This window comes from Bufo bufo, chromosome 6 (genome assembly GCF_905171765.1).
Source record: "Bufo bufo chromosome 6, aBufBuf1.1, whole genome shotgun sequence".
Taxonomy (NCBI): domain Eukaryota; kingdom Metazoa; phylum Chordata; class Amphibia; order Anura; family Bufonidae; genus Bufo; species Bufo bufo.
Genome location: NC_053394.1, coordinates 132,264,335 through 132,526,275, shown reverse-complemented (window position 1 = coordinate 132,526,275; position 261,941 = coordinate 132,264,335). Strand labels below are relative to the sequence as shown.

The following is a 261,941-nucleotide window of genomic DNA, read 5'->3' as shown; positions in this document are numbered from 1 at the left end:
CAAATTTATATTAGTGGGGTGCCCAAGTTTAGTCTCGCCTAGGGCAGCACAAAACCAAGATACACCACTGGTGCGAGAGTGCTAGATGGAAGGCCACAGAGGAGAATGTTGCAGTAGTCTAGGCGGGAGATGATGAGGGCATGTACAAGCATTTTCGCAGATTCAAAGTTGAGGAAAGCGCAGATGTGGGAGATGATTTTGAGTTAAAGGTCGGCAGGTGGTGGAAAGGGCTTGGATGAACGGTCGGAAGGAGATGGCAGAATCCAAGGTCACTCCAAGGCAGCATATTTGGTTGACCGGGGAGAGTGTGCAGCCATTGATCGTGATAGATAGGTCTGTTGGGGGGAGTGAGCAAGATGGGGGAAAGATTATGAATTCTGTTTTATTCATGTTAAGTTTTAGAAAGTAAGAGGAGAAGAAGGAGGAAATGGAAGATGGGCATTGTGGGATTCTGGATAACATGGTGATGTCTGGACCAGAGAGGTAGATTTGTGTGTCGTCAGCATAAGAGTGATACTGAAAGCCACTATATACCCTCCTCCGGTCCACCATCTATATACACTATATACCCTCCTCCAGTCCTCCCTCTATATACACTATATACCCTCCTCCAGTCCTCCCTCTATATACACCTTCCTCCAGTCCTCCATCTATACACATTGTATACCCTCCTCCAGTCCTCCCTCTATATACACTATATACCCTCTTCCAGTCCTCCCTCTATATACATTATATACCCTCCTCCAGTCCTCCATCTATATACACTATATACCCTCCTACAGTCCCCCATCTATACACATTGTATACCCTCCTCCAGTCCTCTCTCTCTATACATTATATACCCTCCTCTAGTCCTCCCTCTATACACTCCTCCAGTCCTCCATCTATATACATTGTATATCCTCCTCCAGTCCTCCCTCTATATACACTATATACCCTCCTCCAGTCCTCCCTCTATATACATTATATACCCTCCTCCAGTCCTCCCTCTATATACATTATATACCCTCCTCCAGTCCTCTCTCTATATACATTATATACCCTCCTCCAGTCCTCCCTCTATATACATTTTATACTCTCCTCCAGTCTTCCCTCTACATACATTGTATACCACCCCCTCCAGTCCTCTTTATTAGGCCGCATGCACACGACCGTGGTGTGTTTTGCGGACAGCCTTCAAATTAACTGCCTATTCTTGTCCTCAAAGCGCGGGCAAGAATAGGACATGTTATATTTTTTTAGCGGGGCCACGGAACGGAGCAACGGATGCGGACAGCACACGGAGTACTGTCCGCATCTTTTGCCGCCCCTTTGAAGTGAATGGGTCCGCATGCAAGCCGCAAAAACTGCAGCTCGGATGCAGACCCGAAAAACGGTCATGTGCATGAGGCCTAATGAATATGTGCACCCTTTTATATACAGTGCAACCCCTACAGAAAAATATTAAAGTTATTTCCGGAAACATAATAATAATAAAGATTATAAATAATCAATATATGTCCATAAAGTTGAAATAATTGAGTTGTTTTTTTTGCCATAATCTTCCGGGACTATTTAGATTCAGTTTTGTGCCAAAATATTATTTCTGGATTATTGGCTGTAAAGTTAAAACAATGTTTCCTATAAACATATCTGCTTTACATATAAAATAGTTCCAAACTATATAAAATAAGGATAAAGTAGAAATGTTGACACTGACTGGCTTTCTAGTTACAGCTGCTCAGGATCTCAATGGGTTAATTTTACGTCTCTTTAGGGCTAGCTAGTGGGTGTGGATGAGCTACTGAGTAGGCTGCTCTACTGCAGAAGAGGACAGGTTACTCTCCTTAGCAGAGTCTACATATTGCCGGTGTGACGTTACATTACCTGCTGCATGTGTTTATCAGACTGTAGATGACTTCCAGCGCCAGTAGAGGGCAGGGATGAGACACTCAATCTTGTAAGTGAAAACTTTACAGCAACTTCCCTGGTGGTCTAGTGGTTAGGATTCGGCGCTCTCACCGCCGCGGCCCGGGTTCGATTCCCGGTCAGGGAACATGCGTTTTTATTCCTTCACATATAAACTTTGCCTAATTCTAGTTTTTATTGTTCACCTTGTAACAGAATCGAAGTTACAAAAGTACAGTGTGCTCCCTGAAAATGAAAAAACGGAAATGAATATCTGTCAGTAAACTTGATATACACAATGCTGATAAGCAAATTTCACTTTATTTGCTGTCTTGGGTTTTCAGAAAATGGTTTATTTTTCACACGATAATACTTTTTTTTTTTTTAGCAAGCCAATTTTTTTTATTACCATATAGCTACTTATTTTAACCACTTCCAGACGATGCCTTTCATCCCCTTCCCCAGTCCAGGCGCATTTTCTGTTGTTGTTGTTTTGTTTTTTTTCTTCAGAAAAAGCTCTAACTTTTTTCTGTTTGGTTATGCATATGACCTTTGCATATTTTTTCACTCATACATGGCCCTTTATTTATGTCATTTCTATTTTAGTAATTTTTTTGGGGAAAAAGGGGGAAGTATGGTTTCACTTTTTTTTAATTTTTAGTTCTTAATAACACAAAATGGAACAAATATATATATTTTTTTTATCACATCCTCTTTCCTCAGTTGTTTTGATATAAGGGTTATGGTTCCGGGAGGTACCGCTACAAGCTGTGGTTCAGCAAGAGTTTACGCTAACTTTTTTTATTATCTTTTTATTTATTTTATGTTTATTTTTTTAACTTTTTTGCCCCATACAGTCATATAAGACATTTGGAGGACATTTAGCAGGTTTTCAAAGATTTTCAAGTGAATGGGTCCACATCCGTGATGCGGGGTGCACACGGCCGGTGCCCGTGTATTGCAGACCTGTTGTATGCGGGCCGCAATACGGCCATGGCCGGGCAACGGCTGTTTGCATGAGCCCTTAGGCCCCTTTCACACGGCCGAGAATTCCGTGCGGGTGCAATGCGGGAGGTGAACGCATTGCACCCGCACTGAATCCGGACTCATTCACTTCAATAGGGCTGTTCACATGAGCGCTGATTTTCACGCATCACTTGTGCGTTGCGTGAAAATCGCAGCAAGCTCTATATTTTGCGTTTTTCACGCAACGCGGGCCCCATATAAGTAAATGGGGCTGCGTGGAAATGGCAAGCCCCTGCAAGCAAGTACGGATGCGGTGCGATTTTCACGCATGGTTGCTAGGAGACGATCTGGATAGGGACCCGATCTTTATTATTTTCCCTTATAACATGGTTATAAGGGAAAATAGTAGCATTCTTAATACAGAATGCTTAGTAAAATAGTGATGGAGGGGTTAAAATTAAAAAACAATTAATAAACTCACCTTAACCCCTTCAACCCCGGGCCTGTTTTCACCTTCCTGCCCAGGCCATTTTTTGCAAATCTGACGTGTCACTTTTTTTTTTTTGGAAGGTAAATCCTTATTTTACAAACTTGTATTCTGTTAATTCCATAAAAAATATGTTTTCTTCATTTTTTTGCAGATGAAGAACAAAATGTAAAAGATGAAAACAAAGCAGCGAATTATCATAATAGAGGAAGTCAGTAAGGCTCCACCCTGTAAACGGCTCCGCAGGGGCGGGGCTGCCCAAATCTGACGTGTCACTTTTTGTGGTAATAACTTTAAAACGTTTTTACTTATCCAGGCCATTCTGAGACTGTTTTCTCGTCACATATCGTACTTCATGACAGTGGTAAAAATGAGTTTAAAAAAAACATTTTTATTCATAAAAAAATATCAAATTTACCAAAAATTTGGAAAAATTTGCAAATTTGCATTTTTCTACTTTTATAATAGATAGTAATAGCTCCAAAAATAGTAATTACTTTACATTCCCCATATGTCTGCTTCATGTTTGGATCATTTTGAAAATTACATTTTATTTTTTGGGGACGTTAGAAGGCTTAGAAGTTTGGAAGCAAATCTTGAAATTTTTCGGAAAATTTTCAAAACCCACTTTTTAAGGACCAGTTCAGGTGTGAAGTCACTTTGTGAGGCTTACATAATAGAAACCACCCAAAAATGACCCCATTTTAAAAACTACACCCCTCAAGGTATTCAAAACTGATTTTACAAACTTTGTTAACTCTTTAGGTGTTCCACAAGAATTAATGGAAAATGGAGATGAAATTTCAGAATTTCACTTTTTTGGCAGATTTTACATTTTAATCAATTTTTTCCAGTAGCAAAGCAAGGGTTAACAGCCAAATAAAACTCAATATTTATTACCCTGATTCTGCGGTTTACAGAAACACCCCACATGTGATCGTAAACTGCTGTACGGGCACACGGCAGGGCGCAGAAGGAAAGGAACGCCATATGGTTTTTGGAAGGCAGATTTAGCTGAACTGGTTTTTAGATGCCATGTCTCATTTGAAGCCCCCCTGATGCACCCTACAGTAGAAACTCAAAAAAGTTACCACATTTTGGAAACTACAGGATAAGGTGCCAGTTTTATTGGTACTATTTTGGGGTACATATGATTTTTAATTGCTCTATATTAGTTTTTTTATGAGGCAAGGTAACCAAAAAATGGATGTTTTGACACCGTTTTTATTTTTAACAATATTCATCTGACAGGTTAGACCAGTGGTGGGCAACCTTTTTTGTCAACTGAGCCAAATATCGCCAAAACCACGATTGGAATTTTTTTCGAGAGCCACATTTTTAAAACCTAAAATATTGCATCAACAGTACCAGTGAGGACTATTAGGCTCATGCACACGACCGTGTGCCCGCAAAAAAGTAGCGCATGCTGAAGTGAATGGGTCCATGATGCGTGCTGCACACGGCCGTGTGCAGCCCGCATCAAGGACCCATTCACCTCAATGGGTCCAGGATCCGGGCGCATGCACTACTTTTTTGCGGTGCGGAGGCACAGCCAGAAGCACCACGGAAGCACACTGTAGCACTCATATCCCGGATACTGGACCCATTGAAGTGAATGGGTCCATGATGCGGGCTGCACACGGCCGTGTGCAGCCCGCATCATGGACCCATTCACTTCAGCATGCGCTACTTTTTTGCGGTGCGGGCAGTCGGATGCGGATCGCGAACCCCATTCAAGTGAATGGGTCCACAGCACAGGCACGGCGCCCTTACATCCGTGGGCATGAGCCCAGAGTGTGTTTTTGAATACTTTTATATGTACTTTCTTTTATTTGGATCTTGATTATTATTTCATTTTATCTTTATCATTTTTTACTTTTTCTTAAACTTGTCTGCAGATGTGGATGTAATGTGGATGACGCACTTATGGGGGATATCTGTGGATGACGCACTTATGGGGGATATCTGTGGATGACGCACTTATGGGGGATATCTGTGGATGCCGCACTTATGGGGGATATCTGTGGATGCCGCACTTATGGGGGATATCTGTGGATGACGCACTTATGGGGGATATCTGTGGATGACGCACTTATGGGGGATATCTGTGGATGACGCACTTATGGGGGATATCTGTGGATGACGCACTTATGGGGGATATCTGTGGATGACGCCCTCCACAGATATCCCCCATAAGTGCCATCCACAGATATCCCCCATAAGTGCCTTCCAGTAAGTAATGTATTAGTGGGGGGAAGGAAGGGGGCAGGGACACTTGCGGTGGGGCCGGTGCACACACCGGGGGCAGCTCCTACCTTTCTGCTGCAGGACATTTCGTTCCTCCTGAGCGGCAGCCTCTTCACCACTCCACCCCTCCTCACAGTGGGCAGCTGAACTAGAGCCGCGCTGCCCGCCCTTCTGCTGCTGTGCGCAGCGTGACATCTCTCCCTCCGTCATGCGCCTCCTGCCCCGCCTGCCTGCTTCATTCATAAAGTGGAAGGAGCAGACAGACGGGGCAGCAGGCGCATGACGGACAATTTACAAGCAGCTTGAGCGGCGCGATATGGCTGCGCGGCCGCCCACCCGCCAGCCCGCACCAAAGAGCCGCAGTGAAGGATCAAAAGAGCCGCATGTGGCTCGCGAGCCGCGGCTTGCCAACCACTGGGTTAGACCATTGTTACGGACGCAATGATATCAAATATGTCTACTTTCTATAATGTTTGTTTCAGTTTTACATAATAAAGTATTTTTGAAAACAAAAATTAGGTTTTTGTATCTCCTTTTTCTGAACGCCCTATATTTTTTATTTTTCTGCCGATCGTCTTGTGCAGGGGCTCGTTTTTTGCAGGAAGAGTTGACTTTTTGTGACCAAAAAATTGGTTGTTTTGGCGCAGTTTTTGATCACTTGCTGTTGCAATTTTAGTGATGTAATGTGACAAAAATTGCTTTTTTTACACAGTTTTCTTTTGTTGTTTTTTTTTATGGTGTTCATCTGAGGGGTTAGGTCATATGATATTTTTATAGAGCTATTTGTTACAGCCGTGGCAATACCTAATATGTATATTTTTTTTAATGTATTTTACTTTAGCATAATAATAGTAGTTTTGAAAAAAAAAAAGATGTTTTAGTGTCTCCATGTTCTGAGAGTTTTTTTTTATTTTTTGGGCGATTGTCTTAGACAGGGGCTAATTTTTTGCGGGATGAGGTGAAGGTTTTATTGATACCATTTTGTGGGACATGCGCCTTTTTGATCACTTGGTGTTGCACTTTTTGTGATATAAGGTGACAAAAATGGCTTTTTTACAGCGCTTTTTTTTTTATTAATGGTGTTTATCGGACAGGGTGGATCATGTGATATATATTTATAGAGCTGGTCATTACGGACGTGGAGATACCTAATATGTGTCTGGTTTTTTCTTCTTCTGTTTTTTCTTATAAAATAAGGGGAAAGGGGCGTTTTTTTTCTTTTTTTACTTTATTAATTTTATTACAAACACTTTTTTAACTTTTTTTTTTTTACTTTATTTCTGATGTTTCCTTTTGGGGGTCTGATCCCCTCTGCAATACATTAAAATACATCTGTATTGTAATGCATTGCCTGTTAGTGTATGACACTGAGTCATACACTAACAGGTTGCCTAGGAGACGAAGCCTGAGGCTGGATCTCCTCGGCACTCGTAGAAGGCAGGTCCCGATGCCGTGCAAGGCATTGGGCTGCCTTGTGACACATCGGGTCCCTGCCACAGCAGCGCGGGGACTCGATGCGCTCACTCACCCGACATAAACTCCTTTTATGTTGCGGTCAGCGCGGACCGCGGCATAGAAGGGGTTAATCTGCCGGCATCTGCTTTTACAGCGATGCCGGCGGATACAGCAGAGGCCCGGCTACCAGGGACTGCCGGGCCCCTGCAGTGACCGCGCGCGCACTGCTCCGATGCCCGCGCGATCACCACGTACTATTAAGTCAAATTGCGGGAACACAGTGGTTCCTATGACGTAGTAGTACGTCATGGGTCGGGAAGGGGTTAATCCACTTGAACGCTCAGCCTGGCATGTCTTCTTTCTTTTTTTATGAAAAGGACCCGTGGTGACGTCACTGCGCTCATCACATGGTCCATCACCATGTGATGAGCGCAGTGACGTCATCAAAGGTCCTTTAGCCAGGTCCTGAAGAAAGTAGAAAGAAGAGGAGATCCTCTATGTGATCAAGTGGATGGGGTGAGTTAAATTTGTTTATTATTTTTAACCCCTCAATGGACATTTTACTAAGCATTCTGTATTAAGAATGCTATTATTTTCCCTTATAACCATGTTGAAGTCCGGGTTCGGGTCTGGGTACCAAATATGCCAATTTTTCTCACGCATGTGCAAAATGCATTAAAACGCTTTGCACTCGCGCTGAGAAATAGCGCATTTTGCCGCGATGCACCCGCATCTTGTCCGGCCCTCACACGCGACGCCCGTGTGAAAGAGGCCTTAGGCTGGGTTCACACGAGCGTGTCCGGATTAGGTCCGGATGCGTCCCGGTGTGTTGCGGCAAACCCGCGCGAGTAGGAATGCAATTGCAGTTCCGATGTTCAGTTTTTATCGCGCGGGTGCAATGTTTTTTGCACCCGCGTGATAAAAAACCGACTGTGGTACCCGGACCCGAACTTCTTCACAGAAGTTCAGGTTTGGGTTAGTTGTAGAGTAGATTGTATTATTTTCCCTTATAACATGGTTATAAGGGAAAATAATAGCATTCTGAATACAGAATGCATAGTAGGTGATCAATTGAGGGTTAAAAAAAAAATTAACTCACCTCCTCCGCGTAGTTCCCGGTCTCTTCTTTACTTCTTTAATGATGAACTACAGGCTAGGACCTGTGGTGACGTCAGATCACATGCTCCAATCACATGGTGATGGACCATGTGATTGGAGCATGTGATCTGACGTCACCAAAGGTCCTTTAGCCGACAGCTCATCAGAAGAGACTGGGAACTATGCGATCAAGAGGAGAAGGTGAGTTAATTTGTTTCTTTTTTTTAACCCCTCCAGCGCTATTTTACTAAGCATTCTGTATTCAGAATGCTATTATTTTCCCTTATAACCATGTTATAAGGGAAAATAATACAGTGAATAGACTGTCACCTAGCAACCATGCGTGAAAATCGCACCGCATCCGCACTTGCGTGCGGATGCTTGCGATTTTCACGCAACCCCATACACTTCTATGGGGCCTGCGTTCCGTGAAAAACGCAGAATATAGAGCATGCTGCGATTTTAACGCAACGCACAAGTGATGCGTGAAAATCATCGCTCATCTGAACAGCCCCATTGAAATGAATGGGTCCGGATTCAGTGCGGGTGCAATGCGTTCACCTACCGCATTGCACCCGCGTGGAAATCTCGCCCGTGTGAACGCAGCCTTACTGTCTGCTAAGACTCAGCAGCAATCCTAGGCTCCCAGCCATCACATGACCACTGGAACTGGAGCAGAAAGCAGCAATGCCGATTCCTGGAAAGTCATGGACACTAAATAATGTCCCTGCCTTCTCTATGGGGAGCCCAGCTGTCACTGACGCCCGCTCCCCACTCCCGCAGCTGCACCATTAGTTCAATGTCCTTTCCGAGATATATGTTTTTTTTTACAGGGTGAATTATGGTTTTCATTTATATCATTTTGGATTCATTACTTTTTTCACTTTTTCTTTAATTTTTGGGGGGAGGCAAAGTGACCAAAAACTGTAATTTGAGCATTTTTAATTTTTCACATTACACGTTCACTGTACAGGAACAGGATAAGACGCAGCTATACCAATGCTGTTCATTTTAAAAGAAAAATGTATTTTTATGTTTGGTACGAGGCGTGTAGTAATAAAGAAAGTGAATGAGGTTAGGCAATGGGGCAGATATATAAATGGGAATATACAGTGCCTTGAAAAAGGATTCACACCCCTTGAACTTTTTCACATTACACCCACAACCTTAAATATATTTTATTGGGATTTTATGTGCTAGAAGAACACAAAGTAGCAAATATATGTGAAATATATGTGAAAAGAAAATATTACATGGTTTTCGAAATTATTGATATTTAAAAAAGTGTGGCGTACATTTGTATTCAGCCCCCCTCAGTCAATACATTATAGGACCACCTTTCGATGTAATTACAGCTGCACATCTAGAGGCTGAAATGTTTTGCTCATTCTTCTAAAAATAGCACCAGCTCAGTCAGGTTCGATGGAGAACGTCTGTGAACAGCACAGATTTTTGAAGGGGTTTTCTCAGATATTTTTATTGATCCCCAGGATTGGTCACACTATCAAAGTACAGGGGGCTGAATACAAATCCACGCCACACTTTTCAAATTGTTATTTATTTAAAAAAATTGAAAACCGTGTATCGTTATCTTTACACTTCACACATACTTAGGGCTTGTCCACATTTCCGTTTTTCACTTCTGCATTTTCCACGGACAGCACGCGTACCCATTGATTTAAATGTATTTGTTCACATCTCAGTAATTTTTTACTGACCGTGGGTCAATAAAAAAAAAATCACGGAGACATGCACTACTTTGATCCGTGATGCGGACCAAGCACGCCAATTGAAGTCTATGGGTCAGTGAAAATGACTAACACACATCCGTGTTGTGTCCGTTTTTTAATAAAGACTAAAAGGAGATTCTTTGGAAATTAATTTTCATCTGAGCAACGTCAGTGAATTACAGATGTTAAAAAAAGACACACGGACCAACCATGGATCCTTCACGGACATCTTCACGGATAAAACATGTACGCTTTTTTTCACGGACGTGACACTGACACGGAAATGTGGACAAGGCATTACTACTTTGTGTTGGTCTATCACATAAAATACATTTAAGGTGTAACGTGAAAATGTTTGGAAAAATTCAAGGGGTAGGAATAGTTTTTTTTAAGGCACTTCATAACTGGGCAGGGAAATTAGGAAAAAGTCAGGTAACAGGGCAATTACGGGATAGTCAAAAAATGGGCCAGACAGTTAAGGAGTGGTCAGGTAATGGAGCAGATATATGATGGGGTCATCCAATGAAGCAAATAAATAGGGGGAGGCAGTAATGAGGCAAACATCTGTTGACTGAGCTGTTTTTGCCTCTTCTATGAACAGCTCCTTTTGTGGAAGAAATACTGAGTGACAATCAATTTCACATGCTGTTGTGCAAATGGGATAGACAACAGGTGGAAATTATAGGCAATTAGCAAGACACCCCCAATAAAGGAGTGGTTCTGCAGGTGGTGACCACAGACCACTTCTCGGTTCCTATGCTTCCTGGCTGATGTTTTGGTCACTTTTGAATGCTGTCGGTGCTTTCACTCTAGTGGTAGCATGAGACGGAGTCTACAACCCACACAAGTGGCTCAGGTAGTGCAGCTTATCCAGGATGGCACATCAATGCGAGCTGTGGCAAGAATGTTTGCTGTGTCTGTCAGCGTAGTGTCCAGAGCATGGAGGCGCTACCAGGAGACAGGCCAGTACATCAGGAGATGTGGAGGAGGCCGTAGGAGGGCAACAACCCAGCAGCAGGACCGCTACCTCCGCCTTTGTGCAAGGAGGAACAGGAGGAGCACTGCCAGAGCCCTGCAAAATGACCTCCAGCAGGCCACAAATGTGCATGTGTCTGCTCAAACGGTCAGAAACAGACTCCATGAGGGTGATATGAGGGCCCGACATCCACAGGTGGGGGTTGTGCTTACAGCCCAACACCGTGCAGGACGTTTGGCATTTGCCAGAAAACACCAAGATTGGCAAATTCGCCAATGGCGCCCTGTGCTCTTCACAGATGAAAGCAGGTTCACTTTTTTGGGGTGGGGGGGGTTGCTTTTTTTTTTCCGTTTTGTATTACAAAATTTTAAACAGGTTCTTTTTTTATAATTGCCACTTTCTACTGTGAAGATACCTAAGGAAAAAAGGCCAATAAAAACAGCATACCTAGAGCATGCTGCAACAAAATCTGCTGCATGTGAAGGCATTCAGAAAAAGTAGCAAAACTCACTCCAGTAGGGGAATAGTTTAAAGAGTAGAATTTTAAACATAAGTTTTAGTGCATCAAATGTAACATTATTTGTTTTATGCACTTATATAGCCCTGCTATATTCCGCAGTGCTTTACAGACATTAGCATCAAGCTGTCCCCAATGGGGCTCACAATCTAAGGTCCCTTATGAAACATCCAAAGTTGATTCGCATAGAACTTCGTTCTAATACTGTACAGAGCAAGAGCTCCGTACAGTATTAGAATGTATTGGCTCCGATGAGCCAAAGTTATTGCTTCACGAAGTCTTGCAAGACTTTGCGCAATAACTTAATAAATTAATTTGTACTGTAAAAAACCATTTCCCGAACTTGGGTTCCGTTCCAAGTGGTACCTTGGAACCGAACCTGGGTTCGGGAAATGTTTTTTTTACAGTATAAATCAATTTATGAAGTTATTGCGCAAAGTCTTGCCAGACTTCGTGAAGCAATAACTTCGGCTCATCGGAGCCAATACATTCTAATACTGTACGGAGCTCCTGCTCCGTACAGTATTAGAACGAAGTTTTATGCAAATCGACTTCGGATGTTTAATCCTAAGTCGATTAGCTCATCCGTAGTCCCTTACATGGGACATTTCATAAATTTGGCGCGAAGTACGCCGACGCATACTCAGTGTGAAAGCAGCCTAACACAGGCCATTTCTCAGGAACAAATGTTCTTACAAATGTTCATTCTCAATGATTGGCCCAATCCTCGGCCAGCGTAGAAGGGTCCTAAGGTGCCCATACAGGGAGTGCAGAATTATTAGGCAAGTTGTATTTTTGAGGATTAATTTTATTATTAAACAACAACCATGTTCTCAATGAACCCAAAAAACTCATTAATATCAAAGCTGAATATTTTTGGAAGTAGTTTTTAGTTTGTTTTTAGTTTTAGCTATTTTAGGGGGATATCTGTGTGTGCAGGTGACTATTACTGTGCATAATTATTAGGCAACTTAACAAAAAACAAATATATACCCATTTCAATTATTTATTTTTACCAGTGAAACCAATATAACATCTCAACATTCACGAATATACATTTCTGACATTCAAAAACAAAACAAAAACAAATCAGTGACCAATATAGCCACCTTTCTTTGCAAGGACACTCAAAAGCCTGCCATCCATGGATTCTGTCAGTGTTTTGATCTGTTCACCATCAACATTGCGTGCAGCAGCAACCACAGCCTCCCAGACACTGTTCAGAGAGGTGTACTGTTTTCCCTCCTTGTAAATCTCACATTTGATGATGGACCACAGGTTCTCAATGGGGTTCAGATCAGGTGAACAAGGAGGCCATGTCATTAGATTTTCTTCTATTATACCCTTTCTTGCCAGCCACGCTGTGGAGTACTTGGACGCGTGTGATGGAGCATTGTCCTGCATGAAAATCATGTTTTTCTTGAAGGATGCAGACTTCTTCCTGTACCACTGCTTGAAGAAGGTGTCTTCCAGAAACTGGCAGTAGGACTGGGAGTTGAGCTTGACTCCATCCTCAACCCGAAAAGGCCCCACAAGCTCATCTTTGATGATACCAGCCCAAACCAGTACTCCACCTCCACCTTGCTGGCGTCTGAGTCGGACTGGAGCTCTCTGCCCTTTACCAATCCAGCCACGGGCCCATCCATCTGGCCCATCAAGACTCACTCTCATTTCATCAGTCCATAAAACCTTAGAAAAATCAGTCTTGAGATATTTCTTGGCCCAGTCTTGACGTTTCAGCTTGTGTGTCTTGTTCAGTGGTGGTCGTCTTTCAGCCTTTCTTACCTTGGCCATGTCTCTGAGTATTGCACACCTTGTGCTTTTGGGCACTCCAGTGATGTTGCAGCTCTGAAATATGGCCAAACTGGTGGCAAGTGGCATCTTGGCAGCTGCACGCTTGACTTTTCTCAGTTCATGGGCAGTTATTTTGCGCCTTGGTTTTTCCACACGCTTCTTGCGACCCTGTTGACTATTTTGAATGAAACGCTTGATTGTTCGATGATCACGCTTCAGAAGCTTTGCAATTTTAAGAGTGCTGCATCCCTCTGCAAGATATCTCACTATTTTTGACTTTTCTGAGCCTGTCAAGTCCTTCTTTTGACCCATTTTGCCAAAGGAAAGGAAGTTGCCTGATAATTATGCACACCCAATATAGGGTGTTGATGTCATTAGACCACACCCCTTCTCATTACAGAGATGCACATCACCTAATATGCTTAATTGGTAGTAGGCTTTCGAGCCTATACAGCTTGGAGTAAGACAACATGCATAAAGAGGATGATGTGGTCAAAATACTCATTTGCCTAATAATTCTGCACGCAGTGTACACCTTCAATAGCTCATTCAGCCAAAACGCTTGGCTCAGTGTGCACGTGTTCTCAGTGGTGCAGCATGTATGTGTCATGAGAATACCTGATGGTCAGTTGACAGTTATTGAAAGTATATAGGCAGGTTAAACTGCTGTCAAACACCTCTGCATAGTTGCCAGCAGAGATGGCCAGTTCGCAGTGTTCGCCAGCGAACACATGTGGGCTGCCATCTTTAGTAAGGTTAGACTCACCCGTCCGGCCTTACCTTAGGCCTTTACCTGTGCCGCGAGCCGATCTCAAATCAAATGCGGTCACCGGGAGCAGGCAGTTTCGAGAACAGCCACCGGGGGCCTTCATCGGGCTGTTCTCGGAACTGCCTCCTCCCAGTGACTGCGTTTGATTTCAGACCGGCTCCCGGCACAGGTAAGGGTTTACCTGTGCATCGCCGGACAGGTGAGTCTAACCTTACTAAAGATGGCAGCCCGCATGTGTTCGCTGCGAACACTGCGAACTGACCATCACTGGTTGCCAACAGTTCCAAATTTGCAGAGACAGTGCTAGCAAATTCAGGATGTCCCGGTCTGAAAACAAGCAGGGCTTGTTAGGCCCACTCAAAAATCGGCAGTCCTATGTGAATTTGGGGTATGGCTTACATGCCCCAAATTTACCAACTATAATGTTGGTAAGTATGCCTCTGGCCAACTTCAAGAGATTACTCACACATCCATATTAGGGCTGTTGCAGACGAGCGAGTCCGTTTGTGAGCGTGATCCTCCGTTCTGGACTAGCAGGAGCGCATGGCATTATACTGATTTATAATGCTGTGTGCCTCTGCTTGACCTTATTGCTACAGAATCATACTGACAGCTTTATGTCAGTATGATTCTATAAGGTCAGGCAGAGGCACACAGCATTATAAATCAGTATAACGCCCCTTACACACGAGCGAGTTTCCCTCGTGGGTGCAGTACGTGACGTGAACGCATAGCACCCGCACTGAATCCTGACCCATTCATTTCAATGGGTCTGTGTACATGAGTGTTTTTTTCACGCATCAATTCTGCATTGTGTGAGAATCGCAGCATGTTCTATATTCTGCGTTTTTCACATAGCCCTGGCCCCATAGAAGTGAATGGGGCTTTAGTGAAAAACGCATTGCGTCCGAAATCAGTTTTTTTTCCACATGCGTGAATAAGGCATGAAAACTGATTGCACCCGCACAGAAAAAACTGAATCACTGAATGCAAATGCAAACTAAGGCCTCATGCACACGACCGTTGTTGTGTTCCGTAAAATGGGGTTCCGTTCCGTGATCCGTTTTTGTTTCCGTGTGTCTTCCTTTATTTTTGGAGGATCACAAGACATGAAGGAAAGTAAAAAAAAGTCTAAGTCAAGTTTGCCTTGCAAATGATAGGAAAAAAAGGACGCGGATGACAATCTTGTGTGCCTCCGCGTTTTTTCACGGTCCCATTGACTTGAATGGGTCCGCGAACCGTTATATTAGGACAGGTTATATTTTTTTGACGGACTGGAACCACGGATGCGGATGACAAACGGTGCATTAGCCGAGTTTTCAACTGACCCATTGAAAGTCAATGAGTCCGCAGAAAATCATGAAAAACGGAACAACGGACACGGAATAAAGCCTAAGGCCTCATGCACACGAACGTTGTTTTGGTCCGCATCCGAGCCGCAGTTTTTGCGGTTTGGATGCGGACCCATTCACTTCAATGGGGCCGCAAAAGATGTGGACAGCACACACGTTGCTCCGTTCCGTGGTTCGCAAAAAAAATATGACCTGTAATATTCTTGTCCGTTTTGCGGACAAGAATAGGCAGTTATATTAATGGCTGTCCGTGCCGTTCCGCAAATTGCGGAACGTACACGGATGCCATCCGTGTGCATGAGGCCTAAACAGACTGAACTTGCCTGTGAAATTGTGCGAGTTTCACTGAACGCATCCTGACACAATCCGTATCGTTCGTGTGAAAGAGGCCTTAGGGCTCATGCACACAAACGTATTTTTCTTCTGTTTCCGTTCAGTTTTTTTACAGGTCTATATGTGGAACTATGATTTCAATGGGGCTTGGAAAAAAAGGAAATGACTCTGTGTGTATTTCGCGTCCGTATGTCCGCTCTGCAAAAAAAATAGAACGTCCTATTCTTGTCTGTTTTGCAGACAAGGACAGGCATTGTTACAATGGATCCGCAAAAAAAAAACGGATGCTTTCAGTTTTTTTTTTGGTGGATCCATGTTTTGCAGACTGCAAAATACATACGGTCGTGTGCATGAGCCCTAATGCCGTGGGCTCCTGCAAGTCCAGAACGGAGGATCACACTCACACACGGAGCGTTATTCCCGCAATGGACTCGCTCATGTGAAACAGCCCTTAGGGTTCACTCACACAACTGTATTTCATCTATTTTTATGGGAACCCATTGACTTCAATAGGTCCATGGTCCACATTTGCAGTCAAGAATCGGTCATGTTCTATCATTTGCGGAATGGATATACAGATGCAAAAACACTCGGACGACATTTGTGTGCTTTCCTCATCCGTCTGTATCCATTCTGCAAAAGAGATAGAATATGTCCTATTCTTGGCCACAAATGTGAACCACGGACCCATTGAAGTCAATGGGTCTACAAAAAAAACAAAACCATGCAACACGGATGTCAAAATACAGACGTTTGTGTGGCTGCATCCTGAAAGGGATTATCCTGGAAAGTACATATTTACGAGGGGGGAAACTTTTCAAGATGGGTGGTGACCATGGCGGCCATTTTGAAGTCGGACATTTTGAATCCAACTTTTGTTTTTTCAATAGGAAGAGGGTCATGTGACACATCAAACTTATTGGGAATTTCACACGAAAAACAATGGTGTGCTTGGTTTTAACGTGACTTTATTCTTTCATGAGTTATTTACAAGTTTCTCTTTGTTTACAGCCATTGACATGTCGCCGAGGTTAACACGTGAGGAGCGGATAGAAATTGTGTTGATGTCTGGTGAACGCAGTAATCGGGTCATTGCAGCAGATTTCAATGCAAGACACCCTACGAGACCACCCATCTCCCATGCTACAGTTAGCAAACTGCTTGCTAAATTTCGTGAAACTGGTTCAGTGTTGGATTTGCCAAAATGTGGACGCATGAAATCTGTCTCTAAGGCTACTTTCACACTAGCGTTGTTTTAATCCGGCGTTCAATTCCGACACCGGAACTGCCCGCCGGATCCGGAAAAACGTGTGAAAACGGATTACATTTGAATCCTGATCAGGATTTTGATCACAATGAAAAAATGCATTGGAAAAAACGGATCCGCCATTTATGGACTTTAACTTTTTTTTCACATTTTTCGGGCTTAACATGCAAAAGCCGGATCCGTTTTGACTGAACACACAGTGCCAGATCCGGCGTTAATGCAAGTCAATGGGAAAAAGGCCTGATCAGGCGTTCAGTCAAAGTGTTCAGGCTTTTTGGCCGGAGGTAAAAATACAGCATGCTACGTTTTTCTGAAAAGCCTGATCAGTCAAAAAGACTGAACTGAAGACATCCTGATGCATCCTGAAGGACTGACTCTCCATTCAGAATGCATGGGGATAAAACTGATCAGTTCTTTTCCGGATTTGAGCCCCTAGGACGGAACTCAGCGCCGGAAAAGAAAAACGCTAGTGTGAAAGTAGCCTAATGAAGAAACATCAGTGGCTGTCCTAGCTTCATTCAGCAAGAGCCCACAGCGTAGCACTCGCCGCATGTCACTGGAGGGTGGCATTAGTCAAACATCCCTTCGGCGGATATTAGCTACTCACAAATGGCACCCTTACAAACTCCAGCTACTGCAGCATCTCAACGAAGATGACCCAGATCGGCGCACTGAATTTGCAGAATGGGCAAAACAAAAATTGGAACAGGACCCTCAGTTTCCGCAGAAGAATTTGTTCAGTGATGAGGCAAACTTGTGAATGGTGAAGTTAACAAACAAAACCACCGCTTTTGGTCTGACACTAACCCACATTGGATAGATCCCTCCAAGACTGTTGGAACAAAAAATGGTGGTATGGTGTGGTATATGAGGTACAAAGATAGTGGGGCCATTCTTCATCAATGGAAACCTCAAGGCCACTGGATATGCGAAATTGCTGCATGATGATATGTTTCCCTCTTTATGCACTGAAGCTGGCACGTTCCCTGAGTTTTTCCAGCAAGATGGTGCACCACCACATTATGGGTGTCAGGTCCGAGCATTCCTAGATGAACAGTTTCCTGGAAAGTGGATTGGTCGTCGTGGGCCAGTTGAATGGCCCCCAAGGTCTCCCGATCTGACCCCCTTAGACTTTTATCTTTGGGGTCATCTGAAGGCAATTGTCTTTGCTGTGAAGATACGAGATGTGAAGCACCTGAAACTACAGATATTGGAAGCCTGTGCTAGCATTTCTCCTGCAGTGTTGCTATCAGTGTGTGAAGAGTGGGAGAAGAGGGTTGTATTGACAATCCAACACAATGGGCAGCACATTGAACACATTTTATAAGTGGTCAGAAACTTGTAAATAACTCATGAAAGAATAAAGTTACGTTAAAACCAAGCACACCATTGTTTTTTGTGTGAAATTCCCAATAAGTTTGATGTCACGTGACCCTCTTCCTATTGAAAAAACAAAAGTTGGATTCAAAATGGCCAACTTCAAAATGGCCGCCATGGTCACCACCCATCTTGAAAAGTTTGACCCCTCAGATATACTAATGTGCCACAAACAGGAAGTTAATACACTGCTCAAAAAAATAAAGGGAACACAAAAATAACACATCCTAGATCTGAGTTAATTAAATATTCTTCTGAAATACTTTGTTCTTTACATAGTTGAATGTGCTGACAACAAAATCACACAAAATTTTTCAACCCATGGAGGTCTGGATTTGGAGTCACACTCAAAATTAAAGTGGAAAAACACACTACAGGCTGATCCAACTTTGATGTAATGTCCTTAAAACAAGTCAAAATGAGGCTCAGAGGTGTGTATGGCCTCCACGTGCCTGTATGACCTCCCTACAACGCCTGTGCATGCTCCTGATGAGGTGGCGGACGGTCTCGTGAGGGATCGCCTCCCAGACCTGGACTAAAGCATCTGCCAACTCCTGGACAGTCTGTGGTGCAACGTGACGTTGGTGGATAGAGCGAGACATGATGTCCCAGATGTGCTCAATTGGATTCAGGTCTGGGGAACGGGCGGGCCAGTCCATAGCATCAATGCCTTCGTCTTGCAGGAACTGCTGATACACTCCAGCCACATGAGGTCTAGCATTGTCTTGCATTAGGAGGAACCCAGGGCCAACCGCACCAGCATATGGTCTCACAAGGGATCTGAGGATCTCATCTCGGTACCTAATGGCAGTCAGGCTACCTCTGGCGAGCACATGGAGGGCTGTGCGGCCCTCCAAAGAAATGGCACCCCTCACCATTACTGACCCAATGCCAAACCGGTCATGCTGGAGGATGTTGCAGGCAGCAGAACGTTCTCCACAGCGTCTCAGGACTCTGTCACATGTGCTCAGTGTGAACCTGCTTTCATCTGTGAAGAGCACAGGGCGCCAGTGGTGAATTTGCCAATCTTGGTGTTCTCTGGCAAATGCCAAACGTCCTGCACCACCTGTGGGCGTCGGGCCCTCATGGAGTCTGTTTCTGACCGTTTGAGCAGACACATTTGTGGCCTGCTGGAGGTCATTTTGCAGGGCTCTGGCAGTGCTCCTCCTTGCACAAAGGCGGAGGTAGCGGTCCTGCTGCTGGGTTGTTGCCCTCCTACGGCCTCCTCCACGTCTCCTGATGTACTGGCCTGTCTCCTGGTAGCGCCTCTATGCTCTGGACACTACGCTGACAGACACAGCAAACCTTCTGGGCACAGCTCGCAGTGATGTGCCATCCTGAATAAGCTGCACTACCTGAGCCACTTGTGTGGGTTGTAGACTCCGTCTCATGCTACCACTAGAGTGAAAGCACCAACAGCATTCAAAAGTGACCAAAACATCAGCCAGGAAGCATAGGAACTGAGAAGTGATCTGTGGTCACCACCTGCAGAACCACTCCTTTATTGGGGGTGTCTTGCTAATTGCCTATAATTTCCACCTGTTGTCTATCCCATTTGCACAACAGCATGTGAAATTGATTGTCACTCAGTGTTGCTTCCTAAGTGGACAGTTTGATTTCACAGAAGTGTGATTGACTTGGAGTTACATTGTGTTGTTTAAGTGTTCCCTTTATTTTTTTGAGCAGTGTATCACCAACCATTCCCATTTGATTAAGGTGTATCCATATAAATGGCCCACCCTGTATAATGACGACTTGGGGGGGTCCAAATCTCTGCATCCCCGCCAATCAGCTGTTTCCAGGAGCTGCTGCGCTCACTGAAGCTCTGGTATGCAATGATGCAAGGCAAGCACAGCGCCGTACATTGTATAGTGGCACTGCTTGGCATTGCAGCTCAAAACCATTGACCTAAATGTGGCTGAGCTGCCACTAGGCCATGTGACCGACGTCCAGTGATGTCACTGGTCTAGGAAGAGGTGTCACACCCCTGCAGATCTGATACTGACGACCTATCCTGAAGATAAGTCATAAATATATTTATTTTCCTGGGTAATGCTTTCAAAAATTGTCCATGGCTTGACTGCAATGTATGGGTGATTTAATGGCAGTGAGGTCCATACGTCCATGTATGACCAGGACCTGGACACCACTAGAGGCCATTGCCTCCTATGGTCTCCAGGTCTGTGAGACATGGACCTAAATAGGACAAGCTCCGGCTTTCTGCCCAAACCTTGCCCGTATGGGTGTGTACGCCCTGTACAACACCTGGACCGAGCTCTTACGTGGCCACCCTCACTGGTCCCTCCCCACTATGTACACATGCACGCTAGGGAAAGCCTGCATGTGTATAGAGGGGTCAGAGAGAGCAGCCGTGCATTTCCCTCGCCTCTTTCGCACCTTCCTCCTCCCTCCTCCTCCTCACACAGCTTTTTTTCCCGCCCCGGGAACCCCAGCGCTCCATCCCCGCTTCTCTCACTTCCGGGTGCGCGCATTCTGCGGTCCTATGTGACGTCACTGCCAGGGCCGCGCACGCACCGCCCCCTCTGCGCCTGACTGACGAGACGTGACCGAGCCGAACCGAGCGGCACCGGGGAGAGGTGAGAGAACCGGCTGCGTAGGCGTGGAGCCGCGTCCTGCAGCTGGGAAAACTAGCGGGGAGGGGGGAAGGTGGCGGCATACAGACCGCTCGGTGATGAAGGAAGGATGAGGAGGGGGTGGGGCGGCTAAATATAGGCTTCATCCATAATCTCCATTGATTTGCATCAGTGTGTATATGTCTCCGGCCGTACGTGTGCGCGCGGGCCCGGCGTCCATCCGCCACCTGTGTGTGGCATATGTGTCTCTAATCTCCGCCTCGGGGAGCCGTCTGTCCCGGGGGCTGTAGCAGTTCTGCCTGGCTAATATGGGGTTAACACTCAGCACTTGTGAGAACTGCTTATGGGCCATGTTCACACCAGCGGATTCGTTGCTGTAAATCTCTGCAGCCGATGCATTGATTTCTGCAAGCCTTCTTCAGATGAGAGGGCAGGAGCAGGCATTTCTGCCGCGTGTGAACATAGTCTTACACATTGCGGTTTTATTACACGACCATCCCTGACCTGTGATCATCATCTGTTTCACCTCTGAGAATTGCTTGACCTTTAGGGCTTGTTCACACAAACGTGCCGTATTTCGCGGATCTGCAAAACACGGATGCCGCCCGTGTGCCTTCCGCAATTTACGGAAAGGACGGCCCTTTATAGAAATGCCTATCCTTGTCCGCAAAATGGACAAGAATAGGACCAGACTCATCATTTTTGCGAGGGCCCTGCAACGGACGCGGACAGCGCACGGAGTGCTGTCTGCATCTTTTGTGGCCCAGTTGAAGCGAATCGGTCCGCACCCGAGCTGCCAAAAATGCGGCTCGGACACGGAACAAAACCACGGTCGTGTGAATGAGCCCTTACTTGTAGAATGGTCTTACGTACCAACCCAATGGCGCCATTTCACACTCGCGTTTTGGGCGGATCCGTCATGGATCTGCAAAAATGGTTCCTTTACAATAATTCAACCGCGTGCATTCGTCATGAACAGATCCGTTTGCATTATCTTTAACATAGCAAAGACGGATCCTTCATGAACACCACTGAAAGTCAATGTAGGACGGATCCGTTTTCTATTGTGCCAGATTATGTCAGAGAAAACGGATCCGTCCCCATTGACTTACTTTGTGTGCCAGGACTGATCCGTTTGGCTTAGTTTCATCAAACGGACAGCAAAACGCGGCAGGCAGCATTTTGTTGTCCGCAGCCCTGAACGGATCTCACAAATGGAAAGCCAAAAAGCGAGTGTGAAAGTAGCCTAAGGCGGGTTTACACGTCCCGATGTTAGACGATTGGGGGGAAGGAAGTGTTTCTTCCCGACAGTCGGCTGCTTGTTCAGTGGAGGGGAAGCGCAGTATTTACATGCAGAGATCACCTCCACAGTATGAGGATGATGGATCTCTTTAGCAATCCCTTGTCCCCATACACTTACATTGTTTCTGGGGATCGGATCTCTGTTTAAACCGCGTGGTGATCTGTGATGCCTGCACGAGTGACAGGATCACCCATCAATGAGCGTTTAATTAGAGCCCGTACAGTATTTGACTGCAGCACAACCTCGCCATATAGTCGTACCCCAACAGTAAGTACCAGATAACTCTGTTCTGATGCTGCAGCTTGTATGGACATGATGTGCTCTGCTGTGTTCATATATATTAAAGGGGTTGTCAGAGTGTTTAAAATGGATAACCGATCCTCAGTATAGGACAGGTCATCAGTATCTGATCGGTGGGGTTCCCGATACCCCCGCCCCGCTGATCAGCTGTTTGTGGCTTCTCCCTAGGCCTGTGCTGCTTAGTGCCATTCAAGTGAATGAGGCTGAGCTGTAGTACAAAGCGCAGCCACTATCCAGTAGGCGGCGCTGTGCCTGTAAGCTGCAGCGGCCTCTTCAAACAGCTTATTGACGGTGGGTGCTGGGCGTCAGACCCCCACCCGTCACATATTGATGACCTATCCCGAGGATGGTTCATCAGTATTAAACACTTGGACAAACCCTTTAAGATGAAGGGTAGAAGCTTCTTTTGTCCCATTTTGGCTATTAGATGTACAGATGATAGGGATGAGTGACATTCTGATAATCTGAATCCCTGAAATTTGTAACTATCGGATGTCATACCTGTACAGTATACTCATGGGTGGCAGGATGTGTATTCTGGTCATGCTCCTCGTTTTGAGGCTGACCATAAGGGGCATCATATACGTTTTTCGGGGCCCGTATATGGCGGCACATGTGTAGATAACATCTTTGAGCTGATTGCCAGGATCAGCTATTATTGCAGGCAGAAGCAATATGGCTGCAGGGGAAATGAATCCTTACTCAGGAAATCAATGGGCCTTCCGTGTGATGCTCAGACACGGAGTGCTAGAGAACACTGTGTGCCCTAACGGGGTGTTTTAAAGGGGCACCAAACCTGCAGTGTATCTTTCTCTCAGTTTGATGTTCAATTGAATATAATTTGTCAACCGTTTATCAGTTATATCAGTTTGACTATTTTATCCTAAAGGGGTAGTTCAAGAATGGCGACTTATCACTTATCCGTGGGATTGGTGATGAGCATCTGACTCCTGGGACCCCACCGATCATGTAAATGGGTCCCATGTCCCCTGTTGCATGAAGCATGCGTGCTGCCGCTTCATTCAAAGTCCAGGGTATTGCCAAAGATAGACCAATACCGCCTTAAAGGGGTTATCCAAGACGTAGAGACCTCAGAGAGTGGCAGGGTTCATGCTTAGCTGCTTCCGGCTCCGTTGATCCCCAGCTGTCTCTCCATTGGCATCGATGTAATGTTGACAGGAGCCACGGAGCCACTGCAGCCACTGGCCACACGGATGACCGGTACCAGATGCATCCAGTGCTTGGCTGCAATGGTCACCTGGTGCCCGTCATGGATGCTGATGCTAGAGCATCGTGAAGATTCAGAGACGGCCGGGGGGGCAATGGAGCCGAAACCCAGCGGCGCGGGCCAGGAAAGAATGTCCCCCAACTCAGGTCTGCGATTCTCTGAGGTCCTTTTAATTCTTGGAGAACACAAGCGTTATGATACTGTACTGTAACCATGGAGACGCATTGTTCTGTGAAGGATGTATTGAAGTAGTAAAAAAAAAAAACGATTTCAACCCTTTCAATATTACACATCTAGGAGGAAATGCTGAGGGCATGCTGGGAGTTTGTTTTTTTTTTTTTACATTTTTTTAATTTTTGTTGGAGATCACTGCTACAGGTTATTAAGAAGAGGGAGTGGGTTTGGTTGTAGTCTGTGACTTTGGAAACACATAGGTCTGCATAGGAGTGGGGATCTGTTAGGCTACTTTCACACTTGCGTTCGGAGCGGATCCGTCTGGTGTCTGCACAGACGGATCCGCTCCTATAATTCAAACGATGGTATCCATTCAGAACGGAAGCGTTCGGGGCCGCTTGTGAGAGCCTTCAAACGGAGCTCACAAGCGGAACCCCGAACGCTAGTGTGAAAGTAGCCTTATAAGGATTAGTTGCTTTATTTATTATTTTAGATGCATTGGAGAAATAAAATTGGTTGCAAAAGTAAACACACCCTTTAAATATTACACATCTACAGGTGAAACTCGAAAAATTTGAATATTGTGCAATGTTCATTTATTTCAGTAATGCAACTTAAAGGGAATCTGTCACGGCGATGATAAGACGACTGAGGGCAACAGCGTCACTGGGCATGCGCCGATCCCAGTGACGGGTTCACTGTTTCCTCAGCCAGCTAAATCGCCGGCACTGGGGGGGGGGGGGGGGGGGGGGGGCTGGGGCACTTAGCCTCGCCTCTGGGAGGTGATTTAGCTGAACTTGGAGGAGTTATTAGTTTTCAAATTTAGGCGGGCACGGCACTTCAGAGGGGCGTTCCTGGGCACCGTGGAGAAAGAATAACGCCCCTCTGGGCTCCTTACAGCTTCATTTGCATATCATAAGAAGCGTTTTTTTTAAGAAATGACAAGACACAGAATAAAAAGAACAAGACATATGGATATAAGGTACTTTATTACACATGGATTCATAAAAAAATTTTTTTTTGCTAATGTGCTAGTGACAGATTCCCTTTAAAAGGTGAAACTAATATATGAGATAGACTCATTACATGCAAAGCGAGATATTTCAAGCCTTTATTTGTTATAATTTGGATGATTATGGCTTACAGCTTATAAATCCCCAAAGTCACAATCTCAGGTTCCCTTTGCTCGGGGGCTATGGATTAATTAGCTGACTAGAGTGTGACACTTTGAGCCTAGAATATTGAACCTTTTCACAATATTCTAATTTTAAGTTGCATTAATGGAATAAATGGACTTTTGCACAATATTCTAATTTTTCGAGTTTCACCTGTATGTGCTGATCTCACTGGGTAATGATCAGTTGTGTATTTTTCACCAATGTAAGTGTCGGAATTGGTGAGATTCACATTTTAGCAATGACGCGAGGGGGTTCTGCCGAGGATTTAATTAAGTGCACATCACGCTGTTTTGTAATAAGTCTCTGTTATCAGATCTAGCAGACATCCAGCGCTGCTGAGCTCAATATCTGAAGACCGTATGTGGTACAGGCAGGTCCACCCCCTCCAGATACTGCCTATTGGAAATGGGTCCCTTTGCAGAAAGTGACATCATAGTGATGTCTAGTGACTTACTGTGACTTTATGATGTCATATTGAATGTTTATTAGAGATGTTAGATCTGATTCTCAGTGAAGCCCTGTATACTTCTGATCATACCCTGATCTTGTTATTGAGCTCCAAGCCTGTGTCACAGAGGACCAGATATGGGAAAAGATCCTGACGTTATGGTGCAGGGACCAGTGCTAATCCCAGTGGCCAGATCCTTTCTTTTAGGTGGCCAGATTTACCTTGTCAGTTTTTTCTATTAACTGGTACGTGCGGACTGATACGCTGTATTGTAAGTGCAGGACTGAGGGGTGGAGCGCAGCACAGGAATTCTCTTTCCTAGCCCCCGGATCATGTAGTACCTGCTCTCTGATGCTCCAGTCCAGTGCTCTGGTTATGTTTGGTGATCTACTGGTCCTGGTCTGTTTACTTCCAGATGGGGTCACATGACTGGCCTCAGCAGTGATGTGCCCCCCAAGCAGCACATCACAGCTGGGTGACATGCCACTTGGGAACATGTCACCCCTGAGGCCAGTCATTGGTTGCAGCGGTGCACATGACCCTATCCGTACCATGACTGAAAGGTTGCCAGATAGAGACAGGGCACTAGACTGGAGGATGCAAAGGTATGATTTTTTATTTTATTTTTTTATTAGGTTCCACACGCTGTGGGAGCTAGGTACTAAAAGTGCAAAATCCTGGATAACCCCTTTAAGGCCATTTTACACAGGCCAAGAAACTCTGCAATTACTGGGAAGGAACGTTCCATGTGTAAATGTGCCACCGATCACTCGTTCATCAGGTGATCACGTTTTTAAAGGGTTATTCCCATCTCATGCATTGGTGACCAGAGTCCTTTAGGCCTCTTGCATTCCGTTTTTTGCGTTCCGTATACGGAACCAATTAATTCAATGGATCCGCAAAAAAAATTGAAGGTATTTTGGTTCCGTTCAAATATAGAACATGTCCTATTATTGCTCGCAAATCAAGTCAATGGTTCCGCAAAAAAACCCTGAATGCATCCGTATGTCTTCCGTATCTGTTCCGTTTTTGCTGAACCATCTATTGACAATTTTATGCCCAGCCCAATTTTTTTATGTACTTACTGTTTAAACATTATTTTATGTTTCCGTTTCCATTTGCAATCCGCAAAAAACGCATCACATACAGAAACCAAACGGAAACACTACTGAAACAAAAAAAACGGAACCGTTTAAAACGGACCTCAAAACCATACGGTCGTGTGCAGGAGGCCTCAAAGTGAAGGAGAGCTCACTGCGCAAGCGGGGGTCCACCCTCCATTCACTGCTATGGGAGTTCCAAAAATAGCTGAGCACCGAATCCACTATTCGGCAGACCCATAGCGGTGAATGAAGCGGTGGCCCGGTATGCACACTGCGCTCTCCATTCGCTTCTATGGGACTTCCGAAAATAGCCAAGCGCATCTACTTGGCTGTTTTCAGAACTCTTATAGAAGTAAATGGAGAGCATGTGCGGTGTGTGCTCCTTTTATTTTCGGAGGTCCGGATTTGGAGATGTTGGGACCCACGCCTATCTGACATGAGATGGAAATAACCATTTAAAGGGAACCTGTCACCGGGATTTGATGTATAGAGATGAGGACATGGGTTGCTAGATGGCCACTAGCACATCCGCAATACCCAGTCCCCATAGCTCTGTGTGCTTTTATTGTGGAAAAAAAAAACGATTTGATCCATATGCAAATTACCATGAGATGTGTCCTGTACGTGAGATGAGTCCAGCGTGAAGGAGCGCAGCACCGCCCCGCATCCTCAGAATCTCCTCCTTGCTCCCCAACGTCAGACAGCCAGAGCGCCGTAATCTCACGATGCGCGAGCTAGCGCATCCACTGTTCCTTCCCTGAGGCTGATGCCAGCACAGAGAAGTAACACTAGCTCGCGCATCGTGAGATTACGGCGCTCTGGCTGTCTGACGTCGGGGAGCAAGGAGGAGATTCTGAGGTTCCCTTTAATGCAACACCATAAATCATTGATTGCCCTCTGTAAATAGGGATCTGAGGCCTCATGCACACGAGCGTATTTTCATTCCATGTCCTTTCTGGGGGGTTTTTCGGACCGTATACGGAACCATTCATTTCAATGGGTCCGCAAAAAAACTGAAGGTACTACGTGTGCATTCCGTTTCTTTATGTCCATATTTCCGTTCCGCCCAAAAAATAGAACATGTCCTATTATTGTTTGCATTACGGACAAATATAGTGCTGTTCTATTAAGGGCCAGCTGTTCCGTTCCGCAAAACGTAATGCACACGGATGTCATTCGTATTTTTTGCAGACCGCAAAATACATACGATCGTGTGCATTAGGCCTAACTCTGTATGGGGACAAACGATCACAGTAGCGATCGCTCATTCCTATAAACAGGGAATGATTGCTGCATGTACATACAGCTCCCGATAATTGCGTTGTCAGCTGGCCCGGGTAGAATGTCCTTTGGTCGCTTACACCAGTAACACAGGCTGGATGCTGGGTGTTGTCCATCAGTGGCCACCGTTATGATGCACTCAGCTTTTCACAGACCTGAATGGCTCAGGATGCTTATAGGCCCTTGTTCCAGGGAATGAAGGGATAGAAGTGCATCTGAGATCAGTAAGCAGTGCCTCCTCCGTGGAATATTTCGGAAAGTATGATGGAAACCTGAGGCGGTAAAATGATTATTTTCTAAGCAGCCTGAGGCAGCCACCAAGGTGTCTTCTCGGTGACTCATGTAGCTGTGGAATTAGTCCCCGATCTCTGACATATATATATATTCTTGAAGACGAATCCAGTTCCTCAGAGCGAGGAATGTAAACCTGCAGGAAATGTCACCGTTATCATTCCTAAGCTTGATTTTCTTGTTTTTCTCTTTGGATGGTCAGTTTACAGAGCTGTCTCCACCTCTATCCTCTGCAATGCCTCTGCTGTATAGACCTGTACCCCGTACGCTGAGTTATATTCACAAGGCGGTATTTTGAAATGTATTTTATTGCATATACCGCAGTGAAATCTGCTGCAAATTCACTGTTTCTCAGTGAGGGATAATGTTGCCCTTCATTTGGCCGCAGCTTATTTCCAAAGGAAAACCCTGCTACGTGCGTATACCCTAACTGTGCATTATAGCCTTATATCCTCTCCACTACCTGCACAATATAGATCTGTACTATTTCCACCACCTGCACTGTATAGACTGGTACCCTCGCCATCACCTGCACTGTATGGATGTACTCTCCATGCTGTACATCCACACTACCTGTGCTGTGTAGACCTGGACCCCCTGCACCATTACTACGGTATATAGATCTACACCTTCGCCATCGCCTGCACTGTATAAGGCTACATTCACACAACTGTATGTGTTTTGCGATCTGCAGACCACTCATACCGGCCGTGTGCATTCCGCATTTTGATGAACGCACACAGCCAGTCCTATGATAGAAAGGCCTGTTCTTGTCCGCGAATGTGGACAAGAATAGGACATGCTCTATTTTTTTTTTGCAGGGCTGCGGGATGGACATAAGGATGCGGACAGCACAGGGTGTGCTATCCACATCTTTTGCGGCCCCGTTGAAATAAATGGGTCCACATTAGTTCTGCAGAATTGCAGACCGGATGCGGACCCATAAATACGGTTGTGTGAATGGACCCTAAACCTGTATTCTCTCCATCACTTGCAATGTATAGACTTTTATCCTCTCCATATTCTGCGCTGTATAGACCTGCATCCTAAGCCAGTGTGTGCTGTATAGACTTGGAACCTCTCCACCTTATGTACTCCTGTATCCTCCACACTGCCTGCTCTGTAGAGACCTGTATCCTCCACACTGCCTGCTCTGTAGAGACCTGTATCCTCTGCACTGCCTGCTCTGTAGAGACCTGTATCCTCTGCACTGCCTGCTCTGTAGAGACCTGTATCCTCTGCACTGCCTGCTCTGTAGAGACCTGTATCCTCTGCACTGCCTGCTCTGTAGAGACCTGTATCCTCTGCACTGCCTGCTCTGTAGAGACCAGTATCCTCTGCACTGCCTGCTCTGTAGAGACCTGTATCCTCTGCACTGCCTGCTCTGTAGAGACCAGTATCCTCTGCACTGCCTGCTCTGTAGAGACCAGTATCCTCTGCACTGCCTGCTCTGTAGAGACCAGTATCCTCTGCACTGCCTGCTCTGTAGAGACCAGTATCCTCTGCACTGCCTGCTCTGTAGAGACCAGTATCCTCTGCACTGCCTGCTCTGTAGAGACCAGTATCCTCTGCACTGCCTGCTCTGTAGAGACCTGTATCCTCTGCACTGCCTGCTCTGTAGAGACCTGTATCCTCTGCACTGCCTGCTCTGTAGAGACCAGTATCCTCTGCACTGCCTGCTCTGTAGAGACTAGTATCCTCTGCACTGCCTGCTCTGTAGAGACCAGTATCCTCTGCACTGCCTGCTCTGTAGAGACCAGTATCCTCTGCACTGCCTGCTCTGTAGAGACCAGTATCCTCTGCACTGCCTGCTCTGTAGAGACCAGTATCCTCTGCACTGCCTGCTCTGTAGAGACCAGTATCCTCTGCACTGCCTGCTCTGTAGAGACCAGTATCCTCTGCACTGCCTGCTCTGTAGAGACCAGTATCCTCTGCACTGCCTGCTCTGTAGAGACCTGTATCCTCTGCACTGCCTGCTCTGTAGAGACCTGTATCCTCTGCACTGCCTGCTCTGTAGAGACCTGTATCCTCTGCACTGCCTGCTCTGTAGAGACCTGTATCCTCTGCACTGCCTGCTCTGTAGAGACCTGTATCCTCTGCACTGCCTGCTCTGTAGAGACCTGTATCCTCTGCACTGCCTGCTCTGTAGAGACCTGTATCCTCTGCACTGCCTGCTCTGTAGAGACCTGTATCCTCTGCACTGCCTGCTCTGTAGAGACCTGTATCCTCTGCACTGCCTGCTCTGTAGAGACCTGTATCCTCTGCACTGCCTGCTCTGTAGAGACCTGTATCCTCTGCACTGCCTGCTCTGTAGAGACCTGTATCCTCTGCACTGCCTGCTCTGTAGAGACCAGTATCCTCTGCACTGCCTGCTCTGTAGAGACCTGTATCCTCTGCACTGCCTGCTCTGTAGAGACCTGTATCCTCTGCACTGCCTGCTCTGTAGAGACCTGTATCCTCTGCACTGCCTGCGCTGTAGAGACCTCTATCCTCTGCACTGCCTGCGCTCTGTAGAGACCTCTATCCTCTGCACTGCCTGCGCTCTGTATAGACCTCTATCCTCTGCACTGCCTGCGCTCTGTATAGACCTCTATCCTCTGCACTGCCTGCGCTCTATAGACCTCTATCCTCTGCACTGCCTGCGCTCTATAGACCTCTATCCTCTGCACTGCCTGCGCTCTATAGACCTCTATCCTCTGCACTGCCTGCGCTCTATAGACCTCTATCCTCTGCACTGCCTGCGCTCTATAGACCTCTATCCTCTGCACTGCCTGCGCTCTATAGTCCTCTATCCTCTGCACTGCCTGCGCTCTATAGTCCTCTATCCTCTGCACTGCCTGCGCTCTATAGTCCTGTATCCTCTGCACTGCCTGCGCTCTATAGTCCTGTATCCTCTGCACTGCCTGCGCTCTATAGTCCTCTATCCTCTGCACTGCCTGCGCTCTATAGTCCTCTATCCTCTGCACTGCCTGCGCTCTATAGTCCTGTATCCTCTGCACTGCCTGCGCTCTATAGTCCTGTATCCTCTGCACTGCCTGCGCTCTATAGACCTCTATCCTCTGCCCTCCCTGCGCTCTATAGACCTGTATTCTTTGAACTATACAGACCCTCATCATCCACGCTGCCTGCGGAGTATAGACCTCTCTTGTCTGCCTCCCCTCCCCCCTCTCCGGTGTTGCCCACCCATTGCTGCTGCTCCTCGTCTTACAACTCATTACCCAACCGTTTTTCTGGCTAAAAACCTAGACTGGAAAAAAGAAGAAGTTTGCCTTATTGACACTTTCTGTTCCATCACATGGCTTACATTCGCCTTCCTCCCAACTCTTTCACCAACATACCAGCTGATGCGTCACCCCTGTGTTAACCCTGTCCTCACTGGAGAACAGCCTGATAAATGGGACCTGTACCATTCCGTCCTCCGGCTCCTGACAGCCGTTCACTGGGGCGTAGTTTCTGGGCAGTGGATATCCAGCTCGACGCTCGCTTTGGCCAGTCCAGCCCTTCAGGCAGTGTGGCAACACTGACAGATATTGGCAGGAGGGAGATTCGTCCCATGCTCCTGCCAGCAGCTGTGCAATAAAAACTAGCCAACCAGATAGCTGCCCTGTATTATATCCACAGGATTTTAATAGACGGCTGAAAATATTGATCCCCCTCTTCATTTGGTTTAATCATCGGTTTACAGATCCAGCTACCATTAGATCTACTATTGTATGTTGAAGACCTTTACAGATGACAACTGTCCACTCTCGGGGCCTGTGGAAAGCGAAGGGATGGACTAAGAGTGTGCTCGCATGCCTCCGCTCGGCAAAAGATAGGACGTGTCCTACCTTTTGCTGTATGTTGCGGATCACGTCAATGGGTCCACACCGCGATGCCGAGTTCACACTGCTGGTCCTGGTGTTTTGCAGACCCATGGTTTGCAGTCCGCAATACAGGCACAGTGGCCATATGGTCGTGTGAATGAGGCCTAAAAGTGATGCGCTACAGGTTCAGGGTATATGTATGTGTGACTGAGAGAAAATCTGCGGTGCAATACGGTATTCAAAATCTCAACTACATGGTGCAGGATTAACCTGCGGTGGATTTTGAAATCTACAGCATGCCAATGATTTGTGTGGAATTTCAGTGCAGATTTCACGCTTTTTATAATGCAAATGAGTGAGATCTGGGGCAAATCTATAATCCCAAATCTTTTTAGGCTGGTGACTTCCATGTATCACACAAGCCACAGCACAACACATGATCTGTCCAGTGGCGGATACCGACGGCCCCATCGATGGCGTCTGTTGAAGTCCTGTTTTATAGCAGCAGCATGCATCGCAGTTACCTCAGTAAAAAATGTCAGAATTGCCGTCAGAGGCTCCAAACGCCACCTCTGATGTGAACAGATCCTTACCCTTTTCTCATTTTTAGCCAGTACAGTACAGACGGAGGTTCTCCTGTATTGACCTGGAAATTATCAGCAAATTGTTTCTAAGGCTACATCTCTGGTGAACGTTTCCGGCAGGGAACAGCCTGCCAGCATCCACAGATCACCGCTGGATTACATTACAATCAAAAGGGATCCAGCGGTGATCTGTTGAATCTGGCAATGCCAAATCCGGTGAACGCTGGCAGACTGTTCTCTGCTGGAACAGTCTGCCGAAAACGTTCACCAATGGTGCTTTTTGGCATAAATGCTGGGTTTCGACCGGACAAATACCGCTGAATGCATGGGTTTGTGGTCTGGCTGGCCACCCGCCGCCATTTGTGCTGCATCAGGCAACCGGATCGTCTTGCCACAGATGTGAACGCGGCCTTAGCCAGGCCATCCATGCAGCTCTGTTCTTGCTGTCAAACAATAGAACCCTGGAGGAGCCCATTATATGTCGGAGGGGTGTCCATTGGGTGCTATTTGGATCTGTTGTCCGTTGTTATGAAGGAAGCTATGATTCAAATGTGGACATAGCTTTACCAACAGAGAAGTGCATAGACTGGATACATTGTCAGAAGTATTAGGTCAGGGTTGTTTTATAGCCATTGAATATATAAGAACATTCTCATGCACTGATGGTGAAATATAGAAAACGGTTGGGAATTGAAAACAGTGGCCACGTTCAGTCTAAGGGCTCATTCAGATGGCCGTATGCTGTCCGCAAAAATGCGGATACGTTTTTTTTGCAGATTAGATGCTGTCCTATTCACTTCTATGGGGCACTTTTCTTACATTACACGGCTCAGCAAAAAAATGAAACGTCCTATACTTGTCAGTGAAAATCAAGACATGGCCCTATTGAAGTCTATGGATCAGCAAAAAAACTGAATACAATACGTTTTTTTTGCGGACATGCTGAACTGTCCGCAGGTTTTTGCAGACAGCATACGGCCGTCTGAATGAGCCCTAAGAACAATAAAAAGGGGGGGGGGAATGCAGAATCAAAGGGCAAACTAGTTATGGTTGTTCTATTATGATCATAAAGTGTGGAAGGTTTAGTGTCATAGTTTTGCTGGGTTAATGAATATGTCTGTTGGGTTACAAGGCTAATCCCTGCTATAGGTAACCCATACTGCACGTTCACTCTGGTATGTAATTGTGCCGTTATTATTTAAAGGGGTTGTCCAACCTTTACTAAATGATGGCCTACCCTCAGGTTAGGCCATCACTAGCCAATCAGTGGGGATGCAGGATGTCGGACCCCTGACGATCAGCTGTTCGGGTGTAGGAATAAGGAGGGTGGTGCGCCCTCCATCACTTTGTGGGCTCTGTTCTATAGATAGGTGCGGGTCCCAGAGGGCCACCTATCAGACATTGGGGGCATATCCTAGCTGTCTCAGGCGAGACAAACCTTTTAAGGCTAGTTTCACAGTACAGATAGGTGTGGGTCCCAGAGGGCCACCTATCCGATATTGGGGGCATATCCTAGCTGTCTCAGGCGAGACAAACCTTTTAAGGCTAGTTTCACAGTACAGATAGGTGCGGGTCCCAGAGGGCCACCTATCCGATATTGGGGGCATATCCTAGCTGTCTCAGGCGAGACAAACCTTTTAAGGCTAGTTTCACAGTACAGCTAAAATCTTATGGCGGGCTGTTGGAACAGCCTGTTGAAGTTCATCGTATCCGTCACAGCCAGAAGGGGGTATCGGTGCCGTATCCGGTCAGACAAAAACTGGTGCTTGCAGCAGTTTTTACCTGGCGGAATTCCTGGACTAATTTCAGAAACAGGACCCATTATAGTCAATGGGCTCCAGCGGGGAGAGGTAGTATCTGGCATTGCCGTATACGATGAAACTGCCGGAAGATTTTGCCGCTAGTGTTAAACAACAGCAAGTGCAGAAATCTTCCTACTTTCTCACATGCATCTAGTGCTGAGAACCTCCAAAGCCATTTACATCCATTGGTGTGACTAATATCTTTACTTCAGTAAGACCACATGTTTGATTGATTTTTAACCGTTCCGTTAAGGGGTTAAAGGCCTCACTTTGGCACCCTTCTCCCATAGGAGGGTGATTGCCCAAATGTGACTGGTCAACATGGAAATTGTTTTTTATTGGGTGGAGGGCTACTGCGGCATCATATGTTCACATTGGCTGATCTCAGCCGACGTGCCCCTCTTCTGTTATTCTGCCCCCTGAAAGTTCTCCGCACTGGATATAGGTGACATAAGGTAGTGGTCATTCAGCATGTCTTGTAGAAATTGCAACACCAAAAAAAAAAGGTGTGGAATTATGAAAATCACAGGATTGATAGACATGTTAATCATATGCAAATTATGAAAAAATGGAAACAAAATATTCAAAACACCTCAGTTTATTCAGTATTGAATTTGAGAGTCACGTGTAGTAATAAAAACACTTACACATCTTGGCATCCTATCAACGAGGTCATTAATGGTTGTCTGCCACTCTGAATGCACTTGGGCACGGAAATCATCAAGATCCACTGCTGGCAGCTCCCTTCACAATGGCCAACCAATGACATCCCACATGTGCTCTATAGGAGACAAGTCCGGAGATGCTTCAGGCCATGGTGGCACGCTTAGGCCATGCAGGCTGTCCAATTTCACTTGCAGTATAGAATGGATCACTAAGAGCCTTTTTGCAACCAGATGATCCATCTGTGCAGAGGTTCACCTCTGTGCACCTCTTGCTGTCATTCCAGTTCGTTTTTGTTCTGCTAACCACCAGGACACGCAACGTCGAACATTAATGATATGTCGGCCTAGGCTCATAACAATCTCCCATAGAGATAAACCAAGGTCTCTCAGTTCAATGATTCCGTTCCTCTCAGTTTGTGATAACTGGCCTGTCAATGAACAGGAGACATCACACAATCATCCTGATTTGATCCGACTTTTGAGGTTTCATGTGGCTAAAAAACTTTGCTTTCACTCTGGCTTTTATGCCCCTCCCACATGCCACAGATTGGAGCTAGGTGCTTGAAAATGTGATCATTAGTGACACCTTGTACTACCTAGATGTGTATAACCATATGGCTTGCCCTTCTTGGTGTTGGAATGTCTTTTTGACCATGTGGAGCTGTCAAGGACCGGTGGCTAAGGAGCTATCTTAAACAGCTCCTGGATCTCGACTTCCTTGACCACTGTAAGGCCTCATGCACACGACCGTTTTTCGGGTTCGCATCCGAGCTGCAGTTTTTGCGGCTCGGGTGCGGACCCATTCACTTCAGTGGGGCCGCAAAAGATGCGGACAGCACTCTGTGTGCTGTCCGCATCCGTTGCTCCGTTCGGCGGCCCTGCAAAAAAAATATAGCATGTCCTATTCTTGTCCGTTTTGCGGACAAGAATAGGCATGTCTACAATGGGCCTTCCGTTCCGCAAATTGCGGAAGGCACACGGGTGGCTTCCATTTTTTGTGGACCACAAAAAACAGCACGGCATGAGGCCTAAGTATGACAAGAAAAAGCTAGGCACAATTAATGCAGCTGTGCTGTGTTAAAAACCATCAAACAACTCCTCCTATCTCAGCTTCTTGGACCCTGGGGGGGGGGGGGGGGGGAATCTGTGATATTGGGATTAACTGCAGTAGGTTTTGAGCTGAGTGGACTTGCAAGATCTCCATGGCAAAGTGGTTTTCCACCAGGCAGCTCTGCTCGTCAGTGCCTGTTTATTGTATGATCGCAATTACCGTCTCGCTGATCATGCTGCACAACATGAATCTGTACTCAGTAGGCGAGGATTGGTTATTGTTTGCTACTGTCTGAGATCTGATCCCAGAGACAATGGATTGGAAAGTTTCTATAATTAACCTTACAGATAAATGCATTTTGTCAGCACTACTGGTTCTGGTAATGGGGAGGTTTGTATTCACCGATGTCTTATGGCTTATTATCTATGATAGCATCCTCACACCTAGGGCCCCGTAGATCATTAGAGAGAGAATACGCACTTAGCAGCAGATGGCGGGGAGGAGGGGTGATCACACAGTGTATTAGAAGGGACTTTTCCCCGAGGGGATTTAACTCTGTGTGAGGACATTTGTCCCTCTGACAGACTCCTTGTCGCTACTTACTTGATGTCTCCTCCTTCGTTCCATCGTTTTCTGAATTCCGGAGCGGTGGCAGTGACCATCTGTTGATCCACCGTGCTTTATTTTATTCCTATTTGTGCATATATCTGTGAGAGTATTATAGGACAGAGGGCTTTCTTTTTTCTTTTTTTAATAACTTTATGGACTCTTGGGCCCCTTCCAAGTGTGTCCTGATGCGTTGTGAATGCGTTCAGTGAAAAATGTGCGTTTTCGCAGGCAAAATCATTCAGTTTTGCCTGCGATCGCGTTCAGTTTTTATTGCGTGGGTGTATTGCGATTTAATGCGTTTTGCACGCGCGTGATAAAAAACTGAATGTCTACAAAAAACAGCTCTTAGCAACCATCCGTGAAAAACGCATTGCATCCACACTTGCTTGCGGATACAATGCCATTTTCACGCACACCCATTCACTTCTATGGCGCCAGTGTTTTGTGAAAATTGCAGAATATAGAACATGCTGCGATTTTCGCGCAACGCACAAATGATGCGTGAAAACCAACGCACATGTACCCACTGAAATGAATGGGTCCGGATTTTGCATCACGCATTGCACCTGCGTGTAATACTCGCTCATGTGAAAGGGGCCTTAGATCTGGAGGTATCCTCTCTATGGAATTACAGCTGGTGTAAAACTACAACTCCCATCATACCCTGTGGGTTCATTAGAGTTGGTGAAGAGAGGAAGGAATCCTGTGGGAGGTTTATCAAGACCAGCGTTTCCTACTCCAGTCTTTAACTTGTGTGCCCTAGAGCGTGATGCCACAAATATTTTAAGAGGCACGTCCGTTTCTGGTGTAAATTGTGGAAAATCAGGTGGGCTGCGGATGGCTTCACCCCCTCCTGCTAAGCCCCACCCCCTTCCACTCCACTTTAGAAAAGTGGCGAGAAGCCACATGGGCCATAGACACAATGGACTGAAGGGGACCTCATTGACTTCTATGGGAGAGTTTTCTAGGCATGCTGTGATCTGTGCAGAGGTCAGGAGGGAGTAGATAAGCTGTGATATCACCTATTGTGAATGGTGGATCCAGTGTAATCTAGACAGAGTGTTGATATCGTTATCTGCAGGATCAGAATGTCAGATAAACATGTAACTACAGTAAAGTGATCTTTACAGGCCCAGATGTGGCGTCTGTGATTAGGCCTAGTGGCCAGTGCGAAAACTGCACTAACATTTTTTTCTCTTTAGAGACCAAGATGGCGGACCAACGGCAGCGCTCCCTGTCTACCTCTGGAGAATCCCTGTATCATGTTCTAGGACTGGACAAGAATGCCACATCTGATGACATCAAAAGATGTTACCGGTGAGTAAAGTTGCCCATATACCTCCTGCAGCTGTCGGACAACTCTTATTGAGCCAACCACTCAGCTGTTCCTCCCACGTACCTCCTTCCTCCGGATGCGCATGCATGCTGGCAGCAGCTTCATACAGTGAGAACAAGGCATCGGGCCTATTGAAGTAGCAAAAACTTATATAGACCAAGTACTTAACACAGTTGATGGTTTGCTACAGTTGTATCCAATCTAGGCAATCCTTTATGAACTCTACATATCCCAACAGCACAAATCAATCTCCTTTCTGATAGTTTGTTAGTGTTTTTTAGTTTAGAAGTCACAGAGGATCAGCTGGACTAAATACAATTGTAACAAGCCTTCAGCTGAGAGGAGTATAAGGTCTGTACAGGTTTTCAGACTGTAAACAGGAAGGTTCCTATTCACTGACCACAAACGGAGATCTTAAAACTGATGCGCTTTCATGAAATACATAGGAAAGCTGCAGGTGTTTATATAGGATATGTTATTGCATCTTGCAGGAAGCTCGCACTGAAATACCATCCAGATAAAAACCCAGATAATCCAGAAGCCTCCGAGAAATTCAAGGAGATCAACAACGCACACGGTATATTAACAGATGCCACGAAGAGAAATATCTATGACAAGTACGGGTCACTCGGACTCTACGTGGCGGAACAGTTTGGGGAAGAGAATGTCAACACATACTTTGTGCTGTCCAGCTGGTGGGCGAAGGTAAGTCATGAGAATGAGGAGCGTCAGGAAAGATCTAGCCTCTTATTGGAGGTTGCTGTAATTTGCGCACTTTTCAGATCTATTTATTAGTTGCAATGTATAACTGTATGCCTCAGGCTCTATATATTGAGTGCTATGTAAAGCAGGAGTCCCTGATCTTCCAGTGATTTGTATATTGAGTGCTACTTATACCTGGAGTCCATGGTATCCTCAGGCTCTATTTATTGAGCATTAGGTATATGTGAAGCTCCTGATCCCCATAGGCTCTGTATATTTAGTGCTACTTATAGATGGAGTCCCTGATCCCCACAGGCTCTACATATTGAGTGCTATTTATACCTGGAGTCCATGGTCTTCCTGGGCTGTCTGTATAGAAGTAGCACTCAGTATGCACCATATTTGGGGTGAATACTAATGAGTGCTTCCACTATGGAATCGCTCATTAGTACCAGAGAACTGGGAAGCGGTGAATACAGCACTCCCCTGGCTCTGTATTCACCGCTTCCTGGTCCTCTACCATAAGCTGGACACTCGGTGTCCTCGCGCTGTGCGCTTCGGGGCACAGCACAGTGCGCAGCAGGAGAAACCGAGAGCTGGATCCTGGGACCCGTGGCGTCCGGAGCAGGAGAGGTAAGTTGATTTATTTATTTTTTATTTCCTCTGAGGTATGGGGGTCTCATGTGAGGTCTGATTGGGGGTCATTCACATTGGGGTCGGAGCTGAGGTCTTATTGTGGTCTTATTAAAATTGGGGGTATGATCTGAGGTGTGGGGGTATGATCTGAGGTCTGATTGAGGGTGATTCACATTGGGGTCTGAGCGGAGGTCTTAACATTGGGGGTCTGATTGGGGCTGTGAACTGAGGTCTAGTGGAAAAAAAAAATTTCTTATCATCCTCCGCTAAAACCTAGGTTTCCCTTATGGGCGTCTTATAGGGCAAAAAATACAGTAGATCCCGTGGTGATCAGTGACTCTATGTATACCTAATTCTCAGTATATTGCATTCAGAAAGTCTTCAGACCCTTTTACTTTTTTCACATTTTGATATGTTGCGGCCTTGTGCTAAAGAAAAAAATAATCACGTTTCCCCCATCATTCTGCGCTCAATGCCCCATAATGAAAAAGTGAAAACAGAATGTTTGAAATCTTTGGTAATTTTATTGAAAAGGAAAAACTAAAATCTTTGACATAAGTATTCAGACCCTTTACTCAGGACTTACTCAGTTGAAGCAGGTTTGTCAGAGATTACAGCCTCCAGTCTTCTTGGTTATGATCCCACAAGGTTTCTACACCTGGATTTTAGGGATTTTCTGCCATTCTTCAAGCATTGTCAGGTTGGATGGGGACAGTCAGTGGACAGCCATTTTCAGGTCTCTCCAGAGATGTTTGATTGGGTTCAAGTCAGGGCTCTGGCTGGGCTACTAAAAACATTCACACAGTTGTCCTGTGTTGTCTTGGCTGTGTGCTTAGGGTCATTGTCTTGTTGGAAGGTGAACCTTCAGTCTGAAGTACAGATCACTGGATCAGGTTTTCATTAAGAATATCTCTGTACCTTGCTCCATTTAGCTTTCCCTCAACCCTGACCAGTCTCTCTGTCCCAGCCACTGATAAACACCCCCGCAGCATGATGCTGCCACCACCATGCTTCACTGTAGGGATGGTATTGGGCAAGTGATGAGCAGTGCCTGATTTCCTCAAGACATGACACTTAGAAGTTTAATTTTGGCTTCATAAGACCAGAGAGTCTTGTTTCTCAGTCTGCAGTCATTTAGGTGCTTTTTTGCAAACTCCAGGTGTGCTTTCATGTGTCTTACTGAGGAGAGGCTTCTTTCTGGCCACTCTGCCATAAAGTCCAGACCTTTTTGGAAGTTTCTCCCATCTGCACACAGGATCTTTGGAGCTCAGAGTGATCATTGGGTTCTTGGTCACCTCTCATACCAAGGGTGTTCTGCCCCGATTACTTACTTTGGTGGAACGGCCAGCTCTAGGAAGAGTATTGATTGTCCCAAACATTTAACATCCAAACAACTTCCATTTAAGAATTATGGAGGCCACTGTGCTCTAGAGACCTTTCAGTGCAGCATTTTTTTGTACCCTTCTCCAGATCTTTGCCTGTGAAAGGCTCTGAAGACTTTCTGAATGCATTGTGTACTTGGAGTCCCTTGCCTTCCCATAATCTGTGTATAGAATGCTATCTATACCTGTAGTCCCCAGGCTTTTTATATTGAGTGCAATGTATAACTGATGTTCCTGGTCTCCCCATGATCCATATATTAAGCATTATGTATACGGTTCAATCAGTATTTTATTGAAGCATATAAGTAAGTGATATAATAAGCATATCTAAATACCACTACAAAGGGAATATAATGGCCAACAGTGGCCTCACAGGTAGTTCAAGAAGTAGTAAGATCCAGATACATCCAGATATAACATAGTTGACAATTGACAAACCATTAGGAACTACCAAAATTAAAATTGAGAGATAGTAGGGATTACATTTTCAAATTTCCATGTAAACAAATACAGCGAACAAAAACGAGCATGACAAGACTTGACAAACCAGGACATGACACAAACACAAGGAAGGGAGAGGGAGGGTAGAAAATGGGTTAGCCCTACTGTGAATAGGACTTTAGAGACCACTACCCTGAATGGTACCAGTTGACAACCAGTTAGGAAAGGAAGTGAAAGCGCGGAATTTGTTCCATGGATCCCACACCACCCAGAAGGCCGAAGTCGACGCTTTGTCTGAAGCACTCAGCTCCTCCATATGCACTAAGGCATCTAAAGCGTTAGACCAGGTCACTCTGAAAAGACTCTCAGTAGACCTCCACTGGCGGGGGATTATTTGCCTCATGGCCAAAATAAAAAGACGTAATGCCCCTTTCTTAATCTGAGAAATCCGCCCTGAGAACATGGATAAGAGAGCTATCGCCGGTGAAAGCACCACCGTAGCTTTATATAAGTGGTTATATAAAATGAAAACATCCCGCCACAGGGGGGCCACACCTGGACAATCCCACCAGATATGTGTCATAGTGCCTTTAGCAATAAGCATTATGTATAGATGGATTCCCTGATATTTCCATTTTTTTTTTATATATTTTTTTTTATTGGGTGCTTTGTGTACCTGAAGCTCCTTGTCTTCTAGGATCTACTATATTTTTTGCACTATAAGACGCATCGGCCCATAAGAGGCACCTAGGTTTTAGAGGAGGACAATAAAATATTTTTCATTAGACCTCAGGTCAGACCCCCAGTGTTAATCAGTCCTTAGCTGACAGTCCCAATATGAGCCCCATCCCATGCCTCTCATCAGCCTCAGATGACATAAAAAAAAAACACTTACCTCTCCTGCTCCGGACGCCGCCACTCCTCACCTCCAGCGCAATCTTCTTCCTCCTGCCGCGGCTGTGCTCTGACCCCACGCGCACAGCTTGAGGTCACAGAGCACCCTCACCCTGTGTGCAGCCACAGCACAGCGACAGCCGGGTACCGGAAATCGGTGAGTACAGAGCCTTCACCCCTTCCCGGTCCTCTGGTGCTAATGAGTGCCTCCATAATGGAAGCACTCATTTGTATTCGCCCCATAAGACGAAGTGACATTTTTCCTCCACTTTGAGGGGGAAGGGGGGGGGAATGTGTCTAAGGGTCCATTCACACGTCCGCATTCGTTCCGCAATTTGCTGACCCATTCACTTTCAATGGGGCTGGAATGGATGCAAATCCACATTTCCTGGATCCGCATTTTCGGGATCCGCATCTGTTTTTTCGGGATCCGTTTTTTCAGGATCCGCAATTTCGTTCCTGGAAAAAATAGAACATGTCCTATTCTTGTCCGCAATTGCGGACCAGAAAAGTCATTTTCTATTATAGTGTCTGTGATGTGCGGATCCGCAAATTGCGGATCGCACATTGCAGGTGTCTGTGTTTTGCGGATCCGCAAAACACTTACAAACGTGTGAATGGACCCTTATGGTGTGAAAAATATGGTATATATTGATTGCATGGTATATCTGGAGTCCCTGTTCTCTCTGGGCACTTTGTATTCAGGAATCTGTATATTGAGCCCTTTTTTATTTTATTTTTTTAGCTATGGTCCCTGGTCTCCCCAGGATCTGTAATAATCCCAACTTCATCTCTGCACACTAGATGTATTGGTGAGATATACAGTATCTCACAAAAGTGAGTACACCCCTGGCTATTTTGTAAATATTTTTTTATATCTTTTCATGGGACAACACTGAAGTTTTGACATTGTGATACAATGTAAAGCAGTCAGTGTACAGCTTGTATAACAGTGTAAATTTGATGTGCCCTCAAAATAACTCAACACACAGCCATTAATGCCTAAACCGCTGGCAACAAAAGTGAGTACACCCCTAAGTGAAAATTGTCAAATTGTGCCCAAAGTGTCAATATTTTGTGTGGCCACTATTGTTTTCCTGCACTGTCTTAACTCTCTTGGGCATGGAGTTCACTAGAGTTTCACAGGTTACCACTGGAATCCTCTTCCACTCCTCCATGATGACAACATGATGCTGGTGGATGTTAGAGACCTTACGTTCCTCCACCTTCTGTTTGAGGATGCTCCACAGATGCTATAGGGTTTAGGTCTGGAGACATGCTTGGCCAGTCCAACATCTTTACCCTCAGTTTCTTTAGCAGGGCAGTGGTCGTCTTGGAGGTGTTTTTTTGGGTCGTTATGTTGGAATACTGCCCTGTGCCAGTTGCCGAAGGGAGGGGGTTCATGCTGTGCTTCAGTATGTCACCGTACATGTTGGGATTCATGGTTCCCTTAATAAACTGTGGCTCCCCACAGCCGGCAGTACTCATGCAGCCCCAAACCGTGACACTCCCCCACCATGCTTGACTGTAGGTCTTTGTACTTCTCACCTGGTTGCCACCACACATGCTTGACACCATCTGAACCAATTAAGTTTATCTTGGTCTCATCAGACCACAGGACATGGTTCCAGTAATCCAAGTCCTTAGTCTGCTTATCTTCAGCAAACTGTTTGGGGGCTTTCTTGTGCATCATCTATAGAAGAGGCTTCCTTCTTGGACGACATGCAGACCTATTTGATGCAGTGTGCGGCGTTGGGTCTGAGCACTGACAGGCGGACCCCCACCCCTTTAACCTCTGCAGTAATGCTGGCAGCACTCCTACGTCTATTTTGAATAGACAACCTCTGGATATGACTCGGAGCTCGTGCACTCAACTTCCTTGGCCGCCCATGGCGAGGCCTGTTCTGAGTGGAACCTGTCTTGTTAAACCACTGTATGGTCTTACCCACCGTGCTGCAGCTCAGTTTCCCGGTTTTGGCAATCTTCTTATAGCCTAGGCCATCTTTACATAGCGCAACAACTATTTTTTTTTCAGATCCTCAGAGTTCTTTGCCATGAGGTCCATGTTGATCTTTCAGTGACCAATATGAGAGCGATAACACCAAATTTAATACACCTGATCCCCATTCACACCTGAGACCTTGTAACACTAACAAGTCAAATGACACCGGGTAGGGAAAATGGCTAATTGGGCACAATTTGTCCATTTTCACTTAGGGGTGTACTCACTTTTGTTGCCAGCGGTTTAGGCATTAATGGCTCTGTGTTGAGTTATTTTGAGGGCACATCAAATTTACACTGTTATACCAGCTGTACACTGACTGCTTTACATTGTATCACAATGTCAAAACTTCAGTGTTGTCCCATGAAATGTTATAATAAAATATTTACAAAAATGTGAGGGGTGTACTCACTTTTGTGAGATACTGTATTTACTGTAGGTCCAGTACTTCCACAGTCCCTCCAGACTCTATAAATTGAGCTCTCTGTCTAACTGCAGTCCCTGGTCCTTGCACCCCTGGTTGCAGTGTATATCTTTTTCTTGTCTCTTCAGGCTCCGAATATTGAGTTACAGCCCCTGGTCCATACATGCTGTCACTGCTGTATATATCTTTTTCCCATTTCCTCAGGCTCCTTGCATGGAGCTCTCTGTATAGCTGCAGTCCCTGTTCCATACACGCTGTGACTGCTGTATATAACTTTTTCTCATCTCCTCAGGCTCTCTTCATGTTTTGCGGCCTGATCACCGGATGTTACTGCTGCTGCTGTCTCTGCTGTTGCTGTAATTGCTGCTGTGGAAAATGTAAACCACGGCCTCCTGAAGGGGAGGAGACAGACTTTTACGTGTCCCCCGAGGACCTGGAGGCACAACTGCAGTCGGATGAAAGGGGTAAGTGATGTTAGAGGTTGGATAACTTATGGGACATTTAAAAAGACGGCAAAGAAGAAGCACCACCATTTTGCCATGCCAACCAGTCTTTTTCTCTTCCAATCCATATGGCCTCAGGTTACCCACATAACATCCCATCTCAAGTGTGTTCATATCTACTGTTTTGTGCAGAATGTGGTTTTGGACCCCTTTTTAATTTTTTAAATTTACCAGTTGTATCAATTGTGCCAATACCCTGAAATTCTTTGAATTCTGCATCAGTTCGATAACCTGGCACTATTTAATAATCCTGAATCTGTTTAAACCTTTCTGGACCTCCGCTGGACATGTATGGCAGAAGTCCGGTCTTTAAAGACGGCGCCCACTCGCAAGCGCTGCGGGAGCACTAATTGCCAGGTTTCTGCTGTTTTACACAGCAAAGGCCTGGGGTCAAAGGGGTTGTCCCATCTTAGACAATGGGGGCATATCGCTAGGATATGCCCCCATTGTCTGATAGGTGCGGGCCCTACCTCTGGGACCTGCACCTACAAGGATAAGGGAGTGGAGAAACTCGAGGAGGGCACACTGCGCATGCGCAGCCGCCCTCCATTCATTTCTATGGAGCCACCCCCCCCCCCCCTTTCCCTAAAAATAAACATCATAGACATTGCCGTATCTGAAAATGTCTGTAATATTAAAATATTTATCCCATACGGCATAATGGGGGGGGGGGGGCGGGGAATTGGCTGATTCACTATTCACTTCACCTCCCCAAAAAATTTGAGTAACAAGTGATCAAAAAGTTGTACATACTTGAAAATGGTATCAATAGAAACTACAGATCATCTCGCAAAAAATAAGCCCTCGCACAGCTCCATGAACATAACTATAAAAAAGTTATGGGGTCAGAATATAGCTAGGAAAAAGAGTTTTTATTTTATTTGCAGTATAAATAAATAAATGTGGTATTGCGTAATTGTACTGACCTGGAGAATGAAGGGAACAGGTCAGAACGCCATAAAAACGAAACCCATAAAACTGTGGTGGAATTGGTTTTCTTTTTGCAATTCCACCCCATTTTGATATATTATATTTATTTTTCAGCTTCTCACTACACTGTACACAATAGTAAATGCTGCCATTAAAAGTACAACTTGTCCTACAAAAAAATAAGCCCTCATACAGCTATGTGAATGAAAAATAAAAGTGTTATGTCTCCGGGAAGGCAGGGAGTAAAAAATGGAAATGGTAAAACAGAAAATCGCAGTCAGTACAAATACGAGAACTACAGTGAATTAAAGAATCGCAAAATACTGAATATTTAGACCTTTCAATAAATAAATTAGTGAATCATATGAGGAAATGAAGATGCAGTGGTACCCCTGAAGCCCCAAATGGTCCCGTACACAACACACAGGGGCAGATTTAATAATCCTATAGATAGTGTAAACTAGTGTGTAGACAGGCTGTCTAGACCTGGACCAGATTCATCACAGGAGCTCAAGCTGGGTGATAAATGTGGTACAGGGACAGACACTTTTCTCCCGCTGTATACCAGCTATGGGTTGGCTTAGTTTGAGACTGAATTTTATGCCAGAATTGTGGTGCAATTTTTGATGCAAAATGTCACATCATGGGTCACACCCTCTTCCATTAAGTGCCACCCCTTTTTTGATTTTGGGGCAGAACACTTCTCTAAACCTAGATGTGCCAAATTGCATCACTTTTTGGTGAAATTTATACCGAAATCTTGGTGCACTCAGATTAGCAGATGTGGGCCAATGTGTACTAGAAAATAAAATGGAGCTTCCTGACCTGGTGTCCAAAGGAAAAGCTCATCCTGGCACAGGTGAAGAACAGTACCGGGCATGTAGTACCATACTGTGACAGCCAATCTGTTCGTGCACAGTAAGGGGACATTCACATGACCGTAGTGTTTTGCGGTTCCACAAAACACGTATACCGGCCTGTGTGCGTTCCGCAATTTGCAGACAGCATATGGCCACCGATTTAATATAAAATTCCTATTGTCTGCATTTGCGGACGAGAATCGGACATGCTCTATATTTTTGCGGGGCCGCGGAACTGAACTACGGATGCGGACAGCACACTGTGTGCTGTCCACATCTTTTGTGGAACGGATGAAGACTCATTCATACGGTCGTGTGAATGAGCCCTAATACAAATATCGTGATACTTTTCACAGAACAGTGGTGGTATTGTATGTGGTTTTACGTTTCGATGGCCCCAGAAAGTCTCTTGAATGCTAAAACATTGTAACCACATTGGATCAAACACACCTCAGTATAGAGTAAAATCTAATAACCCAGGTGGGATAGGTGCATAAACAAAATACATTCATTAACAGAATTATTGATGCACCCAGATAGAAATCTCAGATTGCTTCAAAACTCATCATGCAGCTATGTCTCAGGCAGAAAAGTGAATGAGTACAGGATGGTCAGTTTGGACACTGAGTCTTGCCACAAGAGGGTGTCAGTGCTTCCCCCCCCAATGCCCTATAAAAAAAAAGGCTCTCAGAGGCTACTTTTGTGTAGTGTACCTCTTGGTGAGCGATTGTTGACTGGTACACATGCCTCTACGGCACACTCAAATTTTTGCCCAGTTGACGGACTTTAGGACAGAGAGAATCAGGATTGTCATTCTGATAAATTCTCTGCCATTTAGGTTGTTCTGACCTAGCTGTTAGGTGCTGTTGGGAGCAGTAGTTACATGAAGGTGCACACACGGCGAACTAGTTCTGGACGGCCCAGACAGGCCAGTCCCACAGTTTTATTGTCCACCATCCAGACAGAAGTGGCCTTTTTATTACACACCCTGTCTCTGCCCAGACTGTGTCCAACAGAAGGAAATTTGGTGTCATGACACCCATTACATGCCATGCCATCGAGAGCCAGCCTCTGTTGCCTTCGCTTGTAGTGGTGCCATGAAATAGAAGCCTGGACTGCAACTGAATGGAACCATATAGGTTTATGTTTGGGATCCCATGACGGTTGTGTTAAAGTATGGAGGCCTCGTGGTGAGAGCTTCAATCCTGCATTTGCTGTGGAGCAACACACTGCTCCAACTGCTGGTGTCATGATATGGGGACCCATCACATACGGCAGTCAGTCCCCCCTAGAAGTGATAGGAGGGACACTAAAAGCCCAGTGATATGTGCAGGACATCCTGCAGCCATATTTGTAGCCTCTCATGGCAGGGCTTCCAACTGGTGTTTCCCGGGAATGTCTCCACCAGATTGCAATACTTCGGTGGCCTTCCCAGTCGCCATATTTATCACCAGTTGAGCATTTAATGGATCAGCTTGAACATTAACTTTGGCAACCTACAAGTCTGCAGGATCTACAGGTCTGTGGGAAAATGTGCCTCAGGATAGCATACAGAACCTGTGCCTCCATGCCCAACTCCTCTTGTATCCAGGTTAGAGGCGGCCAAACAGGGTACTAGAGCCTAGTTTCCATTGTAGTTTTCCCCAGTAAAGTTATCCTTTCGTTTAATATTGTAATAACTTACATAGATCATCATTACATTCACACATTCCCACAACGCCTTCTTGGTGCGGTATTTTTCTTTTGTCAATGAGTGTAATAAAATGTGTACATAATGCCTAGAGGAGTAAACAGAAAAGTAGTCCTAAAAGAAAACCCCAATGGGCGAGCATATTAATCACTAACCCAATTGTGACGTATTTAAAATCCAAATAATAAGGACCTCATATCTGAAGCATGTGTGATGGTACTCACTGATCCCTGGCCACTACCCATAGTGGCTGGATTTATTGTATGTTTTATGTTATTTTAGGTCCAGATAGCCAGAAGTTTGTGGTTATTTAATACTTGTGTTTTTTTTTAAATCAGATCATTTTTATTAAACATTTTACAGTGTAAATACACGTTTTTTCACAATACATGCAAGGATGACATATAGACATATTGTCCATAGGACTAATAACAAAAAGGACACCAAACTATGTGTATTAATCCAGTTTCAATCCAACCTCCCCAACCCCCCCCCATCCCACCCCACCCTAACCTACAAAATACAAAGGCACATTGTTAAACATTTCTATTCAGACGTCGAAACGACAGCCATGGATCCCACAATTTTTCAAATTTCGCTGGGCATCCACGCTTCTGGTACACCATCCGTTCATAACTCAGCATTGTGTCAACCGCACTTAGGAATTCGCCTAGGATTGGCGGCGCTGTCTGTATCCAATGTAGGGCTATTAACTTCCTAGCGACATATAACATTCTCCCTATAGCTATTTTATGCACCTGCCCAGTGGCCAATTCAGAGACATATCCTAACACACACACTTTCGGATCTAATACTTGTGTTTAAATGTGCAAATTTTTTTTGTATACTTTATGTATGTTATGTTTTGGGTAGGTCCACAAACCACAAACTTCTGGCTATCTGGACCTTTGCACTTTTTAATCAGCCTGAAAAGGGTTAAAGAGATTGTCCAGGATTTTGATATTGAAGGCCTATCCTCAGAATAGGTTGTCAATGTCTGGTTGGTGGGGGTTCAACTTCATCAGCTGGTTGAAGAGGCCGCAGTCCCCTCAAAGCTCACCACGCACAGCACGGTCCATTGTATAGCGGGTGTGCTTGGTATTGCATCTCAGGTCCATTCAGTTGAATAGGGCTGAGCTGTGACTGACGAACGTGACATCCCTGGCATAGGAAGAATCCGCCGTGCTCGCCTGGACGCCACAGCCTTTTTCAAACAGTAGATCAGCGGCGGTGCCGGAATGCAACCCCCATCCTGAGGATAGACCATCGATATCAAAATCCCAGACCACCCCTTTTAAGAAGCCATTTATCAAGCGAACCATACACAAGTCTGATGAGCTCTCTCATCATTAAAGGGGCATACACTGCTCTTGCACCTGCTTTATTAGGCTACTTACAACCCTAACCATAAATATTTCTTAATGTCACATTTCCATTTTAGATGCTGCTGATATCCCAGTGATGGTACAACCCAGTTCAGCCACGGAGACCACACAGCTCACCACCGACTCCCATGCCAGTTACCGTACCGACAGCGCATTCAACTGATCACATGCGGGACCCCCAGGTCACTAGGACTAGAGAGGAGGGGGAGAACTGATCTCATCCTACAGCCCTCTGTGTAATCCTACCCCCAGCCCCTCATTTGACCAGCTAATTATCTTGTCCCCTCGGTGCGATGATTGAACATCCAGGGAGTAAAGCGCATGCTCACCACTCGCTTCCCTTCCCCCTACCACCTTTCCTTTTCATGATCAAATATTTTTAATTTATTTTTGTTTATGTCTAGTTTTTAATGGGTATATTTTTGTATGGGGACCTGTTACTTCCGCACCCCTCCCTTCTTAACCCTTTGTTACCCTCGGTCTCTGAGCGTGTGCTGAATCCAGCCCTTTGCCACTTTCTCGCGATGTGTCATATTTCAGGTCGGCGTGATGGGGGCAGGAAGTGATGTTTTAGTACCGATTAGTTTTTTTTCCCTGTGCCCCCCTCCAAGAGGAGTTTTATTTCTGTCTGCGTAACATTGTAGTCTGAGTGCGTGGTACCGCAGGGGTGGGCCTGTGGTGTGTGAGTGCCCTATCAGCTGCTCTCTCCTGGCATGAAGGACGTTTTACAGAAGAGGACGGACGGTTCTGCTGCTGGAACGTTGTCATTTTATTCTTTGTAAAATTGTTTACTGACAGACAGTGGAATTGGCCTGACCATATACACTCCCTCTGACAACAAAAACATAATTTCAAAAAAATTCTTTAAGGTTTTTTTTTACAAACCTTTCTGGGAGCCTGCAATTTTTGGCAAAAATTGTGCTTTGAGAACGTTTTATTTTTGAGGTGTGATACACCTGTATGACCTGTAGGTGGTGCTCTGTCAATTAGTCTTTGCCCTTCTCCAGTCTAGTCCTGCTGAAGCCCGCAGTGATTGCATTGTAGCCCATTGTCTCCGTTCTCTTTCATGTGTAAGTGATCCTACCTCCAGAAATGGAAGTACTCTTGTTTTAATACGTAGTTAGTAAGGGACAGTGCATTCTGGGAGCAGCTCTCAGCCACTAAACTGTGCATCCCTGGCACAGTGACTGCATACTCAACCCCCTGCATACTGTTTGTGTAGGAAGCCAGCGCCATATTTATTTGTATATAATGTCTAGTACTTTGCAGCGCTGTATTTATCTGTATATAGTGCCACTAGTGTACTCAGCGCTGTATGGTGTGTGTTTGTCTGGTGCTGGGAGAGAATTTGTCACTATGCCAAAGATATGTGAGCTCCCCCCCACCCCAGTGGCTTGTCACGGGTCCTAGCACTTTCAGTGCTGTGACAATCTGATAACCGTGGCGCAGCGTTCAGACTGTCTGTTTTGGGAACAATACAAGCTTCCTAATGTTTTCTGTAGGCATCACGGACTTGTTTGTGAATTTGGGAGCCCTCCTCGCATCCGCAGCCTGTACAGTGGGCACTTTGTACAAATGGGGTCAGGTGTAGGGAGTGTCCTGTGGTCTGTCTTGGATGCAGTGTATCCTATAGTATTCAAATATTCGCTGTGAATGTATGTAGGCACTGTCGTCTTATATCCCTATGCGTAATACCAGCCAAGCTGAGCGTCGCTCAACCACCTGTGCCATGACTCTCCAAGAGCCGCCAGTTTAAGCCTTGAGGCTGTAGATCAGTATATTTGACATTTGTGATGGCCTGTTTATTTTTTCGTTTTTTTTCTTTACTTGCAGGGTGTAAGCGTAGACAAAACAGTGTATGAGCAACCAACCGCAGACTATCTGGACTGTGCTGTCTATTTGGTGGAGAAGGCTGAAAACTTTCTGTCTGTGATTAGGATTAGTGACTGGCATTACAACCACTCGCCACTAGATGGCGGCACTGCCTGCAAAAATGTCTTGTCCCACTGATTCTGCCCAGAATATACATGTTAAAATATCAATCTAATTATAAAAGAAATTCCTAAAGGTGTGTAATGAAATTGGCATGACCTTCATTAATACACTAGGATGCGCTCCTCTCTTTTCTCCCCACTCGGAGATGCTACGATGGCCTTTACTGACAGTGGTCCCATTTTAATTCATGACATCCCCCTCCATTCACATAGCTACATTTTAAAGTAATTCAAGATACCAGTTTAGGAATCTGACCACATTGAGCCAACAGACACGGCCCACACTCAGCAGCGGAGGAGAAAACCGTGGCACACTTTAATAGTAGATTGGAAGGTGATTGTTTCTTTACTCTAGCGCTCCAATCAGTGCAAAGGGCAGACTCAAGTGTTTCGCTCCATCCTGGACCTTGGTCATGGCCTATAATTATTCATAAAATACTTGCATCAGTATACACACATATATAATCAGAGAGAAAGTCAAGGAGTCTACAGAAAAAAATTGAAGGCTTTAAATGACATAAAATGCATGTCTCAAAAGTAACCTACCAGCAAGTCAATTATCCATGATTAGAATTAATTGGTAAAACTGCCACTCGAACATATGAGCACCACACAGAAGAAATGTCATATATAGCGGAACCCTGAAGCAATGAGCATATATGTTAATTAGGCTACTTTCACATCTGCATTTTTGCTGGACCATGCCGGCATTCTGGTGCGCTCCGTTTCATTCCGTTCAGTTTTGTCCCCATCGACGAATCTCAATGGCGGAAAGGAAAACGCTGATGTGAAAGTAGCCTTTAAAGGGTGTCTACCATCAGATTTTGCCATATGTAGCTGACTGACACTAGAGATGTGCTAGTGTCAGCTGTACATAAGTCTTCTTTATTCACTTCTGTCTGCAGCCGTTCACCTAAAAAACGTTTTCTTATCCATATGCTAATGAGCCTCTAGGTGCTATGTGGGCGTCAATTCAGCACCTAGAGGCTCTATCTACTGACCATTTTGGCCGCCCCGCAACTCTTGATTGATGTCCGATTTGCCTGCATCTGTCTAAATCCCGCGCCTTCGCTGTGCGCTTCTGTATTTGGCGCAGTGAGTGAATGCCGCGCTCCTGGTGCCGGCTATCTCACTGTAACGTAGTCGGTGCAGGCTCAGTGAGGAAGTCAGCACCAGGAGCGTGTCGCCTGCGCCAAATACAGAAGCGCAGGCGCGGTATTTAGACAGATGCAGGCAAATCGGACTTCAATCAAGAGTTGCGGGGCGGGCTAGAAGAACTACATGGGCGGTGGAAATGGTCAGTAGACGGAGCCTCTAGGTGCTGAATCGACGCCCACATAGCACCTAGAGACTCATTAGCATATGGATAAATACATTTTTTAGGTGAACGGCTGCAGACCAGAAGTGAACAAAGAAGACTGTTATGTACTGCTGACACTAGCACATCATATAGTAAATAGAAATACTGCAGTCGCATGCCATATGATACAAATTGGATAGAGGCTGTAGCAATATGAAGAATGAGTGGAATAGATGCACCATAAGGCATCACATCATGAATGAATGGTAATGTTACAACCACATGTCATCTTGTATAAGTTGGATATAGATTCACCTTAAGGTCATAAGTATCACATCATACAGTAGAACATAGAATTAAAAGGCATCTGTCATCAGATTTGTACCTATGACACTGGCTGACCTGTTACATGTGCTCTTGGCAGCTGAAGACATCTGTGTTGGTCCCATGTTCATATGTGCCCACATTTCTAAGAAACATGATGTTTTAATATATGCAAATAAGCCTCTAGGAGCAACGGGGGCGTTGCTGTTGCACCAAGAGGATCTACTCTCTGCAACTCTCTGCTTTGATTGACAGGGCCAGGCATAATCACGTTTTCCCTGCCTAGTCTTGTCAAAGTGGAGAGGGAGTGGCAGTTGCAGACAGAGCAGAGCCTCTAGGTGTAATGGTAACGCCCCCATTGCTCCTAGAGGCTCATTGGCATATATTAAAACATCATTTTTCTCTGCAATGTGGGCACATGGGACCGACACAGATGCCTTCAGCTGACAGGTGCCCTTTAATAGAGGTAAACAATGTATCCTGTTATGGCTAGTCCTCTAGTGGTATTTAAAACTAATACATAGAGTAGAGCAGAAGTCTGCAGGACAGGTGTGTGTGGGAACGTCCGTGAGCGTCTCAAGATAGCTACAGCGCATGTATTGATGGGAGGAGAGAGGGCGGGGAAAGGGAATAGCGGTAGTATGGAGTAATATAGAGAGAGCAGGGAGGGAACATAGCCCATGCACTGTAGATCAGGAGCTATATCGGACCATGGCGTAGTGAGAGATGACATGAAATAAATGAATAGAACTTAATGTCAGAGGAAAGAGGGTGATGGAATAGTAAAGATACTCTAAGTAGAAATGGAAAAAAGAAAAGGAAGCATGAGACAAATAAAGTAGGAAGCAGCAAATAGGCCAGAACGAGTACACTACATGGATCTCTTTTCTTATTGTGGTTTTTGTGTACAAGTGATAGAATTAGAAATTAAAGCAGTTACCCAGAAATGGATAATGATGACCTATCCTCAGGATAGGTCATCATTATAATATTGGTGGGGGTCCCAGTGCTGGCACCCCTGCCGATCAGCTGTTTCAGGAAGCTGCTGCGCTCCTGGCAGCTCTCCAAACACAGCGCTGTACATCATATAGTGGTTCTGCTTGGTATTGCAGCTGAGCCCCATTCACTTTCATGGGGCTAAGCTGCAACTAGTACATGTGTTAGGTGTATGGTAGAGTCTGCGGCACTCACGGAGCGCTGGCCTCTTCTAACAGTTGATCGGCGGAGGTCCCAGGTGTCTGACCCCTGCCAATCTGATATTGATGACCTATCGTGTAGATAGGTCATCATTATTAATTACTGAAAAACCCCTTTAGTATCAGTCTCTTGAGACCATATGGGGACAGTGTCTGCAGTTTGTGTATCCAGTACAATTTGTGAGTCTTATGCGATTACCACCTCGGAGGGGGGGATGTGTACATATGCTAGAACCTGAAACTGTAGTTGACTAATGCAGTGATTTGTTAGTGATGAAGTAGTGTTGTACAGGTAAGTCCAGACAATTACATCTAATGGTCAATTTATACTTTGAGGTGCGGTCTCACATCTTTTTGATTATATATACTGATGCATGTACTTTACAAGTATTATAGGCCACGACCAAGGTCTGGGACGGACCGAAACACTGAGTCAGCCCTATGACAACTAGAATAAATAAACTTGCAATCTTCTATTAAAAGGTGCTGTGGGCTTCTGCTTCTCTGCAATTTGTGGGTGCTGACCATTTTTGATGTACTGTATAAACCCTAGACTTGGACTTGGCCTTGGCCTAGCTGGCAGCCTATAGGCTGCATGAGGGAAGGTGCTTCTTTTAATCAGATATAGGAATAAACATGGCGTCTCCCTCAGTGCAGTAACTGAAATGGCTGGATGCATGTGAGTGCAGCTCTGGTTGTGACTGGAGTGGGAGATATGACACAACTCCATACACAGGAAGTAAAGCAAAGTATTTTTAAACTGACCCTTGAGAGTTCATAATGCGCATCACATCAGATCTGCAGGAATGTTCCTCTCTTTGTCTCTGCTCTTCTGTATTATAAGAGAATTTTCTGCTCTCCTCCTCCTGCCAGGAGTAAATGTTGCAAGTGTTGGTGTCTGCAGATCTGTGTGTCTAGTATCTGAAGGGGGGCTGGGTTGGGGTCGGGGTGATGCTGAGGTCCCTCTGAACATTTTGCAGAGGAGAAAATCATGTTTTTGTTTGTAGCATGTCATTACGTATGTTTGAATATTACCTAACGTGAAACGAAGCCAGACGGATGTTAAATTATCTGAACCACTACTGTAAAATAAATGTTTCGGTGCAGGAACCTCACACTGGTGTTTTGTGGGTTTTTGAGTCTCTGGTTGATCCCCAATATATTTTGTGATCTATGACAAAACAGCTCTGAATATAATCACTCTTAAAGGCTATGTACACCTTTGGGGCATTTTTTTCAATTGGCCTTTATTAAAAAAATGTTGAGCCCTATTCTCTGTGCAGTCTTGAGATTCTCTAGTAGCATGCTCTGTGTTCTGTCAGGTAGCTCAGCTGGCTGATCTATGACCATAAAAACACATTATAGCTCAATTCTTATCTTGCTGATAAGAATGTGGCTTAAACAAGTGTTTTTGAGCTATTAATAATTTGGAGAAAAGGGTTATACTTTAAATACTTTTAATAAAGGCCAATTGAAAAAATGATTTTCAAAGCTTACTCCTCCCTTGTAGATAGGATGCCTTTCTTGTTTGTGTGGCATATGAAACATTGGAATACAACGAATCCAGCACCAAGGAGTATTAAAAACACAGTTTTATTGGTTATACAGTATGTTACATCCTGGATGACAGTCACGGATGCTTACGCATTTTATAGGTATATATAAAGCGGTAGTATAAACGCATAAGCCAGCCGGTAACAGTGGCGATATCGTATCACTTGGTGTCTCCCCTCAAATCAAAGAAATAAGGTTTTCTTACAAGTTAATGCACAATAGTGAATGTAGCAACTACTAATACACGTTTGCAAATAGTAATACAAGAGGTGACAGAAGTTTAGACCTGCAGGTTGCTAGGTATTCAATAGAAATATGCAGAAGGCTTCTTGATGCAGCAGACATCTGCGCCAGTCCGCTAGGGACGAGATTCTTCTAACGTTTCCCTGTCTTCGGAGCAGTTGATTTGTAGGCGTTTTTGGCACGGACACGGTGAATATTTAATAAACATTTTCAGCAACAGATGCTACAAGTGTGAAACAAATGGGATGCGATCCTTCTTCAGATTGAAATTATTTCAAGACACTCGTCCATCTTTGCTGGAATAAATCAAGCCTGTAGAGAGGGCGCTTTCATATACTGGAGGTGGCAATTTTGAGAGCTGAACTCGCCAAATGGAAATGAGTGGGACATTTCTGCTCTGGAGTACAATACAGGATAAGAAAGGTATGCACACTGACTCCAGCAGAATTGTGAGTGCAGTTCTGGAGTATAATCCCGTATTGATCCTATATAAGTAGTGTATATACACAGTGACTAAAGCAGCAGAATAGTGAGTCCAGTTCTGGAGTATAATATAGGATGTAACTCATGATTTGTACAGGATAAGTAACGTGCATTTTTGTACAGATTGACTCCACCAGCAGAGTAGTGAAGTGGAGTATAATGCAGGATCAGTACAAGATATGTAATGTATATCCACAGTTGCAGTATAGTGAGTGCACAGCTGGAGTAGGATACAGTGTATATAACTCGAGATAAGTAATGTATGTACATAGGAACGCTACCTTCAGGATGGTGAGTGCAGCTCTGGAGTATATGTGTCAGGAACAGTACAAGATATAGTCTAATGTACTACTGTATATATACACAGTGACACCACCATCAGAATAAGGAGTGCAGTTCTGCAGTATAACTCGGGATAAGTAATGGCATGTACAATATGCTTAAAGTGACTGCCGAATGTAAAATGTAGTATGGTGTCTATATAGGTAGACATACATTTTAAGAACACACAACACTTCCCATATATTCACATTACAGTAAGGCAGCACTGTAAATCTTTCTACTTCCCTACAGCCTCCAGGATGTGCCTGTTGCTCAGAACCTTTTGCATAAGCTGCTCCGCTCTGGACAACTCCATTACCTCCCTGAGCAGATGGAAGGTGAGGTCCAGAGAATTGGGTTTCCAGTCATGTCTTTTGGATGAGTGCGTTTCCCGATTTGGTGGATCCACCTCCAGTCTCCGATAGGAGGTAGGCATGCAGGTCACGCCTGGTTCTGTGGGTTCACACCTGCGTTTTGAAGTGGTTATCTGAGTGACCTCAGGGGGTGATTCCAGAGCGGGGGCTGCCTGTGGGTGTATTCTATCCAAACACCCTTTTGAATGACGAATAAGGCCCCAGTAATGTGCTCTGGTAGGTAGAGGACAGGTGAGTGCCACATGAATGGCGGGTAACAGCAGTGTTGCTGCAAGCAAAGCTGGCATTTCAACTACAGGACAGGCTGCAAGAAACAGTCACAAAAGAAAATTGAAGGGGGACTTTACTTCTGACCACTTACATCAATACATTCAATGGTAAACGATCTAGTTTTGCCTCTATGCATTCTGCAGAAAGAGCTCTTCACCCCTTTCCCATGCACGTGAGTACAGTGCAACAGACCTCTCAGAAGAACTCACTGCATCATATCTGTAAAGAATAAATCAAGGCAACTGGACTTACTGTAGATTTCTTGAAAACGTTTCACAAGTTCTTCCAAGGAGCTTTCTCAATTCTGAGTGACTGTACAAGAATTCTCTGGGAATAAATATGTAACTGAATCAACATCTGGTAATTATACCCAGCATGGGGTCAGAGGTCATTGAGTGTGTTTCCCATGCTGGGTATAATTACCAGATGTTGATTCAGTTACATATTTATTCCCAGAGAATTCTTGTACAGTCACTCAGAATTGAGAAAGCTCGTTGGAAGAACGAGTGAAACGTTTTCAAGAAATCTACAGTAAGTCCAGTTTCCTTGATTTATTCTTTACAGATATACCTTGACCTGGATAAATGAGAACCTTCACAGACTAACTGCATCATAAATCGCCATGATACAGTGAGTTCGGGTCAGGGAGATGTGGCCGATGCATCGGCTGTGTCTCCCGGATCGAGCACGATCATGTGCATGAGGTTTAAAGGGGTTTTGCCATCTCAGACAATGTATGCCCCTATTGTCTTGTGCTGGCTTGGCTATTTCCGTTTGCCCCATAGAAATGAATGGAAGCAGGGGTTGCGCATGTGTGGTGCACTCTTATTTACTTCTATGGGAGCAGCGCTTGGTGGTGAACACTCCTGGGAAATCTGGGGTCCTCCAGCCACAGCTCTCTGTGCTCTGTTCTCGTTGTAGGTGCAGGTCCTAGAGGTGGGACCTGCACCTATCAGACAATGGGGGCATAGCCTAGCGATATACCCCCATTGTATGTGATGGGAATACCCCTTTAACCTGCAGATGTTGGACTTTGACATTGTAATATGCAATATTTGAATAATTCTACTCCATGCAATTTAGTTTAGTCTGCCCCACTGTATGTGCATGTCATCATTGCTTAGCCAAGCTTCTATATGTAGCAGTAATTAGACAAAAAAAAGTCCACTGCACTCCTCTGTAGATGGTGAAAAAAAAAGTGAATTTAGTCTCATGTCACAGTCACACATGTAGGGGTAATTAGTTGTAGAATAGTGAGGGCAGCTCTGGAGTATAATACAGAATTTATTTAAAGATCCTTAAAGGATAAGTAATGTATGTACACAGTGACTCCACCAGCAGAATAGTGAGTGCAGTACTGGAGTATAATGCAGGAAGTAACTCAAGATCATTACAGAATTAGTAATGTATGCACACACTAGTTCCAGCAGCAGAATAGTGAGTGCAGCTCTGGACTATAATACAGGATGTACAGGGTAAGTAAACTATGTACACAGGGACTCCTCCACCAGAAAAGAGAGATCAAGATCAGTAGAGGATAAGTGATGTATGTACACAGTGACTCCACCAGCAGAATAGTGAGTGCAGCTCTGGAGTATAAGGCTGGTTTCACATAAGCGAGTGTCACACTTCGGACTCGCAGTGCAGCTCCTGTCCTGAACTTCCTGCACTGCCGGGGTTGCATAGCATTATATCAATTTATGATGCTATGTAACCCTTACAGTTCTAGAATGTATTGCATAACACTGACAGCATTATGTCAGTGTTATCCAATACATTCCAGACCTCTAAGGGTTATATACAGGATTAGTGAAGTCATGTATGTACACAGTGACTGATATAATGTATATACAATGTAAATGTACAACTATAAGATATATAATGCTAATGTTAAACATGACTTTTAAAACATTTTATTTTCGATAAAATACACAATCTGGTTTTTGCAGGGACTTACTACCGGTAGTTGAGTAATTGCTTAATATTTTCCTCATTGCAGTTACAAAAGTGGGGGTTCACTATATGCAATGCCATTTGTCTTCTAGGTAAAAACACTTACCGGTAACATGTCTAGTATGTATGTGCCCCCTCCCCTTCATGTTGATATCTCACCTGCCTCAGGCCTCACTCCGCGGTCGCTTCTAATCAGCCCCTCACTGCAGGTTTATATAAAGAAGCCGAGCGACTCAAGGGATCAGGAGCAGCAGCATCCGATGGGAGCAGACAGCTGACTATACATGAGCTGTCCAGGGTGCTGAAGCAGGTGACAGGCGTCTGGTCTATGACAGGAATGCTGTGGTGCTGACGCCAGAGGGGAGTGCCAACACGTTCACCCTCATCATTGTCAGAAGTTACTGAACAATAAATAGAATTTTACAGAAACATTTCTCCATATACCAGGATCTCAGTCTACTATGTAACAACCATGTACTTAAACTGGTTTTCTGAGATGTTTATATTCATGGCCTGTCTGCAGGATAGGTCATCAGTAGGAGATTGGCAGGGTCCCCACCGATCATCTGAGCAAGATGGAGCTCTGGTGAGCACTTCGGCCTCTTCACAACTTACCAAGCAGAACACAGTCCATTGGATAGTGGCTATGCTTGGTGTTGGTGAAGCTGCATCAAGGCCATTTGACCAATGCAGGAAATGTCACATGGCTGAGATGAGGAGATACTCTGCAACAGTGGACATTTGACCAGAGGGCCAGATGACAACCTAGCCATAGACCTTGGACCACCAGCCCTTTGTCCAGGGTACCAGCCTTCTAAGAGAGAGAGAGAGAGGGACAGGTAGCACAGGCCTTCCCTCAGCACGGAACCTTCTGGTACCAAAGAAGAAACTAAATAAACCAGCTCAGTGCCTTGTCTGATTTGTTTCGCACTTGAGTTCCTCCAGTAAAGAAGCACCCTGGTTTACTGCAAACCCTGACCCTCTGCACTCATTTCCTATTGGGATGCAACACGCCTTACCATCCCTTCCGTAAATCAGCAACGATGTACCTAGCCATTGCAATTTGGTGTCATGAAAAGGATACTGTCCGGCGCCAGCAGACCAAGTCATCATGGATCAAGACAGCTGGTGGTGACTAAAGGAGCACCCTGGCCACCATCTGAGGAGATCCAGCCACTTCAGAGGTTCGACAAATGTTAATATTCCCCTTGTGGGTTATACTGCAAGCAACTGACTCTACTAGTGAGACTGTATCCTGCATTACAAGCTGAAAGCTATGTACTGGTCAAATTCAGGCAGAGTGGTATATTGCCAGCTATGGTACAAGGTAAAAATGTTATGGTCAGCCCTACACTGATCAAAATGATGCTTTAAGAAAGGACAAATGTCCACTAACATCCATATGGTCCAAAGTACCCTTGCTCCAGAGCACTACATTTTAGAAAATAGCTGAGCGTGGCGCTCCCTAATACTGTGGGGTGTTAAGAGGGCACACCTCTTCCTTCCCCAGAGCACACCCTGGTATTGGGTCTCCTGCCTGGTGTAAGTTAGTTGTTTATACAGGGCCGGCAGATGACAGAGACAGTGATTAGGCCATTGGTTGCAATAAACAAAGTCACTTTACTAAGTTGATGATGAGAGTTGTCGTACAGGTAGCAGAAATGTCATAGTTCAGGGGTATTTTACAGAGCAGCCACTTACCCAATGGCTTTGTGTAGGCAGCAACAATAATGGTTGTAGTAGTAATTCCGGCCTTCATCTCGCTAGACACAAGGTATGCAGTTAGGTCCTTATTAACATCTCCAGCTCCCGGATTAAGGGGTGCAGAAATATAGCTGTGGTTGGCCAGTCCATATGAAAGTGTGGTAAGTGCTTGAGCAATGTATGCCTTCCACAGCAGTAAGGTCCCATGCCAAAAACCTTACTGTAACTTCCCGGCAAATGTCTTGATGATCCTCAACCTTTTCAATAAAGTGAGCCGGCCGCCTCTGAGAACCCTACTGCTATAAAATTCCAACTAAGGCCAATATTTAGAAGAATTTGCTTAATGCTTGTGATCCTTTTGCCACCAGCTCATTTGCATACATTCCTGAGCAAGCGCTCTGACTGGCTGCAACTGTGGCCAACTGATTAGTGCAGCACTTCCCATAAGGAGCGTTGTTATGGTCATCTAAAGGCAGCCATAGACTCTCCTCTTTCTCCCCTGTCTCCTTTGATTTTTATCATATTACAGAGACACTTCCATGAATTATTGTTTTATTCCTTGTCAAAAAGCTATTAGACAATTATATGCAAATGAGTGAATGGTTGTCAGGAAATCATTTTATTTTTTTTCTAATTTGGCGATGTGAACTACTTCTTGTCAAGTGTCTTGACTTCCCTCTCTGTGTGCACTGTTAGCAGGGTAGAAAGGATAACGGTACTTAATGCTCTGGTCAAGCAGCAGTCAGACCAGGGAGGAGTGAGAGGCGGCGACTGAATCAGAGCCCGGCACCTCCACTATTTATACTGGCCACGTATAATGCTCCAGCCTCCATCAGATCAGACCAGAGGTTGACATGGCTGCTGACAGTTTAATAGATTGCATTAAAGCCAGGGTTGTCACATCTCAGACTTGGATGGTATATCACTAAGATATGCCATCAAAGTCAGATACCTATCTACAGAACAGACCCCCTGAATTAAAGAAGGGCACACCACACAGGCGCAGCCACTCTGTGTCTGCTGCTGTGGGGGTACGAAAAAAAGGCGAGCTCGTGCGGTGATTTCCAGCAGTCCCATAGAGATGAACGAAGCCAAGGCTGCGCCTGTGCGGTGTGCGGCCCCCATTAATTTCTTTTTTTTTTTTTTTTAAACCCAATTTTATTTATTTAGTTCGTCTTTCATCTGATGCAAGTACAAGTTACATACATCCAGTGTTCACAATAACATAAATACATAGACAGATGTTACAAAAATGCATAAGGGCTTATCACATCATTGAGACAAACCAAAATTTTCAATTTTTCAAGTTATTTGAACAGAAACATTAACATACCCTCTCACCTCCCTTCCCACCCCTCTAGCCTAAAAAAAGACCGAACATTACCTCACGCCAGTGCTCCCTCTATCCCCTAGACCACTCTGAACATCATTTTATTTTTATTGTTATTCAAGACCCTACTGTTCCAATTTACCTAATGTTCCCTTCATCTGCTCTAAAAGGTACCAGGAAGTTTGCTTCAAAGGATCCATAAGTGTCTTGATCTCTACCGGTTCTAATACATTGCTAATAAAACCTTTCCACCTGCTCATTAGTTTTCTTAGTGCTTTTTCTGTACATTGCTCTGCCGCGAAGATCTCCCTGTTTAGGCACCATTTTATTTGACTGATAATTTCTTCGATTGAGGGGGTTGTCTGAAGTAGCCAATTCCTGAGTATACCTCTTTTTGCCGCCATGATACAGATATGGGTAATTTGTGTTAACTTCGTACCCTCGGGATAAAAATGGAACAATATTAACTCTGGAGTTAATGAAATCGTGATGTGCATCACGTCTTTCAACCACTGTATAAAGGTCATCCAAAACTGCACTATCTTTGGGCAATTCCACAATCCGTGGAGTAAGTTGGAATTCTCCAAAGAACATTTTGGGCAATGCGTTATTTTATTTGCCTGAACAGCTGATCTTGTATTATAAAACCCATATATAGCTCTGTGTGCTATTTTAAATTGAGTTTCTCTCCAAATTTCATTGGGGGTTGTATTTCTCAGGCATAGCCATCCCTTCAAGATACTTTTCGTTTATTCCTTGCTTATCTAGCTCCTCATCCCAAGCCCTGAATGGTTGAAGAGGAAAATTTTCCTGTTTAGCCTCTTGTAATCTAACTTGTAGTTCTGATAAGGATAACGAAGAAGTAGGTGTGCCCCTTAAGCGGTCAAATCTATTTGTGGGGAATTTTCTTCTAAGGTCAGTTATTCTACCTTTTAAAAAACTATATACCTGAAGGTATGCCAGATAATGACTGGAACTCAAATCGTATTTGGTGCACAGTTCCTCAAAACTGAGATAACGATGTTCCGTACTGTGCCACATGTCAGTTACAAAGCGTATTCCCTTGGCTCTCCAGTCACGGAACTGTTTATTAAGTCTTCCCTCCAAAAATTCAGGGTGTTCCCAAATAGACATATGTTTTGATAACGTAAATGGCAACCCGTATTCCTTCCGCACTGCTTTCCACGTAGCTACCGTGTCTTTTATGATTAGGCTTATTCTCAGAATCTGAGGCAAATTGGCAAATTTAGTATGGAGCAGCGCAGACAATGACCAAGGGGAAGCTAAATACGACTCTAATTTGTAGTTTGAGTAGCTACTTCTTCCCGTCAACCAATCCATGGCATGTCTAAGATTGCTTGCAAGATTATATCTCCTGATATCTGGGAAATTCACTCCTCCCTTTTCTTTATGTAGTTGCAATTTCCGTAATGAAATTCTCGAACGCTTTCCTTTCCAAAAAATAACGGAACGCTGATTCCAAAGATTGGATATCTGCGTGTCTAATCAGTAGCGGGATCGTTTGCATGGGGTATAGTAACCGTGCGAAGCTGATAATTTTTAATAAATGGGACCTACCTAACAGGGAAAGGGGAAGATGTAACCACCTATCAATGTCTCCCTGAATTTTCTGGATTAAGGGAGGGTAGTTCATGGAGTATATTGATTCCGGGGTTTTCCCTATATTAATACCTAGATATCGGATGGAATTCTTTGCTAGTTTCACCTGGAGAGTTCGGTAATCTAGATCTGTAGCCCGACGTGTCTGAGAGAGAAGTAGGAGTTCACACTTATCTGCGTTAACCCTAAATCCCGACACACTAAATCCCAATCACTTATCCATCAGGTAAGGTAGATCTCTCTGAGGTTCTTCTAAGAACACCAATAAATTGTCTGCATATAGAGCGTGTTTTACTTCTCTGGTGCCTACTTTGATTCCTTCTATCTCTCTGGTGTCACTTAAATAGCGGGATAACGGTTCTAAAGCAATATTGAAAAGTAACGGTGAAAGAGGACATCCCTGTCTCGTTCCCTTGCCTATTGTAAATGCAGAAGAGAGAAAACCTGGGGTTTGTATTCTGGCTGAGGGATTAGCATATAAAACCTGTAGATAAATGCTAAAATTTCCCGTTAGCCCCACCCTATCCAAGACTTTGCCCATCCATCCCCAGCTCACATTGTCAAACTTTCTCCGCGTATATTGTCAATAGAGCTGGGGATGTGTGCAACTCTGGTCTCATCTTTACTTCATCTAATATAGTTAATACTTTCCGTATGTTCGTGACTGCCGAGCGGCCCTTGATAAAGCCCACCTGGGAGTCCGAAATAATCTTGGGTAGTACACTCGCTAACCTATCTGCCAATATCTTGGAGAGAATTTTGATATCTGTGTTTATTAAAGATATCGGCCGGTATGAAGCGGCTTGCAGGGGGTCTTTACCCGGCTTCGGAATTCGTTTTATATGCACTGTGTTGGCAACATTCGAAAGCAAAAGTCCTGAAGGATAGGAGTTATAAACTTTTGTCAGAAGTTCCGATGTTCTTCCCCCTAGGATTTTGTAAAACTCCCCCGTGTATCCGTCAGGACCTGGGGCCTTTCTTAACTTTAATCCTGAAATAGTTGCCTGAACTTCCTGCACTGTTATAGGGGCGTTAAGACCAGTCAAATCTTCTGGGGATATACTCGGGAGAGAGGTGGAGTTCAACCAGTTATCTCCCGCCTCTGTATTTTCTTTCTCATACGTATAAAGCTTGCTACAAGAATCTCTGAGTATCTTTAGGATCATGTTTTAATAACCCATTTTTGTCTTTCAAAGCCAGAATCGGGGATGATTGATGGAAACCCTTCGCTAGATTCGCCAGTAACCTTCCGGCCTTATTCCCAAATTTATACAGTTGTGCGTCTGCTTTTGATCTAAATAGCAGCTCCCTCTTCTGTAACCAATATTCGTATTCTTGTTTCTCGGCCTTCCACTCTGCTTCCTTCCCATCTGATGGGTTAGTTTTAAATGCCCCGTAAGCTTTCCTCAGTTTTAAACCGTGTGATTCTATTTCAGTTGTTATTTTTTTTTTTTTGAGGCCCGCTACATGAGAGATCAGCCTTCCTCGTATCACCGCTTTCCCTGCGTCCCAGGTCAATTGGGCATTGTCAGGTTGATCATTAGTACTGATATATTCATCCCACCACCCCAACGGTAATTTGTGGAAATCTGCATTTTCATATAAATCCGAAGGGAAGCGCCATATATAATCTGGACCTCTAGGTGTAAGATCTTGCACCCACAAAGTAATTGGAGCATGATCTGATATCAGCAGATCCTCTATAGTAGAAGAACTACACCTCCCGAATAAGGTCCTTGAAACCAATAAGTAATCTATGCGCGACCAAGACTTATGTGCCATTGAATAATGTGTATAATCACGTCCCTTCGGATTTAATGTCCTCCAGGTGTCCACCAAACCTAGATCTGTCATAAATTCTTGCCGAACATGCGCATTACGTTGTTTAATAGGGACAGTACCCCTGTCTGACCTTCTGTCTTCCCCCCAATCCGCTACTACATTTAGATCTCCCCCAATTATCTTGTCAGCTACCTGGTCTCCCAACAATCTCTCTGAAACTGTTCTATAGAATTTTTCGCTCGATTCATTGGGACCATATATGTTATAAATGCTCATATTTTTTCCCATGTATTGTATGGTGAGCTGAATAATTCTGCCTTCATTATCACAAGATTGTGAGGACACCAGATAGCCAAGATTTTTTCTGATCAACACCAGTACCCCAGCCTTCCGTTTACATGCTTTGGAACCATAAACTTCTCCGACCCAGAGCTTTCGCATCCTATGAAAATCTTCCTCTCCCAGATGAGTTTCCTGTAAGAGAGCGATGTCAGCTCCCAACCTATTTAGGTGTCTTAACACCATTAGACGCTTTTGCGGGGAGCGCAGTCCCTTCACGTTCCATGAGACAACCTTAACCATTCTCTGGCAGTGTAAAGGGTAACCGTTCAGAATTCACAGGGATATGTTCTAGTCCGTCGCCTATTCGGTCTTTCTTGAAGCTTAACAAACCCCCCCCTCCCCTACTTCTAACTTGTAAACATTGTACATACCCCACATGAACCTCTCTAAGCATCCTGTCTCCTTTGATCTCTCAATATTCCTGACTTCACTTCTTCCCAACATAGTAGGGTAAGTATGCAGAATATGAAAACAAATACATAACATAGTACACATTTCCATCTTGTGCCCCACGCTTCTGTGAATCATTTACGAAAATTACAGAGTAAGCGCCATCTTGTGGTGACAAATCACATTGCTGGTTTTCCAGCATCAACTTCCTCCTTATAGCACTACATATAACTCAGGGCACATATATTGACAGTAACATTTCTAGCATCCTATATCAGATAACTAATAACAGATGTCTCCCTAATTTTCATCTCCTGACTAACCTCTCTCAATACAAAGGTCATGCTGAAATAACTAAAGAGAGTTAACACATCAACTTGCTGATCTAGATCTACTGCAATACTAAAAGATACTGTAGGGTGAACCCCACATCAGGTCTCACGTCCTGCTTGCGGTCTTTGCCGTTGATCTTTTGGGTGCGATGTATTTCCTCTGTCAGCCGGGGGAGAATGCCTCGGTGTTGGTAGCCTCCTGCGCATGGAATTATCAGCTTGATTCACCTTATTATTGCGACTCATAGATTCTTCTTGTAAGTCCTTGGCTTCCTCCGGACTGTTATATATGTCCACCTGGCCATCTGCACGGAATACTTTGAGAATTGCAGGGTACATTAGTGCAAACTTTCTTTTCTGCTGGTATAATGCCGAGCAAATCTGTGAGAAGGCTCTACGGCGTCTTGTAACCTCAGCTGAAAAATCGCCGAATATCAGGATGCGGTGACCTTTTAATTCCAGATCTTTTGAACGGCTCTTGTACGAGCGCAGAATTTCAGCTTTTTCAAAGTAATCCAGATATCTTACTATGACCTGTCTTGGTCTCTGGAGTCTGTTGTCTGTCATCCCCGGGTGTCCGACGAAAATTTTGCCTGGCCTATTCTGTGCGCTCTTTCAGCCTTGCAGTTCATCTGGAGGCCTAACGCTTCAGGCAGGTCTCGCTCACAGACTTGATGTAGCTCTTTTCCAGTGATGGATTCTGGGAGACCTATTATACGGAGATTATTCCTCCTAGACCGGTTTTCTAGGTCGTCAATTTTCTCCCATAACCTTTTATTATCACCGGTCACTTCTTGAAAGTGCTGTTGAAGGGATTGAACTTCCATTTGTAGTGCCTGCACTTCATTTTCGACTGTCTCTATCCGCTCTGCATTTCGCGCCACTTCACTCTGTAAAGCTGCAAATGATGCCGTCACCGTAGTGGACAGGAATTCCTGTAAATCAGGTAATATACGGTTGGCAACCTCCAGGGCCAGCCTTTTGTAATCTACTGGAGGTGTCTGATCCTCTATTCCTTCTGCCCCATCATCTTGGCTGTTAGTGAGTGGAGGAGCTTCTTCCTCCTCAGGTAAGAATGCAGCCGACTCTGCCATCTTTGGCACATCAGCCTCCGGCTTGGCGCCTTTCGACTGCGCTTTCCCTCTGGATTTGCTCCCTATCACCTTCAGGTAACGATCCATACGATACCTCAGTTACTGGAGGAGTCTCTGGCCAGTAAGCCTCGCAGTATCGTAGGGATTTGTAGGATTTTTGAGCGTTCGGGGACGGAGCAGCGCTCACTTGCCGCCTACCATGTCGGCGCCGGAACTGGAAGTCCCCCCATTCATTTCTATGGGACTTATCAAAATATACCAGCATGGCGCTCCCTGGGGCCATACAGTGGGTAGGAGGGTGCACCATTTCTTCCCTAGGGCACACCATGATATTGAGGTTCCTGCCTGGGGATAATTAGGGTGCCCCTGATGGTAGATCTTTGGTTGGTTACAAGGCAGGGGTGTGGATGCAAGGCTGGCAGATGACGGAGGCAATAAAATAAAGTCTCTCTACTAAGTCGATGATGAGGTTAATCGTAAAGATAACAGCAAAGTAATGGTTCAGGACAAGCATAACGGATCCGTCTGGTTTCCGTTACCCAGGATGAAAAAGTTCTGTCGACATGACTTTATTTTCCGTCCTGGATAACAGAAACGAGACGGATCCGTTATGCTTGCCCTCAGACCTCTATTATGACGTATCAAAATGGAATGCTTATAAAGGTTTCCGTCTTCAATTCCGTCTTATGAATTCCGTTATTTTCTGTTATAACTGAAAACAATAACGGAATTCATAACGCCGATGTGAACCCGCCCTTACTGGCACCGCTTTGATGATCATCAACCTTCTCAAGGTGTCTGTTCTCCTTATCTCAAGAGGACTCTGGGTTAGAATTTTTTATTTTTTTTCCTAACAGTTAGAGACAGCAGGTCTTAAAGGGTTTTTCCCATCACAGACAATAGGGAAATATCGCTAGGATATGCCCCCATTGTGTGATAGGTGCGGGTTCCACCTCTGGGACCCGCATCGACGCCGAGAACGGAGCGGGAAAGGTGGTGAAGGGCGTGCTGCACATGCGCAGCCGTCCACCATTTATTTCTATGGGGCCGCATAGAAATGAATGGGAGTGGCAGCCACACAAGCCCGGGGTCCTTTAGCCACCACTCTCCCCGCTCCGTTCTTGGCGTAGGTACAAGTCCCAGAGATGGGACCCAGCACCTATCAGACAATGGGGATGTATCCTAGTGATATGCCCCCATTGTCTGTGATGGGAATGCCCCTTTAAGGACTATGCCAATAGTGAAGCATGTGAAGATGTTCCAAGTTGTGATTTGAACCCACAACCTCAGCGCCACAAGTGCGCTATTCAGTAAGCCAGTTAACTTGTAGGTAAAAGAAAAAAGAGGCAGGAGGGAAGGCCTCACACGTCCCAGGGCTCTTGGTGCTGATGACAACAGCATGCCAACCTCTCCTTCCCACACACTTCAATTAGTAACCTGAGCACTATTTACCTTATATGCCACTTCTGCCCAGTTTGTGCCCCCTCACTGTAGTTATGGCCAGATATGTGCCCTCTCAATATAGTTATGCCCACTTTTGTGGCCCCTGGCACAGTTATGTCCTCTTTGTGGCCCCCAGTGCCCTCCCCAGTGCTTCCCTGATGATGCGCTCCCACACAGACATCGCGCTGCTGGCTGTGCAGGAGGCTGATTCCCAGGCTTTCAGCTCCTTCCACAACCAGCAGCACGATGTGCAGCCTGAGGGGGGAGCTCTGGAGACCAGTGGAAAAGTGAAGCAGGGAGCGAAGGGCACATGCCCCCAACTGCACTACACATCACTACGCCCCTGGGTGACAGGTCCTCTTTAAGTCTATCGTCAGCAAATACTGGGGCATTTTTAAACAGGATGCTAAATTTTGCTCACTGTTCAGAGAATCCCCCAGATTTGTCTACAAGAAACAAATTGGTGTTGAGTGGATTTGTCATTTAAATGGATATTCTGTTTTTATTTTTTTTATTTATTTGTTTATATAATAGGAAATCATACTTTTCTCTAATATACACATATTCAAAATGCTGCATACATATCTTTTTTTTTATATCAGGCAGTTGACCCCTATATGCTAAAGAATGGTATAGCCCATGTATCAGTCCTATATAATGCATCCATGGCCTAACGGAAATATGGCATCAGTCATGTGACACTCTTTACATCCCGACATTCAGTAAGCAGTGTGATAAGTAAATAAGACAAGTGGTGGAATCATGGTTTTTATTGTGGTGATTACAGTAACTACAACATTATATGCCTGTCTGTAGTTATGTATAAAATGGCTGCCTGCTGCTAAGGGATGTTGTCATGTTGTTAATAAAGTTTAGTGTAACGTAAAAAAAAAGCACACACATCTGCTTCTACACTGGCAGACATGAGATGCTTCTGCAGGTGGTAATACTGTATATATTGTACATGTTCTGCTCCTCAATACATTACTATTCCATACCTCCCAACCCTTTTTTTTTTTTTTACTTTCTGTGAAGGGGCACATGTGGGCAAAGCTACTGTTAAGAGGGCACATGTGGGCAAAGCTATTGTTAAGTGGGCACATCTGGGCATAGCTACTATGAAGTGGGCACATCTGGACATTACTGTTAAGGGGCATATCTGGGCATAACTGCTATGAAGGGGCACATCTGGGCATAACTGCTATGAAGGGGCACATCTGGGCATAGGATCTCAATACCGGAAACCGGGTCACATGATACTTTTCAGGGTCACATGACGGCTTACACGACTGCCGCCATGTTGAGTTCTATCCAGCTATCCTACAGATGAATTTTACAGGACTAAAATGGACTGTACCTTTTTTTTTTTCCTTTAGAGAGAGGCAAATGCATTGATATAATAAAGGTCAGCGAGCAAAATTTTAAATAGATATAAATTAGAAAATTGTTCTACATCCTAAAAGAATAAATGCAATCATTAAAACTAGAATACGTCTTTAAGAAAGTGCCTAAACAGACATTTTTGAATACCCTAAAGAAAGGGACATACCTGTTTATCCGGTGTAAGGTTTTCTACAATCATGAAAGGAGGGGTTGCCTACAATCCCACTAAAGGTGCTCAGATTGTCATCAAAGTATTTTTTACACATGGGACTTGAGTTATCATACACTGGCACTTTACGCCAGTCTATGATAACTCCATGCAACTATTCCAACCCCTGGCTGGCATAGATTTCAATCTTCTTCTACGCCAGAAAACGGACATAAAAGAAGTAAATATGGCAGGGCTGCTGGTACCACCTCCTCCCCGCCATCACCACCGCTTTTGGGGGGGAAAGTGGCAAAGGTGCAAGTGGTGTATAAGGAGTCGCAAACTCACATGCTGAAATGCTCTTGTGGCAAAGTATATTTAGGATGATTTATCAGAGTTATGCTTAATGGGGTTGTCTAAGTGTTTAATACTGATGACCTATCCTCAGGGCCAGCCTTATGGGTGTGCGACCTGCGTGGCCTCACAGGGCACACTACCCTTAACTTCTGAAGGGGGCGCAAAACTGCTGGTTCCCTGCCCCACCATTCTGCACTTTGTTGTGATGAGGACACAGAGCATGAGGCACAGTATGGGGGCACAAAAGGAAGAGGCACAGTATGGGGACACAAAAGGAAGAGGCACAGTATGTGGACACAGAGCATGTGGCACAGATTGGATCAGGCGCTAAATAAAGGGGCACAGTGCATGAGGCACTATCTATAGGGATACTACGTTTAGGTTAATATGTTTGTCATTTTATTTTTAAGGGGCATAGTATGTGACGATTGTATTCAGGGATGTTTCTTTTATATTTAGGGCACAGTGTGTGGCACTAAGAGGTGTTAGTTTATAGGGTTCAAATGTGTTGTTAAAGCGAAAAGATGAAAACATCTGGGCGGCAAACTGTGCAGTCACCATGGTAGTCAGAACTGGAGGGTGAATTAGGCTACTTTCACACCCGCGTCTGGTGCGGATCCGTCATGGATCTGCACAGACGGATCCGCATAGATAATACAACCGCATGCATCCGTTCAGAACAGATCCGTTTGTATTATCTTACCATTGCCAAAACGGATCCGTCTGGAACACCATTGAAAGTCAATGGAGGACGGATCCGTTTTCTATTGTGCCAGATTGTGTCAGTGAAAACGGGTCCGTCCCCATTGACTTACATTATGTGTCAGGACGGATCCGTTTGGCTCAGTTTCGTCAGACGGACACCAAAACGCCGCCTCCAAAGCGGAATGGAGGCAGAACGGAGCCAAACTGATGCATTCAGAGCGGATCGTTATCCATTCAGAATGCATTAGGGCAAAACGGATCCGTTTTGGACCGCTTGTGAGAGCCCTGAACGGATCTGACAAACGGAAACCAAAACGGCAGTGTGAAAGTAGCCTAACTGGTGAAGACGTCACCTGTGCGAGGGATGAGAATCCATTTTGTATGAACATGTCCTCCATCTTGTATATATGTAGAAAATTACTGAGACAGCTGTGAAGGATGGGGCGGAGGGAGTCTATGTGTATCCTGGCTTCAAGGCCAGGGTAAGGCAGCTTCCTGGCTCCCCTTAACAGAGTTTGATGTCCAAGAATGTTATCTTTTGGTTTCTCAGTTTAACAGAAACTTCTTAATTAATTAGAATTCTTTTAGTATGATGCGGAAGTATTACCTTTTATGAATAAACAATCAAATCATTAGTTTTGATTTCAACCCGCTTGGTGGTGTGCCAGATTTGCTTGTTATCTATAGTGTTATAAAAATGTATGTTTTTATGGAATAAAGGATTGAGAGAGGATTTGATTCAGCAGTGTGTCTGTGTCAGCTCTCTGAGCGCTCATAAACAAAACTTCAATCCCGACAATCACAGAGATGGGGGTTTTGCCCCAACACCTGTAAGTCACTAAACTTAAATTATGATTTTGCCACTGACTGTGTATGATCAGTGCTGTAGTCTCTTGTATAGTCTACAGCGTGATGATGGGTGGTAACATTTATTCTCCTTTGTGAAACAACTCCTAGCATTCTGGGAGCTGTGGTTTCACACTGTAGAAACTTATATGGCAACGGCTAACCTGACTATGCAAATGGTGTCTGTACTTAGCTGTTTTTGAACTGGTGCTGTATTAATGTAATGGGATTGGTTCTGGTGCTGTATTTATGTAATGAGCTTAATTCTGCTGCTGTATTTATGTAACGGGCTTTGTTCTTGTGCTGTACTTATGTAATGAGCTTGGTTCTGGAGCTGTATTTATGTAATGAGCTTGGTTCTGCTGCTGTATTTGTGTAATGATCTTGGTTCTGGTGCTGTCACGGTCGTACGGAGACATACGGACGTCCCTGCAACAGTGAGTGGCAGTTGATCTTTGAGACTGGCAACACGTGGTTTGATTTGACATGTTTACCTTGTGGATCAATAGGCGTCTGTGTTGTTTCTGGTACTGGCCACACCCTTAACCTCTAGGTGTTGCTATTGTGGTCATTTAACTTTCTGTCACAGGGTAGCGGCACGGGTATAAAGATAGAGCGGAGGTGCACCCCCTGAGCTGCCACCCGGTCCCCTGTCCCTGCCTACTTGCACCACCCGCCCTAGGTGACGGGGCGCAACTTTACTCAGTCCCTGACCTGAGTAATAGCAAGCAGAGAGATAGAGACCGCAGGGAAGCGGACAGCCAATGAGAGGTAGCACTCGAGTGGACAGAGAGGTGGAACAAGCAAGGTACCACCAAAAACGGAAGGGCGAGGGGGGTCAACTAGCCGGGGTCAGTCCAGGAGGTCACTTCAGTACAAGAGAAGAGGCAAAGACAAAATCCAAAAGCAAGCCGAGGTCAAAATCCGAGAGGTAGCGTCAAGGTTCAGGGAGCAGGCAGAAGAGGTGTCAGGAAGCAGATCAAGGGTTAAATCCAAAGGTAAGCTAAATAACAGTAATAATACACAGCCTAAGGGACCAAAATCACAGGCAACCTGTAGCCAGCAGGTTGCCTGTATTTATAGTGGGGAGTGAGGGTCAGGGAGCCTCCCAGCTAGCAAAGCCGCCCTGGGAACGAGGCCGAACACAGATCCTCGCTCCCAAAGCTAAGCAGCAGGTCTGCAGCTGATGGGAGACGAGTGTGCCTTCGGCGCCTCGTTACAGTACCCCCCCCTTTTACGTGGGGCCACCGGACCCAAGCCCTTGGGTACAAATCTCCCAGGATACTCATCATGAAACTTCTTGATGAGCCTCAGGGCGTGGATCTCAGTAGCTGGGACCCAAGACCTCTCCTCGGGTCCATAGCCCTTCCAGTGGACCAGGTATTGAAAGGAGTTCCTAACCTTTCAAACATCAATAATTGTAGAGATGATAAATTCCTTCTGACCTTCAACCTCCACAGGTGGAGGAGGTTTTTTAACCGGAACCAATGGTGACACATATCTCTTAAGCTACCCGACTCCTTTCATATACATGATGTGTTTCATAAGTCGTTGCTTAAGTCTAAAGGACACTGGGTTAACAACCTCAATAATATTGTATGGTCCAATGAAACGCGGAGAGAACTTCCTAGAACACTGTTTCAAAGCAAGATTTTTAGTCGACAACCACACCTTGTCGCTGAGTACAAAATTTACCCCCTTGGAATGTCTCTTATTGACATGTTTACACTGGGTTTCCTGGGCCTTTTCCAGGTTCGTTTGAACCTGTGCCCAGACTGTGCACAGTCTAGAGGTAAAAGAATCTGCCTGGGGGTTGAGTGAGGATACAGAGGGACTAGAACAAAAGCGAGGATGCAAACCACTGTTACAAAAAAAAGGAGACACCCCCGTGGAAGAATTAACTTGATTATTAGTAGTGAATTCTGCCAACGGGAGGTATCTCACCCATAAGAGTTGATTATGTGATACATAGCACCTTAGAAAAAGCTACACTGCCTGATTTAACCTTTCCGTCTGCCCATTGGTCTGTGGATGGAAAGCAGACGAAAAGGATAAAGAGATGTCGCATCTTCGACAAAAAGCCCTCCAGAAACCAGAAACAAACTGAACGCCTCTATCAGAGACGATATTCTCAGGGACACCATGCAGACGTACCACATGTTCAATCAACAAGGATGCTAAGGTCTTCGCATCAGGGAGCTTACTTAAAGGAACAAAGTGCACCATCTTGCTAAAACGGTCAACCACTACCCACACCACTGATTTCCCCTCAGAAGGGGGCAGATCAGAAATAAAATCCATGGAAATGTAAGACCATGGCTTGCAGGGAATGGGTAGTGGTTGTAGTTCACCAGCGGGAAGTGTTCTCGGGGTCTTAGACCTGGCACAAACATTGCAAGCCAAAACATAAGACCGTACATCCTTAGACAAAGTGGGCCACCAGAAAGACCTCAGCAGCAATTCCTTAGTGGCAGCAATACCTGGATGACCAGAGAGCACGGAGTCATGACATTCACCCAATAATTGAAAACGAAAGCACTCAGGAACAAATAACTTATCTGCCAGTGTTTGTGGAGGAGCAAGTTGCTGAGCCCGTTGAATCTCAGAGGAAAGATTCGCAGAAACTGCTGCCACAAAGATGCTTGCCGGCAAGATGGGTTCCGGGGGAGTGTCAGGAGGTTGGACGGCATTAAAACTCCGGGACAAGGCATCTGCCTTAATATTTTTACTTCCTGGTCTGAAAGTAACGGAAAAATTAAACCGAGTAAAAAACAGGGCCCATCTGGCTTGTCTAGAATTAAGGCGTTTGGCCGCCTCAAGAAACACAAAGTTCTTATGATCGGTGAGGACAGTAATACGGTGTCTAGCACCTTCTAAAAAATGCCTCCATTCCTCAAATGCCCATTTTATGGCCAGTAATTCGCGGTCTCCAATATCGTAATTTCTCTCTGAAGGAGAGAACTTACGAGAGAAGAAGGCGCATGGCCTTAAATTAGTGAGGTTAGAAGACCCCTGAGAAAGGATGGCCCCCACACCATCCTCTGAGGCATCAACCTCCACCACAAAAGGTTCCTCGGTATCGGGCTGAACCAAGACTGGATCCATTTGAAAACTATTTTTAAGGGTATCAAAGGCCCGACAGGCCTCCAACGACCAGTTAACCAGATCAGAACCTTTTTTAGTTAAGTCATTAAGGGGCTTGGCAATAACAGAAAAATTCTTTATGAATTTACGGTAAAAATTGCCGAATCCTAAAAAGCGTTGGAGTGCCTTTAAGGAGGATGGTCTTACCCAGTCTTGGATAGCCTGAACCTTACTGGGATCCATTTTAAATGAATGAGGAGTAAGAATATAGCCGAGATAAGGAATTTCTTGAACTCCAAACACACATTTTTCTAATTTAACGGATAGATGATTCTCCCTGAGGATTTTAAGAACCAATCTGATGTGAGACACATGAGAATCCCAGTCAGGTGAAAAGACAAGAATATCATCGAGATAAACAATCATAACTTTGCCGATGAGTTCTCTAAAAATGTAATTCATGAAATTCTGAAACACAGCTGGGGCATTGCAAAGACCGAATGGCATAACAAGATACTCAAAGTGTCCCTCTGGAGTATTAAAAGCAGTTTTCCACTCATATCCCTCCTTAATACGAACTAGGTTATACGCTCCTCTCAAATCAAATTTAGAAAACCAAGAAGCACCCAAAATCTGGTTAAACAAATCAGGAATCAACGGGATGGAATATTGATTCCTAATAGTGATTTTATTCAAATTTCTATAGTCAATGCAGGGCCTGAGACCACCGTCCTTCTTTTTAATGAAAAAGAATCCTGCTCCCAGGGGAGAGGTGGAGGGCCTAATATGTCCCTTCTTAAGACTCTCCTGGATATAGTCTTTCATGGCCCTGCGCTCAGGACCAGAAAGATTATTAATCCGTCCTTTAGGAAATTTGGACTCGGGTACCAAGTCGATAACACAGTCATAAGACCTATGGGGAGGGAGAGTATCTGTCTCAGTGGTGGAAAAAACATTGAATAATCAGAAATAAAATGAGGAATAATATCTGATGAAACTCCAGCTTGAACTACGGTTAAGCAAGAACTACAGTTAGGCCCCCATCTCTCTAACTCGCCCGAACTCTAGTTAATGACCGGATTGTGTTGCTGAAGCCAGGGCATACCAAGGACTACCTGAACAGGAAGATTCTCTAAAACAAAGAAAGAGCATTTCTCTGAGTGGCAGACCCCCACAGACAGGGTAACCTCCGGAGTACGGAGTTTTACCGTGCCCCCTAGCAGGGGGTAGAATCGATGGCGACAACCTGGATCGGGCTGGACAATTCTAGTATAGGAATTCCCATTTGTTCAACAAATTTGCAATCAAAAAAACTAAAAGCTGACCCTGAATCCACAAAGGCATTTCCTGACCCCTTTAAGACTCCAAAGGCAATAGAAACCGGCAACAATAATTTACTTCTTACCACCTCCGGAAGTACCTTGTCCTTGGATCCTTCAGACTTGGATGACTTTCCAGAAGGCGGAGCTTTAGGACACTGAGGAATCAAGTGGTCGGGATCCCCACAATAAAAACAAGAGCCCCGACGACGGCGTAGCTCTCTTCGCGTCATCCCGAGTTGCATGGGCTCGTCCGAGTGGGCCTCCATCTTGGGTTCAATGGGGGAAACCTCAGGTTGAAGAAGGGTATGAGGAGAAAACAAATGCTCTCGCTGTCTCTCTCTTGTCCGTCTATCTAGTCTGATGGCTAGCGTCATGGTCTCCTCTAAAGAGTCAGGACAGGGATAACAAACAAACATGTCTTTTAACTTCTCAGTCAAGCCTGCCCTAAATTGACATTTGAGCGCTGGTTCGTTCCAACTCGAGGGAATGCACCACTTGCGGAACTGCGTACAATAATCCTCCACGGGACGATTCCCCTGAGTTAGGGCCTTAAGATTGGATTCTGCCACAGAGGCTCGGTCAGGTTCATCATAAAGAACCCCCTAACGCCTGGAAAAAGAGGTCCACAGAATTAAGACAAGGGGAATCCGGAGGCAAAGAAAAGGCCCATTCCTGGGGGTCCCCTTTAAGCAGGGAGATGATAATACCAACCCTCTGTGGATCAGGACCAGAGGAGTGAGGACGTAGTCAAAAATAAAGTTTACAGCTTTCCTTGAAAGCTAAAAAACTTTGGCGGTCACCCGAAAACCGATCGGGTAATTTAATGTATGGTTCCACCTGAAGGGTGGCGAGAGCAAGAATGGGGGGAGTTCGGGCAGTGGTACACCCCCTGAGCTGCCACCCGGTCCCCTGTCCCTGCCTACTTGCACCACCCGCCCTAGGTGAAGGGGCGCAACTGGGCGACAGTCCCTGACCTGAGTAAGTGCAAGCAGAGAGATAGAGACAGCAGGGAAGTGGACAGCCAATGAGAGGTAGCACTCGAGCGGACCGAGAGGTGGAACAAGCAAGGTACCACCAAAAACGGAAGGGCGAGGCCGGTCAACCAGCCGGGGTCAGTCCAGGAGTTCACGTCAGTACAAGCAAGCCGAGGTCAAAATCCGAGAGGTAACGTCAAGGTTCAGGGAGCAGGCAGAAGAGGTGTCAGGAAGCAGATCAAGTGTCAAATCCAAAGGTAAGCTAAATAACAGTAATAATACACAGCCTAAGGGACCAAAATCACAGGCAACCTGTAGCCAGCAGGTTGCCTGTATTTATAGTGGGGAGTGAGGGTCATGTGACGTGGCCAGCGTCACATGACCGACAGACAGACAAGTCGAGCACCGAGTGATCAGCTCGGCGCTCAAGGCAGATCTAGAAGCAGGGAGCCTCCCAGCTAGCAAAGCCGCCCTTGGAACGAGGCCGAACACAGATCCTCGCTCCCGAAGCTAAGCAGCAGGTCTGCAGCTGATGGGAGACCGAGTGCGCCTTTGGCGCCTCATTACACTTTCCCTATTTATAGTTGTTTCTCCCACAACGATGTGCAGTTTATAGCTTCAGTTGGACCTGTGGATAGCTGGTGTTTGGATCTTGGCTGAGTTCCTAGTGCTGCCATAGCTTCTTGGAAGTTAAGTGTTACCTTTCCCTTTGTATTTTGGCTTTTCTTTATGGAGCATGACAGGTGCTGTATTCATGTAATGAGCTTGGTTCTGCTGCTGTATGTATGTAACGAGCTTGGTTCTGTGTAACAGCGGCTGCTGTGCGCCGCGGTCCCGGGCGCGGTGATCTGCTGCCAGTGTTTCCTTTCAGTCCTGGCCACAGCATGCTTGCTGCTTGTTTCCTGCAGCATTTCCTTAAGGGCCGGTGCGCGTCACTTCCTGTGCTTTATGGGTTGGATCATGTGACCTCGCTGACCAATCTTAGCCCTCCTGCACATATAAGTGGCTCAGCCCCCTTCCCAGATGCCTCAGTGTCCTGCTAAGGTTCCTGATATCTGCTTGTGTTTCTGTGTTCCTGACTTGTACTTGTATTCCTGGAGTTTGCTACCTGTTTGATCTGTTTGCCTGCTTGCCTTGTCTCTCCTGTTGCCGATCCGGATTGCCTGACCTGTACCTGTGCCGCCTGCCCTGACCTATTGCCTGTTTGACTTCGCCTCTGCCTCATCCTTCGGTCCTGTACTGTTGCTCCTGGTTACGACTCAGCCTGCTGACAATGCCTGTACCATTGGTACCTTGCTCAGGTACCTCCTGGTCCGCCTGGACCAGCTGCCTTGTGTGTCAATCCTCAGGAGGTAGCGACCTGGTGTTCCCTTCGGGAAAGTCTATCCCCACCATCAGGGTTACTGTGAAGATCGAGGGGTTCACTTAGACAACACCCTTAGAGGAGGTAGGACACGTGGCACAGTGGGTTCACACCCACTGGTTCATGACATTCTGGATCTGTATATAAGTAATGTGCTTGGTTCTGCTGCTGCATTTATGTAATGTGCTTGGTTCTGGATCTGTATGTATGTAATGATCTTGGTTCTGGTGCTGTATTTATGTAATGAGCTTGGTTCTGATGTATATAAGTATAATGAGCTTGCTTGTGGTGCTGTATGTACCGTGCTTGGTTCTGATTCTGTATTTATGCAATAAACTTGGTTCTGGTGCTGTATATATGTACCATGCATAGTTTTGGTTCTGTATTGTTGGTACGGGACCACTCCTACTATATCTTAAATAGCACACAGTGCATGCGCAACATTCTCTCCATTTACTGCTATGGGACTTCATAAAATAGCTGAGCCAGTGCTCAGCTTGGGCGGGTGCCAGTAAAAGACATCTCACACAGGGCACCATGTAAACAAAGGCCGCCCCTGTCACTACTGATCAGTGGGGTCTGGCTCTTGTCATCCTTGCCAATCAACTGTTTGAAAAGAACGTGGTGCTGCATGAGCGCCGCGGCTGCTTCCTAGGCCAGTGAAGTTGCGTTTATTGGTCAAGTGGCCTAGGCACAGCTCAGTCCCATCCAATTGTTGATAAGTAGAGTGTTTCATACACATCTATTTCACTGGGCTATAGAATGGATTACAAATACTCCCCGAAATGTTGCTATTGCATTTGTGTCTATGCTGGACACTCCTCCTACAGTGAAGTCATAGTCACATGAACTTTCTGCACTTTATGGGACTTTTTTATTTATCTTGTATGGATCACACTGATATGCATGGATGTTTTATCTCTTGCTATTGTTCTGGATGGATATGTATGGATATTATTGGAATTTTCCATAATAAAAAAATACTGCATGTCATGTAAATTGGAAAGTCTTTTTCTTTGTTTGTATATGGAGTTGAGAAACTCTAAGGCCCCTTTCACACGGGCGAGTATTCCGCGCGGATGCGATGCGTGAGTTGAACGCATTGCACCCGCACTGAATACCGACCCATTCACTTCTATGGGGCTGTTCACATGAGCGGTGATTTTCACGCATCACTTGTGCGTTGCGTGAAAATCGCAGCATGCTCTATATTCTGCGTTTTTCACGCAACGCAGGCCCCATAGAAGTGAATGGGGCTGCGTGAAAATCGCAAGCATCCGCAAGCAAGTGCGGATGCGGTGCGATTTTCACACACGATTGCTAGGAGACGATCGGGATGGAGACCTGATCATTATTATTTTCCCTTATAACATGGTTATAAGGGAAAATAATAGCATTCTGAATACAGAATGCATAGTACAATAGCGCATAGTACATGATCTTTTACCATGGTGATGGATCATGTAATGACCGGAGTGACGTCACCAAAGGTCCTTTACCTGTAATTAATGCTCACCACAGGTCCTGTTCAGCAAAGGAGACAGAAGGAGATGCCGGGCCGCGATCAAGTGGACTAAGGTGAGTTAAATTATTATTTATTTATTTTTTAAACCCCTCCAGCGCTATTTTACTATGCATTCTGTATTCAGAATGCTATTATTTTCCCTTAAAACTATGTTATAAGGGGAAATAATACAATCTACAGAACACCGATCCCAAGCCCGAACTTCTGTGAAGAAGTTCGGGTTTGGGTACCAAACATGCGCGATTTTTCTCACACGAGTGCAAAACGAATTACAATGTTTTGCACTCGCGCGGAAAAATCGCGGGTGTTCCCGCACATTTTCCCGCAACGCCCGTGTGAACCCAGCCTAAGCATTTATTCCTGCAGGCTGCAGTTATATCCTGAGGCCTAGTCACTCAGAGGCCAAACCACCAGTCTGCCATACAAAAGGACCCCTGTATTATCATAGACATGTGATGATTGTGGCCCCTGGAACAGATTTAAATATTTGGCAAAAAAACATTGGTCTTAGGCCTCTTTTTTTTCCCGTTTACGTTCCGTTTTTTGCGTTCCGTATACGGACCATATACGGAACCATTCATTTAAATGTATCCGTGAAAAAACGGAAGGTACTCTGTATTCCTTCCGTTTCCGTATTTCAGTTTTTCCGTTCAAAGATAGAACATGTCCTATTAGGGTCCATTCACACGTCCGTAGTGTGTTTTGCGGATCCGTAAAACACGGACACTGGCAATGTGCGTTCTGCATTTTGCGGACCGCACATCGCCGGCACTAATAGAATATGCCTATTCTTGTCCGCAATTGCGGACAAGAAGATGACATGTTCTATTTTTTCCGGGAACGGAATTGCAGACCCGGAAGTGCGGGTTCGCAATTCCATATCCGGGCAGCACATCGTGCGGCCCCATAGAAATGAATGGGTCCGCAATTCCGTTCCGCAAAATGCAGAACTAAATTGCGGACGTGTGAATGGGGCCTTATTGTCCGCATAACGGATTAGAAGAGTACTGTTCTATATCAGGGGCCAGCTGTTCCGTTCTGCAAAAACCGGAATGCACACGGACGTCATCCGTATTTTTTGCGGACCGCAAAATACTGAAAAAGCCATACGGTCATGTGCAAGAGGCCTTAAAGGGATTCTGTCACCAGGATTAACGATATGTAGATATTTATATGTGCCCATTAGTCTCCATGCAGTGTTTACAATGATCCCTCTGTTTATGCTCTGTGTGCCTCATATTCTTATAAAAAGCGATCTTATTCATATGTAAATCACCTCTGTCAGGAGCCCAAGGGGTTGTCCCACGATCTCCTGGAGCCCAGCTGCGCCCATCGATCCGGAGCCCAGCACTGCCTACTACTTAATTTATTCACTGCACTATCCTGACGTCATGTATTCTCTGCTCCGTAGTCTCGCACAGGCGCAGTGGACACTGTAGTCTGCGCCCGTGCGGACTACTGGCACCGGCTTCAACTTGTCCACTGCACATACGCCGGCTCCCTGCGCACCCCGATTGGACTGGAAAATACTTTCTTTCTCTGCGCAAGTCGGTCAAAATTGTCAAAGGAGCGATTGCTGCCAGAAGATTCCTCCGCCTAGGACCGACTTGCGCAGAGAAAGAGTCTTTTCCGGCGCATGCGCAGTGGACAAGTTGAAGCCGGTGCCAGTAGTCCGCACGGGCGCAGACTACAGTGTCCACTGCGCCTGTGCGAGACTACGGAGCAGAGATTACATTAAAGGGTAGGCGGTGCTGGGCTCCGGATCGATGGGTGCGGCTGGGCTCCAGGAGATCGTGGGACAACCCCTTGGGCTCCTGACAGAGGTGATTTACATATGAATAAGATCGCTTTTTATAAGAATATAAGGCACACAGAGCATAAACAGAGGGATCATTGTAAACACTGCATGAAGACTAATGGGCACATATAAATATCTACAGTGGGGGAAATAATTATTTGACCCCTCACTGATTTTGTAAGTTTGTCCAATGACAAAGAAATGAAAAGTCTCAGAACAGTATCATTTCAATGGTAGGTTTATTGTAACAGTGGCAGATAGCACATCAAAAGGAAAATTGAAAAAATAACTTTAAATAAAAGATAGCAACTGATTTGCATTTCATTGAGTGAAATAAGTATTTGAACCCCTACCAACCATTAAGAGTTCTGGCTCCCACAGAGTGGTTAGACACTTCTACTCAATTAGTCACCCTCATTAAGGACACCTGTCTTAACTAGTCACCTGTATAAAAGACACCTGTCCACAGAATCAATCAATCAAGCAGACTCCAAACTCTCCAACATGGGAAAGACCAAAGAGCTGTCCAAGGATGTCAGAGACAAAATTGTAGACCTGCACAAGGCTGGAATGGGCTACAAAACCATTAGCAAGAAGCTGGGAGAGAAGGTGACAACTGTTGGTGCGATTGTTCGAAAATGGAAGGAGCACAAAATGACCATCAATCGACCGATCTGGGGCTCCACGCAAGATCTCACCTCGTGGGGTGTCAATGGTTCTGAGAAAGGTGAAAAAGCATCCTAGAACTACACGGGAGGAGTTAGTTAATGACCTCAAATTAGCAGGGACCACAGTCACCAAGAAAACCATTGGAAACACATTACACCGCAATGGATTAAAATCCTGCAGGGCTCGCAAGGTCCCCCTGCTCAGGAAGGCACATGTGCAGGCCCGTCTGAAGTTTGCCAATGAACACCTGAATGATTCAGAGAGTGACTGGGAGAAGGTGCTGTGGTCTGATGAGACCAAAATAGAGCTCTTTGGCATTAACTCAACTCGCTGTGTTTGGAGGAAGAAAAATGCTGCCTATGACCCCCAAAACACCGTCCCCACCGTCAAGCATGGGGGTGGAAACATTTTGCTTTGGGGGTGTTTTTCTGCTAAGGGCACAGGACAACTTATTCGCATAAACGGGAAAATGGACGGAGCCATGTATCGTGAAATCCTGAGCGACAACCTCCTTCCCTCTGCCAGGAAACTGAAAATGGGTCGTGGATGGGTGTTCCAGCACGACAATGACCCAAAACATACAGCAAAGGCAACAAAGGAGTGGCTCAAGAAGAAGCACATTAAGGTCATGGAGTGGCCTAGTCAGTCTCCGGACCTTAATCCAATCGAAAACCTATGGAGGGAGCTCAAGCTCAGAGTTGCACAGAGACAGCCTCGAAACCTTAGGGATTTAGAGATGATCTGCAAAGAGGAGTGGACCAACATTCCTGCTAAAATGTGCGCAAACTTGGTCATCAATTACAAGAAACGTTTGACCTCTGTGCTTGCAAACAAGGGTTTTTCCACCAAGTATTAAGTCTTTTTTTGTTAGAGGGTTCAAATACTTATTTCACTCAATGAAATGCAAATCAGTTGCTATCTTTTATTTAAAGTTATTTTTTCGATTTTCCTTTTGATGTGCTATCTGCCACTGTTACAATAAACCTACCATTGAAATGATACTGTTCTGAGACTTTTCATTTCTTTGTCATTGGACAAACTTACAAAATCAGTGAGGGGTCAAATAATTATTTCCCCCACTGTACATATCGTTAATCCTGGTGACAGAATCCCTTGAAAGGGTTTTTCCAGGATTACTGGTACACATATGCTTATGTAAGTGCTTACCTCATGTACATCTTCCCTATACTTATTTTTAAATTTGGACTCCTTTGACCCATTTTCACCATCATTTAGCACTTCTAGTTGCTGGAGCCAACCAAACCCATGAAACACTTCTCCTCTCTCTACCCCAGCACCAACCCTAAGAACCAGGACCAGCTCCAGGTTCATGTGGGCCCTTGGGCGATAAATCTCAGTGGGCCCCCCACACAGTATAATGACCCCACAGTGGCCCTCCATTCAGAATAATGGCCCCCACACTGGGGGTTATACTGTATGGAAGGGGCACTGGGGGTCATTATACTCTGTAAGGGGCCCTCAATAGCTAGAACTGACTGGGCCGCACAGCAAATTTTTGTACAACCCCCCCCCCTCCCCCAGTGGGGTCACATCACGTTTTTCTATCCGTTTGATGTATACAAAAAAGGTACTGTATACAAATGTGCAGCACACCACATTTTTGTATACTGCAGAGTCCAGTAAAAAAAATACATACATTAACATATATGTTTTTTTTACTATGGGACTGTATGGTGAACGGCCGCCACTGTATAGCATCAGTCTGAGGCATCTGTTAATGTATACGTTTTTGGTATACAATAAACGGATGGCAAAAATGTGATGTGAACCCAGCCTTAGGCTACATGCACACGAAAGTATGTGTTTTGTGGTCCGCAAAAAAAACGGATGACATCCATATGCCATGCGTTTTTTTTTTGCGGATCCATTGTAAAAATGCCTAAAACGGACAAGAATAGAACATGTTCTATTTTTTTTCACACGAACTTTGTTTTTTGCTGTCCGCAAATCGCGGATCCGCGATCCGGATTCCTTTTTTTGTTTGTTTTCACATCCGTTTCATCTGTCCGCAAATTATGTTGGTTGTGTTTCCATGTGTGTTCCAGTTTTTTTTGCGGTTCGCAAAAAAAACTAAAGGGTGTAATTCATTGAAATTTAACTATCCCCACCCAGGATACAGGTAAAAATGCTGGTCATCAGAGTGTTTGGTGGCCATTTTCTGCAGTCTTTCCAGGCTACAGAGTGTTTGATTCCTTGGCTTTCAGTTCATAGGATTCGTGCGGCCCGGAAAAGTGGGTTGTGAAAAGGAAGGGGTTGTGTTTTGGGGCATGGAAAAGCGTTGAGTGGTACCAAAGTCCCTCTGACTGGTGGCTGGCAAGGTGGGGGGGGGCGAATTTGACTGGGGACCAAGATAACCTGGCGCCGCAGGTTATCAATTAAGAAATGTATGTCCCCTTGGTAAGGGGAGGCATACATTTTGAGGACGCTAGCCATTGAGGACATGCAACAATGGCGCCATCGCCCTCATCATGATCTCCTCCTGAACATCATCCCTCTTCCGGGCTAGGTAGTCTACAAATTGGGAATCTATTAGTTCCTGACTAGCTATCCCAGAAGAAGGATGACTGCAAACCCTCTTTCGCCTGGGTTGTTGCACTGGTGCAGGGCTCCTTTGTGCAGGCCTTGATGTTTCCCTTGTCTGCGGTTGTGGTTCTTCAGCCGGGGTTCGGTTTGGACTGGATGCTGGCGAGAATACAGCTGGAGTTTCCCCACTCCTTCATTCTGAATATAATGCAATTTTTTGCAATAATAGTGCTGCATGTCCAACATATAAGGTGAGCCTGCCCAGAAACAACAAGGATTACAAATGTTCGCCATGAAAAATTATTTACCACATGACATAAACCAAAAATTGGCGGACTGTTGCTTTGAATATTGTTCAAATAGCCAAAGAACATTATGTCAGTGCATGGGTCTTTAGAGCTGTCAGAGTTTACAAAATGTCAGAACATTCCTGAGCTTACCAAATGCTGAAATTCGGTCAGTCTGCATATATAAAGGGATAGGGCCGAAAACATAGCTTGCCATACTGTGATAAACAGTGATTTAGTGGATTTTTACACAGGCGGTTTGGAAGCCAAAATTAAAAATAACTGGCAAACATCCCGTACAAGTCAGCACAAAACCAAACTGTGCATCCTCTATTATAAAATAATACATGATCAGACGGGTAGACCACAGCCATTATATATTTCATACCACATCCGGATGAAAGATCTTTAATAGACCACTGATGCTCAACCTGCTACCTCTAGCTGTTGTAAAACTACAACTCCCACAATGAACTCCTGTAGACTGATAGCTGTAGCCCGTACAGGCATGCTGGGAGTTGTAGTTTTGCTACATCTGGAGGTCCGCAGGTTGGCCGTCCCTGAAATAGACAAATAGTGGCCAATTACCAACAGATGTAGTGTCTTGAAACACACTGCTTAAGGCCTCCTGCACACGACCGTTGTGTGCACCCGTGGCCGTTGTGCCGTTTTCCGGTTTTTTTCGCGGACCCATTGACTTTCAAAGGGTCCGTGGAAAAATCGGAAAATGCACCGTTTTGCAGCCGCATCCGTGATCCGTGTTTCCTGTCCGTCAAAAAAATATGACCTGTCCTATTTTTTTGACGGACAACGGTTCACGGACCCATTCAAGTAAATGGGTCCGTGAAAGAACTCGGATGCACACAAGATTGGCATCCGCGTCTGTGATCCGTGGCCGTAGGTTACTTTCATACAGACGGATCCGAAGATCGGTCTGCATAAAAGCTTTTTCAGAGATGAGTTTTCACTTCGTGAAAACTCATATCCGACAGTATATTCTAACCCAGAGGCATTCCCATAGTGATGGGGATGCTTCTACTTAGAATATACTACGAACTGTGTACATGACTGCCCCCTGCTGCCTGGCAGCACCCGATCTCTTACAGGGTGCTGTGATCCGCACAATTAACCCCTCAGGTGCTGCACCTGAGGGGTTAATTGTGCATATCATAGCCCCCTATAAGAGATCAGGGGCTGCCAGGCAGCAGGGGGCAGACCCCCCTCCCTCCCCAGTTTTAATTTCATTGGTGGCCAGTGCGGCCCCCCCCCCCCTCTATTGTAATATCATTGGTGGCCAGTGCGGCCCCTCCGGTCCCCCCTCCCTTTATTGTATTATCATTGGTGGCCAGTGTGCGGCCTCCCCCCGGCCCCCCCCTCCACATTGAAAGTCAATGGGGGACGGATCTGTTTGAAATTGCACCATATTGTGTCAACGTCAAACGGATCCGTCCCCATTGACTTGCATTGTAATTCAGGACGGATCCGTTTGGCTCCGCACGGCCAGGCGGACACCAAAACGACTTTTTTTTTCATGTCCGTGGATCCTCCAAAAATCAAGGAAGACCCACGGATGAAAAAACGGTCACGGACCAACGGAACCCCGTTTTGCGGACTGTGAAAAAATACTGTCGTGTGCAGGAGGCCTAATGTTGTGATTGTGTTTTATGTAAACTGTACTTGTAAATTTGTTCTTATAAAGTTGCATAGGGAGGGGGAGGTTCTAACAAGCCTCCCAGGGCTAACTTTGCCCTACACTCAGTGCAGAGTGCAGGAAGAAGAAGGTCAGTGTGTCATGTCTGAGGACAAGCTGAGCCTCAGCAGCCATTTTTGTGAGTTATCCAAACTCCATACTTAGTTTCATTTACCAGTCCATAGAAGGGAAAAGATTACAGTATCTCCAGGCTACCCAGAGAGGGAATGAGGATATTGACGAAGGAAGGTAACTGTCATTTATCAGACTCCAGACTTCTTTTGCATTAGGTGGAGAGATCACAAGCTACAAGCTATCCACCATAATTAAAGGGATTCTGTCATCACATTTAACCCCTCTAACCTAAACATATGCTCATGTCGAGACTAATAAGAAGAATCCTAAGCTGGCCACTGTGGCTCTTTTTGCCCAAAAAAATGTTTTTTATAACCTGTCAATCACTTACTTAAGGTGCCCAATGGGAGGTCCGTTAATACAGGGTGCCCGGCCGCACCCCTCGCCGTCCGGTGCCCAGCGCCGCCTTCCCTGTCTTCAGCACCGCCTTCTACAGCTCAGCGCCGCCTCCGCAATCCTCCCCGTCCCTCTGCCAGATCCCGCTCAACGAAGCCGCTACCAGGAGTCCGCACGGGCGCATCAGGCTAAGCCTAGTGCGCAGGCGTGGGATCTGGCAGAGGGATTTCGGAGGCCAAGAGAGGAGGAAGCAAGGATGGTGCAGTGAATAAATTAAATGACGTAGTGGAGGGGGCGGCGCTGTTCGGCAAGGATGTAGGAATACATTTATTTCTTAGGAGGCGTGCTGGGCTTGGAAGAAAGGCGGGCTGGGCACTGCAGGGGGGGCGTTACTGGGCACTAGAGCAGAGTAATAACGACCCCCTCTGGGCACCTTGAGACTTCATTTGCCTATCAGAAAAATCGCTTTTTCATCAGAATGAAAAGTGGAATAAAAGAAAGAAGACCCATGCAGGAATGAAGGTACTTTATTGCACATTGCTATGTTAGCGGTTTTATATGGTCAAAATAGGTGACAGATTCCCTTTAAGTAAGTGATTGACAGGTTATAAAAAACTGTTTTTTGGCCAAATAGAGCCACAGTGAGGTTTAATAAGGCCAGGTTAGGATTCTTCTTATTAGTCTGAAGCATGAGACTAGCATATGTTTAGGTTAGAGGGGTTACATCTGATGACAGAATCCCTTTAAAGGCAAAAAGGCCATTTGTCAGAGTATAGTATTCCTAGAGGAGGATACCTTAACATGTATAGCTTGGAAGAAAGACAGAGGGGATATGATAGAAACTTTTAAATATATAAAGGGAATCAGCAAGGTAAAAGAGGAGAGAATATTTAAAAGAAGAAAAACTGCTACAAGAGGACATCGTTTTAAATTAGAGGGGCAAAGGTTTAAAAGTAATATCAGGAAGTATTACTTTACTGAGAGAGTAGTGGATGCATGTGTGACGAAACCAACCTCGCCACTGGGTGGTGGAGAAGCCTGGCTACCAGCCTCTTGCCCCAGGATTATGGGCCCTCTCATCAGCCAGGCTTCCTTTGTTCACAAAGGACTTTTACTAACTTTTGAACCCCTGCTCTATTCGTGCCATTTTGGGATATGTTAAATGTCTATGTGTACTGTAAAGGGTGGGACATTGTATATTTGAGTAGTGATGTCTGTCCTATTGTCTCCACGTGTGTATTGGTGATTTCCCTTTGTCCTGAGAGATAATTGACTTACTCCTCGGTTGTCTCCAGGACAGAAGACACTGTGTATTCTCCTGCCTGTGATGTAATTACATCAACCCATTGTGTAAGGTAATTGTATCACAGGCAGAGGGGAGGATTTTGTGTGGGAGTGTCTGAGTGTATTGTACATGGTTATTGGTTGTGTTTACAAAACCCTGTGGGTGGTAACCTTGTTGGAAAATGTGTATAAGTCAATGCTTGTGTGTTCAATAAAGAGTTCCTGTTTTACCCTTCATCATGTTGAGGCTGGTGTTTGGGTAACTGATCAACACTGGGGATTGCTATACGCTGAAGATTTGCTATACTCCCCTGGCTATAACTACTAGCTCTTGTAAGAGCTGTTCCTGCTCTCTGGATTTAGGAGAGGTTCACCCACCGGAGCCTGGAGCCTTGTCGTAGGTCCAGGGTGGGTAGGAGACGGCGAGACCTCAACCAAGCTTCTGCGGTTCGTGGGGTCTGCAGTGCTTACGGTGTCAAGTGGAGTGCTTGGAGTCCTCGGGAAGCACTAGGAGCATCCATCAACGGAGGTACCCAGTCGGGGTGCCAGGAGATCCGTTACAGCATGGAATAGCCTTCCTGCAGAAGTGGTAGCTGCAAATACAGTGAAGGAGTTTAAGCATTGTAAGAAGGAACAAGGAGCCGTCATTGACGGAAGATACGTGTCACCGAGGTTCCTGGCCTCGGTGAGGTAAGAACCAGATTTTTTCCTGAAGTGTCAGTTCTGTAGTGCAGTCTGACACTTCAGCTGTCAGAATGGCTGTAAAGCCAATCCGGGCCGGTTCTTATTGGGAGCAGCCAAAGAGCAGGGTGCGTGGCTGTTCCCCACGGTTCCAGGCCGGGTTTTGGCTAGGATATAAAAACCCAGCCAGCAAGTTCAGCTGTGTGGATTATCCTCCATCTGCTAGTGGAGTGCTGGCAGTCTGGGTGTTGGAGCTTGAGTGTTTGGGCCTGGATTAGGCCTGCTACATTTCTGGTGGACAAAAGCACATGGACTACTGCTTCCTTCAAGGACTTATGTGCTGCAGCCTGGTGTGAACAAACACCAGACTCAAGGTGACTGTTTTTCTGAAATTGTTATTTTGTCACTTTACGTCTGTGTGAATAAAACACTGCACTATTTAAGTTAAAGACGTTGTCATTGCCTCTGTACTGCGTCCGCAAGCCTGTCTACCAGAGCAAATCCCCACAGCATGCATGGGATAGGCATAAGGCCATCCTTCATATAAGATAGGGCCAAGGGCTATTTATAGTATTCAGTATATTGGGCAGACTAGATGGGCCAAATGGTTCTTATCTGCCGACACATTCTATGTTTCTATACCGAAGTATAGGAATATACTGGACAGCATGCCTTGTAATAGAGGCCATTACTGCACCAAAAATGGTAAAAGGCAGAGTGGATCCAACACTCCCTGAACTTTATGGCGGCCATTTTGGCGCATAACAGGTAGTATTTAGTGTTAGGACCCGTCTAACAGAGATCGCCTTGACGTACGGCAGACGGGCTCAGATGGTTTTGTACAAAATGCATTGGCCAAGCATCTCACTTTATAAATAAGCGTAGCATTAGCACTATCATTTTTGTGACTATGGCATTATTGTACTTTATCTGATTTGCAGGGTGCTGCTGCATTGTCTCTTTTTTTTCCTCCTGGACAGCAGAGATAGTTCATCCCTCCAGCCTGGAGAAATAAGAGAAAGAAAGACTGATTGTCATAGAGGACGATTCCTTATGCAACTTCTGGGAACTAATGTGAATCACTGGGAAAGCTGCCTTTATGTAAATGACTGTTACATACCTTGATGATCTGTGGATCAGCTTCAGTAAAGTACTGGGAGTTTGTTAAAAGCTCTAGTCTCCCTTATTCTATATCATCATTTCAACTACTACCACCAACATTTGCACCTAACGGTGCTGACGTCACGGACACAGGGGCCCAGCCACCAAAGCACCTAACACCAATTACCATCAAGGGCACCTCAACCAACATCTGGCTGGTGTTCCCTGCAACCGAGAGTGCCCCTGAGGATTTCGTTCTGTCTTCCCATCCACTGTACGCCAGCCCAGGGAGGCATCTGATAACTGTGAGTACATGAACTATTGCACCCATCGGCCCACAGCCTCACGTGTTTTCCCCTGTGGTTTGGTATGCTACACAAGCATGCTTTATGAACAAAACTTACGGCCTTAAATCCATCACTAGTCTAAGGAACCTCAATTGTTCAGTATTCAAATAGGGCCTTTTACGTGACCCCCCACCCTTCACTACTGCGGCCCTTCTCAGTAAGTTCACAACGGAACTGGTCTCGACAACTGTTCCACCTTGTCTTTGTTTTTTTTGACTGAGGAAATATTAAAATAAGTTGTGTGTAAAAATACAAATACACATTCAAAGTAACATCAAATCATGACCCTAAACTGAAATAGCTTGAAATACATGCTAAAAAGGGGATAATAAATAGCACATAGTACAGTAGGGCATAGCTCACTAACAGGCCGCAGCCTACATATCAGTCACAGATGTCCATGTGCCGCCCACTGTACTACATGGCCCAGGCATGTCCCAGTCTGAGTTAGGTCTGTATACACAGCTAATGCTTTTCTACCAGGGATTAATATGGTCGCCGCTTACACTGTCACCTCACCAGGCCAAACTCCACAGCAGAAAAACAATGTCCTTTACAAAATGTCAGCCCAGGTCTGGCTACCAGCAGCGTTTGAAAACGTACATGAACATGAAATGCCTATGAAAATACACACCAGGGCAATGTCGGACAGTACATTGTCGTACTGATGTGGACCAATGGATACTACGGTGTACGACATGGATGAAGGAGGTGAATAATGTGAATAGGCCTTTAACAATATAATAATATATTTGGAAAGGGGACAGATGTCTCCATATCAATTCTAACAGGCCCACATGTGTACAAAACTGTAAGGCCCCTTTCACATGGGCGTCCCGGATTTTCTCCGTATGTGTCGCGTGTGCATTGCGGGAAACCTGCACGAGTGCGCACGCAATTTTAGTCAGTTTTGACTGCGATTGCGTTGTTCAGTTTTTATCGCGCGGGTGCAATGCGTTTTGCACGCACTTGATAAAAAACTGAATGTGGTACCCAGACCCGAACCCGGACTTCTTCACTGAAGGTGTTCTTTAGATTTTATTATTTTCCCTTATAACATGGTTATAAGGGAAAATAATAGTATTCTTAATACAGAATGCTTATCTAAATGTCGATTGAGGGGTTAAAAAAATAAAATAAATTAACTCACCTCATCCACTTGATCGCGCAGCCGGCATCGTCTTCTTTCAGGACCTGCAAAAAGACCTTTGATGACGTAATTACCATTACGTCATCAAAGGTCCTTTTGCAGGTCCTGAAAGAAGACGATGCCGGCTGCGCGAACAAGTGGATAAGGTGAGTTAATTATTATTATTTTTTTAACCCCTCAATTTACATTTTAGTAAGCATTCTGTATTAAGAATGCTATTATTTTCCCTTATAACCATATTATAAAGGGAAAATAATACAGTGAATTTACTTTAATGGGGTTCGGGGTTGCTCATCCCTATCATCTCCTAGCAACCACGAGTGAAAATCGGACCGCATCCGCACTTTCTTGCGGATGCTTGCGATTTTTATGCAGCCCCATTTATTTCTATGGGGCCTGCGTTGCGTGAAAAATGTAGAATATAGAACATGCTGCGATTTTCACGCAACGCACAAGTGATACGTGAAAATCGCCGCTCATCTGCACAGCCCCATTGAAGTGAATGGGTCTGGATTCAGTGCGGGTGCAATGCGTTCACCTCACGCTTTGCACCTGCGTGGAATTCTCGCCCGTGTAAAAAGGGGCCTAAAGGGCGCACGCTGTGTATACATCACTACTGTGTGCTGGAGCATAGGTCATGACATGCATTAAACATGTTTGTCTTCACACATTAGAAAACACATAATGAATGACAAACATGCACAGGGAAAAACAGAAGTATGTCCACAAAAGGGACTAGAATATTACCTCATGTGACTAATTCCAAAATAATATGGAGAACACAGGGGTGGGACACAAGGGCAAGGACACAAAACCACATAGCTTCCATGAACCTAAATCTGCTGTCTGCTCGGTCCCATTCTCCAGGCTTCATCCTTCTTGCAACTTTCTCCCAGGACCCATCTTTTTTGATTTTATCATGATAGACATTGGTCCTGGTGTCCGAGAGCTCTGGCCGTCCCTGGACAAGGGTTATGAGTTTTTCTACATCCCAGTGTGGCATTTTTGAAGCAGCACTTGCCAAACACTTCAGCAGGATAGTATGTCCAAACTGTCTGGCCAAAACCAGTTTCTCCTTCCTCTAGAAGTTCACAGGCCTTGGACAGGGATTTCATAGCAACCATCCGCAAAAAAATGCAGATGCGGATGACATACGGATTGCTTCCGTTGGTCATGTGCATTTTTTGCGGACCCATTGACTTCAAAGGGTCCGCAAGCCATTTATTGCGAATAAGAATAGGACATGCTTTACTTTTTATGCGGAAGGGAACCACGGACAGCGGACGCGGAAATCAAACGGTTGACTACACCGCATTTTCAACGGCTCCATAGGAATGAATGGGTACTCATCCTATCCGCAAAAAAAAAAAACTGAACAGACGCGGAAACAAACAATGTTTGTGTGTGTAACGGATCACCTGGCACCCCGACTGAGTACCTCCGTTGATGGTTGCTCCTAGCGTTTTCCTGAGGTTTCCAAGCACTCTGGCAGACACCACAATCACCGAACCGAAGCAGCATATAAATCCTCTTCAAGCATATGAATGCTGTAGGCAGTTGAATAGGAAACCATACGAATAGGTTTACACTCCTAGCAGTCAAACTGGGACAGCATACAATAAATCCTCCCCCAAGCATAAGACGACACTTCACCTTGAGGGTTAAAACAGGAACTGACTTTATTTAGACACAGCACACCTACTTTAAACCCCCCAAACAGCCTCATTTACATACAATAGGGCACCTAGAGGACTCTGGTACAAGGAAGGGTGGGGCCATACAATAGCAAGGGCTGATGGGAGATTGAGGAGGGACAGAGCAGCTGGTTTAAACTGGTCTCCCAGTGTCCCTGCGACAACACCCTGGCGGGGGAACAATGGGACAGGAAAAAGGGGGAGAAGAAGATGCACAGAACAACAATGCCTGTAACATAGCAAACTTTACAGCCAGGGCAAGATATATACAGTCCACAACACACAGCAATACAATTTAACCGAACCCATAATAACACACATAATATTTTAGCCTGAATGCAATCTGCTACACAGTCTTAAAGGGGCATTGTTCCTAAAAGTCATAATATGTCCACGGATGGCCATTAAAGGGCCAGTAGCAGCAATATAAAATACCACATGCCCAAATATTGCATTCAAACGTACCAATTTACCAGGGGCCATAGTCAGCAGGTAGGAGGCGGGCAGCCAGGCCTCTCCAATGCCCAGTGGCGAGGCGGGTTCCGCCACAGTGTGCATGTAGCCTAAGGCTACATGCACACGACCGTATGTGATTTGCAGTCCGCAAAAAAAACAAAAAAAGGATGACATCTGTATGCCATCCATTTTTTTTTTTTTGGCGGATCCATTGTAACAATGCCTAAAACGGACAAGAATAGGACATGTTCTATCTTTTTTGTGGGGCTACGGAACGGACATACTGATGCGGACAGCACACGGTGTGCTGTCTGCATTTTATGCCTACCCATTGAAATGAATGGGTCTGCATCCTATCCGCAAAAAAATAAAACGGAATGGACACGGAAACAAACAACGTTCATATGCATGTAGCCTAAGCAATAGTACAAAGCAGAGCAGAGAGGGGAGGCCGCCATGTACTGACAGAGCGCACAGCCTGGTCCTGGTGGTCAGCAATCTGCAACTTTTCCCCGCTCATGCCAGGTCTAAAAAAGGTGGCGTGGGCAGTGAAAGGGATACAGTTATGGCCATACAGTTATTGGATAACACCTCCATGCAGTGACTGGATACTTCCATACAGTGACCAGATAAAGCCGCCATACAGTAACTGGATAACACTGCCATACAGTAACCAGATAAAAGGGTATGAGAGGGCACAATACAGGGAATGACTAGGGGCACTGTACAGGGTATGGTAGGCGGGCACAATGCAGAGTATAAGGGGGCACAGTATAGGGTGGGGGGCATAGTCATGTGACCCTGTGACATTAGAAGGTCCTTATGGTGAATGTGGTTTAGACACCACCATAATGAGAGGCAGAGGAGTGAGACAAGTGACAGGGGCCCTGGATGGACAAGAGGGATGAACACAGCAAGTAGCTGGAAGGGGCTCTGAGGGGGATTCATACAAGAAGTAGTGGCAGGAGGTCTGCGCAGGGCAGCAATAGGAGATAGGAGGGTGGAACAGGAGCTCTGGATACATGAGGGAGGAAAGGAGACACAAGGGGCTCCATGAGGATGAGATAGGACAGGATATGGGGAAGGAGGGGCAGGTGCCATGGAGGCAAACTGCTTAATGAGGCAGTAAAACAACTAAATAGCATGAAGCTGCTGGTCTACAGCATCCAGCAGCAGCTTGAAGAGTTCCCTGACATCCCCCTAACCCTTCTCACAGAGAAGAGACAGTCACAGTGTACAGTCGTGGCCAAAAGTTTTGAGAATGACACAAATATTAGTTTTCACAAAGTTTGCTGCTAAACTGCTTTTAGACCTTTGTTTCAGTTGTTTCTGTGATGTAGTGAAATATAATTACACGCACCTCATACGTTTCAAAGGCTTTTATCGACAATCACATGACATTTATGCTCCTGTAATTTGCCCACTGGCTCCTGGTATCGCCCATACGGCTCAGGTAGGAGAGTGTTAGGTCAACTGCATGTGGGTTCGAGCACCTCCTGCTAATGCCAACCTGTCTTCTTAGTTTGTATATATAGATTCCTGGAGGTGTATAATCTCCAATTTAAATGTGCCTGTTTTCCATCTACAGGCCACATTTAGGTGCACCTGTGAGGCCTGGGACATATCAGCCAGTCTTGAGTGGGACTCCTCCCTCCTCCCATTGCAAGCATGGCTACATGCTGGAGGTAACTGGTGAGCTGTTTGTGAGTCGGCCTTATGCTCCTGTAATTTGCCCACTGGCTCCTGGTAACGCCCATACGGCTCAGGTAGGAGAGTGTTAGGTCCCGGGTACTTGAGAAACCTTGGCGTGGTGCCCGGGCTTAGACATGTTCTACACCGTAGAACATGTTGACTAATCTCTCAATTTTAAAATCAGTTTGAGGGTTTAGTGAGACTACAGAGTGCACCTGTGTTTGTTATTGTTTTGTTATATTGTTATATTAATTATGACATCCGCACTTGTTACCTTGTGTAGGATGTCTATTGTGGTACTTGTGGTTCGCCGCGGGCATCCTCCACCGTATGCATTTTGCTGGGGATTGCCATTAGCAACGGGCCACAAGTGCAGGATTTGCTCCCTTGTATATATGCACAACTGCATGTGGGTTCGAGCACCTCCTGCTAATGCCAACCTGTCTTCTTAGTTTGTATTCCCTGACATCCCCCTAACCCTTCTCACAGAGAAGAGACAGTCACAGTGTACAGTCGTGGCCAAAAGTTTTGAAAATGACACAAATATTAGTTTTCACAAAGTTTGCTGCTAAACTGCTTTTAGACCTTTGTTTCAGTTGTTTCTGTGATGTAGTGAAATATAATTACACGCACCTCATACGTTTTCAAAGGCTTTTATCGACAATTACATGACATTTATGCAAAGAGTCAGTATTTGCAGTGTTGGCCCTTCTTTTTCAGGACCTCTGCAATTCGACTGGGCATGCTCTCAATCAACTTCTGGGCCAATTCCTGACTGATAGCAACCCATTCTTTCATAATCACTTCTCTGAGTTTGTCAGAATTAGTGGGTTTTTGTTTGTCCACCCGCCTCTTGAGGATTGACCACAAGTTCTCAATGGGATTAAGATCTGGGGAGTTTCCAGGCCATGGACCCAAAATGTCAACGTTTTGGTCCCCGAGCCACTTAGTTATCACTTTTGCCTTATGGAACGGTGCTCCATCGTGCTGGAAAATGCATTGTTCTTCACCAAACTGTTGTTGGATTGTTGGAAGAAGTTGCTGTTGGAGGGTGTTTTGGTACCATTCTTTATTCATGGCTGTATTTTTGGGCAAAATTGTGAGTGAGCCCACTCCTCTGGATGAGAAGCAACCCCACACATGAATGGTCTCAGGATGCTTTACTGTTGGCATGACACAGGACTGATGGTAGCGCTCACCTTTTCTTCTCCGGACAAGCCTTTTTCCAGATGCCCCAAACAATCGGAAAGAGGCTTCATCGGAGAATATGACTTTGCCCCAGTCCTCAGCAGTCTATTCACCATACTTTCTGCAGAAGATCAATCTGTCCCTGATGTTTTTTTTGGAGAGAAGTGGCTTCTTTGCTGCCCTTCTTGACACCAGGCCATCTTCCAAAAGTCTTCGCCTCACTGTGCATGCAGATGCGCTCACACCTGCCTGCTGCCATTCCTGAACAAGCTCTGCACTGGTGGCACTCCGATCCCGCAGCTGAATCCTCTTTAGGAGACGATCCTGGCGCTTGCTGGACTTTCTTGGAGGCCCTGAAGCCTTCTTAACAAGAATTGAACCTCTTTCCTTGAAGTTCTTGATGATCCAATTGTTGATTGAGGTGCAATCTTAGTAGCCTCAATATCCTTGCCTGTGAAGCCATTTTTATGCAACGCAATGATGGCTGCACGCGTTTCTTTGCAGGTCACCATGGTTAACAATGGAAGAACAATGATTTCAAGCATCACCCTCCTTTTAACATGTCAAGTCTGCCATTTTAACCCAATCAGCCTGACATAATGATCTCCAGCCTTTTGCTCGTCAACATTCTCACCTGAGTTAACAAGACGATTACTAAAATGATCTCAGCAGGTCCTTTAATGATAGCAATGAAATGCAGTGGAAAGGTTTTTTTGGGATTAAGTTAATTTTCATGACAAAGAAGGACTATGCAATTCATCTGATCACTCTTCATAACATTCTGGAGGATATGCAAATTGCTATTATAAAAACTTAAGCAGCAACTTTTCCAATTTCCAATATTTATGTAATTCTCAAAACTTTTGGCCACGACTGTAGACTCACAGACTCACTCACAGACTGTCTGCATCTCTTCACACTTCTGCTCCGCTGGGGTCTCTTGCCTCCTCAGACAGCACGTCCTGTGTAGGGGGGCATGTCTGAAGCTTGTAAGGTAAGGGTACTTTCACACGTGCGGCAGAGGATTCCGGCAGGCAGTTCCTTCGCCGGAACTGCCGTTTCCGTCAAAACGTATGCCAACTGATGGCATTTTAAGACTGATCAGGATCCTGATCCGTCTTAAAAATGCATTGAAATTCCGGATCCGTATTTCCGCTTTCATGTGACTTAGCTCCCTGCGCTCCAGCAATGAGCGCTTCCATCTATATTGATGGAAGCGCTCATAGCAGCGCAGTGGGCCCCGGCACTTGCTAATAACGCCCAGCTAGTTTACAGCTCCCCCCACCCAGCTAGTTACATAGACATTCCCCTATCACTGCCTTTACACGACCATGGACATAACATCACAGGAAATAAGAAAGAGCTGCATGGACATGGTCATGTGACCACTGCCCAGAATGGAAGATAGGAGCAATAAAGGGAAAAAGAAATACAGCTACCTTCAAAATTTTAAAGGATGTAGATGGAAACTGGAAAACTCCTTTAAGACAGTCTCTCATGCGACTCCTTCAATGCTTGTTGTGATTTTTCCCAAAGTAAAACATATTACAGATTTGCTGTCTTGTCTAGTAAACAAAACATTGTACAATATGAGGTCGGTGCAAGGACCTGAAAACTGGCAGGAAGCTGTCATTACCATCCCTCCAGAGCCATCTCTTATGCACCTGTCATCTGAGCTGAGCTGCCAAGACTCCAAGCACCAAGGGAAAATGTGCCTATTAATCTCTAGGCGCCGCGTCTGATATAATGAGAGGTAAGTGGCAGACTCACTGTGACGTGGAGAAGTTACTCTGAATCAAACTTTGTCTCAAGCCAGTTTAATATGGCGTCTAAGATACAATATGGCTTCAGCTGTCCTGTTACTACATGTTCTGGTAGTGCGTGCTGTGTTTCTTGCTGAGTGTCTTCCAGCTATAATATACTCTTCGTGTAGATACAGTCCTGATCAAAAGTTTAAGACCACTTGAAAAATGGCAAAAAATCATATTTTACATTGTTGGATCTTAACAAGGTTCCAAGTAGAGCTTCAACATGCAACAAGAAGAAATGAGAGTGAGACAAAACATTTTTTGAGCATTCAATTAATTGAAAATAACGATTAAACTGAAACAGGCTGTTTTTCAGCTGATCCAAATTTTAGGACCACATGCCTTTAAAAGGCCAAATCTGTGCAAAGATGTGGATTCATTGTCATTTTCTGTCAGGTAGTCACATGTTGTGATGGCAAAGGCAAAAAAACTCTGCCTTTTTGAACGTGGTCGGGTTGTTGAACTGCATAAGCAGGGTCTCTCACAGCGCGCCATCACTGCTGAGGTGGGACGCAGTAAGACAGTCATTTGGAATTTCTTAAATGATCCTGAGAGTTATGGAACAAAAAAGTCAAGTGGAAGACCCCAAAAAATTTCATCAGCACTGAGCCGGAGGATCCAATTGACTGTCCGTCAAGACACTGGACGATCCTCGACCCAAATTAAGGCCCTTACTGGTGCTGACTGCAGCCCCATAACCATCAGACGGCATCTGAGACTGAAGGGCTTCAAAAACAAAAAACTTCTTCAAAGACCTCGTCTCCTTGAACGCCACAGAACTGCTCGTTTGGACTTTGCAAGAGAGCACCAAACATGGGACATTCAAAGGTGGAAGAAAATTTTATTCTCTGATGAGAAAAAAATTAACCTTGATGGTCCTGATGGTTTCCAACCAGGGGCGTAGCTATAGGGGGTGCAGAGGTAGCAGTCGCTATCGGGCCCAGGAGCCTGAGGGGGCCCAAAGACCCTTGTGGTGCATAAGAAGACACTAGTATTATAGAAAGTGCATGCTGGTCAAGTTACACCTCTGGCTCAAGGGGGTGCCATTTAAATTTTTGCCTCGGGCAGCACGAAGGACTTGTGCTTCCTGTCCCTGGCCACAAAGCACTGAAGGAAGGGGGGCCCCAAGCTGAACTCTTGCACCAGGGCCCATGAGCTATTAGCTACGCCCCTGTTTCCAACGTTACTGGCATGACAAGCAGATCCCACCTGAGATGTTTTCTACGCGCCACAGTGGAGGGGGCGCCATAATGGTCTGGGGTGCTTTTTCCTTCAGTGGAACAATGGAGCTTCAGGAAGTGCAGGGGCGTCAAACGGCCGCTGGCTATGTCCAGATGTTGCAGAGAGCATTCCTCATGACTGAGGGCCCTCGTCTGTGTGGTAACGACTGGGTTTTTCAACAGGACAATGCTACAGTACACAATGCCCGCAGGACAAGGGACTTCTTCCAGGAGAATAGCATCACTCTTTTGGCCCATCCTGCGTGTTCCCCTGATCTAAATCCAATTGAGAACCTTTGGGGATGGATGGCAAGGGAAGTTTACAAAAATGGACAACAGTTCCAGACAGTAGATGGCCTTCGTGCGGCCGTCTTCACCACTTGGAGAAATGTTCCCACTCACCTCATGGAAACGCTTGCATCAAGCATGCCGAAACGAATTTTTGAAGCGATAAACAATAACGGCGGAGCTACTCATTACTGAATTCATGTTTGGAAGTTGGATTTCTGTTTTGGGGGGTTTAGTTTTTTTTTTGAGGTGTGGTCCTAAACGTTTGATCAGCTGAAAAACAGCCTGTTTCAGTTTATTCGTTGTTTTCATTAAATTGAATGCTCAAAATTGTTTGGGTCTCACTCCCATTTCTTCTTGTTGCATGTTGAAGCTCTACTTGGAACCTTGTTAAGATCCAGCCATGCTAAATATGATTTTTTGCCATTTTTCAAGTGGTCTTAAACTTTTGATCAGGACTGTATGTCCTAGAAGAAGCAGCCATTTTTAGTTGCTGTGGAACTATTATTAAAGGCTATGGATACCTTTGGGGACTTTTTTTATGATTTCATTTTACTCATTTGGGGCTAAAAATCTTTTTTTTTTAATTGGCCTTTTTAAAAATATTAAGCTGTTCTGTCACAAAGGATTAACTGTTTTTCTAGCTGTATGCATCCTACTTTCACTTTCACTTTGTGCCTGTCATCTAATAACTCTTATCTGTAATTTACTAAGGGGTCATAAACACTTATTTTAGCCACATTCCCATCAGTAAGATAAGGATTGAGGTTTGATAAGTGTTTATATGGTCTGAGAGCAGAGATACTGAGCCCCTCAACTGTCTGACAGAGCAGAGAAAATTTTGAGAATCTCAGCTCTGTACAGAGAAAAGTACTCCATATCTTTAATAAAGACCAATGGAAATAAGCTACCGGAGTCATGTAGTCAAATAGTAGTAGCTACAGCATATATTAAATACTTGGGTATTAAAATAGGGAGAACCCCTGAATCACTTTATGCTTTAAACTACATACCATTATTTAAAGCAATAAAAAATTATCTAGAGAGGTGGAAAAATCTGCCATTGTCCTTAACGGGCAGAAGTCATCTAATTAAGATGATATGTTTCCCTAAACTCTTGTACCCTATGCAAACATTGCCGATACTTTTAAAACACTCTGACATCAAGGGTATACAATCCATGTTCACATCCTTTATATGGTCTGGGAGAAAACCTAGAGTGTCCCTATCTAAATTAATGTTGCCCAGACATCAAGGGGGTTTGAACATCCCAAATACAGGGAGTGCAGAATTATTAGGCAAATGAGTATTTTGAACACATCATCCTCTTTATGCATGTTGTCTTACTCCAAGCTGTATAGGCTCGAAAGCCTACTACCAATTAAGCATATTAGGTGATGTGCATCTCTGTAATGAGAAGGGGTGTGGTCTAATGACATCAACACCCTATATTAGGTGTGCATAATTATTAGGCAACTTCCTTTCCTTTGGCAAAATGGGTCAAAAAAAGGACTTGACAGGCTCAGAAAAGTCAAAAATAGTGAGATATCTTGCAGAGGGATGCAGCACTCTTAAAATTGCAAAGCTTCTGAAGCGTGATCATCGAACAATCAAGCGTTTCATTCAAAATAGTCAACAGGGTCGCAAGAAGCTTGTGGAAAAACCAAGGCGCAAAATAACTGCCCATGAACTGAGAAAAGTCAAGCGTGCAGCTGCCAAGATGCCACTTGCCACCAGTTTGGCCATATTTCAGAGCTGCAACATCACTGGAGTGCCCAAAAGCACAAGGTGTGCAATACTCAGAGACATGGCCAAGGTAAGAAAGGCTGAAAGACGACCACCACTGAACAAGACACACAAGCTGAAACGTCAAGACTGGGCCAAGAAATATCTCAAGACTGATTTTTCTAAGGTTTTATGGACTGATGAAATGAGAGTGAGTCTTGATGGGCCAGATGGATGGGCCCGTGGCTGCATTGGTAAAGGGCAGAGAGCTCCAGTCCGACTCAGACGCCAGCAAGGTGGAGGTGGAGTACTGGTTTGGGCTGGTATCATCAAAGATGAGCTTGTGGGGCCTTTTCGGGTTGAGGATGGAGTCAAGCTCAACTCCCAGTCCTACTGCCAGTTTCTGGAAGACACCTTCTTCAAGCAGTGGTACAGGAAGAAGTCTGCATCCTTCAAGAAAAACATGATTTTCATGCAGGACAATGCTCCATCACACGCGTCCAAGTACTCCACAGCGTGGCTGGCAAGAAAGGGTATAAAAGAAGAAAATCTAATGACATGGCCTCCTTGTTCACCTGATCTGAACCCCATTGAGAACCTGTGGTCCATCATCAAATGTGAGATTTACAAGGAGGGAAAACAGTACACCTCTCTGAACAGTGTCTGGGAGGCTGTGGTTGCTGCTGCACGCAATGTTGATGGTGAACAGATCAAAACACTGACAGAATCCATGGATGGCAGGCTTTTGAGTGTCCTTGCAAAGAAAGGTGGCTATATTGGTCACTGATTTGTTTTGTTTTTGAATGTCAGAAATGTATATTTGTGAATGTTGAGATGTTATATTGGTTTCACTGGTAAAAATAAATAATTGAAATGGGTATATATTTGTTTTTTGTTAAGTTGCCTAATAATTATGCACAGTAATAGTAACCTGCACACACAGATATCCCCCTAAAATAGCTAAAACTAAAAACAAACTAAAAACTACTTCCAAAAATATTCAGCTTTGATATTAATGAGTTTTTTGGGTTCATTGAGAACATGGTTGTTGTTCAATAATAAAATTAATCCTCAAAAATACAACTGGCCTAATAATTCTGCACTCCCTGTATAAGATTATATAATTTAGCTTGTCTATTCAGACACTGCCTGGACTGGATGCACAAATCTCACCATTACTCAAACACCTCTCTGGAACAGCAATTGGCTGGTGATTGGCCATTGTTGAATCTGTTACATACTAGGAGACAGACACTCCCGCCCCTTCTAATACACTCATTGATATTAAGAGACACCATGGTAACATGGAAAGAGGTACGTAAGCTAGCCAAGAAATCATTCTTAGCTTCTAGATACCTGGAATTATGGAAACATCCAGAATTCCCCTTAGGGGCGCAAAACAAAATGTTTAAGATTTGGAAATCCAAAGGAATATACAGATTCTTAGATGTGCTTCATTTGTCTGAGAAAAGATATCTAACGTTTCCAGAAATATGTGACAGGTTTGGCCTTGAAAAATCCCAGTTCTTGGCTTATCAACAGCTTATGCATTTCTGTAAACAGAGATTACTAGATGTCTCTAGTGAATGTACAAATCAATCCTTAGCATTTTCATTAACGCATGGGGACGGTAGACACTCTATTTCCCACATATATAGCAGTATGAGAGAGTCTGCTGACAAAAAAGTGGTTACCGGCCTTTTTAAGAAATGGGAGAGGAAACTTAAAAAATCTTTGCCAGCGGAAGAGGTGTTGATGGGATGGATGAGAGTTTGTAAGGCAGTGCCCTGTGAAAAATGGAGAGAATCACACTTTCGCCTTATACACTCAGCGATCTATGCATTTAATATCTTAAGAAAAACACCTAAAAAAGATTATTTAACTAAATGCCCGAAATGTGATGCAGATCGAGCAGACTTGCTACATTGTGTTTGGGAGTGTGCACATGTCCAAACCTTCTGGAAGGAGGTGTCCGACTGGATTAGGGGTACGTGGGGGAAAACTTTATCTTACAGTCCTGAGACACTCCTTTTCCATATATTTGATGAAGCCTCTAAACCTAGGTTGATAGTAGATGTTGCTCTTTTGACATCTCTCCGTGGCCTTTTAAATAATTGGCTTAAACCAAGTATCCCTCAAGTTAGTGAACTAATTTCTCAGATGTCTCATTTTATGTATATAGACAAATTAGACACGGAACACCAAAAAGAAAAAAGGACAAAGGGTTTCTTTCGTAAATGGCAAACCTTTATTGAAAAACATCTCCCACGGAGGGATGTCGAGGAGCTGATGGCATCCTTCAGATATACAGAGTGGTATTCAAAGGCGGTAATGAATGGGAGCATAGGGAGATTGTCTATAAGCAATTGGGGGTTACATCCTGTATCATCGTCTACTTGAAGTGTACTGTATTGATAATGCAATAAGAGAAGGGGGTTGTAGGAACAGACATCCTTGAGTTTGGGGTGGGAGGGCTAGGGAGGGAGGGGGATTGTTAACTGTATGTATTTTTGCTTTTTACTTATAATTTTCTTTTTCTCTGCAAAACATGTATCGTACTGATTGTACTACCCTGATGCCTTTACACTATGATTAGTATATTTAAAATGTACAATGTATACTTTACTCAAAGTTATGTGACATGCAGTGAAAATGTTATGTAAGAAAATTTATTTTGAATAAATAAAGAAAATTTTGTTTAAAAAAAAGAAAGAAAAAGAACCTCATACCGAAAGTCAAACATGGTGGTGGTAGTGTGATGTCTGGGGCTGCTTTGCTGCTTCAGGACCTGCATGACTTGCTGTTATTGATGGAAGCATGAATTCTGCTCTCTACCAGAAGGACAATGTTCAGCCATCAGTTCATGACCTTAAGCTGAAGAGTACTTGGGTTCTGCAGCAGGACAATGATGTGAAGTACACCAGCAAGTCCACTTCTGAATGGCTGAAATAAACAAAATGAAGGTTTATGAGTGGCCTAGTCAAATTCCGGACTGAAATCTGATTGAGATGCTGTGGCATGACCTTAAACAGGCCGTTCATGCTCGAAAACCCTCCAATGTGGTAAATTAAAACTATTTTGCAAAGACCAATGGAAAAAAAAGATTTTTAGCCCATAATGAGTACAATGCACTAATAAAAAAAATTGCCCCCAAAGGTGTACATAGCCTTTACGTCACAGAGTCACACAGACTTCTGAGAAATGCACAGTCCTTGCTGTCTCCTTTCCACTGTTATACTGTATTCAATGCTGTGTCTGATCTCTGTCAGGAAAATAAAATTATTTAGGCCATTTGGTGGTCCCAGTGCATGCTCACCGTACCACCAACCCCTTGACTTATTTTAAAATTTGTATCACATATTAACAGTCAGCCACAATACAAATCGATAAAAGAAGATGGGGAAATTTATCAAGCCCTGCACTCCAGAATTCTGGCTTCAAAAAGTTGCAAAAAATATAAATTAAAAAATTAAAAATAAGGCTTTCAAATTTTGGGGACACACACAATTTTTTTTTGACTTTTTGTTAATTTTTACACCATCACTCCAGTATTGAAAATTGGGCTGGAATGTTGGAGTGGTTAGCTCTGTTAATTAGTTTCATTCCAAATTTATCAGCTGAGATTGTTTAACCCGTAGAGGACCCGCGTCATACATGTACGGCGCAGATGTCCGTGACTTAAGTAAATTACACAGTCTGTAATACACTTACAGCCAATGCATCACAATACAGAAGTATTGTGATGCATTGTAAAGGGAATCAGATCCCCAAAACTTGAAGTCCCAGAGTGGGACAAAATAAAGTGCAAAATAAAGTTTAAAAAATAAAGTTTTACCAAAAAATGTTAAGTTTCAAGTAAAAAAAAGTAAAGCGTCCTTTTCCAAAAATAAAGTAAAAAGAATTGTAAAAAATAGGGAAAAAAAGAAAAGTAGACAAATTAGGTATTGCCGCGTCCGTATCGACCGGCTCTATAAAAATATCACATGACTTAACCCCTCAAATGAACACCGTAAAAAAAATAAAAACGGTGCTAAAAAAACATTTTTTTGTCACCTTACATCTCTAAAAGTGCAACACCAAGCGATCAAAAAGGCATATGCCCCCCAAAATAGTACCAATCTAACTGTCACCTCATCCTGCTAAGAATTATACCCTAACTAAGACAATCGCCCCAAAAAAAAACAACTATGGCTCTCAGACTGTGAAGACACTAAAACATGATTTTTTGGGTTTCAAAAATGCTGTTATTGTGTAAATCTTAGGTATATAAAAAAAAGTATACATATTAGGTATCGCCGCATCCGTAAAAACCTGCTCTATAAAAATACCACACAAACTACCCTCTCATGTGAACACCATAAAAAAATAAAACCTTACATCACAAAAAGTGTATTAGCAAGCGAACAAAAAGTCATATGCACCCCAAAATAGTGCCAATCAAACCGTCATTTCATCCCGCAAAAATTATACCCTACCTAAGACAATCGCCCGAAAACGGAAAAATCTATGGCTCTCAGAATATGTAGACACTAAAACATGATTTTTTTTTTGTTTCAAAAATGATATTATTGTGTAAAACTTACATAAAAAAAAGAAAGTAGACATATTAAGTATATCTGCGTTCGTAAGAACCTGCTCTATAAAAATATCACATGAACTAATCCCTCAGGTAAAAACCGTAAAAATAAATAAATTTTAAACCGTAAAAAAACAACTATTTTTTGTCACCTTACATCACAAAATGTACGAGCAAGTGGATTGTTTTTTAAATTACCTACAAGTCATAAAAGATGCTTAAAGTGGTCCTCGTTCACATCTCTGCATCTTTGGACACGTTGGATTATGTTGGCTGATGCTGCTTGTGATGCTGCGGATGGTGTTTGTGATGTTTTCCTTGAGTTGATCCAGGGATCTGGATAGACCTGAACAGGGACCACTTTCAGCATCTTGTGACAATCCACTTGCTCGTTCATCTTGTCATACTATCGCTGGAAGCGGCTATTTTTTCGTGGGACACCCTGTATAATGAAACGTTTGGCAAATTTCCATGATTTTCAAGATCTCTGCTTACTCTTGGATATCTAGGCAGATAACATTTTACCTGCATTGATAAACGGTATTAAAATATCTGGAGTGGATATAATTGATATGCTGAACTAAACCGGTTGGCCGTCACCTAGCTTTCCTAGATATGCCGTGCCTTGAAAAGTATTCCTACCCCTTGAACTTTTCCACATTTTTTCATCTTACACCCACAAACTTAAATATTAAAGTTGTGGAGAAGTGGAAAGCATGGTTAGGCCCCTTTCACACGGGCGAGATTTCCGTGCGGGTGCAATGCGTGAGGTGAACGCATTGCACCCGCACTGAATCCGGACCCATTCATTTCTATGGGGCTGTGCAGATGAGCGGTGATTTTCACGCATCACTTGTGCGTTGCGTGAAAATCGCAGCATGCTCCTCTTTGTGCGTTTTCCACGCAACGCAGGCCCCATAGAAGTGAATGGGGCTGCGTGAAAATCGCAATCATCCGCAAGCAAGTGCGGATATTTTCACGCACGTTTGCTAGGAGACGATCGGGATGGAGACCTGATCATTATTATTTTCCCTTATAACATGGTTATAAGGGAAAATAATAGCATTCTTAATACAGAATGCATAGTACAATAGTGCTGGAGGGGTTAAAAAATAATAATAATAATTTAACTCACCTTAATCCACTTGTTCGCGCAGCCCGGCCTATTACACAAGCTAATGCAAAGTGACTGGGGAGGAATGACGACTACCACAGTCATTCCTCCCTCATTCACTTCTATCGATTATCGGTAGCCGATCCCTGATTACATGGTGAGATGTGTTGACGATAATTGAACATCTTTCATCCTGATAAAATATGCAAATCAGCTGACAAACGAGTGATTTCTTGTTTATCGGCTGATCAGTGGCACGATTATACCGGCCAGATATCAGGAATGAGCATTCCTACGAACACTTGTTCCTAGTAATTGTCCTAAATATTGTGCCGTGTAACAGGGGCTGACATTTCCTGGTTAAAAATTATTTTTAACAAGTTCCTGCAGCATGGGCCTGAAACAGAAGATTCATACGTTCCTGCTCCCTGCCGCTCCCGCTCTCCCCATCTTTTGGTTCCGGCACTGTCTACATCTGTGGTGAGCGCCTCCCCACAGGGCTCTTTAAGAGGAAGCAACAAGGGCACAGGGCCCCTTTTAGTTATGTAGTAGATGGTACCCAGGTGTAGGAATGCCAGAGTGGTGTAGGGTGGCCTAAATGTCCCTTTAAGTGTACTTGTGCACGTGTCATGGTGCTCCTACCTAGATATGCTGAACCCTAAGCGTTGGCTCCGAAGCAATGAAAAGGTGGTTGTTGATGAAATGGATGGATAAATAAATTGAGTCCAGACCTTGTGATGAAGTTGATAACAGCTTTACTTTGCATAAACGTTTCTCCAAACAAACTCAAGCTTTATCTTGGTCCCAGCAGGCTTTAGCATGTAAACTGGCAGGCAAACTCATCTATGCTACATCGGTTTCTCTCTGGCTCTGCTGTGCTGACAAGCTTAAATATAATCTTTGATTCTGCAGGATGCTGAAACTTCTCTCTTGTAGTCTGACTCTAGGTTAGTCCAGGGAACTATATTTCCTGGCTTCAGGCGCTCCAAGCTTCTGCCTCCACATCCAGCAGAGCTGAAGGTGCTCTAGCTGGCTTGGGCATAGCATGTCTAGCAGGGACGTGCACCTGCTCCCTTCCCCTAGAAGGGTGTAAGCTGAACTGACTCCTCACTAAATAGACTCCTCCCTTCCCTAGATTATGGTTAGAATGCAAAGAAGGGTTCCATTCTCCCTAAGTTTAGCTCTGCTATGCTTGCTTCCAACAACTGGTGATACCAGGCAAATTACATGATAACATAACAGTTGCAAAATAGGAAATGCACATTGTGAAAGACTTGGAAATAAATATACAGGATGACACTAGGTTAACCATAGAAGATAGTAGCGAGGTGCAGAAGTGGTAATGCCACTCTGGGGCATTACACATCTGGTTGGATATGGGCATAGTCACTTGTACCTCTCCAGCCAATGACTGGCCTCAGTGGTGATGTGGCCACAAGCAGCATTTCACCGCTAAAGCCAGTCATTTGCTGGAGAGGTGCATAGGGAGCGGAAGATGGAGACAGCGAGGTCAGCATCGAGCAGGAAAGTAGGAACCATGGACCAGGGACCATGCTGCAGGAACTTGATAAAAATAATTTTAACTAGGAAACTCCTTTAAGGCTCCATTCACACGTCCGTAACGTGTTTTGCGGATCCACGGATCCGCAAAACACGGACAGCGGCAATGTGCGTTCCGGACTGCACATTGCCGGCACTAATAGAATATGCCTATTCTTGTCCGCAATTGCAGACAAGAATAGGACATGTTCTATTTTTTTCAGGAACGGAAATGCGGACCCAGAAGTGCAAAATGCAGAACGAAATTGCGGACATGTGAACGACGTTTCCTTCCTGCCTCCTATTCACAAATTAGTGCTTTACTTCACTGCAGAGGACCGTATCTGAGCCGCATTTTTTTTATGTGGCTTGGATGTGGACCCATTCACTCCATGTACTGTCCGCATCCATTACTCCGTTCTGCAAAATGCAGAACACACATGGCTAGTGTCCTGCGGACCAAAAGAAAAGGTACGGTGGTGTGTATGAGGCCTTACTAGCCGGGAAAGCACTTATTGGTTAACCCTTTAATGACCAGGCCTGAAAAGGCCTTAACCCCTTAGGGACTTAGGGCGTACCGATACGCCCTTTTTTCCGAGTCCTTAAGGACTCAGGGCGTACCGGTACGTCCTAACTTTAAATCGCGATTGCGGCGGGGGTTAATTGCAACAGGATGTCCGCTGAAATCATTCAGCGGGCATCCTGTCACAACGCCGGGGCGGGGGTCCCGTCAATTCAGACCTGCGGTTTGCTGCTTTTACCTTATCCTGCAGGCGGCGGTGCCATTGGGTCCCCATGCGGCTGTGGGGGGGACCCGATGGCATGGAAGGCAGCGCGATGCCTTCCTTAGGCATCTGCGCTGCCTTCCGGTGACGAGCCTGTGAGATCCAGCCCCCTGGATCTCACAGGCCGGAAGCTGTATGAGTAATACACACAGAATGACTCATACAGCCAATGCATTCCAATAGTATTGGAATGCATTGTAAAAGGGATTAGACCCCCAAAATTTTAAGTCCCAAAGTGGGACAAAAAAGAAAGTAAAAAAAAGGTGAAAAAATAAAGTTTTCCCCCCAAAAATTTAAAGTTTCAAGTAAAAATAAACAAAAACGTCATTTTCCCCAAATAAAGTAAAAAAAAATTGGTAAAAAATAGGGGAAAAAAAAGTATACATATTAGGTATCACCGCGTCCATATCAACCAACTCTATAAACATATCACATGACCTAACCCTTCAGATGAACACCGTAAAAAATAAAAACTGTGCTAAATAAACCATTTTTTTGTCACCTTACATCACAAAAAGTACAACAGCAAGAGATCAAAAAGGCGTTTGCCCACCAAAATAGTACCAATCTAACCGTCACCTCATCCCGCAAAAAATGAGCTCCTACATGAGACAATTGCCCAAAAAATTAAAAAAACTATTGCTCAGAATATGGAGACACTAAAACATGATTTATTTTTGTTTCAAAAATTATATTATTGTGTAAAACTTACATAAATAAAAATAAAGTATACATATTAGGTATCGCCGCGCCTGTATCGACTGGCTCTATAAAAATGTCACATGACCTAACCCCTCAGATGAACACCGAAAAAAATTAAAAATAAAAACTGTGCTAATTAAACCATTTCTTGTCACCTTACATCACAAAAAGTGTAATAGCAAGCGATCAAAAAGTCATATGCACCCCAAAATAGTGCCAATAAAACCGTCATCTCATCCCGCAAAAATCATACCCTACCCAAAGTAATCGCCCAAAAACTGAAAAAATTATGGCTCTCAGACTATGGAAACACTAAAACATGATTTTTTCTGCTTCAAAAATGAAATCATTGTGTAAAACTTACATAAAGAAAAAAAAAGTCCACATATTAGGTATCGCAGCGTCCATAATAACTTGCTCTATAAAAATATCACATGACCTAACCCATCAGGTGAATACCATAAAAAAATAAAAATAAAAACGGTGTAAAAAAAGCAATTTTTTGTCACCTTACATCACAAAAAGTGTAATAGCAAGCGATCAAAAAGTGACACACACCCCAAAATAGTGCCAATAAAACCGTCATCTCATCCCGCAAAAATTATACCCTACCCAAGGTAATCGCCCAAAAACGTTAAAAATTTGGGCTCTCAGACTATAAAAACACTAAAACATGATTTTTTTTGTTTCAAAAAAGAAATCATTGTGTAAAACTTACATAAATAAAAAAAAGTATACATATTAGGTATCGCAGCATCCGTGACAACCTGATCTATAAAAATATCACATGATCTAACCTGTCAGATGAATGTTGTAAATAACAAAAAATGAAAACGGTGCCAAAACAGCTATTTCTTGTTACCTTGCCTCACAAAAAGTGTAATATAGAGACAACCAAAAATCATATGTACCCTAAACTAGTACCAACAAAACTGCCACCCTATCCCGTAGTTTCTAAAATGGGGTCACTTTTTTGGAGTTTCTACTCTAGGGGTGCATCAGGGGGGCTTCAAATGGGACATGGTGTCAAAAAACCAGTCCAGCAAAATCTGCCTTCCAAAAACTGTATGGCATTCCTTTCCTTCTGCGCCCTGCCGTGTGCCCGTACAGCAGTTTACGACCACATATGGGGTGTTTCTGTAAACTACAGAATCAGGGCCATAAATATTGAGTTTTGTTTGGCTGTTAACCCTTGCTTTGTTACTGGGGAAAAAAGGATTAAAATGGAAAATTTGCCAAAAAATAGAAATTCAGAAATTTCATGTCCATTTGCCAATAACTCTTGTGGAACAACTAAAGGGTTAACGACGTTTGTAAAATCTGTTTTGAATACCTTGAGGGGTGTAGTTTCTTAGATGGGGTCACTTTTATGGAGTTTCTACTCTAGGGGTGCATACGGCGGGCTTCATATGGGACATGGTGTAAAAAAAAAACACGCCCTGCCGTGGGCCCGTACAGCGGTTTACGACCACATATGGGGTGTTTCTGTAAACTACAGAATCAGGGACATAAATATTGAGTTTGGTTTGGCTGTTAACCCTTGCTTTGTAACTGGAAAAAAATTATTAAAATGGAAAATCTGCCAAAAAAGTGAAATTTTGAAATTGTATCTCTATTTTCCATTAATTCTTGTGGAACACCTAAAGCGTTAACGACGTTTGTAAAATCAGTTTTGAATACCTTGAGGGGTGTAGTTTTGAGGGGTGGTTTCTATTATGTAAGCCTCGCAAAGTGACTTCAGACCTGAACTGGTCTCTAAAAATTGGGTTTTTGAAAATTTCTGAAAAATTTCAAGATTTGCTTCTAAACTTCTAAGCCTTGTAACATCCCCAAAAAATAAAATATCATTCCCAAAATGATCCAAACATGAAGTAGACATATGGGGAATGTAAAGTAATAACTATTTTTGGAGGTATTACTATGTATTATAGAAGTAGAGAAATTAAAACTTGGAAATTTGAATTTTTTTTATTTTTTTTGGTAAATTTGGTATTTTTTTATAAATAAAAACTTCATTTTACCAGTGTCATGAAGTACAATATGTGACGAAAAAACAATCTCAGAATGGCGTTTTAAAGTTATCAGCACTTAAAGTGACACTGGTCAGATTTGCAAAAATGGCCAAGTCCTTAAGGTGAAATAGGGCTGAGTCCTTAAGGGGTTAAAGGGATTCTGTCACCTCGTTTTCGGTTATAGAGCTGCTGACATGCACGGCTAGATCGCCGCTAGCATGTCTGCAATATACCGGTCCTATAGGGCTGTGTCCTTTTATTTTGTTTAAAAAATTATTTTAGAGATATGTAAATGAGCCTTGTAAGGTGCCCAAGGGGCTGTACGAGCCTTCCTGGTGCCCAGCCACGCCCCCCTGTGAAGGAGCCCAGCACCGCCTATGTCCTCCGAATGTCCTCCTTTCGTCACAGTGCCGGTATAGTGTTCCTTCCCTGTGCTGGCATCAGCCTCAGGGAAGGAACTGCGCATGCGCGAGCTCGCTCATCGCAAGATTACGGCGATCTAACTGTGACGAAAGGAGGACATTCATAACTGTGACGAAAGGAGGACATTCATAACTGTGACGAAAGGAGGACATTCATAACATGAAATTCACTCATCTCTAATCGTTTTATTATACAATATGTATAGTTTCACATGAATGACATGATAATTGTAATGGTTTTGGTTAGTGTGGGCGTTTTTTCTTTTATGTATTTTACAATTTTTTCATTTTTTTTCCTTATATTTTTTATATATATTTCTGCTGCAAAAAGACCTTTGAGGGACACTGACTTTTTATTTTGCACATTTTCCTTTTTTTTGTATTTTACTTATTTAGTATTTTTTATTTTTTTTATCACTGTATTATTTATTTTTAAAATATATTTTTGCCACATAATATGACAGTGAACATTTTTTCTTTTTTAAGCCTCATGCACACGGCCATTGCCGTATTGCAGCCGGCAAACAGCAGGTCCGCAATATGTGGGCACCAGCCGTGTGCTCCCCGCTTCTGCCTTCTCCTCGGGTCTCGTGCTGTCTCTGACAGCCGGGGACCCATCCTGCTACAGTGCAGGAGCTGTAATGCTCCATCGTGCGGCACTGCGGGCAGAAACACCTGATCGCACGATCAGCTGTGTTTCTATCCAGGAGGTCGCAAACCTTGGCTCTGGGGGCTGCATGCTGCCCGCAGGTTGTGCACCCCTGGTTTAGATCGAAGCATATTCATGTGTTAGAATGGCCCAGTCAAAGTCCAGACCTAAATCCCATTGAGAATCTGTGGCAAGACTTGTAAATTGCTGTTCATAGACGCTCTTCATCCAGTCTGACTGAGCTGGAGCTATTTTACAGAGAAGAAAAAGGGGGTTAGTCTTCACATCCCCATGCGCAGGTGCGCACTGCCATGGCTAGAAACACAAAGAAAAAACACACAATGCAACAGCACTCTGCAAACCAAATAAAGTACAATAATGCCATAGTAATAGAACATGTTCTGGTGCTAAAGCTTATTTTGTAAATTTGAGATTCTTGGCAAATACATTTTGTACAAAATTATTCGGGCACATGTCTGCCACATGTCAAGGCGATCTCTGTAAGACGGGAACCTAACTTTAAATGCTACCTGTTATGTGCCACTGTTAACGGCTGCCATAAAATTCAGGGAGTGCAGGTTCCACATGCATGCTGGGTCCACTCTGCTTTTTATCATTTTTGGTGACAAAATGGCCTCCATTAAATTTAGGGGATGCAGGTACCAACATGCTGTCATGCCCCGCTCTGACGATGTGCGGAGGTCGGCCAGGATAGCGGCACGGGTTTAGTGTTTGTTTTGGAGCCGTGCTGGATCCGCCTCTCATCAGGTGCACTGGGTGGGGTCATTAGTTTAAATAGCATACCATCCCAGTGCTCTGAGCGGATTATAGGAATCATTGTGGTCTTGGAAGCTAGGAAGGAAGGTTGTCTGTTCCAGCTCAGAAAGATAAGTGTGATTTCTAGTTTGGTTGTTTTGTGTCATCTCTCCCATCCAGGTTCTGTGCGAGCAGGCTGCTCCTATTTCCCCTCTTCGCCATCTTAGGGAATTTAGGGTGTTTCAGCCCAGGCACGGGGACACATCATACCTACCATAAAGGTCTGCATGTGGGCTGAGCAGTGCAGGGAAAGAGGTCAGGGATTAGCTAGGAGGTGACCCTTCCCCTGTCTCTCGCCCAGAGCCTGGTTGGTGGGTTATCTGTGAGTCTGAGTGCACGCCCGCCGTGACATTATAATCCGCCATACTGTGACTGCTATTACTCAGCGGTTTTTTGATGGCGTCAATTGAAGCACTGGTTTGGTTTGCAGGGGCTATCCCTAGAGGTTGTGGAGCTACGGGGTTCGGTCACACGATGTCAGAATGCTCTGGCAGCTGGTGCAGGTCAAATTTGTGTGGAGCCTAAAGTGGCTCTTCTTGATTGATTTTCAGGAGGTAAGGATGACTTTATCCGTTTTAGAGAATCCTGCAAATTGTACTTTCGGCTGCGTCCATCGTCGTCAGGTGATGAGAGTCAGAGGATAGGTATAGTTATTTCTCTGCTTAAAGGGGACGCGCAATCCTGGGCCTTTTCTCTGCCACCTGGTTCTCGGGCGCTCCGGTCGGTGGAGGAATTTTTTAAGGCTCTGGGATTAATCTACAATGACCCAGATCGGGTCTCAATGGCAGAGTCGAGATTACGTAATTTGTTTCAGGGGGAACTTACTGCAGAGGCTTACTGTGCTGAGTTTAGGAGGTGGGCTACTGAATCAGAGTGGAATGATCCCGCATTACGTAGTCAGTTTTGTCAGGGGTTATCTGAAAGATTGAAGGATGCCCTTGCTTTTCATGAATACCCAGACTCTTTGGAGAACTCCATGTCTTTAGCAGTACGGCTCGATAGACGTATCAGAGAGAGGTATAGGGCTCCCTCTGCGCAAGGTATCCCTTCTGTGAGTGGTTTCATCTCTACTGCCTCCCCGGGTGATGTTACAGGTAACGCGGGGGTAGCGGAGGAACCCATGCAGTTGGGTCGGGTTTCTTGCCATTCTGATAGTAGAGACTTTAGGAAAGTGCACAAACTATGTTACTATTGTTGAAAGAAGCGTTATTATTTTTTGCTTGTCCTTATGTTAAACCACAGGTGGAAGAGAAAAAGAAAAAAAAACTTCCCTGACACTTGGTAGTACGAATGGTGTGGTGGAGCAGGCAGGTATGCAAGCTCCCTGCAGTTCCCGTTTTCTCCTTCCAGCTATGGTGGCGCTAGAGTCAAAAAATGTTTTTGTTGATGTATTCCTTGATTGTGGTGCTGGGGTAAACCTAATTGACTTTCTTTTCCTTCAAAACCTAGGACTAAGTACTTGCACTTTAGAGAACGAGATTCGTGTTTTTGCAATTGATTCTTCCCCTCTTTCTCAAAGGAGCCTTACTCACATTGTTCATGGTATTCACTTAAGGGTGGGTGATTTACATGTTGAAATTATTTCTTGTTTTGTCATGAAGGATTTGCCAGCTCCTATAGTTTTGGGGTTGCCATGGTTGACTAGACATAATCCAATTATAGACTGGCAAGCGAGACAAATCATTGGTTGGAGTGAGTTTTGTTTAGATTATTGTCTTGGCACATCTATCTCTGGTGTGTCCATTACGGCTTTACCTCAGTATCTCTCGGATTTGCGGATGTCTTTTCGGAGGGTGGGGCTCAGGAATTGCCTCCTCATCGAGACTATGATTGTCCAGTTAATCTCATTCCGGGGGCTAAATTGCCAAAGTCTCGGCTTTACAACCTCTCTCAACCCGAAAGAGAGGTCATGCGAAAGTATGTCGCCGAGAGTTTGGCAAAGGGTCATATTAGACCATCTAAGTCTCCAGTGGCAGTAGGTTTGTTCTTTGTGAAGAAAAAGGATGGATCACTGAGACAGTGTTTGGATTTCCGGGAATTGAACCGTATTACAGTCCGGGATCCATATCCCCTGCCTTTGATCTCTGATCTTTTTAATCAGATTGTTGGAGCCAAGGTAGTCTCCAAGTTGGATTTGAGAGGGGCCTACAATCTGATCAGAATCAAGGAAGGGGATGAGTGGAAAACGGCCTTCAATATGCACGAGGGTCATTTTGAGAACCTGGTTATGCCTTTTGGGTTGACGAACGCGCCAGCAGTATTTCAGCGATTCGTCAATGACATTTTTCATCATTTGGTGGGGAGGTTCGTAGTAGTTTACCTGGATGACATTTTAATTTATTCTCCTGATCTGAAGACCCATCAGGATCATGTGAGACAGGTTTTGACGATCCTTCGGGAGAATAAATTATATGCCAAATTGGAGAAATGTTTGTTTGCGGTGCAAGAGCTTCCGTTCTTGGGATACATGCTTTCTGATTCTGGTTTTCGTATGGACCCCGAAAAGGTCCGGGTGGTTCTGGAGTGGGACCGACCAGAGAATCAGAAAGCTTTGATGCGGTTCTTGGGGTTTACGAATTATTATAGAAAATTTATTTTGAATTATTCCACTGTAGTAAAACCTCTCACTGATATGACCAAGAAGGGCGCCGATGTCTCTGTCTGGTCGGATGAGGCATTGCAGGCCTTTTCGGCTATTAAGGAGCGTTTTGCATCTGCTCCCATTCTGGTGCAGCCGGATGTGTCTCAGCCATTCGTAGTGGAGGTTGATGCATCAGAGGTGGGGGTTGGAGCGGTGCTGTCACAGGGTTCATCTCCTGGCAAGTGGGTCCCGTGTGCCTTTTTCTCCAAGAAGGTCTCGGTCGCCAAGAGGATTTATGATGTTGGAGATAGAGAGTTGTTGGCTATCAAGTTGGCCTTTGAGGAATGGCGTCACTGGTTAGAGGGGGCGTCTCACCCCGTTACGGTGTATACGGACCATAAGAATTTGGCTTACCTGCAATCTGCCAAGCATCTGAACCCTAAGCAGGCCAGATGGTCACTGTTTTTTACCAGGTTCAATTTTGTGGTTAACTTTCGCCCAGGGGTCAAGAACGTCAAGGCAGATGCCTTGTCTCGCAGCTTTCCTGGGGGAGGTGATTCAGAGGATCCTGCGCCGATTTTAGCGGATGGGGTGGTGGTCTCCGCTCTGTACCCTGAATTGGAGATGGAGGTGTTGGGAGCCCAGGAGGGGGCTCCTGGTTCTTGTCCTCCAGGGAGGTTGTTTGTTCCTGAGGGCCTGCGATATAAGGTGTTCAAGGAACATCACGATACTGTCCTCGCTGGACATCCTGGTGGTAAGTCCACCTGTGATCTAGTATTCTGGAGGTTCTGGTGGCCAGGGTTACGTAAGAGCATTGAGAATTACGTGACAGCTTGTGAAACCTGCGCTCGGTCAATGGTTGCTCATACTCGACCGGCTGGTTCACTTCTTCCATTGTCGATTCCGTCCTTGGACGCATTTGTCTATGGACTTTATTACGGATCTGCCGAGTTCCTCCGGGAGAACAGTGATTTTGGTGGTAGTTGACCGTTTCAGTAAAATGGCTCACTTTATACCACTAACTAGTCTGCCTAACGCTAAGACTCTTGCGCAGATTTTTGTGGATAATATTGTGAAATTGCATGGTATTCCTTAGGATGTGGTCTCTGATAGGGGCACGCAGTGTGTCTCCAGGTTTTTGAGGACGTTCTGCTCTCGACTTGGCATTCAACTTTTATTCTCTTCGGCTTTTCATCCGCAGTCGAATGGTCAGACGGAGCGTACTAATCAAAACCTGGAGACCTACTTGAGGTGCTTTGTGGCTGAGAATCAGGAGGACTGGTCCTCATTCTTGTCCTTAGAGAGTTTGCGTTGAATAACCGTAGGCAGGAGTCCACGGGTAAGTCGCCATTTTTTGGCGCATACGGTTTCCATCCTCAGTTTGGTACCTTTTCTGCGACTAGTTCCTCTGGGATGCCAGAGGAGGAGAGATTCTCTTCTGCCTTATCCTCCATCTGGCATAGGATTCAAGGGAATTTGGAGAAGATGGGTGAGAGGTATAAACGAATGGCTGACAAGAGACGTGTGACTGGTCTGGACCTGTGTGTGGGTGATCTGGTGTGGTTGTCCACTAAGAATATCAAATTGAGAGTGCCATCTTGGAAACTGGGTCCAAGATTTATTGGTCCGTATAAAATTTCTGCGGTGATCAATCCTGTAGCGTTTCGGCTGGATCTTCCGCAGACTTGGAGGATCCATGATGTGTTCCACAGGTCTTTACTAAAAAAAAATACGTGAGACCGGTGGAACCATCGCCATTGCCTCCTCCTCCTGTTCTAGTCGAGGGAAACTTGGAGTTTGAGATCTCCAGGATTCTCGACTCTAGAGTTCCTAAGGGTTCCCTTCAGTACCTGGTGCACTGGAGGGGATACGGCCCTGAGGAGAGGATGTGGGTTCCGGCATTGGATGCCAACGCCAGCCGACTGGTGAGGGCTTTTCATAGGTCCCATCCGGATAAGGTTGGTCCGGGGTGTCCGGAGGTCACCCGTAGAAGGGGGGGGGGTACTGTCATGCCCCGCTCTGACGATGTGCGGAGGTCGGCCAGGATAGCAGCACGAGTTTAGTGTTTGTTTTGGAGCAGTGTTGGATCTGCCTCTCATCAGGTGCACTGGGTGGGGTCATTAGTTTAAATAGCACACCATCCCAGTGCTCTGAGCGGATTATAGGAATCATTGTGGTCTTGGAAGCTAGGAAGGAAGGTTGTCTGTTCCAGCTCAGAAAGATAAGTGTGATTTCAAGTTTGGTTGTTTTGTGTCATCTCTCCCATCCAGGTTCTGTGTGAGCAGGCTGCTCCTATTTCCCCTCTTCACCATCTTAGGGAATTTAGGGTGTTTCAGCCCAGGCACGGGGACACATCATACCTACCATAAAGGTCTGCATGTGGGCTAAGCAGTGCAGGGAAAGAGGTCAGGGATTAGCTAGGAGGTGACCCTTCCCCTGTCTCTCGCCCAGAGCCTGGTTGGTGGGCTATCTGTGAGTCTGAGTGCACGCCCACCGTGACACATGCATGCTGAGCTCACTCTATACCTCTCCTGGTGCCAAAAGGCTTGTAGTGAGTGCAGGCTACAGCTTTAGGGCTCATGCACACAAACGTATTTTCTTTCCGCTCACGTTCCGTTTTTTTTTTTTGCGGACCGTATACAGAACCATTAACTTCAATGTAGAAAATACAGAAGTTACTCCGTGTGCATTCTGTTTCCGTTTATCCGATCCGCAAAAAAGTAGTGCATGTCCTATTATTGTCCGCAAATTGCGGTCCGAGGCCCCATTTCAAGTCAATGGGTCCGCAAAAAATACGGAACACATCCGTATGTCATCCGTATTTTGCGGATCCATACTGTAGAAATGCTGTGCCCAGCCCATATTGCTTATGTGTTTGGTGATTAATAAGTTACTGTTTCTGTATACAATGTTTTTGTACAAAATGTATTTGCCAAGAATCTCAAATTTACAATATAAGCGTAGCATTAGCACCAGAATGTTTTCTATTACTATGGCATTATTGTACTTTATTTGGTTTGCAGAGTGCTGTTGCATTGTGTTTTTTTTCTTCTTTGTATTTTACAGAGAAGAATGGGCAAAATATTCAGCCTCTAGATGTGCAAAGCTGGTAGAGACAAACCTCAAAAGACTGGCAGCTGTAATTACATCAAAAGGTAGTCCTATAATGTATTGACTGAAGGGGGCTGAATACAAATGTACGCCACACTTTCCAGATTTTTATTTATAAAATTTTTTGAAAACTATCATTTTATTTTCACTTCACACATACTTGCTACTTTGTGTTGGACTATCACATAAAATCCCAATGAAATACATGTAAGTTTGTGGGTGTAACGTGACAAAATGTGGAAAAGGTCAAAGGGTATGAATACTTTTTCAAGGCACTGTAGATAAGTGCTGCTTCCATCCTCAAGCAATGGCTCTCTTCTAAGGGCTCATGCACACGACCGTATGACTTTTTCAATGTTTTGCGGTCCGTTTTTCACGGATCAGTTGTTCCGTTTTTTGTTTCAGTTGTGTTTCCATTTCCTTTCCGTTTTTCCGTATGCCATGTACAGTATACAGTAATTACATAGAAAAAAATTGGGCTGGGCATAACATTTTCAATAGATGGTTCAGCAAAAACGGAACGGATACGGAAGACATACGGATGCATTTCTGTATGTGTTCAGTTTTTTTTTGTGGACCCATTGACTTGAATGAAGCCAAGCACCGAGATTTGCGGACAATAGGACATGTTCTATCTTTTCATGGTATGGAAATACTGAAACGGAATGCACACGGAGACACTTCAGTTTTTTGCTAAACCATTTAAATGAATGGTTCAGTATATGTACCGCATACTGAACTAAAAAAACGGCCAGTATACTGAACGCAAAATACTGTCGTGTGCATGAGCCCTTATTCTGACATTTGTCAATTACATTTAGACTATTTTCAGGTAAGAAATGAATAAACACAAAAACACAAATGCAATAGCACTCTGCAACCAGCACTCTGCCCTGCCTCTATGCTGGATGTTGAATGAGGCATTGGTGTACATTTTGGCCAAAGCGTAATAAGCCACTCACCACATAAAGGTCGCCTCTATGAGTGGTCCCTACCACTAGTACCTACCTGTTATGGGCCATGATAGCCACACAAAATCCAGGGAGCGCAGGCACAGCATGCACGCCAGGCACACTCTGCTTTTAACCCCGTCCGGTGCCGTGACAGCTTTCATCGGATCCAGGGATGCAAGTACCAACATGCATGCTGAGCCCACCATATACTTCTCCTGGAGCCAAATGGCTACTGGTAGGCGCTGTAAAAGTAGATTCAGTTTTAGGCTGGGTTCACACGAGCGTGTCCGGATTAGTTCCGGATGCGTCCCGGTGTGTTGCGGCAAACCCGCGCGAGTAGGAATGCAATTGCAGTCAGTTTTGACTGCGATTGCGTTCCGATGTTCAGTTTTTATCGCGCGTGTGCAATGTGTTTTGCACGCGCATGATAAAAAAACGACTGTGGTACCCAGACCCGAACTTCTTCACTGAAGTTCAGGTTTGGGTTCGGTGTTGTGTAGATGTTATTATTTTCCCTTATAACATGGTTATAAGGGAAAATAATAGCATTCTGAATACAGAATGCTTAGTAGGTGATCAATTGAGGGTTAAAAAATAAAAAAAATTAACTCACCTTGTCCTCTTGTTCGCGTAGTTCTCCCGGTCTTTAGTTCTTTAAAAAGATGAACTATGGGCTAAAGGACCTTTGGTGACGTCAGATCACATGCTCCAATCACAGGGTCCATCACCGCGGTGATGGACCCTGTGATTGGAGCATGTGATCTGACGTCACCAAAGGTCCTTTAGCCCATAGTTCATCTTTTTAAAGAACTAAAGACCGGGAGAACTACGCGAACAAGAGGACAAGGTGAGTTAATTTTTTTTATTTTTTAACCCTCAATTGATCACCTACTAAGCATTCTGTATTCAGAATGCTATTATTTTCCCTTATAACCATGTTATAAGGGAAAATAATACAGTGTATAGACAGTCACCTAGCAACCGTGCGTGAAAAATCGAACCGCATCCGCACTTGCTTGCGGATGCATGCGATTTTCACGCAACCCCATTCACTTCTATGGGGCCTGCGTTGCGTGAAAAACGCAGAATATAGAGCATGCTGTGATTTTCACGCAACGCATAAGTGATGCGTGAAAATCATCGCTCATCTGAACAGCCCCATTGAAATGAATGGGTCCAGATTCAGTGCGGGTGCAATGCGTTCACCTACCGCATTGCACCCGCGCGGAAATCTCGCCCGTGTGAACGCAGCCTTATACTGACTTTAAAACCAGCCTCCAGGGCAGACTAACTGGTCAGGTGTGCATGACTGCATGGAGATCACCACACCTCCAATATATACTACAAAGAAAAAATGTGGGGGATTCAGTCAGCACAACCCTGTATGCAGGTGCACATCGCTATGGCGAAATACACATACAAACGCAAAAACATAAATGCAATAGCACTCTGCAACCAGCACTCTGCTGGTTGCAGAAGAAATGAATCAAAGTAAATTCTAAATACATCTTTATGCACAGACGACGCCTAATTCGGCAGTAGTTAGGTTATCTGATCCTGCAGCTTGTCCTCAGGTCTTCTGCTGTGATGGAAGACCCCAGTCCTTAGTTCTTGGTGCTCTGAAGATATGTTCCTTGGGCTGACAGACCTGAGATTGACGTAAATTTTCCTCCATTCTCAAATCAGACAGTCCTGGGAACATTTCTCAAGTGACGGTCACAGGAGGCAGGAAGTGGACCAAAGGCAATGACACAGGATATATGTTCTAGAAAAAAAGAGGGATGGAGGTGAACATAAAATCTCAGCTTTTATTTCCAGAAATAGCACCATGCTTTTCCATGGGCTGTGTGCGGTATTACAGCTCAGCCTTCTTCATTTAAAGGTTTTTCTAATCTTGGAAACTCAAATTATCTTCGAGAACAAATATACATTATAAAACCCCTTTAATCTTCCATCACTGAGGAATGGTGCTTATTGTATTGGATATAAATCTCAAAGGATGGAGAATATAAAATACTACCACAAAATCAGTAAATGTTGCATAACCATAATGTAAGACATTTATCGAGACTGGTGATTTTTCCCCTGGTCTTGATTCCCCCTGTAAAGCTGGAGAATGCGCCAATTTTATGCAGAGACCGGGCCCCTCATAGCATCCTTGCCGTGCAACAGATTAAAGTCTACAGATGCCTGCAGCTGCCATAGAGTTCTGTCGTAATTCACACTAGGAAGCTAGCATAAAGCAAGATAAATGTGACGGCCCTGCACAGAAAAGTGGCGAAAAGGGAAAAAGTGGCAAATGTTGTTGTGCACCATATTTTACTTTTTGAAGCCACTAACGTGGTGGAAATCGCATAATAAATTTACAGGTATACCCTATTTACAAAGCTGAACATTTTCAGGAATTAAAAAAAAAAAATTGTCTTTTGTATAATTTTTTTTTTGTTTTGTTTTATATTTATAATATAATGGATAGCTAGAGGTTAATTTAAAAAAATAGACAAAATTTAAAACGATAATAAGAAAACCATAAAAGTTTACATAAAGTACCTATGATACCCCTAACATCTATATTCCACATTTACAAAAGACTCATTCACATGACTGTATGGTCGCTGTGCCCGTGTCACGGACTTGAATGAGTCCACGATCCGCAATGTACAGCAAAAGACAGGACATGTCCTATCTTTCGAGGTGAGGAAGCACGGACCCGAAAGGCCATGGAAGGGCTTCCCATCTTTGCCTCCGCATGGCAAAAGATAGGTTATGTCCTATCTTTTACTGTATCTTGCGGATCGCGAAGCCAATCAAGTGAATGGGTTCGCATCCGCAGCACAGAGTTCACACAGCTGGTGCTCGTGTATTGCAGACCCACTGTTTGCGGTCCGCAACACGGGCACGGCGACCATACGGTCGTGTGAATGAACCCTAACTGTAAAGGTAGTTGGGCCAAAATGCATTAAAGGTGCGTAATAAATTTGGCGCCTTTTCATCTGACAGGAAATTGAGTCTATGGCTTCCATGAGCTGGTGTATTGGAAAGAAAAGTTGCAAATTTATTGCTAAAATGTACCTTGTGATTTGAGACATTTTAAAGGCACATCTAACACCAAAACCTGTAAATTAAAGTGGGCCTAGGGTGGTGTTCATTTTCACCAATTATCTTTAGCACATTTAGCACATTTGTCATTGTCACGTTTATCATGAAGCTTCATCCCACTAATGATGATCGGCTGTTATACCTCTTACTAGACCACATATGACTTGAAAAAGGTCAGTCATAGACCAAGTCGTTGTGCGATATTATTGTAACCATTTTGAACACTATGGGGGGATTTATCATCTCCCTTGTGCCTGAAGTAACGTTAAAAAGTTGCAAACTATAGGGGACATTTACTAAGACCGGCGAGTTAGACGCCGGTTTAGTCCATGTCCGCTTGCACTTGATGAGACTAAGTTATGCAGAGGCATTGGCGTCTACATAACTTAGGCTTTTTCATGGCGGCCGTGCCACTTGCTTGAATCTATGCCAGAACCCTTGTCGGCATAGATTTAAGTCATTTTCTATGCCAAAACCAGGTATAGAAAATGATAAATGAGATGGCCCGGCCGGCCCGCCCCTGGTCACGCCATGCCTCCTTTATATGCCACCTCGGAAAAGTGGCGTGATCGGGGAAAAGTCGCAGATTCGGCTGCAAATCCCCTTTGCAACCAAATCTGCAACAAAAGTACAACAAAAACTGGCATACTTGCCATAATAAATGACCCCCTATGTGTTTGTGACCTTTTCAAACATAGTCGTATTTCCCATTTTGTATACCACTCACCAAATAAGACAGACATCTGTGCTGCTGTCGTACATTTCTGTTTATGAGCACGGACTATTAGAGGATTCGCCTAATGTATGACGAGGCATTCACCTCGTCATAAAGAGTATCCTCCAGTAGCGCAGAGGATATCAAGAGTGGCGCAGAAAGCGCTGGTCATGAAATATTTTTCCCTATAAGGGCTTGTTCACACAACCGTTGCAGCTCCGCGCCCGTGCTGTGGACCGCAAATTGCGGTCCGCAATGCACGGGCACCGGCCGTGGGGCTGCCGCATGCAGATCGCGACCCCATTCACTTAAATGGGGTCCGCGATCCGTCCGTTCCGCAAAAAGATAGAGCAAGTTCTATCTTTTTGCAGTGCGGAAGCACAGAACAGAACCCACGGAAGCACTCCTTAGAGCTTCCGTTCCGTTCCTCACCGCATCTCCGGATTTGTGGACCCATTCAAGTGAATGGGTCCGCATCCGTGATGCGGAATGCACACAGCCGTGCCCCGTGTATTGCGAACCCGCCGTATGTGGGCCGCAATACGGCCACGGAGAGGCAACGGTTGTGTGAACAAGCCCTAAGGTCTCCTGCACACAAACGTTTTTTTTATTTTGCGTTGGACCGTATACGGAACCATTCATTTCAATGGATCTGCAAAAAAAAAAAACGGAAGGTACTCCATATGCCTTCCGTTTCCGTATTTCCGTTCAAACGAAGAACATGTCCTATTACCCGCAAATCATGTTCTGTAGCTCCATTCAAGTCAATGGTTCTGCAAAAAAAAAAAAAAAGGGTGCACACGGAATCCATCCGTATGTCTTCCGTATCCGTTCCATTTTTGCGGAACAATCTATTGACAATTTTATGCCCAGCCCAATTTTTTTATGTACTTACTATCTAAACATTATTGTATGCTTCCATTTCCGATCTGCAAAAAACGGATCACAAACGGAAAAACAGAACGGCAAAACAGAATGGAAGCAGAAACACTGCTGAAAGAAAAAACGGGTCCGTGAAAAACAGACCTCAAAATAAAGAAATCCAGCTTCTGACGTTAAAATCTCCACATATAGGGGGAAAAAAACGTACCGGTTCTAAGCGTTTCGGACCTAAAAAAAAAACTTTAATGGTCCTTACTCATGGCTGTGTCCGTGCTTCTGAGTGGCCGAACGCAGGTGAGCGCTGCTTCAATTATCTTTTTCCACTCAAAAAGCCATACAGTCGTGTGCAGGAGGCCTAAGCATACATGTATATCCTATGTTTGAAATGTGTTGAACAAAATATTAGGGGTCAACCATATTTGTCACACGGGCGTTTGTACGCGTGTTCAACACAAATGAGTGTTGAAGGAGTGGTGGGGCCGGGACGACGAGGTGTGCGCCTGATCTTAAATTAGGCGCATGTGCTGGCAACAAGAATTGGTGTAAAATGTGCTAAGAAGATTGTCAAAAAATGCCGTTCTTAATAAATGACCCCCATTGAGGTTTGCATCTGATGCAGTGTGCTGCGATTCTCTTGTCTGATCTTCTATGGATTTAAGGATGCTTCTGCTGTGCACCTGAATGAATAAATTGGCGCACGGTACCATTGTGTATACAGGTCATGAAATGAGAGACTCTTTTATAAAATATCTCTGTTAGGGTCCATGCCTCGTGCCTATATTGTGGACCGCAAACAGCGGATCCGCAATACATGGGCACCGGTCGTGTGCACTTCGTGGTGCGGATGCGCACCCATAGACTTGAATGGCTCCGCAATCCTCAAGATACGGAGCGCAGGCATGGATTGGAAGTCCATGGAAGCACTGTGGAACGCTTCTGTGGGATTTCGCTCCTTGCCTTCGGACCGAAATCCCACAGAACATGTCTTATTTTTTTTTGTGGTGTGGACCGTCTTCTGCGGATCGCAGACCCTCCGGATCTGCAAACTGGGTGCACATGGACCTGGTGCACACACGCTCGTGTGCATGAGCCCTTCGTTTCATGGGGCTCTGTGCTAGGTCTGACCTTTCACGTCCACCAGTTCTATGATCGATATATTCACCCAGTCATCTGAATTGGGTCTGCAGAAATTCATGTGCTAAGATTAAATGAACTCATTTTGTGAATGTAGCTAAAATGTGTATTTCAATTTTAGATATTAATTTGTAACGGTGAGCACTGTATATAAAGGGGGTGTCAAATTTACAGTGTGATAGAGCGCTGAGATAAGGTGTATTCAAAGATCTCAGAGAAAAGGTCATAGGAACCTAACATATTAACTCCTTCCTGTCGCTGCAATTTTCTGCCTCATTTTTTTTCATTTTTTATATTTTACTCCCTGCCATCCCCGAACTATAAGGTTTTAAAAAAAAAAAAAAAAAATTCCAATGACGTAGCCATATGAGGACTTGTTTTTTGCTGGACAAGTTGTATATTCTAATGGCGTCATTTATAAGTGCATACAATGTAGTGGGAAGCTGGAAATTATTTTTCCAAATAAGGTAGAATTGGAAAAAATAATTTAATTCCACCACAGTTTTATGGATTTTTTTTTTTACATTGTTATTGTAATACTGACATGTTAAATTTATTCTGTGGGTTAGTGTGATTACAGTGACAATACATTATTACAAGTATACACAAGAAGAGCTATAAAAAAAAAAAAAAGGAAAAAAAATATATATTTTTCTCTGCATTGCCATATTCTGACCCCCATAACTTTTTAAAGTTTATGGCTACATAACTGTGTGAGGGTTAATTTTCTGTACATTTTATTGCTCCCATTTTGAGGTGTAAATTTCTATTTCATCACTATTTAAAAAATAAGGGAAACGACAAAAAAATGGCAAATTGGCCATTTACCTTATTTTTTTACCCTGTTCACTGTACAGGATAAATACGTTTATATGCTAACAGTTCTGGTATTTGAGAATGCAGTGATACCAATAAGCTTTATTTATTTTTTGTTTATTTTTAGAACGGGGAAATGGGGCGATTTAGATTTTTATATTTTAGTTTTTTTTTAACATTTATTTTTAGGGTACTTTAACCACGTCTTATTGATTTTCCCATAGACTGCAATTATTTATCATTGCAATCTATGAGAGAATCATTATATTCCTCTCAAACAAATGATAAAATAATCAAGTCCTGCCACAGGCAGAGCTTGATAGGACTCTCTATGACAGGCCTCCGAGTCTGCTCTATAGGAACCAAGCGTCCCCCTCAATCTCGTTGTTGGGGAGCCGTTCAGTCTGCAGGAGTGCAGCACTCCTGGAAAATAACCGCTTAGATGCTGTAGTCTCCACTGACCACATAAAAACATTTATACTTTATGTTAATCTATCTCAATTCGGAGTCCCCTAAGGGTAGTCAATAGGGATGGGGTACTCATGGCAAGAACCACAAGGCACACAGCCGCTACGTGTGTGGACATCCTTAGGCTTCATGTACACAACTGTATCCATTTTGCAGTCTGCAGTGTGCATTCAACAATATTCTCACACCCGTCAGGAGAAATATGCCTACTCTTGTCCACAAAATAGACAAGAAAAGTACATGTTCCATAACTTATGGAATAGCCGCACAGATACAGACCCCGCACGGATGACATCTGTATGCGGTCCGCATTTTTTGTGGACCCATAGAAATGAATAGGACCACAAGTGATCGGTAAAAAATGTGGATCAGACACGGACTAAAACTACAGTCATGTGCATGAGGCCTTAACTGCAGCCAAAGTCCTGTATGTGCACATACTCACATCAGCTGTCAATTTACAAGAGCAAATTAAGGAGGCGGAAAATACACCTGCCCTCAACCTCATGGTGCCCTCTAAAATCATAGGACTTAGGGCTCATGCACACGACCATGGTTTTTGTCCGCAGCTGATCCGAATCTTTCATTTCAATGGGGCTGCAAAAGATGCAAACAACACACCGGGTGCTATCTGCATCCCTATGTCAGTTCTGTGGCACCCACAAAAAATACAATTAAAAAAATAGAACATTTTACGGACAAGAATAGGACAGTTCTATAGAGGGCAGGACATTAGGTTCCACAAATTGCAGAACGCATATGGCCGGTATCAGTGTTTTGCCGACCGCAAAAACACCAACGGCCGTGTGCATGAGCCCTTCCCTGAGAGCCTTTGCTTCAGCACGAAGAATTGACACAGCTGAACTGAGGGTTTGCTACAATTGTTTCCAAGGTTGGCAATCACTCTAAATAAATCAGTACCACCAAATCAATTTCCTGCCCTGATAGTTTGTTACAATGCAGGTAACATGTATCAGACTGCCTTTATAGATCACAGAGGACTGCCTAGAGTGGATACAACTAAAGCAAACCCTCTGCTGTGTGAAGTATTAGCTCAGTAATATCTTGACAGTGTTCCCATTCATTGAAAGCAAGCAGAGGTCATGGAAATGGTGAGCAAGTGAAGCACAAAGTTAGTAGATTACAAAGTTGCTGAATATTTCACAATACGACTGAGCTGCAGTATATTTGTATACAACTGGAAGAGCCCTTTAATTCTTCATCAATTAAAATACATCTCGTACGGGTGCAGAACTACAACTCATAACATGCAGCTGTCAGTCCATGCTGGGAGTTGTACTTTCACAACAGCTGGAGAGTCAGTGATACGGTTCCTCACCGTTGAGCCATATTACTGACGTTTGTTAATAGCATTCAGACAGCATAGTCTCGATTAAAGGAGTACCCTGCGGTTTTTATGTATAAAATGTATTCAACAAGCATCATACGTGCTCATGCTGAATCCCCCCCGATCTGCTCCCATGTGTAAATTGCAATACAGTTTATTAACCACTTACCTACAATGTTCTAAGCGATGTGATCACTCACCTGGCAGGTACGCTGCACTATCCTCACTATACAAGATCACAGAATTTATAGGCCGCACCCAATAACCCCACACACTGGGTGCAATGCAATTGGCTATTACCCGACCTACTTGTCTGTGCTTCCTGTGTATGGTCAGGGGGGTTTCCTGTCACACAGACTGGTCAGACCCAGCAGCACGGGCCCTGCCCCCCCTCACCAATGATACTGTCCTGTATAGTAGGAAAGTCAGAATTATCAGAACAATGACCATGACTAGTGTTATCTGTGGTTTTACATAGGACTGCAGGTAAACCTGCTGCATTATCTATGTGCACACACATAACCTATAGTGATAGGACATACACCAGATTTATCACGGTGGTCATGCTGGATGATAAATGAGAATACAAAGACCCTTTTCTCTAACTTTACACCATTACCTTCAGCCATGGATCCTCTGCCCGGTAACTGTCCGCTTTATGTATCTCTCTCATGTACTGTGGTCAGAGACGCAAACCATATATACACAGAGGACCGCGACGACATTGCCTAATACACCGATGAGACGCTTCAAATCGCAAGTACAAACAATACAGAACAGTTTGGGGTTTTAAAGAAAATTGTGCAAATTTCTTATATCTAAATAACTGGCAGTCGAAACGTCATATCTTTAGGATTCTCAATATTATTTAGGTGTTCCAGGAACTAATACCTAAATAACATTGGGAATGCCAAAGAAAGGAATATCTGTAAGGCAGGGCTTGACAAATTTCCTTGGAATCTAGGAGCCAGCTAAAAAAGTTAGGAGCCAGGCGGAGCCGTGTCATAAAGCCCCCAGTAGGTGCCCCCATAGTGCTTCCCCCCCACTTCTCCATAGAGCCCCCCCAATAATGCTGTATACCATGTTACATATACCGCCGCTCTGTCCCCGGACCCTATTGACTATAATGGGGACGGGGGTGGAGCTCCGGCGCAGCATGGCAGTTCGCGGTGAGAGGCTGCCGGACTAAAAAGTTGGACATGCAGTACTTTTACCATGCACTGCTGTGCTGCGCCAGAGCTCTGCCCCCATTATAGTCAATGGGGTCAGAGCTGCGGTCCGGCGAAACAGCGGAAGGACGGATCTGACAGGGTGAACCGCCTGCCAGATCCATCCTGCCGCAAGTGTGAAAGTAGCCTTAGTTCTATAGCTACTGAATGAGACAGGAGAAGGGATGCCTTTAACATATAGATCTCCTTGAGAAGCCAATTTGATCCTAAAGGGTTAATTCACACTGTAATCTAAACTGTGTCCTGTCACTGTCTTATCACTGCTGCAAAAGCATCAGCACAGCCTCAGTGTAACCTGTTCTTTTAACTCAAAGAATCGAATGAGTCACTAACTAATCGGATCTTTAGATTCTTTTAACCTGTGACTCATTCCATTCTTTCTTACTTAGGGCTCTTTCACACCTGCGTTGTTGTCTTCCGGCATAGAGTTCCGTCGTCGGGGCTCTATGCCGGAAGAATCCTGATCAGGATTATCCTAATGCATTCTGAATGGAGAGAAATCCGTTCAGGATGCATCAGGATGTCTTCAGTTCCGGAACGGAGCGTTTTTTGGCCGGAGAAAATACCGCAGCATGCTGCGCTTTTTGCTCCGGCCAAAAATCCGGAACACTTGCCGCAAGGCCGGATCCGGAATTAATGCCCATTGAAAGGCATTGATCCGGATCCGGCCTTAAGCTAAACGTCGTTTCGGCGCATTGCCGCATCCGACATTTAGCTTTTTCAGAGTGGTTACCATGGCTACCGGGACGCTAAAGTCCTGACAGCCATGGTAAAGTGTAGTGGGGAGCGGGGAGCAGTGTACTTACCGTCCGTGCGGCTCCCCGGGCGCTCCAGAGTGACGTCAGGGCGCCCCAAGCGCATGGATCATGTGATCACATGGATCACGTCATCCATGCGCATGGGGCGCTCTGACGTCATTCTGGAGCGCCCGCGGAGCCGCACGGACTGTAAGTATACCGCTCCCCCGCTCCCCACTACTACTATGGCAACCAGGACTTTAATAGCGTCCTGGGTGCCATAGTAACACTGAAAGCATTTGGAAGACGGTTCCGTCTTCAAATGCTTTCAGTACACTTGCGTTTTTCCGGATCCGGAGTGTAATTCCGGCAAGTGGAGTACACGCCGGATCCGGACAACGCAAGTGTGAAAGAGGCCTTAGACTCCCTGTACTTACTTGTGTGACTCGGAGCTGCTAGTGCTTGCCTTGCCTCAGCTCTGATTGGTTGGTGGGCGGGGAGGGGAGGGGCTGGCAGAAGCAGCTTCCACTCTAGGATCAGATTACACTCCTCCCGAGCCCCTCCCCTCCCTGCTGCCAGCGTCTTGCTCTCTGTGTGCTGTGACTCACTGACTGGATGAGCTGTTTCAAACGGTGCTGCCTCCGGACAGAACGGCAGCTCCTCACCCATCGCCCGGGCACCTTTGAAAACGGGCTGACAAATACCCAAGCGCCAGGACTAAATTCCTGGTCGCCATGGCGACCTGGCGCCTGGGATTTGTCGAGCCCTGCTGTAAGGGTCCATTCACATAACCACATCCATGTGGACTGCAAACCGAAGTCAATGGATCCTCTATCCGTAAGATGCAGCAAAGAATAGGACATGTCTTATCTTTTGCAAGGAAGCCCTTCCGTGTGCTTCCAGATCCGTGCAGCCGCCGCAGAAAAGATAAGACATGTCCTATTCTTTGCCACATCTTGCGGATTGCAGACCCATTGAAGTCAATGGATCAGCGCAGCGATGCGGCTTACACTCGTCTGTTGTCTGTGCTTTACGGATCTGCAGATTGCGGTCTGACAAACGGACACAGACGTAAGAATGGACCCTAAGGCCTCCTGCACACGACCATATGGCTTTTTCAGTGTTTTGCAGTCCGTTTTTTTACGGATCCGTTGTTCCTTTTTTTGTTTCCATTGTGTTTTCGTTTCCGTTCCGTTTTTCCGTATGGCATATACAGTAATTACATAGAAGAAATTGGGCTGGGCATAACATTTTCAATAGATGGTTACGCAAAAACGGAACGGATTTAGAAGACATACGGGGAACATTCTGTATGTGTTCCGTTTATTTGGCGGACCCATTCACTTGAATGGAGCCACGGAACGTGATTTACAGGCAATAATAGGACATGTTCTATCTTTCAACGTAACGGAAAAACGGAAATGGAATGCATACGGAGTACATTCCGTTTTTTTGCGGAACCTTTAAAATGAACTGTATACGGAACGCAAAAAACGGCCCGTAAACAGAAAAAAAAAAACGGTCGTGTGCAGGAGGCCTTATTCAGCATGACATGTTATGTTTGTCTCTGCCTGTAACGGATCAGTTCGATCCTATAGGGCAGGGATGGCCAACCTGTCGCTCTCCAGCTGTTGTAAAACTAACACTCCCACCATGCTTTGCTGTAGACTGATAGCTATAGGCAGTGTGGGCATGCTGGTAGTTGTAGTTTTAAAACAGCTGAAGAGCCTCCTGTTGGCCATCCCTGCTATAGGGTAATGGCACCTAAGCAAATTTGCAAATCAGTCAGGGGATGGGGGGTTTGGGGAGAGATCAGATTTGAGTGCTTTTAAATCGAGAAGCACTGTGGATTTGTTGTTTCGATACCAGAGTGCCATCAGGGTTAAATATGAGATCATGCTACATTATTAACTAGTTTTATCTTGACATATCACCACTGTTATTAATTTGCTTAGTAAGATGTTAGTAAGATCTCATGACTTAAAGGGAACCTGTCATGTGGATATTTGATTATAATCTAACTAATTATATACAATCATTAACTACTAAAAAGTACCTTAGATATATTCACTTACTGGTGTGACAGATGGTTACCTCATAATATACACACAAAGATGCCGCATGCTAATGAGCTGATTTGAGTCCAGCGTGATGTCATTGAGTCCAGCGTATATTTAATTCATAGCTATAGCCACTCCCCTGCCCACCTGCTGCTGATTCATATGGAAAATAACTGTCAATCAGCAGCAGGTAGGCGGGGAGAGTCAGGAGCTCATGAATATTCAGGACTCATCATTATCAGCTGGAGCTTTTTAATATAAGATGTTGGCAGATTGACTGGGTCAATTAAAGAAAGTGACCCAGCATTTTGCTAAGAGAATCAGTCACTTATTTATGTTGCCCTTAGTTAGGACACCATAAAACTGGTGACCGGTTCCCTTTAAGGCTCCGTCAATCTAATGTGTCTGGGGAGCTCCCGACTCTCCCCCAACAGATGGGGAGGATGGGGAGAAGTGAATATTTGGGGGAGAGAAAGATGGGGCAAAGTCAAGTGAATATTTTTTGCTGTACGTCACCGATTTTCTCCCCTCTCCCCATTGAACTTGTATGTGTACGGGGAGCTGGGAGGCAGTTGTAAGAGGTAGCTGCTGTTGACCAACTGATATTGAATGTTTATTGCGGTCCTTAGCTTTTTAGGCCACCTGCACACGTTGCGGAATACGTGTATTTTTTCAGCACGGAAAAAACGCAGCATAGTACAGTACCAGCTCCACTTTGTGGATCTTTTCTGTGCAGAAATTGACCTGGCGTGTGGATTTCCAAATCCGCAGCATGTCAATTATGTTAGCGTTTTTAGTTGCAGATTTCACCCATTTCCAATGAAGGGTGAGATCTGCAGCAAAACCGCTGCAAATCCGCCGCAAAAACCACTGTTATAAATTGCAGATTTTGGTGAGGATATTGTGCAGAAATGCACATAAATCCGCCCAGAAATTTGTGGGGATTTTAAGTGCGTCCTTCCGCACTCGTGTTCAGGTGGCCTTAAAATTGGGACACAAAAATGACAACGCCAATAATGGCCTAAACCTATCTTGACCCAGGTGTAACGTATTTACTAAAACGTCACTAATAATAAAACGGCTGTGAGCCAAAACAAACAGTTAAAACACTTTGTTTCCACCCCATTGGGGTGTTTTATTATTATGAACAATTAAAAGTGACGTTTTAGTAAATACGTTACACCTGGGTCAAGATAGGTTTAGGCCATTATTGGCGTTGTCATTTTTGTATAGAGATACCTTCACCCAGGTTAGGTCCCTTTTGGTAAACAACGTTGGGACACGGCCCTGTGTTTGATGCTGATATCAGGGCAGCTGTTCTAAAAAATGTTGTTCATTAGTTGTCATTCAGTAAAGAACTCTATATACAGGGAGTGCAGAATTATTAGGCAAATGAGTATTTTGACCACATCATCCTCTTTATGCATGTTGTCTTACTCCAAGCTGTATAGGCTCGAAAGCCTACTATCAATTAAGCATATTAGGTGATGTGCATCTCTGTAATGAGAAGGGGTGTGGTCTAATGACATCAACACCCTATATCAGGTGTGCATAATTATTAGGCAACTTCCTTTCCTTTGGCAAAATGGGTCAAAAGAAGGACTTGACAGGCTCAGAAAAGTCAAAAATAGTGAGATATCTTGCAGAGGGATGCAGCACTCTTAAAATTGCAAAGCTTCTGAAGCGTGATCATCGAACAATCAAGCGTTTCATTCAAAATAGTCAACAGGGTCGCAAGAAGCGTGTGGAAAAACCAAGGCGCAAAATAACTGCCCATGAACTGAGAAAAGTCAAGCGTGCAGCTGCCAAGATGCCACTTGCCACCAGTTTGGCCATATTTCAGAGCTGCAACATCACTGGAGTGCCCAAAAGCACAAGGTGTGCAATACTCACAGACATGGCCAAGGTAAGAAAGGCTGAAAGACGACCACCACTGAACAAGACACACAAGCTGAAACGTCAAGACTGGGCCAAGAAATATCTCAAGACTGATTTTTCTAAGGTTTTATGGACTGATGAAATGAGAGTGAGTCTTGATGGGCCAGATGGATGGGCCCGTGGCTGGATTTGTAAAGGGCAGAGAGCTCCAGTTCCGACTCAGACGCCAGCAAGGTGGAGGTGGAGTACTGGTTTGGGCTGGTATCATCAAAGATGAGCTTGTGGGGCCTTTTCGGGTTGAGGATGGAGTCAAGCTCAACTCCCAGTCCTACTGCCAGTTTCTGGAAGACACCTTCTTCAAGCCGTGGTACAGGAAGAAGTCTGTATCCTTCAAGAAAAACATGATTTTCATGCAGGACAATGCTCCATCACACGCGTCCAAGTACTCCACAGCGTGGCTGGTAAGAAAGGGTATAAAAGAAGAAAATCTAATGACATGGCCTCCTTGTTCACCTGATCTGAACCCCATTGAGAACCTGTGGTCCATCATCAAATGTGAGATTTACAAGGAGGGAAAACAGTACACCTCTCTGAACAGTGTCTGGGAGGCTGTGGTTGCTGCTGCACGCAATGTTGATGGTGAACAGATCAAAACACTGACAGAATCCATGGATGGCAGGCTTTTGAGTGTCCTTGCAAAGAAAGGTGGCTATATTGGTCACTGATTTGTTTTTGTTTTGTTTTTGAATGTCAGAAATGTATATTTGTGAATGTTGAGATGTTATATTGGTTTCACTGGTAAAAATAAATAATTGAAATGGGTATATATTTGTTTTTTGTTAAGTTGCCTAATAATTATGCACAGTAATAGTCACCTGCACACACAGATATCCCCCTAAAATAGCTAAAACTAAAAACAAACTAAAAACTACTTCCAAAAATATTCAGCTTTGATATTAATGAGTTTTTTTGGGTTCATTGAGAACATGGTTGTTGTTCAATAATAAAATGAATCCTCAAAAATACAACTTGCCTAATAATTCTGCACTCCCTGTATGGCGTTCAGCTATATTTCTTTCTATATTTCCTATTCATATTTTGTACATGCTTTGGACTAGGTTCATATTGTGTCTTTTATTTTTCTTTGCACTTGACATAATAAGAATATATAAATCATTTTAGATGTCTATGAAGAGGAAGAATACGTTTTGATGGCATTTGTAACATTTGCAGCAATATTTGTTTTATACTGGAAACAATGGCCCAGATTACTAATCCTATAGATGGAATAATCTGAGACAGGCTGTGTAGGCCAGAGGGGGGGACAAGAGAGAAAGTATGAAGGTAACTTTCTCTCCCCTCTGTACCTAATAGGGGAGGATTAGTAATTAGGGTGTTTTTGATTACTATTCTGTCCTTATTACTTAATACCTTTTGTGTTCAAATATTTTTTTCACTCATTAATCCCCCGATGAACCCCATTTTTGGGATGAAACATGGCATGTCGGGACAAGAGTGAGGGTCAAATTTAGGGATACAGCTGCGGGGTTGGTGCTCTGTATTTGCTAGTAGAGATGGCCTTGCGGTTCGCCCAACATATGGCAATATTCGCACACACCATATTTTTTTGCATAGCGCTGAACTTTGACCCATGACACATCCATCAGGTGGTACAGGACAGCCAATTGAGACGTTTCAGCACATGGACACACCCCCTACCCTATCACAGATCCCGATCTGGCAGACATTTTACATTATGTGTTTTGCCAGTGTAGGGAGAGGTTGCATTTTGGAGCAGGGACAGTTAGGGACACCAAACGCTAGCTAATAGGGCCACAAAAGTCCTTTTAAGGACTGGTATAGGTGTGCTATCGATAGGTGTGATATAGAGGGGTGCGATATACTTGTAATATACTTTCTAACATAGAAAATATATTATAGTGCTTTTGTATTGTGCAGCAGTTGTGTGCGGTTCTGCTGCGATACCGCAGCTATACAGAGGGACAAACGCTATTGGAGTAACTAATTGCTACGGGTGTGATATACCTGCTGCCCCCCAAAAAACTGCTTGAGGGCTGCGATATACCTTCTTCCACAAAATCCTGATTGAGGGGTGCTATATACTGTTTTCCGCCAAATACTGATTTAGGGGTGCTATATACCAGTTTCAGTCTGATCAGACCCTCTAGCTTCATATCAGACCTTCCCCACCCTCATTTAGCCTCAGATCAGTCCCTATCAGACCCCCAGCATCCAATCAGACCTCAGATCAGACGACTAAAAACATAAATAAACTTATGTCTCCAGCTCCAGACGGCGCTGCCACTTGGCAGATTCACTTACCGTCCCTGGTCTTCATCCTGCCGTGCTGTGTGACCTGACAGCGCACAGCATCAGGTTATAGTGCGGGTCTACGTGCACTGACACTGTACGTGTCAGGACACAGAGTGGGGCCGGAAGAAGACCAGGGGAGGTGAGTACAGCCCTTGCCTCCCGCAAGTTAATGACTGCTTCCATGATGGAAGAGGTCATTAGCATTTTCACTATATGTTATAGCAGGGTGCCGGGGGCCACATGAATTGATGCCGGGGGCCGTATGCGGGCTGGAGGTTTCCCACCCCTGCTACAGTTGAAACCAGTTATTATATTTCCCTCTTTCTTCTCTACCATAGGCCCTTGCATCCCCCTGCGGATCTGTCCAGTACAGATCCTCCAGACTCCAGTGTCACCAACAATCCAAGGACTGAGGATCAAATTGATGAGGTGATTGGGTGGGCAACATGACGTTTAATTATCAGTCATACCTCTTCTGCTGACAGTATATGTTTCCTGAAAAGCTAGGTGATGACAAATATGGTGACTATCACAGCTTGCATATGGGTTGCCAGCAGCTTTCTTAGCGGAAGATCTCTTCTAGATGAGCAGGAGACGTATCATTGCATAACTAGGGAGATTTACTGTTCTAGAATCTAAGGGTACTTTCACACTTGCGGCAGAGAGATCCGGCAAGCAGTTCCGTCGCCGGAACTGCCTGCCGGATCAGGCAAAATGTATGCCAACTGATGGCATTAGTAAGACTGATCAGGATCCTGATCAGTCTTAAAAATGCCTGATCAGTCGAAAAAATGCATTGAAATGCCGGATCCGTCTTTCCGGTGTCATCCGGCAAAAACGGATCCGGCATTTATTTTTTCACCTTTTTTTCAGTCTGCGCATGCGCATACCGGAAGGACGGATCCGGCATTCCGGTATTCTGAATGCCGGATCCGGCACTAATACATTCCTATGGGAAAAAATGCCTGATCCGGCATTCAGGCAAGTCTTCAGTTTTTTTAGCCGGAGATAAAACCGTAGCATGCTGCGGTTTTCTCTTTTGCCTGATCAGTCAAAACGACTGAACTGAAGACATCCTGATGCAAACTGAACGGATTACTCTCCATTCAGAATGCATGGGGACATACCTGATCAGTTCTTTTCCGGTATAGAGCCCCTGTGACGGAACTCTATGCCGGAAAAGAACAACGCAAGTGTGAAAGTAGCCTAAGAAAACCTGCTGCATCCTGCAAGAGAACTGCAACCCATTGCTAACCACTGGTCCACCATGTAGAAGGAATCATTCTATTATACATTACATTGTATCACTTCATTCTGCTCCATCAGCGTGTGTCCGAGCCTGAGTATTGTTTTTTCTATAGGTTGTGAAAATTAAAAATATAAATCTGGAAAAAGTTATGGAACGAGATATTAAAACCTCAGAAGACGGAGTGGCTGCTAGGGAAATTCATTAAGAAGTAAAGTGCAACTGCAGTAAGTATTATAGGAAAAAGAAAACAAGATGAGACAAGGTCTGTGCCCCAGCGAAAATATGTGCCCCAAAGTTCTGGTGATCCAGTGTCCAGGGTGCCATGAATTTTTTTATTTATTATCATATTCTGCCATTTAATCATTCACATCAACCTTTGTTCCTGGTGGTACCAACAGTGAGGGAAACTTGAAAAACCTACCCAAGCCCAGATACTCATCTCGCCTCATGGCAGATGCGGCCCTGCATCCACACATTTCACACTGTCATCTACACTGCACGCACCATAATGCCCACTTCATTGCCACGCACACACCTCAAACTGGCTGCTCCAGTGTCATTTACACTGAACCCACACTGCGCCAACCACACACTGATAGCTTCTCTCAATAATCAAGAGACTTGACCAAAGTTTTTAAATATTTTTATTATTTGAAAAATAGGATTTAGTCCGCAGCGACACAATAAAGAACAATAGTGTAAATAAGGAAGGTTAGGACCTATCAGACAGGATCGTCCTCATCACTCCAGTCTGCTGGGGCGTCTGTCCCAAAATACCGATCCCCAAAATTACCTGCACAGAAAGAAAAATGTTCCTGGTAAATGCTGCTCGAACCTGCATACCAGCAAAATGGAAGTCTTCCCCCCCCCGCAATCTGTGGATCTTTGAGTCATCCGGAGAATGGAGGAACTGACAGCTCTCTTGAAAAATACTCACAAGGCCTTCATTACTTCCTGGACCCCGTGGTTTGTGTTCCAAGACACCCCAGAGTATCGGACCTAGAGGAGACTCCCTCCACTTTTTTTTAGGTATTCTCTCTGTTGATCAAACTTTCTGCATCCTTCCTCCCCACCTCCCCTACTGTTTCTGTCTGTCCCCCACCCAAGTTTCCAGCTGTTGCATGTTTCACCCCTGTCCATAGTATATTTATGTGGTGAAGTGAAGACCTCTCATGCTCTGCCAAATAAGAAATACCATGTTGCATTCACTTGCTTATTTGCGGTTTATTTTGACATATGTAGACTAGTCATACCTTGCTGAAAAAGATACAATGTACTGTATATGTTTTTTCAAGGGACCTCTCAGCATTCAAATTTGTTACCCACCATCATGACTGAGAGGTGAGACTATTGTATCTGTCTTTTCTAATTTTCTTAAATAAAGAAAAAAAAATTATAATAATATTTTTTTTTATTTGGTCTTGTGCTAAGGAGACGGGACGTTAGATAGAAATTATACTTTGCTTGTTAGGGCCCTATCTTTTGGGACTCCCATGATCCTGACAATGGGGGTGTCTGTACCGGTAGAGAAGGGACTGTCTACTATACACAGCCATGAACTTAATGTTACACAACTATCATGCCTGCAGTCGGCATTAACATCCTCCATCTTGGTGTGGGGGAAGGGAACTGCTCTGGGCACCTGGTGGGTATGTGCCATTTTTTGGCATCCCTAGAGACCTCATGATCTACATTATAGAATGTAAAATATATAAAAATATGATATTGATGACAACATTAGCAGAAAACCTCAAATGTTCAGCAGGACGTACCAATCCCAGGGATGATCCGAAACATGTTGTTGACTTTCTTGTCCACCGCTGTGGTTAGGATACGTACATTGGGGAAAGCATAAGCCACAGAGTGCACTCCCAGTTCCGCCATAAGCAGAGACAGCAGGAAGATCTTGTCCTCTGGAACCTCGTGGTCCTGTGAGGAAGAAAAAAAGACCTGAGATGGCAAATCACTGGATTATAACAGGTAACCCCTAAACATTCCTAGTTACTTACCAGTAGTACACGAACTGCCATCATGGCTGCAGCCCCAGTGGACACTGTACAATCCATCAGAATAACGTGGTCCTCACTAATATCCTTTGGGAGTCTGAGATAATGCAGCTGAGAGGAAAAAGTCCAAGATGGATGAAATCAACAACACAATCAAATCAACAACCATGACAGTTCTCCTACCCTACCTGTAGTAATATAGTAGGTATATTCTATTCATGAGGGTAGTATTATAGCAGTTATAATCTTGTATATAGGGGCAGTATTATAGTAATTATATTCTTGTATATAGGGGACATTATAGCAGTTATATTCTTGTATATAAGGGCAGTATTATAGTAGTTATATTTGTGTACATAGGGCAGTATTACAGTAATTATATTCTTCTACATAGTAGTAGTATTATAGTAGTTATATTCTTGTACATATCAGTATTAGTATTATGGTAGTTATATTAATGTACATAGGGAACAGTATTATAGTAGTCATATTCTTGTACATAGGGAACAGTAGTATAGTAGTTATATTCTTGTACAATGAGGCAGTATTATAGTAGCTATATTCTTGTACAATGAGGCAGTATTATAGTATTGAAGAGAAAAACTTGTGGCACTCTCTTGCAGGTACGCTACTGGAAGTCGGGTTCCCACCCCGTTATATCAAGAAGAATATAACTCCAGTTTATGCGATATGTTAAGTTTCATTTAATCAGAAATGCGGTAAATCATATACGTGTGATGTTTTGGCCACAATTCGGCCTTTATCAGACTGGTAACCGCTATAGGGACTGCTCAGATGACGAGCGTAGTTCCGGTACATGCAGACACAAATCTGCCAATGGTAATAATAAGGCCTGTTATTATTACCATTGACAGATTTGTGTCTGCATGTACCGGAACTACGCCCGTCATCTGAGCAGTCCCTATAGCGGTACCAGTGTGATGAAGGCCGAATTGTGTCCGAAACGTCACATGTTATATGATTTACCGCATTTCTGATTAAATGAAACCTAACATATCGCATAAAACTGGAGTTTATATTATTCTTGCAGTATTATAGTAGTTATATTATTGTACATAGGGAACAGTATTATAGTAGTCATATTCTTGTACATAGGGGCAGTATTATAGTAGTTATATTCTTGTACATAGGGAACAGTATTATAGTAGTTACAGTCAGGTCCATAAATATTGGGACATCGACACAATTCTAACATTTTTGGCTCTATACACCACCACAATGGATTTGAAATGAAACTAACTAGATGTGCTTTAACTGCAGACTTAATTTGAGGGTATTTACATCCAAATCAGGTGAACGGTGTAGGAATTTGCATATGTGCCTCCCACTTGTTAAGGGACCAAAAGTAATGGAACATTTGGCTTCTCAGCTGTTCCATGGCCAGTTGTGTTATTCCCTCATTATCCCAATTACAATGAGCAGATAAAAGGTCCAGAGTTCATTTCAAGTCTGCTATTTGCATTTGGAATCTGTTGCTGTCAACTCTCAAGATGAGATCCAAAGAGCTGTCACTATCAGTGAAGCAAGCCATCATTAGGCTGAAAAAACACAACAAACCCATCAGAGAGATAGCAAAAACATTAGGCGTGGCCAAAACAACTGTTTGGAACATTCGTAAAAAGAAGGAACGCACCGGTGAGCTCAGCAACACCAAAAGACCCGGAAGACCACGGAAAACAACTGTGGTGGATGACCGAAGAATTCTTTCCCTGGTGAAGAAAACACCCTTCACAACAGTTGGCCAGATCAAGAACACTCTCCAGGAGGTAGGTGTATGTGTGTCAAAGTCAACAATCAAGAGAAGACTTCACCAGAGTGAATACAGAGGGTTCACCACAAGATGTAAACCATTGGTGAGCCTCAAAAACAGGAAGGCCAGATTAGAGTTTGCCAAACGCCATCTGAAAAAGGCTTCACAGTTGTGGAACAACATCCTATGGACAGATGAGACCAAGATCAACTTGTACCAGAGTGATGGGAAGAGAAGAGTATGGAGAAGGAAAGGAACTGCTCATGATCCTAAGCATACCACCTCATCAGTGAAGTATGGTGGTGGTAGTGTCATGGCGTGGGCATGTATGGCTGCCAATGGAACTGGTTCTCTTGTATTTATTGATGATGTGACTGCTGACAAAAGCAGCAGGATGAATTCTGAAGTGTTTCAGGCAATATTATCTGCTCATATTCAGCCAAATGCTTCAGAACTCATTGGACAGCGCTTCACAGTGCAGATGGACAATGACCCAAAGCATACTGCAAAAGCAACCAAAGAGTTTTTTAAGGGAAAGAAGTGAAATGTTATGCAATGGCCAAGTCAATCACCTGAGCTGAATCCGATTGAGCATGCATTTTACTTGCTGTAGACAAAATTGAAGGGAAAATACCCAAGAACAAGCAGGAACTGAAGACAGTTGCAGTAGAGGCCTGGCAGAGCATCACCAGGGATGAAACACAGCGTCTGGTGATGTCTATGCGTTCCAGACTTCAGGCTGTAATTGACTGCAAAGGATTTGCAACCAAGTATTAAAAAGTGAAAGTTTGATTTATGATTATTATTCTGTCCCATTACTTTTGGTTCCTTAACAAGTAGGAGGCACATATGCAAACTGTTGTAATTCCTACACTGTTCACCTGATTTGGATGTAAATACCCTCAAATTAAAGCTGACAGTCTGCAGTTAAAGCACATCTTGTTCATTTAATTTCAAATCAATTGTGGTGGTGTATAGAGCCAAAAATGTTAGAATTGTGTCGATATCCCAATATTTATGGACCTGACTGTATATTCTTGTACATAGGATGCAGTATTATAGTAGTTCTTGTGCATAGCAGCAGCATAATAAGTTACATTCTTGTACATAGGGGTAGTATTATAGAAATTATATTCTTGTACATAAGAGCAGTACTATAATAGTTACTGTCCATAGGAGCTTAGTTCTTGAATGCTTTTACATAGGGGACAATAGTATAATATTCCTGCACATAGAGGGCAGATTTATAGTATTTATATTCTTGTACATAGAGGGCAGTATCACACTATCTATATTCTTGTATACAGGGCAGCATTATAGTAGTTACATTCTTATCCATAGGGGACAGTAGTATATAGGTATATTCAATACCAATTTAATTTTTTCTTTCTGCTCACTTGATCTTCTCATACAGCTGGTTCCCTCTTTTTCTATATCTTAGCAGATCTCCTATCTTGACTACGGCAGCGCTGGCACAACAGCATAGGAGGTCAGGGAAGACTAGCCCCTATCAAATAAGATAAGCTATAGATAACCAACAGATTGGTCCTTTAGGAGAGCATCAAATAATAATCTCTGAACTCCATATTTTTCCTAATCTTGTTCAATCTTAATATAAAATCTTTCTCTTTTTTTCTACCAGTGGTCCCATGAAATCTCACCTCTGGCTCCCCAGTGCTAGGATTAGTCTGGATGAGAATGGTTCCAATCCTTACGTCCTTACATACAGCTCTCAGTGCAGGTTCCATTGTCTCTCCAGCTCTCAATATAGAAACTCCAGTTATCTAGACCAGAAATGATATAACTCAGGCAGAAATAATGTGTATACCACAGCTGGATTTTGTATATATAGATATGACAAAGTCTGAAGGATCTGAATGGTGAATGACAGCCACAAGTACCATAAAGCAAAAGGCAAATGTTGTTCCTTTGTAACGTGGAAAGGTACCCTGTAATTTTGGTTCGGCAATGGTTTATCACTGCCAAGCTGACACATAATATCATGGCAGGCCGTACTGAAACAAATCATTTTACAGTTTCCCCCGAGAAACCATTAGCCTCATTACACACCCGTTTGCCATCATACGTCCGTCCATAGTAGTCATGTCCTTGTGGGGTTTGCACAGTGCAGCTCTATGGAAAAGGTAACAAGTAGAAAAGTTACAAGAGAAAAATCTTGTATTTAGAGTGGCCCAGGGTTGATCATGCTGATTAAAAAGATACATTTCTTTACTCTTTACCTGTTAGCGCTAGTGATATAAGTGGATTTTATCCTTATGTCAATTAGCATTTGGAAAACCAAGGGGTGGGCAGTACAGCTTCGAGCACCACTACGGTAACACCCGGTTCTCAGAACACTCTCCCCGACAGTTGATTGACAGGGCAAGACATCTTGTCCTGCCCTGTCTTCTGCGCCTGACGTGTGGCTCACCAAATCAGCTCCTGCGCTATAGATCTGCTGCTGCTTGCCGTGCAGAGCAGATCCATAGTTTGCAAACGCCGATGACGTCATTGAACCCAGAAGTGGAGGCTGCACTGCACCTAGGCCACGTGACCAATGGTCCCGACATAACTGGCCTAAAGTAAGCAGCAAGAATGCTGTGATGCTCACAGTAGCGTTGGGTTTTCTCAAACTGTTGTTTGGCAGGTTCCCAGGTGTCGGACCCCCACCGTTCAGATGCTAATGACCTATCCATAGGATATGTCATCAGTTACAAAGAGTTGAATGTCATATGTGATTTAATTTTACAAATTTTATTTTACGGATTCTCCAATGTTCACTCACCCTGAATGGAAGAAAGGAAAGTGCATGTTCTATCAGAAGTCTCATGAGGCGGCGAGAATAGAAAATGAATTCATCCCGACTTGTCTCCTTGTTCCTAATTGGTGTAAGACACTAAAATGTTAGGGTTTGTATAGCAACAGTCTAGTTAGTGAGATACATGTATTTTCTAATCTACCCTTAGTATTTTAATAGAGAGTATGTTCTGGATGGGAGTCCTCCATCATTACAGAAACACGCCCAAAAATTGCCTCCTGGAAGAACAGGAGTACTGTGCTGCAGACACTGATGTGTCGCTTACCTTATAATTGTGTGCATGACGCTTACTTGAGGTGTTTCCTTTAAGACGCAAAGTGTCCTTGGCAGTGGCTGTGACTGATGGGCAGAGGCCAAGGCCGCCCTAGGGTCAAAGGAAGAGACATTAGTAAGAAAAGGGACATATGACAGACTACCAGTACATGCCATGTGTGTTAGTGCCAAGCCTACCATCCACCAGTGCCAAGCAAGCCACTCCCAATACAGTAGTAGGCAACACGCTCCACAAGACATGCACAGCCACTTTATAGAATAAGTCACTACTACCCTGTGTAGTCTCACAGTCCTACACGGTTACTGGTCTACAGACAGCTTGAGTATTAATATAGTCTTCTGGATGCCCTCTCGTATCCTCCATTCTCAGAGCAATAAAAAATTAGGGTGAGGATTTTGCCTGGGATCCAGAATTTACAGAAATTCATGTTTCTGTAGCCTTTACATGCTCTTCCCACCTTACATGGCACTTGAATGGCTTATATGACAGGGCAGGATGACATGTCTAGCAGCACTGCACCTATGATGCCACCAGAGTACCCACCATGGTTTGGATTTTTAGTGAAGCAATATGGTATTCACGGCATAAGTTTCCATGACCACTATTAAAAAGTGCTAAAAGTACTACTTTAACCCATTATCTGAACCTCTACTGAGTGACGTGGGCAGTAGACATCTACACGCAACTAAAGGCATCTATAGAGTTAATGCTCCAAACAAAATATAACACACATATAAGTGTAGGGTCAACTTTGGAGAGTATGTTACAATTTTCCATCTAACGTGGATGCCTATAAACCACTATGGGGATGATACATCTGGATCTGCATGCAGCCAGGGAGATCTTGATATGTCAAGAGCTGAACTAGAGACCAGCATATTGCGACTGGGATAGGAAATGAGCACCAACATTGCAATGTGGTTTCTACACAATTAGACTTTCTCATGGAAGTGCTAATCCAGTGGTCAGGGGAATTCTTTACAAAGGTTGTCTCAGAATAAGACATATGAATGTCATAGATGGAGTGCCCTGCTTGGATCCCCACCCAACGAGCCAGAACAGAAAGTGGTCTGTAAGACTGGATCCTGCTCTTGTGAAACTGGCTTGTTTATGCCATACATTGACTGCCATGTAATGCTACCTTTTAGCTACAAGGGAAAAGTATAGCCAGACGTGGCTTCCTCATTTGATAGCATCTGATCACTGAAGGTAAGGCTGGTTTTCCCACGTTGATGGTTTTGGATGCAGTTTTTGAAGCATAAACCAAATTTTACATGCTGTAGGAAGGCGCAAGGGTCCATCGTTGATGGAAGGTATGTGTCACCGAGGTTCCTGGCCTCGGTGAAGTAAGAGCTGGTATTTTCAGGTGTCAGCGGCAGCTAATGCTAATTGACACTTTGCTATTTTAGTATGGCTGTATAGCTGATCCGGGACGGCTCTTACTGGGAGTAGCCAAAGTGATGGGTGGATGACTACTCCCCACATTCCAGGCCAGGTCTTGACTGGCTTATAAATAACCCAGCCAGCAGTGTCAGCTGTGAGTGGATTACTCCTCTCTGACAGTGGAGCTCTGTCAGTCTCTGTGTTACGGCCTGGATTAAGGCCTGCTACCTTGTTGGTGTGAAAGCAGGTGGATTCGGCTTTGTCCAAGGACTTCTTCTTTGCCGCATGGTGTGAACGAACACCAGAATCACAAGGTGACTGTTTTCCTTGAAGCTCATTTTTTTGTTTTGTCATTTACTTAGGCCTCATGCAAATGACCATTGTTTGGCTCCGCATCCGAGCCGCTGTTTTGGCGGCTCGGATGCGGACCCATTCACTTCAATGGGGCCGCAAAAGATGCGGACAGCACTCCGTGTGCTGTCCGCATCTGTGGCTCCGTTCCGCGGCCCCACTAAAAAAATATAACATGTCCTATTCTTGTCTGCACTTTGCGGACTTCCGTTTTTTGCGGATCCGTGGTTTGCGGACCGCAAAAAACGGAAAGGTCGTGTGCATGAGGCCTTAATGTGTGAATAAACACTGAACTGTTTAATTCAAAGACTTTGGTGTTTGGCCTCTATACTGCGTCTGCTAACCTGCCTACCAGAGCGAATCCCCACAATTGGTAGAGGATGCGGGCATTGCAGTGAGGCTGGCGTGAAGGCCGAAATATTTTTGTTTTTCCGGGCACGGTTGTATGTCTTACATCAAACAAGCGAGATAACAACCCGTGTCCTACGACAAAGTGAAGGCCCTCGTGGAGGCTGTCGTGAAGGCCCTGCAACAGCGGGAGGCCAATAAGCAACAGCAGGAAACAAACCAGCTGCTGTTACAACATGTGATGGCTTTACAAGCAGCAGGAGCATCCCCGAGCGTCAACACGATGCCTGAAAAAGCGGTCCGTGCGGCGATCCCCAAGATGAATCCCGCAGACGTCGTCGAGACCTATCTGGTGATCTTCGAGAAGATGGCTGTGAGAGAGAAGCTTTCCTGGGAGCAATGGGCTGAGGTCATCGCTCCGTTCCTGGCGTCCGGACCCCAGCAGGTGTATTTTGACTTATCGGATGAGCAAGCGGCTGATTACCCGACAGTAAAGGGTGAGATCCTGGCGAGATTGAGGGTAAATGTATTAGTGCGGGCCCAGCGGGTGCATCAGTGGGAGTTTAACCCGGCTGAGCCCGTGAGGCCCCAGTATTATACCCTATTACACCTGTTGCAAAAATGGCTGCAACCTGACGTGCTGAGCCCCACTGCTATGTTGGACCGTCTGTTGGCTGATGTATTCTGAAGGGCTTTGCCGTACACCCTCCAGCACTGGATCAGCCAGGTGTCTCCTGGTAATGCCCTTGAGATGGTGGACCTGGTGGAACGCTATGAGTCTACCAGGAATTTGGGAGGGGGGCAGCCAAACCACTGCTATCTCCATCCCAGACCCAGAGACCTGTGCCAACCAAGCCCGCGGTGTACCCCCGTAGATCCGGCACCGATAGTATGCTGGCAGTGTCAGGAGCCTAGCCACGTAAGGGCCGACTATCCCCATCAGGGTGAACCCATGGAGACTATGGATATCGCAACTCGTTGTACGCCAGGAAGCTGTGTGCATCAGGACAATAACCACCTGTGCCAGGTAGAAGTGGGAGACACTCTGGCAGTGGCTTTGTTGGACTCAGGGAGTCTGGTGTCCCTGGTAAGAGCTACCCTGGTGTGGCCCGACGAGTATACTGGCCGAGAAATCGGGGTCGTGTGCATACATGGAGATTTAACGGACTATCCGAGACACCACCCTGGTGTCTCTATCCACGGGAGGCGGCAAATGGACCCACGAGGTGGCCGTTGCCACCACTTTACCTTATGAGCTAATAATAGGGAGAGACTTTCCGGCCCTGTGGCCGGCTGTGAGAATTGTTGATGCCCCTGAGTCAGGGCTAACTTCAGCAGAGTGGCCTAGCTTGGGCGGGAGGCCAGAACCCTGGGAACCCGAGGCCAAAGGGCCAGCGGTAGGGGTGACCGCCACTTCGGTGGAAGAGGGGGAGACAACCCCGCTGAGTGTGTTGGTAGGAGCCGTTGAGGACTTGCCGCTGGGTCCTGAATTGGCAGACCTCAATGTCTCCAGTGAAAATTTCGAAATCGTACAACACCGGGACGCAACCTTATCCCGGGCCTGGGAGAATGCTGTAATAATTGATGGTGAACCACAAAAACTTGGGGCCGAGTCGATGTTTCCCCGTTTTGTCGTTCAATAGGAAATGCTGTATCGGGTAAACCAACTACGGGGTGAGCGTATTGAACAGCTGGTGGTGCCCAAGGCGTATCGCAAGCGCGTATTGGAGCTTGCCCACCAACATGTTCTTGGGGGTCACTTGGGGTGGCAGAAAACATAGGACCGGATACTACAGTGGTTTTGTTCAGAGAGGTAGAAGAGTTTTGTAAGTCTTGCCCAACCTGCCAGATAAATAGCCCCCAGCCATATTTTCGGAGCCCCCTGGTGCCTCTCCCGATTATCGAGGTCCCATTCAAGCGAATCGCTATGGATCTCATAGGCCCAATACGGAAGTCCGCTAGAGGGCACCAACACATCTTGGTCGTACTCGACTACGCCACTTGGTACCCGGAGGCAGTGCCACTGCGACATACATCAGCCAAACTCATAGCTAAGGAGTTAATGGAGATGTTTTCCCAAGTGGGACTACCTAAAGAGGTTCTGACTGACCAAGGGACCCCTTTCCCCGTTCAAGGTCATGAGGGAACTCTGTAAGTTGCTCCACATAAAACAGCTACGGACGTCCGTGTATCATCCGCAAATGGATGGCCTGGTAGAGAGATTTAATCAAACATTAAAAAACATGCTAAAAATAGTAGTGTCTGCCCTATCTCATGTTCGCAGTGCGAGAGGTGCCCCAGGCCTCTACTGGGTTCTTGCCCTTCGAACTGCTATATGGCAGACACCCTCGCGGTCTGTTGGACATAGCCAAAGAAGCGTGGGAACAACAACCCACACCGCACCAAAGTGTTATTGAGTACGTCACCCAGATGCAAGGACGGATGGAGACAGTCTTGCCTCTGGTCAGGGAGCATATGAAGGCAGCGCAGTGAGCCCAGAGTAGGGTCTATAATCGGCAGGCTCGGGTCCGGAACTTTAACCCGGGTTATCGGGTTTTGGTTCTGGTACCAACCATAGACAGTAAGTTCCTAGCTAGGTGGCAGGGGCCGTATGAGGTACTCGAGAAAGTGGGAGAGGTAAATTACAAGGTAAACCAGAAGGGGAGGTGAAAGCCGGAGCAGGTGTACCATGTGAATTTACTAAAACCATGGAAAGATAGGGAGTCTTCTACTGAAGACAGCCCGCGGCCAGGTTTTGTAGGAGGAAAGGTTCAGGCTCCTCGGTCTGATACAAGAGAAGCAGTTGCCACAGTAAAAATTGCTGACAGCCTCTCCTTTAAACATGCTCAGGAAGCCAGGGAGTTCAGTAGTCGGAACATGGATGTGTTCTCGGAACTCCCTGGATGCACTTCCATAATCCGGCATCACATTGTCACTGAGCCTCAGGCAAAAGTCTGGTTAAAACCATACCAGGTACCCGAGACTCGGGGACAAGCCATCGCGGAGGAAGTGCAGCTAATGCTGCAACTAGACGTCATTGAGGAGTCCAAAATTGAATGGGCCAGTCTTAATATCCAAGCCGGATGGCACGTTACGGTTCTGTAACGATTTTTCGCAAGCTAAACGAAATTTCCAAGTTCGATGCGTATCCCATGCCCCGGGTAGATGAGCTTATCGAGAGGTTAGGACAAGCCCAATATTTTTCTGTTTTGGACCTCACGAAGGGGTACTGGCAGGTGCCCTTAACTGAGGCTGCCAAAGAGAAAACTGCCTTTGTCACCCTTGAGGGGCTGTATCAGTATAAAGTGCTACCCTTTGGTCTGCATGGTGCCCCTGCCACATTTCAACGACTTATGGACATTGTACTTTGTCCACATCGTCGGTATGCTTCGGCTTACCTGGACGATATTGTCATCCACAGTACCGACTGGAAAAGTCACCTACCCAAAGTTCAGGCTGTAGTGGACTCCCTTAGGAAGGCTGGACTGACCGTTAACCCAAAGAAATGCACGATAGGGTTAGAGGAGACTAAGTACCTGGGGTACGTCATTGGACGTGGAGTTATCAAACCCCAAGTGAATAAAATAGAGGTGATTCGGGAATTGGCCCCGACCTGTCACCACTAGGCAAGTAAAGTCGTTCCTGGGAATGGTGGGCTATTATATGAGGTTCATTCCCCATTTTGCCACTCCATTGACAGGGCTCTTGAAAGGACGGAAGTCCATGATGGTCCGCTGAAATGACCAGGCGGAAGAGGCTTTTTCCGCGTTGAAGTCGGTCCTGTGCGGGTCACCGGTTTTGGTGACGCCCGACTTCAAGATGGAGTTTGTGGTACAGACTGATGCCTCTGAAGTAGGCCTCGGAGCTGTACTCTCTCAGGAAATCAATGGGGAGGAACATCCCGTTGTTTTCCTGAGCCGCAAACTCACCCCAGCCAAAACTAGGTACAGAATAGTGGAGAGAGAGTGCCTGGCCATCAAATGGGCACTCGAGTCTCTCCGCTATTATCTGTTCGGGAGAAAGTTCTGTCTGGTGACCGACCACTCCCCTCTCAAGTGGATGAGCCAAGCCAAAGAGAGGAATGCTCGGGTCACCAGATGGTTCTTGTCATTACAGAACTTCAAGTTCTCAGTGGAACACAGGGCAGGCCGGAAACGCGGATGCCCTGTCCCGGGTACACTGTCTGGCAAGTGTTCACCACCTCAGGGTTGAACAAAGGGGGGAGGTATGTAGGAAGGCGCAAGGGTCCATCGTTGACGGAAGGTATGTGTCACTAAGGTTCCTGGCCTTGGTGAAGTAAGAGCCGGTATTTTCAGGTTTCAGCGGCGGCTAATGCTGATTGACACTTTGCTATTTTAATAGCTGTATAGCTGATCCGGGACGGCTCTTACTGGGAGTAGCCAAAGTGATGGGTGGGTGACTACTCCCCACGTTCCAGGCCAGGTCTTGACTGGCCTATAAAAAACCCAGCCAGCAGTGTCAGCTGTGAGTGGATTACTCCTCTTTGACAGTGGAGCTCTGGCAGTCTCTGTGTTGGGACCTGGGAGTTTGGGCCTGGATTAAGACCTGCTACCTTGTTGGTGTGAAATCAGGTGGATTCGGCTTTGTCCAAGGACTTCTTCTTTGCCGCATGGTGTGAACGAACACCAGAATCACAAGGTGACTGTTTTCCTTGAAGCAGACTTTTTGTTTTGTCATTTACTTAATTTGTGAATAAACACTGAACTGTTTTATTCAAAGATTTTGTTGTTGCCTCTATACTGCGTCCGCAAACCTGCCTACCAGAGCGAATCCCCACAATGCCTTCCAAAAACCTGAACATGGAAAACCAGCTTCAGAGAAGCTGGACCTGTAGCAATAAGTTGATCACCAGACAAGCTTCTGTTTAGAAAGTGGTTGCCTTCAAGAGAGGGTATGTTTATACGTGGCAGATACGTCACAGATTTTCGCGTAGCAAATCCATTGCAATGTACAGTAACAGCAAGGTAGATGAAACTCTCATCCACACACTGCAAAAAAAAATAGCAGCAGCGTAAATTGACCTGCAGTGCAGATTTGAAATCTGCAGCATGTCAGTTGTCATGCTGCAGATCTCCCCTGTGGATTTCAACTTTTGCAATGGAGAGGGTGAAATCCACAGCTATTTCCATAAAAAAAACTCAAGTAATACATGCATTTTGTTGCTGCAGATCCAAGGCAAAATCCACAGCTGTATTTTCCATCCCATGTGAATGTACCCTTAAAGGGAGCCTGTCAGCAGCGACCTCCTTATACATCCAAGGCCACTTGATCTGTGTCTCTGTTGTCGAGATCGCTCCTATTTTCTAAATATGGAAATTAGGAATTTGGTGCAGTGAGGGCGTCACAGCTTCATTCCTTTCTATAGCCAACCCTTCCCTTGCTGCTTTGATTGACACTACACTCAATGCTCCATTTGTTTGCATATCCATGCATGCGCAGTTCAATAGTTTTTGGTACTCACAGGCTGTACTGTGCAGATATGCGAACGGACAGCAGTACAAGGCCAGGAGAAATTATGTTGCTACTGTCTGGCCTCGGCAATCAAAGCAACAAAGGAGAAGCTGGCTACAGAATGGAGTGGAGCTTGGGTGCAACAAGTGACGCCTACATTGGTCCATTGGCAGAAGGAACAGAAAAAAAACAAGATCCTGTAAAAAAACTGATCCTGCTTCTTTTTATATTTTTCTGATGAATTAGAAGAAAGGAAAATCAAACAGTGATGTGAACTTGTTTTTAAATTCCAGAACCTATTTCCCTGACGAGCACTTTCAGTAGAGCCAAAGGGCTGGTAGCTGTCATTTCATTGAGCTATAATGTGCCTATGGCCAGGTTATGTGCCTCTCGCCCTAGTTTTCAGGTTGACATCTAACTTTGCAACTACTTTGCTTTAAGTATCTTATATGATCTTGAGTAGTGGCTTAGCTATAGGGGTTGCACAGGTACTTACTATACTTTGACTCTAATATAAACCAGGATTGTGTTGGCATCACTTTGCAAGATAGGAATACCTCTTTAACATGACATGTTAGGCCTCTTTCACATGTCCGTGTCAACATTCTTGGCAAGATGATCATTGGTTCATCCGTGTTTGGTCCGTGTGTCCGTTTTTTCCCTCCGTGTGTCATCTGTATTTCACGGACACTACTAGGCTGAAAATTGATTTCCCAAGCGTATTCTAGCAATGATACGTGAAAACCACAGATGAAACACGGATGCCATCTGTGTTGTGGCCGTGGTTTTTATGGACCCATAGACTATAATGAGCCTGAGTGATCAGTAATCACGGACATAAATAGGGCATGCTTCCGTGGTGTCCATGGAAACCCACTGATGGATATGTGAGTGGTCTGTGGAGATCAAGGACAACACACGTTCGTGATTCACTGATGTGTGAAAGAGCCCTTAGTAGCTCCGGGAATGCAAGCCACTTCTGGAGCAGCATCATGTTATTAAGCCATTCTGATCTAGAGCGCAGTTCACTGTGCAGAAGCTGGTTGCTACTTGGGATCAGTCCTTGCTCTGAGGTCAGACACAACCCAAACATATTAGGTCAATGCACTGTGGAATAGTTTCTAAAACTGCTGACTATACAGTGCCTCATGTGAAGACTAAGGGTCCATTCACATTGCAGATCCGCAAAATACGGACACCGGCCTACGGACAAGAATAGGACTTGTTCTATTTTTTTGGCGGAACAGATGCGGACCCATTTTGCGGACGTGTGAATGGACCCTAATCCTTCGACACCGCAGCAGTTCATGTGCTAAACAGACTCTGAACCAGCAGGGAGCTGCTGGGAGATGTGAAGTCAGAGCCAAGCATGGTTTTTTTTTAAGTTCTAGCTCAAGATCAGTGCAAGAAAAATAAAACAAAACATTTAGAAAATCACGCAACCCTATTTAGCTTTTGTCTAGATGTACACCAATGCTTAAAAGATGAAACTACACGTCATAGACTACATCTGTAAAAGCGAATCACATAAGGCGGACATGCTAGTGAGTTACGCAGGGATCAGATTACTGGAACGCACACAGGTAGACCAATGCAGGATGAGCACACAAGAGGTGTTAATGGAGGTGTAGCCACACACAGCATGAACACAGATCTCACATGTCCCAGCGGAGCTTCCTCTGCCCAGGATACACACAGGAATGAGGGAGGGGATGAGCAGAGAAGACGGGGGGGTCACACATAGGAGGGAAAAAGGAAAGCAATCGGCAGTAAGGGATGAAGTTTTGGATGAATCCATCATTACTGACTCACCATGTAATTAATATAATGTTTTCTGTAGAAAGCCATTATAGCTTTCCTAGACTTCAATGGAATGCTCTAAATGGTGGTTGGATGTTCACTACTGGTGTACGTTAGGTTATACAGCCTCCTAGAAGCACAGAGCACTACATTCCCCATCATGTACTGTAGCTGAATTTCACTACAAAATGCTGTAATCTCCCAGGGCTGTATGCTAATGCATCTAATCCTATCAAGTATCATACTGTCTGGTATCTAAGCCTACCATGTGTGATACCGTCTGCTGAGCTGTGCATCTAATCCTATCATGTATCATACTGTCTGGTATCTAAGCCTACCATGTGTGATACCGTCTGCTGAGCTGTGTATCTAATCCTATCATGTATCATACTGTCTGGTATCTAAGCCTACCATGTGTGATACTGCCTGCTGAGCTGTGCATCTAATCCTATCATGTATCATACTGTCTGGTATCTAAGCCTACCATATGTGATACTGTCTGCTGAGCTGTGCATCTAATCCTATCATGTATCATACTGTCTGGTATCTAAGCCTACCATGTGTGATACTGCCTGCTGAGCTGTGTATCTAATCATATCATGTATCATACTGTCTGGTATCTAAGCCTACCATGTGTGATACTGTCTGCTGAGCTGTGCATCTAATCCTATCATGTATCATACTGTCTGGTATCTAAGCCTACCATGTGTGATACTGTCTGCTGAGCTGTGCATCTAATCCTATCATGTATCATACTGTCTGGTATCTAAGCCTACCATGTGTGATACTGTCTGCTGAGCTGTGCATCTAATCCTATCATGTATCATACTGTCTGGTATCTAAGCCTACCATGTGTGATACCGTCTGCTGAGCTGTGCATCTAATCCTATCATGTATCATACTGTCTGGTATCTAAGCCTACCATGTGTGATACTGCCTGCTGAGCTGGTTTATCAGGATACTATCGCAGACAGAGCACTACTTTCCCCATCATGTAGGTTCATAAAGCACCTGCTTGTACAATGCTGCTCATCAGAGGATTTGATCTTTATCTGAATATCAAAAAGTCTTAAAATAGCAGCGGGAGGTGCAGTGTCCACGAGTGAGGCCTCGCTGATCGAGTTGACAGGAAGCTTCCTGTGTTATCTGCAGGGGAGGACGATAAGAGGAAGGAGTGTGGGCAGCTTCCTGCTCTCACCACGCAGTCTGACCAAAAGTGGAAAAATACCCCTTCACCCCCCCACCTGAGACCACTGTGAAGCCACATGAGACATGGGAGGGGTAAAGAGGAGACATACATTCTGCTGGGGAGGACAGGCGCTAATGTGAAAGACACATCACACCAGGTGGTTGGGTAGACTGCTACAAAAGTATAAACTTCCTACAAGGGCTTATCTCCCCAACAAACACTTTGGTTTCTTGGCGTTCTTCACCGTCAGTGTATGTTAAGAAAGGTCTAATTAGTAACACAGGCTCAGACGGCAGGATGCCAAGCTGCTTCACGTCCCCCTTTCTCTGCTGGCAGCACAGTGCCAGTCGGGCTAAAGCTTGGGTCTCAAAAAGCACCTCATATTTCTGAGCAGCCAATGAAAACATTTCCATTTTCATACATGCTATTATCGCGGTATGTTGCTACATAAAGTAAATCTGATTTTGTTCCATGATTTAATATTTTTCTGTATTAGGTTAAAGAGGTTTTCCAAGACTTTTCTACTGATGACCTACCTTCCTGGGACCCCCACCAATCAGCTGTTGAGAAGACACTGAAGCTTGCAGTAGCGCCACGGCCTTCTCTTGGTTCACCAAGCACAGTGCCGTACACTGTACAGCGACTGTGCTCGGTATAGCAGCTCAGCCCATCCACTTCAATAGGGCTGAGCAGCGACTAGGCCACGTGACTGATGAACGTAAGGCCACATGGCCTAGGCAAAGCTTTGAGAAGGTAGCGGCACTACTGCGAGCGCCTGTGCCTTCTCAAACAGCTATTTGGTGGAGGGCCCGGTGTCAGACCTCCACCAATCACATACTGATGACCTATCCTCTGGATAGGTCATCAGTTAAAATATGTCAGAAAACCCCTTTAATTCTAGTGAATATATAAATACCTGCAGTGACATTATAAATGTTATAGTTGTGGTATATTCCATTACCACACCTCACCCTGTTATCATGGGACCTATCACAAGTGGTATAAGGTATATTGATAGCCTGATTCTCAGAATGAGATATCTTTCCACAGGAAGCGCTGACCGACACTGACAGAGCTGCAACCAGCAAACATCTGTGGGTCTCTTACCTGACACTGATCTCCCTCTGCAGCAATAGAACAGACATACAGACAGGGTAAAGAGGACACAGATAGACAGACACAAAGAACGACTACTGGGAGCCCAAATGATTCTCTGCAGGGCACCCCTCTTTCACTGGCAGCATGCAGTACAGAGGAGATTTCCGAGTAACTTGGTACACCCATCCATATCAGATCTCCAATAGGCTGAATGGAAGTACTGTATACAGTGCATTAGGGAAGTCTTTACACCCTTTCACTTTTTTCACATTTTGTTATGTGGCCTTGCGCTAAAATAAAAAATAATTCAAGTTTTCCCCATCAATCTGCACTCAATACCCCACAATGACAAAAATGCTTGCAAATTTATTAAAAAGGAAAAACACATTGACATAAGTATTCAGACCATTCGCTATCACACTTGAAATTTAGCTCTGGGGGCCTCCCATTCCTCCTGTTCATCAGTGAGATGTTTCTACACCTTGATTGAAGTCAACCTGTAGTAAATTGAGTTGATTGGCATCATTTGGAAAAACGCAGCCCATTCTATATAACAGGGATGGCCAACCTGAGGCTCTCCAGCTGTTGCAAAACTACAACTCCCAACATGCCCAGACTGCCTACAGCTAGCAGCCTACAGCAGGGCATGGTGGGAGTTGTAGTTTTACAACAGCTGGAGAGCCACAGGTTGGCCATGCCTGCTATATAAGGTCTCACAGCTGACAATGCATATCAGAGCAAATAAACTGCCTGTAGAACTCTTAGACAGGATTATGTGGAGGCACAGATCTGGAGAAGTGTAAAAAAAAATGTATGCTGCACTGAAAGTTCTCAAGAGCACAGTGGCCTCGATCAGGCCCGGACTGGCCCACCGGGGAGGCAGGGGATTTCTTGGTGGGCCCCCAGTCTCCTGTGTTCGAGATAAGATGGAGGAGTAATTATTTCTCCTTTCTCAGGAGAGATAATTATTATAACCACTAGGTAGCACTATCGCACAGTGATGCAGCCTCCTACTGGTGTACATTGTACAGGAGGCCCCGCAGTATCTTCTAGACTTCTGGGGCTGCTGGCTGTGAAGGAGGAGAGAAAGTGTCTACCTCCTTCTGCCCTCCCTGCTGTCAGAAAACTGTGGCTGCTGGAGAGAAGGACTCCTTTGTGGTGCGGGGCTGATTTCTCAGGTGTGTGACAGTAGTGAGCTGTAAGAGACTGTAAGGGGGAAATAGGGGATTTGTTTTAGGTGCACCCCCCAAAAGTGCCCCAGCTCCAGATGCCCCCCCCCCCAATGCCCCCACTTTAAATGCACCACTAATATTGCCTCTTCTCCAGTTACCCCAGCTCCAGGATCCCCACTATTACCCTGCATCAGGTGACCCTAATGTCTCTGCTTCAGTTATGACCCTCTGTTTGTTGCGCCTCTAGTGCCTTTGCTTGGGCTTTATTAAAGGTTGTGATCTGCAAAGGGGGTTGGACTTATGCCCGAAAAATTCTGCACAGTGCGTCATATTCTCCAGTATTGACACATATGGTTTACATGGCGGCAGTGATGATATTCCGTATTTACAGGCATCACTGCTGCCATGTAAAGAGATACTGGTGGTGGAGTGGTGGAGGAATTAAAGGCGTTGTGCAGGTTTTCAAGTTATCCTCTCCACACCATAGGGCGTAACTATATGAATAGTGGGGTCCGATTCTGCAACCCCCACTGATCCCAGGAACGGGTCCTGTTCCCCCTTTTTATGGTGTGACAGTCTACACATACGCCCTGCTGCTCCATTCATTCTCTTTGGGACCACTGGAATTAGCCAGCGCTGTATTCCGCCATCTTCGGCGACCCAATAAAGAATGGATGGAGAGGCCGGGCATATTGGCTCCAGCGTTCAGACCCCCATGGATCACTTAGTTATCCCCGATGTAATGCCGACAATAATAGGACATGTTCTATCATTTTGCATAACGGCCATGCGGACATACAAACACGGAATGCACATGGAGTCATTTCCGTTTTTTTGCAGCCCCATTGAAATGAATGGTTTCACATACAGGCCACAAAAAAATAAAATAAAAATGGTACGGACACGGAAAAAGAATAACTTTGTGTGCAGGAGCCCTAAGGTGGCCCCCACAATCAGTTACACCGGTGAGCCCTAGGTACCCTAGTCCGACATAATTCTAAAATGCCCCACCAAACAAAGCAATCGGGGGAGAAAGGCCTCGGTAACAGTTGACCAAGAACCCAAAGGTCACTCTGCCTGAGCTACAAAGATCCTGTGTGCAGATGGGAGAAACTTCCAGAAGGTCAACAATCACTGCAGCCCTCCACCAGTCTGGGCTTTAGAGCAGAGTGGCCAGAAAGAAACTTCTTCTCAGTGAAAAACACATGAAAGTTTGGAAAAAAACTAAAGAACTCTCAGACTGTGAGAAACAAGATTCTCTGATCTGATAAAACCAAGACTGAACTTTTTGGAACTCAATTCTAAGCCTCATGACTGTAGGAGACCAGGCACTGCTCATGATCTGCCCAATACCATCCCTACAGTAAAGCATGGTGGTGGCAGTATCATGCTGTGGGGCATGGGAATATTGGGAACTTAAACGTGGCCCTGGAAAGCAAGGAAGAAGTGGACCCATGTTGTGGGTAGAGCCAAACTAGAAGAAGGAGTGGCCAAGCCAAGCAGGTGGGATCAGCAAACCATTAGGTATGGTCATAATACTGGCTGGTGGGCCAATACAAACAATGAGCCTTTTTACTAAGCAGGTCTAATAAGCAAGGCATTGCACTGGTAGGCAGGGACAAAGCAGTAGAACTGTAAGTAATGCAAACACGCCAGGAGGTCAAAACACTAGTGGATGGAAAACACGCATCAGTTATGTGGACAACCGATCAGAAAAAACTGAAAATACTTAGCTCATTAAAGGGGTTGTGCAGCCTGTTTATATTGATGACCTACCCGCAGGATAGGTCATCAATATCTGATCGGCAGGGGTCCGAAACTCAGCAACCCCACCGATCAGCTGTTTGAAGGGTAGGCGGAAGTCCATGCAAGCTTTGCTTCCTCTTCAATACATTACGCATCATCTCCTTTGCAGGGGTGGATTGGTATTACAAGTACTTGCTCCATTACACTGCACTTCTGAGACGAGCAGTGTAATGAAGAGGAAGCAATGCTTGCATGCATGTGAAGGCTTAATTTTTAAGAGATGACTTGTTTTCATTGGTATCATTTTGGGGTACATACTATTTTTTATTTTTTGAGCGCTGTGACAGGACTTGGAACCTTCAGAATGCCTGAGGCTGCCAAAGCAATTGAATAGCCCCGACTAATTCATTGCAGGAATTAGTTGCATATATTCTGTACATATAGAAATAGAGTGAGGGATAAAAATGTGTTTATCGAAATTTACTTTGTTCCATTACATTTTTGTACTGAACACAATGTGCTCTGCTCAGTTATCTTCAATACAGAAGGTTTTAGGTTCCAGACCTTTTACAGGGGTATCCCCAAATACTGTCGGAATGTCTGAACAGTGTTGGGAATAACCCTAGAGATGACGCTATACATGGAAATATCAATATATATATATATATATAGAGAGTAAGCATGGGACTCCCAGAGCAGTGACTCTGTATATGGAGATAGTCATACATGGAGTCAGGCAGGGGCTCCTGCTTTGGGGGTGCTTTTCCATGGCGACTGGTCATGGTTGAGGGAAAGCTGAATGGAGTCAAGTAAATAGATTTTCTTAATGAAAACCTGATCCAGAGCGCTCTGAACCTCAGACTGGGCTGAAAGTTCACTTTCCAACAAGACAAAGGCCCTAAGCCACAGGCAAGACAACTCAGGAGTGGCTTAGGGACAAATCTCTGAATTTCCTTGAGTGTCCCAGCCAGAGTTCTGACTTGAACCCTATTGAACATCTCTGGACAGACTTGAAAATAGCAGTCCACAGATGGCTCCCATCCAACCAGACAGAGCTTGAGAGGATATACAAAGAGGAATGGCAGAAAATCCCCAAATCCAGGTGTGTAAACCTTGTGGCATCATAACCAAGAAGACTGGAGGCTGTAATCACTGCCAGAGCTTCAACTACGGTAAGTCCAGAGTAAGGCTCCATTCACACGTCCGTAGTGTATTGCGGATCCGCAATAAACCCGTCCGGCACCCCCATAGAACTGCCTATTCTTGTCCACAATTGCGGACAAGAATAGGACATGTTCTATTTTTTTTGCGGAGCCGCAGCACGGGAATTCGGGGGCACGCTCCGGAAATGCGGATGCGGTGAGCACATAGTGTGCTCTCCGCATCCCGTTCCGCCCCATTGAGAATGAATGGGTCCGCACCCGTTCCCGATATTGCGGAACGGATGCGGACCCATTTGCAGACATGTGAATGGACCCTAAATGGTCTGAATACTTATGTCAATGCAAGATTTTATTTTTCCTGTTCAATACTAATATTAGCAAATATTTCTAACATTCTGTTTTCTGAGCGCAGAATGATGGGGGAAACGTGACCTTTTTTTTTTCTCAGCACAAGGCCGCAACATATTAAAAAGTGAAAAGATCTGTAGACATTCCAAATGCACTGCACAGTTATACCCATCTATAGTGGCACTCTTTCGGTTTGCTGCTCAAGCTTAGTGACTTCATTGGCTATGGATGTCTAATACAGCAGTTAGTCATTAAAACGCAATGCAACAGTGGAGGGGGTGCAAACTGCGGACATGGCCACACTGGTCTATTCCTCGTCATATATCAAGTCTCTACTACCCTGACACTATGCTCTGGATTCCCCAGCTCTTGTACCAAACTGCAGCAAAAATAATTTCACACTTGGACTGTGCCTCGTCAGTGGGATCCTACAACAGATACGTGATATGATTTCGTAGTGAAGAAATGTTTGTAGCAAATGTCTCATATGGTCCCTTTAAAGGGTTGTGATCCCAGCTCAGACATTCATGGAGATTAAGACGTATCCTGTGGTCTAATGGCAATACCCCCTTTAAGGATTGAAGTTCGGTATGGCCTGTGAGGATATATTTCAGTGGATGTGCAGAGAGTCGTCACTTTCACTCACCTCCTCCAGCTGACTATGTACGTGCTGCACAATCAAATCAATGGCCACTGTATTACCACTACCTGAAAGACACGGACAAGGGAAAAGCTGGCAGTCACGCCATTTCTGGTAGTTCCAGATTGGATATATCCCCATCATCCTCACCTCCAGCTCTAGAGTATCATACCTCTTGGCACCACAATATCCACGAGGCGCATAGTGGGCTGTATGTACTGGTCAAAAGCAGGTTTCACAAAGGCATGGTACTGCTTGAGGACTCCCTCAATATCTCTGCCTCGTTCTGATATGTCCCTCCGTAGTCTCCGTACAAGGCGAATATCGGAATCAGTGTCTACAAAAATCTTCATGTCTAGCAGCTTCAATGAAAACACACACAACTTTGTAGTTGGGCAAGAAGGGTGTTTACAGAGAGTTTTACTATATTTCTATAGAAAGAAAACCGTACGTCTGAACCCCAGTGGCCACTACCATCTCGACCATTGATCACCCAGGAGGATGTACATACCTTCAGAAGCTCTGCATGTGCAAACGCCATGATCCCTTCAAATATGACCACGTTGGCTCCATAAAGGGTTTTCTAATAATAAAAAAAAACATTAAAGTGAGTAACAGGATTACAGTATGAAAATGTTATATATAGAGATGAGCGAATTTCCGCTTATGAGAATGAATGGATTCCGTTACCACGGACCATAACGCAATTCTATGACGGAATGCCTTTAGAGGCATAATAGAAGTCTATGGGCTGCAAAACAGATACGTCCCGTTTCCGTTATGCAGGAGAGCACTCCCCTGCATAACGGAAACGGGATGGATCCGTTTTGCAGCTCATAGACTTCTATTATGACGCAATGTATAACGGAATGCCTCTAAAGGCATTCAGGCATAGAATTGCATTATGGTCCGTGTTAACGGAATCCAAAACGCAATTCAACTTTTACTAACAAATGAAGTGTGAACGATTTTAATAAGCAGAAATTCGCTCATCTCTCGTTATATACTTAAAGGGGCAAATTTATTAAGACTGGCAATTTAAACACTGGTCTTAATAAACCCGTAAGCTGGTGGTGGTTCCGACGACGTTATGAAGAGGCACCGGTCTCTACATAACCTAGGCGGATCCACCGCTGTTTCTAAATGTAAGCCAGCTTTCTGGCGTAGAAAATGGTAAATGAGGCGGGCCTGCCACGCCCACAAGTTTAGACCTGGCGTGAGCATGGAGAAGTCGCAGATTGCAGCGCAACTGACCGTTGCACCACAATCTGCGCCTGAAATACGCCTATTATAGGCGTATTTCAGCATCATAAATTACCCCCACAATCTTTCAAGGACCCCCGATCTAACAAATATCCCCATCTCCTCACCCAATCTTTGGTTCGGCTGTGAGTGGTAAAGTCATACGTGGGGATTTTCACGCTCTTTCCCTGTTTCAGCTTCTTCAATGTACTGATCATCAGTTCAAAGTCAAATGAATCTGGGTGGTCAAAGTTATATTCGTTGCAGGCAGCCTGAGCTTGCTGTTCTACCGTCAGCACCTGAGACAGAACAAGGATCATATAATATTACAAGTCAGCAAACAGCTGATGGCCAGGCACGGATTATAGGGCAGGTGAATTTGAGCAATCTTTGTAATGTCATTTTAGGGGGTTAAATACTTGTGCTAGTTGTCAGATCTACAAGGAGAATTCTGATAGTGCTAGTAGGTTATTATGCTTCACTGATGGACATTAACATGCTCTTCCTCTAAGCAAACATTGCATAGCCAGAGAATGGGGAGCTTCATGGCCGTTACTATACGTGAACATGACGCTTCTCCCTAATGGATGGCCCGGGACTGGGACGCTCATGGCTAATGGGGCATACATTGAAAACCATTTGCTTTCCCGTTATCCTGATAGACTTGGTTTTACCTTGTAGAAAGAGTCCATAGACAAGAGGACCACCCAAGGAACATCCAGAGCTTCAATGATCATCCGGGCAACTGTGGTTTTACCCGACGCACTACCACCACCCAGACCTGGCACATGAGAAAATCAAGAGAGTAAAATAAGGCCAAAAAATTAGGGAAGGTCACAGGAATGGTTGTCCAAAGCAGACAGCAGCTCCCAGTATTTACCACAACTGGCCCTTATCCCTGATATTGTGATCATGGGAGTCAGGTGTTCAACCTGGGTCCTCTGGACACTAGGTCTAAACATGAAAATCACAGATACAGTCAGGTCCATAAATATTGGGACATCGACACAATTCTAACATTTTTGGCTCTATACACCACCACAATGGATTTGAAATGAAACGAACAAGACGTGCTTTAACTGCAGACTGTCAGTTTTAATTTGAGGGTATTTACATCCAAATCAGGTGAACGGTGTAGGAATTACAACAGTTTGCATATGTGCCTCCCACTTGTTGGGGGGCCAAAAGTAATGGGACAGAATAATAATCATAAATCAAACTTTCACTTTTTAATACTTGGTTGCAAATCCTTTGCAGTCAATTACAGCCTGAAGTCTGGAACGCATAGACATCACCAGACACTGGGTTGCATGCCTGGTGATGCTCTGCCAGGCCTCTACTGCAATTGTCTTCAGTTCCTGCTTGTTCTTGGGGCATTTTCCCTTCAGATTTGTCTTCAGCAAGTGAAATGCATGCTCAATCGGATTCAGGTCAGGAGATTGACTTGGCCATTGCATAACATTCCACTTCTTTCCCTTATAAAACTCTTTTGTTGCTTTTGCAGTATGCTTTGGGTCATTGTCCATCTGCACTGTGAAGCGCCGTCCAACAAGTTCTGAAGCATTTGGCTGAATATGAGCAGATAATATTGCCCGAAACACTTCAGAATTCATCCTGCTGCTTTTGTCAGCAGTCACATCATCAATAAATACAAGAGAACCAGTTCCATTGGCAGCCATACATGCCCATGCCATGACACTACCACCACCATGCTTCACTGATGAGGTGGTATGCTTAGGATCATGAGCAGTTCCTTTCCTTTTCCATACTCTTCTCTTCCCATCACTCTGGTACAAGTTGATCTTGGTCTCATCTGTCCATAGGATGTTGTTCCAGAACTGTGAAGGCTTTTTTAGATGTCATTTGGCAAACTCTAATCTGGCCTTCCTGTTTTTAAGGCTCACCAATGGTTTACATCTTGTGGTGAACCCTCTCTATTCACTCTGGTGAAGTCTTCTCTTGATTGTTGACTTTGACACACGTACACCTACCTCCTGGAGAGTGTTCTTGATCTGGCCAACTGTTGTGAAGGGTGTTTTCTTCACCAGGGAAAGAATTCTTCGGTCATCCACCACAGTTGTTTTCCATGGTCTTCTGGTGTTGCTGAGCTCACCGGTGCGTTCCTTCTTTTTAAGAATGTTCCAAACAGGATAATTGGGATAATGAGGGAGTAACACACACCTGGCCATGGGACAGCTGAGAAGCCAATCGTCCCATTACTTTTGGTCCCTTAACAAGTGGGAAGCACATATGCAAACTGTTGTAATTCCTACACCGTTCACCTGATTTGGATGTAAATACCCTCAAATTAAAGCTGACAGTCTGCAGGTAAAGCACATCTTGTTTGTTTCATTTCAAATCCATTGTGGTGGTGTATAGAGCCAAAAATGTTAGAATTGTGTCAATGTCCCAATATTTATGGACCTGACTGTACGTCTCTAAGGATCTGAGACTGGGGGATGGCCCATTACATTTTCTGTGTTTTAGAGCAGAACCTTCCTCAGGAAGGCCTGAGGAAGCATGTTGACGCAAAACGGCCATCGCCGACTATGGTGGCTGTGTGGTGCTCTGCACCCCTGCTGCCATTGCATAATGTTTTCGATGAAAATAAAGACCATTTGAACGATTATAGTGAGTGCCATCATCATTACTTCATTCTGGAGATTTTTGTGAACTGTGTCCTTGGGACTGAGAACCACCACTACTCCATCAGGGTCCATTATTCCACCACGTTTTCTCCTATTTCGACAGACATTCCGGCGCTGAGCAGTGCCATCCAGTGCTTCTCTATATATTTCTGTGTGTGACACTGGCTGCTACAAAACAGAAGCAACCTGGGAAGGTCAGTGGCTGCCATAGAGGCCCTAATTCCCAACACCCACTAGGGTCAATTTCCAATTCACTGCTTAGTATATTTTTGGAGTGTGTGAGGAAGTAGAGAACCTGGAGGAAACCCACACAAACATAGAACATACAAACTCTATGCAGATGTTGACCATGGTTGGATTTGTGCTTGGGGGTCCCAGCGCTGCAAGGCAACAATGCTAACCAGTGAGCCACCGTGCTGTCCTTCAAGAGATCAGGCTCCTGATATACATTGCAAACATATGACTTTAAATTAGAGGGCTAAACATTTCTCCTACAGTGGCCATCTGCTCTGTCTAAAGCTCCCATGGTGGTAGAGAAAGTCAAATCTGCTGTTGCATCAATACCACAAAGTCTTACCAATCACAAAAGCCTCCTTCGATTGTGTCCCATGCTCGTTGTACCACGGTGGTCGTCCTGCTGTGTAGATGGTCCTCTTGCTGGTTCGAAGGAGAGGGGGCTTGGACTTACACTGGCTGGTCGTCCTCCTTCGGCTGGATCGTCCAGGGCTGACCGGCGGTAGTAAGTTATGGCCTGAGTCTACGTTGCTGGAGAGAACATAAAGGATGACAATGATCAGAAATGTCTAATTATACAGCATGAACCCCCTGCTATCTGAAAATGCTTTAAGGTGCATAAAACAGGTGACCTCCTGCCATACTGTAAGAAAGGGAGGACTGTTCAATGTAAAAAACTGCTTTACTGCTGCAATGTCCCCACAGTTTAAAGTGCAGATCTGCTTCACGGTCCTGTGTCGGAAGAATTGTAAATCATCATTTCCGTAGACAGACATTATCGAAGGCAATGCTCTCACTATCGTTTGGGGGATTTCTTGGGGTTTCTTTCAAGTTTCCTTGTATTTTCCCCAGTAATTATAGTGCAGTCTGCAAACTACCTGGAATCATTAGGGCAAATGTCATAGCTATCTCTCCCTCATAAAGGTGTACATCTGTGGAAAAAAGGTTTTACATATCTATAGCTGCTATATAATATAGCTACAATAATACTGCCAGCATGCACAAGAATATAACTACTATAATACTGCTCTATATGTACAAGAATATAACTCCTATAATACTGCTCTTACATACAAAATACTACCCCCTATGTACAAGAATATAACTCCTATAATACTGCCCCTACATACAAGAATATAACTCCTATAATACTGCCCCTACATACAAAATACTACCCCCTATATACAAGAATATAACTACTATAATACTGCCCCTATATACAAGAATATAACTACTATAATACTGCCCCTATGTACAAGAATATAACTCCTATAATACTGCCCCTTATGTACAAGAATATAACTCCTATAATACTGCCCTATATACAAGAATATAACTACTATAATACTGCCCCAATGTACAAGAATATATAATACTGCCGTTTTTTGAGGTTCTTTGCAATTTTCTCCAAACTAACAGCAAGAGGTATGTACAACAGCAGAGAAAAGATACAACCACCTACTGTATATCCCGTCCTCTCTGTCTACAGACGTTTCCATTGGATCCAGACTTTCTGAATACATTTCTGAAATGCCATACATTGACTTATAGCATATGTAGTGATAGAATAGCCCATTTCTTACTCCAGTCAGCCTGTAGAAGCCAACCTGCTGCCCATGGGTATGTAAAACGAACACCACATCCACAGCTTCCATGGTGGCGGTCAATTACTTACCACCAGTCAGTTACTTACCACCTTCCCCGCTGTGTCCTCGACTGCGCAGGCACAGAGTCTGCCGTATCTGCACTGAATGCTTTCTGTGCCTGTGCAGTAGAATGGGCGCAGTCGGGAAGGCGCTCACATCATCTCCACCAACTTGGGTGCAGAGATCTGTTCACATACCCTATGGGCGGTGGGTTGGCTTCTACAGAATTTTAAGCAAAGGGCGCGCTACCCCTTTAACTTTGTTTCTAAGCTTTGCAAAACAATACACCAACAGTAAGTACATCACCATATAACGGGCAAACTTGAGCCAAACGGGCAATATACTGGCATACCTGTGGCTAATGATACTCCTCGAGTGCCACAATGGATATGACTCTATCAGAACCATCTACAGCACAACAGTCCCGCACTTCCACATCATCGCCCCATACCCTAAGTATACGCAGACGGAGGTGGCCTTATGGATTAAATGGCAATACACGGAGTAGTTAAAGACCCTTTAAAGCAGGGATGCCCAACCTGCAGCCCTCCAGCTGTTGCAAAACTACAACTCCCAGCATGCCTGGACAGCCTTTGCAACAGTTGGAGGGTCGCAGGTTGAGCATCCCCGCTTTAAAGTAAATGAAGAAAACTCGAACAGAAAATAACCGAACTGTCCCCAGCTTCTAACCCAACGCGTTTCATGCTACACATCATCCTCCCCTCCCAGCAGTCCTGAAGCCGCATCCAGTATGAAATCAGAGCCCAGCAGACGATACGGCTCCATCCCATTTCTTACCACATGCTTCTCTACTGAGGTTTTCTAGCTGGATGACAGGGACGAGACGTCCGTACATTGCAGGACAGCAGGTTATTTAGTGCAGAGACGGGATGATGGCGGTGGAGACGTCACATGATCCTCCAAGCTTCTAAAGTGTCCGTCATGGCCCTGGCTAAAATAGTCACATAACAGTCCTGACACACAGCAACATAAACAAGAGCTGCGGAGAGCGTGCAGCCGGGCACTGCCATGTGACGGGAGGTAGGGCACCACAGTACACAGGCCGACTGCTGCAGGTGCCAAGACTCAGCATACGAGGGTGAGGAAGAGTCACCCAGGACTGCGCACACAGCACTTAAGTAGCACTCACCTGGTGTGTGCCCCCAGATTCCAGGACCCCGTCACCCCCAAACCGGGGCACAGGGGCAGATTCATCCTGAGAACATCCTGTGTGCCCCTCTCAAGTAGGGATTATGTTCCAGACTGATATTAATAGCCCGGAGGATATAAATAGGGTAACATGGCAGTGCAAACACACAGAACCAATCACATCAAACACGTGTGATCATGACTAATGGCGGCTGGACATGTAACGGTGACTGTCAATGAAGAAACAAATCATCCTGATCGTCACTGATCAAGAAGAAACTGATTGCTTCTAACTAAGGACTGTGTCCGGAAAACACGGATACCGGCCGCATGCATGCCGCCATTTCTTTTTTAACTCCTGTAGAAATGTCTTATCCTTGTCCGCAAAATGGACAAGAATAAGACACGCTCTATCCTTTTGCGAAACAGACATACAGATGCGGATGTCCACCTCTTTTGCGGGGCCTTTGAATGGAATAGGTCCGCATCCGATGTGCGTTTATTGAGGACCGTGGTGCGGTGTATGTGCCCTACTGCCACAGGTGTCCAGACTCAGGTCTACCTGCTGCTAGTAATGGGGTTCCCATTAAAATGACGTCGTCGGATGATTTTTTTTATTAGATTGTTGTTGGCTAATATTAGCGCCCATAATGCCCAATATCATGCTGCATCCCATGGCATCTTCGGGAATTCGCTGGGCTAAAGAAACAGCCTGGTCCTAGTCCTCATACCAACCTCTGATGTGACAAGCAAAGAACAGGGGCGATCTCGCTGCTGGGACCCCAATCCACCTGTCAGGTTAGACTTTAAAGGGGTATTCTGGTTGTTACCAATGGGATAATTTTTAGGCCTCAAGCACACAACCGTATCCGTTATGCGATCTGCCAAACACGGATACCAGCCATGTGTGTCTAACATTTTCCCCTTCCGCATGTCCCGTCCTATGATAAAAGCGCTATTCCAGTCCACACAACAGACAAGAATAGGACATGTTCTATGCTTTTTGCAGGACGGTGGTATGTGGTGCAGTCTGACATTTTGGCGGTCCGCACCCAATCCACCAAAAATATGGATCAAATGTGAACCGAAAATACAGTTGTGTGCATGGTGCCTTAGCTTGATAAGGGTCCTACCACTGGGACCCCCACCAATCACAAGAACAGGGACCCCATACTCTGCAACTCAATTCATCTGTATGGGAGTTCTGGAAATAGCGGAGCGCTGTACTCGTCTATCTCCCTAACTCCCATAGAGATAAATGAAGCGGCTTTGCACATGCCCGAGCTGCCGCCCATTCTTGTGATCATTGGGGGTCCCAGCAGTAGGACCCCCTCTGATCTCATAGTTATTCCCTATCCTGTGGATCGGGGATAACTGGTAAGAAGCAGAATATCCCTTTAAGTTTAAAGGGGACCTAAAAGTTTACTGAATCCAGAGAGCTCGGCACCTCCAGGTTTCATCGGCTCTGCTCAGCTTTTCCAGTACGTGGTCAACGGATCCCAAATACTTTCTATGGCTCCGCACTCGTGCAGAAATAGCTGAGCAGAAGGAGCAGAGCTCTCTGAGGCGCGCTGCCGCACCTTCGTCGTCTCAGCAAAAGTTTACGTCCCTCTTAAAGGGGTTTATATAGAATAAAAAAACATGGCTGCTTTCTTCCAGAAACGGCGGCACACTTGTCCATGAGTTGTGTGAGGCGCTGCACCGCCTAAACGTGAAGGGGGCAAAGCTGCAATACCACAAATGGCCCATGAATAAGAGAGGTGCTGTTTCTGGGACCGATCAGTCACATTTTCTACTCTCATAGGACCCCTTACTTCCCATGACCTGTGGCCCCCAGAGACAAGCTAGTACACAGCTCGGAGCCAATGCCGACCGATCCCAAGCAGTAGACCCAAAATTTAGTTTTAAAGGGGGTTGTACTCTCCGTGTCCAGAGGTCACCTCAGAAGTGGCGGTCGCTCAGCGTGATGGAATGAGAAAATTTAGGTCAAACCTTGCAGAGCATAAGGACTCATCTGTCAGCGCCGGTGACATCTGCTACAGACAAGAATGCTGTAATCCAACCCATGGTGACATCACTGGAGTACAACCCCCATCCTCTCCAGAAATATCCCCCAGTAAGTATATATTTTATGCAGTGGTTTCCGCCATCACTATACCCTGCAACATCATCAACTGATTTTCCATTTTTCAAGATCTCTGCTTGCTGTCTGTAAACAGGCACATTCTTGTTTCCCCTCCAGAAGCCAAAAATCAGAACAGACCCAATGGGGGAGATTTATCAACACTGGTGCAAAGTAGAACTGCCTTAGTTGCCATAGCAACCAATCAGATTCCACCATATGTTTTCCAAAGGAGCTCTGAAAAATGAAAGGTGGAATTTGATTGGTTGCTATGGGCAACTAAGCCAGTTCTGCTTTACACCAGTGTTGCTAAATCTCCCCCCAATACTTCTGTTCCCGTTGTATCCAGTCTAGACAATCCCCCGTCAGTTAAACAGTTCAGCAGCACAAACCTCTCTCTTTTCCGGATACGTTTTGCCCACACTGAGGCCTCACGCAAATCACAGATCCTCAAAACACGGATACCAGCTGTGTGCGTCCCACATTTTCCTGTTCCGTATGCAAAAAAAGACAAGAATAGGACATGTTCTACTGTATCTTTTTTGAACAAACATACGGATGCGGACAGCACATGTAAATTAACGGGTCCACATCCGATCGGCAAAAAACACGGATTGGATGCGGGTCAAATATACGGTCGTATGCTTGAGGCCTGCTACAGTGTATCTGCCCGGAGTTCAGGATGTTTAGTTCACAGAGGATTGTCCAGACTGGATCCAACTGTAACAAACCCTCAGCAGTGAGAGGGGATTATGCTCTGTTGCACGTTCCATTTTCACAGCTGTAGGGCGGAAGGTTGCTGATCTAAACCATCATGGCCCTGCTCAGAATTGTAGTCAATCAATGTGAACAGAGCCTGTGGGCAGTGTTCCCTCTAAGCTGCGCGGGTGGGCGGCCGCGCAGCAATTATTGTGGCCCCGCTCACAATTTTATAATGCCCGCTCACTCAGCTGTGCCGGCCCCCAGCTGATTCCCCTGTCTGTTTTGCTGGCTGCCGCCGCCCGCCGCACGGTCAGTTCATTTACAATACCTGGCTGTGGGCTGCCGGTGGGCGGTGGCTAGTATTCAAATAGGGGGGCGGAGTTTTGGACCCGCCGGAGGCAGAGAGGGAGTGCGTGCTGTGCGGCGCAGGCTGAGTTGACGTCACGTCACGTCACGTCACATCACGTCACGTCACGCTACGCTACGTCTGAGTACCCTCCGCGCCTGGCCGCCTGCTAGCTGGTGAGGTGAGGGCATTTAAAAAAAGAAGTATGTACCCCCCCCTGTCCCACAGTGCTACAAATCCTCTGTTGTCCCCTGTATTACCCTGATACCCCTCAGTTATATAATATATCTGAGGGGTATCAGGGTAAATTATACAGGGGGTAATATAACTAGGGGTATCAGGGTACATGAGGGGTAATATAACTGAGGAGGGCTAGGCTACTATCAGACATTATACAGGGGTAATATAACTTATCTTACCCCTCACCCCTATATTATGTCCCTGATAGCCCTCCTCACTTATATTACCCCTGTATAATGTACCCTGATAGATACCCCTTAGTTATATTACCCCTGTATAATGTACCCTGATACCCCTCAGTTATATAATATAACTGAGGGGTATCAGGTTAAATTATACAGGGCGGGGTAATATAACTAAGGGGTATCAGTGTACATTATTATACAGGGGTAATATAACTAAGGGGTATCAGGGGACATTATTATACAGGGGTAATATAACTTAGGAGGGCTATCAGGGGACATTATACAGAGGTAATATAACTTATATTACCCCTGTATAATGTCCTTGATAGCCCTCCTCAGTTATATTACCCCTGTATAATGTACCCTGATACCCCTCAGTTATATAATATAACTGAGGGGTATCAGGTTAAAATATACAGGGCGGGGTAATATAACTAAGGGGTATCAGTGGACATTATTATACAGGGGTAATATAACTAAGGGGTATCAGGGGACATTATTATACAGGGGTAATATAACTTATATTACCCCTGTATAGTGTACCCTGATACCCCTTAGTTATATTACCCCCTGTATAATTTACTTGATACCCCTCAGTTATATTACCCCTGTATAATGTCCCCCATAACAGTGTGTGTTATCCACAGGTCCCCCATAACAATGTGTCATCCACAGATCCCCCAAATTATTTTAAAAACCTGCTGTTTCTCTAGATGACCTTATGTTTATGGTAGTGGTAATAGAGTCTCAATGGTCTATAAAAGCAGCTACACTATTTTTACAGACCTTTGAGACTCTATTAACACTACTATTAACTATTAACATAAGGTCATCTAGACTAGAGAAAAAGCAGGTTTTTAAAATTCTTATTTTTCCCATTTAGGTGTTAGAGCAATCTAATTAAAGTTATGTTTTAACACCTAAAGAGAAAGAAAAAATAAATAAAAACCTACGGTTTCTCTAGATGACCTTATGTTGATAGTAGTGTTAATAGAGTATCAATGCTTTGTAAAAATAGTGTAGCTGCTTTTATAGACCCTTGAGACTCTATTACCACTACTATCAACATAAGGTCATCTAGAGAAACAGCAGCTTTTTTTAATTATTTTTTTCCTTTAGGTATTAAAGCAATCAAATGAAAGTTATGTTTTAACATAAGGGTCAGAAACTGGGTTTTGTTTAGCCTCTTGGTTATTAGTTTTTCTATGTAAGTTCTCTGGAACAAAGATTTTTTTTCCCCCCGTATGGTTTATATATGGAGAGCAATGTCCAGTGATCACAGAGAGGACTATACTGTATATTGTACGGGATGGTGCAGGGGTTATACTGTATTGTATGGGATGGCGCAGAGGTTTGTATGCTCTTTGAAGTGACAATTATCTTAGGTTTTCCTATCGCCCACATTTGATGGCGCTGTGCCCAGCTCTGAGCCGACCCCGCTCAGCAGCTGCGAAGGCTTAGAGGGAACACTGCCTGTGGGCTGTGGAAGTTTTCAACCTCACTGACAGCAAGCAGAGGTCTAGAAAACAGTGAGAATGACCAAGCGTTATTTCTATAAAACGTCCTGGTCTTTTGCCATGTCTGTGTCTGTTGACTGGTAACTACAGGGCACATCCCAAACACCAACCCCCCAAACCATTCCTCCAGTGACTGTATATATGTGATATATGAAAATAAACTGCTGTCCGTGGCGGACACACACCAGACTGGATTTTCTTCTCTTACTTCAGTGGTCTCCAACTTTAAAAAAAAACTACAACTCTCAGCAGGGGAGAGCCATAGATCCACAGGGAAAATTCCTGGCGGGGCGAGGTCCATGGGGCTACCCAAGCCTTCACCATGGCCGCCAGATGGTTACATAGCGATCTGATGCTCTTAGCATTAATTAATGCTATGATCTAGTACTTATGCACCTGGGTGGCAGAACTGCATTGCCGTCCTCAGGACGATGATAGCGTTGAGTGCCATTGCAGTATTTTATTCTGCACTGTGTATCTGGTGTTGCTGGGGCGGTATTTTTTACTGCACTACAGCCCTCCTCACAGCCTCCAGCCAGGTACATAACAACCTGAGGCTCCAAGCGTTAGGTGTTTTGCTGCTTCTAGAAAGGTAGAAAGTGCTGCACTGTGGTATCTGGTTCTGCTGATGCGGTATTCTGTGCTGCACTGTGGTATCTGGTTCTGCTGAGGCGGTATTCTGTGCTGCATTGTGGTATTGGTTCTGCTGAGGCAGTATTCTGTGCTGCACTGTGGTATCTGGTTCTGCTGAAGCGGTATTCTGTGCTGCACTGTGGTATCTGGTTCTGCTGAGGCAGTATTCTGTGCTGCACTGTGGTATTGGTTCTGCTGAGGCAGTATTCTGTGCTGCACTGTGGTATTGGTTCTGCTGAGGCAGTATTCTGTGCTGTACTGTGGTATCTGGTTCTGCTGAGGCGGTATTCTGTGCTGCACTGTGGTATCTGGTTCTGCTGATGCGGTATTCTGTGCTGCACTGTGGTATCTGGTTCTGCTGAGGCGGTATTCTGTGCTGCATTGTGGTATTGGTTCTGCTGAGGCGGTATTCTGTGCTGCACTGTGGTATCTGGTTCTGCTGAGGCGGTATTCTGTGCTGCACTGTGGTATCTGGTTCTGCTGAGGCAGTATTCTGTGCTGCACTGTGGTATTGGTTCTGCTGAGGCAGTATTCTGTGCTGCACTGTGGTATCTGGTTCTGCTGAGGCAGTATTCTGTGCTGTACTGTGGTATCTGGTTCTGCTGAGGCGGTATTCTGTGCTGCACTGTGGTATCTGGTTCTGCTGAGGTGGTATTCTGTGCTGCACTGTGGTATTGGTTCTGCTGAGGCGGTATTCTGTGCTGCACTGTGGTATCTGGTTCTACTATGGCGGTATTCTGTGCTGCACTGTGGTATCTGTTTCTGCTGGAGCAGTATTCTGTGCTGCACTGTGGTATCTGGTTCTGCTGAGGCGGTATTCTGTGTTGCACTGTGGTATCTGGTTCTGCTGAGGCGGTATTCTGTGCTGCACTGTGGTATCTGGTTCTGCTGAGGCGGTATTCTGTGTTGCACTGTGGTATCTGGTTCTGCTGGGGCAGTATTCTGTGTTGCACTGTGGTATCTGGTTCTGCTGAGGCGGTATTCTGTGTTGCACTGTGGTATCTGGTTCTGCTGAGGCGGTATTCTGTGTTGCACTGTGGTATCTGGTTCTGCTGAGGCAGTATTCTGTGCTGCACTGTGGTATCTGGTTCTGCTGAGGCGGTATTCTGTTCTATACTGTGGTATTGGTTCTGCTGAGGCAGTATTCTGTGCTGCACTGTGGTATTGGTTCTGCTGAGGCGGTATTCTGTGCTGCACTGTGGTATTTGGTTCTGCTGAGGCAGTATTCTGTGCTGCACTGTGGTATTGGTTCTGCTGAGGCGGTATTCTGTGCTGCACTGTGGTATTGGTTCTGCTGAGGCGGTATTCTGTGCTGCACTGTGGTATCTAGTTCTGCTGAGGCGGTATTCTGTGCTGCACTGTGGTATTGGTTCTGCTGAGGCGGTATTCTGTGCTGCACTGTGGTATTGGTTCTGCTGGGGCAGTATTCTGTGCTGCACTGTGGTATTGGTTCTGCTGAGGCAGTATTCTGTGCTGCACTGTGGTATCTGGTTCTGCTGAGGCAGTATTCTGTTCTATACTGTGGTATTGGTTCTGCTGAGGCGGTATTCTGTGCTGCACTGTGGTATTGGTTCTGCTGGGGCGGTATTCTGTGCTGCACTGTGGTATTGGTTCTGCTGAGGCGGTATTCTGTGCTGCACTGTTGTATCTGGTTCTGCTGGGGCAGTTTTCTATGCTGCACTGTGGTATCTGGTTCTGCTGGGGCAGTATTCTGTGCTGCACTGTGGTATCTGGTTCTACTATGGCGGTATTCTGTGCTGCACTGTGGTATCTGGTTCTACTATGGCGGTATTCTGTGCTGCACTGTGGTATCTGGTTCTGCTGAGGCAGTATTCTGTGCTGCACTGTGGTATTGGTTCTGCTGGGGCGGTATTCTGTGCTGCACTGTGGTATTGGTTCTGCTGGGGCAGTATTCTGTGCTGCACTGTTGTATCTGGTTCTGCTGAGGCGGTATTCTGTGCTGCACTGTGGTATTGGTTCTGCTGAGGCGGTATTCTGTGCTGCACTGTGGTATTGGTTCTGCTGGGGCAGTATTCTGTGCTGCACTGTGGTATTGGTTCTGCTGGGGCAGTATTCTGTGCTGCACTGTGGTATTGGTTCTGCTGAGGCGGTATTCTGTGCTGCACTGTGGTATTGGTTCTGCTGAGGCAGTATTCTGTGCTGCACTGTGGTATTGGTTCTGCTGGGGCAGTATTCTGTGCTGCACTGTGGTATTGGTTCTGCTGAGGCGGTATTCTGTGCTGCACTGTGGTATTGGTTCTGCTGGGGCGGTATTCTGTGCTGCACTGTGGTATTGGTTCTGCTGGGGCGGTATTCTGTGCTGCACTGTGGTATTGGTTCTGCTGGGGCAGTATTCTGTGCTGCACTGTGGTATTGGTTCTGCTGAGGCGGTATTCTGTGCTGCACTGTGGTATTGGTTCTGCTGGGGCAGTATTCTGTTCTATACTGTGGTATTGGTTCTGCTGAGGCGGTATTCTGTGCTGCACTGTTGTATCTGGTTCTGCTGAAGCAGTATTCTGTGCTGCACTGTGGTATTGGTTCTGCTGAGGCGGTATTCTGTGCTGCACTGTGGTATTGGTTCTGCTGGGGCAGTATTCTGTGCTGCACTGTGGTATTGGTTCTGCTGGGGCAGTATTCTGTGCTGCACTGTGGTATCTGGTTCTGCTGGGGCAGTATTCTGTGCTGCACTGTGGTATTGGTTCTGCTGGGGCAGTATTCTGTGCTGCACTGTGGTATTGGTTCTGCTGAGGCAGTATTCTGTTCTATACTGTGGTATTGGTTCTGCTGGGGCAGTATTCTGTTCTATACTGTGGTATTGGTTCTGCTGAGGCAGTATTCTGTTCTATACTGTGGTATTGGTTCTGCTGGGGCGGTATTCTATGCTGCACTGTGGTATTTGGTTCTTCCAGGGTGGTACTGCTGACCCCTCCCACTTAGTGTTGGCTCCGCCTACTACATGTGGCCACTTTTATTTTTTTCCCAGGAGTTTCCATTCCACCCGACTTTCCCCAAGTCCCCAGAGCCGAGACCACCTCCATAACTGCACAGCACTTCTAGTACCCCTGACCAGACCAGTCAACTGCCACAATCTAAAAATGACACCATATATGAACCTTGGTGGTCGTGCTGACCACCGCCACCTGCAGGATGTAATAGAAAGTGCAAAAAAACAAAAAAAAATACACTGCAAAAATGTCAGAAGCATCACAGCACATAAACATTGGTACCAATGACTGAGACTGCTTGTTGTGGAACTACAAGTCTCATGATTCCACCTTGCTGACAGGACCTGCTGGTATGTGTAGTCCCACCAGCGCCGCTTGTAGAGATACATGACACAGCAGCAGCTCCCGCATCGTCTACTTCTCCGTTACTGTAGTAATATTCCAAACCAATGTAACCTATCTCCATGGTAACTCTTTCTCCTCCCTCTCCCAGTCCCCCTCTCACCTTTCATTGCCCCCATCCTCCTTCCCAGAACGGGCCCTCTCAGGCTCCGCCATCGCAGAGGACTGTCACAAGCAGGAGCAACGGATGTTGTCGGGAATTGTAGTTGAAAGCAAACGCTTAATCAGACGTAAAGCTTTGGACTGGACTACATATCCCGGCAGCCCCCGCCGCAGTAAGAGAGGCTAAAACGAGGCTGCAGCAGTCTGGTTGCCTAGGGAACCAAATACAAGCAGATCATCCCTATTAGCAATACAGAAATAGAGTGGCGGCCAAACCCAGTCCTTTGCCACATTCTATGTTAGCCCAGACAGCCATCTTTACAGGGAGGTTAGACATCACTTCAGTAACCAATAAGATGTCAGAACTGATACAAACATGGCTGCTATATCTAAACATGACCTGATATATACATGGCTGCTGTATGTTTATAATAGGTCATGTTAGATACAGCAGCCATGTTTAGGTTAGATACAGCAGCCATGTATATATCAGGTCATGTTAGATACAGCAGCCATGTATATATCAGGTCATGTTAGATACAGCAGCCATGTATATATCAGGTCAGGTTAGATACAGCAGCCATGTATATATCAGGTCAGGTTAGATACAGCAGCCATGTATATATCAGGTCACGTTAGATACAGCAGCCATGTATATATCAGGTCACGTTAGATACAGCAGCCATGTATATATCAGGTCACGTTAGATACAGCAGCCATGTATATATCAGGTCATGTTAGATACAGCAGCCATGTATATATCAGGTCACGTTAGATACAGCAGCCATGTTTATATCAGGTCATGTTAGATACAGCAGCCATGTATATATCAGGTCATGTTAGATACAGCAGCCATGTATATATCAGGTCATGTTAGATACAGCAGCCATGTATATATCAGGTCACGTTAGATACAGCAGCCATGTTTATATCAGGTCATGTTAGATACAGCAGCCATGTATATATCAGGTCATGTTAGATACAGCAGCCATGTATATATCAGGTCATGTTAGATACAGCAGCCATGTATATATCAGGTCATGTTAGATACAGCAGCCATGTATATATCAGGTCATGTTAGATACAGCAGCCATGTTTATATCAGGTCATGTTAGATGCAGAAGCCATGTATATATCAGGTCACGTTAGATACAGCAGCCATGTTTATATCAGGTCACGTTAGATACAGCAGCCATGTATATATCAGGTCACGTTAGATACAGCAGCCATGTTTATATCAGGTCACGTTAGATACAGCAGCCATGTTTATATCAGGTCATGTTAGATACAGCAGCCATGTATATATCAGGTCACGTTAGATACAGCAGCCATGTTTATATCAGGTCACGTTAGATACAGCAGCCATGTTTATATCAGGTCATGTTAGATACAGCAGCCATGTATATATCAGGTCATGTTAGATACAGCAGCCATGTATATATCAGGTCATGTTAGATTCAGCAGCCATGTACTGTATATATCAGGTCACGTTAGATACAGCAGCCATGTTTACAATAGGTCATGGTAGGTACGGCAGCCATGTATATATCAGGTCACATTAGATACAGCAGCCACGTTTATATCAGGTCATGTTAGATACAGCAGCCATGTATATATCAGGTCATGTTAGATACAGCAGCCATGTATATATCAGGTCATGTTAGATACAGTAGCCATGTATATATCAGGTCATGTTAGATACAGCAGCCATGTATATATCAGGTCATGTTAGATACAGCAGCCATGTATATATCAGGTCATGTTAGATACAGCAGCCATGTATATATCAGGTCATGTTAGGGTACTTTCACACTTGCGGCAGTATGATCCGGCGGGCACTGCCCACCGCATCTGCCAATCTGCATGTGACTGAAACCATTTGTGAGACGATTCTGGATGCGGATCCGTCTCACAAATGCATTGCAAGAACGGATCCGTCTCTCCGCTTGTCATGCGGACAGATGGATCCGTCTTATATCTTTTTCACATTTTTACCGTTTTGCGCATGCGGATCCGGCACTATACATTCCTATGGGGAATTTTTTTTTCGCTGGAGATAAAACCGTAGTATGCTACGGTTTTATCTTTTGCCTGATCAGTCAAAATGACTGAACTCAAGACATCCTGATGCATCCTGAACGGATTACTATCCATTCAGAATGCATGGGGATAAAACTGATCAGTTCTTTTCCGGTATAGAGCCCCTAGGGCGGAACTTTATGCCGGAAAAGAAAAACGCAAGTGTGAAAGTACCCTTAGATACAGCAGCCATGTATATATCATATTATAAACATATCTAACGTGACCTGATATATACATGGCTGCTACATGACCTGGTATGGACAGGATGCTGGATCTAACATGACCTGATATACCGTATACAGTGGATATAAAAAGTCTACACACCCCTGTTAAAATGTCAGGTTTCTGTGATGTAAAAAATGAGACAAAGATAAATCATTTCAGAACTTTTTCCACCTTTAATGTGACCTATAAACTCTACCACTCAATTGAAAAACAAACTGAAATCTTTTAGGTGGAGGGAAGAAAAAAACAAACTAAAATAATATGGTTGCACTATTCATCAACTACCGGTTTTGTGTGTGTTGAGTAACTAATGTAAAGTAAGAGTTTAAAAACTATCTTCCATTCTTTAAAGTAAAGTTCTTTGATTATTCTTAGTTCTGACCCAATTGGATGGGATAATGGTCTACTGTAGTGTTTCCCTACCAGGATGCCTCCAGCTGTTGCAAAACTACATCTCCCAGCATGCCCTGACAGCCAAACGCTGTCTGGGCATGCTGAGAGTTGTAGTTTTGCAACAGCTGGAGGCATCCTGGTAGGGAAAAGCTGGTCTACTGTGATAATATGAACAATGGGGTTCTACAAAAGAGCTATTGTGGGGCAAAGTTCATATTCGTGTTTACACACGTGTTTTAAAATGAATGCTCTCCTATTATAAACAAGTAAATAATGACGCAACGCTGTGGGGCTGGTATGCAACTTTTTCCAGGGCTGGTTTTTATCCCCAGTCCGGCCCTGAATACGGGAGATTGATGTCACGTGTACCACACCGCCAGTACTTGCCAGATACTCCTGCAGCTCCTTTAGTCCTCTTTCACACGGGCGTCATGTTTTTGGGCCGGATAAGATGCGGGTGCGTTGCGGGAAAATGCACGATTTTTCCGCGCGCGTGCAAAACATTGTAATGCGTTTTGCACGCGCATTAGAAAAATCGGCATGTTTGGTACCCAAACCTCTTCACAGAAGTTCGGGCTTGGGATCGGTGTTCTGTAGATTGTATTATTTTCCCTTATAACATGGTTATAAGGGAAAATAATAGCATTCTGAATACAGAATGCATAGTACAATAAGGCTGGAGGGGTTAAATTTTTTTTTAACTCACCTTAATCCACTTGATCGCGCAGCCCAGCTTCTCTGTCTTCTTCTTTGCTGTGCACAGGAATAGGACCTTTGATGATGTCACTGTGCTCATCACATGGTTCATCACCATGGTGAGGGACCATGTGATTGGATCATGTGATGTGACATCACCACAGGTCCTTAGCCGGCAGCTCAACATTACAGAAGAAGACAGAGATCTGCAACTACGCGATCAAGTGGACTCGAGTTAATTAATTTTTTATTTTTAACCCCTCCATCACTATTTTACTTTGCATTCTGTATTCAGAATGCTATTATTTTCCCTTATAACAATGTTATAAGAGAAAATAATACAGATCGGGTCCCCAGCCTGATCGTCACCTAGCAACCATGCGTGAAAATCGCACCGCATCCGCACTTGCTTGCGGATGCTTGCGATTTTCATGCGGCCCCATTCACTTCTATGGGGCCTGCGTTGCGTGAAAAACGCAGAATATAGAGCATGCTGCGATTTTCACACAACGCACAAGTGATGCTTGAAAATCACTGCTCATGTGCACAGCCCCATAGAAATGAATGGGTCCGGATTCAGTGCGGGTGCAATGCGTTCAACTCACGCATTGCACCCACGCGGAATACTCGCCCGTGTGAAAGGGGCCTTAATGTTGCTGTAGGCCTCTTGGTAGCCTCCCAGACCAGTTTTCTTCTCGTCTTTTCATCAATTTTGGAGGGATGTCCAGTTCTTGGTAATGTCACTGTTGTGCCATATTTTCTCCACTTGATGATGACTGTCTTCACTGTGTTCCATGGTATATCTAATGCCTTGGAAATTCTTTTGTACCCTTCTCCTGACTGATACCTTTTAACAATGAGATCCCTCTGATGCTTTGGAAGCTCTCTGTGGACCATGGCTTTTGCTGTGCGATGCGACTAAGGCTACTTTCACACTTCTGTAATGTTGAGCTGCCGGCAGTGTGATCCGGCGGGCAGTTCCGTCGTCAGAACTGCCCGCCGGATCCGCCGATTTGGATGTGACTGAAAGCATTTATGAGACGGATCCGGATGCGGATCCGTATCACAAATGCATTGCAAGAACGGATCCGTCTCTCCGCTTGTCATGCGGACAGACGGATCCGTCTTGTATTTTTTTTCACATTTTTACCGGTCTGCGCATGCGCAGGCCGGAAAGACGGATCCGGCATTCCGGTATTTTGAATGCCGGATACGGCACTAATACATTCCTATGGGGAAAAATGCCGGATTCGGCATTCAGGCAAATCTTCCATTTTTTCTGCCGGAGATAAAACCGTAGCATGCTACGGTTTTCTCTTTTGCCTGATCAGTCAAAACGACTGAACTGAAGACATCCTGATGCATCCTGAATGGTTACTCTCCATTCAGAATGCATGGGGATATGCCTGATCAGTTCTTTTCCGGTAGAGAACCCCTGTGACGGAACTTTATGCCGGAAAAGAAAAAAGCTACTGTGAAAGTACCCTAAGAAAATTTCAACTAGAGCAGCTGAACTTTATTTGGGGTTAATCAGAGGCACTGTAAATGATGGCCGGTGTATGCTGACTCCTATTTAACATGATTTTGAATGTGATTGCTTAATTCTGAACACAGCTACATCCCCAGTTATAAGAGGGTGTGCACACTTCTGCAACCATATTATTTTAGTTTTTTTTTGTTTTCTTCCCTCCACCTAAAAGATTTCAGTTTGTTTTTCAATTGAGTGGTCCAGTTTATAGGTCACATTAAAGGTGGAAAAAGTTCTGAAATGATTTATCTTTGTCTAATTTTTTTTACAGAAACCTGACATTTTAACAGGGGTGTGCAGACTTTTTATATCCACTATACATGGCTGCTGTATCTGACCTGGTATAAACATGGCTGCCGTATCTAACATGCTCTGATATAAACATATATTAGATACTGCAGCCATCTTTATATCAGGTCATTTAAGATACAGAAGCCATGTATATATCAGGTCATGTTAGATACGGCAGCCATGTTTATAATAGGTCATGTTAGATACAGCAGCCATATTTAGATCAGGTCATGTTAGATACAGCAGCCATGTTTAGATCAGGTCATGTTAGTTACAGTAGCCATGTTTATATCAGCCCATGTTAGATACAGCAGACAGAGATATATAATTAGGTTATGTTACATAGAGATACCCTTGCGGTTCGTCCGGCGGTCATTTTGCAGCGAACTTTGCTCGTTCGCGATTCGCCGAACATATGGCGATATTTGCACGTGCAAACTTTGACCCATGACACATCCATCAGGTGGGACAGGACAGCCAATTGAGACATTTCAGTACATGGACACACCCCCAACCCTTTAACAGAACTCGATCTGGCAGCCATTTTACATTATGTGTTTTGCCACTATAGGGAGAGGTTGCATTTTGGAGCAGGGACAGTTAGGGACATCAAACGCTAGCTAATAGGGCGACAAAAGTCCTTTTAAGGACTGGTATAGGTGTGGTATCGATAGGTGTGATATGCCTTCTTACACAAAATCCTGATTGAATTGCTATATACCTGTTACCGCCAAATACTGATTGAGGGCTGCGATAAACCTGCTTCCACAAAATCCTGATTGAGGGGTGCTATATACCTGTTTCCGCCAAATACTGATTGAGGGGTGCCATATACCTTCTTTACCCCTAACCCACGACAGCACCACGAGAGAGGATGGATCCGCCCCCAAAGACAGGAAACCTGCGGCACAAAAAGGTATGGTTTCCTGTCTTTGAGGGGAAGCCTGTGGTTCGTCCTCCTCTCCCTAGGCTGCCCTGTTACCTGCGGTCCGCCGTTCTTGTGCGGCACGCTGTGCGCACGCGGGGGGTGGGCGAGCAGAGGCGCGATAGTTCAGCGTTCCTGAGCGCTGGGGGGCACGAGGCTTCGGTGTGATAGCAAGCACCAGTAAGCATCCGTTGGCGCAGAGGACAGAAGATCCGGCCAGGGGGAGGAGTCTTGGCTCTGCTCACATGATCCACCGCTTCTGGTTTGAGAGTGAGGCCTGGAGTGCACGGATGTGTGGGCACATCATGTGCGGAGGGGGTGTGGTTAAAAAGCCACTGGAACCCGAAAATGGCTGCCGGTGTATGTAAGACACGGAGGGCTGACAGTGTCTGGAGACAAGAGATGCAGCATGGAGGAAGAAAGAAAAGAGGCTATGGAGGACCCGGCGGCCAACCCGACCTCGGAAAAAGCGAAAAAAGCAGTTTCTAAGAGGCGTCACAAAGAATTTGCCTTATGCAAATGTTCTCTGGCTTCTGACTATAGCAAGAGGTTATGCCAGCAATGCATAGACAAAACGGTGGCTGAGGAGACTCCATCCTTTTATAGTTGTCTGCAAAATTTTGTAAGAGCTGAGATTAACGCTTCTTTATCCTCCAAGAAGCCTGATAGTTCCAGAGAAGCTAAATCTAAGAAAAAGGAAAAGGAGTTTAAGGCGGTTTCGTCGGGCTCAGATGAGGGGGAGGAGGTCCTGTCTTTCTGTTTGGACTCTGACGCTTCGTCCCTCTCCTCAGATTCCGATAATCATGAAATTAAGAGAGCTTTCTTTCCCGTGGAGGATGTGGATAAACTCTTGAAAGCAATCAAAGCAACCATGGGAATAGAAGACTTAAAAGAGGCTAGATCGGTACAGGATATTATGTTTGCAGACAAAACAGTCTAGGTCTTTCCCTTTGCATAAAAATTTATTAGCCTTAATTAATGAAGAATGGTGTAAACCAAACAAAAAAGTGTTTATTTAAAAAAAAAATTAAAGAGGAAATATCCTTTTTCAGAGGACGTAGCCGCTATCTGGAACAAAGCGTCAAAGATTGACGTAGCCATATCTAAGGAAGCTAGGAAGTCGGCTCTTCAATTCGAAGACATGGGGTCCTTAAAGGATCCCTTAGATAAAAAAGATGAGGGGTTCCTGAAAGGAGCTTGGGAGGCCTCGACGTCTTCCTTCAGACCTCCCATCGCTTCAACCTGTACTGCCAGATCCCTTATTATGTGGTTGTCAGATCTAGAGGAACAGATAAAGAACAAGAGGCCTGGAGAGAACGTTTTATCTCGTCTTCCTCCTATTAAAAAGGTGGTAGATTTTTTAGCGGATGCATCTGCGGATGCTATTAGATTGTCCGCCCGCGCAGCAGGACTAGCTAACTCCGCTCGCAGGGCCTTATGGCAAAAAAATTGGAAGGGTGACCTACAGTCTAAGAGAAGACTATGTGCAGTGCCTTGTGAAGGAGAGTATCTATTCTGATCAGCTCTGGATGACCTGCTAGATAAGGTTGCTGACAAAAAGAAAAAATTTCCTACACAGGGCGCCTTTTTTTCCAGGGAAAGGTCCAACTGATCCTTTCGCTCCTTCCATTCCTTTCGGAATAACAGAGAAAATACTAAGGAAGAAAAGTCTTACAAACCAAGATCCCAGAGAGAATGAGCAAGAGGTTTTTTCTTCAACAAACAAACCAAAGGAGATAAGAAATCTGAACAGCAATGACGCCAGGGACCATGTAGGAGAAAGGTTAAAACACTTTCTTCCTGCATGGACCCAGATTTCCAGCAGCCCTTGGATTCTGGACACATTAAAAGAGCAATTAAAGCTGGAATTTCGTTTAAATCCTCCTTCAAGATTCGTGATTACGGAAGCAGCGCAAAAAGATGGAGGGGCGACCAGGTCAAAAGTGCAGTCATTAATAGAAAAGAAGGTCCTAAGGGCAGTCCCAAAGCATCAAGAAAGAGAGGGGTTTTATTCCTCTCTCTTTTTAGTATAAAAGCCAGATGGTTCCTACAGAACCATAATCAATTTAAAGAAACGGAACCACTTTCTCTTAGAGAAAAAGTTCAGAATTGAGACCATCAATTCAACTATAAACCTACTCTTCCCAGAGTGCTTCATGGCGGTTCTGGACTTGAAGGACACCTATCTTCATGTTCCGATCCATCAGGATTATCAGAAATATCTGAGATTTGCAGTTCAGATGGAAGGGGTATTGAAACACTGGCAGTTCCAGGCGCTCCCATTTGGTTTAGCAATGGCCCCCAGAGTCTTCACCAAAGTGATAGCGGAAATGTCAGCTCACATCCGGGAAAAGGACATATTGTTTATACCTTATCTCGACGATTTCTTGATTGTGGCAGAAACAGAGAAAGCTTGTGAGTTGGCAGTCTTGGAAGAAATCCGCATCTTGAAGAAGCTGGGTTGGATTCTGTAGGACAAGAAGTCAAGGCCAAGGCCTATTAAACGTCAGCAGTTCCTGGACCTAATCTTGGACTCCAGACACCAGAAGTGTTTTTTGACAGAAGAGAAGATAGCCAGTATACGACAGAAGATCCAAAATTTAATAGATCATCCCCGGATCACCTTGAGAAAAGGTATGTCGATCCTGGGGAGTTTAACTTCCTGCATCCCAGCCGTCACTTGGGCACAATTCCATACAAGAGAGCTGCAGTGAGAGATTCTAGAGACTTGGCAGAAGGGGAGTCTTCCTCTAGATATGAAATTCACAATATCTTCCCAGACCTTACTCAACCTAAGGTGGTGGTTGAAGACAGACAATTTAAATCAAGCTCTTCCTTGGCTAAAGAACGAGATTGTTTGTTTGACAACAGACGCAAGTCCATGGGGCTGGGGGGCCCACATTCAGAAGCTATCTTTTCAGGGGCGTTGGGAGGGAAGCTTGATAAAGGCTTCCTCCAACATGAAGGAGCTCATGGCGGTGAAACAGGCAATTCAGGAAGCTCTTTCACTATGTATAGGCAAGGATCTAAGAATTATGTCCGACAATACAACAGCTGTTTCCTACATAAACAAGCAGGCGGAGACCAGGTGTCAGGACCTAATGCTAGCACTAAGTTACATCCTCTAGATGGTAGAGGGCAAATGCAGGTCTATTTCTGCAATTCACATCAGGGGAAAGGAAAATATCCAGGCAGACTTTCTGAGTCGCCATCAGATTTCCCAGGGGGAGTGGTGCCTGGACCACAAGATCTTCATCCAGATCTCGGAAAGCTGGGGTCTCCCATATATAGACCTGTTTTCCACGGCTCAGAACAAAAAGGTTATTTTCCCTGTCTCCAGAGGGATCCCCCTGTGGACTGGATGCTTTCCTCCACAGGTGGGATTTTCCTCTGGCCTATGCCTTCCCTCCTTTCCCACTGATTCCCTGAGTCCTGAGAAAAATCAGGGAAGATCAGGCAAGGGTAATACTAAATCGCCCCATTTTGGCCAAAGAGGCCATGGTTAACATGGCTGAGGAAGTAATCGATTTCAGATCCTTGGGTGCTCCCGGCAACTCAGGATCTTCTTTTTCAGGGTCCGATTTTCCATCCGCAGGTGGACAACCTCCACCTGACTGTATTGAACTTGAGAGGCAGTTGTTAAGGAGTAAGGGATTTTCTGTCAACTTAACAAATACCCTTTTAAGAAGCAGGAAAAAGATAACTATGTCTATTTATGCCAGAACCTGGCAGAAGTTTTTGTCTTTCGCAGGTCTTCAGTTTAAAAACCTTCCAGGCTCTTCACCCCTAAATAAGGTGCTAGAGTTCCTTCAGAAAGGGCTAGAAAGAGGTCTCTCTCCAAGCACTCTGAAAGTCCAGGTGTCTGCCTTGTCGGCCCTCTTTAACGAACGCTTAGCGTCAAATCCTTGGGTTATGCGTTTCTTTAAAGCCGTTTTCAGATCTTCCCTTAATGTTTCCCAGAGAATAGCTCCTTGGGGCCTAAATCTGGTTCTGCAGGCCCTGACAGCTCCTCCATTTGAGCCTATCCATCAGATTAATATGAAATTCCTTTCTCTAAAGCTATGTTTATTAGTGGCCTTAACTTCAGCACTTAGAGTCTCCGAAATCCGGGCGATCTCCATAAATCCCCCGTATACAACTATCCTTCAGGACAGTCATTTCAAAACCTGACCCGGCTTTCTTACCTAAAGTGGCTACTAAATTCCATAGATCACAAGAAATTATTCTTCCAACCCTTTATGATAATCCATCTTCAGAAAGAGTGGAAGTTTTCCATTGCCTGGATGTTAGAAGATGTCTCATTCAGTACCTGAATGAGACTAAGGAGTGGAGGAAATCTTCCTCGCTATTTGTTCTTTTTCAGGAAAAAAACAAAAGGACATCAGGCCTCAAAGAAGACTCTGGCAAGATGGATCACATCAGCTATTTCTCTGGCATACTCTTCCTCGGGGAAGTAACCTCCTGAGGGTCTGCGTGCACAGTCCACAAGGGCTGTATCAACATCATGGGCTGAAAGAGCGGCGGTCTCTATCGAGGACATCTGTAAAGCTGCAGTTTGGTCTTCTCCTTCTACCTTCTTTAACCACTACCGGTTACAATTGAACTCTCCTGATTTATTCTTTGGAGCTTCAGTGCTATCTGCAGTCATCCCACCCTAGTTTCCTTGGCTCTCTCTCTCGTGGTGCTGTCGGGGGTGAGGGGTAAAATGAAAATTACTTACGGGTAATTGGATTTTCCTGAACCCACGACAGCACCCTTATTTTTTTCCTCCCTTCTTTCTTTATCTTGGGTGGTGGAGTGTTTTCACAGGTGTCGCAAAAAAAATAATGAAATTCCTTTCTCTAAAGCTTTGTTTATTACTAGCCTTAACATCAGCACGTAGAGTCTCCGAAATCCAGGCGATCTCCATAAATCCCCCGTACACAACTATCCTTCAGGACAGTTATTTTAAAACCTGACCCGGCTTATTCTTTGGAGCTTCGGTGCTATCTGCAGTCATCACACCCTAATTTTCTTGGCTCTCTCTCTAGTGGTGCTGTCGTGGGTGAGGGGTAAAAAGGGTAATTGGATTTTCCTGAACCCACGACAGCACCCTTATTTTTTCCCTCCCTTCTTTCTTTATCTTGGGTGGTGGAGTGTTTTCACGGGTGTCAAAAAAAAAAAAAAAAAAAAAAGAGTAGAAAAGTCAACGAACGTATACGGCAGAGTTCCTCAAATCCGTGGAAATGTCATACTGAGGGCAGAGGAGTCTCCGCCTTTTTGTGCTGCAGGTTTCCTGTCTTTGGGGGTGGATCCATCTCTCGTAGTGCTGTTGTGGGTTCAGGAAAATCCATTTACCCGTAAGTAATTTTCATTTTCACAAAATACTGATTGAGGGGGGCTGTTGCTGTATACCTTTTTCCACCAAATACTGACTGAGGGACGCGATATACCTTCTTCCACAAATACTGCTCTTCTCTACGGACTTAGGCAGAGGGTCATTTAGAAAATGACAGGCAAAGGAAGAGGCAGACCGTTCCGCAGGGATGGTAGGGGTCGGGCAGGTGCACCAGGCCGGAGCCTAAGTGGGAAGTTGGAGAAGGCGCGTGCGATAACTTCAAAGTTCGCACTAGAGTTGGTTGAGTGGCTCATCCTCTGTATCTACACCCTTCTCACTCTCTGCTGTGTGCACCCTCAAAGACACCACCACCACTCGAGTCAGAGGAATTATTTTCCCTTCCATTCCCAGACCTTACAGATGCGCAGCCATTCATGGCATCGGATGAGGAAGTAGCAATGGCCGCCACCCAGTGGTCTGACGACAGTACCCAGATCAGCCCAAGGAGGGTGGTCCCCGCTGTTGCTGCCTACTCCGAGATCTCTGTCAATGGTGGTGAAGGTGACGATGATGACGTGTCGATGGACATCACATGGGTGCCCACAAGAGAGGAAGAGGAGGGGAGTTCAGAGGGAGAGACGGAGCAGCAGATAGGGAGGAGAAGAAGGAGAAGCAGGCAGAACAGTGCACAGGAGGCAAAAAGCAGACTGCAAATGTATCTGGAGCGAGCAATCCACCATGCACTATCACATCTTGCCCTCCCTGGATGCCGGCATATGGTTCCGCAGTGTGGGCTTTTTTTAATGTGTCAGCTGCTGACAAAAGTGTTGCCATCTGCAGTCTGTGCTGTCAACGCATAAGTCACGGGGTAAGCCCAACAGTCACCAAGGGAGGCCCCCTTAAGAAGGCACCTGGCCTCCCATCCCCGAGCCCAGATACATTTGCCGTCAGAACCCACACTCTCGGTGCTCCACTTCCTGCCTCTTCTCCTTCTCCTCTCATTTGTCCTCCACCGTGCTGTCGTCGCGTTCATCTGGCACAAGGCAGGCTTGCATGGCACAAATGTTCCAGCGTAAAAAAATGATGACGCTGGATAATCCTCTTACCCAACAGCTGACCGCTGGCTTGTCGGAACTGCTAGCCCACCAACTAATGCCAAATAAATTGGTGGACTCGGAGGCTTTTAGAAAATTTGTGGCCATTGGCACACCGCAATGGAAGGTCCCCGGAAGAAAATATTTCTCCCATTAGGGCATCCCTGAACTATATGGCCACGTTCAGCGGAATGTTGGCCAAGATACATCTGACCACAGACACGTGGTCTATCAAACACGGGCAGGGAAGGTACATAACTTTTACTGCCCACTGGGTGAACCTTCTGACGGCCGTCAAGCATGTAACCCGTGGCACCCGTGTGGATTTGGTGTTACCGCCACGGATTGCATGCAGGCCTGCCTCTTCTTCTTCTCCTCCTACTCCATCCTCCGTCTCCTCAGCTGACTCCTTCTTTTCCACTGCTACCGCCTCTTCCGCTGCAACCCCCAAGCTTCCCAAAACCTATTTGACGTGCCAGGTGAGACGTTGCCATGCTGTGCTGCGGCTGTTGTGCCTGGAAGCCAAGAGCCACACTGGTCCTGCACTCCTTTCAGCTCTGCGGTCACAGGTCGATCAGTGGCTAAGCCCGCTCAATTTGACAGTTGGTGTGCGACAACGGTGCCTCTCTGCTGAGCGCACTGAAACAAGGCAAGATTACACACGTGCCGTGCATGGCACACGTCAAATACCCCGGGTTCTAGGACGTCTTGCGGCAGGCCAGGAAAATCTCTGGCCATTTTAGAAGATCTTACACGGCCGTGGATCGCCTTGCTGACATTCAGCGTTGGACACCACTTGCCCGTTAGACATCTGTATATGCTTGATAGGCTGCTCCAGCAGAAACGTGCCGTTAATGATTACCTGTACAAACTCTGCGGCAGGACAGGTTCTGGAGAGCTTGTTTTTTTTTTCACCGCGCCAGTGGCTGCTCATGTACGATGCATACAGACTTCTGTGGCCATTTGATGAGATCACCAAACTGGTCAGTCGCAGCCAGATCGTCATCAGTGACATCATACCTTACGTCTTCTTTCTGGAGCGTGCATTGCGTCGTGTCATTGATCAAACCATCGAGGAGCAGGAGCTGGAAGATGAGGAAGTCGCAATGCTAAATGAATTTCCAGGGGGGGCTACTCCATCTGAGACAGGTCAGCAGGAGTCTGAAGAGGAGTCAGAGGAGGATGGTGGCTGGGGGGAGGAGGAGCAAGATGAGCAGGCTTTAAACTTTTCGGGGATCCCTGTTGATGGGGGAGGAGACCGAGGATGACATTCTCCTGAGCGATGAGCAGGATCCAGGACGCTTCCAATTTAGTGAAAATGGGGGCCTTCATGCTCCAGTGTTTGAAGAGGGACCCCTGTATAAAAAGCATAAAGATCAAGGGCCTGTACTGGGTGGCAACAATCTTAGACCCCTGGTACAAACACAAAATGGCGGACATGTTACCAGCATCACAGACGGCTGGCAGAATGCAGCATTTTCAGGCCTTGCTGTGAGAGATGCTGCATTCTGCTTTTGCGGGCACTGACAGAGGAATTCCCACCTACAGCGAAACAGGTGCGGGTACCAATCTTACCGCGCCTGCAAAAAGAGGGTGGTTTGAAGATGTGTTGGTCACTTCGGATATGAGATCATTCTTGCAGCCAACCCATCGACAGCCGCCCTCCGGTTCCAGCCTCAGGATCTGGACACTCTGAGAAGCGAGGAACCCCTTGACTACTGGGTGTGCAGGCTTGACCTGTGGCCAGAGCTGGCACAATTTGCCATGGAACTCTTGGCTTGCCGCTCGTCGAGTGTCCTGTCTGAAAGGACGTTCAGCGCAGCAGGGGGGGATCGTGACCGATAAGTGCACTCGCCTAGCTCACGACAGTGTGGACTACCTCACATTTTTAAAAATCAATGAGGCATGGATCTCGGAGGAATTCAACACCTGTGATGACCACGTGTAATTGAATTTCCTCATGCCAGCCCACACATATCCGCCACCACCCAGAACAAAGAATGGTCCTTGCCTTATGTATATACAGCGGCATAAAAGGCCTTTTACGTCAGGTGAATGCTTAATTTTTGGGGCCGATAGTTAAATATTTATCCTGTGACCGCCTAATGTACCTCCAGCCACAGAATCCAAAGTTCTTTGCTGTCAAGTGAATGCCTATTGGCTAATTTGTGGGGCCTGTCCTGACCAACAGTTACATATTTATCCTATGACCGCCTAATGTACCTCCAGCCACAGAATCCAAAGTTCTTTGCTGTCAGGTGAATGCCTATTGCCTAATTTTTTTTTTATCTCTAGCCACATAATCACACTCCTGTCTCACTCCTCTGCCTCTCATTATAGTGGCGTATGAACCACATTCACCATAAGGACCTTCTAATGTCACAGGGTCATGTGACTGTGCCCCCTTATACCCTGCATTGTGCCCTCTTACCACACCCTGTGCAGTGCTCCTAGTCATTCCCTGTACTCTGCCCTCTTATACCCTTTTATCCGGTCACGGTTTGGCGGTGTTATCCGGTCACTGTGCAGAGTTGTTGTCACGGACGCTCCCGTGGCAGGTATAAGGAGATCGGAGAGACTGGCAACTCGTGGGTTAAATTGACAAATTCCCTGTGGATCTTATTGTGTCTTTGTTTTGGTGAATGCCACACCCCTTGCTTTAGGTGTTGCTTATTGGTAATTTACCTTTCCCATAAGTAGCCGCTTCTCACTCTTGGAGTTGCGCTTTATAGATTTTCTTCCTGTCTTCTAACTAGCTGGTCAGTCATACTCTGTGGTGTTTCTGGAGCTGCCACTTTTCTACTTTCAGCTAAGTCTTGTCTTTTCTTATTGTATTGTGTTTGTTAGATTCCCTGCTGTATTGGACTGGGATCGACCCGAAAATCTGAAGGTTCTTATGCGGTTTTTAGGATTCACCAACTATTACCGAAAATGTATTAAGAATTATTCGACAATAGTAAAACCCTTAACAGACATGACTGAGAAAGGGACGGCTGTCTCTGTATGGTCTGATTCGGCGTTGCAAGCCTTTTCTGCGATTAAGGAATGCTTCTCTTCTGCTCCCATATTGGTGCAGCCAAATGTGTCACAACCATTTATTGTGGAAGTGGACGTATCCGAGGTGGTGGTAGGAGCAGTTTTGTCAAAGGGCCTATCACCTGGTAAATGGCAACCATGTGCATTTTTCTCGAAAAAAACTATCCCCCGCTGAGAAAAATTGTGATGTGGGTAACAGAGTTGCTGGCCATTAAATTGGCTTTTGAGGAATGGCATCATTGGTTGGAAGGGGCAATTCATCAGATCACGGTATTCACTGATCACAAAAATCTGGCTTATCTGGAGTCACCGAAACGACTGAACCCAAGACAAGCCAGATGGGCCCTGTTTTTCACCAGATTCAATTTCACGGTCACCTACTGTCCTGGGATTAAGACTGTCAAGGCGGACGCCTTGTCACAGTTTCCCTGGAGGCAGTGATTTTGAAAACCCGAGTCCCATACTGTCTAAAGGGCTTGTCAGAGCCGCTCTTTACCCTGACCTTGAGGTGAAGGTGTTAGAGGCTCAGGGAGACGCATCGGTTTCGTGTCCCTCTGGGAAACTATTTGTGCCACCGGAAATTGCGTCACAAGGTGTGGGAGGAACATCATTGTACGGTTCTTACAGGACATCCTGGGAGTAGGTCCACTGACAACCTCATATCTCGTAGATTATGGTGGCCGGGGTGGCGTAAGTGTGTGAAGGACTATGTGTCAGCCTGTACTACCTGTACACATGCCAAGGTGACACATACTTGACCTTCTGGATCTTTACTTCTGTTACCCATTCCGTCCAGACCATGGACTCATGTATCCATGGACTTTATCACTGATCTACCTAATGCTTCAGGAAAGACAGTTATTCTGGTGGTAGTTGAGCGCTTTAGTAAAATGGTAAATTTTATTGCATTACCAGGCCTACCTAATGCTAAAACCCTTACACAGGTATTTGTTGAAAACATTGTGAAACTCCATGGCATTCCCTCTGACGTGGTCTAGGATCGCGGCACTCAGTTTGTTTCCAGGTTCTGGAAGGCGTTCTGTACACTGTCCTTTTCTTCGGCTTTTCATCCTCAGTCGAATGGACAGGCGGAGCGCACTAATCAGAGTCTGGAGGCTTACTTCAGATGTTTTGTATCTGAGAACCAGGAGTAGTCGTCTTCCTTTTTGTCTTTGGCAGAGTTTGCCATAAACAATTGTAGTCAGAAGTCCACTGGCGAGTCGCCGTTTTTTGGGGCCTATGGGTTTCACCCACAGTTTGGCACATTTTCTGGTTCATACTTCTGGTATCCCTGAGGAAGAACGTTTTTCGTCATCATTGTCACCGATATGGCGAAAAATTCTAAATAACTTGAAAAATATGGGCAACAAATATAAACATGTGGCTGACAGGAAACGAATGGTCCGGACCTAATTGTGGGTGATTCTGTGTGGCTGTCCACAAGAAACATTAAGTTGAAGGTACCTTCCTGGCCATTATTAATCCTGTAGCTTTTCGTCTTGAGCTTCCTCAGGCCCTGAAAATTCATGTGTTCCATAGGTTTTTGTTGAAAAAATATGTGGAACCTTTACAGCCATCTTCCTTGCCACCTGCTTCGGTCATTATGGACTTCGAGATTGCGAAAATAGTTGACTCTCGAGTTCTCCGGGGATCCCTTCATCTTGTCCACTGGAGAGGTTATGGACCGGAGGAGAGGATGTGGGTGCCGGCATCCGACGTTTATACCAATTGTTTAGTGAATGCCTTTCATAGATCTCACCCGGATAAGGTCGGTCCTGGGTGCCCAGAGGTCACCTGTAAAAGGAGGGGTACTGTCACGGACGTTCCCGTGGCAGGTACCAGGAGGTCGTAGAGACTGGCAACTCGGGGATTAAATTGACAAGTTCCCTGTGGGTCTTATTGTGTCTGTGTTTTGGTGAATGCCACACCCCTTGCTTCAGGTGTTGCTTGTTGTAGTTTACCTTTCCCATAAGTAGCCGCTTCTTACTCTTGGAGATGCGGTTTATAGATTTTCTTCCTGTCTTCAAATTAGCTGGTCGGTTGTACTCTGTGGTGTTTCTGGAGTTGCCAGTTTTCTACTTTCAGCTAAGTCTTGTCTTTTCTTATTGTATTGGGTTTGTTATATTCCCTGTTGTTTGTATCTGGGCCTGAGACAGAGACTTCCATTCGTCCATCTGGGGAGGAATGGGTTGTCTCTGGTCCTAACCTTATTCCAGGGCCTTATAGAGATATAAGGGCCTAGGTATACAGCTTATGAATATTCCTACCTTCAAGGTCTATTCATATTGATAGGTAGTTAGGGCCCGAATTAGGGTTGTTTAGGTGACCTGTTCCTTCCCTAGTTTCCAGGCCCAGTTACTGTTCCTCTTCCCTCCTGTGTTCAGTGTGGCGTTTTCCCCCCACACTGATTGTGACAGGTGTTATCCGGTCAATGTATGGCGGTGGTATCCAATAACTGGATGGCCATAACTGTATCCCTTTCCCTGCCCACGCCATCCTTTTTTAGACCTGGCATAAACGGGAAAAATATGCATATTGCGGTGCTAAGGACCTTTTGCGTCATAATCTGTGTCAGAAATACGCCTAACATAGTCGTATTTCTATATAATAAATGACCACCTAATTGTATTATTATTCGGGGGTAGGGCTAATATCTTTATAGTATATAGATTCTAGTGTATTATACTGTGCCCTGTATTTCCCAGTAGAAAATGATCCTTGGGAAACATTGTCCTCATCCCTGACCACCAGGACCAGGTAGCGCTCTGTCAGTACATGGCGGCCTCCCCTCTCCGCCAAGCTGCTCCACTGTGTACTGGTGCTTTTTCTGACACTAGGGCCAGGTTCACATCCTATTTTTGCCATTCATTTAATACCAAAAATGTATGCGTTAACAGATGCCTCAGACTGATGCTGTACATTGGCGTCTGTTCACCATACAGTTCCATGGTAGAAAAATAAATTACGTTAAACGTATGTATTTTTTTCATGGACGCTGAAGGATACAAAAACGTGCAGTGCTGCACATTTGTATACATCAAACCGATAGGAAATAAAAAATTTCTAGACTCCAGCAGGGCACATTTTTGAGAGTTTCCCTTTAAGACACATAAAAATGGCCCCTGATTAAAATACATATTTTTTTTGTGGGAATTTTTGCTATTGATCCCCCTCTGGTATGTCACTGTCCATGTTGTGGGACTATTTGTTCACTTCTAGTAAGTGTTTACTGGCTGCAAATATGACCTGAAGGTTTTTCAGGTTTGCCTGCCATTAAAATGAATGGGGCCTGCCGCAAACGCGCAGTTCGCAAACATTTAATCGCGAACGCGCGTTCGCGAATCGTCCTGGCCGATTTTCATCCATCACTAATGTTACATACAACAGCCATGTATATATCAGGTCATGTTAGATTCAGCAGCCATGTACTGTATATATCAGGTCACGTTAGATACAGCAGCCATGTTTACAATAGGTAATTTTAGATTCAGCAGCCATGTTTACAATAGGTCATGGTAGGTACGGCAGCCATGTATATATCAGGTCACATTAGATACAGCAGCCATGTATATAATAGGTCATGTTAGATTCAGCAGCCATGTATATATCAGGTCATGTTAGATACAGTAGCCAAGTTTACAATAGGTCATGTTAGATACGGCAGCCATGTTTATAATAGATCATGTTAGATACAAAAGAAGGAAGGTTACAGCCAGCTCACCTTATATGTCCTATGTAGTGGTGCACGGGGCGGACTCAAGCCAGTCCTCCATATAGATCCACAAAGATAGAAAAAATGCTCCAGCACCAAACGTTACAACAATCCCGATCTTTATTCATCACCATGCATTGAATGGATACAACAGTCAGTGGCACTGGCTCCCACTTATTCCCAATAGATCTAAGCGTTTCGAACAGTGGTGTTCTTAGTCATGGAACACCACTGTTCGAAACGCATAGATCTATTGGGAATAAGTGGGAGCCAGTGCCACTGACTGTTGTATCCATTCAATGCATGGTGATGAATAAAGATCGGGATTGTTGTAACGTCTACGTTTGGTGCTGGAGCATTTTTTCTATCTTTGTGCACGTTAGATACAGCAGCCATGTATATATCAGGTCACGTTAGATACGGCAGCCATGTTTCTAATAGGTCATGTTAGATACAGCAGCCATGTTTATTTCACAAACAGCAGATCCCGGCTGTGTGCAAGCCGCCATTTTCTTTTTCCCCTTCTGTACAAATGTCCCATCTTTGTCTACAAAATGGACAAGTATAGGATATGTTATATATATATATATATTTTTTTATTTTTTTTTGCACCTTTACTAAGACTCCTTGCAGATGAGCGAGTATTCCTCATGGGTGCAATGCGTGATGCAAACGCATTGCGCCCACACTGAATCCGGACCCATTCATTTCAATGGGTCTGTGTACATAAGCGTTATTTTTCACGCATCACTTGTGCATTGCATGAAAATCGCAGCATGTTCTATATTCTGCGTTTTTCACACAAGGCTGGCCCCATAGAAGTGAATGGGGCTGTGTGAAAATCACAAGCATCCGCAAGGAAGTACGGATGCGATACGTTTTTCACGGATGGTTGCTAAGAGATGTTGTTTGTATACCTTCAGTTTTTTATCACGCGCGTGCAAAACGCATTAAATCGCATTGCACCTGCGTGATAAAAACTGAACAACTGAACGCGATCGCATACAAAACTGAATGAACTTACTTGCGGAATCATGCATTTTTCACTGAACGCATCCACAACGCATCCAGACTTAGGCCCCTTGCAGATGAGCGTAAGCGGATTAAGGGTCTTGCAACACTTTAAGACACAAGTCCCCTTTTCTTTCCAACTGTGTGACAATATTGTGTTGCACGGCTGGTTTTGCGCCAGGTATGCCAGTTGGGCATGTCCGGGGACGTGCTGGGACTGCAGCCCCAGCAAATTTACTTACATTTGCACCTGGAAACAGGCGCAAATGTTAGCTAAAAACTACGCCAGCCAGGGCTGCATAGTTTTTACTCAAGGCGCATGGACTGCCACAGATGTACCTAATTTATGATGAAGCGCACAGCTCATCATAAATAAGACTGATCTAGCGTCAGCGCAGAGGGGAAAACTAAGACTGGCGTAAAAAGCTGGTCTTAGTAAATGTGCCCCACTGTGTTCTGTCCACATTTTTTGTGGCCCCATTGAAATTAATTGCTCCACAAAAAATGCAGATCTGATGAGGAACAAAAAATACAGTAGTGTGCATGAGGCCTTATCCACATGTCAGTGTTTTCCATCAGTTATTGTGAGCCAAAACCAGGATTGGAGCCTCCATAGACATAAGATATAGGGATAGATCTGCATCTGTTCTGTGTTTAGTTCAAAATCACTGATGGAAATTACTGACCGAACACTGATCTGTGAATAAGGCCTTAGGTTGCGGTTCTTTGGTATAACAACGGCCCTTGCACTCGACCGTATGCCCTCCAAGACATGCGGGCCATATGTCCTGAAGCGGCATTGATCGTGTGCAGGGGAGCGCACAGCATTATAGTTTACTGTGATACTGTGGACGTCGGGCCGCCTGCAGGACTACTGCCCCGCACTCATATGATTTTATGAGTGCAGGACAATAGCTCCGCGGGCGGCCCGATGTGCACAGCATCATTGTAATCTATGATGCCGTGTGCTCCCGTGCGCACAATCAATGCCGCTCCGGGACATATGGCCTGCTCAAGGACCGTATGTCTCGGAGGGCATACCGTCGTGTGCTAGGGCCCCTAACACTGACACATACCAGACCACGCAAGGTGCCAGAATCTTGTCCTTTTATTGTAACATGAAGCCGGATGCTTAATAATGTACATCGGAGAGATGAGAGAAATACAGGGAACTGGCACACTCAGAGCTGCACTCCAGTGCGTAAATCAGTACCTGCTCTACACACCTACAAAGCTGCGGCTGAATATCTGGTCTTATATGGATACAAATAAAAGCGTGAGCAGGGGGATGATTATGGATGGGCTTTAAGGTCAACCAAGGGAAACTTAAGAGTGGAATATATTATAGAGAAACAACAAGTGTCTGGATACTGTAGGTGCTTAGTGTTAAAGTGAAGCTCCGTTACTGGACGGCTCTTATAATCTTTAGCAAATACTCATCTTGCCCGAGTCATATAATCTGATCACATCCAAAACTGCACTCACAATTCTGCTGGAATCCACTTGTTCTCTATCAGCACCATGTTGACTTGCACATCAATTAGGGTACGGCTACACAGTGATTTTCGGAGCGGCATGTGTAACGCCGCCCAAGTATCGCACTGTAGAGGGCTGCCATAGCAATGAATGCTGTTGCAGTGCGTCTCGCAAATTTGCTGCAACCGCGACACGTGAATTGCAAAAAAAAAAAAGCTGTGTTTTTTTGTTGCACTGAGAATCCATTCACTCCTATGGCAGCCCTCTACACTGCAATACCTGGGCACAAGATGGGCGTGCAACAAAATCGCTGTGTAGCTGTACCCTTAAAGCATCACGGCAGAACTTGCTCTCTACCGACACTGAACCAGCAGGGGGCAGCAGTGAGACACTAGCGCCTACTGTGAGACCTGGGGAAACCTGGAGAAATGAAGATGGAACTGGATTAGAAGACACGTCAACGCGAGCAAAATCAAGTCATTTGCCACAACATGATACTTTAACCTGACCGTGTCCAAGAACAGAGCTACATTTTAAGACCTTCACTTGGACACGCAGTGGAGGCATCCATGTTGGAGACAACATTCCTGACAATACAATAGACACAGCACGCTACACACACAGCACGCTGTATTCTCACACATTAGTCCAGTTGCTACTGTATTTAACAAAATGGTCACCTCCGCTGTGTGCACCACAAGCGTCTTATGAATGGCTTCCTAGCTGCAGGGTTCCAGACATGTACTATATGACATTATAGTCTAGCAGTCTCCTGAGAACAGAGATTGACCAGTGGAGGATCGGTAAGTGCTTTTTAAATATATAAATTAAATGTCTCTTCTTTTTTTTTTTTTTATACCAGAGTCAATAAACAATTGCTTCTATTCTCATCATTCACTGTCTTCGTTTTTTTTTTCTGGATTTCAACAGGGAATGTCTGAATGCAGGGCGAGCGCTGCATGGTAACATTGTATGTAGATGCATAAAAAGCCCGGCAATCAGTTTAATCTGTAGTGCAAGTCTATGGACCTGGGGTATGACATGCGTGCGGCACACTGCAACTTTTATGCAACTTCAAACTTGGATAAATGAGACTTGATTTGCTCTATAGGTTTAAGGGATGCTATGTTATATGTGTAAGGAGATATTCCTTACCTTGCCCTTTAGATGCCGACCAGAAATGCCCTCCGATGCCAGAGCTGTATTATTAGTCTGAGATGTGCTCCGATCTCCTTCTGAAGGGCATCCTTGGTTGCCAGGAACCAGAGTATCCCAGCGGCCGAGGTGGAGGGAGACTGGATCGCAACTCACACTAGCTCCAGCTACAACAAGCATTCCAATCAACATCTGAAAGGGAGGTAAAGGCTGATTCACACTGCTGTCATCAGCCCGAGAAACACAGCCTGTGTGTCAGCCGCATCTCCTGGCCCGACTGTGGCTCCCCTCACCTGACTGCATCATAGAGATTTATGGTGTAGTCAGTTCCTATCGGATTGTGGGTCTATCGTACTGTGCTCACATGATGAATGTGGACACAGTACATTAGACCTACAAACAGATAGGAGCTGGCTATCATAAATCTTAAAGCTGCAGTCAGTTCGGATCAGAGGAGCCGCGGTCGGGCCCGGGAGATGCAGCGGACACACAGGCTGTGTTTCCCGGGCCAATCGCAGTCTTGTGAATGAGCCCTGACCCTCCTTACAGGTGTAAGGTTTGTACAGTATGTAGGTTGTTTTTAGAGGGGTTTTTCAGTTATATGTAAATATTAACAAAAGGTCTCCAACTTTCAAATGAAAGTAAATGGAGACAATATGGTTTACCTCTAGAGGCTGGAGACTTGCCCCAATCATGCCTAACTGACACATGTGCACAGCTCTTTATACTTTCTTGCCTCTTGTAAGGTCCTTTTCAGACTTTTGAAATGTGGAACACATTTTAGCATTCATTTTCCACCCTCTGGATTGAAAACAAGCAGATATCTTAAAAAATAGCAAAGGACTGAAACAGTGAAACATTATTACAGTGCTCGCTTACAAAATATCTGCTACTGTGCGAGTCACACACCATCGTGAAGATTTTTACATTCTGAATGTATCCTTTTACTGATAGCAAGCAAAAAGTCTGAAAATAGTGTTGAATTAAACATAAGAAAATTGCAAGTTGCAACTTTGTAATACAATGGTTAAATGGGTTGTATGAAAGGATTTGCAGGTTTTCCAGAAACAGTGCCACAGTTGTCCATGACTGTGACTGGTATTGCTGCAAAGCCACATTAAAAGGAGCGAGATGGGATTAAGCGTCAGCCTCAGGTGGCCAGGCGTACGGAAACAGCGAAGCAAGCCAGCACTCGCTGTTGTCGTAGCTCCGAGAGTTACAGAAGCAGCATAGCTGTTTGCGTAGCTCCCGTTCACACGTCCGTAAAATGGGTCCGGATCTGTTCCACAATTATGCGGAACGGGTGCGGACCTATTCATTTTCAATGGGGACGGAAAAGATGCGGACAGCACAGTGTGCTGTCCGCATCCGCATTTCCAGTCCACGGCCCTGAACTTCCGGTCCGCGGCTCTGCAAAAAAAATAGAGCATGTCCTATTCTTGTCCGCAGCTGCGGACAAGAATAGGAATCCTCTATTACAGGCATGGCCAACCTGCGGCTCTCCAGCTGTTGCAAAACTACTACTCCCACCATGCCCTGCTGTAGGCTGTTAGCGGTAGGCAGTCTGGGCATGCTGGGAGTTGTAGTTTTGCAACAGCTGGAGAGCCTCAGGTTGGCCATCCCTGCTCTATTAAGTGCCGGTGATGTGCGGCATTAGTGTTTTGTGGTCCGCAATTTGCGGACCGCAAAACACTACGGACGTCTGAATGGAGCCTAAGAGATACATAAGCAGCGGAGCGCCAGCCTGCTGAGCTGTTCCTGTAAGCCTGGCCTCCTGGTGCTTAGTCCCATCTCGCCATGGAAACTGCAAGATGGGATAACTTCTTTAAAATGAATGGAGCTGCGCTGCAATACCAAACACAACCATTCACAAGAGTGGTGCAGTTTCTAGTCCCTTACAACCCCTTTTTAATTTTAATTGGTAAAACTGAGAAACCCTTTTAGGTCACATTTCTCAGTAATGCTTCTTTTCAGACATTGGCGCAGATAAAGAGGAGCATCGAGATTGCAAGCTGCACAGTTTGCAGTTAGTATCCAAGGTCCTGTATGGTCGCTATTCCTTAGTGCAAACTTTGCATCTAAACACAATGTTACCAGTGTCTCCCCAGGAGCACAGTTGTCACTTACAGTAGCTTCCTTTCTGGAGGCGATATAGCTTTAATTTTAGACTGCGGATATCCTTTCTATATAAATTTATATACTTATATTCAATAATAGCGTCACTATTTTCTATACTGACTTTCAAGTAGTAGCTAGACGATATTGAGTATACTTGGTCCTGTGTTACGCTGTAGCGGTGAGCACACATAGGAATGTGTATATTGATTGGTGTGATTACTGTTAGCTACTGAAGTGGGCTTTTGAACCGGATTGAGGCACCAGATGGGTGTTATTTCCCTCTTCTGGATGGGCCACCCTTCCGCACTTTCCCCTTGGGTCCTGTACACGTCCCGAGTTTACTTGATGTTTTTTTAGGCTGGGCTATTAGTGCAACTGGAGTCTCTTTTGTGGGAGGCGGACTCGGGCCTTTCTCCTCGAGTTTCTTCTTTTTATTCTTGTCTATTGCTTTTATCTCCAACATATCCGGGGAGATTTCTGAACTCCTTTTCCTTTTGGGTGGCAATGAAACGTTGGACACCCGGAACCAGTTCTGGGAACACAAAGCAAGTAATAGAAGGTCATTCCGAAGCAAATATCTCTTTCCCATGACCCCATACCATGCTAGAAGTACACTTGACTCCTAAGTGTCCAAGCAGCCATCCTAAGACCCTCACTTCCACGACATAACACCCCATAGGGATGCCAGGTGGAGAGATGGATACACAGACATGCTCATCCTCCATTAGATGGGATATATGGAAGTAGGCATACTTGATATGATAAAAATGAGCCACTGGGTCTCCAATTGTCCTTGAAAAACAGGGGGTACCCAGTACTTAGTGGTGAGTTGGCAGCACAAACAAGATCAATTTCCATTACAGTCTATAGACGATAAGGAAACAGCTGTGAGTACGCCCAATATGCCATAAATTAATATTAATGAACATTGGAAATTCAACCACAGAATCCGCCACCCTTTTTATAAACGCAGGGGGGCTGGTACATAGTGGAGAAGAAGTGGCTGTGCAGGCAACATAACCTTCCATTATAGTCTATGGGAGACACTGCAGTGGGCATGCTTAATTTGACATAACCCCTTTTCAAGGCATTGGGGGGGGGGGGGGGGGGATATACCTGCTATTCCCCCAACATCAGGTTACTTAGCTCAACAGTGAGTCTACCACTCACTACATTCCTCGGGAACACAAAATTCCATCACCATCTCCTAACCTGTGAGTGCGTCTTTAGGATGTGATACTTCACACCGCTTTCGGAGCTGAACTCCTTCTGGCACAGGAGACATCGATATTTCCCCCCAGAGTGATTGCCCTATAAAGGAAAAGTGGCAGGATGAAGACCACCTCTTAGATGAGGTTGGGAATCTGGAAATGTAAAGTAACTTTTTACCTTATTACAGTTTGCTAGATGAGCCTTCAACCCAGAGACGCTCGAGTATATTGCTTCACAACACTATTAAAGCAGAGTACAGGATAAGTGAAAAGGCAGGCATTAGAAGTAGATTCCCCCTTAAAACAGTCCCCAGTAAATAGAGGTCCCTGACTCCTGCTCTTCTTTAGGCTACCTGCACACGCTGCAGATTACGGGAATTTTTCATGAGAGAATACCACAGCGTAATACAGTACCAACAAAGTTTATAAGATTAGACAAATTTCACATCTTGCTTTTTTGTTTGTGTGTGGAAATTGACCGGTCGTGTCGATTTTGAAATTTGCAGCATGTCAATTGTTTGCGCGGATTTCAGCCTTTGCAATACAAGGGTGAGATCTGAAGAAAATCCGCACCAAAAAAGCAAAAGTAGAACATGTGGTTTTTGGTGCAGAAATCTGTGTGGACTTTGTTTGTAAACCTGCACCCGTGTACAGGTACCCTTAAAGTTCTATTCATTGGTTTCTAGGTTCTGTCTGTGGGAAAGCTGGGTGACAACCACTATGTCTCCTGTTGTACCCTCCAAAAAGGTTGTCAGTCCTGTATGGCAAATTTGCACTGAAAATAAACTGCAAGATAGCATAGGATAGTATATTTGCCCCTTGTAGGAGTTCAAAGGACGACCATATTGGTTGCCATCCCATTGGAGGGAATTCATTTTTACAAACATGACTACCAGGAACTTTTTTTTACTAGTATTTTTTACACTTTTTTTTATATTAAAGGGGTTATCCAGTAATTAGTATTGATGATCTTTCCTCTGGATTCTGGATAGGTAATTAATATCAGATCGGTGGGGGTCCGACACCTGGGACCTGCCTCGATCAGCTGTTAGAAGAGGCTGGTGCTCCTTGAGAGCTGCGGCCTCTTCCTAGGCCATGTGATATCAGTATATCGGTCACATGGCCTAGTTGCAGCTCAGCCCAACTGAAGTTAATGGGGCCGAGCTGCAATACCAAGCACAGCCGTGTAGAATGTATGGCACTGTACTTGGAAAGCTGCTGGGACCCGGCTGCACTCCCCAAAGCTCTGGTGAGTGAGACGGCTCCATGAAACAGCTGATCGGTGGGGGTGCTGGGACTCGGACACTCGCCAATATGATGATGATGGCGTATTCTGAGGATAGGTCATCCTTATCCATTCCTGGATTACCCCTTTAAAGGGGTTGTCTGGGTTCAGAGCTGAACCTGGACATACCCCCATTTTCACCCAGGCAGTCCCCCTAATATGAGCACTGGAGCATTTCATGCTCCGATGCTCTACCTTGCCCTGTGCTGAATCAAGCAGGGCAAAGGCTTTTTATGGAGATCCAGTGTGAAAGAAACAAGCCCTTGCCCTGCGCTGGAGAGTATTGGAGCATGAAATGCTCTATTGCTCATGTTAGAGGGGCTGGAGGGGTGAAAATGGGAATCTGTCCGGGTTCGGCTGTGAACCCGAACAACCCCTGTAAACTGTAATTTGTACTCCAGTTCTACACCATTTTCAACATCTCTGCTGGCTTTCAGTGAGTTAGAACACTCTTTTACATCCAGAGGCTGAAAACCTGTACAGACCCGATATAGCTGAGAGGTTACTACAACCGTATCCAGTTTGAGGAGTAGTAGGTTCAGCCTAGATGTAAACAAGTATGTTCACATTCACCTACTAGAAGGAGAGACTTTCAAAATGGTTGTGAAATACTCCATATTTTCATTTAGTCCTCTTTTCCCCTCTCCACAAACCCACGTCCACTCACATTATTGGGACAACAAATGAAGCCGTTCTCCTTCACAAGCGCTTTCCAGCGATCCAGGAGCTGGGGGTTAAAGGTCGGCAGGCCAGGGCGGAGGTAGTTCAACTGTCACATGACATGCATGTTAGACATCCTAACTAGATCTCAGACATAACTAGACGGCTGCAGGATATATTTCTACAGATGTGACATGACGGCAGGCAATGGTTGTAGACAGTGCACTTACCTTCCCATATTATACTTATGAGCAGGACTTCCATCTCTAAGCACTGCACCTGTAAACATTAGACACCACATATCCTCATATTCTGCCTCTCACCCTCCTGCTGTCAGGTACCAAATCCTCCTTCTTTCTCCTTCGGCCTTCTTCTCTCGCCAGCTCATCCTCTGCAATTTCCTGCAAATGGAAGACTGCGACTTGTGCTGAGTGCCTCCTCACCCTCCCACTTGGGGTCCGTTCAAAATCCTCTACCACCTCCGTCTGGTTTGACTCTGGCCCTGGTTGTTCAGAATCCTGGAAAGAGGGGAAGCTTTGTAAATGACTTTGTGAATCACAAGCCATTGTCCCCTTCATCAATCCCACTGATTACAAGCAGCTATAAATACGTGCTGCAGTCATGTCACCTGGTCACTCCAGTAGTTCCGTATGGTTCACATGGTTGTCATTATACGACAGCAACAGTTTTAACAATCTGAACTGTTGCACCAACTAATCTATTGTCTATTATCAGCGGCACCATATGGATTCTGTGTAATGTACATAATAAAGTCTATGTGAAGCAAACCAGACTACTGGAAAACCGTTTAATTCCTTTTTTCTGAAATGATGTCTTGATGGAACAAAATCATCCCAATCTGAAAGGGTACCCACCCACAGCGTTGAAGTAATTCTGCCTGACTGCCTGTTTATTACATGTGGTCTAGTCACACATTACTGCACATTTTCCCCGAGTGGATGGTCTCTTCCTGGTATGGGGTGCTCTGAGCCAATTAGATGTCTCCCTCTGCTTTTCCCCTCTCCTCTTGTGCTTTTTGACAGTGAAAAGCTACAGCTGCATATCCCCTCTTCCAGTCTTCTATAAACTGTTTCACACCAGAGAAATTTTTTGGTAACGGGAGGTTTCTAAAAATTTAGGCCTCTTTCCCACGGGCGTGTCCGGATGTGTCCCGATGCATTGCAGCAAACCCGCGCCAGTAGGTACGCAATTGCAGTCAGTTTTGACTGCGATTGCGTTCCGATGTTCCGTTTTTATCGCGCGGGTGCAATGTGTTTTGCACGCGCGTGATAAAAAACTGACTGTGGTACCCAGACCTGAACTTCTTTACAGAAGTTCAGGTTTGGGTTAGTTGTAGTGTAGATTGTATTATTTCCCCTGGAGGGCTGGAGGGGTTAAAAAATAAAAATAAAAAATTTAACTCACCTTAATCCACTTGTTCGCGCAGCCAGCATCTCATCTGTCTTCATCTGTGAGCAATAGGACCTTTGATGAAGTCACTGCGTTCATCACATGGTCCATCACATGATCCATCACCATGGTGATGGATCATGTGATGAGCGTAGTGACGTCATCAAAGGTCCTATTGCTCACAGATGAAGACAGAAGAGATGCCGGCTGCGCGAACAAGTGGATTAAGGCTAGTTAAATTTATTTTATTTTTTTAACCCCTCCAGCGCTATTGTTCTATGCATTCTGTATCCAGAATGCTATTATTTTCCCTTATAACCATGTTATAAGGGGAAATAATAATGATCGGGTCCCCATCCTGATCGTCACCTAGCAACCGTGCGTGAAAATCGCACCGCATCCACACTTGCTTGCGGATGCGGTGCGATTTTCACGCAACCCCATTTCTATGGGGCCTCTGTTACGTGAAAAATGCACAAAGAGGAGAATGCTGCGATTTTCACGCAACGCACAAGTGATGCGTGAAAATCACCGCTTGTGTGCACAGCCCCATAGAAATGAATGGGTCAGGATTCAGTGCGGGTGCCATGCGTTCAACTCAGGCATCGCATCTGCGCGGAATACTCGCCCGTGTGAAAGGGCCCTTACAGAAAGTGGAAATATAGCCTGCTGAAAGTTGAGGAAGAAGCTGCTCAGTGAAGCATGTATGGTTTGGGGGAGGTCAAGTGAGATTGTCATCGATCATCCCTTAACCTCTTGCGGACACAGGGCGTACCTGTACGCCCTGATGTCCGAGTCCTTAACTTAAGGACACAGGGCGTACAGGTACGCCCTGTGCATTTCCGATCACCGCCGCGCGGAGGGCGGTGATCGGAACGGGGTGCCTGCTGAAATCATTCAGCAGGCACCCTGTGACAATGCCGAGGGGGGTACTGTGACCCCCCACCCCCCGTATCGGCGATCGCTGCGGATTAACACCTTCTATGCCGCGGTCCACGCTGACCGCGACATAGAAGTTGTTTGTGGTTGAGTGATCACATAGAGTCCCCGCGCTGCTGTGGTGGGGACTCGATGTGTCAGAAGGCAGCCCGATGCCTTGCACGGCATTGGGACCTGCCTTCTACGGGAGCAGAGGAGATCCACACTGTTAGTATATCATACACTAACAGGCAATGCATTACAATACAGATGTATTATAATGCATTGCAGAGGGGATCAGACCCCCAAAAGTTGAAGTCCCAGAGTGGGACAGAAATAAAAGTTTAAAAAAAAAAAAAAAGTGTTTTCAATAAAAAAAAAGTTTCAAGTTAAAAAAAGAAAAAACGCCCCTTTCCCTTAATTTTATAATAAAAAAAAAAGAAAAACCACACATTAGATATTGCCGCGTCTGTAACGGCCGGCTCTATAAATATATCACATGATCCACCCCGTCCGATAGACACCATAATTATTTTTTTTATAAAAAGTGTAAAAAAAAGCAATTTTTGTCACCTTACATCACTAAAAGTGCAACACTAAGCGATTAAAAAATATGCCCCCCAAAAAGGAGACTTTTGTATTACTTACCAGTAAAGTCTCTTTCTCGCTCTTCCTTGGGGGACACAGGAAACCATGGGTATAGCTCTGCTCCCTAGGAGGCGTGACACTAAGTGAAAGCTGTAAGCCCCTCCTCCATCAGCTATACCCTTCAGCCTGGAGAGAGAGACTACCAGTTGCGTGTCCAAGTAGTGAAAGATAACCACCAACCGGAAAAAAGAACTGTCAAGCCCCAACGGGGGCAACCAAGCCGGAACCACAACTGTAAACCCAAATGAAGGGTGGGTGCTGTGTCCCCCAAGGAAGAGCGAGAAAGAGACTTTACTGGTAAGTAATACAAAAGTCTCCTTTTCTCGCCCATATTCCTTGGGGGACACAGGAAACCATGGGACGTTCCAGAGCAGTCCCAGAAGGGAGGGACCAGAACAACTAGACCAACACCAGAGGCATCAATCAACTGCCGCCTGCAACACCAGACGGCCTAAAGCAGCGTCAGCCGACGCATGAGTATGCACCCTGTAGAACTTGGTGAAAGTGTGCAAGGAGGACCACGTGGCCGCCTTGCAAATCTGCTCCGTAGAAGCCCGATTCCTCTGAGCCCAGGAAGCTCCGACCGCTCTAGTGGAGTGAGCGGTAACACCAAGGGGCGGAACCTTGCCCTTGGCGAGATAAGCCTCAGTAACAGCCATCTTGACCAAACGGGCGATAGTAACTTTGGACGCCGCCATCCCTCTGTGCGACCCCTCCGGAACCACAAAGAGCGAGTCAGTACGCCTGAAAGAGCTGGTCACCTCCAGGTAAACCTTGAGCGCCCTGACAACGTCCAGGCGATGAAGCTCCCTCTCCCGGGGGTGGGAAGGGGAAGGACACAAAGAGGGGAGAACGATGTCCTCGTTCAGATGAAAGGCGGAGACCACCTTAGGAAGGAAGGAAGGGACCGGACGAAGGACCACCTTGTCCTGGTGGAACACTAGGAAAGGTTCCAGACAGGAGAGTGCAGCCAATTCGGACACCCTCCGAAGAGAGGTGACGGCCACAAGGAAAATAACCTTGCAGGACAGAAGTCGCAAGGAAACCGTCCGCAGAGGCTCGAAAGGAGAAGCCTGGAGCGCTGAGAGAACCAGGTTCAGGTCCCAGGGCGGTACCGGAGGGCGGTACGGGGGAACCGCGTGAGCCACGCCCTGAAGGAAGGTCTTGACAGGACCAAGGGGGGCCAGTGGGCGCTGAAACAAAATGGACAGCGCAGACACCTGACCCTTCAAAGAACTAAGACCCAGACCTTGGGCAAGTCCGCTCTGCAGGAAGGACAAAACAGTGGGGAGAAAAAAGCGGAGCGGAGGAATCCCCAGATCGGCACAGAACCCCAAATAGGTCCTCCAGGTCCTATAATAGATCCTAGAAGAGGACGGCTTGCGGGCACGGATCATGGTGCGGACGACGTCCGCAGAAAAACCCCTACGTGTCAAGACAGTGGTCTCAACAACCACGCCGTCAAACGTAGGGACCTTAAACGCGGGTGGAAGATCGGTCCCTGAGAGAGAAGATCTTCCCTGGCAGGCAGCGGCCAGGGCGCGTCTGCCAGGAGCAGCATGAGGTCGGCATACCAAGACCGGCGGGGCCAGTCCGGAGCGACCAGAATCACCGAGACGCCCTCCGCCGCGATCTTCCGAAGGACTTTGGGCAGGAGTGGGATGGGAGGGAATATGTACGGACGCGCGAAGCCTCGCCAAGGACGAACGAGGGCGTCGGCTCCGCAAGCTCCCGGATCCCTGGCCCTGGACAGATAGGCGGGGACCTTGTGATTGAACTTGGAGGCCATGAGGTCCACGTCCGGCATGCCCCAACGAAAGCAAATGGCCTCGAATACCTCCGGGTGAAGAGACCACTCGCCGGGGTCGACAGTGGTGCGACTGAGGAAGTCCGCCGCCCAATTGTCCACCCCTGGAATAAAAATTGCCGATAGAGCCGGGACGTGGGCTTCCGCCCAACGGAGAATGCTGGTGACCTCCCGCATCGCTGCAGCGCTGCGAGTGCCCCCCTGGTGGTTTATGTATGCCACGGCCGTGGCGTTGTCCGATTGCACACGAACTGGATGACCCTTTAGCAGATGAGTCCAGTGTCGCAGAGACAGAAGGGCCGCTCTCAGCTCCAGGACATTGATCGAGAGTTTGGACTCCGATGGAGACCAAATGCCCTGGACGGATCGGGGAGGAAACACGCCTCCCCAGCCCAAGAGACTGGCATCGGTTGTAACCACCAACCAGTTGAGCGGCAGAAAGGACCTGCCCAGAAGAGGGGACTGTAACCACCAGCGGAGAGATGACCGCACCGGAGGCGATAGATGGAAGGGATGATCCAGAGACTGCGGCGATTTGTCCCAGGAGGAGAGGATCGCCCGTTGGAGAGGGCGGGAGTGAAACTGCGCAAATGGGATCGCCTCGAAGCAGGCAACCATCTGCCCCAAGACCCGCATGCAGAAGCGGAAGGACGGTCGACGGTGGAGAAGGAGACCCCGAATCGCCCGGCGGAGGGTCAATCGTTTTTCCGAGGGAAGACGTACCTCCGCCGCTCCCGTGTCTAAAAGCATTCCCAGGAAGACCAGTTGTCTGGAGGGGGGAAGGGAGGACTTGGGGAAGTTGATGACCCAACCGAACCTCGCCAGAGTCTCTAGAGTGAGATCCACGCTGGCAACCGCTTGAGAAAGGGACGGAGCCTTGATGAGGATATCGTCCAAGTACGGTAGCAGAAAAACACCCCTGGAACGGAGTAAGGCCAAAACCGGGGCCAGGACCTTGGTGAACACCCGGGGGGGCTGTTGCCAGCCCAAAGGGAAGGGCGACAAATTGGAAGTGGAGGTCCCCCACGGCGAATCGGAGGAAGCGATGGTGACACCGGGCTACCGGAACATGGAGGTAGGCATCCTGTATATCGATGGAAGACATGAAGTCTCCCCGCTCCAGGGAAGCCACCGCGGAACGGAGGGACTCCATCCGAAACCGTCGCAGGAGGAGAAAACGGTTGAGCTTTTTGAGGTCCAAAATGGGCCGCACCGAACCTCCCTTCTTGGGAACTACAAAGAGGTTCGAATAGAACCCTTGGAACCTTTCCTCTAGAGGAACGGGGGTAATCACCCCTCTGTCCAGTAAGGCTTGAACAGCCGCGGAGAACGCAGCCGCGCTTTTCGGGTCCCGCGGCGGGCGGGAGCGAAAGAACCGATCTGGAGGGAAGGACGCGAATTCGATTTTGTATCCGGAGGACACAATTTCGAGAGCCCAGGCGTCGGAGACGTGAGCCATCCAGACGTCCCTGAAAAGGAGGAGCCGGCCCCCCACCCGGGTGGGTGGGGGCGCGCCTTCAGGCAGAGGACTGTTTTGCTGCGGGTGTGCGGGCAGCCTGCGGCCTGCGCCAGGAGGGCTGCGCCCGAAAAAACGGCTTCCTACGCTTATCCTGGGGAGGGACTGAAGCGGCAGCTGTGGGGGGAGCCCCAGAGGTCCTGCGGGAGGACCGAAAACGAGATGCACTAGGTCGTCCGCGGGGGGCGCCCCTGGCTTGGGGTTGAGGAAGATGGGTGCTTTTACCACCCGTGGCCTCCGAAATAAGCTCGTCTAGGCGGACCCCGAAAAGGCGAGAACCCGCAAACGGTAGCCCCGCCAAGGAACGTTTGGAGGCAGCGTCCGCCTTCCAAACCTTCAGCCAGAGTTCCCTCCTGACAGAAACTGCCAGGGCGGAGGAGCGTGCTATAAGGGCTCCCGCATCAAGGGAGGCCTCACAAACAAAATTCCCGGCCCGAATAATAAGCTGGGCCAAGGAACGTAGGTCCTGGATGGGGACGTCCGAGTCCAACTCCTGCTCCAGCTGCGCACCCCAAGCAGAAATTGCTTTACCTGCCCAAGCAGAGGCAAAAACCGGTCTGAGGGCAGAACCGGAGGCAGCAAAAATGCCCTTGGAAAGGGTCTCCATGCGACGGTCCTCCGCTGACTGAAGAGAGGACCCGTCGGGAACAGGGATGGCCGTGTTCTTTGACAAACGGGCCACAGGGGGGTCCACCTTGGGTGGGGACGACCAGGTGGCCACGACATCGGCTGGAAAAGGATAGCAAATGTCCAGCTTCTTGGGGTTGACAAAACGGGCGTCCGGGCGAGCCCAAGCCTTAGACACCACGGAGGAGAAATCAGAGTGGATTGGAAAAACTTTTGAGGCCTGCCTGGGTCTGATAAAGGAGACGCTAGCTGCGTCAGAGCTAGGGGGGTCATCTTGCACCTTAAAGGTGTCACGAATATCAGAGATGAGTTGACCCATCGCTGAGGCTAGCTTGGACGGCAGGGCCGAGTCCATTTCCAAATCTGAAACCGCCAATTCACCTTCAGAGAGCGAATCCTTTGGAGAGGAGAGGCCCGTCTGAGTGCGCACGCGTGGCGGGGAGAGGGAGGCATCCGAGGAGGAGGCTCGCTCTACTCTAAAACGCTTCTGAGAGTGCCTAGCTCGGGAAGGGTCACTAAGAGAGGGTGAACCCGCCGCAGCGGCAGAAGCGATGGACCCGGAGGGCGCGACAGTAAGAGTGGCGTCCTGCGGGGTAGGCGGCCTGTCTATTAGGCGGCCCACGACATGAGTGAGGCTTTCCACGGCCTGGGACAGGGATCTAGCCCAGTCAGGCGGGTCAGAGGAAGCAGGGAGCGACACAGCGGGCGACTGAGGCTGCGGTGGAGCTCGGCATGCAGGACAGTGCGGATCAGACTGCCCCTGGGGAAAGGCTTCCCTACAAGCGGTACAGGCATGGTACCAAGGCTTGGCAGCTGCAGAAGGGTCTGACATGGTGGAAAAAAAGTTGCACTTAAAGTGGGAGACCCCAGGTGAAAAACGGGGATCACACCCAAGCAACAGTACTGGTGGCACGGAGGGGGTTAACAGTCCTACCAGACCCAGATGATGCAAGCGGCAGACAGCAAGGGCAGCAGACTGAAGGGAGGCTGTGGAGGAGAGGCGGCAGGCACGGAGATGAATAGCTTCAGGATCGGACGGCAGAGAGGGTTCCACGCAGCACCTGAGATGTGGAGCCCGACGAACCAGGAAGTAGCGGAGCGCATGTAGGAAGCTCCGCCCCCCCCCTTGCCGCGCTGAAGGAGAAGCAGAGCGCGCGCGGCAAAATGATTTAACCCCCTAGGTAGATGAAGTGCCGGCCAAAATGAAAAGGTGCCGTTCGCGCCAAGTAAGCGGCCCCCGCCGCGCCTGAATGTGACGACTCCTGCATACAGCCGTCCCCCTGACTGCCCTGCCGTTAAAGAGGTAATCACCCCCCTAAGAACCACCTTGTCCTGGGTCTGCAACACCAGAACGAAGTCCCCCCCAAATGATGGCCGGTAAAGTTGCCGGGGGGGGGGGGGGGGGGGGGGGGGGTGGGCTGATGGACACCACGGAGAGATGTAGCAGCGGTGGGAGGGAGGGAAGGGGAGGCTGGAGCAGCCACTCTCACCATACGCTGTCTTCGCCCTGAATCCATCCAGCAGGGTCGCCCCTTCAGCCACTGGCACCGCAGTGGCAGGAAGCCGGGGGAGGGACTTGGCGTGCGGGCGACCCTTGAGCTGGCGGGACGCAGGGGAGCGAGGCTGCCCTGGTCCACCTTGTCTTCTGTGGGGGAGGCGGCAGTGCGGTATTACCGGCACTGGCGCGACTCAACCCCGGGAGAAAACAGAGGGGTCTAGTGCGCCTCTGTTGTCCCTGTAAGTAGAAAAAAAAAAAAACGAATTAAAAACAACAAATAACGCAAAAAATAAAAAATTATAGGAAAACAACCCTGCCTAAGCAGGGAGTGTCTTGCCTCCTTGGACACTAAGCAAAAACTGGTAGTCTCTCTCTCCAGGCTGAAGGGTATAGCTGATGGAGGAGGGGCTTACAGCTTTCACTTAGTGTCACGCCTCCTAGGGAGCAGAGCTATACCCATGGTTTCCTGTGTCCCCCAAGGAATATGGGCGAGAAATAGTACCAATCTAACCGTCACCTCATCACGCAAAACATGAGCCCCTACATAGGACAATCGCCCAAAAAATAAAAAAACTATGGCTCTCAGACTATTGAGACACTAAAACATGATTTTTTTTTTGTTTAAAAAATTATATTAGTGTAAATAAATAAAAAAGTAGACATATTAGGTATTGCCGCGTTTGTAACAACCTGCTCTATAAAAACAGCTCATGATCTAACCTGTCAGATGAACGATGTAAATAACAAAGAATAAAACCAGTGCCAAAACAGCTATTTTTTTTTGTTACTTTGCCTCACAAAAAAGTGTAATATAGAGCAACCAAAAATCATCTGTACCCTAAAATGTACAGAACTGCAACCTTATCCCATAGTTTCCAAAATGGGGTCACTTTTTTGGAGTTTCTACTATAGGGGTGCATCAGGGGGTCTTCAAATGTGACATGGCAAGTTAAAGGGTTTCTACCACCAGAAATACTGTTATGTAGCTGAGTGACATTGGCGATGCGCTAATGTCAGCACTACATAACAGTATGTTTCTAACGTTAGTCCCTGCAGCCGTTTTTGTTAAAAAAAGCACTTTTATTATATGCTAATGAGCCTCTAGGTGCTAAGCCTTGTAACGTCCCCAAAAAAATAAAATGGCATTCCCAAAATGATCCAAACATCAAGTAGACATATGGGGAATGTAAATTAATAACTATTTTGGGATGTATTACTATGTATTATAGAAGTAGAGAAATTGAAACTTGGAAATTTGCTAATTTTTTAACATTTTTGGTAAATTTGGTATTTTTTTTTTTATAAATAATTTTTTATTTTTTTTTACTCCATTTTACCAGTGTCATGAAGTACAATATGTGACGAAAAAACATTCTCAGAATGGCCTGGATAAGTATAAGCGTTTTAAAGTTATTCACACAAAGTGACACTGGTCAGACTTGCAAAAAATGGCCTGGTTCTTTAGGTGAAAATAAGCCCGGTCCTTAGGGGTTAAAGGGCATCTGTCAGCAGATTTGTACCTATGAAACTGGCTGACCTGTTACATGTGCGCTTGGCAGCTGAAGACAGCTGTGTTGGTCCAATGTTCATATGCGCCTGTATTACTGAGAAAAATGATGTTTTTTGACAGGACCAGGCAGTGAAAAATGTCATCACACCTGCCTGGTCCTGTCAAACAAAGTGCAGAGAGGGCGCAGCAATTGCAGAGAAAGCAGAGCCTCTAGGTGTAACAATACCGCCCCCGTTGCTCCTTGAGGCTCATTTGCATATATTAAAACACCATGGGCATTATCTGGTGACTCAAGGAATGCACAATTATGACATCTTCTATAGAATAGTCACATACCGCACAGTGCTCCGAGCGCACATGGTAATCCCTCCCAGCCTTGGACTGGTAAGCCTTGTTACACTGAGGGCAGGAAAAGTGCAGCTTCTCTCGGTCACACTGCTGTGTGCCGCAACGTTGGGTGTGGTACTGATAACCCATCAAGCTGGAGAAGGTGGCTGAGCAATTCTGGGATAACAGAAGCACACATACACAGTGTTACTGCTACCTATGGACAGGAATATACTGTATTCTATAGTAAAATGTATACCTGCTTAGGGCAGCGCAATTTTCCCATCTGTTTCAACATTTTTCTCAAGCGTTCCCGCCCTCTGGGATCATCCAGTGGGTTACTGTCAGGACTGGAAGACTAAGGGAAGAAGAAACTATGAAAATGTACAATAATTTGGTGCCCCGCACTACACGTAAGCTGTCAGGGTTGTGCCTGTAAAAACACTTTCTCACTTTCTGGTTCCAATAACCAATAACTCGGGACCAGTGCGTTTTATGGGGCGAATACTAATGAGCGCTTCTATTATGGAGTTTCTCTCACCTTATTGATGTGTTCTGCCATAGTGTGATAATTGAGACCGGCTTTAGACTTGAACTGCTTCCTGCATTGCTGACACCGCAGTGCTTCTTGCAGCTAAATATAAGAGACAGGTAATGTCCATAATGTCAGAGTGTGAATACCTCCACAAAGAGCTCAAGATATCAGTAAACTGGGAATGGTATATCCTCTATAATAGTTGTCGCCAAACTGTGGATGTCTAGTTTTTGGAAACTACAACCCTAATTCCAAAAAAGTTTGGGTGCTGTGTAAAATTTAAAGACATGTAAATAAAAGCAGATCTGCAAATCTCACAGATCCATATTTCATTCACAGTATAACATAGAACACATCTCAGATGTTGAAAGTGAGACATTTTACCATTTTGTGAAAAAATTTACTCTTTTACAGCTTGACAGCAGTGACGCATCTCAAAAAATTTGGGACAAGCAACAAAAGGCTGTGGTACTAATAGGAAAACAGCTGGAGGAGCAATTTGCAACTAACTCGCATGACTGGGTGTAAGAACAGCATGTTAGGCAGAGCTTCACCAATCTGCAAAAAACTGCATCTAAAAAATGGTTCTTTAATGTAAAATTGTGAAGACTTTGAATATCCCACTGTGGCGAAACCAACCTCGCCACTGGGTTTCGGAGGGGCCTGGCTACCAGCCTCTTGCCTCAGGATTATGGCCCATACTAACTTTAAAGGAGAAGACAGACCGGCCGCACAGCTTAAATCTGTCTTTGGAATTGTATTTTGTTATGTGAGGGTACCCAGATAGCTAATTTTATTGTATTTGTGTATTCTGAGTGCCATTCACCTAAAGAGTCAAGTGGAGTGCTTGGAGTCCTCGGAAAGCGCTAGGAGCATCCATTCAACGGAGGTACCCGGTCGGGGTGCTAGGAGATCCTTTACATTTGGTGGCAGCAGTGGGATGTAAAGAGAGAAGAGACAACCGATCTCTTTCCCCAACCACAGGGGGACAGCACCCCTAAGGCCTATTGCACACGACCGTATGGCTTTTTCAGTGTTTTGCGATCCGTTTTTCACGGATCCGTTGTTCCGTTTTTTGTTTCCGTTGTGTTTCCGTTTCTGTTCCGTTTTTCCATTCCGTTTTTCCGTATGGCATATACAGTATACAGTAATTACATAGATAAAATTGGGCTGGGCATAACATTTTCAATAGATGGTTCAGCAAAAAACGGAACGGAAACGGAAGACATACGGATGCATTTCCGTATGTGTTCCGTTTTTTTGCGGACCCATTGACTTGAATGGAGCCACGGACTGTGATTTGCGGGCAATAATAGGACATGTTCTATGTTAAAACGGAACAAAAAAACGGAAATACGGAAACGGAATGCATACGGAGTACATTCCGTTTTTTTTGCGGAACCATTGAAATGAATGGTTCTGTATACGGACCGTATACGGAACGCAAAAAACGGCCAGTAAAAGGGAAAAAAAAACGTCCGTGTGCAATAGGCCTAACTCCGATGGTGCAGATGGGACCGCGGTCTCTGCACCAGGCCTACCGGGATGCTGGACGGCCGGTTCAGATTCCCCACCAACCCTGCAGGAATGCCAGGAGGAGGAGGTAAGCGATTCCTCCTCTCCACAGCCGAACTGCAACAAGGTCCTGGGGATAGGATTCCCTGACCACATCCCAGCGGAAGAGCTGGCATCTGGGCAGAGCGCAGTCGGCCTCTGGCCTCCCCTATCCTCTTATCCAGAGCCTGACTTCCCACAGGCGACCCCAGCAGAAGAGCTGGCATCTGGGCAGAGTGCAGTCAGCCTCTGCCCTCCCCTATCCTCTTCTCCAGAGCCGGACATCCCACAGGCTACCCCAGCGGAAGAACTGGCATCTGGGCAGAGTGCAGTTGGCCTCTGCCCTCCTCTATCCTCTTCTCCAGAGGCTGACTTTCCACGGGCTACCCCAGCGGAAGCGCTGGCATCTGGGCAGAGCGCAGTCGGCCTCTGCCCTCCCCTATCCTCTTCTCCAGAGCCGGACTTCCCACAGGCTACCCCAGCGGAAGAGCTGGCATCGGGGCAGAGCGCAGTCGGCCTCTGCCCACCAAGTACCTACAGCTCCAAGCTAGAGAGCAACAAGGAAGCAAGGAGTAGCAGATGCCCCCTCAACAGCTGGGGACATACAGAACAGAGCCAGGCCCCAAAATTCAACAGGTCCAGTATTGGGTTGTGGGTGGACTGCCAGACTAACTCAGATACCGACCAGCATGAGGTCAGGTATCTGGTTAGTCTTCCCTGGGAGGGGGAGATGTGTGGCGAAACCAACCTCTCCACTGGGTTTCGGAGGGGCCTGGCTACCAGCCTCTTGCCTCAGGATTATGGGCCATACTAACTTTAAAGGAGAAGACAGACCGGCCGCACAGCTTAAATCTGTCTTTGGAATTGTATTTTGTTATGTGAGGGTACCCAGATAGCTAATTTTATTGTATTTGTGTATTCTGAGTGCCATTCACCTAATGATATGCACTCAGACTTGAGCTATCTGGGATATGTTAAATGTCTGTGTTTGCTGTAGGGGAATGACATTGTGTGTTTGGGTGGTGATTTCTGTCCTGTTGTCTCCACATGTGTATTGGCGATTTCCCTTTGTCTTGAGAGATAATTGAATTTCTCCTTGGGTGTCTCCAGGGCAGAGAGGAGGAAACCATGATGCATTGTGGGGATGTGTTGTGTCTGTGTATCCTGAGTGCTACGTATCTGTCCTGTGTCACAGTCTTCCTTCTGGTCCCCTAGGGGCATGTCCACCAGATGGGGACCTGCATAAATACGGGCGGGTAGCCCTCAATAAAGTGTTCCTGTTTTACCCTTTATCATGTTGAGGCTGATGTTTGGGTAACTGATCGTTGCTGGGGATTGCTATACGCTGGGAGATTTGCTATACTCCCCTGGCTATAACTACTAGCTCTTTTAAGAGCTGTTCCTGCTCTCTGGTTTTAGGAGAGGTTCACCCACTGGAGCCTGGAGCCTTGTCGTAGGTCCAGGGTGGGTAGGAGACGGTGAGACCTCAACCAAGCTTTGGCGGTTTGTGGGGTCTGCAGTGCGTACGGTGTCAAGTGGAGTGCTTGGAGTCCTCGGAAAGCGCTACGAGCATCCATTCAACGGAGGTACCCGGTCGGGGTGCTAGGAGATCCGTTACACCCACCATCTACAGTACATAATATCAGAAGATTCAGAGAACCTGGAGAAATCCATGTGCACAAGGAACAAGGCCAATGGTCAATATTGCAATCCACAAATGAAAGCTATATCATACAAAGAACAATCCAAATGTCAACATGATCCTGAAACGCCTTCATCTTCTCTGGGCCAAAGCTCATTTAAAATGGACTAAGGCAAAATGGAAAACTGTTCTGTGGTCAAGGACACCGTGTCTTGTAGACTACTTCAAGGGGAGAGGGACCATCCAGCGCACAGTTCAAAAGCCTTCATCTCTGATGGTGGGGGGGTTGAATTAGTGCCTATGGCTTGGGCAGCTGACACATCTGGAAAGTCACTATCAATGCTGAACAGTATATTGAGGATTTACAACAAATATGTTCCCATCCAGACGTCTCTTTTAGGGAAGGCATCCATCACAACAGCATGGCTTAGCAGAAGAAGAGTCCGGGTGGTGAACTGGCTGCCCGCAGTCCAGACCTTTCACCAATAGAAAACATTTGGCGCATCATGAAATTAAAAATCCGGCAAAGAAGACCCAGGACTGTTCAGCAGCTTGAATGCTACATCAGACAAGAATAGAGCATCCTCTCCATAACTGCAGCACTTGGTCTCCTCACTTCCCAGATGTTTACAGACTGTTAAAAAAGAGGATGCTACACAATGGTATCCCAACTTGTTTGAGATGCGTTGCTATAATCAAATTCTAAATGGAGTACATTTTTTCCATGAAATGGTAAAATGTTTCACTTTCAACATCTGACAGTTAGGTCCATATATATTTGGACAAAGACAACATTTTTCTAATTTTTGTTCTGTACATTACCACAATAGATTTTGAACAAAACAATTCAGATGCAGTTAAAGTTCAGACTTTTAGCTTTAATTCAGTGGGTTGAACAAAATGATTGCATAAAAACGTGAGGAACTAAAGCATTTTTTAAACTCAATCCCTTAATTTCAGGGGCTCAAAAGTAATTGGACAAATAATTGTAAATAAAATGTTAATTTCTAATGCTTGGTTGAAAACTCTTTGTTGGCAATGACTGCCTGAAGTCTTGAACTCATGGACATCACCAGACGCTGCGTTTCCTCCTTTTTATTGCTCGGCCAGGCCTTTACTGCAGCGGTTTTCAGTTGCTGTTTGTTTGTGGGTCTTTCTGTCTGAAGTTTAGTCTTTAACAAGTGAAATGCTCTATTGGGTTCAGATCCGGTGACTGACTTGGCCATTCTAGAATATTCCACGTCTTTCCTTTAATAAACTCCTGGCTTTAGCTTTGTGTTTTTGGTCGCTGTCCATCTGTATTATGAAACGCAGACCAATCTGTTTGGCTGGATTTGAGCACACAGTATGTCTCTGAAAACCCTAGAATTCAACCGGCTGCTTCTGTCCTGTGTCACATCATAAATAAACACTAGGGACCCAGTGCCACTGGCAGCCATGTATGCCCAAGCCATCACACTGCCTCTGTCGTGGTATGCTTTGGATCATGAGCTGTACCATGCCTTCGCCATACTTTTTTCTCTCCATCATTCTGGTAGAGATTGATCTTGGTTTCATCTGTCCAAAAAATCTTCTTCCAGAAGTGTGCTAGTTTTTAAGATTTTTTTTTAGCAAAGTCCAATTCAGCCTTCTTATTCTTGAGGTTTATGAGTGGCTTGCATCGTGCAGTGAACCCTCTGTATTTACTTTCATGCAGTCTTCTCTTTATGGTAGATTTGGATATTGATACGCTTATATCCTGGAGAGTGTTGTTCACTTGGCTGGCTGTTGTGAAGGGGTTTCTCTTCACCATGGTAATTATTCTGGAATCATCCACCACTTTTGTCTTCCGTGGGCGTCCAGGTCTTTTTGCATTGTTGAGGTCACCAGTGCTTTCTTTCTTTCTCAGGATGTACCAAACTGTAGATTTTGCCGCTCCTAATAGTGTAGCAATTTCTCGGATGTGTTTTTTCTGTTTTCGCAGATGAAGGATGGCTTGTTTCACCTGTATGGAGAGCTCCTTTGACCGCACGTTTACTTCTCAGCAAAATCCTCAAAATGTAAGCACCACACCTCAAATCAACTCCAGGCCTTTTATGTGCTTAATTGAGAATGAAATAATGAAGGAATTGCCCACACCTGCCCATGAAACAGCCTTTTGAGTAAATTGTCCAATTACTTTCGGTCCCTTTAAAAGCAGGGTGCCACATGTAAGGGAGCTGAAACTCCTAAGGCTACTGTCACACTCGCGTTTTGGCTTTCCGTTTGTGGGATCCGTTCAAGGCTCTGACAAGCGGTCTAAAACGGATCAGTTTTGCCCTAATGCATTCTGAATGAAAAAGGATCCACTCAGAATGCATCAGTTTGCCTCCGTTCAGTCACCATTCTGCTCTGGAGGCGGACACCAAAACGCTGCCTGCAGCGTTTTGCTGTCCGCCTGACGAAGCGGAGCCAAACGGATCCGTCCTCGCACACAAAGTCAATGGGGGACAGATCAGTTTTCTCTGACACAATCTGGCACAATAGAAAACGGATCCGTCCCCATTGACTTTAAGTGGTGTTCAAGACGGATCCGTCATAGCTATAGAAGACATAATACACCCGGATCCGTTCATGACGGATGCAAGTGGTTGTATTATTGTATCGGAAGCGTTTTTGCAGATCCATGACTGATCCGCAAAAAACGCTAGTGTGAAAGTAGCCTAAACCCTTCATCCAATTTTAATGTGGATACCTTCAAATAAAAGCTAAAAGTCTGTACTTTATATCCATGTCTATTATATAACTATAACTTGAATATGTTTTAGTAAGCAGGTAATAAAAACAAAATTTGTGTCAGTGTCCAAATATATATGGACCTAACTGTATGTGTTCTGTGATCTATTGTGAATGAAAGATGGGTCTATGAAATTTGCAAATCATTGCATTCTGTTTTTATTTACATTTAAGACAGCGTCTTGATTTCTTTGGAATTGGTGTGGTACAACTCCCATTATGCTCAGACAGCTGCACGGTGTCATGGCATGCGAGATGTTGCAGTTTTCCAATGATTGGAGAGGCACAGGTTGGAGGTCACTGCTCTACAGTACAACTCAGTGTTATTGAATGGAAATTCGCCATTCAGGAATCTGGAATAGCTGAGTGACAAGACCTGCTAGAACTGTAGTGACGGCCATACTGGTTGCCACCCAGCTCTCTAAGAATCCAGAAAAAAAATTAGGCTTGAGTTAGTCTCACCTGTTCGCATACATCCATGTGTTTTCTTAACCCTGCCATGGTTTTCCGTGTAACAGATAAGCAGTTGGGGCAGATCACCTCACCCTTCTTGTTGTTCAGACGTTGGCACTTGTCGTCCACACTGCCTGGTACAAGGGGGAGAAATGTGAGAGCAATCTGTACACATCCAAAACACAATATTCACATGTAATCACAGGGCCGTCATTATCTATTTCAGTGCCTTATCTTTTATGGGGAGAGTGCATGGTGGTGGCCGGACCTGGGGAAACCAGGGGTCCTCCAGACACAACTTTCCCCGCTGGGACCCACACCTATCAGACAACGAGGACATATTCTAATGATATGCCCCCATTGTCTCAGATGGGAATACCCCTTTAAAGGGAATCTGTCACCAGTTTTATGGTGTCCTAATTAAGGGCAGCATAAATCAGTAACAGATTCTATTAACAAAACGCTGGGTCACTCTCTTTAATCTACCAAGATACCTGCCCACCTGACGCTGACTGCATTAGGAAAAAGGCTGTTGATCAGCAGCAGGGAGAGAGCCAGGAGGCCATCAATGTCAGGACTCAGCTGGAGCTGTTTGGACATTGGAGTGCGGGCAGCATACGACTATTTTGTTTCCGTGTCAGATCCGTTTTTTTTGCGGATAGGATGCGGACCCATTCATTTCAATGGGTCTGCAAAAAACGCGGACAGCACACCGTGTGCTGTCTGCATCAGTATGTCCGTTCCGTTGCTCCGCAAAAAAAATAGTGCATGTCCTATTTTTGTCTAGTTTGCGGACAAGGATAGGCATTATTACAATGGATCAGCAAAAAAAACGGATTTGCAAAAAAAAAAAAAAAACGGATGCCATACGGAACGTCATCCGTTTTTTTTTGCGGATCCGCAATTTGCGGACCGCAAAACACATACGGTCGTGTGCATGTTGCCTAACACTGGTGACAGATTCCCTTCAACTGCTAGACATACAGGTGGGGTGTCCTACACTGGGTGCTAGAGAGATCCTCTGAAGTGCCAGCAGGGGACAGAAAAGAGCCACACTATATGCAAATGATGGGCCCTGAGTGTCAGAGAGCTGTTTCAGCAAATCAGAGAAAGGCTCACATCTTCGAAAAATGATAAAGCATATGTAAATCGCCTTGGGTATGTGAAGGATTAGAAAAACATGACTCTTTTCTTCCAAAAGCAGAGCCACAATTGCCCACAGGTAGTGTGTGGTATTGCAGCTCAGCCCCTTTCCCTTTAATGGACTTGTGTGGAGCCATTTCTGAAAGAAAGCAACCATGTCTTTCTAGTCCCAGTCAACACCTTAAAGGCTCCATGCACACGTCCGCAACGTGTTTTGCGGATCCACAAAACACTGAAAGCGGCAATGTGCGTTCCGCATTTTGCGGACCACACATCGCCGGCACTAATAGAATATGCCTGTTCTTGTCCGCAATTGCGGACAAGAATAGGACATGTTCTATTTTTTTGCGGAACGGAAGTGCGGACCCGGAAGTGCGGACCCGCACATCGTGCTGCCCCATAGAAATGAATAGGTCTGCAATTCCGTTCCGCAAAATGCGGAACGAAATTGCGGCCGTGTGAATGGAGCCTAAGCCCTCTACTGAGAGAAGTCTTTGAGGTGAAAGCTATATCAGTAGAGAGATTGGAGTAACACACGACTGGACGATCAGTCTACATAAAAAGCTTGTTGTCTGTAACCCTGGACACACATAGGCCTAGGTGCTTCCTGCACCTTTTTTATTTTAGTTGGTTTCAATGAATTATAAGTAGTAATTCACTGAAAAAATTGTTAATGACTGTTAGAGGTGCAAATATTGATCGGGTGCATGTTTCATCTTACCTGAAGGGGGCTTCATGATGTGCTCCAGTCTTAGGTTTACACTTTCAGCTTTCTTCTTTTGATCCTCAACTCTCCCTTGTAAAATCCGCCCCTGTCTCCCTCTGGACTTGTCCTCTGTTTTTCCTAAACCTGTAAAGACAAAGTTGGAATCGGACTTCCTTATGACTTCAATGCTCTGTGATCGCAGCATTATTGCCTGCTTATACTATAGAGAGGGTGGGGCATTGCTACTTATGCAGGTGCCTAATATTAAAATGGAAGTTCACGAGTGAACTAATATGTACAATAAATTAGAAGAGGATCACTTTTGAAGAAAACCATGAAAAGCAGACTGCAGACTCACATATGCGTATTTCGTGGCCAATATTTATAAGCCTCTCAAGTTTCTGCAGAATGTGGACCACCAATGTGTGCCACTCATACAGTCACTGGATAAATGGTGCTGTACAGACCCCAGAAAAATAGTGCACAGAAATGTCATGCAGTGCCCAGATGGTAACATACTCGACCAATTTAGGGTACTTTCACACTTCCGTTGTGAGGATCCGGCAGGCCTGCCGGATCCATAAATCCGTGTGCAAACGGATAGCATTTGTAGACGGATCCGTCTGACAAATGCATTGAAATACCGGATCAGTCTCTCCAGTGTCATCCGGAAAAAGGATCCGGTATTTATTTGTTTCGCATTTTTAAAGGTCTGTGCATGCGCAGATCGGGATACCGGATCCGTTTTGCTGGAACACTTGGTACCGGATCCGGCATTAATACATTTCAATGGAAATTAATGCCGGATCCGGCATTCTGCCAAGTGTTCCAGAATTTTGGCGGCCGGAGAAAATACAGCAGCATGCTGCAGTATTTTCTCTGGCCAAATACCGTAAGAGGGACTGAACGGAAGACATCCTGATGCATACTGAACGGATTGCTCTCCATTCAGAATGCTTTAGGATAAAACTGAAGCGTTTTTTTTTCAGTATTGAGCCCCTAGGACAGAACTCAATACCGGAAGAAATAACACTAGTGTGAAAGTACCCTTACTGCATATAGTGCACAAATTGTACATGGAATATTTTACATTGCCCAAATACATAGGGGGAAATTTATCATTCCTTCTAAATCTAGGAGCAAATGGTGTTTTTACGCCACTTTTCTGAAAAAGGGGCATAGAGGAGGCGGGCCAACAAGCACAGCAAATTTATCCTTTTTTTTTTTTTTTTAAGCCAGTTTTCTGGTGTAAAAGAAGACTGAAATCTACTGTAACTCTGAGCTGGCACAGATTTCAATCTAGGTGCCTGGACTGCCGAAGGATGTGCCTCGTCATAAATTAGGCCCAGTGCAGGGAATATCACAGACCGCCGGGTCCCCCCATAGTGTATACTAAAATAACTAGAGAACCATACTCTGCCTGGGTAATGTCATATAGTGCCTACATAAGGTCTGACAGTAATGACAATGTCATACATTGTCTGCATGGAATTAAACAGTACTATACCGTAAGTAAGAGCATTATTCATTGCCTTTATAAAGTCAGATAGTGCCCAGATGTTACCAACATAGTACCATATGGTGCACAACTATTACCAAACAGCACTTATATAGTGCCATATAATGTCTAGAGAATTCCATACTTTGATCAAAGAGCAGCCACTATTGAGAATGAACACCCCTGCCATGACTGAGGGGTAATGCTGCCCTCTGCTGGCAGCAGCAAATAAAGCTAGCAATGTTCCAAGAGACATCACTAGAAGTACAGGACTAGCCTACGGAATCTAGAACACAAATATTCTTTATATAAGGGGTTGTGCAGTGATTTATACTGATGACCTATCCTCAGGATAGGTCATCAATATCTGATTGGCGGGGTATGAAACAGGGCACCACTGCCACTCAGCTGTTTGACGAGGAGGCGACGCTCTATGCGAGCGCCACTTCCTGATCATTACACTACGTGTCGTCTCCTGTGGAGCGGTGGCGTAGTGGAATTACAAGTATAAGTTCACTTGAATGGAGCGAATAAATGGATTTTTTGTACTCACCGTAAAATCTTTTTCTCGTAGTAGGCATTGGGGGACACAGCACCATGGGTATATGCCCAGCTGCCACTAGGAGGCTGACACTAGAAACAAAAAAAAGTGTTGGCTCCGCCCAGGTGGGCTATACCCCTCTGCAAGAGCCGAGATACACCAGTCGGTACAAAAGCAGTAGGAACGCCATACACCTGAACAAACAGAAAACTGAACGCCAACAAGTCTTCAACTGGGGAAACCCAACGACACAAATCGCCGGGACCACAACAAGAAGAAACTCAGTAAGAAAATGGGAGGGATCTGTGTCCCCCAATGCCTACTACGAGAAAAGGATTTTACGGTGAGTACAAAAAATCCATTTTTCTCGTGCATGGCATTGGGGGACACAGCACCATGGGACGTCCCAAAGCAGTCCCTGAGGGAGGGAAGAAGAACGCCATGTCGCCAATCTAAAGCGCAGCTGCTTGCAGAACCTTGCGCCCCAGGCTAGCGTCAGCGGAAGCCAGAGAATGAATGTGATAAAACTTAGAGAAAGTGTGAACTGACGCCCATGTGGCGGCCCGGCAGACCTGGGAAGCAGATGCCTGATGACGCACCGCCCAGGAAGCCCCAACTGCCCTAGTCGAATGAGCGGTCAACCTGGAAGGGGGAGCACGGCCCTTTGCGATATAGGCCTCCTTGACAGCCGACCGAACCCAGCGAGAGATGGTGGCCTTGGAGGCAGGCAAACCCCTACGAGGACCCGCCGGGACCACGAAAAGGTTCCGTGAGGCGAAGGTACAGGCGAAGGGCCCGAACAACGTCAAGGCAATGGAGGGATTTCTCCCTAGGGTGAGAAGGATTAGGGCAGAAAGAGGGAAGGACGATCTCTTCATTGATATGAAACGAGGAGACCACCTTTGGAAGAAAAGAGGGAACACCACCTTGTCCTGATGGAAAACCAGGAAAGGCGAACGGCAAGAAAGCGCCGCCAGTTCGGAAACCCGGCGGATGGAGGTGACTGCCACTAAGAAGGCCACCTTGAACGAGACAAACGACAGAGATATCTCTGCCAAAGGCTCGAAGGGAGAAGACTGAAGGGCGCCAAGGACGAGATTCAGGTCCCACGGCTCCACTGGAAAACGAAAGGGGGGGGCTCGGCGAGCGACACCCTGTAGGAAAGTCCTAACCTGAGCCCGCGAGGCCACAGGACGTTGGAAAAGGACTGAGAGGGCCGAAATCTGTCCTCTGAGAGAAGCCAGGCGAAGACCCTTCTCAAAACCGGCCTGAAGGAAGGCCAGAACGTTAGGGACGGAGAAATGAAGAGGGCGGAAGCGCCCAGACTCGCACCAGGCAAAATACGCTCTCCAGGTCCGGTAGTAAATACGGGCTGACTGGGGTTTGCGAGCGTGAAGCATCGTCTGAATGACAGAATCCGAGAGGCCACGGGACTTCAAGACCGCGGTCTCAACGGCCACGCCGTCAAACGAAGCTGAAGTAAATTCGGGTGGTACAGAGGACCCTGAGAAAGGAGATCGTGGCGCAGAGGAAGTCGCCACGGAGCGTCGGCGAGCAGAAACACTAGATCTGCGTACCACGCCCTGCGGGGCCAATCCGGAGCCACCAGGATTGCCGAAACCCGGGCTGCCTTGAGACGCTTGAGCACTCGGGGCAGGAGGGGAATGGGGGGGAACAGGTACAGAAGGTTGAACTGAGACCAAGGCAGAACTAGGGCGTCTACCGCGAAAGCCTGAGGGTCTCTGGACCGCGCGACATAGCGCGGAATCCTGTGGTTGAGACGTGACGCGAAAAGATCCACGTCCGGAGTTCCCCAACGGTGACAAAGTTGGAGGAACACCTCTGGGTGGAGAGACCATTCGCCCGGGTCGACTAGCTGACGACTGAGGAAGTCTGCCGCCCAATTGTCGACCCCGGGAATGTGCACCGCGGAGAGGACGGGAACGTGGTTTTCCGCCCAGCGCAGGATATGGGAGGCTTCCTGCAAGGCCATCACGCTCCTGGTGCCCCCTTGGTGGTTCAGATAAGCCACGGCGGTGGAATTGTCTGTTTGAACCCGGACCGGGAGACCGCGAAGACGTGGGGTCCAGTGAGACAGTGCCAGGAAAATTGCCCTGAGCACGAGTACATTTATCTGCAGGGAGGACTCCTGAGCAGACCAAAGACCCTGGACTGTGAGAGAGTCGAGGACAGCTCCCCAACCCGAGAGGCTGGCGTCCGTCGTGACCACCCGCCAACTGGGGGGAAGAAAGGAACGGCCCAGGGACACCGTCCGAGGAAGAAGCCACCAGGAAAGGTCCTGGCGAAGCTGGAGAGGGAGACGAACCAGGCGATCGAGACCTGCCTGGGACTTGTCCCACCTGGATAGAAGAAACAACTGAAGGTCCCGGGAGTGGAATTGGGAATAGGGAATGGCTTCGAAGGAAGCCACCATCCTCCCCAGGACGCGCATACACGTCCTGATAGTCAGGGTGGACGGGCCGCGGAGAAGCGTCACCCCCGCCTGAAGGGAGGCAATCTTTTCTGGGGGGAGAAAATCATGCCCAGGAAGGGCATCCTCTGGCATGGGACGAGGGAGGACTTGGAGTGGTTGACGAGCCACCCGAACTGGGCAAGAGCTGAGAGGGTGATGTGCAGGCTGGACAGGTTGTCCTCCAACGACGGGGCCCGAATCAGAAGATCGTCCAGGTAAGGTATCAAGGCGACCCCCCTGGCACGAAGAAGGGCCATGAGAGGCGCCAACACCTTGGTGAAGACCCTCGGAGCAGAGGCCAGGCCGAAGGGCAGGGCTACGAATTGGAAATGAACAGAACCTACCGCGAAGCGAAGGAACCTTTGGTGGGAGAGGGCAATGGGGACGTGGAGATAGGCGTCCTGAATGTCTATGGACGACAGGAACTCGTCCGACTCCAAGGAGGCGATCACCGACCGGAGGGATTCCATACGAAAGTGACGGACCCGGACAAAGCGGTTCAGCGCCTTCAGGTCCAGGATAGGACGGAGCGAACCGTCCTTTTTGGGAACCGTGAACAGATTCGAATAGAACCCCCGAAAGCGTTCTGACTCTGGAACCGGAACGATGACCCTTAGAGAGCGAAGGGAACGAATGGCCTGAAAAAAATCTTCTGCCCCGTAGGGGGACCTGGGGGGCGACGTCAGGAAGAACCGACCCGGCGGAAGATCGGAAAATTCGATCCTGTATCCGGAGGAGACTACCTCCAGAACCCAAGCGTCTTCTACACTTGCTTGCCAGACGTCCTGAAAGGCGAGCAGACGCCCTCCCACCTTGACAGAGTCATGCGGAAGGAGGTTTAGTGGACTGGGGGCGAGCAGGTTTGGGCTTGGCATGCCAGGAGGGTTTGGTCTTAAAGGAAGGCCTGGAGGCCTTCTTGTCAGATCGGGCAGGGGGGGCCCGAAAGGACCGAAAGGACTGTGCCCGAGAGGACGACCCAGGAAAGCGACGGCGGCGAGGCTGATTCTGGGGAAGAAGAGAGCTCTTACCGCCAGTGGCCTCCGAGATGAGCTCCTCCAAACGCTTCCCAAAGAGCTTCCCGCCGAGAAAGGGAAGGGAAATCAGAGCCTTCTTGGAGGCGGCATCTGCCGCCCAAGAACGAAGCCAGATGGTGCGGCGGATGGCCACAGAGTTAGCGGCCGCATTCCATAGAGGCATCGCAAAGAAATTTGGACGCCTGATAAATTTGAGAGGCAAGCACTGCCAGTTCCCCTTGATCAGAGTCTGGGGGTAAAGCGCGAACAAGCTGTTTTGCCCAGATATCGCAGGCCTTAGCCACCCAGGAGGCGGCAAACGCAGGACGGATGGCGGCACCCGCTGCGATGAAAACAGACTTGGCCAAAGAGTCGACCCGTTTGTCAGCGGGATCCGACAAGGAAGCCGCGTCAGCCAGGGGAAGGGTAGTAGCCTTCGCCAGGCGAGCAACCTGAGGGTCTACCTGAGGAGGAACCGTCCAAGTATTGACAGATTCCTCAGAAAAAGGATAGGGGACGTCAGAGGCCTTGGTAAGATGAAGGCGCCGATCAGGATGACGCCACTCTTTAGCCAGAAGTGCGTCCAGATCCTCGTGATTCGGGAAGACCACAGTGGAACGCCTAGTCCGGCGGAAGGACACCGACTCCAGGGAGGAGGAGGAGGGAACGTCCTGCACATGGAGCGCGTCACGGACGGCTTTGATGAGGTCCTGAACGGCCGCAGACATCGCCGAGCACCGCTCTGATTCAGAATCAGAAGCGGAGGAGTCCCCAGGAACAGCGGAAGCGGCTGAAGAAGAAATTTCGCCCGACTCAGACCTAACCGGGGAGTGATCCGGGGTAGCTGAGGAAGAATGGGACCCAGCCGAGGCTGTGCGAGGTCGCTTGCCGGACCTCGTACCAGAGCGGGAACGGACATCCCCGGCGGGGGGGTCCCTGCCCGAGGCGGCCGCAATCTGAGCGGGCAGACGGTCCAGGGACTGCGCTAGGGATTGGGAGAGGCTGGCAAGGTTACCTATGGCCTGGGACAGGGTAGCAGCCCATTCCGGAAGGACCGACAAAGAGGGGGCCGCAGGGGCGGACTGGGTGGGCCTGGGGGGAAGGCACTGCACGCAGAGAGAGGAAGACTGACCGCATGGGAACTTCCTATTACAAACGGAACAGGCGTAATGAGTGGAAATGGCGGCAAGGGGAGTGGGGGCCCGACCAGAAGAAGACATGAGGGCGATGGAGGAGCCTGCAAAGCAAAAAGAGTCAGCCAGAGGCTGCCTACCAGACCCAAGGTGCTGTGTCCCACAGAAGCACGTCCAGAGAGCCGAGGCGCAGGAGAAGCAAGATACGACAGCTGCAGGCAGGACAGGAGCCGTAGTCGAGAAAGACACGCCCCCCCAGCAGCCCGCGCTGGTGCTGGATTGGAAGGAAAAAACGCGGCTCCCAGGGCACCGCCCTTGTGGTGGGTGGAGGGGGTGGGTGAGGGTGAGGGTGGGTTACAGGATACTGCCATACTCACCTTCCGACGTTTTCAGGCGCAGCAATAACCACCCCCTCGGCGGACTCAACACGGGAGCCGTGGGTCCGCCGGAATTCCGCTGCGGAAGCAGATTAGTGGGGACTGGGTGGCTGCCGGGTACCTGAGTACGCGCCCGCAGGGGGGCAACTAAAGTGGAACACGATGGAGCCACCCCTGCGTCCGGAAGAAACCTGTACAAAAAAGGAGAAAAAATAGAATAAAATAAAAAATAAAATTAGCAGGATGACCTGCAAAACAGGTCATGTCTGCCTCCTACGGACACTAGAACTAGACTGGTGTATCTGGGCTCTTGCAGAGGGGTATAGCCCACCTGGGCGGAGCCAACACTTTTTTGTTTCTAGTGTCAGCCTCCTAGTGGCAGCTGGGCATATACCCATGGTGCTGTGTCCCCCAATGCCATGCACGAGAAACTCATCATTACACTGCAGTTCCGAGAAGAAGTGCAAGGTAATAAACAGGAAGCGTCTCTCGCATGGAGCGCCGCCTCCTCTTCAAACAGCTGATCAGCGGGGGTCCCGGGTGTTGGACACCGCTGATCTGATATTGATGACCTATCCTGAGGATAAGTCATCAATACATAGCGCTGCACAACCCCTTTAACACAATCCGCTGTAATTACCTTTTAAGCCAAAGGTGGTGGTGATAGACGGTTGCTCTCCTGTGAACTTCTTTGGAGTCTTCTGTTTCCTTCCTGACTCATGAAAGAGTAGAAACAAATAAAATATATGAAAATCATTTCGGTGTGAGAAAAAGAGCAACCGGACACAATTAATAGAGATAAAAAGGCCATACAACGACTAATAAACCACCAGCCCTCCCCTTACTGTGCCTCATTCTCTCTGGGTCCTCATTAGACAGACATATATCCGCTTTTTTTCCATTGGCCTTGACATGGGGGAGACCTCCTCTCTCCCCTGTGGTCTGCACTGTACCCGACTTTGAAACTTTGTTTGCTGTGGTTCCTTTTTTCATCACCCTGCGGGAAATAGAAAGAAAATACTTAAAGACAAGTACAACCACTTTACTACCAAGGGTGGCTCAAGACTGGTGTCAACATAGCATGTGGGCTATCTCAGAATAGTGACATTCGCTGGATTGCTACCAATTCAATGATTGTCCCAACAACACTGATGGGCTTCAGGAGTTTTGGCCATGCTGGGGTGTAGAGGAGCTATTTCCATACCATTCCCCATGCACTCCCCAATTGCCCACATACTCAGTCCACCCCACCCTAATAGTATAGCAGTACCACTGGTGTAAATTTCTAGAATGTGACGTGTTGCCATATCTAGGTATCTGTAATTTTGGGATACCCCTTGTACTTCTCTTTTGCCCCATTAGAGACCACATGTGGGCTTATCCTGTTTTCACCACTCTCCTCCTTCTCTGAATGGTTCCACATTAGGTGTTTTTGCAACTGTGGCCTTGAGGCAAAGACAGCTTCACAGTGCGGGCAGGAGAGCACCATCCGGGATAAGAGGGGAGCCTAGATGGGAAGGGAAAGCAAGGAGGGGTGTAAGGCAAGCATGAACTGGAGCGATCAGCAGTCTCTCGCCACATATATAAAACACCTCTAATCCCTGGCAAAGTCAAGCATCTCCTACAAAACCTTGGTGCAAAGTTAAGTGAAAAATAAACGGCTTTTCACTGACTCCAATATTGATAGGGTATTCATAGGACAGCCTATCAATATTTATTATACTCACTTATATAGCGCTACTACACTGCCTGTCCAAAAAGTCGCCACCTGGATTTAACTAAGCAAATAGTTCTGAGCCTCCTATTGGATAATTACTGCATGGGCGATTATCTTTCAGCTGGCAACAAGTCATTTAACCTCAACTGGTGCAATGAGTTGCTTCTCATTTCTTAAACAACCATGTCGAAAGACACATCTCGTGGTCGTGGAAAAGATGCTAGTCTGTTTGAGAAGGGTCAAATCATTGGCATGCATCAAGCAGAGAAAACATCTAAGGAGATTGCAGAAACTACTAAAATTGGGCTAAGAACTGTCCAACGCATTATTAAAAACTAGAAGGATAGTGGGGACCCATCGTATTCAAGGAAGAAATGTGGCCAGAAAAATATCCTGAATGATCGTGATCGGCGATCACTTAAACGTTTGGTAAATTCAAATCGAAGAAAAACAACAGTAGAACTCAGGGCTATGTTTAATAGTGAAAGTAAGAGCATTTCCAGACGCACAATGCGAAGGGAACTCAAGGGATTGGGACTGAACAGCTCTGTAGCCGTAAGAAAACTGCTAATCAGTGAGGCAAACCAGGAAAAGAGGCTTCAATTTGCTAGGGAGCATAAAGATTGGACTCTGGAGCAATGGAAGAAGCTCATGTGGTCTGATGAGTCCAGATTTACCCTGATCTTGGTGAAAAATGTATGCAACACTGGATGGAAACAAATCTTGTGACATTACAGAAGCTTATCGAAACAATGCCACAGCGAATGCGTGCCGTGATCAAAGCTAAAGGCAGTCCAACCAAATATTTTTGGTGGCGACTTTTTTTTTGGGACGGGCAGTGTATATTCCGCAGGGCTTTACAGACATAAGCTGCCCCAATAGGGCTCACAATCTAAATTCCGCATTAGTATGTCTTTGGAGTGTGGGAAGAAACCAGAGTACCCGGAGGAAACCCACACAGACACGGGGAGAACATACAAAGTCCATGCAGTCAGAGCGGTGGGAGCGCTCCTGCCGATCAGCTGAATAAAGGGGACGTTATGCTTCAGTAGAATATCAGTATACCTCTACATAACAAAGGGGCATTCACCGCCAGCACAGGGGTATTAAGACTGGCGTCTAAATTACTGGTATTAATAAATGACCCCAATAGCGTTTAAAAGGGCTGTTCTACATCTAGAGGTCAGGCAACCCCTTTAAGGGAAGCTGTCATCTTGTACATACATTATAGAGCAGAATGATGTATAGTTTAATGGGAATTATAACTTGCATTTTATTAATTTAAATGCTCTTCCTATACTTTGGTGTCCAGTGAGCGCTGTCAGTCACTGAATAGAACCACTAAACATAAATAAAAGAGCAGGGATTTCAATGGGGAAAAAAAATCTGAATCTTTCTCCCACAAAAAAAATTATATACATATATTTTTTATTTATTAATCTACTCTGCTACTCCTGCTCTATAACATGCTGCCCACAGAACAGACACCATCTTTAGTTCCCTTCAAATGATAAAATTCTTACTGCCACCAGCCACCACTAGGGGGAGCTTACAGCACACTGCTTTATTTATTAGTAATGGAGCTGTATACTGTCATATGTGGTGAACTCCTAGTGGCGCCTGCAGTAAACCACCATTCCATCATTTACCTCTATCCTAGCCTCTGTCTATGGTTAAGCAGTCACATGTTGACTTAAAACCCCCCTTTTTGTGAATTTCATGTGAACTCTCTGCTCTATAAGCCCTTCAGACATGGTAGAGAACCATTGTACATGCAGTTCCCTAATATACAAATGTGCTTTTCCCTTTGAATAAACATGTCACTGTTTCGGCCCTCTATATGCAATTATTGCTTGTAATGGCGCTTCAGGCTTTTTGCCCATCCCTGACCGCAGAGTTCTTACCCCTTGGCATCGCTGATAATGTTGTTTCAGTCCGTACACACTGGGAAACTCCACCCAGCAGCCTGAGCTTGGACATCTCACCCGTGACAATGTCTTAAACATTTCTTTCCACTCGCTGATCAGGGAGGGCTGAAACAGAAAGGGGCAAATAAATCTTCTATAGGTGAAGATGACGCTGGAAGGGCTCGGGAGGAAATAAACACGTTCTACAAGACTTGTTTCTGTCCCCTCTCCTAACACGTGTTTTAGTTACACCTTAGGCCTCTTGCACACGACAGTATGACTTTTTCAGTATTTTGTGGTCTGAAAAAAAAACGGATCCGCAAAAAATACGGATGACGTCCGCGTGCATTCTGTTTTTTGCGGAACGGAACAGCTGGCCCCTGATATAACAGTACTATCCTTGTCCGTTATGCGGACAATAAAAGGACATGTTCTATCTTTGAACGGAACAGAAAAATGGAAATACGGCATTTTGCGGACCGCACATCGCCGGCACTATAATAGAATATGCCTAATCTTGTCCGCAATTGCGGACAAGAATAGGACATGTTCTATTTTTTTCGGGAACGGAATTGCGGACCCAGAAGTGCGGGTCCGCATTTCCGGATCCGGGCAGCACATCGTGCGGACCCACAGGAATGAATGGGTCCGCAATTCTGTTCCGCAAAATGCGGAACAGAATTGCGGACTTGTGAATGGACCCTTAGACTGGCTTCACATCACAATTTTCCCATCCATCTAACATATACAAAAAAGTATACATTATGCCATACAGTAGCATCCGTTCGCCATGGAGTTCCAGTGTGAAAAAAAAGTATACTTTTTATTTTACCGCACTCTGCAAGATATAAGAAGGTTATGTGCTGCATTTTGTATCCTTTTTTTTCTAACGTATACATCAAACGGAGGCATAAAACGCAATGTGAACCCACCCTAACTTATACGTTGGGAAACAAAGGATACAAAAACGTAGCACGTCAGGCTTTTCTATCCTGCATAGTTTGGTAAAAAAATTTATAGGGTAATGTGTTTTTTTTTTTTTTTTTTTTACAATGGAAGTCTAGGCTGACAGATGCCATTGTATGTCTGGGGCATCCGTTAACGTATGATTTTTTTGTATACGTTAAACGGATGGAAAAAATGTGATGTGAAGCCAGGCTTACATTCACCATGCAATAATTCTGGAGCATCTATTCTTATGACTGTTGTGCCGATCCTTTATTATTCCTGCTAGAAGTTATACATGAATTACTAGCAGTTTGCAGTGAAGGTCCAGATGGGCGTTACCAGTTGAGGGTGTGTCTCTGAACAGTCTGACACTGGGAGGACTGACTGGATAGTGTCACACTGGGTAGGGACACCCCCCCAACTGGTAGCACCCATCTGGACCTTCACTGCAAACTGCTAGTAATTCATTTATAACTTCTAGCAGGAGTAATAAAGGAATGGCACAACATAGTCATAATGAAGGTAGTTACTAAGTCAGTCATGCCAAGCAATGTTACAGGTCCTCTTTAAAGGGAATCTGTCACCTATTTTGAGCCTATAATACCGTTAACATAGCAATGTGCAATAAAGTACCTTCATTCCAGCATGTGTCTTCTTTCTTTTATTCAACTTTTCATTCAGATGAAAAAGTGATTTTTCTGATAGGCAAATGAAGTCTCAAGGTGCCCAGAGGGGCGTTATTACTCTGCTCTAGTGCCCAGAAACGCCCCCCTGCAGTGCCCAGCCCGTCTTTCTTCCAAGCCCAGCACGCCTTCTAAGAAATAAATGTACTCCTACATCCTTGCCGAACAGCGCCGCCCCCTCCACTACGTCATGTAATTTATTCACTGCACCGTCCTTGCTTCCTCCTCTCTTGGCCTCCGAAATCCAGCGCAGGCGCAGTATCGCTGAGTGCCTGCGCCTGTACGATACTCCTGCTCCAGAGGGCAACAGCGCTTTGATTACGTCACTGGGCTCGGCGCATGCCCAGTGACACTATTGAGGCTGTTGCCCTCTGGAGCAGGAGTATCGTACAGGTGCAGGCACTCAGCGATACTGCGCCTGCGCTGGATTTCGGAGGCTTGTGTGCTCTGTTTGAAAGGGCTCACAAGCGGCCCCGAACGCATCCGTACTGCCCTAATGCATTCAGAGTGGATGCGGATCCGCTCAGAATGCATTAGTCTGGCAGCGTTCAGCCTCCGCTCCGCTCAGCAAGCGGACACCCGAACGCTGCTTGCAGCGTTCAGGTGTCCGCCTGGCCGTGCGGAGGCAAACGGATCCGTCCAGACTTACAATGTAAGTCAATGGGGACGGATCCGTTTGAAGATGACACAATATGGCTCAATTTTCAAACGGATCCGTCCCCCATTGACTTTCAATGTAAGTCAGGACGGATCCGTTTTGACTTAGACTTTTTTTTAAAAGAATAATGCAAACGGATCCGTTCTGAACGGATACAAGCGTTTGCATTATAGGTGCGGATCCGTCTGTGCAGATACAAGACGGATCCGCACCTAACAGAGGTGTGAAAGTAGCCTTTGGTGTCCGCCTCCAGAGCGGAATGGAGGCAAACTGATGCATTCTGAGCGGATCCTTTCAGAATGCATTAGGGCAAAACTGATCCGCTTGCGAGAGCCCTGAAACGGATCTCACAAGTGGACCCAGAAACGCCAGTGTGAAAGTAGCCTAAGCCCTGTTCATTTTTCGGGAAAGTGCCATTAGTGGTAGAAAATGGTGAGTCACATACTTTTGTGCAAATGATGCAGACGCCAAAATTTGTGACTTTTTTAAAATCCCTTGCAGGCCATCACTCCCCCTGATGATGTCATCACCGGACGCATTGCCCAGCCACCAGTTAGACCACCGGGGGGCCATCAACGCTTTTCTAGATATGATTCAACATGTGCCCTCAATGTTCACATATATTATTTATATGCCTTGTGTTTATGGGTGGACAGTTACATCACTGCTCTGCTCTTACATCGATCTGGACATGCTTGCACTTGTAGTTCCACTGATAGCAGAACACTAATGTAAACATAACAAGGCACAAGATTTCTTCTGCTGGCCCAGACTTTGGACTTGTCCAGAAGATCTCTGGGAAGGTCCTCACAGTGATTGGGTGCCAGGGAGAGGTGACAAAGGGAGGGTGGAAGACTTAGGCCTCTTTCACACGACCGTATGTATTTTTCTGTATTTTGCAGTCCGTTTTTCACGGATTCGTTGTTCCTTTTTTTGTTTCAGTTTCGTATTTCCGCAAAGACATATCCGTATGGTTTCCGTATGCAATCCGTTTTTTGTGGATCGCAAATGGAAACATAAAATTTTTAATCATTACTGTAATGTACTGTAATGTTTGTAAACAGTAAACACATGGGCAAAGTCGGCATAGATCCGCAAAATATGGATGACATATGGATGTGTTCCGTATGCATTCCGTATTTTTTGCAGACCCATTGACTTGAATGGAGCGACGGAACGTTGTTTGCGGACAATAATAAGACAAGTTCTATCTTTTAGGCTCCAGACGTCCGTAGAATGGGTCCGCATCCGTTCTGCAATTATCCGGAACGGGTGCAGACCTATTCATTCTATATGGGCCCGGAAGAGATGCGGAGAGCACACTATATGCTCTCCGCATTTCAGCAGTGCGGCCCCGATCTTCCGGTCCGCAGCTCCGCAAGAAAATAGAACATGTCTTATTGTTATCTGCAATTGCGGACAAGAATAGGCATTTCTATGGGGGTGTCGGCCGGGTGTTTTGCGGATCCACAATGCACTACGAATGTCTGAATGGAGCCTTAGCGGAACGTATATACGGAAACAGAATGCATACGGAGTACATAAAGTTATTTTTTTGCGGAACCATTGAAATTAATGGTTCCGCATACGGACCGCAAACACGGGACGGAAAAAAACGGTCATGTGAAAGAGGCCTTACACAGACACAAACCTGTACTGTGTGACAGTAGCCCGATGGGAGCCAATATGGCTGATAGGAAGTAACTGCATCCTGGATCCCCCAGCTATAGGCAGAACAGCGGTCCTGTGGACCCCGTGGCCCCAGCAGGGGAGAGTCAGCTGTGCTTGACTGTTGTCTTTGAATCGCCCCATCTTCCCCTTTGCGGTCCAAGGTGTGCCAGTTTCAGAGGACTGAAATCTCCTAGTTGGGGATTCAGGTTTGGCACTCCCACCTTTCCATCCCCTTTAAATGGGGTCTTACCGGTATTCCTCGCAGCTCGCGGTTTTCGGGTCTGGCATACCTCTTCTGCACTGTTCTCCTGTTGTAATAGCTCCCTGGAAACACACAAGGAGATCAGATTTACAGCCAGACCGCACATTTCACCATTTTCTATCAGATCTTTAGAAACCGCAGCAAACAAAGAAAAACTGAACGTTTATTCCCTACAGAAGTTCCTTTACCAGACTGCAGCTGCACTCCCAACATCTCCCCGTCTATTCCCTGGATGATTATACTTCTCAGCTCAGAGACCGCCCCTCCTCCTCCTCCACAGGAATTATCACTTGCTGCCAGAGAGCGATCACACTCCTTGTCACACCTAGCAGGCTACAAATGTGCCAATGACAAAGCAACACACCAAAAATAACTCGGAAAGGGCAATCACACCTATACCGCTGCTTGGTTTATACAAGAAATTGGGTCTTAAAGGGGAATCTTGTATTCATATATAAAGATTATTAATCCCAGTATGTTAATCCACGTCCCTTTAACAGGACCCCCACACTCTTCTAATGCAAGTGGGTCTGGCTATCTCCAAAGTGCTCAGACCTCTTTGTTGCTGGATGGCAAATCCATTTCCATATGGAGTACTTTTGGGTCAAAAGGGGTGCAGCATCCCCAATTGCTGGGAGCTGTGCCCCTGAACATAAAATAGCAGACTCTGGGTCCTGAGAGACCAGCTAGTGGTTGGTTTGTGTGACCGCTGCAGCCAATCACAGGCCTCAGTTGTCACATCGGCTTGGCTGGTACCTCACAGCTTTGATGTATTGTTAAAGGGGTTCTGTCCTGTGGATAGATCATCAGCACCTGATCAGTGGGGGGGGTCCGACACCTAGGACCCCCGCTGATCAGCTGTTTGAGAAGGTAGCGGCACTAGCAGTAGCGCCGAGGCCTTCTCTCTGTTTCCTGCAGCCAGTGATGTCATGACTCCTATCACTTCAATGGGGCCGAGCCGTGCCAAGGCCAGTAATAGTAGTTGTGATGTTACTGGGCATGCGGGGAAGCCGCGAAAAGGCTGCAGCCTTCTCAAACAGCTGATCGGCGGGGGACCCAGGTGTCGGACCCCGCCGATCAGATACTGATGACCTCTTCAAAGGATAGATCATCAGTAATAAAAAGGGTACAGAACACCTTTAAAGCCGATGTGGCTGCTGAAGACTGACTGGCCGCAGCGGACACAGGACCGCAGGGGAGACTGCCTTTTTATGTCCAGGGGGCGCCACATAGGGGGTGTGGGATCTAAGGCCGGACAACTTCTTAATGCCATAACGTGCAAAAAGATACAACTTCTTGAACACAAGATGACAGTGAAGGATTGTTCAATGCGACCCCTGCCGGTTGTGGTGCCAGAAAAGGGTCATCCCACTGCATCTTCTGTTGGGTCATCTTGGATTCATATGCCAGTGTTTGGACCCCCCCCCCAATCGATGGGACCCTGGCAGCATATACTACATATATACCATCAATATATCACATTAGAAAATAAGGTCTGCTTTCTCCCCAGAAGCAGCGCCACTCCTGGCCGTGTCTGGTATTGCAAGTCCCTCGTGTTTTTGGCCTGAACCAGTCTGTAAATCTGCAGTGCGCCAACACTGGGTTTATTTCTGGGCAGCCGTCGGCAGAAGAGGGGGATCTCCTGGGTGCAATTTCAAAGCATGACGGCATGCAAGACAACATAGACGAGAGCTGTGCCCTGGGCATTCACGTCACAGCCCTTTGAAGATGTACCAAGGGGATCTGTGCTCTGCCTACAGCGCCAACACTACAGGAGAGTGGAGGGTGAATAGGAATAAAACCAGCATCACAGGGATCAGGTACTACATACCACCGCCCACATAAAAATGGGGCAATGGCACAATACATTCCACTGGTGACACTGGGCACAGCAGTAACCCCTGGCATCACGTATACTGGTGAGAACCGGGATCGATCACTGTGTATCTCATACTGCTTCTAGGAACCAATAGGTAAATCACACCGGGCACCGTATGTACCTCTGACACCCATCTGCACAGAAAGCCCTAGCCATGGGCAGACATAGGAGGCAATGGCCAATATATAGAATGTCAGTAGGGGGTGATGAAGCCAACCTGTAAATCTTGTAGTATCACTCAGCTCAGCCAATCAGAGAAGGAGCAGGCAGACACTCACCTGAGTCTGAGGCAAGGAACTGCAGCTGAGTGGAAGCTCTGGATTTACTGATCCTGGGAAACTGCCTTCTGGGCTGAGTGGTGACAGAGTCGGCCATGACTGCTGAGGGATGAAGCAGAAGGCGGAGTCAGACAGGGGGCGGGGCATCACAATGGGGTGGGTGACAGGGGAAATTAGAGTGGAAGCTTCTTTGACTGGAGGATTTCCATGGCGTGCAATATGTCCTATGTACACTGGGGCCACAAGCAGGCAGTGAGGTATAGGATCAGACTGTGAGCTATGAGGCACAAGAGACAGGCAGGCAGCAAGGTATGAGGCACAAGAGACAGGCAGGCAGCAAGGTATGAGGTATTAGGGACAGGCAGGTAGTGAGGTATAAAGTACTAGGGACAGGCAGGCAGTGAGGTATAAAGAACTAGGGACAGGCAGGCAGTGAGGTATAAAGTACTAGGGACAGGCAGGCAGTGAGGTATAAAGTACTAGGGACAGGTAGACAGTGAGGTATGAGATACCAGGGACAGGCAGACATTGAGGGATAAGGTACCAGGTGCAGAGAAGTATGAGGTACTAGAGACAGACAGGCAGTGAGGTATAAAAACAGGCGGTCAGCTATGAGGCACAAAGTAAAGTCAGCCAGTAACGTATGAGGTACTAGGGACAGGCAGACAGTGAGGTATGAAGTACCAGGTGCATACAGGCAGTGAGGTATGAGGTACCAGGAAAAAGCAGGGAGTGAGGTATAAGGTACTAGGGACAGGTAGACAATGAGGTACCAGGGACAGGCAGACACTGAGGTATAAGGTACCAGGTGCAGACAGGCAGTGAAGTATGAGGTACCAGGAACAGACAAGCAGAGAAGTACCAGGGACAAGCAGGCAGTGAGGTATGAGGTACCAGGGTCAGACAGTGAAGTATGAGGTACTAGGGACAGGCAGACAGTGAGGTATGAGGTACCAGGAACAGACAAGCAGAGAGGTATGAGGTATCAGGGTCAGGCAGGCAGTGAGGTATGAGATACCAGGGACAAGCAGGCAGTGAGGTATGAGGTACCAGGGTCAGTCAGACAGTGAAGTATGAGGTACTAGGGACAAGCAGTGAAGTATGAGGTACTAGGGACAGGCAGTGAGGTATAGGAACAGGCTGTCAGCTATGAGGCAGAAGGGACAGGCAGACAGTGAGGTATAAAGTACCAGGGTCAGGCAGACAGACAGTGAGGTATGAGGTACCCGGTCAAGCAGGCAGGCAGTGAGGTACTAGGGGCAGGTAGACACTGAGGTATGAGGTACCAGGGTCAGGCAGGCAGTGAGGTAGGAGGTACCCGGGACAGGCAGGCAGACAGTGAGGTACCCAGACAGGCAGTGAAGTACTAGGGGCAGGTAGACTATGAGGTACCAGGGTCAGGCAGTGAGGTATGAGGTACCAGGGTCAGGCAGGCAGTGAGGTATGAGGTACCAGGGTCAGGCAGGCAGTGAGGTATGAGGTACTAGGGACAGGCAGGCAGTGAGGTATGAGGTACCAGGGTCAGACAGGCAGTGAAGTACTAGGGGCAGGTAGACTATGAGGTACCAGGGTCAGGCAGGCAGTGAGGTATGAGGTACCAGGGTCAGGCAGGCAGTGAGGTATGAGGTACTAGGGACAGGCAGGCAGTGAGGTATGAGGTACCAGGGTCAGACAGGCAGTGAGGTATGAGGTACCAGGGACAGGCAGGCAGTGAGGTATGAGGTACCAGGGTCAGACAGGCAGTGAGGTATGAGGTACCAGAGACAGGCAGGCAGTGAGGTATGATGTACCTGGGTCAGACAGGCAGTGAGGTATGAGGTACCAGGGTCAGGCAGTGAGGTATGAGGTACCAGGGTCAGGCAGGCAGTGAGGTATGAGGTACCCGGGTCAGACAGGCAGTGAGGTATGAGGTACCAGGGTCAGACAGGCAGTGAGGTATGAGGTACCAGGGTCAGGCAGTGAGGTATGAGGTACCAGGGTCAGGCAGTGAGGTACTAGGGGCAGGTAGACACTGAGGTATGAGGTACCAGGGTCAGGCAGGCAGTGAGGTAGGAGGTACCCGGGACAGGCAGGCAGACAGTGAGGTACCCAGACAGGCAGTGAAGTACTAGGGGCAGGTAGACTATGAGGTACCAGGGTCAGGCAGTGAGGTATGAGGTACCAGGGTCAGGCAGGCAGTGAGGTATGAGGTACCAGGGTTAGGCAGGCAGTGAGGTATGAGGTACTAGGGACAGGCAGGCAGTGAGGTATGAGGTACCAGGGTCAGACAGGCAGTGAAGTACTAGGGGCAGGTAGACTATGAGGTACCAGGGTCAGGCAGGCAGTGAGGTATGAGGTACCAGGGTCAGGCAGGCAGTGAGGTATGAGGTACTAGGGACAGGCAGGCAGTGAGGTATGAGGTACCAGGGTCAGACAGGCAGTGAGGTATGAGGTACCAGGGACAGGCAGGCAGTGAGGTATGAGGTACCAGGGTCAGACAGGCAGTGAGGTATGAGGTACCAGAGACAGGCAGGCAGTGAGGTATGATGTACCTGGGTCAGACAGGCAGTGAGGTATGAGGTACCAGGGACAGGCAGGCAGTGAGGTATGAGGTACCAGGGTCAGGCAGTGAGGTATGAGGTACCAGGGTCAGGCAGGCAGTGAGGTATGAGGTACCAGGGTCAGACAGGCAGTGAGGTATGAGGTACCAGGGTCAGGCAGTGAGGTATGAGGTACCAGGGTCAGGCAGTGAGGTATGAGGTACCAGGGTCAGGCAGTGAGGTATGTCTGGCCCGGTGATAACAGGTGGCTGATGATTCGGTCATTATCTGGGTGTAGCCCCGGTACAGGATCAGGGGCCGGTGTACCGGGATCTTACCTGCCGGGCCCCGCCGCTCGCTGTCGGTCATGCGCTGAGCTCACTCCGCCCCCGGAGCCCGAACTCTCGCGGTACTGAAATGGGGGATACCGTGGGGAGAACCGGGGGAGGGAGCGTCGACTCGAGATCTGTAGTTACCGGGGGCATCAGGAGACCGCGTAGGGACAGGTCACATGACATCTCCTCAGATGCTGACATGTATGTCTATAGGGTCCGTCACACTATAGACATACCGATCCTGTATATACACATCCCATATACCTACCGATCCTGTATATACACATCCCATATACCTACCGATCCCATATATACATCCTATATACCTGCAGATCCTGTATATACACATCCTGTATACCTACAGATCCTATATATACACATCCTATATACCTACAGATCCTATATATACACATCCTATATACCTACAGATCCTATATATACACATCCCGCTCCTATATATACATCCCGTATACCTACCGATCCTGTATATATACATCCCGTATACCTACCGATCCTGTATATATACATCCCGTATACCTACCGATCCTATATACACATCCCATATACCTACCGATCCTATATACACATCCCATATACCTACCGATCCTATATACACATCCCATATACCTACCGATCCTATATACACATCCCATATACCTACCGATCCTATATATACACATCCCATATACTTACCGATCCTATATATACACATCCCATATACTTACCGATCCTATATATTCATCCCATATACTTACCGATCCTATATATTCATCCCATATACTTACTGATCCTATATATTCATCCCATATACTTACTGATCCTATATATTCATCCCATATACCTTTCGATCATATTATATATACACACACATACATACACATTCCGTATACCTACCGATCCTATATAGTAATGCCCTTACGGAGCTAAGCTGCAGTGTAAGGCTCCATTCACACGTCCGCAATTTCATTCCGCATTTTGCGGAATGGAATTGCGGACCCATTCATTCCTATGGGGCACCACGATGTGCTGCCCGGACACTGAATTGTGGATCTGCACTTCTGGGTCCGCACTTCCGTTCCGCAAAAAAATAGAACATGTCCGCAATTGCGGACAAGAACAGGCATATTCTATTAGTGCCGGCGATGTGCGGTCCGCAAAATGCGGAACGAACATTGCCGCTGTCCGTGTTTTGCGGATCCGTGGATCTGCAAAACATGCTGCGGACGTGTGAATGGAGCCTAAAGCAGGACAATGTGTCTCTACATCAGTGCATGAAGCTGACACAGAGACACTTACTGTACCTGAGCGCACACAGCAGGGCATGGCAGCGTTACACTGTGTCGGTGACTGAGAGGGAGAAGATTCAGTTTCATCTGCAGAGCTGAAAGAGTAGAACTCCACATCAGAACTGGGGGTTCAGCACTGGAAATAAGGGGTTTGCTTCACTCCCAAAACTCTGCAAGCACGGCTAATGCTGATTGGCCAGCCCAGCGCCCAGCAGGGAGACAACATTGAGAGCTAGTCGGGACTCCAGCGGGTGCAGCGCTAGCCACTGATGATGTGCTGAGTAAAGGGGGGCTCCGAGGACAGGACAGAAGAAGCAGGGAGCTGGAAAGCAGAGCCTGAGCCCCGGACAGTAACTCAAGACAGGAGCGAGAATTAAAGGGGTTCTGCAGTCCTTTCAGGGCCCTCTTTAATATTGATTGGACCCTGGGCAAAAATTTACTTGGGCCCCCTGGATCCCGCCTTCCCACACCTTAGCAGGCAATCACGCCCTCCACCACAATACACACACAAAAAATCCACACACCTGGTAGAGTACAGTGAATTACTGTAAATACTTCCAGTTCTGATAACTCCAGCGGCTCAGGGTCAGTGCTCTGGGCAGCTGGGCTCAGGCTGGAAGTGGGCACCGCTCTGCAGGAAGGAGACCGGGGCTCAGCTCACCCTAGTGTTCCAGTGCACCCCAGCACCCCACAGTATGCAGTATAGCACCCTATAGTATACAGAAACCCACAGTATGCAGTATAGCACCCTATAGTATACAGCACCACATAGTATGCAGTTTAGCACCCCACACTATACAGTACCCCACAGTATATAGTAGAGCAGTATAGCAGCCCACAGTATACAGCACCCCACAGTATACACGATACAGCCCCCCACACTATACAGTACAGCAGTATAGCACTCCACACTATACCGCACCCTCAGTATACATTATACAGACCCCCACAGTATACAGTACAGCAGTATAGCCCCCCCACACTATACAGCCCCCCACAGTATACAGCCCCCCCCCCATAGTATACAGGCCCCCACACAGTATACAGGCCCCCACACAGTATACAGGCCCCCCCACACAGTATACAGCCCCCCACACAGTATATAGCCCACTACACAGTATACAGCCCACCACACAGTATGCAGCCCACCACACAGTATACAGGCCCCCACACAGTATACAGTCCCCCACACAGTATACAGCACCCCACAGTATACAGTAGTTTACAGTATATTAACGTAACAGCCCCTGTCACCTTTTTCTGATGTAATCTTCACACAAAAAAGCTCCACAGTTAACTTCTGCAACACTCCACAGGACCAACGCTTATCATTGTCATTGACTGTTCTAGCTCTTATTCTTGTTTTGGGACCCACTGCTGTATCCAACATAAACAGAATACACCATATATCTTTATAGGGTTTGGAGCTCAGATTTCCTGATACAAGTCGAGCTCCCCTTCTGGATAGATCATCAGCTTCTGATCAGCGGGGGTCCGACACCCGGGACCCCCGCCGATCAGCTGTTTGAGAAGGCAGCGGCGCTCCAAGAGCGCCGCAGCCTTCTCACTGTTTAACGCCGGCCCAGTGACGTCACGACTTGTATGAACTAGCGTGGGCGGGGCTAAGCTCTGTTCACTTGAATGGAGCTTAGCCCCGCCCACACTAGTTGATACTAATCGTGACATCAGTGGGCCGGCGGTAAACAGGGAGAAGGCCGCGGCACTACTGGAGCGCCGGTGCCTTCTCAAACAGCTGATCGGCGGGGGTCCCGGGTGTCGGACCCCCGTCGATCAGAAGCTGATGATCTATCCAGAGGATACATCATCAGTTAAAACAAACTGCAGAACCCCTTTAACAAAGAGGCTCAGACACACCACTGCTTAATATACACTGACTTCTTTATTAACTGCAAGGTATCAAATGCACAGTAGATCTTCTCATTAGAAATCAGGGCACTGGTCTTAATTGTGGCCCTGTTGATGTTGGGCCTTTGATTCATGAAGAGTCGGGCCTTCAGCACCCAGGAGAGGAAAAAAAAAACCAGTGGAGGAAACCTCTAGGGAACCATGGCTGAAGGACTGCCCTTCCCCTCCTAGGCGATGGAGGAAAACGATGGCACGTGACAAGGACAGTAGATTTTTCCTTGAATCAATAGTGAATATCAAGTTTGTCGACTTCTGCAGAGACTAAGCCTGGAATCTGCCTTTTGATGCAGCAGGAAACTCACTTCTTTAGTGAATACGTCTGACTGCAGAAAGTCTGGTGAATGTCAAGTCGGAATCTGCCTCTTGCTGAAGCGCAGGTCTTCTGATCCGACATGGTGGCCACTATGTCATTGACGTGGTAGAGTCATCACCTCCAGCTGTATTCCATATTCATTGCAGGGACACAGTGAGACCCCCGCTGTGGTATAGAGATCTGCAGATGCAAAAAATATAACTAATTATGACTGAACATGAAGTTGCAAAAAATTACATGTGACACACAATTTAATCTCGGTCACTGTGGGTCATTGTAATCCCTTTAACTGTATTAAACTTGGGCCCATGTTTCTAACAGCGATACCAACGCTTATCATTGTCATTGACTGTTCTAGCTCTTATTCTTGTTTTGGGACCCACTGCTGTATCCAACATAAACAGAATACACCATATATCTTTATAGGGTTTGGAGCTCAGATTTCCTGATACAAGTCGAGCTCCCCCTAGTGGTGACTGCAAGCAGTTATAATTTTATCATACTTATATACAATATATCAGGTGATTTGGATGAGTTACCACTAATGGCCACTGCTCTGCTAATCTCCGTGGAGAATCTAAACCCTAAATTATTCTGTGTCATCACTCTGGTGTCTCCAAAACTTGGCATCATGTCTGTTATTATTATAAGCTCCTGCCATAAATCACATTACATTTTATGACCCCTGTAACAAGGATCTTAGCTTTTTGGTTCTTAACCTCTTCCCGACCTATGATGTACTACTACGTCAAGGGAACCACTGCGTTCCCGCAATTTGAGGTAATAGTGATCGTGCGGGCACCAGAGTGGTGCGCGCGCGATCACTGCAGGGGCCCGGGAGTTCGTGGTAGCCAGGCCCCTGCTGTATCCGCCGGCATCGCTGTAAAAGCCGATGCCGGCGGATTAACCCCTTCTATACCGAGGTCTGCGCTGACCGCGACATAAAAGTGGTTTGTGTCGGGTAATTGATCCCATCGAGTCCCCGCGCTGCTGTGGTGGGGACCCGATGTGTCACAAGGCAGCCCGATGCCGTGCAGAGGCTGCCCAATGCTTTGCACGGCATCGGGAACTGCCTTCTACGGGTGCCGAGGAGATCCAGCCTCAGGCTGGGTCTCCTAGGCAACCTGTTAGTGTACTACTCAGTGTAATACACTAGCAGGCAATGCATTACAATACATATGTATTGCAGAGGGGATCAGACCCCAAAAGTGAACATCAGAAATAAAGTAAAGAAAAATAAAAGTTTAAAAAAGTGTTTTTAATAAAATTAATAAAAGTAATACAATTAAAGTAAAAAATAAAAAAAGCCCCTTTCCCCTTATTTTATCCCCAATAAAAAACAGAAAAAAAACAACAAAAAAAACACACACATATTAGGTATCGCCGCGTCCATAATGACCGGCTCTATAAATATATCACATGATCCACCCTGTCCGATAAACACCATAAAAAATAAAAACAAAAGTGCAACACCAAGCGATCAAAAAGTGCAACACCAAGCGATCAAAAAGGCGTAAAGTCCTTTTGACTACCACTCCTAGCATCCACTATGTACTTGAACCACCTGCAGTCCCTATGCAAAAGTACATAGGGCCCACAGGTGGTACAAGTACATAGTGGATGCTAGGAGTAGTAGGCAACAGGACTACTACTCCTAGCATAACCTATGTACTACAGCTCCTATGTACTTATACATAGGAGCTGTAGTACATAGGTCATGCTAGTATGTGTCGTGGGGAGATTGAACATTAGTGTCTATAACAGGCCTGAACTAGTCTCCCAGCTTTTGTGGAGCGACGCAAGTATGTGTCGCTCCTCAAGCGTGGGGACATAAATATACGAAACAAGATTCAATGTACGCTGATAAACAAAATTTAATGAACAAAAAATAAAATATACAACAATACACCCCACTGTAACCACCAACATAAACAGGCAACCAAACAGAATAACTTAACGGTTCGTGGAAAATTAATCACAAATTGTTTATACAAATCGGTCCTGCCAGTCCACCCTTCCGGCATCAGAGCAGAAATAGTCTGCAAAAGAGTCTCTCATCCTTGCAACTGCTACACTTGACCGCAGTCCAAAACTTTGAATGCTGGCCATCTCGCTGTCCTCCGGTATCTGTTCCAAATTTAGTGGGTTTTTTTTAAGGAGGTAGTTGTGTAACACAACAGCAGACTTTACCACCTCGTCAACCGTTTCTACTTTCATATGAATGGATTTAGTGAAAATCCTCCATTTTGCAACCTGTTCTGCCTCTCCAATCTAAGCATTGAAAGTGTGATCTCTGTAACTTACAGTTGTGCTGAGATAGCGGTAACCATCAATCTTAGGTGAATTGGCTGACAGTGACTCGATCCAAACGACACCTTGTAGATCATGAAGGAGTTTATTCCAAACTGTGCAGATCATACACCGATGAACAAATGGATAGGTCAAAAAATCATGCTGTGAGCAGCTAACAGAGCAAGTAGCTGAGATGAGGGGTGAAGCCAGAATGAAGAAGAGGGGAGGAGACAAGAGAGCAGAAGCTAAGGGAAGAGAGAAGGGACACACATAATAAAAAGGCAAAGCATGCATGTGTAACATGATAAGCCTGAATGTGCATTCCACCATTCTTCGAGCCCTGGTTAAGCAGTAGTTTAATGTGCGTTTTTTTAACCACCTCCCGACCGCCTAACGCACGGATGCGTCCGGAAGGTGGTTGATTCATTCCTCCTGGACGCATCCGTGCGTCATCTCGCGAGACGCGAGATTTCCTGTGAACGCGTGCACACAGGCGCGCGCGTTCACAGGATCGGAAGGTAAGCGAGTGGATCTCCAGCCTGCCAGCGGCGATCGTTCGCTGGCAGGCTGGAGATGCGATTTTTTTAACCCCTAACAGGTATATTAGACGCTGTTTTGATAACAGCGTCTAATATACCTGCTACCTGGTCCTCTGGTGGTCCCTTTTGTTTGGATCGACCACCAGAGGACACAGGTAGCTCAGCAATATGTAGCACCAAGCACCACACTACACTACACCCCCCCCCCCCGTCACTTATTAACCCCTTATTCACCTCTGATCACCCCATATAGACTCCCTGATCTATATCTGTCATTGATCACCCCCCTGTAAGGCTCCATTCAGACGTCCGTATGATTTTTACGGATCCACTGATACATGGATCGGATCCGCAAAACGCATACGGACATCTGAATGCAGCCTTATAGGGGGGTGATCAATGATGGGGGTGATCACCCCATATAGACTCCCTGATCACCCCCCTGTCATTGATCACCCCCCTGTAAGGCTGCATTCAGATGTCCGTATGATTTTTACGGATCCATGGATACATGGATCGGATCAGCGAAACACATACGGACGTCTGAATGGAGCCTTACAGGGGGGTGATCAATGACAGGGGGTGATCACCCCATATAGACTCCCTGATCACCCCCCTGTCATTGATCACCCCCCTGTCATTGATCACCCCCCTGTAAGGCTCCATTCAGACATTTTTTTGGCCCAAGTTAGCGGAAATATATATTTTTTTTCTTACAAAGTCTCATATTCCACTAACTTGTGTCAAAAAATAAAATCTCACATGAACTCACCATACCCCTCACGGAATCCAAATGCGTAAAAATTTTTAGACGTTTATATTCCAGATTTCTTCTCACGCTTTAGGGCCCCTAGGATGCCAGGGCAGTATAAATACCCCACATGTGACCCCATTTCGGAAAGAAGACACCCCAAGGTATTCCGTGAGGGGCATATTGAGTCCATGAAAGATTGAAATTTTTGTCCCAAGTTAGCGGAAAGGGAGACTTTGTGAGAAAAAAAAAAAATATCAATTTCCGCTAACTTGTGCCCCTAAAAAAAAAAATAATTTCTATGAACTCGCCATGCCCCTCATTGAATACCTTGGGGTGTCTTCTTTCCAAAATGGGGTCACATGTGGGGTATTTATACTGCACTGGCATTCTAGGGGCCCTAAAGCGTGAGAAGAAGTCTGGGATCTAAATGTCTAAAAATGCCGTCATAAAAGGAATGTGGGCCCCTTTGCGCATCTAGGCTGCAAAAAAGTGTCACACATCTGGTATCTCCGTACTCAGGAGAAGTTGGGGAATGTGTTTTGGGGTGTCATTTTACATATACCCATGCTGGGTGAGAGAAATATCTTGGCAAAATTTTTTTATCCAAAGTTGGCATTTGACCGAGATATTTATCTCACCCAGCATGGGTATATGTAAAATGACACCCCAAAACACATTGCACAACTTCTCCTGAGTACGGGGATACCAGATGTGTGACACTTTTTTGCAGCCCAGGTGGGCAAAGGGGCCCACATTCCAAAGAGCACCTTTCGGATTTCACCGGCCATTTTTCACAGATTTTGATTTCAAACTACTTACCACACATTAGGGCCCCTAGAATCCCAGGGCAGTATAACTACCCCACAAGTGACCCCATTTTGGAAAGAAGACACCCCAAGGTATTCGCTGATGGGCATAGTGAGTTCATGGAAGTTTTTTTTTTTTGTCACAAGTTAGTGGAATATGAGACTTTGTAAGAAAAAAATAAATAAAAATATCATTTTCCACTAACTTGTGACAAAAAATAAAAAGTTCTATGAACTCACTATGCCCATCAGCGAATACCTTAGGGTGTCTACTTTCCGAAATGGGGTCATTTGTGGGGTGTTTGTACTGTCTGGCCATTGTAGAACCTCAGGAAACATGACAGGTGCTCAGAAAGTCAGAGCTGCTTCAAAAAGCGGAAATTCACATTTTTGTACCATAGTTTGTAAACGCTATAACTTTTACCCAAACCATTTTTTTTTTACCCAAACATTTTTTTTTTATCAAAGACATGTAGAACAATAAATTTAGAGCAAAATTTATATATGGATGTCGTTTTTTTTGCAAAATTTTACAACTGAAAGTGAAAAATTTCATTTTTTTGCAAAAAAATCGTTAAATTTCGATTAATAACAAAAAAAGTAAAAATGTCAGCAGCAATGAAATACCACCAAATGAAAGCTCTATTAGTGAGAAGAAAAGGAGGTAAAATTCATTTGGGTGGTAAGTTGCATGACCGAGCAATAAACGGTTAAAGTAGTGTAGGTCAGAAGTGTAAAAAGTGGCCTGGTCATTAAGGGTGTTTAAGCTAAGGGGGCTGAGGTGGTTAAAATCTAATCCGCGGCTGGAATATGGTTTCAGTAGATTTCCACACATTTGGAAGGCCTCATCACCAACCAATACAAAAAGCATGGGTGGGGCATCTGTACCTGCCAGTGGTTGAGGCGGAGGAAAATCAAAATAGACTATGGCCCATATAAAAGAATTTTTAAAAACCATTGAATCGTTAGTGCGCCCATAGGCCCCTACGTTGACGGCAACAAAACGATATTGGGCATCTGCGATGGCCATTAGAATGATAGAGAAATATTTCTTATAGTTGAAAAACTCAGATCCTTTTCCTTGGGGCTTGATAATCCTAATATGTTTCCCGTCTACAGCACCGATGCAGTTGGGAAACTGACAAACGTCCCAAAAATTTTCTGCCATTTCTGTCCAATGTTGTATAGTTGGATGTGGGATAAATTCATCATGCAGTTGTTCCCACAAAGCATGGCATGTCTCCTTCACAATTATGGAGATAGTTGATATCCCAAGCCGAAATTGAAAGTGGAGTGAGGTGAAACTTTCTCCACTTGCCAGAAATCTAAAAAATAAATAAATCAATCTATATCTCTCTATCTATAGTAAATACTATTAAAATACTTAAAAAGAAAAAATACAATACAAGGTACATCAATCGGACGTAATTCTTTGGGACCTTATGGCCATTCATTTGTTCTGTTGAAATTTTCTCCGGCCTAACAATTTTTTTAGAAAATGCATTGATAAAACTGGCTCTCCATGGTAAACAATATTGCTCACAGTGCTTTCAACATCGGTAATGCCCAATATACGGGTAAAAACGTTACCAGACAAGATGTTGAAGTCACAATAATAATGCAGAGCCTCATTGGCAGGCGCAATTCTGCACTTTGTACAGTGATGCACGAATAAATTAGGAAATTTCGGTTCTCAAAGATTTATGGTGTCACCTTAAAACCAGAAATATCAACCGTAAAAACATTATACTAAAAATAAAGTTAGCAATATACACTCACCTAAAGAATTATTAGGAACACCTGTTCTATTTCTCATTAATGCAATTATCTAGTCAACCCATGGAACCCAGGATTCGGGACCCATGCCGTACCGGTACGTCCTAAGTCCTTAAGGGGTTAAGGACTCGGGAAATAGGGCGTACCGGTACGCCCTGTGTCCTTAAGGGGTTAATGCAATTATCTAGTCAACCAATCACATGGCAGTTGCTTCAATGCATTTAGGGGTGTGGTCCTGGTCAAGACAATCTCCTGCTACTCCAAACTGAATGTCAGAATGGGAAAGAAAGGTGATTTAAGCAATTTTGAGCGTGGCATGGTTGTTGGTGCCAGACGGGCCGGTCTGAGTATTTCACAATCTGCTCAGTTACTGGGATTTTCACGCACAACCATTTCTAGGGTTTACAAAGAATGGTGTGAAAAGGGAAAAACATCCAGTATGCGGCAGTCCTGTGGGCAAAAATGCCTTGTGGATGCTAGAGGTCAGAGGAGAATGGGCCGACTGATTCAAGCTGATAGAAGAGCAACGTTGACTGAAATAACCACTCGTTACTACCGAGGTAAGCAGCAAAACATTTCTGAAGCCACAACACGCACAACCTTGAGGCGGATGGGCTACAACAGCAGAAGACCCCACCGGGTACCACTCATCTCCACTACAAATAGGAAAAAGAGGCTACAATTTGCATAAGCTCACCAAAATTGGACTGTTGAAGACTGGAAAAATGTTGCCTGGTCTGATGAGTCTCGATTTCTGTTGAGACATTCAAATGGTAGAGTCCGAATTTGGCGTAAACAGAATGAGAACATGTATCCATCCTCTGATGGCTACTTCCAGCAGGATAATGCACCATGTCACAAAGCTCGAATAATTTCAAATTGGTTTCTTGAACATGACAATGAGTTCACTGTACTAAAATGGCCACCACAGTCACCAGATCTCAACCCAATAGAGCATCTTTGGGATGTGGTGGAACGGGAGCTTCGTGCCCTGGATGTGCATCCCTCAAATCTCCATCAACTGCAAGATGCTATCCTATCAATATGGGCCAACATTTCTAAAGAATGCTATCAGCACCTTGTGGAATCAATGCCACGTAGAATTAAGGCAGTTCTGAAGGCAAAAGGGGGTACAACACCGTATTAGTATGGTGTTCCTAATAATTCTTTAGGTGAGTGTATAATAATTATTAAAATTTTCTTTACCTTATGGTCAGCAATAGGCATTCTGCTGGGGAAACACAGCGGCGGAAAGTGGTCTCTTGTCTTTGGATGTGAGGTGACACCCGTTGTAAGAGATCATCAAAACTTTCTACGGTCATCCATAAGTAATTAAAAAACTTTTCTGGACAATCCCTCAATTCAGGAAACAGAGTTTCAAAAGCTCCCCTTCTTATTCTTGCAGAGGTTATTGGATGCACCCAATCTTCAGAGAGAGCATCTGAGGGGGTAAGTGACCTTCGGTTGTCTTTTATAGCCACTGTACTATTTGCATAACTGATTGAATCTCTTTCATCTCTGAAAATTTGAATACCGGATTCGTCTTTCGGAATAGACGGATCCGCTATTTTGACGGATCCGGCAAAAACAATCTACGTTATCATACGGTTTGACAGATCCAGCCTGACTTTCCGCCGACGGAACAACGGATCCGTTGTATGAAAAAATGTCCGGTACTGTGCGTTTTGCCGGATCCGGCAGCCAGTTCCAGCGACGGACCTACTTGCTGGATCTCTCTGCCGCAAGTGTGAAAGTAGCCTAAGCCAGACATTGCCTATGATGACCCAGCCTAGATCCAGCTGGGCGTAAGGTGCATAATGTGGGCAGTTGATTTGATGGCGCACCTTGTGCACCCTTAGGATGTCTCTCCCGAGTAACAGCAGGATATCAGCATTTTCATCAAAGGCTGGTATTTGGTTAGCTATGTCCTTCAAGTGAGAATGGTGCAAGACAGCTTCAAGAGTGTTAGTTGGGATCTGATTACACTCGATGATATTGCTATTGAGAGGCGCAACTACGAGGGCACTGGCTCTTCTACCCAAGACTTCTGTAATGCCTGCACAAGTACCTAGGGTATAAGGTAGAGCATCTCCTGCTATGCCTAACAGATCAAAGAACCTTGTACTTGCGAGAGATTGGTTACTCTGGTCGTCGAGAATGGTATACAGTCTTATGGCCCTTTCTGGCTGGCCCTTTGTGTATACACAAACTAAGCATATCTTTGCACAGGATTTCTCACAAAGTCCTTCCCCACAGACTTCAGTGCATGTACAGAATACTGGGGTGGAGGCAGCTGTTTGTTCAGTGTGCTCCCTGCCATGCTTTGCCCCAGGAGGGATGTCTGTGGATGGAGTAGAGCTGTGTTGGTACAGATGAAGGGCTTGTACGTGGTTGTCACTACCGCATTCCATGCATTTAATTACAGCCTTACAGTCTTTTGCAAGGTGTTCTGTTGAGGCACAGCATCTGAAACAAACTCCAAATCCCTTTAAAAGTTCCTTACATTCTTGTAGAGGTTTCTTTCTGAAGCCGATGCATTTCGTAAGTGGATGTGGCTTGTTATGTATGGGACATTGGCGATTTGGATCCTCAAGTTTCTTGTTTTGCCCAGTGCTTTGAAGAACCGTAGCAGGTGCAGGTTGAACATCAGTTAGCTTCATTGATACTGGGCCCCTGTGGTCTCTGTGCATTATACGTGTGTTTGCAAGTCCTGGAGGAGGTGGACTGAGAGGGTTACAGTCACCATAGAAGAAACTTGGGTCATTCTTTGAGTCAGCGATTTCCCTTTATGGAGTCACAGAAGTAGGAAAAAGGAGGAAAAGCAACTCCGTATTTTTTCTTGTAAGTTGATCCCTGACTAACCCATATTTCTTGAATGCCATAAAGCTTAAGGATAATAGGGTTGATGCCACGAGGGGTGTTGAGGTAACTAAGTCCAGATAGGAGGGCGTCAGCCTTAGCGAGTTGAAGCTCTAGTAGAAGATCACAGAGTTCTTGAAGCTTTAGATTGTCTTTAGCTTATAATCCTTGGGAAGCCTTGCAAACTTTTGAATAAGGCATCTTCGATGGCCTCAGAGCTGCCAAAGCTACCTTCAAGTCTGTCCCAAGCAGTGTCAAGACCTGCAGCAGGATTGGAAGTGTAAACTCGATACGTTCAGTGGACTGGGGACCTAGCCACTTGATGAGTAGATCCAGTTCTTCTGCAGCAGTGATGTCTAGCTCGCCGATTGTGGCTTAAAGGTGAATTTCCAGCCTCTATAATTTTCAGGTTTGTCATCAAATGTGGCGAGGCCCGTCCTAGTGAGTTCTCTGCGATACATGTATTTAGCAAACTGTGACATGTATGTGTTTTCAGACTTTGGGTATACAGTTGCAGGTGAGACAGTTAGTTACAGTGGCTGGTACACATAGGATGGTGCTAAGGCGTTCAACACTGGATCTGGCGTACAGTCCAAGGGTGTGTTGGTTTGTAGCTGTATAGTAGTGGGTTTGTTAGGAGGTAGCTGGTTAGTGCCATAGTAAGGTAGAAAGTCTTTTCTACCCGTACCGCCGCTTGAGAAAATGCAGTAGGTGTAGAGAAAACACCTTGGTTGAGTGCTTTGGCTGCTATGACAGAGTGATGGAGTTCTGAAGGGGTCCGTGATGATTCTGATGTATAAGATGTAACAGAGTGACTGCTACTAAGACTCTTAGGCTGGGTTCACACCTGAGCGTATTGGGTATGCGCATTTTACAGGCGTTTTTAGGCGTATTTTGGGGTGTTTTTGTATTTAGGAAACGCTCGTAATACGCGCGTTTGTGTGATTGACAACAGAGGCATCCAATGAAAAACTGCCTTGAGGTGTCCAATGAAAAGAGACTTCCTGCGGAGCTATTTCCTGTGTAGCTGACGCGGCTGGGTATGACAGTTATGGGGGGGATCTGTGGATGATGCACTGTTATGGGGTGGGATCTGTGGATGATGCACTGTTATGGGGGGGGATCTGTGGATGATGCACTGTTATGGGGGGGGATCTGTGGATGATGCACTGTTATGGGGGGGGATCTGTGGATGATGCACTGTTATGGGGGGGGATCTGTGGATGATGCACTGTTATGGGGGGGATCTGTGGATGATGCACTGTTATGGGGGGGGATCTGTGGATGATGCACTGTTATGGGGGGATCTGTGGATGATGCACTGTTATGGGGGGGATCTGTGGATGATGCACTGTTATGGGGGGGATCTGTGGATGATGCACTGTTATGGGGGGGATCTGTGGATGATGCACTGTTATGGGGGGGATCTGTGGATGATGCACTGTTATGGGGGGGGATCTGTGGATGATGCACTGTTATGTGGGGGATCTGTGGATAATGCACTGTTATGTGGGGGATCTGTGGATGATGCACTGTTATGTGGGGGATGTGTGCTATGACACATAGGTCCATGAGGGGGGCCAGCATAAGACACACATATAGCATCTTATGCTGGTCCCCCTCATGGC

The 261,941-nt window shown here is 45.7% G+C and overlaps 3 protein-coding genes, 1 long non-coding RNA gene and 1 other non-coding gene across 12 annotated transcripts; 3 read left to right on the top strand and 2 right to left on the bottom strand.

Moving 5' to 3' along the window:
• Nucleotides 1-1,963: 1,963 nt before the first annotated feature.
• Nucleotides 1,964-2,035, top strand: TRNAE-CUC. The gene has a single exon. It is a non-coding gene; the product is annotated as a tRNA-Glu (tRNA).
• Nucleotides 2,036-20,760: 18,725 nt separating this feature from the next.
• DNAJC5 (DnaJ heat shock protein family (Hsp40) member C5) lies at nt 20,761-53,791 on the top strand. Of its 2 annotated transcripts, XM_040439121.1 has the most exons (6): nt 20,761-20,852; nt 37,875-37,989; nt 38,500-38,713; nt 44,782-44,953; nt 49,914-50,039; nt 51,691-53,791. In XM_040439121.1, the coding sequence occupies exons 2-5, from the start codon at nt 37,883-37,885 to the stop codon at nt 50,018-50,020; spliced, it is 600 nt and encodes a 199-aa protein (XP_040295055.1). In that variant the 5' UTR covers nt 20,761-20,852; nt 37,875-37,882; the 3' UTR covers nt 50,021-50,039; nt 51,691-53,791. The 2 variants fall into 2 exon arrangements, with proteins under 2 accessions (XP_040295055.1, XP_040295054.1); XM_040439120.1 differs by having other exon boundaries at nt 49,914-53,791.
• An 87,751-nt stretch (nt 53,792-141,542) lies between these two features.
• Nucleotides 141,543-204,864, bottom strand: UCKL1 (uridine-cytidine kinase 1 like 1). Of its 5 annotated transcripts, none has more exons than XM_040438170.1 (15): nt 204,214-204,864; nt 168,962-169,149; nt 166,411-166,517; nt 165,865-166,035; nt 165,006-165,077; nt 164,667-164,856; nt 164,501-164,562; nt 156,998-157,017; nt 147,776-147,874; nt 147,478-147,571; nt 146,763-146,825; nt 146,354-146,476; nt 142,925-143,032; nt 142,688-142,844; nt 141,543-141,708 (listed from the first exon to the last, which is right to left on the bottom strand). In XM_040438170.1, exons 3-15 carry the CDS (start codon nt 166,471-166,473, stop codon nt 141,638-141,640), a joined length of 1,293 nt encoding a protein of 430 aa, XP_040294104.1. In that variant the 5' UTR covers nt 166,474-166,517; nt 168,962-169,149; nt 204,214-204,864; the 3' UTR covers nt 141,543-141,637. The 5 variants fall into 5 exon arrangements, with proteins under 5 accessions (XP_040294104.1, XP_040294101.1, XP_040294102.1 ...); XM_040438167.1 differs by lacking the exon at nt 204,214-204,864 and adding an exon at nt 180,609-180,755; XM_040438168.1 differs by lacking the exon at nt 204,214-204,864 and adding an exon at nt 180,609-180,738 and having other exon boundaries at nt 168,962-169,146.
• A 364-nt stretch (nt 204,865-205,228) lies between these two features.
• Nucleotides 205,229-247,885, bottom strand: ZNF512B (zinc finger protein 512B). Of its 3 annotated transcripts, none has more exons than XM_040438163.1 (17): nt 247,766-247,885; nt 244,909-245,010; nt 242,740-242,813; nt 238,527-238,655; nt 236,240-236,412; nt 235,751-235,902; nt 235,546-235,617; nt 227,886-228,014; nt 226,031-226,155; nt 219,625-219,717; nt 219,343-219,441; nt 219,093-219,260; nt 209,146-209,340; nt 208,830-208,931; nt 207,056-207,118; nt 206,879-206,977; nt 205,229-206,198 (listed from the first exon to the last, which is right to left on the bottom strand). In XM_040438163.1, the coding sequence occupies exons 1-17, from the start codon at nt 247,794-247,796 to the stop codon at nt 205,938-205,940; spliced, it is 2,067 nt and encodes a 688-aa protein (XP_040294097.1). In that variant the 5' UTR covers nt 247,797-247,885; the 3' UTR covers nt 205,229-205,937. The 3 variants fall into 3 exon arrangements, with proteins under 3 accessions (XP_040294097.1, XP_040294098.1, XP_040294099.1); XM_040438164.1 differs by having other exon boundaries at nt 219,114-219,260; XM_040438165.1 differs by lacking the exon at nt 208,830-208,931.
• On the top strand, nt 212,882-232,391 carry LOC121005416. The gene is made up of 4 exons (XR_005779936.1): nt 212,882-212,892; nt 228,023-228,027; nt 231,641-231,647; nt 232,224-232,391. It is a non-coding gene; the product is annotated as an uncharacterized LOC121005416 (long non-coding RNA).
• Nucleotides 247,886-261,941: the final 14,056 nt, after the last annotated feature.

Bases quoted from the DNA above. Each gene is read 5' to 3' on its own strand.
- DNAJC5 (XM_040439121.1), top strand. From the start codon at position 37,883: ATGGCGGACCAACGGCAGCGCTCCCTGTCTACCTCTGGAGAATCCCTG. The intron at 37,990-38,499 runs GTGAGTAAAGTT...TGCATCTTGCAG, and splicing joins GACATCAAAAGATGTTACCG to GAAGCTCGCACTGAAATACC. The intron at 44,954-49,913 runs GTAAGTGATGTT...TTTCCATTTTAG, and splicing joins ACTGCAGTCGGATGAAAGGG to ATGCTGCTGATATCCCAGTG.
- UCKL1 (XM_040438166.1), bottom strand. From the start codon at position 171,479: ATGAATCTGCCCCTGTGCCCCGGTTTGGGGGTGACGGGGTCCTGGAAT. The intron at 147,875-156,997 runs GTGAGATCTGTG...CTTTGACCCTAG, and splicing joins AGGAAGCTCCGCTGGGACAT to GGCGGCCTTGGCCTCTGCCC. The intron at 142,845-142,924 runs GTAAGTAACTAG...TCTTCCTCACAG, and splicing joins TGGCAGTTCGTGTACTACTG to GACCACGAGGTTCCAGAGGA.
- ZNF512B (XM_040438163.1), bottom strand. From the start codon at position 247,796: ATGACCGACAGCGAGCGGCGGGGCCCGGCAG. The intron at 219,261-219,342 runs GTATACATTTTA...CTGTTATCCCAG, and splicing joins AATTGCGCTGCCCTAAGCAG to AATTGCTCAGCCACCTTCTC. The intron at 208,932-209,145 runs GTGAGAGGCAGA...GTCATGTGACAG, and splicing joins TGGTACCTGACAGCAGGAGG to TTGAACTACCTCCGCCCTGG.